The 262,553-nt window shown below is 33.8% G+C and overlaps 2 protein-coding genes, 1 long non-coding RNA gene and 2 pseudogenes across 3 annotated transcripts in view; 1 reads left to right on the forward strand and 4 right to left on the reverse strand.

Moving 5' to 3' along the window:
- The window catches only part of ADAM2 (ADAM metallopeptidase domain 2), a 111,110-nt gene extending 14,547 nt beyond the window's left edge, over positions 1-96,563 (forward strand). The window contains exons 4-21 of the mRNA XM_039253398.1: positions 4,109-4,187; positions 12,465-12,541; positions 12,949-13,117; positions 16,249-16,305; positions 27,821-27,892; positions 28,568-28,734; positions 29,768-29,849; positions 47,757-47,893; positions 59,653-59,833; positions 64,198-64,296; positions 64,410-64,605; positions 72,726-72,831; positions 76,240-76,423; positions 87,579-87,656; positions 87,897-88,038; positions 94,765-94,924; positions 96,068-96,129; positions 96,536-96,563. Of these exons, the coding sequence (XP_039109329.1) occupies positions 4,109-4,187; positions 12,465-12,541; positions 12,949-13,117; positions 16,249-16,305; positions 27,821-27,892; positions 28,568-28,734; positions 29,768-29,849; positions 47,757-47,893; positions 59,653-59,833; positions 64,198-64,296; positions 64,410-64,605; positions 72,726-72,831; positions 76,240-76,423; positions 87,579-87,656; positions 87,897-87,953 (1,741 nt within the window). The 3' untranslated portion in view covers positions 87,954-88,038; positions 94,765-94,924; positions 96,068-96,129; positions 96,536-96,563. The remainder of the gene's footprint in view (positions 1-4,108; positions 4,188-12,464; positions 12,542-12,948; positions 13,118-16,248; positions 16,306-27,820; positions 27,893-28,567; positions 28,735-29,767; positions 29,850-47,756; positions 47,894-59,652; positions 59,834-64,197; positions 64,297-64,409; positions 64,606-72,725; positions 72,832-76,239; positions 76,424-87,578; positions 87,657-87,896; positions 88,039-94,764; positions 94,925-96,067; positions 96,130-96,535) is intronic.
- Positions 21,568-21,661, reverse strand: LOC120246084 (annotated as a pseudogene).
- On the reverse strand, positions 60,351-73,752 carry LOC120246077. The gene is made up of 3 exons (XR_005531957.1): positions 73,742-73,752; positions 63,215-63,217; positions 60,351-60,408 (listed from the first exon to the last, which is right to left on the reverse strand). It is a non-coding gene; the product is annotated as an uncharacterized LOC120246077 (long non-coding RNA).
- Positions 96,564-115,045: 18,482 nt separating the features above from the next.
- On the reverse strand, positions 115,046-237,745 carry ADAM18 (ADAM metallopeptidase domain 18). Its single transcript, XM_039253397.1, has 20 exons — positions 237,733-237,745; positions 237,069-237,145; positions 228,952-229,007; positions 226,452-226,530; positions 220,480-220,556; positions 219,160-219,337; positions 211,654-211,719; positions 206,541-206,612; positions 206,188-206,354; positions 205,080-205,161; positions 193,365-193,501; positions 189,595-189,778; positions 179,536-179,631; positions 176,426-176,624; positions 172,585-172,684; positions 157,869-158,058; positions 144,249-144,329; positions 134,553-134,667; positions 128,602-128,761; positions 115,046-115,228 (listed from the first exon to the last, which is right to left on the reverse strand). Exons 2-20 carry the CDS (start codon positions 237,117-237,119, stop codon positions 115,186-115,188), a joined length of 2,133 nt encoding a protein of 710 aa, XP_039109328.1. The 5' UTR covers positions 237,120-237,145; positions 237,733-237,745; the 3' UTR covers positions 115,046-115,185.
- Positions 237,746-240,884: 3,139 nt separating this feature from the next.
- The window catches only part of LOC120246078, a 66,765-nt pseudogene continuing 45,096 nt past the window's right edge, over positions 240,885-262,553 (reverse strand).

Genomic DNA, 262,553 nt, shown 5'->3' on the forward strand with positions numbered 1-262,553 from the left:
GGCTCTTGTTGGTTTTAAAGACCTGTTATGCTCTCTGTTTCTATGAGCACTGCTATATCCAAGAAGACTCTTTGACTGTCCAGGGCCTATCCTTTCAGAGAGTGTTTTTTGAATGGTATCTCTTGGTCTCTCTTGTTGGGACCTTGGTTATTTTATTTTCCTATTTGTAGTGATATTTGGGACTCTCCACCCTGTGTACTCTGGCTTGTTTCTTGAGGTAGCCGTTAGAAGGCTTTCTCAGTGGAGTCTGCGTCCTTTCTCTCCCAATCTCTTGGGTGTGGTACGGTTTCTGATGGCTTCAGATCTTTTCCATGTGATACCTGGGCACGAGTGCAGGTACGGAGCTCCCTACTTCTCCGCCATCTTGCCTAGATATCAACATTTACACTTTTAAAAAAGACATCTTCAATCTGACCTTTTGTTTCCTATTTTTAGGAATTCTTTTAATTTTTTTGGCCAGAAGTCTTTAGTTCATGGTGTGTTTTCCAAATAACTCCTCCTACTCTATGCCTTCTGTTTCCACACTTATGGTATTTTAGTAAAGAGAATTTTTCCTTTATGAAAATTATAGTTTTATCTTGTAGAAAAAATCCTCCTTTACACCAAGACCATGAGTAAATGTTACACAGTCCTAAAATATTCTTAGTTTTGCCTTTTATATTTATGTCTTTATTCTATAAGAAATTGGCTTTAGAGCATGCTGTGAGGTAGATGAGTAACTTAGTTTTTGGTATGACTTTTAATATCAATTTTACTAACTCTTCTTTCTATATATATCTGTGATGACTGCTGTATATATTCCATATATAAGGATATATGTATTACTGAACTCTGTATTAAAATTTTTGGTCAATTTATGTCTTTGTAATAAATCTTGATAGCTTAAAGTTAAGGTCTGATTTTTCTTAGTACTTATTTTCGTATATTTTAGAATCAATTCTTCCACAAAGAAATATCCCGGGATATTGATTGCGACTTCTTTAAATCAACACAGCACTTTTGGAAGAACTCATCATTTTATGATACAATACCAACCCTGCCCCCCCCAAAAAACAACAACACAGAAGTATTTCTCTGTGTATGACATGGTATATCTGTCCTTTTATTCAGATTTTAATACTACTTAATATATTTTTATGACATTCTCCTTCAAGATTTTTCACAGTTATTTATATATTTTCTTTTTAAGTATTTCATATTTTTGAGGCTATTGAAAAACTCACATTTGAAAAGCTTTATATTCTAAATGTGTTACTTGTGTATGGGAACACAATCAATTCTTATATAGTAAATATCTATCAGGAAGCTTACTCTCCAGGAAATTCTCTGGAGAGTTCAAAAAAATTAATCTGTTTTTAGATACATTTATAACTCTATCATCATCATCTAATAAAGGCAGTTTTGTTTCTTTATTTCTAATGCATAGGAGTTTTATTTATTTTCCTAGTTTTCTGCTGGGTGCAAGGAACCACCAGAATAATATGATAATAAATAGAAGTTGAGGCAGAGTACCTTATTACCTTGTTCACTAAGTCAAATAGAACTATTTCAGTGTTCATCATTAAAAATGATATTTTCAGTCATAAAGACATTCACTTCATTCTTTGTTGTTTCCATTGTTAATGGATGTTAAATTGATCAATTCTACATCTGTTGATGATCATTTTTTTGTTTTAATTATTGTAATTGGCTTTCTAATATGAAATTGATCCTTATTCCAGGAATAAATCTTACTGGGTTTTAACATATTACTTAATCAACTGCATTCATTAATATTTTATTTAGAATTATTTTATGTCCAAATTTTAAGATTGTCTGTGTAGAAATTACAGTTTGTTGTATGACTGAAAGGATTCAAAAAAAGATTTATCACTATAAAATTCACATTTATTTCAGAAAAGATACACTGCACTGCAACAGTAGGAAGAAGAAAACTAGAACAATATTCGGGAGGCCCCATAGTTTCACAGAAGAAGGTGGTTTGACTCTAAATAACTGACAACAACAAAATATGAACAAGATATCTCATTCTCATGAAATCCAAGGCTCAAGTTAACTGTTGGGTCACTTTGATCCCACTGGTCACAGACCAGTGCATTTCTTTGGTGCATTTTATCTTATATTCTTTATTTTTTTGTGTTCATTTTAATGAACCTACCATTTTATATTATACCATTTCCCCTCAATTAAATTCTTTGTTATACATCCTTTTTCTATTTGTTCAGTAGTTTCTCTAGATTAACTTATTAATCTCTGAGTTATTGAATCTAATATGCATTATTGCTTTCATCAGTTGCCCTGTATTATCAGATCATTAAAAATCTCAATTCCACTTGCCTTCTTCTATGTTTTCATTATTTTTTCAGACATTATAATCCTTCATACTTTTAAGCCCCAATGAGATGTTACTATTATTTTTTTTTACAGTCAATATTCTTTTATATTTAAGTACAAATTTACTCATTCTGGTGCTCTCCATTTATTTCTACATTTCCATTTCTATTTGCACTTAATTTCTATATCTCTCAGGAATTCTCCATATTTCTGCTGCAGGTCTGCTTGTTTTTAAATATATTGGTTTGTTTCATTGTTAAATTTTTACCTAACCCTACTCTTAACGTTTTTGCTAGAATAAATTCTAGGATGACATTTTATAAATGACTTTAGCCTTTTAAAATCATCATTCTGTTGTCTTCTGACTTTCTTCATTTTATTGACAAGTTGATTGTCAATCTTATTGCTGTTTCTTTGAAGGTAATATCTTTTTTTTTCTTTTTCATCTTAATACCCTGAAGGTTTTATTTTGTCTCTCACTAGTCTTTAAAAACATCAGATATGATTTTTCTTTGCTTTTATCATGGACTTAAATAGAACTTATTGATTCTGTATCATCAATATAAACAATATATATTTGCTTTTATTTTCAGAAACGTTGACCACTCCACACAATTTTAAACGTTGGCTAAAGATTTTACAGGAGAGAAGCTCTGTATTTGATACACCTCTAAAGCTAGGGACTTTCATTCCAGACATACATGACACCAGGGTTCTACCTGTTTCTAGACATCCCAGTAGCTTTCTCCTTTACCTAACATGGACAGGTAGCCTTTTTATTTTTTCTTTGTCAAAATGCCACTTGTGTATCACAACCTAAATCTCCTTATGAGAACTTCAGCTCAGAATTTGTGTATTTCCTGGAACCCCACCCCACTGTGGGTCATATTCTTTTTCAGTATGACAAAAATGCAAAAACTTTTGCTCTATTGTCAGTGGTTTGGCTCTTTGAACTTTTTCTTCAACAAATCCAGACTGCCATGGCAATCACAAATCTTTTTATATTATGCTTATTAGGAAAATGAAAATGGGACATCTACATTTACCATTTCTCTCTATAGAGCCTTTTAATTAAACCTATTCTTCCCACATTTACAAATAATATATTATAATTTGAGATCTCCATCTAATCTGTTGAACTCTTGTCACATTAGTTCAATATTTATTGACCATTTGCTATTTTACAGATATTCTCCTAAGTGCTTCAGATGCACTAGTAAACCAAATTGACAAGAATCTGCTTATATTGTTATCAAATGAGACTAATAATGATATAATAAATGAGTGGATTAGGAATAATGTTAGAAGGTGATAAATGTGTAAGCAAAAATAAAGAGCAAAGTTAGAAGTATTGTTTGGAAATCCTATGTTTTGATAGCTAGGAAAGTGCATTTAAGAAATAAATTTGCCAACATAAACCTCACTGAGAAATAGATATGTAAGCAAACACCTGAAATAGATGAGACAAAGAGCTATATTGAAGAATATCCCAGGGAGGGGTAACAACTAGTACAAATAACCTGAGACAAAGTTTGCCTATTGTGTTTTAAAAAAACATCCTAGAAGGACAGTGTGACAGTAAGGTGATTAAGGAGAGGTCTGGACACCAGGATTTTTGAGTAAAATTAGAACAAAGTCCATGTATTCAGGAATCTCTATTTCTCTCCTGACTCTGTTTACCCACCTTTCTATAATAAATGCAATAGAATACATATCAAAATAGGAGCTTAGGAAACAAAGTTTCCACTAAATACTTTATATCTTTATCTTACAGGGCTTTTTTACCTCCTAATTTTAGAGTTTATGGTTATAATGGCACAGGAAGTATGAAGCCTCTTGAACAACAGTTTCAGGTATGACTTCTACCGTCTGTTTACTTTTCTTATGTTACTTTCTATCATCACCTGACTTAGGGTTCACATGTCAGAAGACAAAGGGTTGGAGTTATGTTTTGTTTTAAAATAAATTTAACCATTTTCATTTGATGATGCCGTAGCTGAACCAGTATGAGTTTGCTCCTTGGTGAGTTACAGAAAGAGACTATACCAGGTGGTGAGGTCACAAAAGGCAAACTTTATTTGTAACAAATAAGATCACAGGGAATAGCTTCCAAAGCCCAAGCAGGAGTGAGCAGTTTCTTTTTATTTAGGATTTAAGGTGAATAGTCAGAAAGAGGAGCTTTGCCATCACATGTAAAGTCAGGCATAAGGTTGTGCAGGTGTCCTGAGAAAACATGCCTTATACAATCCCTTTATGCTATGTTAATGAAGGTTGTGTTCCCCCTAGGGTGGAGACTTTAACATTATAATGAAACAGAAGTAAGTGTTGGACAAGGAGAAGGGGCTAGTGGCATGCTCAGAGAGCCGGTGAAACCTGAGTAAAGAATGCAGGGTTTTGCTTATTTATTTTATTTTTAAAATTTTACTTAAATCCAAGTTAGTTAACATATAATGTAATAATTATTTCAGGAGTAGAACTTAGTGATTCATCACTTAGAAATAACATCCATTGCTCATCCCAACAAGTGCCCTCCTTAATGCCCATCACTCATTTAGCCCATTTCCCATCCACGTCCCCTCCATCAACCCTCGGTTTGTTTTCTGTATTTAAGAATCTTTTATGGTTTGTCTGCCTCTTTGTTTATATCTTATTTTTATTTCCCTTCCCTTATGTTTGTCTGTTGTGGTTCTTAAATTCCACACATGAGTGAAGTCATAGGATATTTGTCTTTCTCTGACTAATTTTTCTTAGCATAATATCCTCTAGTTTCATCCACATTGTTACAAATGGCAAAATTTCATTTTTTATGATTGCCAAGTAATACTCCATTCTTTTAATAACTGAGTAATAGTCCATTACACACACACACACACACACCACATCTTTACCCATTCATCAAGAGATGGAAATTTGGGTTCTTTCCATACTTTGTTGATAGTGCTGTTATAAACATTGGGGTATATGTGTCCCTTAGAATTAGTGTTTTTGTATCCTTTGGATAAATACCTAGTAATGCAATTGCTGGAGCTTCATGTAATAATGTCTATAATTCTATAATTTATAATTTCTATCATCAATTTATAATTCATAAAAATTTATTATAAGTATGTATAGAATTACAGATATTACCCATGTCTGAAATGCTGTTTTTCTTCCTTCGTTTACACTGCCCTCCAATTTCTATTGATTTTTTGTTTGTTTTCCTGATTTCTGTGTAGTGAATCAACAAATACTTTGAAATTAAAGCATTTTTATTTAGACTAGCTTTTAACAGAAGAAATAATAGATATGGTGAGTTGCCTTAAATTTTGCTCAATACATTAGGCAAATATATGTGATTCATCTATGCAGTAAACTATCGAAAAACATAAATCTCCATATACCTTGTGTATATACCGGACATACCTAACATCTAGCTCTGCTTCCTACTTCCTAGGAGTAACCATGAGAGATAAATGTGTAATTTAAAAAACAAAGCAAATAATGCTTTATTGATAACCTGAATGTAGTAAGTTGTTAATGTTGGCCTCAAATATAATGAATATATGGTGCCATGTAGATAACTTACATTTGCCAAAGTTGCAGGCCCTTTTCCAATGCTGGAAAAATCATGAAAGTTTATTAAATTAGATTAAAAGTAGGCAAATTTGGTTTTTTTAAGTTTATTTTATTTTGAGAAAGACAGAGACAGCATGAGTGGGGCAGGAGCTGAGAGAGAGGGATAGAGGGAGAATCCCAAGCAGGCTCTGAGCTGCCAGCACAGAGCCTTGTTGCAGGACTCATACTCATGAAACTGAGATCATGACTTGAGATGAACCCAAGAGTTGGAAGCTTAACAAATGAGCCATCCAGGAGCCCCAGCAAATTTGTTTGTAATGAAGTCTACAAATGATTTGCATTCCTAAAAGTCGTATTATCTTGGTAAATACAGACTTATTCATAAAAGAACAAATCAGTCCATTAGACATAGAAAGAATTTGTTCCCAGTGTCTAGAACTTATAAGTGTAAGCCATTCATCATTGTCATGGACTTTACAGTCTCTCTAGAACAAATTGATATTCATTATGAATAAAAGTAAAATCACCAGGAGAGAATAACAATTTTAAATGTGTATGAACTTAAAAACAGACCTCAAATTACATGAGTCAAAAATGGACAGAAATGAAAAATAGATAAATTGTTAAAATAATTGATTATTTAAACATTCTTTTCTCAATAATTGATAGATGAAGCAGAAAACTCAAGGAAATATGTTGGAACTTGAATGGAACTGGCCATCAACCTGATTTAATCAATGTTTGTAAGAGATGACACACAAAAGCAACAGTATATACATTCTTGTAGTGCAAAGTGAACATTGAACAAGATATAAATAGAGGAAAACAGTGCAAGAAATGACAATGATAAAACAGGAAAAACTGAAGAAGGAAATCAAATAGTAATAGTAATAATGAGCTTTTTGATTCCTCCATGAAAACTTTATCCTATGCTTACTGAAAATCATTTTTTATTTAATGATTTACATTTTTTCCAGTTAGCCTATTTATAAGGTCAATATAATTTACTGATTATTCCAAAGAATTAGAAATGTTATCAACCCGAATCATATAAACCACTTTTGGAAGGAAGTTGACAAAAGCAAGAGGAAAGATATGGGTATTTTATCTTGATCTTATGAAGTATGATTCAAACAGATGAAACTATACATGGGCCCACCATAAAAAATACAAAGTAATTCATTATGGTGATATACCAATGAAATATTTTTTAAAAAATAAGGCATGACACTGATTTAGTTTAGGTTTACTTAATGTAAAGAAACCATATGATAATTTGAACAAGGAAAGCTTAACATAAGGAGTTACCAATTGTAATGGGGACTAGAATAAAATATAAGAAATAAAGAGATCTTTAAAACACAGGAATACCAGTTACAAGAAGCATCCAGCAATGCTAGGACTGAGATGAAGAAGACAGTCTCATGATCCCAGGGTTGAGATCCCAACCTTGTTAGAAGGGGCACAGAAATGGATCTCCAAATAGCATGAAGTCATTATCGTGCTGTACTAAGAGATATTGCTGTAAAATTTCTCTTAGGAACTTTCTGGAAATCTGTTTAGGCTAGTCAGGAAAGGGGTATCTCACAAAGCCACTCTGCTACGAAAGGAGAGGGACCTGAATTGTAGGAGGAAACTACTGGCTGATGGGTGGCTGTGACCACCATGCACTAAAAGATCTGTGGACTGAAGAATCATCACGCACTGAAGGATTCGGGGCTGGTGCAATTAGCTGCACACGGTTCAAGAGCCTTCCAAACTGGCCCACTGGAATCAGGAAACAAAGTTCTCTTCTCGTGCTCTCCAACACCGTCTATTGGGCAAAACTTTAGTACCATTTGGCAAAGTAAAAAAAAAAAAAAAAAAAAAAAATTTATGGGCCTGGATTCATTTGCACAAAGCCAATAAAAGATTTACTAGAAGCTGAGTGCTAATGCATCAATAATGGACTAAGTCTACAACTTTGATTGTTCAGATTTCATTTGCACACGTTTAAACTCTGGTAAAATAATAAATTAACCTGTATTTGTATTTAACAAGATTCAGCCACCCTTTTTACAAGTAAAGAAATTTTCATCCTTGTCCCCAATTGAGGAGACACGTAATCATGTCCATGGCTTAGCTATATTAATTTCTCCTCAAACTCTGTTACAGTCCCAATAAATACTATGTTAACTAGAGGTTCTATTGTAAAGTTAACTTCCAACAACTTGTAGGTAAACTAATAATAGAAAGAAGGAAAAAGAAAATGTGGTTGGCATATACAAATAAACACATATGCATACATATAAGAAGCAAAGAGAAAATATACAAAATCACTATTGTCTTCATTAGTAAGTCATGATTATTATCTACGACTTTTTTCCCCTACTAAATATTCTCTGTTCTGATTGCTTTCACCCAGAACCTTAACTTGCTAAGGATATTTACAAAGCTGAGAAGAGAAAATCTTTATTCCCAAAGGGTCTGCATCTTTAATATACTTTCTTTTGGTTGCAAGGTTAAAGAAATAGCCCCTCTTGCTTTCATTGGTAAAAGCAACCAATTTCTGTTTGGTATTCAGAGTCAGTCACTCCAGCCACTAGATGAGCCTATGTTTAGTGGCATAAGACTTTCAATGTAGCCATTTGGAAGTTTCATCTTCCAAATTAGTGGAACTATTATTATGTCCCTTGGTGGACCAATTCCCTGCGAAGGGTTTGGAGCAAAAGTTACTGAGATGGAAAGCACGTATGTGCATCTTCCAACTAGACTAACTGCTTTCATCTTTCAACTGATAGAGCTATATGGTAAAGTATATGTTAAATCCAAGTACATTGCTTCACTTTGCTGAGAAATACATTTCTGTATCAGAAACAAGGCTGTTATACAGGTTTGTCCATTTTGTTTATCTTTTTAAAGATAAACACCTTTTGGTTTTATTGATATATTTTATTTTTTATCTATTCTTATTTATTTTATTTCACTCTAATCTTTGTAATATTATTTCCTTTCTTCTGTTTGATTTAGGTTTAGTTACTGTTTTTTTCCTCCAGTGTCCTAGGTGTATGGTTAGGATATCAATTTGAGATCTTTCTTCTTTCTTAATATATGCATTTATTGATATAAATTTATCTCTAATTTAGCTACATACCATACATTTTAGTCTGATGTATCTTTATTTTAATTTATTTTAAAGTATTCTCTGGGTTTGTGTTTATTTCTTTGTTGACCCATATAAGTTATTTAAGAATGTGATATTTAATTTCCACATATTTGTTAGTTTTCCCAAATTTTTGTTCAAATGATTTTTAATTTCATACTATTGTTATTAGAAAGCATATTTTACATTTTTGTAAACTTTTAAGTTAATTGAGATTTTTTTATGGACTAGCATATGGTCTAGCCTAGAAAATATTCTATGTGTACATAAGAAGAATGTATATTATGTTGTTGTTCAGTGGAGAGTTTATGGTGCTTTCAAGCTTTGTATTTCCTTGTTGATTTGCCTAGTTGTTGTATCCATTATTGGAAGTGGGATAGAAAAAGAAAAGAAATCTCCAACTACAATTGTTGAATTGTCTATTTCTCCCTTCATTTTTAACTATTTTTGCTTTGTGCATTTTGGTGTTCTGTTATTTCATGCAAATATGTTTGCAAGTGCTATAATCTTCCTGATGCGTTGAAACTTTCATTATTATAAAATGTTTTTCTTTATTTCTAGTAACAACTTTTTGTTTTTAAGTCTATTTTGTCTGACATTAGTATGGTCACTCTGATTTGCTTATAGTTGCTATTTGCATGACACATCTTTTTCATTATTATTCCCCATCTATTTGTACCTCTGCATTTAAAGCCCAATACCTGTCGATATATTATTGTTGTGTCTTGTTTTTTACCTTTTCTGACAATATCTTTTACTGATAATCTCTATTTGATACGATATTGTCATCATATTTCTATTTTTTTATATTTACATTTTTAATTTTTTAAATGTTTAGTTTATTTTGGAAAGAATGCAAGCAAAGGAGGGGCAGAGAGAGGGGCTGAGGATCTGAAGTGGGTTCTGAAATGGGCTCTGTGCTAACAGCAGCCAGCCTGATGTGGGGCTTGAACTCATGACCGTGAGACCATGACCTGAGCCAAAGTCAGATGCTCAATGACTGAGCCACTCAGGTGCCCTCATACTCCTATTTTTTAAATCATGGATTCCTTCAAAAATTCTTTGAACATAATTATAATGTCTACTTCAAGTCACTTTCACAAGTAGTTTCTATGGCTTGCTTTATTTCGCTGTAACGAGTTCCTTAGATCTTGTGGAAATGAACAAAACGCAAACAAATGAGAATAAGTGAAGTTTACTTACTCAAAGTAGTCATACTTTGAATGGCATACATACTTGCCATAGTTAAGAGAGTCAGCTACCATCATTTGAATTTTGGCAGACACTCAAAGGCAGGCAGGACAGTGGGAAAGGTTTATATGGTGGGAAAAGGGGAGAGCTCAGGTATGCCCTGAGTGGAGATCCTTGGCATGAGAAAGCTGTAGGTCAACTAACTAGAAGTGTTGAAGCATTTTATGTTTTATGTTTAGGAGTGCATGTTTGACTTTCTCTGGTTGGTCCTAAGTTGGAAGGAGCGACAAAAATTAGGAAAGCTGACAGTTTTTAATCAAGTCCAGGTCATTTGAGGGTGACTGTTACATAAGTTATTGTTTAGCTTCCTGAATTATTACGGGAGACAGTAATATGGCTTCCCACAAAGTCTTGCAGTAGGTTGGCTTTCATGTCTATTTCTTGGCAACCAAGGGGTTTATTTCCTGGACTGATTACAGAAGGTTGTGTGACACACTTCTATTTTTATAGATGATCCAGCCTTTGTCCATTTGTATACCGACTGTCTCCACCTATAATTGCAGGTTTTCACTGAATTTAGGGAAACTTTGACCATCATCTTTTCAACTATTTTTCTACCTATTCTTTCTTCTCATTTCTCTGGGACTCCAATTAAACATATGTTAGAGACATTGACCCACTGGTTGCTGCAACTGTATTTAATTTTTAAGCCTTTTTTTCTCAGCTTTCAGATTTTATCTTTCTACAGGTCCATACTTTAGGTATGTTTTTTAAAAATCTTTTCTCTTTTGTCTCTCCAATGTGCAGTAAAATCTACCCAGGATATTTCATTTTAACCATATTTTTTGTTCTAAAATTTAGACCTGGCATTTTTATAACCTATTTCTCTGCTGAATTTCCTTATTGTGCCCAAATTTTCCTTTATATTCTTGATCACACTTTTAATATCTGTTTTAATGCCTTTATTAAATAAGTTCAAGATCCTGGGTTATTTCTGAGTCCGTTCTAGTTTGGATTTTTCTCATAACTATGGACACATTTTTCTTTTAATCATATATACAATATTTTATTTTTTTATTTATTTATTTTTTTAATATTTTTATTTATTTCTAGGAGAGAGAGAGAGCAGGGGAGGGTCAGAGAGAGTGGGAGTCAGGCTCCAGGCTCTGAGCTGGCGGTCAGCACAGAGCCCGACGCGGGGCTCGAACCCACGAACTGCGAGATCATGACCTAAGCGAAAGTCGGACGCTTAACCGACTAAGCCACCCAGGCGCCCCTCATATATACAATATTTTAAAATCATACCCTGGCCATATTCAATGATACATTGTGGAGCTTGCGACTTTCTTAATTCTCACTGTCTCAGACAACTTGACTAGAACCAGTTTCCAGCCTCTAGTCTCTCGTGTTTGGAAACAGAAATCTCTCCTTAGTTTTCTCAGTTTTTCTGGTCTTAGTTTCTGCTAAACTACTTGAGATTTTTTTCAGATAGTTTCAATTTAGATGGAAGTAAAGAACCTTCACTGGTGTTAATAGAACACTGTTAGCACACTGATTTAGGACCACACTCTCTGCCTCCTCCTTTCCTGAATATATCGCATCCCAATTTTCAGGTCAGTAATTTTCATTGTTGTTGTTGTTAGAACATTAGCTGCTTTATGCTGCCCTGCCTTGGAGAGTGCTCTCAGGTGAAAAAAAAAACACAAATGCAAATATCAGAAAATGCATTTTCTTCTTTCTAGTGTGGATTCACTGCTCCCACCTTTACCTGCCTGCCTTTGTAGAGGGAATTAAAAAATTATTTTTCTGAAGTTTATATTTGTTACTAGTGAGAGAGTTAATGCAAGCTGTTCTGCCATTATACTTAAGTAAGTTGAAAAGAATAAAGTTCTCTTTTGGATTTATTTTTTTTACCACTATATTGCAAAATTAAGTCAAGAGTGTGAAAAAATAAATTTTTGATGATTTTACTTTGATCCTAATGATGGCAAATGTTCGGTTTAATTTATAACAGAAAAAATATGGAAGTGTACTTAATTCTCTGTGGAAGTGTCTCTGAACTTGGGAAGTTTCTGTTCAATTGAGCCAACTGCTTATTTAATAATCTTATAAATCTGTTTTGGAAACAATGAATATTTGATACATACAAATAAACATATATGTTTTAAATATTTGAAAATAGTTCCTCTAACATGAATTATTCTAATAGAGGTCTATGTATTTTATCTATATTTTTCAGAATTTTTGCTACTACCAAGGAATTATTGAAGGTTATCCAAATTCTATGGTGACCATTAGCACATGTACTGGACTCAGGTTGCGTTTATAATTTTATGATTACAAAGTATAATATTGTTTTTAAATTCTAAAAATTATATTCAGGCATTTTAAGTGAAGCATAACTTATTGTGGGAAACTGTCAGTAGAAAAGCATAGTACGAAAATTCTTGTATTGTCTCCTACCCAATCCTGAATTAAGATTCCTGAGATATTTGCATATATGAAATATTAATTACTAGATAAATATCAGTAATGTTACTGTTCTGTGCCATTCAGTAAGTTTGTGGATATTTAGTAACTTTTTCCTATTTTACCATCTAAGGCCAAGACTCAAAATAATCTACATACTATTTAAAAAATTGTTACAGTATCATTTTGTTATTTATTTTATTGACTTGAAAATTCACTAGTTTATTTATTTACGTATGTTTTGGAATTTGTAGGGGCTTACTACAGTTTGAAAATGTGAGTTATGGGATTGAGCCCTTGGAACCTTCAATTGGTTTTGAACATGTGATTTATCAAGTAAAACAAAAGAATAAAGGTGTTTCTTTATATGCTGAGAAGGAAATTGAGTCAAGAGAAATGCCCTATAAAATACAGAGTATAGAGGTAGGTGATTAACTGAGTAAACTATGATTATTGCTATGCAACAATATAAACTATATTTTCCTAATGCACAAATTATTTATATTAATATACATTATAGGTAGATGTACTAGAAATTCCACGACTTATCTGGTAAGCCTCAAAACTAGTCATTCAACTTTCTAGAATTCCATGTAGGCGTTTTCCACTGTTAGTAGCTTGTTTCCTTGTGATCTAGATCTTTATTGTCTGCAAATGCACTCCTTTCTCCATATTTATTATGTCAAAATGTTGATATAATTGACACAAATGCAATTCACATAAATATTGAAGATACATATCTAGAGTCCTGAGGAGAATCAACAGCATCCTTTAACGCAATGGCCTCAGGAGAGGCAATTACATTTTCCTCAAGAAAGACAAGGTTGATCTTCTTATACAGAGATACAGAGGCTGCTTCTACTGACAAAGAAGTACTCATCAGAATTTAAGGGATCAGTGACCCCTAGCTTCATCAGAGTCTTTCCATATGTCTTTATTCCAATTTCAGGATCTCATTTCTTCCCAATTAATGTCCACACTTTAACAGTAGAACCTGTAAGATTGGGAATGCAATTTGTGTTATAATTCATACATTTATATAAATGAGATTCTGAGTTTGGTTTTCAACACTCTCAGCTCTGCAAATACAGTAGTTAAAGGTCTCTTTCAGGGCAGATATTTCTTCAGAGAAACATAACCAACAAGATGCCTGTATATGTGTATGGATGTGTGATAATCAGGTCCACCCTTTATGAAAGGTAATCTGCTTTACTCAAAGTCCACCATAATAAATATTTATCTCATCTAAAATCACATTCACAGATGCATCCAGAATAACATTTAACTACAAATCATTACATTATGGCCCAATCAAGTTGACAGATAAAATTAACCATCATACCAGAGTTAGAAAATTCATTACTGTATTTCTTTTAAAACTTTTGTTGTTTAATTTATTACATCTTAATATATACTCCAATATAATTTAATTTGTGTCTGGAGTGGGTGGAGTTCTAAATTCACTATGTTGCAATTGAATCATCTGGAGGTGTTATGTGATTTTCTTGCTTAGATCCAATTCTTTTGTATTTACTTGACCAAAGCAAACTTTCCTGAAGATGGAGTCATCTTTATATAACACATAACTAAGCAATTTGTCTCTGCATATGGCTATTTTCTCTTATTAAATAAAATAACTTTAGAGGTCTTTTGAAATCAAATTATCTGCCTACTTTTCCAACACATAACAATTCCTGGCGTTAATTTATGCAAATTTGTCTTCAACTTTTATTTGGCTAGAATGGTCTATGTATCTTTTTCTGCATGCAAGCTTATTATTGTTCCATAAATGAGTAAATAAATTCTTATTGACTAAATTTTACCAATCTCAATCTCAAAGATGACAATGATCAAGGATTACTTCAGTGAATGTTAAGCAACACTTATTTTCCTTAAAACAAAGAAATAGATTTTAATCCCTCAATCCACTAATGTATTATTTCTCTCAATTAATTTAAATGTTTACTTTTATCTTCCAGTAAGGTAGTATCATTTCTTGTTTCGGGACTTTAATAAAATGATAGAGTTCTATAAGCAAAACTTTTATACAATATTTGGTGCTTAATTTAGAAGTAATAGTAAGAAACCAGTTACAAATAAGGGGGTTCCATATGCAGTTAAAAAATTTTTTTAATGTTTTATTTATTTCCGAGAGAGAGAGAGAGAGAGCGAGAGAGCTGTTATAAACAGGGGAGGGTCAGAGAGAGAGGGAGACAAGGAATCTGAAACAGGCTCCAAGCTCTGAGCTAGCTGTCAGCACAGAGCCCGACACGGGGCTCGAACCCATGAACTGTGAGATCATGACTTGATCCGAAGTTGGACACTTAACCGACTGAGTCACCCAGGAGCCCCTCATATGCACTTTTAAAATAAAACCCTAAGTATCCAAGATTTGGGTCAAGAAAGAGAATTTTATAGTGAGGGGAGATTTAAAGTGAGTAGTCAGTCATCCCTAAATGTGTCTTTCTAATTTTTCTCAACTTTTTTTTTCCTTTAAATCCATGTAACTGTCACTCTTCTGATCTCCGCTAAATACAAGATTTGTTGTTCCATCTTTAATTCTCCTTTTTATACATTAAGGAAAACATTTTAATGAAAATAAAATGGTTTTGAACTTTCAAGGGATTAAATATCAATGTAAAGAAGAAAAAATGCACACACTAAAATAAGCATGATAACATTTTCTCAATTTCTGAAATTTGTTCCTCCTTTGCTACTTCTAAATATTTTCCTGTGCATGTAGACGATATGTATTTTAGTATTTTAGTAACAAAATATTTTGAGTTATCCACACTATAGTCTTAAAGTGCTTGCAATGTCTGTCTTACATGTTTTACCCAGTGCATTTCTCCTTCATAAAAAAATTATGATAATAATTAACATTTTATTAGTGGTAGTTATAACAGTTATTATTTTATCCCCATGTTTGGGAAACAATCTGAGTCACATAAAAATAAGGCAGATTTCAAACACCACTAGGCTTCACATTTATGCCTAATTTAACTACTATGATCAAAGTGGATCACATCATACCCAGGATATACATCTTGAGATTTCTATGACCCAATTTAAGAGTATTAGTTATATTGATTCTCTGTTGGCTAACATTTTCCTTAGGTAAAGTATACAAAAATTAACTTAATCTTTTAAATGAAATCCCATTTCTCTAAACACAGAGATGTATCCTCACTGTTTTAGGGATATAGGAAAAAACATAGTACCACATACTAAAGTATAATAGGATTTTAATCTAACTAAACACATACATCTTGCAGTGGGAAGTCAATTGAGAAATAGAAATAGAGAAAATAACATGAATAGCCCAGTACCAGTGAGAATATGGACAATGGAATTAGAGGAAAGTTTTTCTTGAGTGAATTAAATATGTGATCAGGTACAAAAGATGTGACAAAGGCAAGTGATTCAGTGATACCAAGTTTTGTTTATATTACCTGGTTCTATTTTTTATATATAAAAATGAGATTTTACAACATTAAATTCAAGAAGTAGTGATAAATATTAATTTTGATGTAGAGTTTGTGGATTTTTTTCAGCCACTCTCAGAGTTCTCTCAGTATATAGAAATGCATGTTGTAGTTGAAAAAAATTTGGTAAGTATATTTTAATTTGCTTTATGCCCATTTATATTAGCAATGAAGGGTTATAAAAAGGTTGGAATACATTTTTAACAAATGACAATGACAATTTTTGCTTTCTCTCTGCTTTAATGTATTTTAAATTACTAGTATCAGTAAATTGAAAATAAAATTTCCATAAATTTATTCTTAATTTTATATTAATTGTGTAAATGAAAATAATTGCTGCCTTTAGAACAGTTTCTTACTTAGTAATTTTTATTTATCCTTCCCATTTCCCTAATGCTTGGCAATGCCTGATTTCTTTGCTGTCTCCAAATGTTTGCTTTTACAGAATGTCATCTAATTTAACATACAGCATATGTTTTAAACTTTGCTGCTATCCTTTTCCTGGCTTAATAGCTCATTTTTTTTTCAGCACTGAATAAAATTCTATTGTCTGGATATACCACAGTTTATTTAGTCACTTATACTGAAGGGTATCTTGGTTGCGTCCAAGTTTTCAAAATTGTGAACCAAACTGCTAAAAACATCCATGTGCAGGTTTATATGTGTACATAAGTTCTGACTACTTTGGGTAAATACCAAGGAGTATTAATGGTAGATCAATGGTAAGAGTTTGTTTTATTTTGTAAGAAAATGCCAGAATTTCTTCTAAAGTGACTGTACCATGTTGCATTTAGCAGTTTAGATATATTATTCTATTGTCTTCTGAACTTTGAGATTTCTGATGAAAAAATGACTCACAATCATCATCCCTTCTATGTGATTAATAACTTCTTGCTGCTTTCAGTATCCTATCTTTGTCTTTAGCTTTGACAATTAGATTACAATGTCTTTGATTATAATGTGTCTTGATGTGGTTTGGTTTTGGATTTATGCTTTTAGTGTTGTCAGGCTTCCAGGATTTGTAGGTTCATGTGTTACATCAAATTTGGGAACACTTTGGCCATTGTTTCTTCAAAAAAATCTCTATTCTTTTTCAGGGTCTTCCATAATTCATATATTATTTTTCGCAGTTGTATAAATCCATTAATTCCCCTCTCTGGTTCTTAGACTCAGTAATTTCAATCATCCTACCTTTTAGTCTGCTGATTCCTTCATATGTCTCTTCAAATCTACTGTTGACCCCTTCTAAATGAATATCAGTTTATTTACTGCATTATTAAACTCCAGAATTTGTTTCAAATTTAAAATAATTTCTATATCTTTGCTATTTTTCTCATTTTTTTCATAAATCATGCTCCTCCCCCCCCGACCCCTCAGTTCTTCCTTTTCCCTTAGCTGTTTCTGTGTATTTTTTTACTTTTCTAAAAGTTTTTATTTGCCTGACTTATTTCGCTCAGCATAACACGCTCGAGTTCCATCCACGTTGCTACACATGGCCAGATTTCATTCTCACTCATTGCCATATAGAATTTCATTGTATAGATAAACTACATCTTCTTGATCCATTCATCAGTTGATGGACATTTAGGCTTTTTCCATGATTTGGCTATTGTTGAAAGTGCTGAGTAGCACACTGTCTTAATTACTATAGCTTTGTAGTTAGTTTTCAAACTGTAGAGTAGGAGTCCTTGAACTTTGTTCTTATTTAAAATTGTTTTGGACATTCTGTGTCACTTTCATTTTATATACGTATTAGGATCGATTTGTCAATCCATAAAAAAAGAGATCTGGAATTCTGATAAGGATTATATTGTATTTATAGATCAATTAAAAATTATTGCCATCTTAACAATATTAGCTTTTCCAATATGTGAAAACAGGATGTCTTTCTTACTTTTGACAGTGGGTTTTAGTTTTCAGTGTTTATTTTGTAATTACAATAAATTTATTTCTTGAGATTTTATTATTTTCTATGCTACTGTAAATTCATTTTGTTATTTAATATTTGGATTGGTTATTGCAGATGTAATGGAAATGCAATTGATTTTTGTATAGTGACATTGTTCCTGCAACTTTGCTGAAATCTCTTATTAATCCACATATATGTTAGTGGCTTTCTTGGGATTTTTTTCAATATACAGATCTTTTTTGTCTATGAGAGAGCTTAACTTCTTGCTTTCCTATATAGATACCTATTGTTTCATTTCCTTCCTTGGCTAAATACCCTAGCTAGAACCTCCAGTGAAAGGTGGAATAAACAATAACATATATCCTTATATTATTCCTGATCTAAAAGGAATAACTTTCATTCTTTCACTGTTAAATATGATGTTAACCATGGGTTTCTTAAAAAATATGTTTATTTATTTTTGAGAAAAGAGAGAGCACAAGTGGAGGAGGGGTAGAGAAAGAGGGGGACAGAGGATCCGAGAATCCAAAGAAGTTTCTGTACTGACAACAGAGAGCCCAATGCAGGGCTCAGACTTACAAACTACAAGATCATGACCTAGCCAAAGTCAGATGCTTAACTGACTGAGCTACCCAGGTGCCTCTATCTGTGGCTTTTTAATAGATGTTCTTTCCCTTTTATCCCTAGTTTATTGACTGTTTTTTTCATGAGTAAGTGTTGTATTTAGTCAAATGTTTCTTCTATAGCTATTGAAAGGATCATGTGGCTTTTGTCTATTTTTATAAGTTGAATTACATTGATTGGTTTTTGCATACTAAACCAATCTTGTACTCCTGGAATAAATCCCACTTGGTTGTGGTGTATAATCACTTCTATATGTTGTATCATTTGGTTTGTTAGTATTTGAAGATTTTTATAGTTATTTTCATTTGGTATATTGCTTTATGGTTTTATTTTATTGTTGTGTTTTTTCTGGCTTTGGGTATCAGGGTAATACTGACCTCATTGAAGGAGTAAGAAAAAGTTTCCTCCTATTTTATAGAAAACTTTATAAAGAATAGGTGTTGATTTTTCTCTAAGTATTTCTCTAAGTATTTGATAGAATTTTACTAGTAGAGCCTTCTCTAACCCATCTCCTTTTTAATGGGAATTTTTTAAATGTTTGTTCAAATATTTGCTTATTGTTTTCTATTTCTTTTTGAGTCAGTTTTGGTAACTTATGTCCTACAAGGAACCATCTGTCTCATCCAAATTTTTGCCACATTATTATTCATACGGTTCCATTGTCATTTGTTTATAGTCAGTAGTTGTTGTTTTTATACCTTGAATTAACAATTGTAGAGTTCTCTCTTGTATTCTTGGTCAATGTCACTAAAGCTTTGTCAGTTATGTTTATCTTTTCAAAAAATTAATAATTTGTTAATATTCTATGTTGTATTTATTGGGTGTGTGGGTGTGAGTAGAGATTCCTTAAGTCAACAGAGTAGCTAATTCATTCTTTTTGAGGACTGGATAGTATTTCATGATATGCATGTGACATAATTGATTCATTTATTACCTTTTTGAGGACTTTCTACTTTATTTCTAGTTTTTTTCCTTCTGGTTTTTTTTTCCCAACACAAATAATGTTGCAAGAATTATCCTTATTCATGAGTACTTCCATCTTGGGAATTTAACCCCTATGAGAAAAGTCACCAAGAGTAGGGATGATGGTTCAAAAGATTCAAATTGTTTAATTTTAATAGATATTGTCCCTTGCTTTATAAAAATATTGTAACTTTTTTTCACATATCCAAGTTAAAACTGAAAATACTATGTTCCTTTCCTACCTACTAACCATCCATTTTATATTTCTGTTTAATTTTTGCTAGTCAGTGCATGTAAAATTTTATCTTACTGTGATTTTAATTTCCATTTCTTTAATTGATAATTAATTGAAATATCATTTAATACTTAGTGGTCACTAGTATTAGCTTTTCCCTGAATTGACAACTTATGCTTTTTGCTCATTTTGATATTTGTTTGCTTTATCAAATTATAAGAAATCTTTGAATCTTTAATATATCTATGTTTTATTGTCTGATATAAAATATTATCAAAATATTACCTTTGGTAATTAACTTTATTTGTGAATATTTTGGAACACAAATCTTTAATTTTCATGTATTCAAATATGCCTTCACATTCTCACATATAGTTGGGATATAGTTATGAGTTCTCTATTTTGTATCACATTAGTCTATTTTTCCATTCATAGGCTAACACCATATTGATGATTAAAGTGACTTTATGGTATAATGGTACCCAGGAAAGCAAATCCATATCCTGTTTTTTCTCATACATTTGCATAATTTTTTTCAGGCTCTTATTCTTGTATATGTAAGTTTTATGATCATTTTCTCAATCCTCCCTCCCAAAATGGAAGACTCTAATTGGCATGGTATTAAAACTTAATACTAATTTAGAGTAATCAACAGATTTGTGATAGAAAGCCTTTTTATCCAAAAATAATGTGTACTTTTGGGAATAGACTGATTTTATGTTTTAAAATAAGATTTCAGTAGTTTTATTCACATAGATATACTGCTTTTTTTGTTTTATTTTTTTTATTTACTCTTAAGTACTTTAGGGTTTTCAGTATCTGACATGAAAGCTTTTTTTTACAGAAAATGAGAGAAACATCAATTTTATAAATAGCTCCTGTATCTAGTGACCTCACCATATTCTCTTAGTATTTGTAGTAATTTTACTGCAGTTTCATGGGTGTTTTAGTATGAAATATATCATAAACTCAAAAGATAGGATTTTATTTCTTATCTCTAAATGTTTCCAACAATTATTTTATTTTCTGGTGTTTTTCCATTCACAAAAACTTGCCTGACCAAGTTAAATGATGAAAGGTAAAATAGGCATGCTATATGGTCCTGATTTTAATTTAAATGGTTTTTCCATTTAGAATAATATTTACCATTAGTTTTTAGTTGATTTTTGCCATTGATGTTGTTTCATCCTTATCATAATTGAGAAGTTTTACTTGGTTCCCATTTCATTTTTTAATTTGTTGTTAGAAATTGCTGGCAAATTTTATCAAATGCTTCTCAGCATCTATTATTACAACCATCCAGGTTTTCTCCTGCAGTTTGTTGATGTAATGGATAATGTTTACACATTTTTTTCCTTAAATAGTTTATTGTCAACTTGGTTTCCATACAACACCCAGTGCTCATCCCAACAACTGCCCTCCTCCATGCCCATCACCACCCCCCGTACCCTCTCCCCCACTCCCATCAGCCCTCAGTTTGTTCTCAGCATTACAGAGTCTCTCATGGTTTGCCTCCCTCCCTCTCCTCAACTATTTTTCCTCTTCTCCTCCCCCATGGTCTTCTGTTAAGTTCCTCCTAATCGAGTTATATGTGCAAACATATGGTATCTGTCCTTCTCTGCCTGATTTATTTCGCTCAGCATAACACCCTCAAGTTAAAAATATGGAGTGAATTTGCATGTCATCCTTGAGCCATGCTAATCTTCTCTGTATTGTTCCAATTTTAGTATATGTGCTGCCAAAGCTAGCACTAATGTTTACATATTTTATTGATGTTGTGCATTATTTTATTGGAAAACGACTCTGTTTCATCATCACATATTATTCTTTGATACATTTCTGGAATCTATTGATTAATAGTTATAATTTTTGCTTTTATATTAATAGGTATGGTCGTTCTATAGTTTTGTTAAATAGATCAATTAACATGGAAGAGACCTAAAAGATGATTAATAGACTACAATTAAAAAATCCTTCAAGAACTTATGAGCTCACAGCTACATTTTATCTAAACTTTATATAATTGATGATTACATTATAATCTAGTGGTTTCAAACTTTGGTATGAATAAGAATCACTTAGGAAAATTGGTGATAAAATCAGAGACACAGACCCTGCTGTACTTCAACAAGTCTTGGTCTCTGTATTCTTTATTCATTTTCCAGGTGATTTTGAAACATACCAAAATCTGAGAACTACTTTCTAAACTGTTTAGAAAGTTCCTAATTCATTTTATAGAGACAAAGGAGTTAATACCAAAAATCTGATGAGGCTATGGCCTTTTTAACTTTTAAAATCATAAATCATATTGTATCAATCTCCTGCTTAAGACTTTTGAATAGTTTTCTTTTATCTTTATTTTATAAATTTATGTATAATTGACACATGACATTGTATTAGTTAAGGTATATGACATAATGATTCAGTATTTGTATATATCGCAAAATGATGACCACCATAAATCTATTTAAAGTTACAGACCGTTTTTTCCTGTGATGTGAACTTTTAAGATCTATTTTATTAGGAACTTTCAGATATACAGTACAGTATTATTAGCTATACGTACTATACATTAAAATCCACATAACTTATTATTTTATAAATGGATGTTTGTACCTTTTGATACTCTTCACTCATTTTACTCATCCCTCACACCTCTTCTGACAATCTCCATTTTTTTTCTCAGTATCTATGAGCTATTTTTTTTAACTTCAGATGTATATGAGATCATAGGTATCTATTCTTCTGTGTCTCACTTAATCACTTATTAATTCACTTAGCATAATGTCCTCAAGGACCATCCATGTTGTCACAAATGGAAAAAATTCATTCTTTATATGGTCAAATAATATTCCTGTGTGTGTGTGTGTGTGTATGTATGTACATCTCACAAGTTCTTTATTCTTTCATCTATTGATGGACACTTACATTTTTACCATATCCTAGCGAGCATTTCTTATCTCTTGTCTTTGTGATAACAGTCACTGTAGCATGTGTGATGTTCTGTCTCACCGTGGTTTGGATTTCTGTACACTTTAAGAGATTTTTTCATTTTTAATGTCATTATTTGTATGTATGTTTGCAATTTGATTTTTTCTGTTTCATGAATATTTGTTCCTCCTTTACTATCTCTCTTTGACATAAGTGCATATTTTCTAGTTTATAATGTTTTTAAAATTATCTTTTTATTAGAAATAATTCTTTACTCATATGCAATTGTGAGAATACATAGAGACCATTGTTTGTGATAGATCCATTGACTCCAAACAAAAACTTTTATTCTGAAGGTTTTACTCTTGAGTATCTCAAACCATCTTGTTCTTTTATTCAAATCTGAAAAATCTGTGGTTTTGCCCTATCCTCGTTTTAATACATCTTTAAACAACTACTCTCTTAATTGCATTGATGATGTTTCCGCCCCTAGCTGCTATCCAAAAATTATGTTCTTGATCTTATTTATTATTTGCACATGAATGAGTTTCTAAATTTGGAACTGAAACATTTACCATAGCTTTCTTGTCTCAAATGTTGGCATAAAGTGCTTAAATTATTGATTGCTTACTTTAATTTATTTCTGTGTGTTTGTTGACTTGTATTGTTATGCCTATTTATCACCAGTAGTGTTGATTTTCTTTTTTACTAAATAAAATATGAATAAAATATATATTAAAATAAAAAATAGAGATACTGCATAACCTTCATTTTTCCAATTTTTAGCATCTTAAAATATTACATCTATGATATTGACATACACAGTCAAGATACAGAATAATATCAATATGAGGATCTGTTGTGTTGCCTTCTCATAGCCACACCTACTTCTCTTTCATCCCCCTTTTCCTGATCTCTGAAAACAACTACTCTGTTCTTCATGTCTATATTTTTAATTTCCAAAATGTTGTATAAATGGAATCATTCAATATATAACATTCTTGGATTATCTTTTTTTCACAAAACCATTCTGGAGGTTCTTCTAGCCTTAACTACTTGTTTAAAAAATTTTTTAATGTTTATTTATTTTTGAGAGAGACAGAGTGCAAGCAGGGAAGGGGCAGAGAGAGAGGGAGACAGAATCCAAAGCAGGTTCCAGGCTCTGAGCTGTCAGCACAGAGCCCAACACGGGGCTCAAACTCATTGAGTGCAAATCATGACCTGAGCTGAAGTTGGTCACTTAACTGACTGAGCCACCCAGGTGCCCCAAGCCCTAACTACTACTGCTTAAACAAACTTTAAAGTCAATCGGCCTGCTCTTAGTGCCATTTTCTCTTGAAGAAAAACTTATGTAGCCAATCTGAGTATTTTAGAGTTTTCAAGGTGAATTAAGTTGCTTCACTAGTCTATCACTTAAATTTCTTAAATCTGCTTAATCATTTATCACTTATCTGTTCTTCTCTTATCAATTTTTGTATTTGTTTTTGTTTCTTTCATTTGTGCTTTTGAAAATTTAATTTTCTATTGTTTTTAATAATTTAACACTTAATTTTTTAAATGAGGTCTCAGAAGGCATTGTTTTGAGTGCATGTATTTAATCTATAATCTTTTTTCTTCACATTTAAATCATAGTTTAAAAAAAATTTAATGTTTATCTTTGGGAGAGAGAGAAAGAGAGAGAGAGAGTAGGGGAGGGGCAGAGTGAGACAGAGACCCAGAATTTGAAGTAGGCTCCAGGCTCTGAACTGTAAACACAGAGCATGATGCAGAGCTCAAATTCACAAACTGCAAGATAATGACATGAGTGGAAGTTAGTTGCTAACTGACTGACCCACCCACGCACCACTTAGATCTTATAGTTTAAAGCTAAGATTTTCTTTCAATTATTATTTATTTGATAGTAAAACATATCTTATTGGTAGTGTCTTATTTCAAATTGAGATAATATTACCATGTAACATTATATTAGTTTCAGATGTACAACATAATGATTTGGTATTTGCAAAATATATATTGCAAAATGACCACCACATAAACCTACAATTTTTTTGTAATGAGGATTTTTATGATCTACTCTTTTAGCAACTTTCAAATATACAATGCAGTTTAATGAACTACAGTCATGATGCTGTACATTAATCCTTAGAACTTACTTATGGTATAACTGGAAGTTTGTACCTATTGATCTCCTACACCTAATCTCCCACTCCCTACACCCCACCTCTGTAAACCATCAATCTTTTCTCTATCTGTGAGTTTGGGTTTTGTTTTGTTTTGTTTTTAGATTCCACAAATAAGTGAGATAATTCAGTATTTATCTTTCACTGTCTGTTTTATTTCATTTACCAAATGCCTTCAAAGTGCATCCATGTTGTCACAGACAGCAAAATTTTTTTTATGCCTGAATGATATTCCATTGTACACATATACCACATATTCTTTCTCTATCTGTTGATAAACACTTAGATTGTTTTCATGTCTTGGCTATTATAAATAATGTTACAATGAATCTGGGGAGTGCATTTCTATCTTTGAGTTAGTGTTTTTATTTTCTTTGGACAAAAATCCAAAAGTGGCACTGATGGATCACATGGCAGCTCCATTTTTAATTTTTTGAGGAAACTCCATACTGTTTCCACCATGGCTGTTTATATTACCACCAACAGTCCATAGGGCCTCCTTTTTCTACACATCCTTGTCAACACTTGCTATTTCTTGTCTTACTTACAACAACTATTATAATAGGTGTGAGGTGATACCTCATTGTGGTTTTGATTTGGATTTCCCTAATTGTTATTGATGTTGAGTCCTTTCTCATGTGCTTCTTGGTCATCTGTATATTTTCCTAAGAAGAGTATCTATTCATAACCTCTGGCCCATTTTTAATTGGATTATTTGCTTTTTTTTGGTTATTGACTCATATGAGTTCTTTAGACATTTTGAATATTAACGCATTCTTAGATATGATTTATGAATATCTTTTTCCATTTGATGGGTTGACTTTTCATTTTCTTCATGCTTTCTTTTGCTGTGCATAACCTTTTTAGAATTATGTAGTCCCATTTGCTTAATTTTACTTTTGTTGCCTTTACTTTTGATGTTAAAATAAAAAAGTCATCACCCCCTGATATGAAAAAGCATTCTGGTATGTTGTCTTTTAAGAGTTTTATGGTTTCAGGTCTTACATTCAAGTCTAATTCATTATAACATGTTATTTGTATGATGTAAATAGTGGTACAGTTTCATTCTTGGATGTGCTGTTTAGTTTTCCTAATGTTATTTATTGAAGAGATTGTTTTCATACATTGTGTATTATTTGGTTCCTTTATTATAATTAACTGACTATAAGACATGGATTTATTTCTCAGCTTTCTGTTCTGTTCCATTGATTTATATGTCTGTTTTATTTTAATTTATTTGAAAATTTTTTATGTTTATATTGATAGAGAGAAAAAAAAGAATGAGAGAGGGAAAGATAAACAGTACATGAGAGTTGGGGGGGGGTGCAGAGAGAGAGATGGAGACAGAATCTGAAGCAGGCTCCAGGCTCTAAGCTGAGCTGTCAGCACAGAGCTTGACATCAGGCTTGAACTCACCAGCTATGAGATCCTGACTTGAGCCGAAGTCAGATGGCTGATCCACCCAGACACTCCATGTGTCTGTTTTAATGGCAATATCATACTGCTTTGATTACTATAGCTTTGTACTATATTTTGAAATTAAGGAGCATGATGCCTCCAGCTTTGTTCTTTTAAAATTTGTTTTGGCTATTTAGGATCTTTTGTGGGTCCACACAAATTTCAAGACTCTCTGTTCTATTTCTCTGAAAAATGCCATTGGAAATTTTATAGCCATTACATTGCATCTGTATATTGCTTTGGGTAGAATGGACATTTTTACAAGGCTAATTCTTCTAAACCATGAACACAATATATATTTATATTTTTGTGTCTTTCTTCTATCATTGTCTCATAGTTTTCAATGTACAGATCTTTTACCTCCTTGTTTAAATATATTTCTAGGCATTTTATTCCATTTGATACAAATACAGATGAAATTGTTTTCTTTTCTTTCTGATTGTTTGTTATTAGAATATAGAAAAACAACAAATTATTCCATATTGATTTATTATCCTGCAACTTCATTGAATTTTAAAAATTAGTTCTAACCTTTGTGTGTGTGTGTGTGTGTGTGTGTGTGTAGTCTTTAGGGTTTTCTATATGTAATATCATGTGATCTGCAAAGAGTGATATTCCTTTCCAGTTTGAATGACATTTTTTTTTCTTACCTAGTTCTTCTGAGTAGGATTTTTGATACTATGTTAAATAAAAGTAGTGAAAGTGGGCTGCCTGGTCTTGTTCCTGATCTTAGACTAAAAGTTTTTCAGGTTTTCCCAGTTGAGTATAATGTTAGTTATAGGCTTGACAAATATAGTTTTTATTATGTTGATGTACATTCTCTTCATTTCCACTTTGGTGAGAGCTTTCATTATGAAAGGATGATGAAATTTGTCAAAATGCTTTCTTCTGCATCTACTGATGATCCATCATCTAAACATATGATTTGTGTCTTTCATTATGTTTATGTAATGTATCATATTGACTGATTTGCAAATGTTGGAACGTTCTAGCATCCCTGGGATAAATCCCTACTGATCATAGTGTATTATTGTTTTAATATGCTGTTGAATTCAGTCTGCTTATATTTGGCTGAGGATTTTTTGCATCTGTATTCATTAGGAGTATTGGTTGGTATATTTCTTTTCTTACAGTGTTTGATTTGGGTGTTAGGGTAATGGTAGCCTAATAAAAGTTTGGAAATGTCCCCTCCTCTTTTATTTTTGGAAGAGTTTGTAGTGTCTTTTGTATTATAAAAACACTTTCTGTATTTTGCACTGAATATATTTATTACTTCTATAATAAGAAATAATGTTTACAACTAATAAATTCATAATTTAGAAAATTTGTTATATTTTCCAGTACAATCATATGGGTTCTGATACAATTGTTGTCACTCAAAAAATCTTCCAGTTGATTGGACTGACCAATGCTGTAAGTTTTTGCTTTCAATTCTTTTGCATTTGCTTGTGTTACCTAAACAATTCTGACTTTTAATTTTATGGCTCTGCCTGAACACACATGATGTATGAAATATGCCAAATAATATAACTATTTTATGTTTCAGTTTATTTTCTGAAAAGCAATAGGAAGAAGAAGAATTTCTATATATAGCTAATTAGGTTATGGTGTTTATATTTTTTTATGTTTATTTACTTTTGAGAAAGAGAACCAGAGCATGAGAGGGGGAAGGGCACAGAGAGAGGGAGACACATAATCCAAAGCAAGCTCCAGGCTCCAAGTTGTCAGCAAAGCGCAACGCAAGGCTTAAACTCCTGAGCCACAAGATCATGACCTAAGCTGAAGTCGGATGCTTAACGAACTGAGCCACCCAGGTCCTCCAGGTTATGGAGTAACCAGTAATTATTAAACTGATAAAGCACTTCACATGGGGCTTGCTTAAGTGCAAGTATTCCAAAATGTTAATTATTACTTGTTTTATAAGTAGTATTTATTACTTACTAATATACTCTATAAGATCTGATCCATACTTAGCAGTTCTTTCATTTAATATTTGTCATCAGTGTAGTATTTATTTTTATAGATAAATCCCCAGATCTACTTAAACCATGATATTTAAATGTATTTTCTTTATGTCTTCTATTTTAGATTTTTACATCATTTAATATTACGATAATTCTCTCTTCATTGGAACTCTGGATAGATGAAAATAAAATCCCAGTAACTGGAGATGCTAATGAATTATTACACAGATTTTTAAAGTGGAAAAGATCTTATCTTGTTTTGCGTCCACATGATATGGCATTTTTACTTGTGTAAGCGTATCTTGGCTTTACTAAATCTTATACAAAGGAAACACACCAATATTTGACCTAATTTTGTCAGTTGACAGGCCTTTAGGGTAAATGTGCCTTTTTTTCCCCAACATACAGCATCATGTGAATATTATTTTTCAAAAAACAGGTGTTATAACAGAATTATTGATGCCAATCATTCTATTTATTTGATTGTGGTTAAAACTCACTCCTTCAATATTGTTATCATATGCTTTCTTACCTTAGAGTGTATAACATATCATTAAATTCCCTAACTATATTTGAAATATTAACAGTATCTATCTGAAGAAACACAAATGATGAGTGTACTATTAGACCTTCTTTTTATGGTTTATTTGCATAAGATAACAAAAAATCCCAAGGGTATGGAAACACTACTGTATATTTTAATATCTCTAACATACCATATTTACATTGTCCTACACTTATAAAAATATAAGACCCTCCTATTTAATAAGTACTTTGTTTTTCTCCTATCAATATTTAGGACATATATAATATGGTACTATACTATATTAAAATAAAATATACATATTTACAAAATTATAATAATTTAAATTATTTTCTGTCCACAAATATGCCATTTGCATAACTCTGGTTGTCTAATTTTATCTGATTAATGAGAAACTTCAGTCCCTAAGGTGACACTATCCATTTAATTTATCTGTATTGCTTACGATTTCTAATTGTGAGGGACTTTTAAAAATTTTTATTGTTTAGATATACAAGGAATTTTTTATTTTTTAAAAAGCAATACATAAAAAGAATCTTTGTTATTTTCTAAAAATTCAATAGGAAAATAAACATTCTATTATTTGCTTTTTAAATGTATTTTATTTTTTAAAAAGCAGACACATTTAGTCACTTCCAAGCTTTATTACCCTATGTTAGGTGGAAATATTTATACATTTATAATATAACTCTGCAAGACAAAAACTTATTTGGTAAACTCAATAGTAGTTGTGCTGAATTTTACAAAATTATATGATTATGATCTTTTTTAAAACTTAAGTTACAGAGAAAAATCAAATTATGTTGGTGCTGTCTTTCAAGGGAAGATGTGTGATAGCCAGTATGGAGGAGGTGTTGCTCTGGTAGAGTATGGCTTAATTTCTTTGGCTAAGATGTATAAGTAGAATGATGTTTAGATTAAAATATAGTTAAATATTGCTTATTTTATCATTCCTATCTATATTAACATTTGCAAAATGATTTAAAAGATCTTTGTCCTTGCTGCTATTACAAATGTTTGAACTGTAAAAAGTTCTTATTAAACTTAATGAATATAAAATTTTTATAATTTTCTTCCTGTGAGATTTTAGTTAAAGCAGTGATATAAAAGGCTCATGAATTTTTCATGTGTTCAATATCTAGTCATTTATTGATTTTAATTTCAAGGTTAGGTTTTGACTGTTTTCAAATATAACAAAATTATGAACCAGCTTAAAATTAAACTTTGAAACTATTTTTCAATTGCCTTAAAATGCTTCATGGGGCATAGCTGAAGAATAACAGAATTAAATGTCCTAATTGGCATTATTTAAGTAGAAAATTTTGGTGTACTTAAAATGGGTGGGTTTTACCTCTATGTCCTAATGCTGTGATTATTCTGACATAAAGAACTGGCCTTCTGAGCATTAAGGACTGCACCTATTGTGATGAGCACTGGGTGTTGTGTGTAAGCATCGATTCACTAAATTGTTCACCTGAAACTAATATTACACTATATTTTAACTAACTAGAATATAAACAAAACTGTAAAGAATATTTTAAATTAATTTTCAAAACACAAGTAAAGATATAAAGAAATGTATCAATCAAATGGCAACACAAAATTCATCTTTAAAATTCATAAATCATAGTTTGAAAAGGTAGCATATATTTATGGTACATCATTACCTAATCTCAAAAGCTTGAATTAGACTGATTTACCTAGTCACTTTCAAAACTGAAAATAAGACTCTCACATGGAGCAAGACCTTAAATGATTAACAAAGAGTCAAACATAACTCAATCTCTCTTAAAGCAGGTTAGCTACCAAGTGGAGGGAAATGCCATCATTTACTAGAAAATATGTGGCTCATGGGCGAGAGGGCAGTGGTGTCTGTAGTAAGAGAACCAATCAAAGAAGAGTTTTTTCAGTATTCTTTCTTATTCTCCACACTTTGTTGGGATAATCATTGCTTGATCATTTTCTGGAAAAATCATTAGTAGCCAATATGTGCAGGAGTGATATGTTGCAGAAAAACAATCGAGGTTCTGTCTTCTTAGGTTTATTTTTTAATTTAAAACAATTGAGGTCCTGTCCTTTTATGTCTATTTTTTATTTTTATATTTTTCAAGTTTTAATTTAAATTCCAGTTAGTTAACATGTAGTGTAATATTAGTTTCAGGAGTAGAATTTAGTGATTCATCACTTATGTATAATACCCCTTGTTCATTACAAATAGTGCCCTCCTTAATACCCATCACCATTTCTCCCATTTAGCCTATTTCCTGACTAACCTCCCCTCCATCAACCCTGTGTTTGTTGTCTTTAATTAAGTCTGTTGCTTGGTTGGCCTTTCTTTTAATTTTTTCCCCCATGTTGGTTTGTTTCATTTCTTAAATTCTATATATGAGTGAAATCATATGGTATTTCTCTTTCTCTGACTGAATTATTACACTTGGCCTAATATACTCTAGCTGTATTTACATTGTTGCAGACAGCAAGATTTCATTCTTTTTTATGGTTAATATTCCATTATATATACACTACCTATTCTTTATCCAGTCATCAGTCAATGGACAATTTGAGCAATTTCCATTATTGGTGATTGCTGATAATGCTACTATAAATATCAGGTTGCATTTGCCTCTTCAAATCAGTATTTTTATATCCTTTGAGTAAACACCTGTGATGCCATTGCTGAATCATAGGGTAGTTATATTTTTAACTTTTTGAGGAAACTCCATACTGTTTTCCAGAGTAGTTGCACCAGTTTGCATTCCCACCAACAGTGTGAGAGTGCTTCTTTTTCTCCATATTCTCATCAACATCTGTTTTTCCTGTGGTGTTAGTTTTAGCCATTCTGGCAGGTGTGCAGTGGTATCTCATTATGGTTTTGATTTGTATTTCCCTGATTATGGGTATGCTGAGCATCTTTTCAGGTGTCTGTTAGTCATCTGGATGTCTTCTTTGGAAAAATGTCTATTCATGTGTTCTACTCATTTCTTAACTAGATTGTTTTGTGTTTTGTGTTTGCTTGGTTTGATAAGTTGTTTATAGGTTTGTGGTACCAACCCTTTATCAGATAATGTTGTTTGCAAATATCTTCTCCCAGTCCAAAGGTAGAGTTTTAGTTTTGTTGATTGTTTCTTTCACTGTATGAAGCTTTATATCTCAAGTCCCAATAGTTCATTTTTGCCTTTGTTTCGCTTGCTTCCAGAGACCTATCTGGTAGGAAGTTGCTATGGCCAAGGTCAAAGAGGTTGCTGCCTGTCTTCTACTCTAGGATTTTGATGGTTCCTGTCTCACATTTAGGCCTTTCATCCATTTTGAATTTATTTTTGTGTATGTGAGAAAGTGGTTTAGTTTCATTCTTTTTGCATGTTGCTGTTCAGTTTTCCTAGCATCATTTGTCGAAGAGACTGACTTTTTTTCCATTGGATAATCTTTTTTGCTTTGTTGAAGATGAGTTGAGCATATAGTTACGGGTCCATTTCTGGGTTTTCTATTCTGTTTCATTGATCTGTATGTCTGGTGTGTGTGTGTGTGTGTGTGTGTATGTGTGTGTGTGTGTATGTGTGCCAGTACCATGCTGTCTTGATAACTACAGCTTAGTAATATTACTGAAGTCCAGAATACTGATGTCTCCAAGTTTGCTTTTCTTTTTCAAAATTGCTTTGGTATTCAGGGTCGTTTGTGGTTCCATAGAAATTTTAAGCTTGTTTGTTCTAGCTCTGTGAGAAACATGCTGGTGATATTTTGATAGGGATTGCATTAAATGTGTAGATTGCTTTGGGCACTATAAACATTTTAACAATAGTTGTTCTCTCAATCCATAAGCATGGAATGTTTTTCCATTTCTTTGTGTCCTTTCAACTTCTTTCATAAATGTTCTATAGTTTTCAGAGTATAAATCTTTTGCCTCTTTGGTTAGGTTTATTCCTAGGTATCTTATTGTTTTGGGTGCAATTGTAAATGAGATTGATTCCTTGATTTCTCTACTGCTGCTTCATTATTGGTGTACAGAAATGCAACAGAGATTTCTGTATGTTGATTTTATATAACAACTTTGCTGAATTTTGCTGTATTAGTTCTAGCAATATTTTGCTGAAGTCTTTTGGGTTTTCTACCTAGAATATCATATTGTCTGTGAATAGTGAAAGTTTAACTTCCTTCTTGTCAATTGGATGATTTTTATATCTTTTTGTTGCCTCACTGCTGTAGCTGGTACTTTCAGCACTGTGTAAATAACAATGGTAAGAGTGAGCATCCCTGTCTTGTTCCTGACCACAGAGGAAAAGCTCTCCGTTTTTTCCCATTGAGGATGATATTAGCTATGATTTTTCCATATATGGCCTTTATGATGTTTAAGTATGTTCCCTCTATCCCTATTTTTTGAGGGTTTTTTTTAATCAAGAATGGATGGTGTATTTTGTCAAATGATTTTTCTGTATCTATTGAGAGGAACATATAGTTCGTATCTTTTCCTTTATTAATGTGGTGCATTACATTGATTGATTTGTGAATATGAACAACACTTGCAGCCAAGAAATAAATTCCACTTGAATGATTCTTTTAATGCACTGTTCTATTCAGTTTGCTATTACTTTACTGAGAATTTTTGCATCCATTTAGGAGAGATAGAGGCCTGTAATTCTCTCTTTTAGTGAGGTCTTTGGTTTTGGAATCAAGATAATACTGGCCTTATAGAATGAGGTTGTAAATTTACTTTCCATTTGTACTTTTTAAGGACAGTTTGAGAAGAATGGGTACTTTTAATTTAAAGATTAACTCATCTTTAAATGTTTGGTAGAATTCCCTTGGGAAGTCATTTGTCCCTGGACATTTGTTGGGAAAATTTTGATTACTGAATCAATTTCTTTGCTGGTTATGAATCTGTTCAAGTTTTCTATTTATTCTTGTTTCCATTTTGATAGTTTATATGTTTCTAAGAATTTATCCATTTCTTCCAGATTGCCCAATTTTTTTCACATATAAATGTTCATAATGTTCTCTTACCATTGCTTGTATTTCTGTAATGTTGTTTGAGATCTCTCCTTTCTTATTCATGGTTTTATTTATTTGAGTCCTTTGTCTTTTCTTTTTGAAAAGTCTGGCTAGGGGGTTATCAATTTTATTAATTCTTTCATAGAATCAACTCCTGGTTTCACTGATTTGTTCTACTGGTTTGTTGTTGTTGTTGTTTATTTGTTTATATATAATCTAAACTTTATTATTTCTCTTCTGCTGGTTTTAGGGTTTATTTATTGTTCTTTACCTAGCCCTTTTAGGTGTAAAGTTAGGTTGTGTTTTTGAGATGTTTTTTGTTTCTTGAGTAGACATGTATTGCTCTATACTTCCATCTCAGGATTGCTTTTGCTGCATTCCAAAGGTTTTGGACCACAATGTTTTTATTTTTATTTGTTTCCATGTATTTTTAAATTTCTACTTTGATTTCTTGGTTGTCCCATTCATTATTTAGTAGGATGTTCTTTAACTTCCATGTATTTGTGGTCTTTCCAATTTTTTTCTTGTGGTTGATTTCAAGCTTAATGACATTATGGTCTGAAAATGTACATGCTACAATGTCAATCTTTTTGTACTTGTTGAGGTTTGATTTATATTTTTTAATAAATGTTTTATTTATTTCTGAGAGAGACAGCATGAGCTGGGGAGTGTCAGGGAGAGAGGGAGACACAGAATCTGAAACAGGCTGCAGGCTCTGAGCTAGCTGTCAGACTGACGTGGGGCTCGAACCCACAAACCATGAGACCATGACCTCAGCTGACGTTGGATGCTTAGCCGACTCAGTGACCCAGGCGCCCCAATTGAGGTCTGATTTGTGAGCTAGCATGCAGTCTTTTCTGGAAAATGTTCCATGTGCATTTGAAAAGAATGTGTATTCTGCTAGTTTAGGATGAAATGTTCTATTTTATTTTTTAAGTACTTCTGGTCCATTGCATAATTCAAACTCATTGTTTCCATGTTGATTTTCCTCTTAGATGATCCGTCCATTGACGTGAGGTCTTAAGTCCTCTGCTACTAGTATATTGTTATCAATGAGTTCCTTTATGTTTGTTATTAGTTGTTTTAAATATTTGGGAATTTCCAAGTTGGGAAGTTGGAGGCATATATATTGACGATTGATCTTGTTGGATAGACCCCTTTGTTATGATAAAGTGCCCTTATTCATCTTTTATTACAAGTTTGGCTTAAAATCTATTTCATCTGATATAACTACAGATGTATTACTACTCTGGCTATCTTTTGATTCCATTAACATGATAAATCATTTTCCATTCCTCACTTTCAATCTGCAAATGCCGTTAGGTCTAAAATGAGTCTCTTGTAGACAGCATATAGATGTCTCTTGTTTTTTGTTTTGTTTTTGTTTTTTATCCATTCTGACACTATTTCTTTTGTTTGGAGCATTTAATCAATTTATATTCAGAGCGATTATTGATAGATATCAATTTAATTTCATTGTATTACCAGTAAAGTAATTGTTTCTGGAGATTTTCTGTTTCTTTCTAGTGCTTGCTGTTCTTTGTCTTTCTTTCCCAGAGTCTTTTTTGCAGGTCAAGTTTAGTGGTCATGAATCTGTTTAGTCTTTGTATGGGAAATTCTTAATCTCTCCTTTTATTCTGAGTATTAGCTTTTCTGGGTAGAATATTCTTGGGTGCAGATTTTTACCATTCAGCACGTTGAATATATCATGTAACTCCTTTCTTGTCTGCCACATTTCTGTGGAGTGATCTGCTGCTAACCTTATTTATATTCCTTTGTAAGTTAATGACTTCCGTATTTTTGCTTTTAGGAATTTTTTCCCTTTATCTCTACATTTTGCAAATTTAACTGCAATATATCTTGGTGTTGGCCTGCTTTTGTTGATTTTGATGAGAGTTCTCTCTGCCTTCTGGATTTGGATTTCTGTTTCCTTCCCTAGATTAGGGAAATTTTCAGCTATACTTTGTTCAAATAAACCTTCTGCCTCATTTCCCTCTCTTCTTCTAGACTCCTGTGATGTAAATGTTATTATACTTTATGGAGTCACTGCGGTTCCTAAGTCTATATTCGTGATGCATATTTTTCTTTCCCTCTTCTTTTCAGCTCCATTTGTCCCCAAAATTTTATCTCCTGTATGACTTATTCACTTCTTTGCTTCTTCTATCCTTGTAGTAATTACAATAAGTCATTTTCACATTTCAGTTATAGCATTTTTTATTTAGGTCTGACTAGGTTTTAGGTCTTTTACCTATGCAGTAAGGGACTCTGTGGAGGCTTTTCCCAAACCTAGCTAGTATCCTTATGGTTGTTGTTTCAAATTCTTTATCATGCATTTTATTTATCTTTCAGTAGATCCTTGGCCATGACTTTTTCTTGTTTTATTTTGGGATGAATTCCTCCATCTTGGATTTTGCCTAGGTCTCTGTCTTCCGTGTGTTAGGAAATCCTATTATATTTTCTGCTCCTGAGAGTAATGGCTTTATAAAGAGGGCATATACTGTACATGACCTGCCACTTCAGGGTGTGTCTCTGGTGAATGCTGTGTCCACTCTGCTGCTGTGTTTTGGCTGCTCTTTCCCTCAAGTCAGTCTTCTGAAGAGTTTTTCCTTGTGTGCAGTGGAGAGTGTTTGGACCTTCTCTTGAATGTGGTGTGTTTTAACTAGGTGTGCTCTTGTCTTCTTGTTAAAAGAGACCTAATGCTAGTTCCATTAGAAGTGAAGCTTTGCAGAGCTCCGTCGTCAGTATATAGGGTATATTCTGAGAGTTTGTGCTAATCTCTTAGGGAAAGGGTGAGCTACTCTAATTCTCAGGCACATCTGCTCTAGAAAAGCAGCACCTTCAGAATGCAGGGGCTGAGGCTTGATATAAGCAGTTTAAGCAGTCACTTTTGACACTGTGCTGCTTATTGAAGTTAGTTTATGCTGAGGGGCAGTGGAAAGAAATGGCACCAGCCACTTTCCTCAATCTAGAGAGGTGAGTTCATGCCTGCTACTGTCTGGTAAGCCTTCCCAGAAGAGCAAACAAGCTCCCCTTGTGTGTACCAGGAGTTCAGATCCCCGCCTTCACCCGGACATCTGCCCATCCAGCAGTGCAGTGCACTTATGTTCTATTTCAGACAAGAAGGCTGAATTTTTAAACTCCCAGGTTTAGGGACCTGGCATGGCAGGGCTCACAGTATTCCTCTGTTGGAGTATCTCACTGTGTGGGTTACTGATGCAGGTTTGTTCCAGACTGCTAGTCACACCAAAGCACAAGGGGGTGAATTTGGGAGTAAAGCACAGCAAAGAACCAGTGTCCAGGTTAGCTGCCCTCATCAGGTGTCTCTGCACCTATGTTGAATGGCAGGGAAGGGTAATGGTGCCCACCAGCTCTTTCATCCCTGGTGAAATGCCACCTCTCCCAGATGCACTCCAAGAAGGGGGAACTATCTCTCCCAGTGCATCCCAAGGGATCCTCAGATTGTTTTGTCTACTACCGAGCTATCTGCTCTTCTCCATAGTAACAATGCAACACCCACTGGATTCTACACAAGCCATACTGTGGACCTCTAAAATTCCAATCTTTGAGCCCTGTTGGTTGTAAGAACTCATGAAAATCAGCTCCTCTCATTTTCCCAGTTAATGTCTTTGGGGAAGTATTTTCCTTGTGTGTTCCCCTGTGTGCTCCTTTCTATGTCTTGCCTCCTGCTGTGGCCAGGGTCCCCTCCCCTCTACAGCAGCCATGATCCATTTCTCCTCCAAATTACATCTCTGCACGTTCTACCTTCCATGATGTGGCCTCTTCTCTCCCTCTAGTTGTGTAATTAGTTCCGTCAATCCTCATATTGATTTCTTAGGTTTTGAGAATGATTTGGTATTTATCTAGCTGTGTTCAAGGGAGCAAGCCTGGGGTTCTCCTATTTCTCTTCTGTCTTAGCTCCTCTCTCTTCTTATTTTAAACACCTGTAACCCTCCCTACCTAATCTCCCTGAGCTGTGGAATAAAATCTAAGATCTATATCCCTCCAATGCTGTTCTTTCCTAAAAGTTTTTAGATGAATCCACAACCCAGGTGATTTTTGGATGAATAGAAGCAAGTAATAATAGTTAGAAGAATATGTATCTTAAAAAATATTTTTAAATATTTATTTATTTTTGACAGAGAGAGACAGAGGAAGAGGCAGAGAGAGAGGGAGACACAGAATCCAAAGCAGGCTCGAGGTTCTGAGCTGTCCACACAGAACCCAACATGGGGCTCAAACTCATGAACCATGAGATCATGACCTGAGCCAAAGTCAGTCGCTTAACCAACTGAGGCACCCAGGTGCCCCTAGAAGGAGATGTTTTATGTCTTGCAACTTTTTTTCCTGGGATCCATCCACTTTTCGCTCACAAACTTACTCATTCATAAGGACTGATACAAGCTAGTTCTTGTCTCAACATTTCCATACATTATATATTACCAGACACATTATCTGTTGACCTCAATCATAGACTATGCAGATCCTGAGTATCAAACTTCCTCAGAAGAAAACACAGCATGCAATACCTACCACCTGAAGCAGAACTATTAGTAGTTATAGAAACTTCAGATAAACTATAAAGTATCACAGAAAAGGGCTAGTTGGAAATATTAAGTATAAACAATATAATAATTATAATAAATTGTATAAGATATTAGGCTAAGTCAGAATCAGAACCTCTCCCAGAAGACATCAGAAATATTATAGGGAAGGTAAAAGAAAAGTTAAGAGAAGTGAATTATTGAAGTAGAAGTGCCGATATCTAGTTATTAAGAGTAATGTAGATAACAATTAAAAAACCATAAAAAAACTTTTGAAGGAAAGATGAAAATAAATTTCACCACTTTATAGCCACTATTGGATCAACAAAATCCTTATGCCAGGAAATTCCTTCTGGAGTCTCCCCATGATCCCTTATGCTGGACCATCTGGCAGCAGAGAGGAAAACTGGGTTGTCAGATGAAAAGGACATATAAAAAATCAAAATAGAATAGATAAAAAATACACACTGGCCATGAAATGAAAATATCAAATACAAAAGAAAATGGTTTTGTTTCCAAAAAAAGAAACTCACGTAATAAAAAAGAAGTTTCATAGTGGGAAAAATTACGCTGAATAAAAAGAGTGTATTCTTAAAATACAAAGAAGTACTTTAAAGACATAATTAGTACCTAAAAATTTCATTCAAATATAAGATTTTTTTTGTCATATGTGAATAAGAACAATATGATTCTTTTTTCCCTCTCTAATACATATGCATTTTATTTAATTTATTTTCCTATTGAATTTATGAGGATCTTAAGAATAATTTTCCATTAAAATAGTCGAACTGAACAATGTTAATTGAACTGATAGTAGACATTCTTGTATCATTCTTGATTTCAGGAAAAAAAGCTCTCAGTATTTCACTATTAGGTATTATGTTTGCTCTAGATTATCATAGACACTATAGCAGTTATGGCAAGGTCTAACAAGTCAGAGCCCACCAGAAAGACAATTAAATTCAAAGGCTTTCAGATGGAAATGAATGTCATGAACAAGATGACTGTTAAAATAGTATTTTTACTGAAGTCAGCAAGAGTCTAATTACATAAGGTCTTACAGACCTTGGTAAATGGTTTTGTATTTCATTCTCTTCACAATTAAAAGGCACTGGAAGTTTTTAACCCAACCAGAAATATTTTTCTATTAGCCTTATGGAAAACTAATTGTTGAACAGGAAGGATCCCAAATAAGGAGACTGGACAGAGACAGTTGCAGGTAAATGGTATAAACTGGTGTTATATTCTTAGATGTGTGAGTAGATTTTGTCCACTATATATTATGAAAATAGAACATAAAAGACTTACCAACTTATAGAATACATAATATTTATGATAGAAATATAAATGATTATTCTTCAGATTTGTCTTGAAAAACTAGGGAGACAAACAGGGACGAGGAGGCATAGGGGAGGTGGAAGGGTAGAAAGAGTTTTATTTTGAGCCTGAGCATGTAAAGTTAGAGTGATGATTAATTACATGTCAAATTGGAACGTTTTGATGAGATTAATATTTAAAATGGTAAAAATTGAGCAAAACACATTGTCCTCCATAATGTGGGTGGGCCTCACAACAATCAGTTGAAGGCCCAAATAGAACAAAAAGATCATCCTTCTCAAGCAAGAAGGAATTCTTCAGCAGACTGCCTGAAGATTTCATCTGCACTGTGGTGTTCAGCCTCCTGGCCCCCAAGCTGAAACTGCATCATTGGGTCTCCTGGGTCCTCAGGCTGCTGGCCCATTCTGCAGGTTTGGGACTCAACAGCTTCCATAATCATGTGAGCCAATTCCTTATAATATATCTCGCTCTCCCCCTCTCTCTCTATGTTATTGGTACTTTTTCTCTGAAGAGCCCAAATTAATATAATGGCTACTACATACATATAAAAAATATATACTTAAACATTAAAAGATAGATACATGATAGACATGATGATGATGATGATAACAGATGACAGATAGATAGACAGATAGGTCATGATCTCACGGTTTGTGTCAGCTGTGCTGACAGCTCTGAGCCTGGAGTCTTCTTCGGATTCTGTGTCTCCCTCTCTCTTTGCCCCTCACCAGCTTACCCTTGCGCCCACTTGCTCTCTCTCTCTCTGTGAAAAATAAAATAAAAAAACAAAAAACCTCACAGAATGTATAAAGCAACTGTGACAGAATAAAAGAAAAAAATCCATAATATTTGTGAATGAAGAAAAATCTAACTCAACAATGCCCTATTTTCCATTTTGTTGAAATATATTTAAAAGCCATAGACCAAAAGGGAGCAGAATATTATTTTATTTCTAACTCTATCAAAGTATATTTAATATAAAAATTGTACATATTTAATGTATACACTTTGATGAATTTAACATCAAAGTATAGTAGTATCAATATAAGATGATGGAAATCTTACAGGGAATATTTTCTTTCTTTTTATTTAAGATAATTGGCTAACATACAGTGTATATAGTGTGCTCTTGGTTTTGAAGGTATATTCCCATAGTTCATTGGTTACATATAACACCCAGTGCTCATCCCAACAAGTGCCATCCTCAATGCCCATCACCCATTTTCCCCTCTCCCCCACCTCCCCATCAACCCTCATTTTGTTCTCTGTATTTAAAAGTCTCTTATGGTTTGCCTCCCTCCCTCTCTGTAACTATTTTCTTCCCTTTCCCTTCTCCTATGGTCTTCTGTTAAGTTTCTCAAGTTCCACATATGAGTGAAAACATATGATATCTGTCTTTCTCTGACTGACTTATTTCACTTAGCATAATATCCTCAGGTTCCATCCACATTGCTGCAAATGGCAGGATTTCATTTTTCTGATTTCCAAGTAGTATTCCATTGTATATATAAACCACATCTTCCTTATCCATTCATCAGTTGATGGATATTCAGGCTCTTTCCATAATTTCCGTATTGTTGAAAGTGCCACTATAAACATTGGGGTACATGTGCCTCTATGAATCAGCACTCCTATATCCTTTAAATAAATTCTTAGTAGTGCTATTGCTGGTTTGTAGGGTAGTACTATTTTTAATTTTTTGAAGAACCTCCACACTGTTTTCCAGAGTGACTACACCACTTTGCTTTCCTACCAACAGTGCAAGAGGGTTCTCATTTCTGCACATACCCACCAGTGTCTGTTGTTTCCTGAGTTGTTAATTTTAGCCACTGTGACTAGTGTTAAGTGGTATCTCAGTGTGGTTTTGATTTGTATTTTCCTGATGAAGGTTGTCTCCTTTGGAAAAGTGCCTATTCATGTCTTCTGCCCATTTCTTCACTGGATTATTTTGGTTTTGGGTATGGAATTTGGTAAGTTCTTTACTGATTTGGGATGCTAACTCTTTATCTGATATGTCATTTGCAAATATCTTTTCCCATTTTGTCAGCTGTCTTTAGTTTTGTTGATTATTTCCTTTGCAGTGCAGAAGATTTTTATCTTGATGAGTTCATTTTTGTTTTTAATTCCTTTGCCTTTGGAGATGTGTTGAGCACGCAATTGCTACGTTTGAGGTCAAAGAGGTTGTTGCCTGTTTTCTCCTTTAGGTTTGATGGTTTCCTGTCTCACATTTAGGTCTTTCATCTATTTTGAGTTTATTTTTGTGTATGGTGTAATAAAGTGGTTTAGTTTCATTCTTCTGCATGTTGCTGTCTACAGAGAATATTTTCTGAACATTGTGGATTTTAATTAGAACTAAATAATAGAAAAATCACTTAAAATCTCTAAAAGTTTGCAAATAAAAATGAGAAATCAGAACTAATTTTGAACTAAATGATATTAAAATACAACATACTTAAATATCTGGGATGCCAGAAAAAAACAGAACTGAGAACACTGTAGCTTTAATTATACAGATTAAAATAAAGTTTAAATATAGATGATCTAAGTCCAATTTCAAAAAAACATGTAGATGCAAGTTAAACTCTAGAACCTAGGAAGTAATAAAAAAATAATATTGCTAACCAGTGAAAAATACAAAACATGTATATCATAGAGAAAATCACCAGAGCCCAAAGTCATCTGTTTGTAAAGATAAATAAAATTGATAAATTGCAATCAAAACTGTATCCTACTTTAAAAAAAAGCAAGAAAGTTATCAAAACATTCATTGAGAAAAAGGAACACCATCACCACAGATTTAAATATTAAAAATAAAATATTAAAAATAAAACAAAGTGTATCTTCCACTAATGTATGACAGTAAATTTGGATGAAATTAATAAATTTCATGAATAATAAAATCTATAAAAATAATAGGAAAGAAAATCTGAATAATCATTGATCTATTGGAATAATTGAATCTTTTAAAATATTTATTTATTTTTGAAAGAGAGAGCGCCGTACATGCACTTGTGCAAGCAGGAGAAGGGCAGAGAAAGAGGTTGGCAGAGGATCTGAAGCAATGTGCAGTTCCAAATCCCTAACTGTGAGATAACCTGAGCAGAAGTTGTATGCTTAACCCACTGAGCCACCCAGGGCCTCGTGGAATAATTGGATCTTAAATAACACTAAAAATTCAGCCAACACCGGAAACTCAGATTGCCTCTTGAGGATGTGATATCTCCAAAAGTTTTAGTACCAATGTATAACACATTCTTTTAGAGAATAGAAAGGAGGGGCTGTTTCTTAGTTTTTTGTAGGAATTGAGATTTATGCCAACTATATGTTAGCAAAGATAGAATTCTGTAATCTATCAGAAGAATAACACAATGTGACCCAAGTAGGATTTATTCCTGGAAGGCAAGGTAAATTATACATTTGAAAATCATTTTAGTATTTACCATACTAAAAGAAATAATAGGTGCAGAGAAAATATTTGTAAAGTTAGAACCCATTTATGGCGAAAAAAGAGAGAGAATAACTCTCAGCACTTAAGATAGAAAAAGGAATACCTTCAAGAAAGTTTTGCCCACCCTAAGGCCTTGAAGCTAATCATTATATTTTCTAATACAAACGTGTTGTTAACTTTCAGTTATAGATCTATATAAACCTCATTAAAATAATTTGGTGTGAATTAGGGGTCAGGATTATTCACAGTAAATAAGCAATCACTCACTAAAGAGCTATTTTTCTGACAATTAGAGTGGCACTTTTGTTATAAAAATCAGATCATCATATTCCTAGTCTCTTCTGGATTTTTAAAAATGATCATTGGTCTGTCTTTCCACAAATACCATATTGTCTTAATAACTATAGTTTTATAATGTATAATCAACAATTGTAGTAAAAACCCTACAACTACTTCTTCAGACTAACTTAGCAACATTAAGTTCTCTGCATTTCTGTTTTAAAATCAGCTTGTCAATTTCAACAAACAAATTATTGGATTTCTATTGGTATTTGAATTGAATCTTTACGTCAATTTGAGGGAGGTTGAATTTCTAACAGTACTAAGTCCTCTTATCCATGAAATGGATAAACATGTGGTCTACTCATATAATGTAAGCAATGAAAAAAAACTGCTGCTCTATTCAATATTGATGGAAATATTGATGTATCTCAAAACTAGGTTGAGAAAAAGAAGCCAGAAACAAAAGGATATTTACTTCATGATGCTATTTTTGTGAAGCTAAAGTGTAGCTTAAAAATAAGCCAAATTATTAAAAGTTTGCCAAAATCCCGCTCCAGCTGGTCCAGGGGTCCCTGAAGGATGGACGGTGTTGGTGAAGGAGTGAGAGAGCCCCGAGATTCTTTCTGATCATGAGGCAGGCATCTCTGCACTGACTGAGACTCAGCTTTATTTATGGTTAGGTGTGTGGGGAACAGCACGGAAGTGGCATTTGCCTTAGACAATGATTTTTGATGACAAATTTCTTTGATATGTAAAAATTTACCAGAACATAGATTTATAGAAGACTCATGCATAACGTTTATCAATAGTGATTGATGTAGGTGGTTTAGATGCTTATCATCTGGGGAAGGAAGGTATTTTTAGCATTCAAATACAAGACAATGTTTTTAGCATAGCAAAGGCAAAAGTTAGTTCTTTGTGAGCAGGGGTCAATAGCCTGTTTGCTTAAGGGGAAGTCTAAGAAAAACAGGATCCTCAGGAAACACAATGCCTGCTCCCATAACTACAAAAGAAGAAGTTCCTACAATAAGTTCTTTAACAAGGTGCAATCTGCATATCAGGGCCAGAATAAGTCATTCCTGATACCAATCAACAAGATGCCTCGGGGAGGGGGGGTTAGTGCTCAAGCAGAAGCAATTAAGTAGGGGTAAATATCAGTCATCATCTGATAGCAGGAGCCCTTGCAAACCTGCCTTAACCTCAAAAGGAGTTTTCTCAACTCATGAGTTCAGAATGGCTCCCAACAAAAGTCAGAATAGAAGTTACATTTGGTAGAGAGGTAATGCTGGGAAACTTGCTGGGGAGAACTTCCTGAGTAATAAAAACATTCTGTACCTTGAAGAGTACAGTAATTACGCAGGTCTATGACACATACATTCTTCATAAATATGCATGTATAAGCATATGTACATGTAATATGTATAATTATATATGAATATATATGTACATATAAATAAATATTCTATATATACATATGTGTATATCTACATAAAATTTCAAGGCACTTTAGATTTGTACACTCAGCATGAAACCATTACACAAAATAAAATGTTGTTATTAATTTTGAAAAGGCAATAAACAAAAGAGATTAAAAATATTTAAATTTCAACTATTAAAAATGATCAGATTCTATTCTCTTTTATGTTCCAAACCTATATATAATGCCAGAAAATTTAACCCTGAAGAGTATAAACATACAGAATTTCAAGCCAAAAAATTAATGTATCAGTATTAATATGAACATGTTCTCTAAGTGAAATAGATATAAATTTTAGGTGATTCATTATTTAGGATAAACAAAATTTTACCAACTTTATATAATAAACCTGAAATCATGTATACCTAACTAAATACCTATAAAATATACAAAACAAACATTGAAAGAGCCCCTGGCTCAAGTAAATTGTACTTGAATGAGTAATTTTTCAGAGAAAAATTTAGAAGATTTGAAAAATATTAGCAAGCTTTTTCTAAAAGGCATATATAGAATCTTGATTCCTACAGGTAGAGACTAGAAGTTTTTACAAAGCATAAGTGGCAGGCACATTTATAGAAAATAATCACACATTTCACAATAAAGGAAGTCTCAATACCTATTGCAAATTTTTTCATTCTAGTGACTTGCACATGAGAAGCCTTAATGGCTGTCAGCCATTGTTGTTATGATTTTACAATTGTCCTAAGCAGGTATTATTTGCAGAAAGAAACTTGTCTGCTTAGTTGTAAGTTTTTTCCTAAAATATTTTTTAAAAATCCATTGTTAAATGTAATTTTCCTTCTATTACTTTATTTTCAAAACAGAAGTAATCATAACAATATTTTGTAGGAAATGTTTGTACTCCATTTCATACCTTTTTCAAGTTTTTCAGACTGGTCTGTTATGGACTAAATTCTGTTCCCCTAAATTTCATATTGAAGCCCTAACCCCCATGTGACTATATTAGGAGAGCTATCCTTTACAGAGACAATTTAAGATTAAAGGAGATCATAAGAATGAATCCGTAATTTGCTGGAACTGGTGTTCTTATAAAAAGAGGAAGTGACATCAGAGATACCCATGTCTACGTACACAGAGGAAAAGACATGCAAAAGGACAGCCATGGAAGAAACCTCACCAGAAACTAACCTTGCTGGTGCTTTGATCTTGGACTTCTAATCTTTAGAACTAAGAGAAGATAAAGTTGTTATTTAACTCACCTAAATCTGTGGTATTTTGAGATTGTCATAACAAGAGTGTGAAGAAAGGTCATCCCCAAAACTAAACCATGTATTTGATCCTATCATACAATGAAAGGAAAGGTTAAAATATATTCAGATAGAGATAGAGAAAATACATGCAGTAAGAAGATAGAGAATAGAGTTGCAGTTGCATGGGGAGGGGAGAAGATATTGCTTTTACACACATAACTAAAGTGAAATTTGTGGATCATTTTTTCACCTTATGGAGCTATGAAAGATAACAGGGAACAGAATAGATACTGAATAAGAAATGTTATAAAGATACATTGAATAATTGCTAGATCCTTTCTACAATTTCTACAATATCCTGGTAACAAGAAAATCTATAAATAACTACAGTAATCATATAATATTATTTTTATAATTTCCTATTATTTAAATTCTTGAAATGTAGCAGAATCCTTCGATTTCTTCTCCATTATTCCTTACCCTCCTCTTTTCTCTCTGTCTAAAAATGGGTGGTATGTTCAACTGTGGTAATTTGATAAAAAGGAATATCTGTCAATGTGTAATGCAAGATGAAGGAACTTTGTAGTACTTTAGGGCTAGGAACATGAAAATTTAACTGTCACCCAGACTTGAAGGAAAGGACAATGCCATTTTACTAAGGTCACAGACGGAAGGTAGAGGTCTTCACTGAAGGATTCTGACTGATATAGGCATCCTGGCAATGATGGTAATAAATACCTTGCTCTTCAGCCTGTTCCCCTCTTTAGACCAAATCAAGGTAAAAGGAACCCTTTAACATAATTCATTGGAGTCACCTACTGGGCTAGAGGGCAATGTGAAAAATGCTGGAAAGTTAATTTAGAGAGACAAATAGAAGATACCAAAATCTATTCCTAGAAACCAATCTTCAAGTATATTCAACAGAATGCTATTAGATATATCTGAAGGGATAGTGTGATTTTTGGATTTTTCTTAAATTTCATACATTTTAGTATGGTCAAAATGTGCTATAATAAGCATCATACATTTGCAAAAACAAAAATAATAAAAATATTTTAGTTTTGAAAATAAAGTTTAAGTACTTGTTAAGTCAGCATTCTTATTTTCAGTCATTATTTACCCTAATTCAATGGATTAATTTATGATTTTTTTAAACATACAGAAGATTCACCTAAAATATGATCCCCAAATAATTAAATTATAAGTGAACATAACCTGTTAGTAATTTGGCACTGTGTGTATATCTAAAGATTTTCTTTAGTGAATACAAATATGACCATAACTATTGCTATTATAATTAATTATTGATGCAATATTTTTCTTATACTAATAATGGTACCTGTAACATGTTACCAATATAGATGGCACATTTGGGGTTAACATATTAGATTATTCAATTTTATAGACTATTTTTAATAATTACATTGTTTTCTAGGTAAAGAATTATCTTCTGAAATGTGAATGTGTACATGTATGTGTTTTTTTCCAGCATCCCAGGACCATAAGTCTGGAATCACTTGCAGTTATTATAGCTCAATTACTGAGTCTTAGCATGGGAATAGCTTATGATGACATTAACAAATGCCAGTGCCCAGGAGCTGTCTGCATAATGAACCCAGAAGCAATGTAAGATGTTTTACTTTTTATATGCTTTACATACATAGTTTATATAAAAATAAGTCTGGTGTATTTAGTTTAAGAAAGTCTAGGCTGCTAAAATAAGTCATAATGGTCAAATATAAGCTATGTCCAACAATTCCCAAGTCAAAATATGTATCCCAATGCCCACGCTGCATATCTACGTCATTGTCACTTGTAACCTGATACAATCGCTTTGTCACATACTCTAATTTTAGGTTTATCGCTGTGCCATATGCATGATTTTATAATCTAATGCATAATTTGGTAAGCCAAATATAGGCTTGAGATCACTGTACAAGAATTATTTATTATTTTGGTCTTGTCTGCATGAATCTCTTTCATTCTGCCTTAACTCAGCCTGAACTCTTGGTATCTCCTGATTTCAGAGATGCTGTTATTCAGGTTTTTCTTTTTTACTAGAGAAGGAGGGCCCTTTACCAGTATCCTTCCCAAGCCTCAAAGATCTAGTGAATTTGTTATCATCATTATTCTTAGAGTACAATGGTGAGACTTTATAGAATTAGGCCCATGTAGAGGATCTAGGGAAATGATCCTCCAGTCTGACAAGAGCCAGTCTCTTATCTTTCTGAAGGACAAGTCTCATAGCCATTTTCTGCTTCTCATATGTCTTAGAAAATCAAGCCCCATTGTTGACAGCAGCAGTTGATAACATCACATTCTCTCCATTCCCTCACTTCTATTTCCACAATCATTTCCTAGGAAATGATTACTCACATTTTCATCTCAGACTCTGATTTGGCAGAAACTCATGAAAATAGTCATCTCAGAAGGGGCTATAGAACAGCGTTATCAACAATAGCCAAATTATGGAAAAAGTCCAAACGTCCATTGAATAACGAATGGATAAAGAAGATGTGGTATATATGTATACAATGGAATGTTATTCAGCAAACAAAAAGAGAAAAATCTTGCCATTTGCAACCCTGTGTATGGAGCTAGAGTATATTATGCCTTGTGAAATAAATCAGAGAAAGACAAATATCATTTGTGGATTTCACCCATAGGTGGAATTTAAGAAACAAAGCAGATGCACATAGGGGGAAAAAGAGGCAAACCATATAACAGACTCTTAACTATAGAGAAAAAACTGAGGGTTGCTGGAGAGGTGGTGAGTGGGGGGATGGGCAAAATGTGGTGATTGGTGTTAAGGTGCACTTATTGTGGTGAGCACTGGGTTATTATATGTATATGATGAATCACTAAATTTTAACCCTGAAAACAATATTACATTATATATTAACTAATTAGAATTTAAATAAAAAATTGAAAAAAAAAAGAAAGGACTGTAGAAAACAATCCTTTTTGGAATAATTGTGAATCTGGAACAATACATGATTTGATGACAACAAAGATACCTTTAGCGGGTATAGAGAGGTTTAACAGTTATGTAGAGAGAGCTCACTACAGATCCATGCTGTGATGCAAGATGCTTCCCCTTTGACACTTAGATCATTAGGAGACAAGAAAAAATAAAGATATTCATGATAGATTAGATTAGGTTACATGTGGAATTTCTGGTATCATAGAAGATATGTATTGCCATTCCCTCGAGTTCTAGGGCTGAGCACACATACAGAAACTAGTAAATGACTATGTTACTAAAATTGATTATTTTCATAATAATTTGGGCATTTTCAGGCCTGTATAATTAGATAGTAGGCCTATTAATCTAATGATCAAAATAGCATATCTGGTAGCTAATAAAAATATCCAGACAGTGTAAGTAAATAAGATGAATAGGAATCCCAGAGCTCTGTGTCACCTACATCTATTGCACCAATGTATCTCAGTCACTTCGCATCAATGGCACATAGGGTTCCCTAAAACTGGCTGTAGATGAAAAAAAAACCTGTCTTATTTCAAGAACAGGTCCTTTCAATATGTTAGATGGAATCCTTTTTTTGAAAAACAAAATCAGTATTCATACTATTCTCTAATTAGATTAAGACAATCACAGTGAACATATTTGCATACAATACATTTAGCTTTCCATCTTGTATTAGAGAAGTGCCACAGGTTGGGATCTACATAGCCTTGACAATGGCAAATGGTATTTGGTCAAGGATCTAGATAGCACAAGCTTGGACATTTAGAGATAAGAAAGGTGAGGAAGAGGAATGCAAGTAGGCACAACGTATGCAGAGCTTTATATCTATCTTAAGTTCAAGTCCCACAAGAAGCACTCAATGACCAGGTCAACATTGTAAAATTCATGAATGCCAACCAGCTTCTTCCCTAGGCAAAATAAGTAAAAGACGCCTTAAAATAAAAGTAATCACCTCTTCAGTGGGGCAGCCTTCAGCCACTTCATTGGAATACCAGCTCCCTGATCATCTAAGTACAAATCCATTAAGTCTTCTGTACATTTTTTTGTGGTCCCAGCAGAATGGAGCCACAATTGCCATCTCAATACAACAGAATTATGTTGACTTTTCCTCATTCTCTCTCTCTTGGTTCCGACTCCTTTAATCTTGTTTCCTAGTGTCCTGTCTCAAATAAATTTCCTGCAATCAAGTTTATGCCTTTTGTTTTGCTTTTGTTTTTCTGGTTAATCTCAAAGACAGATCATATTGTATGTACTTCATATAATAAAGGTGAACAATGCTCATTAAATATTCCTCTTTGATTGCATTACAGTTTTTGCAATAATGATATATTGCTTATGATACCAGCTGCAATGATTATTATGGTTTATAATGGTGAGGAAATGACAGAAAGAACTAGAAGATCTGAACTATTAATAGCCCCTTGGAGCCTCCACCTCCTCCTAAATATTATTAAAGTATTCTTTGTACAATTTTGAAAGTAGTTTTTTTGTTGTTGTTGAGATTCCTGACTTATTCTCATCATGGCTAGAACTCTTCAAAATGCAGTGTTTCTTCAATTTTTTTTCCTTTGGAGAAATTATTAGGTGTACATAAATAGACATTTACTATTCTTTCTAATTGCACTTCTTTATATGACTATAAAATTTCCAATTGTGACAAGTATATAGAAATTTTATTGATTACGTTGAACTTGTTTACTATAGATTTGCTAAAATAACTTATTAGTTCTGGGATTTTAATTTAGCTTTATTAGAATTTTATACATGTATAATCATTTATTATATATACAGTTTTACATTTTTTTCAATCTTCATATTTTTTTCAATTCCTATTTTTTGCCTTACAACAATTAGGACCTCCAATACAATATAAGATAGAAATGGAATATGTGGCTGTTTTTGTTGTGATTCTAATTTAAGGGCAAAATCTTTAATCCTTCACCATTAAATAAAGTTTTTCACAGAGGCTTCTAAACAGACTGAAGTTGTTTTTTTAGTCTTTGTTTGCCAGTTTCCATCATGAATAGATTGCATTACATATTAAGATGATTAGGTATTGTTTATTTTACTTTTTTCAGTTGATATTTTGAAATGCGTTTCATTGATCTTCAATTGTTTAAATAACTTGTTTTCCTGGGATGATCCACTTTCGGATATGATTCATAATCCCTTTTATGTATTTCTCCTACTTGTTGCTGGACTTCCCCTTTAATACTTGGTCCTATATTTATGAGAGACATTGGGCTTTAGGTTGTTTTTTTCTTGTATTATTTTGACTTGTTTCATTACCAGGGTAATATTGGACTCATAAAATTTCCTAAAAGTGATTTTGCAAAATTGATATTAATTCTTCACAAAGTATTTGATAGAAATTCACCAGTGTAGTCATATGGAATTAAAATTCTCTTTCTGGAAAGCTATTTAATAATTAATTTTTAAGAGATGAGGATCTTTATATTGAGATTTTAAAAATATTTCCTTGAAATTTGTCATAAAGTTTATATAATCTTCATTTGTTTTTACAAAGTTAATTTATTTTTAAATGCAGTATAGCTAACAGTATTCTGTTAGTATCAGGTTTACAATTTAGTGATTCATCAATTCCATATAACATTCAGTTCTCATGATGACAAGAATGCTCCTTACTCCCTATCACTTACTTTACTGACCCCCCTGCCCCCTGCCCCCTGCAACCCACTTTCCATATGGTAACCATCAGTTTGTTCTCTATAGTTAAGTTTGTTTTTTGGTTTGTCTCTATCTCTTTTTTCCTTTTGTTCATTTGTTTCTGAAATTTTACATTTGAATGAAATCATATGGTATTTGTCCTTCTCTGACTTATTTCACTTGGGATAATATACTCTAGCTCCATCTATGCCATTGCAAATGGCAAGATTTCATTCTTTTATATGGCTAAATAACATTCCATTGCATACATATACCACATCTTCTTTGTCCACTCATCAATTAAGGGGCACTTGGTCTGCTTCAATAATTTGGATATTGCTGCTGTAAATGTAGAGGTGCATGTGTGTCTTTGAATGTGTGTTTTTGTATTTGGGGATAAATACCTAGTAGTGTAATTACTGGATCATAGTTTAAACTTTCTGAGGAATCTTTATACTGTTTTCTTCTGTGGCTGCACCAGTTTACATTCTCATGAACAATGTAAGAGGGTTCTGTTTTCTCCGTAATCTCACCAACAGTTATTGTTTCTTGTGTTTTTGTGATTTAGCCATTCTGACAGGTGTAAGGTGATATCTCACTGTAGCTTTGATTTGCAATTCCTTGATAATGAGTGATGCATAGCATCTTTTCATATATTTGCTGGTCATCTGGATAGCTTTGCTAGAGAAATGGCTGTCCATGTCTTCTGCTGATTTTTAATTAGGTTATTTGGGATTTCTTGGGTGTTGAATTTTTAAAGTTCTTTATATATTTTAGATACTAACCCTTTCATTTGCAAATATCTTCTCCCATTCTGTAGGTTGCCCTCTGATTTTGTTGATTGTTTCCTTTGCTTTGCAGAGTCATTTTATTTTGAAATAGCGCCAACAGTTTATTTTTGCTTTTATTTCATTTGTCTCTGAGACATGTCTAGAAAAATGTTGCTGTGGCTGATATCAGAGACATTTCTGCCTTTGTTGTCTTCTGGAATTGTTAAAAGTTTCAGGGAAAGTTCTCAGTTTCCCTCTATTGGGTATAATGTGCATTGTGGGTTTTTCATATATGGCCTTTATCATGTTGACATATGTTCCCTCTAAGCTTACTTCATTGAGAACTTTTATCAGAAACTGATATTTTACTTTGTCAAATGCTTTTTCTGTGTCTGTTGAAATAATCACATATTTTTTATAGTTTCTTTTATTTTTTAAATGTTCATTTATTTTTGACAGTCAGAGAGAGAGAAAGAGAGCAGGGAGGGGCAGAAAGAGAGGGAGACACAGCTCTGGAGACACAGCTCTGAAGCCAGCTCCAGGCTCTGAGCTGTTAGCACAGAACCCAATGCAGGGCTTGAACTCACAAACTGCGAGATCATAACCTGAGCTAAAGTTGGACATTTAACCGACTGAGCCACCCAGATGCCCAATATCCTTTCTCTTAGTGATTTAATGTATCATGTTGACTAATTTGCAAATATTGAAACAGCCTTGCAACTTGGGAATAAATCCCAATTGATCGTGGTGAATGATTTTTTTAATGTAGTGTTGAATTCTATTTGGTAGTATTTTATTGAGAATTTTTGCATCCATGTTCTTCAATGATACTGGCATGTAGTTCTCTTTTTCAGTGGATTCTTTATCTGATTTTGATATCAGGGTAATATTGGCCTCAAAGAATTAATTTGGAAGTTTTCCTTTGTTTTCTTTTCCTTTCTATTTTGTTTGTTTAATAGTTTGAAAAGAATAGGTATTAGCTCTTCTTTCAATGTTTTGTAGAATTTCCCTGTGAAGCCATCTGACTCTGGGCTTTTGTTGGGAGTTTTTGATTTCTGATTCAATGTTTTTGCTGGCAATTGGTTTGTTCAGGTTTTCTATTTATTACTGTTTCGGGTTTGGTAGTTTATATGTTTCTAGTACTTAATCCATTTCTTCTGGGTTGTCTAATTTGTTGGTATATAGCTTTTTATACTCCCTTACAATTGTTTATATTTCTGTGGTATTGGTTATTTCTACTCTGTCATTTGTGATTTCATTTATTTGAGTCTTTTTTTCATGAGTCTGGCTAGAGGCTTATCAATTTTGTTGATTTTTTCAAAGAACCAGATCCTAGTTTAATTGATCTGTTCTCTCTTTTTTTTTTTTTAAGTTTCTGTATCATTTATTTCTGCTCTAATCTTTATTATTTCCTTCCTTCTTCTGGTTTTGAGTTTTGTTTTTTCTCCTTTTTCTAGCTCCATTAGATATAAGGTTGGGTTGTTTTTTAAGACTTTTTTCTTGCTTTTGAGGTAAGCCTGTGTTGCTATATACCCCTCCCCTAGAACCACTTCTGCTGTATTCTAAAGGTTTTGGATCATAGTGTTTTCAGTTTTGTTTGTTTCTATGTAAATTTTTAAATGTTTATTTATTTATTTTGAGAGAAGGAAATGAGGCAGAGAGAGGGAGAGAGAGAGAGAATCCAATGCAGGATCTGCATTGTTGGTGTAGAGACAAATGCAGGGCTTCATCTCATGAACTGTGAGATTATGACCTGAGCCGAAATCAAGTTGGAGGCTTAACCCAATGAGCCTCGCAGGTGCCCCTGTTTCCATGTACTTTTGATTTCTTCTTTGATTTCTTGATTGGTGCATTCATTTTTTAGTAGCATGTTATATAACCTGCATGTATTTCTGTTTTTCCAGATTTTTTCATAGGGTTTACTTCTAGTTGCATAGTGTTGTGGTCAGAAGAGATGCACGGTATGACCTTAATCTTTTTAAATTTGTTGAGACATGTTTTGTGCCCCAATGTAATCTATTCTGGAGAATGTTCCATGTGCACTTGAAAAGAATGTATTCTTCTGTTTTAGAATAGAATGTTCTGACTATGTGTTAAACTTATCTGCTTTACTGTGTCATCCAAAGCCACTGTTCTCTTGTTGATTTTCTGTTTGGATTATCTACTCATCAATGTAAGTGGGGTGTTAAAGTCCCCTAATATTATTATATTACTGTTGATTATTTCCTTTGTGTTAGCTATTAATTGATTTTTGTTTTTGGATATTTCCATGTTGGGTTCATAAAACTTACAATGTTTTATCTTTTCATTGGATTGTCTCCTTTATTATTACATAGTGTCCTTATTTGTGTATTTTTAATTTTTAATGTTTAATTTCTAGGAGAGAGAGAGAGAGACAGCATGAGCAGGGGAGGGTCAGAGAGAGAGGGAGTCACAGACTGAAACAGGCTCCAGACTCTGAGCTGGCAGTCAGCACAGAGCCCGAAAAGGGGCTCGAACCCACAAACAGAGAGATCATGACCTAAGAGAAAGTCGGACGCTTAACCGACTAAGCCACCCAGGCGCCCCATTATTTGTGTATTTTTACAGAGTTTGTTTTAAACCATATTTTGTCTTATAATCCAGCTCTCTTTTAACATTCATTTGCATGATAAATATTTCTCCCTTCCCTCACTTAAATTACTTAAATTAATTTTTTTCTTCTGTCAGGTGTACAATTTCATGATTCAGCACTTACATCTGGTGCTCATCATAAGTGCACTCCTTAATTATCAACCATATAACCCATCTTTCCACCCACCTCTTCTCTGGTAACCATTAGTTCTCTATAGTTAAGAGTCTGTTTCTTGGTTTCCTTCCTTTTTAAAAATTTTTTTTCCTCTGTTCTGTTTCTTAAATTCCATATATGAATGAAATCTTTTAGTATTTATATTTCTCTGACTGACTTATTTGGCTTAGCGTTATACTCTCTAGTTCTATCTATTGTATTACAAATAGCAAGATTTCATTCTTTTTAATGGCTGATTAATATTACAGTGTGTGTGTGTGTGTGTGTGTATCACATCTTCTTTATCCATTCATCAGTCATGGACACTTGGGTTGTTTTCATAGTTTGGTTATTATAGATAATGCTGCTATAAATATCAAGGTGCATATGTACCTTCAAATTAGTAGTTTTCTATTCTTTGGGTAAATACCTAGTAGCACTGTTGATGGATCATAGGCTAGTTCTATTTTTAACTTTTTGAAGACCTCCATAATGTTTTTCAGAGTGGCTGCACCAGTTTGCATTCCCACAAAGAGTAGAAGAGAGTTCCCCTTTCTCTGCATCCTCATTAATACCTGTTGTTTTACTATCCCCTCACTTTTTTTCTTCCAATGGAAATGCTCTGGTTTTTGTTTGTTTGTTTTCTTTCATAGTTTATTGTCAAGTTTGTTTCTCTCATTTGCCCCCGCTGTTGTGCAAACTGTCACTTCTATGTTGCCTTTCTAAGGGCTGCTGTCTCCTTAAGAGCAAGGACCCATCTATCACTCACCCTTCTGGCTCACCCAGTGTTGGGTCAGCTGACTTTTAAAGCTCCAGGCTCCAACTTCTGCTGGAACTCATGGAAGTCAGTCTCTCTGGTTTTCAAAGCAGACATTATGGGGATCCATTTTCCTCCATGTGGATCCCTTGGTGATTTCTCTTCTCAGAGCCTCTTTCCTGTGGGCAGCTCCCAACCACCATATATGCCCATCCTAACGTCTCTGATGTGACTTATTCTCTACATTTAGTTGTGAGGTTTCTTCTGCCTGTCTTTGGATTGCTCTCTGGTATATTCATTGGATGTGAGTGATATCTAGTTGTAAACATGGGATGGGGTGAGATTAGGGTATGCCTACTTTGCCATCTTCACAAGCCTAAATTCCACTTATTTTTTTTTAAGTCACTGGGATCTCTAGTGATATTACTTCTTTTATGTCTCATATAATCTGTGTTTTCTCTTTTTCCCTCCAATCTCCGTTTTTTTATTGCTGTTTTTTAATTTTATTGAGTCCCATCACTTATCCAATTTATTTTCTTAATTTTATGCCTACTCTAGAGTAAACTAGTTTTTCCCTCTAAAATTTTCTATTTATTTTTATTTATTTTGAGAGAGACTGAGAGAGAGAGACAGAGACAGAGAGAGTGAGCAAGGGAGGGGTGCAGAGAGAGAATTCACAGGTTTTGCGATCACAGCAATGTGAGGCTTTGTCTCACGACTGAGATCATGACCTGAACTGAAATCAACAGTCAGATGATAAACTGACAGAGCCATCCAGGCATCCCTCCCCTAGATTTTTAATGTGAAAACTCAAATATTTTATTTTAAAGCTTTCTTTTTGTGTAAGCCCTTTAAAGCTGTACATTTCACTCTAACCACAGTTTTTATTGCAGATCATACATATTGATATTTTGTGTTTCTTTTTCATTTAGTTAAAATATTTTCATTTTCTTTGTAATTCCTTTTGTCTACCAGGTTGTTTTAGAAGTATGTCAGGATTTTCAAATATTTTTGGATCATCTACATGGCTTTTTGTTATTGACTTCTGATTTAATATTTATTGTTTTTAGATGTACGTATTTTGAAACTTACTGAGACTTATTTAATGATAGTAATTATTTTTATCTTTTGTTTTTCATTTTTGCTTGATTATGCTGTACAAACTTCACAGTAAGAGAATGTGTTGAACTGTTGTATTTCTGTTTTTAGTTACTAATTGAAATGCCTTTAATAATTTCTTCAATGTTATATTTGAAGACAGATTTTATTAATCTTATTACTAATGAGTGTTTCCTCTTCTAAAAAAGTCAAATATTGAACATATGTTTTGTTTGTGGATTAATCACATGATCTATTCTAGTATTCTCCACCTCATTGTAATGAGAACATTGCATCCTGCTGTCAATGCTTTGCAATATTGTGGTGACAAAATTAATGTTTGAAATGTGATTAAAACAACAATAGCCTGATTGAGATCTGTATTTATTGGGGTGGAATTTGTTTTTAGATTTGAATGTAAGTTCAGAAACCCCAAAGTAATAGCAGCTTAAATCTAAGAGAAGTTCATTTTATTTTGGGAAATTAGAATTCTATTAATTGCATAGCATTTCACAACATAATTTTACATTAATTTCTACACAGTGGTTTTCATATCCTGTATCATCTCATCGCTTATGATGGAAGCTTAAACTACAATAGTTAACCAAAATTATAGTCACCAATAGAATAAAAACATGGCTGTCAACATTACTTTCTATAATTTAAATTATGGTTTTGTTTTAGGCCAATTCTCTGACCTTTATATAGATATAATCCTAACTTTACAAAGGCTAATAAATGTAGACACTATATAAGAAAGACCTGTATTCAACTGAAAATCAAAAGCTCTATTATCAAGGAAAAATGAGAGAATGGAGATTGAGAACATTTAGCAAGTGTTTGCTAAGATTCAAGCTACAAATAGTAGTTGCTTATAATTATGATTGATATTTTCTTTCTAATGACAACATTAATTTATATCAGAAAGTGTATCCCTTATAAATGAGTTGAGTTCAAAAATAGTAAACACATCTTACGTTGCCTAGTTTTTAGTAAAATAATATTATATCACTTCTCCTTTTGGTTTTTGGTGTTTAGATAAAAATCATCTGAATTGTTGACAATGTAATAATAAATCAGTTATTTGTGGTTATTATAATGGTAGAGTATGTTCAATCGGGATGTGACCTCCCCCCCAAAAAATTTTAAATCTCTCATTTGTTCATGATCCTCATATAAATAACATCTCCATTTCCCTGTGATAATCCAAAGGGCTAGGGTTTGAGTTTATTGCTGTAAAATCCAATAACTTCATATTAGCTATATCTGGCATCAAATTATAAATCTTTATGAATATAACTTTTTCATGTATTAATACTATTCAGAATAATAAAAGTAATAATGCAATATCAACAAAAGATTGTACTATTTACAACAGATAGTTTATTCCAATTGGCTCATTTATTTAAAATACATATATATAGATATTGAGTCTTCACTCTGTGCTAGAAAACAAAATAGTTGGAATGCCTGTTCTCCCAGAGCTAAAAAACTAGCAGGGGAAAATAATAAGTAAATAATTAAATAAATAATATTTTGGTTGTTGATAAACATTTTAAAGAATAATAAATGTAACTAAAAGAATAAAGATGTAAGGGGATGGTATTTTAGATGTGTGCTTAGAAATGTCATCTCTGGGGGCGCCTGGGTGGCTTAGTCGGTTAAGCATCCGACTTTTGCTTAGGTCATGATCTCGCGGTTCGTGGGTTTGAGCCCCGCGTCGGGCTCTGTGCTGACTGCCAGCTCAGAGCCTGGAGCCTGTTTCAGTCTGTGACTCCCTCTCTCTCTGACCCTCCCCTGCTCACACTGTCTCTCTCTCTCTCCTATAAATAAATAAAACATTAAAAAAAATTAAAAAAAAAAAAAAGAAATGTCATCTCTGAGTAAATAATTGGTACTGGATTTTTGAGTTTAGGTGATATATTGGGGCAATAGTAGCAACTATCTGAGCTGCCAAGTACAGTACTTTAGGGTTATCTATGAATAAATATAGATAAAGAAGTGAAAAGCTCAGTCTCTTTTGTTAATACAGGATATTATAATATTTAGGAGTCATGAAAATGAAACAATACTTTGTGAGGTAGGAAATATAAGAGAAAACAATGCCATGAGTGAGTGTAATATAAGAACCAATAAAGTTCTAGGATTTATTGCCAACTAAATATTTAATATAAATTCTTGCACAATTGACTTCCCTTGTACAGAAAATAAAATTTTGACCCTAACAAAATTGAGCATTTTGTCTGTTGGGGAATGCTAGTAAATAGCTTTATTCCAAGTCTAAGCAATTTATGAAGCAATACTTACATAAAAATTTGAAGTTTGATGTATGTTTAGTCATTCCAGTGGTGTGAAGATCTTTAGTAACTGCAGCATGGAGGATTTTGAAAATTTTATTTCAAAGCCAAAGTCCCAATGTCTTCAAAATCAGCCACACTTAGATCCATCATACAAATCTGTGGTTTGTGGTAATGGACAAGTGGAGCAAGGAGAACAATGTGACTGTGGGAGTGCAGAGGTTAGTACTGATTTGGAAGATATATGTGAAAAATTATAAATAAATTTTTATATTGCCATTTCCCCTAGGGCATCAAAATCACTTTTCTGCAGAAAAGATAAAAATACATATAGAAATTATAATAAACTGACAAGTGCACTTATAAGTCAGTATACGGATTCAGTGGTTCATAGATTATCCATACAGATGATTTTCAAGGTCATTAATTCTGTAACTGAGTTAACCCAGGGTTTCACTTTCCCTATTGCGTGTGTTCTTCCCTGGTACAGGAATACCTCAGAGATATTGTGGGTTTTGTTCCAGAAAACCAGAATAAAGAGAATATCACAAAAAAGTAAATAAAATTATTCTTTTTGATTCCCAGTACATATAATTAATGCTTATATTATCCTTTAGTCTATTAAGTGTGAAATAGAATTATATCTAAAAGGTACACATCTTATTTAAAAATACTTTATTATTAAAAGATGCTTTCAGCAAGTCATAATCTTGTCTTAATGCTGATGGCTGCTGACTGATCAAGGTGGTGGTTGTTGAAGGTTGAAGTGTCTGTGGCAGTTTCTAAAATAAGATAACTAGAGGCGCCTGGGTGGCTCAGCCAGTTGAGTGGCCAACTTCGGCTTAGGTCATGATCTCACGGTTCAAGCCCCATGTCGGGCTTTGTGCTGACAGCTCAGAGCCTAGAGCCTGTTTCAGATTCTGTGTCTCCCTGTCTCTCTGACCCCCCCCTTCTCATGCTGTCTCTCTCTCTCTCTCTTTCAGAAATATAAAAAAAAAAGTTTAAATAAGATAACAATGAAGTTCCCTGCATTACCTGGCTCTTTTATGAATAGTTTCTCTGTAAGCATGTGGTCGTGTTTGAGCGCATTTTACTCACAGTAGAACTCTCAAATTGGGGTCAATCATCTCAAACTCTGCTGCTGTTTCATCAACTAAATTTATATAATATTCTAAATCTTCGATCGTCATTTTAATAATATTCACAGCATCTTCAGTGGGAGTAAATTCCATCTGAAGAACTCATTTTCTTTGCTTAGCCATTAGAGGGAACTCTTCATCTGTTGAAGTTTTATCATGAGATTTCAGTGATTCAGTAATATCTTCAGGCTTCATTGCCAATTCTAGTTTTCCTTTTATTTCCATCACATCTATAATTACTGAAGCCTTGACACCCTCAAAGTTATTCACAAAGATTGGAATCAACTTGTTCTAAACTCCTGTTAATGTTGGTATTTTGACCATTTCCAATAAATCATGAATGCTTTTTATGGCACCTAGTATGGTGAGTCCCTCCCAGAAAGTTTTTAACTTACTTTGGTCAGGTCCATTAGAGAAATCACTATCCATTGCAATTATAACCTTATGAGATGTAAGTTGAAGTTACTCTTCGATCAATGGGCAAGAGAATGGATGTTGTATTAATAATCATAGAAACAACATTAATCTCATTGTACCTCTTTATTCACACTCTTGGATCACCAGGTGCTTTGTTCATGAATGGCAATATTTTAAAAGGATTCTTTTATTCTGAGCTGTGTTCCTCAACAGTGGTCTTAAACCATGTTGTAAACAGATGTGCTGTCATCCAGACTTTGTTGTCCCGTTTATGGGGCACAGGCAGAGTAGATTTAGCATAATTTTTAAGAGCCCTAGAATTTTTGAAATGTAAATGAGAATTGCCTTCAACCAAATGTCATATCTGAATTAGCCCCCAACAAGTCAGCCTGTCCTTTGAGGCTCTGAAGCCAGACATTACCTTTTCCTCCTACTTATGAAAATGACATCTTTCAGTGCAATGTTGTTTTATCTACATTGTTGCTTAGCATGGCCACTTTCATTAATTATCTTAGCTACATCTAGATAACTTGCTACAGCTTCTACATCAACACTTGCTATTTAACTTTGCAGTTTTATGTGATGGATACAGATTCTTCCTTTAAACCTCATGAAGCAATCTCTGCTAGCTTCAGACTCTTCTGCAACTTCCTTATCTCTCTCAGCCTTGATAAAATTGAAGAGAATTAGGGCCTTGCGGTGGATGAGGCTTTGGCTTAAGAGAATGCTATGGTTGGTTTGATCTTCTATCCAGACTACTTCTCCATATTAGTAATAATACCATTTTGCTTTCTTATCATTCATGCATTCAGCCATTTTAATTTCCTTCAAGAACTTTTCTTTTCCATTCACTACTTCACTAACTTTTTGTTGTAAGAGGCCTACCACTTGGCCTCTCTTAACTTTAAACATGCCTTCCTCACTAAGCTTAATCCTTTCTAGCTTTTGATTTAAAGTGAGAAACATTTGACTCTTCCTTTCACTTGAACACTTAGAGATCATTATAGGATTATTAATTGGTCAAATTTCAATGTTGCTGTGTTCCAGGGAATAGAGAGCCTGAAAAGAAGGAGAGAGGGGAGCAGTTCATCAGTAGAGCAATCCGAACATACTCAGTTAAGTTTATTGTCTTATATAGACAATGGCTCATGACATTCTATAAAATCACAATAGTAACATCAAATATTGGGGCACCTGGGTAGCTTAGTCGGTTAAGCGTCCGACTTTCGCTTAGGTCATGATCTCACGGTTCGTGGGTTCGAGCCCCGCGTCGGGCTCTGTGCTGACTGCCAGCTCAGAGCCTGGAGCCTGTTTCAGAGTCTGTGACTCCCTCTCTCTCTGACCCTCCCCTGCTCACTCTGTCTCTCTCTCTCATAGAAATAAATAAAACATTAAAAAAATTAAAAAAAAATAGTAACATCAAATATCACTGAAAACAGATCACCATTACAAATATAATAATAATGAAAGAATTACCAAAATTTGACATACAGGCTGTTGGAAAAATGATGCTGGTAGACTTGCTCAATTTAGAGTTGCCACCTTCAATTTGTAAAAAAAAAAAAAAGAAAAGAAAAGTGTAGTATCTGAAAAGTACAATGAACTGAAGCACAATAAAATAAGGTAATGCCCATATTTCTTCCGAGCCTAAGATCTGCTGGCATTCAGAAAAACGGATATAAAGTTTTCACAATTCAACAAGAAAATGAGTCACACTTGTGGCTTTGAATATTTTAATGCAGGTCAATATTTAAGTAAAAAAATGTTTGGATTATTCACAATCAACAAATGCATGTTTCCAATCCACAAAAATCTTAGATAAAGCTGACTAATTGGAGGACTAGAGATAAAAGGAACACACTAAGGAAGAGAGAGATTGTGAGACTCATAACAGGCGTATGGATGTGAAAAAATCAATACATGAAAGGAGTTCAGTGTTCCCTACAGAAATAGTTAAAGTTACTACTGTGTACCCTCCTCAATATGAAAGTGAGTTTTCAGATAACTAGTTGGGTGGTGTGCTTTAAAGAAATAATTTTACAGTACCCACTTGTTTTTCTTATCTGGGTCTAAATGGAAACACTTTGAAAATTTCTAGTAAAAATTGAAAATAGTGTATCTTAGTTCTATTAATTATAATATAATTGAGCCAGCCTCTGTGATAACTTTACTCTCTGGAATCCCATATGGGTAACAATAACAATAACATTGATTATGCAGATTAGTTCTGGAAAATACTTCAAATTTGGTTTACCTTAATAAGTAGTATTCTATGACTCATATTAAGCCTACTGAAATCCATGACTTACTTTTATATAACTTATTGAAATTTTTGTCCAATTAACCCTATTCCAAATCCCTGATAATTTAAAAAGTGTGTGTGTGTGTGTGTGTGTATGTGTGTGTATGTAAGCATTATCTCTCCAACCTTCTCTATTCTTATCTGTTGCCTTTATTCAGTATAATAATAGAATTTTTATAAACAAAATCACGTGAATGAATTATAACATTAATCAAGGCATAATAAGATATGGATGATAATTTCAGTCATATTTAAAAATATCATTTTCTAACCCTTTGCCTTTAGAAAATAAAAGTAAATTAAACTTTGAACATCCCATAAAAGTTACAGACTTGTTAAAACGCAATAGGTTCCTAGGTTGATTAGGAATTTGTCATTATAATGAAATTGATAAATCAGAGCTTCTATTTATTTTATGTTTTATATTTAACTATCCCTTTGTCTGCAAGAGCCAGAGAGCTTGATGTTTGGGCTTTGGTGGACTCAGAGTTTCAGGAAAATCCTACAGCCAATATAGTCAAACCTCTTCTGGGGATATAAAGAGTACACAGCATAGCAGAGTAGTAGCCAATAAGCATCTGTTAAGTAAGTGGCTATGTTTTTTATGTTTGCCAGCATGTAATTTAAGCATCTATCTGTATATTATATAATGTTGTCAACGTTAAAATATCTGTCTAGTGTGAGTTAGAGTTGGAAGGTACTTCAGAGCATTTGATTTGCCTTTCAGGACTGTGCTGCTAACCCAAACACATGTTGTGATCATGCCACATGCACACTAAAAGTTGGTTCAACTTGTGATACTGGTGAATGTTGTGAAAATTGTCAAGTAAGAGCCTTTAAGATTTTCCTGTATTACTTACATGAACAAAGTCATCTTTGTTATGCTATTTATGTTTTCACATTCTGCTTTATTCAGTATGATTTATTTCATTCCATCAGTATTCGGCAAAAGGAGAAATATGTAGGCCTCCCTCTGATGAATGTGATCTCCCTGAATATTGTAATGGATCATCTGCAACATGTCAAGATAACTTTTTTGTTCAGAATGGGCATCCATGTGGAGAGAATCAATGGCTTTGTCTGAATGGAAGTTGTATAAGTGGGTTAAAACAGTGTATGGATTTATTTGGTGAAGGTATTTATTATAATTTTATTTCTCATATATGTGTTTTTCTGGAAACCAAAAAGAAATAGATGTTGATACAGAATTGGGATTTTAAAAATAATGTGATTTTTAGCATATATATATCTTAAAGGATTATAGAAAAAGATAAGAAATACTGTACAAAAATATCAGACAAGTTATCTGGAATTAAAGTTATGAATTACTTACACAAAATAATAGAGGGAAAGATTCAGTCTATGGGCTCTTCATTTGAGAAGAAAAAAAAAACAGACTGAATATAAGTTACACTTCCCTCTATCCCTCCATATCCACAGTTTTGTTAGTAAAAATAAAATAAATACATATGACTATGGACATTAGAAGATCATAAATATAAATTGGTATATGTATACAATTTAAATCACAGCCAGATACACACATTCATACCTGGGAACTACAGGGATTATGATAATCCCAAAAAGGAGTAATGCAGATCCAGTAATTATAAATTCATTGAAAGATGATGTGCACTGAGGTTGAAAACAAAAAGGAAAATCATGGCACAAAATATACATGGGATCTTTTGCTGAAGAAGATGGAGACAGCTGCAATGGCAGCAGCATTTCTTGTCTATATGAGAAGAAGTAAGAGTGACTGACAGAGGAAATATTTAGGTTATTCATATAAATAGCCCAAGTGGCTCAACCTTTTCTCAACTGTAATGAGTAATTGCCTACTTTAATTTCTCTGTAAAAAGGAGTTGCAAAGTAATGATCAATGCCCTAAAGGATCATACAATGGCACAGAATGACTATAGGTTTGAAGAAAGGCAAAACAAAGATATAAGGAAAGAAACTTGTAGAATGGTAAAGTGCTCTCCCAAGGAACTGGGTGATTTGAACAACTAAGGATATTTTGAAAAAAGATACCTCTATCTTTATCTCCATCTATCTATCTCATCTATCTATCATCTATCTATCTATCTATCTATCTATCTATCTATCTATCTATCTATCTATCATCTATCTATCTATCTATCTATCTATCATCATCTATCTGTCTACCTACCTATCTATCATCTATTATGAATTGATATCCATGTCATATTGAGTTATTCTGTGGATGGTCTAGTGACTATGAAGTGGTATTTTGTAATTTTGATTTGCATTTACCTAAAGACTAATGATGAACATCTTTTCAATGTGCTTATTGACGATTTGTATGTTTTGTTTGGAGAGATATCTGTATCATTCATCTATTTTTTAATTGTTAAGCTTGTGTTTTGCAAATCTTTTCTTTTGTTGTCTGGATTATGTCATCACTTTTCTGACTGCCTCCTCTGAAATGCAAAGTTTTAATTTTGATGAGTTTCAATTTATATATTTTTTTGGTATGTGTTTGTGATTTTGGTGTTATATCTAATAAAGCATTGCTTAATTCAAGGTCTTGATTTTTTTTTTTCTGGGAGTTTTATACCTTTCCCTCTTAAATTTGAGTCAATAATCCAATTTGAGTTAATTTTGCATATGGTGTGAAATATGATCCAACTTAATTCTTTTAGCATGTGGATACCCAGTCATCTTAGCATCACTGTTGAAAAGATGATTATTCCCCCATTTAAGTGGCTTGGCATCTTTGCTAAAAATCACTGGACTGTAAAAAGATTTAAGTCTTGACTGTAAATTCTACTCCATTGATCTATACATCAATATTCTTATGTCAGTAGCACACTGTCTTGATTCCTGTAGCTTTGTAGTTTACAAATCAGGAAATGTGAGCAATCCAACTTTTTCCCTCTTTTAAAAAAGATTATTTTGGAAGTCCTAGGTCTCTTGCAGTTCTTGAATTTCAGAATCAACTTGACAATTTCTGCAAAAAAGTCAGCTAGACTTTTGATAGTAATCATTTTGAATTTGTACATCAATTTGAGATGTATTGGTACATTAACTATGTTAAAGCTTCCAATCCATAAACATGAGATGTCTTTCCAATTAGTTGTATCTTACTTTCAGTGTTTTATAGTTTTGTAATTATTAGTATACAAGCCCTATAATTCTTTTGTTAAATATATTTCTTGATATTTTATTCTTTTTGATGCTATTATGAATAGGATTTTTTAAAATTTTAATATTTCATTACTAATGTAGAGATACAAATTGATTTTGAATATTGAATCTTTATCCTTCAACATTGCTAAAATTATTTATTTGTTCCAATAATTATTTTTGGTAGATTCCTAAGATTTCTATATATCAGTAAATGTCTTAGGAAAATATTTACAGTCTATATGCCTTTTATTTTTTCTTCTTGGCTATTTTTCCTGAATAGTATTTCCAATACAATATTGAGTAGAAAAACTCAGGGCATATATTATGACTTGTTCCTTATCTCAGGAGTTGAATATTGAGTTTTTAATATAGATGATGCTAACTATGGTTTTTCATAATCCTCTTTATAGGTTAAGGAAGATCCATTTCAGTTACACAGTTTGTTAAGGTTTTTGTTTTAATCAAGTGTAAAATGATAGGTTTTCCATTACTTTTTCTGTGTCTATTAAGTGATCTTTTTCTTTGTTTTCTTTTTTTTTTTTTTTTGTCTTTTAGTTTATCAATATGGTGCATTATACTAATGTCCAGCCTTGCATTTCTGGAAAAGATACCACTTGGTCATGTTATTTTATCATTCTTATATTGATAGTTATGGATTATTGATATATGCTTGAGATTTTTTTACTTATTTTTAACTGTGAAAAAATATACATGACCTAAAACTTACCATTTTTACCATATTTACAATTCAGTGTCATTTTACAATTCACATTACTTTGCAAGCATCACCATCATCCATCCCCAGAACGTTTTCCAATTTTCCAAACTGAAACTCCATACCCATTAACTGAAGTTCACTTCACTGTTGGTTTTCATGTGGAATTATTTTTTTTTTACCATTTTATCTATATTTTCCTTTGTTGCCAATGCTTTTGGCATTATATCCGAGAAATAATTGCCAAATCCAATGCCAAAAAACATTTCCTCTCTATTTTCTTCTAAGAGTTTTATAGTTTTTAGCATAGTGTATAGAGAAGTTGAAACACTATGTTGTATACCTAAAAGTAATGTTGTGTATCAACTATACACAAATGAAAAATATTAGAGTGTTTATTTAAATTCCAGTTGTTAACATACAGTATAATGTTAGTTTCAGGTGTACAATTTAGTGATTCAACACTCACATTCAACACCTGGTACTCATTGAAACAAGTGCAACCCTTAATCTCCATCATTTCTAAAAAAAAGTTTTATAGTTGTAGCTCTGACATTTATGTATCTAATCCATTTCATGTTAATTCTAGAATATCCTGTGAGGTAAAGGTCAACCTCATTCTTTTGCATGTGTATATCCAGTTTTCTTTATACCAATTGTTGAAAAGACTGTCCTTTCCCATTGAATGGTTTTGACACCCTTATCCAAAAATATTAGACATATATGGAAGGATTTACTTCTAGGGTCTCTATTTTAGTCTGTTGGTGTATATATATCTGTATGTTAGTATGCCTGTATACGTGGTCTTGAATGCTGTAACTTTTGTGGTAAGTTTTGAAATCAGGAAGTATGAGAGAGATCTCCAAGCTTGTTCTCCGTTTTTAAAATTATTTAGGCTATTTCAGGCCCTTGAGATCCCATATGAGTTTTAAGATGGGTTTCTCTATTTCTGCTGATACATTGTTGGTGTTTTGATAAGGTTTGCATTGAAGCTTGTAGATCACTTTGGATTATATTGCCATCTTAATATTTTGTCCTCCAAGCCATATACATGGGATAGCTTTCCATTTTTTGTGTTTTCTTTAATTTTCTTCAGCAACATATGGTGGTTATCATTATACAAATTTTACTTCACTTTGGTTAATTTTACTTGTAAGTATTTTTTTGATACATTGATAAAATTGTTTACCTAACTTCCTTCTGGGGATTTTCACTGCTAATTATAGAAATGCAATTGATGCATTGATTTTTGTATCTTTGCTGAATTTATTTATTAGTTGTGTGAATGTGTGTGGGTGTGTGTTTGTGTGTGTGTGTGTGTGTAAAAACCTTAGGATTTTCTATATGTATAAAATCATGGCAACTATGAACAGAGATAATTTTACTTTTTCTGTTCCAATTTAAGTTCCTATTATCAAGAAATTACTTGCCTTTTGCTTTAGATCACGACTTGTACTAAAATCTGGCACCCTTGTGTTGCTCCTTGTCATTAGAAGAAAAATTTTCAACTTTTCACTACCGAATACTATATTAGCTGTGTTTTTTTAAAGATGACCTCTACTACATTGAAGGACTTTCCTTCTAGTTAGTTGTTTTACATTAAAATGCATTGAGTTTTGCTTCTTGTGCATTAATTGACACAATCATGTTTTCCCCCTTTATTCTGCTATTTTTTTTTAATGTAACATCATCCTTTTATTCCAGGAACAAATCTTACTTGGTAATAGGGTTTGCTAATTGTTATGCTAATAATGCTTTTAATATGCTGTAGGTTTTAGTTTACTGGCATTTTGTTGAGTTTTTTTAAAATCACTGTTCATCACTGTAGATTTTTTTAAAGTCTGTGTTTAAAGTCCAGTTAGTTAATATACAGTGTAATATTAGTTTCAGGTGTACAATATGGTGACTCAACACTTCCATACAACAGCCAGTGCTCATCACAACTGCGCTCCTTAAACCCCATCACCTAAATCATCCCCTACCTACCTCCCCTCAGGTAACCATCAGTTTATTCTCTACATTTGAGTTGTTCTTGGCTTTCCTTTATCTTTTATTTTCTTCATGTTCATTTGTTTTACTTCTTAATTCTGTGGATTTTGTGAAATTTTTATGTCTATATTTGTGAGGGATTTTGTTCTATTTTTTTTTTTCTTTTTTGAACTGTCTTGTGTTTTCATAATCAAGCCACATTGAATGGTACAAAAGCATTCCTTATATTTTTGGGAACAATTCGCAATGTATTATATTAATTGTCTGAAAATATTGCAGAATTTACCAGTGAAATCATCTGCTCTCAGCCTTTTCATTGTGGGAAATTTCCTAATTAATAATTCAAATCTGCCAGTTTTGTTGATCTTTTCAAAGAACCAAGTTTTGGTTTTGTTGATTTTCTCTGTCATTTGTCTATTTTTTATTTTATCTTTTTCTGCTATAATTCCTATTATTTCTTCTGTTCTTTTTATGTTTAGAATACTGTTTTCTGTATCTTAAAGTAAAATTCTAGGTTATTAATTTGAAATATTTCTTTCCTATTTTAATCATTTACAGATATCCATGTCTAAATAGTGATTTCAATGTTTTTCATAAATTTTCATATTCATGTTTTTATTCCTATTCATCTTAAAGTAGTTTCTAATTTCCCATGAGATTTGTTTTTTTTTATGCTTTGGTTATTTAGGAGTGTGGTTTTTAATTCCCATGTTGGTACATCCCCTAGTGTACTTTTATTATCGATTTTTATTTTAATTACATTGTATTCAGAAAATATAATTCACTATTCAGAGAACATAATTCATATGATTTCATTCCTTCCTGATTTGTTTAGACTGTCTTGGCCATGACTATGACCATTTTGGAGAATTTCCAAATGCATAGAGAAGAGTATGTATCCTGCTTTTGTTGCAATGGGTGTTCTGTAGATATGTTAGGAATAGTTCATTTGTAGAGTTGTTCTAATTTTGTATTTCCTTACTGATCTTATATTCTCTCCATTATTGAGAAGTGACATAAAATCAGCTATTATTTTTACCTACTTTTTCCTTCAGTTCTGCCAGTTTTTATTTAATAGATTTTGGTGCTTTATTCTTAGGGGATATGTAATATTTTCTTCATGGGTTGACAATCGTAAAAATTCTTTGGTTGTCTTTAGTAACAATTACTTTTTCTTATATTGCATTTTTTTTTTTTTTTTTTTTGCAATGTTCATGTAGCCACTCCAACTCTCTGTGTTATTGTTCTGGGTTTTGTATTTATTCCTTCATGATTGTGGAGTGCCACGCCTGGTATGGTGTCTGTCTCTGCCTTTCCTACCCTGTTCTCTGAGAGTTTTTCCTCCTTTGCCCAATGTATAAGGGTTGCTTAGTTTTTAGTTTTTGAGATGTAGCTGCAGATTTGGTGTGCTTTTGGGAGGAGCTGACTTCAGAATCTTTTTATGTTGCCATCCTGAAATGGAAACTCTATCCCTATTAGCATTTTAAAGGTGTTACTTTACTGTCATACTGTTTCCGTATTTTCTAAAGAAAATCTGTCAGATTATTTCTTTTCTCTTTAAGCCATCATGATTTTCTTTGTTTAGCAGTCTTCATGCCATACATTTGGATGCATTTGTGTATGTGTGTGTGTTTAATTCTTCTTAGTGTTCTGTGAGTTTCTTGGAATACTTGATGTAAATACTGTATTATTATATGGATTTTCTTAAAATTTCAAATTATATTTAATAATATCTCCATAATTATTTCAATTTTTTTTGTTTTTTTATAATTTATTTATTTTTTATTTATTTCTGAGAGAGAGAAAGAGAGAGAGAGAGACGGCGTGAATAGAGGAGGGTCAGAGGGAGAGGGAGACACAGAATCTGAAACAGGCTCCAGGCTCTGAGCTAGCAGTCAGCACAGAGCCCAACGCGGGGCTCGAACCCATGAACCGTGAGATCATGACCTGAGCCGAAGTCGGATGTTTAACAGACTGAGCCACCCAAGGCGCCCCTTCAATTTATTTTTTATACTTTTTCTTCTTGCATATTTATATCTTTGCAATTTATATAATGTATCATGTTCTCTTCATCAACTGTTTTAATATAGGTAGATATCTTTGTTTTTTCTTGAATGATAATGACACATTTCTAGTTAAATTTCTTTTGTTGTCTTCAATTTCTACCTTTTGAAGCTCTGCTTTCAGTCTAAAATGTTTTTTTTTTTAATAGATACTACTATTATCCATCTTTTTTTCTGTTAAGTGTATGAAATGAGGAACTAACCACTTTAAAGAAGTGAGAAAGTGATATGTATTAAGCTTTGGTCAGAGTTTAAATAAATAAAGTTCAGTCTCTCTAGTTCACTGTTGTTTCTATGGCCATAACTCTCCAGGGTTTTCAGTTGAGAGTGATATTTACTGAGACTCCTTTGGCAACTACGTACCCGCAACACAGAAACTGCAAAAAAAAACCAAAACCAAAAACATAAACAAAAAAACAAAAAACAAAAAAACCCACACTGCTTTATGGAAGTCATCTCCTTATATTTTAATCCCCTGCTCTTCACACTTTTAGAAGCAGGAAAAATTCTTGAGGTGGGGAATAAACTATATGTTACCCCTTGAGTCCCTAATTTTGTCACTGTAACTTTAACTTTGGCCTATTTTTTATGTCCACCAAATGACCTGCTTTCCTAGCTAAGCAAATAATTTTGACTTCTCACCAATAACCAGGTTTTAAAATGACTTCTGGTATAAAATAAACTCCTTATTTCCAGTTTACTAGAGCCTGTGGGAGTTTCAGCTAAGATCTGGATATGTCCCTGTGGATCCTCTTACGGTGCGCCATTTTTCTTCAGCACCATAATGCAGTGGTTAAATCTTCCTATCAAAAATTTTCAGCTTACTCCTCCAACTATGGTAGAACTAATGGATGTTATAATAAATAATATCCGTTGGTTGGATTTTATGAGAACTGAACACATTATGTGCATGGATTGGAGACTGAGTGTAAAAACTAGGACTCCATGATTTTTTGGTCTAAGGAAAATATAAAACAATAAGATATTAGTTTAGTGGTTTGACTTGAAAAGACATTTATATAAATTAGATTATTGACCAATAAGTCAACTTTTAAAGTTTTGTATACACTTATAGATATCTAGACTTACTAAAACTTAGAAGATAACTGCACACCATGGTTAATTTTAAGGTATCTTTTTGACAAGAGTGCCTTCAATTTTTAAATATTTTATCTAAATGATTTTGTGTGATCTTAACTCTAGTCTTTGTTTCCAATTTGCATTATGATTGTATTTTGTGCAATATACTTTAAAGCACATCAGAATTTTAAATATATTTATGAATTATTTTAAAGTAATATAAGCTCAATATGACTCACCACACATCTTTTTCAGGTGCAGATTTTGGTCCTGAAGAGTGTTATGCTTACCTTAATTCTAAGACTGATCAATCTGGGAACTGTGGTTCAGGGCCTTCAGGATACACACAGTGTAAACCTAAGTATGCTTTAAGAAATCTACCTGAGAAACTGTATTTATTGCCTTAAGTTAGAAAATACAACAGATAATTAAGCTTATGAGTAATCAGAATATTACCTGACCATGAAGTTAGACTATATTTAATCAAATTATGTCTTTAACACAGAATATCTGTACTGCTCTTTCTCATACATCCCATGATCCCTTTTACTGTCCCACAGAGTGTTTAATTTATACAAATATATATAATTTATAATAATTTATATTATATATATATTATATATATAAAATTATATATATATATAATTTTGTTGAGGGTTTTTATCATGAATAGATATTGTACAGATCCTTTTTCTGCATCTATTGAAATGATTAGATGCTTCTTATACTTTATTAATGTGGTGTCTCATGTTGGTTAATTTGGAAATACTGAACCACTTTTGCAACACAGGAATAAGTCCTACTTGAAAATGATGATTTTTAAAAAATGTGTTGTTGATTCAGTTTGTATTTTATTGAGAATTTTTGCATCAATTTTGGCCTGAGATATTGGCCTATAATTTTCTGTTTTAGTGGTGTGTTTTTCTGGTTTTGATATCAGGGTAATCCTGACTTCATAGAATGAATTTGGAAGTTTTGCTTCATTTTCTATTTTTGGAATAGTTGTAGAAGATTAGGAATAGTTTGAGAAGATTAGGTATTAAGCCTTCTTTAAATTTTTTTTTTTTTTTTTTGGAATTTGCTTATGAAACCATTTGTTCTTGGACTTGATTTTGGGAGAGTTTTGATTACTGATTCAATTTCTTTGCAGCTTATCAGTTTATTCAAGTTTATGATTTCTCCATATATGTTTAATATTGTAAGAAGGTTTCCAAGTATTTTGTGGAGTGAGTGTATAATTTTACATTCCCATCAACAGTGTACAATTTCACTAACATTTGGCATTGTCACAACTTGCTTGCAGGGTTTTTTTGTTGTTGTTTATTTTCTTTTGGCCATTCCAAAAAGGTAAAATTACTCTGGTTTTACTTTGAATTTATGTACTAATTTATGAAATGATCAGTCCTCCATGTGATTGTTAGCCATTTTCATATCTTCTTGGGTAAATTGTCTTGCTAAATCTGTAGCCCATTTTCAAATTGTGTTTTGTTGTTTTTATTAAATTGAAAAAATATTTTACATATCCAGAATATATTTATCGTATCTATGAAATGTAAATATTTTCTCTAAATCTATCCCTTTTCTTTACTTAATGACATCTTTCAAAGACCAGAAGACTTTAATTTTGATGAAGCCCAATTTATTCATTTGTGTTTTTTATGGATTATGATTCTGTTATAGTATCTGAGAAATATGTGCTCTATTACCATAATATGGTGAAAACAGAAGTGTTTGTCTTGTTCCTGATTAAAAAGTGATAGCATTTAATTTTTCAACTTTAACTATGATGTTACTAGTCAGTTACTCATACAGCTGTTATCTATCTGAGGAAGTTCCTTTCTATTCCCACTTCAGCTAGATGTGTTTATCAAGAATCAGTGCTGGATTTTATGAAATGTTATTTCTGTGCCTTTTGAAATAATTATGTGTTCTCTTCCTCTTTATTCTGTGACTTGGCTCTTAGATATTAACCCGATGTTGCATTGCTAGGTAAATCCCACTTAGTCATGGTGTCTAATCATTTTATGTAATTCTAGATATGGTTTGCTAATATTTTGTCAAGAATTTTTGTGTCCATGTATATTTATTGTGGCGCCTTCTCTTTGCTTGGATGTCAGAATAATATTTGCCTCATAAAATGAGTTAGAGTTTTATTTTTCTCATTTTCTGTAAATGTTTGTGTAGAATTAGTAAAATTTTTTCATGTATTTCATAGAATTTATCACTAGAGCCATGCGGCCTTAGGTTTTCTTTGTAATAAGGGAACATGTTTGGATTCAAGGCAAATTTAGTTTCCACTGGTGTTGCTTCCCATCATTCCTTCTCAGACATATCCAGTATATGCATGTAGCTTCCCTGTCAGCTAGGAATGTAATATAAGGATAGTTTATCACTACCCTTCATGGAGTTATTACTTCTAGGATTGTGGCTTTAATTTTTGCCTTATCTGCCACTAACCCCAACTGGGATCTCAGTCTCAGACTCACAGTGCTGCTGGTTTTACATTCTTTCCCTACCAAACTTGCTACCTTTATTCAAAGTATTGATGGGTGAAGTGTTTTGTCCTCTTTACCATATCTAGAACTACTCTCCTGAAATTTAATTTAATAGTTTTCATGACGAACCCTGCCTCTGGTAAAATATCAGCATCAAGTGATCTGAGAAAGGGCACAGGAGGAGACTCAGTAAAGAAGAGCACAGTTTCCACTTCTCTTGGTTTTAGGGCAGCTTTCCACAAATACTTCTCACATTTTTATTTGTTTTGATAAGTTTTATAGCGCTGAAATAGTTGTTTTGACAAATTGGCTCAGTTTTATGCTTGTCTGCAGAGTAGATGACTTAAATATATCTTCTCTTTTTTATAGCTTCCTTATGTAGATTTTTCTGTACAATTTTCTTTATTCTATGTCTCATTTATCACAAAATCTAGCACTGATCCATGATAAATACTCTCATCTAACTAGGAATAAAAAGGGACTTCCTCATCTGATAAAACTATCTACATTTTGTAGTTCTGTAAGCTTCCATCTAGGATCAATTCCCTGTAGTGTGAAGAACTTGATCTACATTTTCTTTAGTCCAAGACTGCTGGTGATAAATGTTCTCAATTATTGTCTGAAATACCATATTTCATTTTGAGAGATATTTTCTCTGCACATAAAATAGGAAGACAGTAGATAGTTTGTTTCATATTTTGAATTTATCATTCAATAATCTGGTTTCCATTGTTTCTGTTGGAAAGTCCATCTTAAATTGTATTATTTCTCTTTTGATTTGTTTTTTAATATTCTGATTACCTTTGTCACTTTTTCTGTGGTTTATAGCACTATCATTATGATGTATCTTAGTAGTTTTATTTTAATATTTATTATATATAATGCTTCTTGGATGTGGGATTCAATGTCTTGTCAGTTTGGGACCCAACATCCTGAGAGGAGGAATTCTGTTCGAAAAATTAAAAAGAAAATCCAAAGAGACTGGTATTTAGACTAACTTTACCAATTTTTAAAAGTGGAATAAGTGTGGAACTGTTTAAGAATCAAACAACAGTGAAAGAATCAGGTTAACCGGGAACTGGTTCAAAATTATTAAAATGTTCAGTTATTACTAACAATGCAAGCAAGGCTTTTATATTGTTTGTTGTTTTACAGTTAATTGCATGAATCTTTTTGTAAGGCTTCAGTGCTTTACCTAAATCTTTTTGATTTATAAATGATATTCTAATATCTTTCTATTGAAGGCGAATTATTTCATTTTTGGTAAATTATAGGGATGTGCAGTGTGGAAAATTAATATGTGAATATAAAAAAGAAGAAATAATTAATATTCCAAATGCCACTGCTATTTATGCCAACATAAATGGACACATATGTGTTGCATTGGACTTTCCACCTGATTTTATAGTTGGCAAAATGATGTGGGTAAAAGAAGGAACCGTTTGTGGTAATAATAAGGTAGGTAGTCCTTTTTCCTCAAATAAATTCCTAATATTTTATACTCTATTTTCAAATCCATGTTTAATATTTTTCTCATAATTGAAGTGTACATTTTCGATTTCAAGAATAAAAAATGAAAACTTTAAAAATAAGAAAAAAACATTTTAAATCTGCATCCATGCAGATTATCTTTCTATGAATACTTATTGACTACTTAATACTTTTTTCTGGGAATTAATGTATCTTCACTGAATGAAGAATCGTACTGTTCATTCACTATATTTTATTAAATTGTCTCATGTTACATAGAGATGTAATTCATGCCAAAAATCATCTTTTAATAGAATTAATTTAAAAGAGCTGTTAATATAATATACATTCATTTTAGTGATGAAAATACTAAAAATAGGGAGATAAAAGCAAAATCATTTAAGTGCATATATATGAGATATAACTACTTAACATGTTCATGAACTTTCCAACTCTTTATTTATATACCCATACACAAAAATATAAAATATTTAGTATAACTATATTTCATATATATGTAATACTTGAATTTTTTTCTTCCAATATTACATTTAAATTCAAATTACTTAATATATAATGTTGTACTGGTTTCAAGTGTAGAATTTAGAGATTCATCTCTTTTATATCAAGTGCTCATCACCATAAGTGCCCTCCTAAATACCCATCACCCATTTTGACCATTGCCCCGCCTACTTCCCCCTCACCCACCTCCCCTTTCCTTCCTTCCCTTATATATATCTCTATCCCCCCCCCCAATAATTGGCACATTTCCAGAGGGCAAGGAATGAATCTTCATCATTGGCCATAGATACACAAATAGTTGTCTGATTATTGTTAAATAGTACATAATTATAATAGATAATGTTTGCTGCATATTTATGAGCCCTACTCTTTATATATCTTATTTATTTTAGTCCTTTCAATAATTATATGAGGTAAGTACTGTTATTAGAGGAATTGAAGACTTAAGGAGGTGATTTATGTGCCTCAGCTAGCAATTAAATGAAATATGACTAGAACCCAGAACCATCTAATTGCAAAACCTTACGCTTAATTGCCACACCACTATTTCCCAAATCTGCCTGATCCCTAAGAATCACCAGAAGCTCTACTCACAAAAACATTCCCAGACATGACCATCTCAGGCCTAAGGATCAAAATTTCCAGAGATTATAGTTTTGTTGTGTGTGTGTGTGTGTGTGTGTGTGTGTGTGTGTGTGTGTTTTCTTCAAGATTGCCTTGGCTATTCAGGGTCTTTTGTGATTCCATACATATTTTAGGATTACTTTTTCTAGTCCTGTGAAAAACGTTGTTAGTATTTTGATAGGGATTGGATTAAATCTGAAGATTGCTTTAGATAGTCTGGACATTGTAACTATATTTGTTCTTCCAGTCCATGAGCATATAATATCTTATTATTTGTGTCATCTTTAATTTCTTTTATCAATGTTCTATAGTTTTCAGAGTATAATTCTTTCACCTTCTTGCTTTTCTTAAAAATTTTTTTAATGTTTCATTTATTTCTGAGAGAGAGAGAGAGAGTGTGTGAGTAGGGGAGGGTCAGAGAGAGAGGGAGGCACAGAATCTGAAACAGGCTCCAGGCTCTGAGATGTCAGCACAGAGCCTGACAGGGGCTCAAACCCATGAACCGCGAGATGATGATCTGAGCTGAAGTCCAACACTTAACCAACTGAGCCACCCAGGCACCCCTCACCTTCTTGCTTAAGTTCATTCCTAGGTATTCTATTATTTTTGGTTTAATTTTAAGTGTATTGTTTTCTTAGTTTTCCTTTCTGCTACTTCATTATTAGTGTGTAGAAATGTTCTGTATATTGACTTTGTATCCTGCAACCTTACTATATTCATTTATCAGTTCTAATAGCTTTTTGGTGGATTTAGTTTTCTATATAGAGTTTCATTTCATCTGCCAGATAGTAAAAGTTTTACTTCTTCTTTACTAATTTTATTTCTTTTTATGATCTGATTACCGTGGCTAGGATTTCTAGTACTTTTTTTTACTAAAAGCAATGATACTGGATATTTTTGTCTTACTTGCATCTTAAGGGAAAAGCTCTTAGTTTTTCCCCATTGAGGACGATGTTATGGGTTTTTCATAGATGGCCTTTGTTATTGAGGTATGTTTCCTCTAAATCTACTCTGTTGAGGGCTTTTATTACAAATGCCTTTTCTGCATCTATTAAAACGATCATATGATTTTTTATACTTATTTAAACAAGTTTTTTAATGTTATTTTTGAGAGAAAGAGAGTGGCAGAGAAAGAAAAAGACACAGAATTCAAAGCAAGCTCCACTCTCTCTGTGCTACCAGCACAGAGGAACTGATGTAGAGCTCAAACCCATTAGCTGTGACATCATTACTTGGGCTGAAGTTGGACGCCCAACCAACTAAGCCACCTACGTGCCCCTATACTTTTTCTTACTTATGTAATGTATCACACTGACTTAAGTTGTGGATATTGAACTACTTTTTCATCTTGGGAATAAATCCAACTTGATTATGGTAAATGATTTTTTAAAAATTTATTTTATTTAGTTATTTTTTAAATATTTATTTATTGTGAGAGAGAGTGTGTGAGGCAGAGAGGGAGATCAAGCAGAGGATGGACAGAGAGGGGGAGACAGAATCTCAAGCAGGCTCTGCACCATCAACATGGAGCGTGATGCGGGCTTGAACCCATGAGCTGTGAGATTATGATCTGAGCCAAAATCAAGAGCCGGACACTTAACTGACTGAGCCACCCAGGGGAACCATGTGGTAAATGATTTTTTAAAATGTATTGGTAGATTTCGTTTGCTAACATTTTGTTGAGGAATTTTGTCTGTTTGTTGAGAATTTTTGTGTCTGTTCATCAGAGATACTGATCTGTTGTTCTCTCTCATTCTCTCTTTTTGTAGTGTCTTTATCTGGTTTGGTTATCAGGATAATGTGGTTCTCATGGAACAAACTTGGAAGATTTTCTTCCTCTGATATTTTCTGGAATAGTTTGAGAAGAATAAGTATTAACTCTTCTTTATTTAGTTTTTTTTAAATTTTCATTTATTTTTGATAGAGAGAGAGCATAGAGGGGCAGAGAGAGAGGGAGACACAGACTCTGAAACAGGCTCCAGGCTCTGAGCTGTCAGCACAGAGCCCAACATGGCATATTGGATGGAAGATATTTGTAGAACTCAGGGGCACAGTTAGCAAGGTTTGTGCGGGTCGGCTGTGGGAGGACCGGATATGTTTACAGAAGAATGCTGGGGCAGGGTGGCCTACTAGCAAGCTAGATGGAATGTTGATGCTGTGTTGTTACCACAGGCATCTGTGTGTCTAGTCTGTGGGCCGGAGAAGAGAAACGGTGCCCTCTAGCTCCTTTGTTCCTGGAAAAGCCTCCTAAAGATCCCTCCCTTCCAGCTCAGTCCCAGAGATTGATACACAAATCTCTCTCTCATATACCCCGAATGTTTTTCACACTGCTGCTTCTATGCCGCATCTCCAAAGGGCTGTTTGTTGTTCTGTCTCTTTAAGGGCTCAAGTATCCAATTACTTTTCCAGGCTCTCCCAGAGGCAAGCCCAGTGATTTTTAAAGTTCCAGGCATTAAGCCACACTAATTGTGAGAATTTGTGACATTATGCCCCTTGTTTTCAAAGCCAAATGTTATGGGGATTTGTCTTTCCCATGAGAGTTCCCCATGCCTGAGTATCCTGGTGTGAGGGATTCTTTCTCTCTTTTCTCCACACTTGAGGTATCTCTCCCTCTTGTGGACAATCCTGCAATTCTGTTGAGCTCTGGACCATCCCTTCATGCCCTGTCTGAGGTGGTCTCTTTTCTACATTTAGCTGTGGAGACTCTGTTCTGCCAGTCTATGGGTTATTTTGGGGGGATTATTTACACTGATATGGATGTTGTCTAGTTTGTGGTCTAGTCATCCCATAGTTATCCATGGGATGAGGGGAGCCTAGTCTTCTTCTGCCATCTTCCCTGGGAATTAGAGGTGCATTTTTTTTTCATAGATAGTCCTTATCATATTGAGATAGTTTCCTTCTATTCCTAATTCGTTAGATTTTTTTTTATCATTAAAAGGTGTTCGATTTTGTCATATGATTTTTCTGCTTCATTTGATATGGTGTGGTTTTTTTCCTCCTCTATTCCTTTAACGGAGTGTATTATATTGATTTTTGCATGTTGAATCATTCCCACTTTCCATAAATTAAACCTACGTGGTCATGATATGCAAATTTTTAATATGCTGTTGAATTCTGTTTACTCATGTTTTGTTGAGGACATTGCATTAATATTTACAATCAATATTTATTTTTAGTTTTCCTTTATTATAGTATCCTTGGTTCTTATATGAGGGTAATTCTGGCTTCATAGAATGGATGTGGAAGTGTGCCCTCCTGTTACATTTGTCCGAAGAGTTTGAGAAAGATTGATTTAAATATTTGGTGAAATTCTGTAAATCTTTAGTAAATGACACCAGTGAAGCTATCTGGTCCAGGAATTTTCTTTGTTTTAAGGATTTTGACTACTGCTTTAATCTCTTTATGAGTTATAGGTCCAGTCATATTTTCTAGTTATTTTTTATTTAATGTTGGTAGATGAGGTGTCCTTAAAAATTTGTTCATTTTATTAGCTTACCTGAATGTTGGCTCTCAGTTTTTCATCTTATAAAGCTTGTTATTTCTGACAAATTGATAACAGTGTGCCCGCCTTCATTTCTAATTTACTTATTTGAATATTATTTCTTTATTTTAGTAATTCTAGGTAAGAGTTTTTTCAGTTTTTTTGGTCTTTAATTTTTATTCTCTAATTTGTTTTTCTATTTTTTATTTCTGCTCTAATCTGTTATTTCCTTCCTTCTGAGCCCTCTGGGTTTTTCTGCTTGTTTGTGTGTTTGTTTCTTTGTGGTAGAAATTTAAGTTTTTTATTTAAAATCCTTCTTCCTTTTCTAGGGACACTTGGGTGGCTCAGTCATTTGCGACTCCAACTCTTGATATCAGCTCAGATCATGATCTCATAGTTTATGGGATTGAGCCCCGCATTGGCTTCTGTGCTGACAGCAGAGCCTGCTTGGGATTCTCTCTTTTTCTCTCTCTCTGCCCCTTCCCTGCTCACACACATTCTTTCTCACTCTCACTCTCTCTCTCAAAATAAGTGAATAAACATTTTTTTTTAATTTAAAGATAAAATCATTCTTCCTTTTTAATGTGTTGGTTTATAGTTAAAAATTAGCATCAGCAGTGTTTTCCTGTATTTCAAGTCTGGTATATTGCATTTTTGTTTTCTTTTGTTTCAGAATATTTTCTAATCTCCATTGTGTATTTTTGTTGACCAATTATTTTATTTAAAATATGATAATTTCCACATATTTGTAAATCTTTCAGTGTTCCTTCTAGTTTTACTTTGTAGTTCCACTTTATTGTAATAAGAAAAGACACTGCATAATTTCAATCTTTCTAAATTTATTAAGACTTGTTTTGTGACTACATATGGTCTAATATATGCAATGCCCATGTGCAATTGAGACAAATGTGTATTTTGCTATTGTTAAGCAGTGTTCTATGTATGTTTATTAGGTCCAATTGTTATATAGTGTTGTTCAAATCCTCTTTCTTTAATGATCTTCTGTCTCATTGTTTTCAAAAGTGAAATATTGAAGGCTATTATTGTAGAGCTGTATATTTCTCAGCAATTCTGTTTGTGTCATATATTTTGGAGATCTGATGTTTGATACATCCATGTTTATAATTTATATGTTTACGATGAATTTTGATTAGTTATTAATCTAGAATGTACTTTTTTCTTGCAATGATAGTTGATTTAAAATCTATTTTGTCTGATATTATAATCATTCTCTTTACCTTTTGTTGCTATTTTCATGGAATATATTTTTCCATTCTTTCAATTTCTACATATTTGTGACATTGGATATCAAGTGAATGTCTTGAACAGAGAGTTTCTTTAACATAGAGTTGAGCAATGTTATGGATTCTGCGATTCCATGGTATTTGATTGAAGAATGTAATCCATTAACATTAACATAACTGATAGAAAAGGGCTTTCTTTAGATATTTTATTATTTTTTGTATTTCTTATAGCGTTTTGTACATCATTTCCCCATCGCCACCTTCATTTTTCTTTATTTTATGTTTTGTAGTGACACATTTTGAATCTCTTCTCTTTACCTTTTGTTTATATATTCTATAGATTATTTTGTAGTTACCATGGGATTACATATAGCATCTTAAAGTTATAACAATCTAATTTGAACTAATACCAAATTCAAGTATACACAAACCTTTACTCTTATACATCTTTGCCCTCCACACTTTTTTATGTCAAAAATTACATTTTATATACTGTGTTCCCATTAACATAAACTGATAATTATTTAATTTTATGTATTTACTTTTAAATCTCAGAAATTTTCAAAATGGAGTTATAAATGAAAACTGTAATACTACCAATTTTTATACTTTCACCATTTATTTATCTTTACCAGAGATCTTTATTTTAGTTTATAAATTCTAGTTACAGACTACCAAGCTTTCATTTACCTTGAAGGACTACTTTTAGTATGTTTTTGTAGGTTAGGTCTTATGGTAATAAACTCTCTCAAATTTTATTTCCTTTTAATCTAAGAATGTATTAATTTCCCCTATCAAATTCAGCTCAGTTTTGTTGGATATAGAATTGTCAGGGCTTTTTTTCTCCTTTCAGTATTTCCAATTTATGAGCCCATTGCTTTCAATTTCAAAAGTTTTTACTGAGGAATCTGCTATAATCTTGTTAAGGATCCTTTGTACATGGTGATTCTGTTTTCAATTGCTGTTCTTAAGATTTGATTTTTTTTCCTTTGACATTTGTGTTTGATTGTAATGTGTTTTGGTGTGAGTCTCTTTGCCTTTGTCTTATTTGATATTCATCTCCTAGGATTTGTAGATCCATGTATTCTTCAAACATGGGGCATTTCAGCCATCATTTTTTCTATTAATTTTCCTGTCCCCTTTTTTCTCATCTACTTCAGGGAGTCCCATAATATGTATTTTGATCTGCTTGATGGTATTTCATAAGTTTCTTTGTCTTTTGTTCATTTTTCTTTGTTTATTTTTTCTTTCTTCATCTAAGATTCCAAAGTTTAAAACGCCCTATCTTTATATCACTGATTCTTTCTTCTGCCAAACAAAATTTGTTGTTGAATCTATATAGTAAAGTTTTAAATTTAGTTATTGCATGTTTCAGCATCATAATTTTTTGGTTGCTATTCATAATTGTTATCTTTTTGTTGATATTATCATTTTGTTCATATATAATTTTTCTGAGTTTATTTCTTTCTTAATCCATGTTTTTATTTAGCTTTTCTTTTATTTAACTTTTTCATATTTAGTATGGTTATTTAAGATAACATTATGTCACTTAATCTTCATTTTTTGAATGGGCCATGCTGTTCTGTTTCTATCTTTTGAGTTGTTGTTGTTTTTGTTGCTGAAAATTGGACACTTATCCCAGTGTTTGCAGATTGACTCTGTGCTGGGGCAGTTGGGTGTGCTCTAAGTCTTGGAATCAGTCTGAGGAGAAAGAAAGCTTGTGGTCCTCTCAGAACTTTTGTGATGATGCATCTTTCCTGAGCTTCCCTGTGGCTTTTTTTTGATTGCCCACATACATGGATATTTTCAGATATCTTACTTTTCAAAATAGTCTCTTAGGGTACCTATGTGGCTCAGTTGGTTAGGCGTCCAACTTCAGCTCAGGTCATGTTATTAAGGTTCATGGGTTCTAACCCTGCATCGGGCTCTATGCTGACAGCTCAGAGCCTGGAGCCTGCTTCAGATTCTGTGTCTTGTTGACTTGTGCTGGCTCTCTCTGTCTCTCAAAAATAAATAATATTTTTTAAATAAAAAAAAAAAAACAGTCTCATGCCATCCTCTCCTTTGGGCTTCAGATCATCTATTGTATGTCTTTACCCATTATTTTTTGCTTCAGGTGTCTGCAAAGCTTAGTCTCCTTGCAGCATTCCTGAACAATGTCCATTGCCTCTCCTTATCTGAGATTCAAGTTAAGTTAAAAGAGACCAGTCCTTCAGGCAGCTCCCAGGCAACATATGAAATTGAAAATAAGGATTCTTCTGCTCTCTTCATTTCAAAGGAAATCATTGTGAACTCAAGTTTCTTCCTCCAGACCATGACTCTGCCATGCTGGGGAAGGAGTGAAAAAATTTGATTTACAAATTTCCACAAACTTTGGAGGACCTGGGTGGCTCAGTTGGTTACACATCCAGCTCTTGATTTTGGCTCAGGTCTTGATCTCATGATTTGTGAGATTGAGTCCCACACTGGGCTCTGTACTGACAGCACATCTCTGTTTGGCATTCTCTCTCTCCCTCTCTCAAAATAAACCAATAAACTTAAAACACACACACACACACACACACACAAATTTTTCTACAATTTTAAATTTGGCTGTTTCTCAATCAGGCATTTTCTTGGTTGCCATAGACCATTGACTGTTTCTAGAGTTCTTAATTGATTCTTTTAGCCAGCTGCCTTCTTATTATTTTTAAAAATGTCTCCAAGGTAGAGCAAGAACTTGGGACTTCCTAGGGCACCATTTTATTGATGCCTCTATCTAGATTATTTTTTTCAGAATTTAGTAAAAACTGATTACAATTCTTTCACTCGTACAGGGTAAACATGATCACTTAAAGCCTATTTGCTTGGTCACTGATGATGACCTGTAGAGGAATACTGGCTTCAGTTTTTGGTTACTTTTGTGGAATCACGTTGTCCCACCTTAACTTCTGTGAACTTAAAATTATTTTAACTTTATCTCTGGTATAGTCATGTGTTCTTATAAAGAATATGTGCACATAATTTATTCACTGTTTTAAGTTCTCTGTACAGGAAGATTTCTACAGAATTCTATTCTACCATAGTGACAAGAATAGGAAACTGCACCATTTTTCTTATCACAAACAAATTTTTAAAAATCTCTTTCAAAGTGTTTGGTGAAGAACCATTGTTTCATTTATATCATGATATAGTGATAAATAACTTCTGTGGTTTTGTAGCTAGCTCCTGACTTTGAATAGTGTTTATTCCTAGCCTTTCTGCATGGTACAGCTGAAGGAAGCAGGTTAAAGCCAAAAAAAGTTTTTTTCAGTGCACAAATAGAATACTCATAATACCAACAATGCCTTCTCAACTTTATACTTCTCTTGTTCAAAGAATTTACTTAATGCTTATGAGAGTTATGTTTACCTTCTTCTGGATGACAGCTCTACAAATTATTTAACTTCTCTGCCCAAGTGCTAGTTAAATGGTAAGGCATCATTTTAACAGGACAGATATATTTCTAACAATAGCAACACTAGTTTGTATCCAGAGCCAGAACTTTTATTCTGTCATCACAACCCCTCAGAATAGCCTGGCTATCAATTTATAATCAGTATATTTCCTTCTTAAACAGAGGTATAGGTTGCCAAAATTATCAGACACCTTTAATAATGTATTAGTTCATACTCAGTAATGTTTAGCAAAACCTTTTTGAGAAGATTCATTCTCTGGTTTTAAAAATTAGTATACTATGACTATATATTTTTAAGAGGAAAGAATCCCAAAGAAATATTGACAATATTATTTAGAAAACATTTTTATAAGAATAATATTTCCAATTACATGTTCTTTATTTTCCATGTCACTCAGAGCCCTTCCATAAGGGCAGTAGTATTTTAAAATATTAAGCATAGTTTAAAATATTTTGAAAATATTTTAAAAATATTAAGCATAGTTGAAAGAAGTTGAAAGAAGTTTCAGAAAATAATTGCTAAAATTTTGAGCTTTCTGCTTAGCTTTCCTTATCTCATTCAATTGTACCACTACCTAGTGTGTTAGATAAGCCATAAACCTTGGTGTCATTGAACCATCTTTCTTTTCATCCTCCAATAAAATCAATTCATAATTAAAATTAAGTGGATTAAACATTTTAATGATATCTCAAATACAGCCATGGGTTTTCATTACACCATTACCACTCAATTTCAATCTATGGTTATCATTTTCCTGGACTACTGTAATGGTGTCCTAATTCGTCTCTCTCAACATTTTCTATTGTCCTTTCCATCCTTTTTTCCAAAACATATTTTTGTCAGTTTTCCATCTTCCAGTGAAATCTCTAAGAACAACCAATTGCTTGTAGGTAATATGCCATCTTTCTGCTTAAGAATGTAAGGCCCCAGGGATGCCTGGGTGGCTGTGTCATTTGAGCATTTGACTTTGGCTCAGGTCACGATCTCAGAGTTCATGAAATGGAGCCCTGCATTGAACCACACATTGGCAGTGGGAGCCTGCTTGGGATTCTTGCTTTCTCCTCTCTCTCTGCCCCTCCCCCCAGTTGCACTTTCTCTCTCGCTCTCAAAATAAATAAATGAACTTTTAAAAAATAATGTAAGGCCCTGCACAATCCCACCATAACAGTTTCTGTCACATCACATTTAGCCTTTTTATTTGTGTATTTCTGTATCTTTCACTGCAATATGAACAATATGAGATTTTTTTTGTTCTCTGGTCTTTTCTCAGGACAGGCATGCAGTAGGACTCAATTATTTAGTGAATTCATGATTGAATAATTGTTCTCTGTGTAAAAGTTACACCGCTGTTAATGTTTCTCAAAGGTCTGTGCTATCTTTCAATGTAAGGTCTTTTTAAATATTATTTCTTTTCCTATAAGTACTTTGTCTTTCATTTCTATCCTTGCCTAAGTCCTGTTCAACATCTGGGGTTGATAAGAGGCTTGAAAGATTATTAAACTCTTCTCACATATCAGATAAATTCCCTGTACTTTTTTCATAAAACCATTTTTTCATTACAGTATTTATGACACATTTATCTTTACTTTTATTTATTTGATGTCTGTACCTAAGAAGAGAAGATACTTTTGTTATTTTCTTAACTATCAGTCAGATCATCAGAGTCTCATCTAGTGCTGGAAACAGCACTCTAATTTAATCAACTTATTGTTAGTATATTAACACTTGTTATTAAATAAATACTTTTTATATCAATACAGTAGTGAATTCTTTTAATGAAATGTCAAATATAGATGTTATTTCAGTTATTTTACTTTGGCTTATTTTCTTTTTAGGTTTGCAAGAATCAAGAATGTGTAGATGCTGGATACTTGAATTATGATTGTAATCCAGGAAAATGCAATGATCATGGTGTAAGTACCAATAAGATAATGTGACAATATAAACTAATGAGAGTAATACTAGAAAGTAAACACATAACTGAACACACAAACACAGACACAGACACACATACACACACACACACATTTATATACTCATAAGCCAAATAAAAAGATTGGCCTTATTTGACCTAAGTATTATTTTAAAAGTCTACCAGAACACAAATAATTATAGCTACTTATCTTATAAGCTGATATTTCCCATGGTTTCAGGTATGCAATAATAAAAGGAACTGCCACTGTAACCCTTCATATTTACCTCCTAATTGAGAAAATAGTGATGATACTTGGACCGGTGGGAGTGTTGACAGTGGAAATTTTCCACATCAAGCAGCCACTAGGCTATCCAGTTCTGGTAAGTATTAATAAAAAATTGAAAACATAACTAAAACAACATTTCAATTTACTAAATTTGATAAAATAAATAATATTTAGCTGTCTACCTTCTATGTTTAGATTAGGTATGGATTCAAATAATAAACCATATCAAGAAAGTTTATATTTTACTTGTAGGGAGTAATATAATATATGTAACATATATTATAAATAAAGCATATCAGTAAAAGCACAGGCAGGAAAACAAATATCACTTTAGTCCTTCACACAGAAGGAATTCAACATAAGGCATCAGGTAGCACGCAGTGGCAGAGATGAAAGCCAATCAGAGAATCTTTAGGCAACACAGTAATCAACTATCACTTCTGTGGCTGGAGGGACAATGAAAGGAGGCAGTATTACTAGAATCAGTATCTGAGCCATCTAGCATGATGGGTTACATACCGGGAAGTAGATCACAAGGAGAGGGTACTGCCTACCATGAGGTAGAGGTATAAAGCCACTATGGGAGATGGTGCAGAGACAGGTTAAATACTGTAAATATTTCACTATTCTGACATTCCGAAAGTTTTGCAGTTACCCCTGTTAGCCTAAAATAACTAGAAGTCTGGAGTTCTTAGAAAATATAGTTTCCTATAATTTTTATTCAAAGAAGGATGGATTTTAGAGCAAGCCAAGTATATCCAATGATCCTTAGGGACAGACTTTATATAAAAACCTAAATTTCAGATAATTAAATCTGGTTTTTCCAGATTTTGATCTAGAGGTAGTTCTTAACATGTCCACATCCATTCTAGTGTTTGCCATATGGTAATAGATTGGTAAGTTCAAAACATTACGGCATACTTAATGCATCTCTAGCTATTTCCATTCTGTGGGACAATTGGCTTGCAGTAGCTTATCTTCAAACCAACGTAATTTATTGCTTCTGTCCATACACAAACATGATTTCACCAATAATCAGAAGTGACCTCTCATTTCCTAGAGTCCAGGTTGACCTTAGTGATCAATAAAATGTATAGAAGTGAGATTCTGACTGGGTTTTTTAGAATACCAATTCTTGCAACTCTCACTATTGCAAAACTCATTCTGTTGAAAATCATCTTCCCTATTTGAAATTTGACTACCTTGAGGTAAAAAACACAAATTCCCCAAACTTGTGACACACAAAATGAATAAAATTAAATGATTGTTTTAAATTTCTATGTTTGAATGAAGTTTCCCACACATCTTTTTCTCTATAATAGAAAACAATCTCGTAACCAGTTTGTATTCATATCAAAAGAATCCAAGACATGTGGCATTAGCTTTGGAAGTGGATGGTGCACAGAAGGTAGAAAGACCTCTAGGAAACTGTTGAAGACTTTTAGTATATGTTGAAATTGTCTTAAGAATACTGTTGGTGAGCAATCCAAAGATAGCTTTAAAACATGTTATCAGAAGTTGGAGAAATAAGGACATATATTATGAAGTGGCAGATTGTTTGGCATCACTCTTGCCTGTGACAACATGGAAAATAGAATTTATGGTTCTAGTTAGCAAGATTTGCAGGTAGATTGCAAATATATCCAGTAGGTGATATAATTTACCTATGCTAAGATGTAAGAAGACAGTAATAACTAATAAAGCAGCATTTCAATTTTCAAGTAAAATGTAGATCAAATATAAAAGACAGGATTTTATGTTTTGTTTTGTTTTGGTTTGGTTTAGTTTGAAAATAAAACCTTCTCACCCCTAGACTCTTCCAACAAAACATGTTTGTTGAGAGAAATGGCGAAAAACTATATTTGAGATATTGAACAATAAAATTTCATATCAGTTAAAAATTAAGTCAAGCATGTAACTGTAAGATTCTTTTTGAAAACCTCAAAAAAAAATAAAGTGATGCATTTTATACCTCTTAATCTATGCAAAAGGTTTTCTAAGTGTTGTATTAGAATGCTTCTAAAAATTCTCAAACACTAAAGCCATGAAGAATCTTGAATAGGTTATCTCATAGTAGCCTTACCGGGGTCCAATATAGAAAAAAATCTTATCTCAAAAAACCTTGTGGGCATGACCTTTCCTTTGGTTAATAAGGTGTACTTTTTATTTGACACACAAGAAGCCCACACATTTTAAAGGAATTGTACCAGCTCAGACTAAAAGTGATCAAAATAGTACATAAGCTCTTTGAGTCCCAATTAGTTATGGGCAAGGAGCAAGGCTAAAAAAGCTACTCAGTTTTAAAAATGGCTATTCATGTGGAAAAGGAATTATAAATCAAAGGTATAACCAAGAAACCAGAATTAAAACTTCTTTGGTCTGTTGGTTTATAATTTTTAAATATCAATACCACTAAAAATATCCAACACCCCCCAACTCCAGAAATAGATGTTTTCACAAGTTAAATTCAGAAAATTTTGTAAAGAAGAAATACCATTTTCAGAAAACTGGTAGGAGGGACTTCTATAACCTCATTGTATAAGGAAGATATAACCTTGATACCAAATCCAGAAGAGGAAGTTAAAATAAATAAAGTTATAAGACAACATCTTTTATAAAAACAAAAGCATTCTTACCAAAATATTAGCATATTCTATAGCTATCTATATTAAAAGGATAGTAATCCAGACTAATTGAGGTTTATCTTAGAAATGCAAGTCTACTTTATCACTTGAAGTCAATCAGCAGATTCATAAAATCAATAAAATTATTTCTTAAACGTATATGATTTTCTCCTGTGATATATAAATCATTTGACAAAACATTTTACACATATTTATGAATTTTTTAAAAAGCAGTGAACTAACACAAGTAAATTTGATCAATCTGATAAAAAGCATCAACAGAAAATGTAGCTAATACAGCTTATGATGAAATACATTGTTTTTAAAAAAATGAAAGCAAGGCAACAAATTATGCTCTCACCATGGCTAGTCAACATTTTCCCGTCAATCCTAGACATCCTAGCCAGTGCGATAACAAGACATAAGAAATCAAGAACATAAACATTATTATTAGAAAGGAGCAAGTGAGACTGCATATGTTGTGCTTAAGTACAATATTAAATCCTAAGAGATCTACAAAACACTTCTAGAAATAATATATTTTGATAGGTGAGAGGAAATAATGTTCGAAAGTTAGTAGTATTGTTATATAATAGCAGCAGTAAATGGAAACCAACTTAAAATTAGTACTATTTACAATATTATAAAAGTATAATATTTTGGAAATAAATTTAACAAAATATGTATAATGCCTTTATACTGAAACTAAAACAGAAATGAAGAGAGACGTTAAACATAAAAATAAGTTGAGAAATTTACCATGTACACCAGGTTTATTATTTTACGATGTCAATTCTCACTAAATCTATTGATTAAAAGACCCAATCAAACAGCATACAACTTTTTATATATTAACATTTGATTCTAAAATATTTGCTAAAGGACTCAGAATGGCCAATTTATAAAACCCACTTTGAAAGAGAACAACAAAAAAAGGAGTTTAATCTATTTTCCCGATATTGAATTTAGTATATTACAGATTTAACATATAGTTACGTTATGAAGACAGTGTGGCCATGGTAATGATAGATATACAAACATATCAGTGACATGGAATATGGAATAGGGAGTCCTTGATATATCGTTAAACAGTTTTTTTCAAGGAAAATACAAAGATAGTTCAATGAAGAAGGAAAATAATTTCAAAACATTGTATTGTAACAATTGAATATCTACATAAGACCAAGTGATCCTTATTCGTGAAGAAAGCAAGATAATTTCTACATGACCTTGAAATAAGCGATAATTTCTTAGATAAGACATGAAAATACATATCAATACAATGAAAGAAAGGCACGTTGGAATTCATGAAAATTTTATCACATATACAGTATTTCTTATTAATAATAGAGTATTGAGAAAGACTGCTTCTGCTCTTTACAGGAGTCACACTTTCTATTCATTTATATTATCAAACAGTTCTGAAAATAAACTATAGAATAAAAAGAATGCTTGTGTTTTTTGATAGGGATTGCATTGAATGTGTAGATTGCTTTGGATAGTATCAATATTTTAACAATATTTCTTCTTCCAATTCAGGAGAATGGAGTATTTTTCCTTCTTTTTTTTTTTTTTTTTTTTTTTGAGTCTTCAATTTCTTTCAAAAGCTTTTTTTAGTTTTCAGCATACATATATTTTACCTCTTTGGTTAAGTTTATTTCTTGGTATTTTATGGTATTTAGTGTAATTGTAAATGGGATTGATTCCTTAATATCTCTTTCTGCTACTTCATTATTGGTATAGAAAAGCAACTGATATCTGTATGCTGATTTTATATCCTGTGAATTTGTTGAATTCCTGGATCAGTTCTAGCATTTTTTGGTGGAGTCTTTTAGGTTTTCCACAGAGTGTCATGTCCTCTGTGAAGACTGAAAGTTTGACTTCTTCCTTGCCAACTTGTATGCCCCTCTCCCTTTTTTCTTTTTGTTATCTAATTGATGAGTTTAGGACTTCCAGTACCATGTTGAACCACAGTGGTGAGAGTGGACATCCTTGTGTTTCTGATCTTAGTGGGAAAGTTCTCAAGTTTTCCCCATTGAGGGTGATATTAGCTGTGGGTGGTTCATATTTGGCCTTTATGATGTTGAGGTATGTACCTTCTATCCCTACTTTCTTCAGGGGTTTTGTCAAAAAAGGATACTGTATTTTGTCAAATGTTTTTTCTGCATTTATTGAGAGGATTATATGGTTATTATACTTTCTTTTAATAATGTGATGTATCATATTGATTTGTGGATATTGAAGCATCCCTGCAGCCCAGGAATAAATCCTACTTGATTGTGCTGAATAATACTTTTTAATGTATTGTTGGATTCGATTTGCTAGTATAAGAATTTTTGCGCTCATGTTCATCTAGGAAATTGGTATGTAATTCTCCTTTTCAGTGATGTCTTTGGTTTTGGAATCAAGGTAATTCTGGTCTCATAGAAAGAGTTTGGACTTTTCCTTCTGTGTGTATTTTTTGGAAGAGCTTCAAAAGAATAGTTATTAAATTTTCTTTAAATGTTTGGTAGAATTCCCCTGGGAAGCCATCCGACACTGAACTCTTATTTGTTTGGAGATTTTTGATTACTGATTCAATTCATTTACTGGTTATGGGTCTGTTCATATGTTTTTTCCTGTTTCAGTTTTGATAGTTTATATATTTCTAGAAATTTATCCATTTCTTCCAAATTGCCCTATTTGTTATCATATAATTGCTCATAATATTCTCTTATTTTTGTTTCTATTCTGTGGTGTTGGCTGTGACCTCTTTCATTCATGATTTTATTTATTTTGGGTCCTTTCCTTTTTAATTTTGATAAATCTGGCTAAGGGCTTATCAATTTTATTAATTCTTTCAAAGAACCAGCTTCTAGTCTTGTTGATCTGTTCTACTATTGTTTTTTATTTTTTAAAAACATAAAAATTTCATTTTTATTTTATTCATTTTGAGAGAGAGAGAGAGAGAGAGCTCACACGCGAGCGAGCATGCGCAGGAGCATGAGCAGGGGAGGGGCAAAGAAGGGGAGGGGCAGAGAAAGAGAGGGAGACAGGAATCCGAAGCAGGCTCCAGGCTATGAGGTGTCAGCACAAAGACTGATGTGGGACTCAAATTCACAAACTGAGAGACCATAGCCTGTGCTGAAGTGGGAAGCTTAACCAACTGAGCTACCCAGGCACACCTCTACTGTATATTTTTATATATTTGATTTCTGGTCTAATCTTTATTATTTCCCTTCTTCTGCTGGTTTTAGGCTTCATTTGCTGTTCTTTTCCCAGTCCCTTTATATATAAGGTTAGCTTGTGTATTTGAGACATTTATTCCTTCTTCAGGAAGCCCTAGGTGGCTATATGCTTCCCTTTTATGAATGCCTTAGCTGCATCCCAAAGGTTTTGAACTGTCGTGTTTTCATTTTAATTGGCTTCAATATACTTTTTAATTTCTTCTTTAATTTATGGGTTGACCCATTCATTCTTTAATGTTCTTCAATATCCAAGTATTTCTGTTCTTTCTGAATTTTTTCTTGTGGTTTCATAGTGTTGTGGTATGGAAATTACATGGTATGAGCTTGATCTCTTCGTACTTGTCAAGAGCTGAGAATTGAACCATGTTCACTTCTGGAGAATGTTCCATGTTCACTGAAGAAGAATGTGTATTCTGCTGCTTTAGGATAAAATGTTCTTAATATATCTGTTAAGCTCATTTGGTCCAGTGTGTCATCCAAAGTCATTGTTTCCTTATTGATTTTATGCTTAGGTGATCTGTCCATTGTTGTAAGTGGGGTGTTAAAGTCCTCACTTATAGCATTATATTATCATCAATGATTTTCTCTATGTTTGTGACTAATCGATGTATATATTTTAGTGCCTTAGAATCGGGGACTTAAGGGGTGCCTGGGTGGCTCAGTCAGTTAAGCGTCCGACTTCGGCTCAGGTCATGATCTCGTGGTTTATGGGTTTGAGCCCCGCATCAGGGTTTATGCTGACAGCTCAGAGCCTAGAGCCTGCTTCAGATTCTGTGTCTCCCTCTCTCTGACCCTCCCCTGCTCACGCTATCTCTCTCTCTCTCTCAGAAATAAATAAAACATTTTAAAAACAGGAATTGGGGGCATAAATATTTACAATTGTTAGATCTTGGTAGATGGAGCCCTTAAGAAATGTCTTTATTATATTCCTGGTAAATGCTTTCAAATCACTGGTGTTTTCTCTCCTAGAAAGACACTACATTGAAACTTTTTACCATTCCAAACCGACAAGATGGTCATTTTTCTTACTCATTCCTTTTATCGTTATTCTCTGTGTACTGATTGCCATACTTGTAAAAGTTTATTTCCAAAGAAACAAATGGAGAACTGAGGAGTATACAAGCGATGAGTATATTAATTTCATATATAAGATTCATTCCTTTTATAAGTTGTTGGCATATTATGACTTATTAATAAACATCATGATGTAACAAATAATTCAGATTTAATTTTTACCTTTATATAAAATATAATACTTACATTAATAATTAGTATAATGCATAACAAATAGACTATTTTAAAATGTCAGGAATTTTTTATTGTAACAATTTGAACTCTGGGTAAGACTAAGTGGAAATAATTTTTAATGCTTATCTACCTCCTTTTATTATTTGATCTTAACTATTATGAATTAAACATTATTTTTTATTATTTATATATTTCAAAGTATTTTGTGTATATCATTTTATTAAAAAGAAACAGAGAAATCTAAAAGAGTAATTAGCCTTTCAGGCAGTTAGATAAATTGAAAGTTAGGCAACCAAAGGTTGAAAAGTTTAAAAAATAATAAAAAGTAGTGTGACTGAAAAATCTAGATTATAGTCAAGGCTAATCTTCAGAAAAAAATAAAACAAATAACTATTCATTAAAAAACCTTAGAAACATCTGAAAATATGCATCAAAAATAAAATAAATATTATAATTGTGTTACTTTTCTTCAGGGGAATTGTTATAAAATAATTTGTGCCTTTGAGTTTTATATGTGTTGGTATTCATTTTACTTATTAAAAATTAAATTTTATTAAAATACTTAAAGTTGGTAAGATAATATAAAATAAAAGAGAATACATTACACAGAAATGCTTTGAAAATTTTATGTAAAACTGCTGAAATAATATGCAGTGTATAAAATGTAGAAAAATGATATCAAATATCTTTGGGAGAGAAAGTAGTTAGTAAAATTCATAGAAAAATATGGAAGAAGATGAATCACAGGACAGCTTAAATCTATTTTGCTAATAATGTTATGAAAATGAAAATTATGCATTCATTTTTAGGTAAATTTATATTAATGCATTTTATCTCATGTTAGTCTTGATTGCTAATTGAGCGGTGTTCTCAGTGGTAATATATTCTCAAGCAGTGATTAGTCTTAGATTACAGATGGGAATTCAAAACTGTATCAATATTGATAGTATGTACAGAATTTTGTGGAACAATCTTGAAGAAAATATAATTTAAAGTGATTATATTTATATTTTGAAACATGTAGGCAACTTGAAAGTGAGAGTGAACCTAGAGAGTGGCCAGAAAAACAGGATCCATCATAACACAGTGAGTATAAAATAATGAAAGAGTGAAAGGCAGAGACAGAGAAACAGGAAATTTAATGTATTAGATAAATGTAAATAATATAAATATATGTTTAATGGTGATAGTCATATTGTTAGATAGAATAAAAATTGAATTCAAAAATATTTTTCAATATTGTAAACTATATCATAGACATTGTAAACTATAAGTGACTTTTCAATTTTCATTCAAAACCTTATTTGCAGTGTGATCTTTTAAATTTGTTTCTTATAACGTTTAATCTTTGACTATTTGTGTATTTAGAAGTTGGTTACAAATAAATTGCATGATAAAACTTTATCTTATAATAAGATGCTATTTGTTGAATTAACCTCTTTTAACTTGATTGGTCAAAAGGTAACTTCTTCTCTTTTATTTATTCTTCCAGACTAATTATCTTCGATGGACAGGAAAAATGAAAAAACAAACAAAACAAAAAAACCCCAAAAAACAAAACAAACCCCAGCTACCTCCATTGCCTGATTGTCCGGGATTCAAAACCTGCATGTTATTGTTCTGATGTGACAAGAAAAGATAGAAGAGTTCTATTATAACAAATATAAATTTATATTTACATATAAAATTTTACAGATGAGTTATTTGTAAGAAATTCAAATTTATAAATTTTTATATTACATATTTCTTATTTTTAAAGTTATCTCATACTAATTGTTAGTGTGCACTAATTCTGTTAAGCCATAGGCATGAGATAAAAAATGGTTATAATAAATGTAACGCCATGATTAAAAGTCACTATTATATTTTAAATTGCAATACTATGTAATTACATTATAGTCAGGTCCATTACCAATCAAAAAAAATGAACCTAAGATTTGGAAATAATTCTCAATTATACGCTGGTCACAAAAGACATACCTCAGGTATATAAAGTTCAGGGTAAAGGATGGAAAGATGTATACCATAGAAATCTATATACCAAAACTGTATATAAAAGAAAGCTTGATGGACTTTAACAGTGAAAGCATTCACAAAGAAAAGTATATCATAATGAAAAAGTTTATTCTTAAGAGGAAGTTACAATAAAAAAATGCATTAGTCAAGGTTCTCCAGAGAAACAGAATGAATAGAATATCAATGATTAATAATTAGATGACAGATAGATGATAAATTGGTAAGTAGGTAAGTAGCTTATAGATAGATGATAGATGGATAGATAGATAGATGAGAAGATTTGTTATAGGAATTGGCTCATATACTTATGGGGGCCAAAAATTCCCATGACCTGCTATATGGAAGCTAGAGAACCAAGAAGATGATGGTGGAATTTCATATGGGTGTGAAAACCTGAGACTTGTTAAGTTTAGGTCGGACCTCAAAACCTGAGAACCAAGAGTGCCAATGGTGCCCCAGGGCAGGGAAAGATGACTGTTTTAGCTCAAGTAAAGAACAGATTCATCCTTTCTCCATCATTTTTTTTCCTATTCAGATCCTCACAAGGTTAAATAATGCCCATTCCCATTGATGAGGTTAATCTTCAATTTTCTGATTAAAATGCTACTCTCCTTCAGAGATATACTCAAACACAACCAGAAATAATGATTTATCAGATTTCTGGTGATTCATAAGTTGATATATAAAATTAATCATCAAGGGGGAACCTGGGTGGCTCAGTTAAGCGTCTGACTTCAGCTCAGGTCATGATCTCATGGTTCGTGGGCTCCAGCCCCGCGTCGGGCTCTGTGCTGACAGCTAGCTCAGAGCCTGGAGCCTGTTTCAGATTCTGTGTCTCCCTTTCTGACCATCCCCAGCTCATGCTGTCTCTCTCTCTCTCTCTTTCTCAGAAATAAAACATTTAAAAATTTTTAAAATTAATCATCACACGCCTACCTCTGCTTAACTTGCAATCATATACTTATTCTCCAAATAAATATAACTCTGTCTAGTGTGATATAAGTATCCTGAATACAAACAAAAATCCCTTGTCCAGAGGAGATAAAATCCTTGAATGATGTTTACTCTTCTTCTGATATCTTTAAACTTTAATACTATGTTTTAAAATCAGCAATACTTAAATACTGACATAAAGTCAAAATGTCTTATGCTAGAAGAGAATAAGGGAGAAATGGAAACAAAAATACTTGCTTAAGATATGTATATATACACACAAATGTATTTGTGACATTATAAGGAGGAAATACTCATGGCATCACAGTCCTCACTTTTGAAACTATCATGTGGTTATAGCTGGTAGTTACAACTACCTTCTTTTGCTACCCATTCTGATTTCCCTTTGATCTCAGAAAGCACCTGGGATGGTTTGGTGACCAAAACCTTTACTTCTGAGGAGTCTGGACCATTAGTAGTCCAACTGTTGTAGTTTTCTATTGACTTTAATTCTAAGGCATGATAATACTAAGAGAAATCCTGAAATATTCCAATCTCCTTCTCAAGGAATCATTGTTGTGTCTCCTGGTGAAAGCATTCCTCCCTCTGAGAATAAGACCTCTAGTCCAGCACAGCATAAAGTCATGGAAACAAGAAACAAAAATTTTGCTAGTGGGTCACTTGGGTTAATAATGAAAGGTCCCACTCTTATTTCCACCCTTCAATTCCTGGACTCATGAATCCTGATTATGTGGGAAATAACACCATATATGAACACTGATTCAGAGCATAAGTAGTCTTTTAAAAGAACTTTGTCTCAGCCCCAAAAGATATTGCTAGCTACCCAATGATGTAACTGAGTGTTCAAAAAGCCATTCGACCATCCTATCAAGTCAATTGCTTCAGGACTGTGGGGAACCAGTGAATTCCATGAGCCCAGGATCATTGCCACACTTCTTTTGCTCTGAAGTTAGTTCCTTGATTAGAAGAAATGCTGAGTAGAAAACATAATGCTAAGTAAGGCATTCTATAATTCCATGGAGGATAGTTTTGACAGAAGCACTGCATGTAGGGAAGGCAAATCAAAATCCAGAGCAAGAGTCTATTCCAATAAGGAAAAATGTTGCCCCTTATGTAAGTGGTCCAATATAATCAATCTTCCACCAGGTATCTGGCTGAACATCGTAGGAAATGGTGCCACACCTGGCATTCAGAATTTGCCTGTGCTGCTGGCAGATTAGGCACTCAGCAGTGACTGTTACCATGTAGGGCTTGGTGAGTGAAAATTCATATTACTGAGCCAAATCATAACCTCCATGTATGCTACCATAATCGCTTTGCTCATGAGCCCTTTGGGTAAGAATAGGTGTGATTAGAGAAATAGGCTGACTACTATCCACAGAATGAGTCATCCTCTTCATCTGATTATTAAAATCTTCCTTTGCTGAATTCCCCCTTTAGTGAACAACCACATGGGACACAACTATCTTCACATTTTTTACCCATTCAGAGAAGTATATATGTTTTCCCCAAATTTCTCTGTCACCAATTTTCCACTCATCTTCCTTATGAGTTCCTGACCATCCAACCATCAATATTCATTACATGTCTTGGTATTACTCCTTCCAAGAAAAGTTCACAAGTAAGTACACTGCCTGAAGTGATTTCCTCTTGGGAGGGTTTCCTTTTACTGCTGTCCTTCAGGAATGTCCAAGAGAAAGGCTGTAATGTTTTGCCTCTCCATTTTCTAGTGGTTTTTTGCTTACTATGCAGAATCATCTGTCTACAAAGCCCAAGTCTTCTCTTTCTTCACCAACTAGTGGTAAATAAATCCCAGAAAGCCATTAAGTACTAGCTGGGAGAGGCAAGGCAGTGTGGCAGGAGAGGGGACCATGAGCATTTAGCCAGCTTATTCATGTAACTTACCTCTGCCTTCAGGGACTGCTTGGGCCTGATTATACAATTACCATTTCCATTTGATGATGGAGTGCTGTTGTGCATGATTAATCTTATGGCTTGGTGGGTCAGAAAACACTCAGCTCATGATAAGAAGCTGAGGTTGTATGGTAACTTGGTGGCCCATGGTCAAGAATTCAATCTCTATAAAGACCCAGCAGCAGATGTTTCTAAAAAGTAAAGTAATTATCTATAGCTTATGACAGGGCTTTCCTCCCAAATCCTAAAGACTCGCATTATAATGCACCTATGGGGCCTGCCAAAAGTTCCAAATAGCATCCTTACCTGCTTCTGACACAACGGTCACAGAATATGTTAGATCATATGGCCCAAGTTGTAGAGCAGCTTGAATTGAAGCCTGTACCTATTGCAGATCCTTCTATTATTTTGGACTCCACACAAAACTAAAAAAAAATTTTTTTGGAAAGACCACCAATACATGGAAATTAAGGAACACCTTATTAATGAGTAAATGGGTTGACCAGGAAATTAAAAAAGAAATAAAAGAAAACCTGGAATCCAATGAAAATGAAAACATGATAGTCCAACTTTTGGAATACAGCAAAGGCAGTAAAAAGAAGGAAGTATATAGCAATCCAGTTTTCCTCAAGAAGGAAGAAAAGTCTCAAATACACAACCTAACTTTACACTTCAAGGAGCTAGAAAAATAAACGCAAATAAAGCCCAAAACCAGCAGAAGGAGGGAAATAATAAAGACTAAAGCAGAAATAAATGATATCAAATTTAAAAAAAATCAGTAGAACATCTCAGTGAAACTAGGAGCCAGTTCTTTGAGAGATTTACATAATCGATAGGTGCCTTAGTTAAGCATTTGGCTCTTGAATTCATCAGGTCATGATCTCTTGGTTCATGAGATGACAACACAGTGCCTGCTTGAGATTCTCTCCCTCTCTCTCTGTCCCTCTCCTGCTCTCTCTTTTTATCTTTCTCTCAAAATAAGTAAATAAACTTCAAAAATAATTTACATAATAAAGCCTTAGCCAGACTTGACAAAGAGGAAAACAAAAGGACTCAAGTGAATAAAATCAAGAATGGGTGGAGAGATCACAACCAACAAGACAGGAATACAATTATAAGACAATATTATGAAAAATTATATGCCAACAAGTAGGGCAATCTGGGAGAAATAGATAAATTCCTAGAAACACATAAACTACCAAAACTGAAATAGGAAGAAATAAATAATTTTTTTTGTTTCCTTTTTTATTATTTTATTTATTTATTTATTTTTTAGATTAAACATTTTTCTTTTTTTTTTTTTTACAAATAGTTTATTGTCAAATTAGTTTCCACATAACACTCAGTGCTCATCCCCAAAGTGCCCTCCTCTATGCCCATCCCCTCCTCCCCCCCACATCCATCAGCCCTCAGTTTTTGTCAGCATTCAAGAGTCTCTCATGGTTTGCCTCTCTCCCTTTCCCCCACCATTTCCGCCCTTCTTCTCCCCCTTGTTCCTCCGTCAAGTTCCTCCTAATCCTCCTATACGTGCAAACATATGATATTTGTCCTTCTCTGCCTGACTTAGGAAGAAATAAATAATTTGAACAGATGCATAAGCAGCAAAGAAATTGAAACAGTAATCAGAAATCTCCCAACAAGCAAAAGTCCAAGGCAGGATGGCTTTCTAGGGGAAGTCTACCAAATATTTAAAGAATTAATATCTATTATTTTGACACTTCCAAAAATTACAAATGGAAAGAAAAGTTGCAAATTCATTCTATGAGGACAGAATTACCTTAATTCTAAAACTAGACAAAACTCCCACTAAATGAGAATTACAGGCCACTTTCTCTGATAAACACAAATGCAAAAATTCTCAAGATATTAGCAAACTGAGGGAGGCCAAGATGGCAGAGCAGCATGCAAGTTTTTTTAGTGTCTCTCATCCCTGAAATGTGGCTAAATCAAGACCAAAACAACTTGCACATCTAGAAAATTGATCTGAGGATGAACACAAAATCTGCATAACTTGAACCACAGAACTCAGGAGGTTCGTGGTGCAGAGAGGTGAACTGGGGGTGAGAGAAGCCATGGAGGGTAGGGAGCTGTTTTTGCTTAAGGAAAGAAGATGGAGACAGTGGGGAGAGTACAGGAAAAGTACTCCCCCAAAAGCTGGTAGAGAGAAAGAGAAAGAGTGGAAATACCCATAAAGGACTTAACAAGAAAGGGAGAAAGGAGAAAGAAGAGAGTTTGGATACCCTTAAGACTCTGTGAAGGGGAGGAGGTTGCATATTCTGAAGCTCTGCAGCTCGATACCTGGCAGAACGCTGGTGCGAAGGGCAAATCCCCAGGAATAGACAGAGAGGTTTGAGAGGTCCTTGGGCCACAGGAGGAGAGGCAGTTTCCCTGCTGAAAGGACATTTGGTAGAAGAGGCAATGTGGCCTCCACACAGACAGAGGTCTCAGCAGGCCTTGGAGAACAGCCATGTTTGCTGGTGTTGGAATAAGGACATTAAGAGATGGTGAAGCCTGGTGCCAGATCTATTTTGTAATTTACCATAATCCCTGAAACAGTGCTGGTACATGATCACACAAACTTTTTCTGGGGTGGGCTGGCAGGCAGTTGCAATTTTAAGGCATATGCTGCAGAGCAGCCGCCTAAACATTCCCAGGGGCAGGCAGACACTTGGCCATTGCTCATCAGACCCTCCTCAGAGGGTCTGAGTGGGTTAAGCTGCTGGGCCCTTTAAGTCAGGGGTTCAGAAACACTGAGCTCCATCTGAGATAAAACTCAGCAGGGAGGAGCTGCCTGGCAGGCTGACAGCTTTGTCATGGACAGTGTAGAAGCTGGGAGTGGACTGAAGCCAGAGACAAAGAGAGGTGCTTGATTGTGAGTGGCTGAGAGCACAGAGGAGTCTGGGTAGCTGCAAATGTGCATACACGTGTACACCTGCCACAAAGATCCAACCCACTAAACTGTGCAGCACCATCTAGTGGAGAACGGAGCTGTTACACCAAGCCCCGTTCAACTGTGCCAATCGTGCTCTAGTAGAACACCACAAGTCTCTCTGACTGCTTAGTTTATGGACTATAAGGTACTTCATAGCTTGACTTCTAGGGAAAACTGGATGTAATTTCAATTGTATTCTATTCTGTTCCCTGGGTCACCTATTCAGTACTTTTTTTTGTTTTCTTATTTGTGAGTACAGAATATGATTTCTTATTTTCTGTTTCTATAAAAAAGATTTTTCTTTAACTTTTCCTACTATATGTTTTATTTTTGAATAAACAAAAATAAATTGTAAAAGTTTGATTTTGTTTTAATTTCATCATCATTTCATTTTATTCATTTTTAAAATTTTCAAACGTTTTCCTTTTTTTTCTGTTTTTAATATCCTTTTTTCCCCAATTCTATCAAACTTCTTTTAACAACTAGACCAAAACACATCTAGGAGCTAGCATCCTTTATTTGCTATTTTGGGTTGTTTTAATTTTTTAATTTTATTTTATTAACTCTTTTTCTTCCTCCAAAATGACTAAACGAAGGAATCACCACAAAAGAAAGAACTGAAACAAATGACAGCCAGGGATTTAATTAACACAGATACAAGCAAGATGTCTGAACTAGAATTTAGAATCACAATAAGAATACTAGCTAGGGTTGAAAAAAGCATAGAATCCCTTTTTGTAGAGATAAAAGAAGTAAAATCTAGTCAGGATGAAATTAAAAATGCTATAACTGAGATGCAATCTTGAATGGATGCCAAGGTGGCAAAGATGGATGAAGCAGAGCAGTGAATCTGTGCTATAGAGGACAAATTTATGAAGAATAAGGAAGTAGAAAGAGAATTTAAGGCAAAAGAGCACAATATAAGAAATAGGAAATCAGTGAATCATTAAAAGTAACAGCATCTGAATCATAGGGGTTTCAGAAAATGAAGAGAGAGAAAAATGTTTATGTGAGCAAATAATAGTAGAAAGCTTTCTTAACCTGAGGAAAGATAGGGACATCAAAACCCAGGAAGCACAGAGGACTCCCATTAGATTCAACAAAAACCAACCATCAGCAAGGCATATCATAGTCAAATTTACAAAATATACAGACAAGAATCATGAAAGAAGCAAGGGGGAAAGGTTCTTAAGCTTCGATAGAAAACAGATATGGTTTGCAGCAGACCTATCCACAGAAACATGGCAGGCCAGAAAGGAGTGGCAGGATATATTCAATGTGCTGAATTGGAAAAGTATGTAGCCAAGAATTCTTTATCCAGTAAAGCTGTCATTTGAAATAGAAGGAGAGATTAAAAATTTTCTCAGACAATAACTAAAGGAGTTCATGACTACTAAACCAACCCAGCTAATAATTTTAAGCAGGATTCTCTGAAGGCAAAAAAGACAAAATAAAATATAAAAAGACCAAAAAGCAACATAGACTAGAAAGGACCAGAGAACAACACCAGAAACTCCAACTCTACAAACAACACAATGGCAATGAATTCATATCTTTCAATACTCACTTTAAATGTCAATGGACTAAATGCTCCAATGAAAAGACATAAGGTAATAGAATGGGTAAGAAAATAAGGTTCATCCATATGATGTTTATAAGAGACACATTTTAGACCTAAAGTCATCTTGAAATTGAAACTAAGGGGATGGAGAACTATCTATCATGTGAATGGTCACCAAAAGAGAGCCAGAATAGCCATACTTATATCAGACAATCTAGATTTTTAAAATAAAGACTGTAACAAGAGATGAAGAAGGGGATTATATCATAATTAAAAGGACTAGCCACCAAGGAGGCCTAAATAGTTGTAAACATTTATGCCACCAACGTGTAAACACCAAAATATAAAAATCAATTAATCACAAACGTACAGAAACTCTCTGATAATAATACCATTATAATAGGAGACTTCAACATCCCACTCACAGCAATGGACAGATCATCTAAACAGAAAATCAACAAGAAACAATGGCTTTGAATGTCACACTGGACCAGATGGACTCAACTGATATATTCAAAACATTTTATCAGAAAATATCCAAATACACATTCTTCTCCAGGGCACATTGAGCATTCTCCAGAATAGATCATATACTGGGTCACAAATCAGTCCTCAACAAGTACAAAAAGACTGAGATACCGTGCATATTTTCAGACCACAAAGGTATGAAACTTTAAATCAACCACAAGAAAAAATTTGGAAAGACACAAATACTTTGAGACCAAAGCCCACCTTATTAAAGAATGAATGCAGTAACCAAGAAGCAGGAAATTATAATATACATGGATGTCAATGAAAATGATAACACCACAGCCCACAACCTGTGAGAGGCAGCAAAGGTGGTCATAAGTGGGAAGTCTATAGCAATCCAGGCCTTCCTAAAGAAGGAAGAAAAGCCTCAGATATACAACCTAACCTTACATCTTAAAGAGCTAGAAAAAGAACAGCAAATAAAACCCCAAAACAGCAGAAGACAGGAAATAAAGATTAGAGCAGAAATCAATGCCATTGAAACCAAAAGAAAGAAAGAAAGAAAGAAAGAAAGAAAGAAGGAAGGAAGGAAGGAAGGAAGGAAGGAAGGAAGGAAGGAAGGAAGGAAGGAAGGAAGGAAAGAAAGAAGGAAAGAAGGAAAGAAAGAGAGAAAACCAAACCAAACCAAACAACAACAACAACAACAACAAACAGTAGACAGATCGATGAAACCAAAAACTGGTTCTTTGAAAGAATTGACAAAATTGATCAACCTCCTTGCCAGTTTGATCAAATAGAAAAAAGGAAAAGACCCAAATAAATAAAATCAAGAATAAAAGAGGAGAGCTCACAACCAACACAGTAGAAATACAAACAATAATAAGATAATATTATGAGCAATTATATACCAATAAATTGGGAAATCTGGAAGAAAAGGACAAATTCCTAGAAATATATTATCTACCAAAACTGAAACAAGAAGAAATAGAAAATTTGAACAGACCCATAACTAGTAAAGCAACTGAATTGGTAATTAAAAATCTCCCAAAAAACAGAAGTCCAGAGCCAGATGGCTTTCAGGGGAATTTCTACCAAATATTTAAAGAGGCATTAACACCAATTCTTTTTAAGCTGTTCCAAAAAATAGAAATGGAAGGAAAACTTCCAAATTCTCTGTATGAAGCCAGCATTACCTTGTTCCCAAAACCAAACAAAGACCCCACTAAAAAGGAGAACTACAGACCAATTTCCCTGATGAACATGGATGCAAAAATCCTCAACAAGATATTGGCAAACTGGATCCAACAATACATTAAAATAATTATTCACCAAGACCAAGTGGTATTTATACATGGGGAGTAGGGTTGGTTCAATATATGCAACAATCAATGTGGTCTATCACATCAATAAAAGAAAGGACAAGAACCACATGATTCAATAGATGCAGTGAAAGCATTTTATAAAATATAGCATCCTTCCTTGATAAAAACCCTCAAGGAAGTAGGAATAGAAGGATGATACCTCAAGATCATAAACCGTATATGAAAGACCCACCACTAATATCATCCTAAATGGGGAAAAACTGAGAACCTCCATGTGAGGTCAGGAACATGACAAAGATGTCCACTCTCACCATTGTTACTCAACATAGTATTGGAAGTCCTAGCCTCAGCAATCAGATAACACAATGGAATAAAATGCATCCAATTCAACAACGAGGAAGTCAAATTTTCACTCTTTGCAGATGACATGATCCTCTATGTAGAAAACCCAAAGGATTCCACCAAAAATCTATTAGAACTGATCCATGAGTTCAGCAAAGTTGCAGGATATAAAATCCATGCACAGAAATCGGTTGCATTCTTATAGACCAATAATGAAGAAACGGAAAGAGAAGTCAAGGAATTGATTCCATTTACAATTGCAACCAAAACTATATGATACTGAGGAAAAATCTATATATTGAAAACTATAGAGAGCTTATAAAAGAAATTGAAAAAGACACACTAAAAAAGGAAAAAACATTCCATGCTCCTGGATTGGAAGAACAAATATGGTTTAAATGTCATTACTACCCAAAGCAATCTACACATTCAGTGCAATCCCTATCAAAATAACAAGCATTCTTCACAGAGCTACAACAATCCTAAAATTTGAATGGAACCAGAAAAGACTCTGACTAGCCAAAGCAATCTGGACAAAGAAAACAAAAGCTGGAGGCATCACAATCCCAAACTTCAAGATGTATTACCAAGCTTTAATGATTAAGACAGTATGCTACTGGCACAAAAACAGACACGTAGATCTATGGAACAGAATAGAAAACCTAGAAATGGACCCACAAATGTATGTTCAGCTGGTCCACAAATTCAGTAAATTTTCATTGTTGGTATCCAAAATCCATAAAGAACTTATCAAATTCAAAACCCCAAAACCAAATAATTCAGTCAAGAAATGGACAGAAGGCATAAATGGACATTTTTCCCAAGGAAACATCCAGATGGCCAACAGACACATGAGACATTGCTCGACATCACTCATCATTAGGGAAATACAAATAAAAACCACAATGAGATACCACCTCACACCTGCAGAATAGCTGAAATTAACAACTCAAGAAACAACAGATGTTGGCAAGCATGCAGAGAAAGGGGAACCCTTTTGCACTGCTGGTGGGAATGCAAAACTGGTGCAGCCACTCTGGAGAAGAGTATGGAGGTTCCTCAAAAAATTAAAATAGAGAGGTGCCTGGGTGGCTCAGTTGGTTAAGCATCTAACTCTTGATTTCCCACTCAGCTCATGATCTCATCGTGAGATCAAGCTCTGAGTTGGGCTCTGTGCTGGAGCATGTGTGGGAATTTTCTCTCCTTTTTCTTCTGTGTCTCCCCTGCTTGTGCACTCTCTCTCTCAAAAAAAAAAAAAGTTAAACTGGAATTTACAGTAGCCAAAACATGGAAGTAACCTCAGTGCCCACTGATAGATGAATGAATAAGAAAGATGTGGCAGATAGATAGATAGATAGATATACATATATACATGTGTATATATACATATATAATATATACAATATATATACAATAGAATATTATGCAGCCATAAAAAGGATGAGACTGGGCCATTTTTGACAACATGGAGAGACCTAGAGAATGTTATGCTAGAGATAGACAGACTGAGAGAGACAAATACCATATGATTACATTCATGGGTGGGATCTAAAACTACCCCAAGACAAATTAATAAACAAAAAGCAGAATCAGGCTTATAAATACACAGAATACACTGATGGTTTTCAGAGGGGAGGAAGGTCATGGATTGTGCAAAATGGGGAAGGAGTGTAGGGGAATCAGGCTCTAGTTATGGAATGAATAAGTCACAGGAATAAAAGCCACAGCATGGGAAAGATAGTCAAAGATATTGTAATAGCAATATATAGGGACAGAAGGTAGATACATTTGGGGTGAGCTTAATATAACATACAGAATTGTTGATACATGACCTACTATATGTGATTTTATGTGTTATACACTTAAAATTAATCATTGTTTCTCAACTATACTTAAAAATTTTAAGAATATAATGCAGTTTTTTAATTTGTTCAGTTACTCTGTACCTTGTTTGGAGAATTTATTCCATATATATTTAAGGAGTTATTGATAGGTAAGGAATTATAGCCATATTTTTGTTTTCTGTATTTTAGTTCCTGTTTTCTTTTCTTTTTTTGTTGTCTGCCTTTATAACTTTGCTTTCTTTTAATGGTATAGTTTGATTTTTTTTCTCCTTATATTTGGTGAATCTATTGTAAGTTTTTTACTTTGTGGTTATCATAAGGCTTATGGAATTTCAAGTTGACCATAAGTTAAATTCACTTACATTCAAAATGTATACTTTTACTTTTCCCTCCTAATTTTGCTATTCATGTTACGCTTTATATGTGTATATGATGAATCTATTATCAAAACATATTTAAAATTTTTTTTGTCTTTTAATTTTTATTCTAGAATTAGAAGTCATTCGTGCACCATTACAATATTAAAGTATTATGAATTTGAGTATATTTATTTTTATAATGAGTATTATATTTTCATGTTTTTGTATTAATTTTTTGGAATCCTTTCATTTTAAATTTGAAGAATCCCTTTATTGATTTTTTTTTTGTAAGGCGAGAAATCTAGTGCTAATGAATTCCTTCAGCTTTTGTTTTTCAGAGAAAGTCTTTATTTCTACTTTATTTCTAAAGAATAGCTTTGCCAAGTTTAGTATTCTTGGTTGGTAGTTTTTTTGTGGTACTTACACACCCCTCATTGTTGCTTTGAAATTGCTTACACAATTCCTAATCAGATTGTTATTTTTGACCAAAGTCAGAGTTACTTTCTGGAGACTGTTGAGAATTTTTTCAAGGTTTCTGCCTGCCTGCCTGCCTGCCTTCCTTCCTTCCTTCCTTCCTTCCTTCCTTCCTTCCTTCCTTCCTTCCTTCTTTCCTTCCTTCTTTCTTTCCTTTCTTCTTAAGAATTATTAATAAAGTTTTATTTTATTTTTTAAAGCATTTAAAGTTCTTGTTTAACTTCCAGTTAGGTAGCATACAGTGTAATAGTTTCAGGAGTAGAATTTAGTCACTCATCACTTACATACAACATCCAGTGCTCATCACAAGTGCTCTCCTTAATATTGATTACCCATTTAGCCTATCCCCCTGCCCACCTCACCTCCAGTAGCCCTCTGCTTGTTCTCTATAGTTGAGAGTCTTTTTTTATGGCTTGCCTCCCTCTCCTTCCCCCCACCCATGTTCATCGGTTTGTTTCTTAATTCCACATAGGAGTGAAATCATAAGGTAGTTGTCTTTCTCAGGCTGACTTATTTTACTTAGCATAATACACTCTAGTTCCATCCATTTCATTGCAAATGGCAAGATTTCATTCCTTTTTATGGCTGAGAAATACTCCCTTATTTTCCATTCCATATCTTCTTTATCCATTCATCAGTTGATGGACGTGTGGGCTCTTTCAAGATTTCCCAAGAGCTACTTTTATAAAACACTTATGCCAAGTATCATTCAATTCTGGTAATGTATAACAATTCGATGATCTTGTAAATGTATATATAAATCACAAAGAATACTAGACTGAATTGTTCTAGTTTTGCTAACTTGAATATAAAACTAAGTTAGTAAGTTAAAAGGTACTGATGGAGATTTGATATTATTATTTTTTGTCCTTCTATACAAGCGAAAAGCAGAGAGCCATTTTCTTTGACATTGGATCCAGTTTTTCTTAGTTCTACATTCTCATTTCCTTAAGTGTTCACTAAACAATTGTGACTTAGTATTACGGTGCTACAGAAAAAAAAAGTTGTACTTTAATTTTGATTTTAGAAACATATAAGCCATGTAATGTGTAAAATGAAGAATGTTTTATGTGTGTTCTCCCTCCTCATTCTTTATCATCTATGTTTTTCAGTATCTACTCAGAGAATAAGCTTTCATGATTTATCATGTTAATTTACATGACACAATTGATTCTCAACAAGGGATAAAATTCCTTGGGAAGTAGACAGAATTTCTTAAAACAATCATTGTTGACATGACTTCCTATGTGAAAGGTATTGGGGATTTACTGAGCAGCTTTGGTTGTTCTTGAACTTAAAGGAACAAGAAGGATATCTAAGTGCCCGAAATCTGAAAATAGAAGCAGTATATACCTTAAACATTCTGCTCAATATTACTAAACATTAATCAAATCCAAGCAGTAACCTTGACATGTAATAATGTGAATTAGTATTTGCATTCTTCTTTTAATGCATTTTTAATATTAAATATAAAATAATTTTATTTAACCTCTACATATAGTTCCCTCTCTTCCATAATACTGTAACTTTATTCCATTTCAGAACAATAATGGCATTAAAGGGAGGAAAAATATCATTTTTTTTTATTTCCAGGAGAGAGAGAGAGAGACAGCATGAGCAGGGGAGGGTCAGAGAGAGAGGGAGTCACAGACTGCAACAGGCTCCAGGCTCTGAGCTGGCAGTCAGCACAGAGCCCGACGCGGGGCTTGAACCCACGAACCGCGAGATCTTGACCTAAGCGAAAGTCGGACGCTTAACCAACTGAGCCACCCAGGCGCCCCAAAAATATCATTTTTTTAACAGCAGCTTATTTCATAAACAAAGATATACTTTGAGCTATATCAGAGTACTTTTTAAGATTTTCAAAAATGATCATCAATGGGAATGCAAAGTGGTATACCACTTTAGAAAATAGTCTGGCAAGGGTGCCTGGGTGGCTCAGTCCGTTAACCGTCCGACTTCAGCTCAGGTCATGATCTCACCGTTTGTCAGTTTGAGCCCCACATTGGGCCCTGTGCTGACAGCTCAGATTCTGTGTCTCCCTCTCTCTCTGCCCCTCCCCTGCCCACTCTCTGTCTTTCTCTCTAAAAAATAAACATTTAAAAATTTAAAAAAAGAAAGAAAACAGTCTGGCAGTGTCTTAAACTAAACATACTCTTACCATATGATCCAGTAATTATGTTTCTTGGTATTTGTCTATCTAAATAGGAAACTTAAGTACACACAAAAAGCACACAGATCTTTATAGCCATTATATTCATAATTGGTAAAACTGGAAGTGATACAGAATTCCTTCAGTAGATGAATGAATAAACTAAACCATCCACAAAATAGAACATTTTTGAGTAATAAAATGAGCTATCAAATTATTATAAAAAGGTGGATTAAGTAAAGGAATCTTAAGTACATATTGCTAGGTGATGAAGCCAATATGAAAAGACTACATACTCTATGATTCCAACTCTATGACTTTCTGGAAGTCAAAACTGTAAAAACAGTAAAAAGATCAATGTTTGCTTGAGTTTGGCGGAGAAGAAGGATGATTAGGTGGAGCACAGAGGATGTTTAGGTCAGTGCAAGTATTCCCCTTTATGATATTTTAATGGTGCATGCATGTCATAATGGTGCATATGTCTGTAAAAAACCCACAGGAAGTGTAACAACAAGAGTGAATCCTAAAGTAAACTGAAGTTTTGGTGATAATGTTGTGTCACTTAAGTTTATTGATTTTTTTAAAATTCCAGTGTAGTTAATATACAGTGTTATATTAATTTTAGGTCTACCGTACAGTGATTCAATAATTCCATGTATGACTCAGTGCTCATAAAAATCAGTGTACTCTTAATCCTCTTCACCTATTTCCCCCATTGCGACACTCACCTCCCCTCTGGTAACCATCTGTTTGTTCTCTATAGTTGAGTCTGTATTTTGGTTTGGGTCTTTTTTTTTCTTTTCTTTTTCTTTGTGTTGTTTCTTAAGTCCAAATAACTGAAACCATAAGGTATTTGTCTTTCTCTGACTGGCTTAATTTGCTTTGCATCACACTCTCTAGATCCATGTTTTTTAAAAAATAGCAAGATTTCATTCTTTTTATGACTGAATAATACTCCTTTGTGTGTGTGTGTGTGTGTGTGTGTGTGTGTGTGTATCATCTTCTTTATCCATTCATTCGTCAAGGACACTGGAGTTCTTCCATAATTTGGCTATTATAAATAATGTTGCAATAAACATAAGGTGCATATTTCCTTTTGAATTAATGTTTTCGTTTTCTTTGGGTAAATACCCAGTAGTGTGATTAATGGATCATAGAATAGTTTTGTTTTTTAATGTTTTTTAAGGAAGCAGTATAGTTACTGTGGTGTGCTGCATAGTTTTTGTATACTGAGCTCCATGATGCATTTCATAACTACATTTGCTACTAACTGTATAGGAAACATACCAATAACATGTTTTTAGTATCCTTCCTTTATCCTATTGTTTAAGAATAAAACTGCGGTTTTCCTTCTACATTCTGGATATCATGTAATGGATTCACCACATACCATTTGTCAAGACCAAAATCTTGTGTTTCAACAACATAATACACCTGTACTTTACTGGTTATAACAGAAATATAAAAAAATAAGTTCTTTGCATTATAGCTAAGCATTCTATAAGACTCACAATATACTTACAGGCTAAGCATGGCTCTATTCTACCTATTTTATAATAAGGGAACTAAAGATAGATGTTGGTTTTATTTTGACACATAGCTAGTAAGTGATGGAGATTAACACATTTCAGCTTTTGACCAGTATTATACATACTTCTCTGTTTCAGTGCCCAGATACCTTTTGCTAACTTTTCTAATTAACACTAAAAATGTGCATGTAAACTCTCTCACGCTTTGAGCCTAAACATATAATCTGCAAAAAAATAAATAACTGGCTTATAGTTTACCTTTTAAACCTTACTCATTTTATATTTGTTTAAAAATTGTTACTCAAGTAGTCCATATTTTTAAATTTGCCTACTTGCTAGGATTTATAACCCCCAAACCAATATTCATAGATTTGATCATTTGACTTCATGTTCAAGGTGAAAAAAAATTCAGTCACACCAAAGTTCACATTCCCATCTGAAGTAGAACAGATGACACTCCGCCTTATTATTTCAGCTCTCATACAGAGATGAGCCGAGGATAAAAAAGGTAGGGAGCAGTACACTGTATTTCAAGAAGCTCAGGTTGTGTAACCAAACGGAGGGTGTTTGAATCTCACCTCTGACACCTATTAGTGGAGTGGCCCCAGGCAAGTCATTTTTCACTTCTGGACCTCCTTTCCTTCTTTGAAAACTGAGAAAATAGAACCTCCCAGGATGGATTGTTTTTAGAATTTATGATTATATATATGAAATATATACATATTTCCCTAGAAGCCATGATTCAGTGGTAGCTAATTCAGTGCGGTGGGACTTTATGAAACATAGCTACCACAATAATCAAATGTATTTGTATGACCCCACTTGTATAAGAATATTTAAATTACATATTTTTCACAATAATCAAGTGTATTTGTATGACTCCACTTGTATAAGAATATTTAAATTACATATTTTTTATAGATAAAACGTCCAGTAAACTGTACAGCCCTTTTGTGAGACACAATTATGCTTATATATTACTTGGGAAATACGTCTTAAAAATTAAATATCAAAACACTTGCTCTCATTCAATTATCAGAGCTCTTTAACAAAGTAAAGATGAATACAGTTTTTACAAATGATTATGTAAGAATTGATTTGGCCCATGTAGTCCAAAAAATATAATACACAGAATATATGAAGAATGATTTATTTGCATACATTTAAGAAACTTTGCCATCATGGGCGTTTGTCTCAATCTTCCGTGGCACTGTAATTTGCAGAAGTGATGTTTCGGGATCTGCGGTCAGGAAAACAGCCGTGAGCATTCCCCAGTGCCTGGCAGCATCCTTATTCTTCCCTGGGCCTGTCACATCACGTCACGCTTTGAACTCACACGACGGAATCAGACTCTGTACCTTCAGGAAGAGGCTCCCTGGAAGCGGGACCTGACCCTCCCACGTTCCAGAGCCACTTTGGGACTTGCTGACCTCCGCCCCAGGAGGGGAAGCAGAGCTGCGCCGGACACACACACACACACACACGACGGAATCAGACTCTGTACCTTCAGGAAGAGGCTCCCTGGAAGCGGGACCTGACCCTCCCACGTTCCAGAGCCACTTTGGGACTTGCTGACCTCCGCCCCAGGAGGGGAAGCAGAGCTGCGCCGGAGGCCCCACCTCCCGGGAGCTCCGCGCCCTCTCCTCCAAGTGCAGGGTCCCCGCCCTGTTCCGAGCCCTCCCAGCCGCAGGCCCCGCAGGATCCCGACTCCAGGCGGGCTCCGACAGGACGCAGGGCTCCCCTGGGCAGGGCGCGGGGCTCTGGAGCAAGCTTCTGAGCCCGCCACGCCCAGAGGCTCAGCGACAGGTGGCCGTCTACGGAGCAGGGTGCGACACTCACGAAGGCCGGCGGAGGTCAGCCGGCCCAGGCCTGAGAGCATCAGCAGGACAGGCAGCATTGCGCGACCTGCCGGCCTTGCCACGGTGGTGGCGGTTGGCTGCGGAACGGCGGCGGCTCGCGCGCCGGGATCTGAGCTCCGGGCCGGACGGCGGGGGCCGCGGGGGCGGCTGGGAGTTGGGGGAGGGGTGGGGGACGCGGCCGCTCCGCGTGCGCAGCCTGGTCTACAGACCCGCGCGCGCAGCCGCAGCCCGGGGCTCCCACCCACCGCGCTGGGCCCTGGAGCACGAGGCAGCTTGGCCTGGTGCCCGCGTGGGCTTGGGCTTTATTTTCCAAAACGCGGACGTTTGAAACACATTTGGGGATGACGTGAGGGTCGTAAAGGGCATTTTCTTCTCTGGAAATGGGCCGTCTGCTGCTGAAGTGCTCGGCAGTATCAATAGTCCACGTCATAGTTTTCTGTCACGATGGCTGAATTACTGTAGTGAAGAAAAACAATGGAAATTCAGAATATGGTAAGTAGCAGACAGTTGCGTGTTTTAACCGTGTCTCCTGAGGAAGTTCTATTTTAAGTCTCAGGTCAAAACACATACGTGCAAAGAAACACAAACACTAAGAAATAACATATCAATTCTATTATAAATTTGTTTCTTAGAAAACTAACAAGTCCAAAAAAAACCGCTAAACAAATGTAAACATATGTTTATTTTACTAGTATTGATTTATAATTTAAGCATGAGGGAAAAGAATTGCAGCTATGAAATGACTGAAAAAACGAAATACACTTATTCAGATTAATGCACCTTTGTTTCTTTTTCTTTTTCTTTTTTTAAATATCTTCTTTATTTCCGAGAGAGAGGCAGCGTGAGCAGAGGAGGGTCAGAGAGAGAGGGAGACACAGAATCTGAAGCAGGCTCCAGGCTCAGAGCTAGCTGTCAGCACAGAGCCCAATGCAGGGCTTGAACCCATGGACTGTGAGATCATGAGCCACCCAGGCGCCCCTGCACCTTTGTTTCTTAGAAAAACCTATGTTTAGGAGACAAAGTGAATGTCTAAATGGGAATTTACCCAATCAGTATGGAGTTCATACATTGAAGGGCAATAGAGTTAACTTGGAAAAAATTTTCATCTCACGTTTAATGTACAGATTGGTGGTTTGCCTAATTTCAGTTTCTCTTTTCAAAATTTATTTTTTATTCTAGTGAAATACAACTAACATAAATATTTACCATCTTACCCATGTTTAAAGTGTATAAATAGTTCATTACCATATACTATATGCACATTGTTGTGCAAACCTCACCACCAACCATCACCAGAACTCTGTCTTGCAGAACTGGAACTCTGTATCCATTAAACAAGTCCTTATTTCCTCCTCCCCTGTACCCTGACAATGTCAGTTGTGCTTTCTGTCTCTAGGAATTTGACTACTCCACGTACGTCACGTAAGTGGCCTCGTACAGTATTTTTCTTTTGTGACAGGCTTATTTTATTCAGCCTAACGTCTTCCTTATGCTCCTGTTGTAGCATGTTGCCGGATTTCTTTACTTTTAAAAGCTGAATAATATTCCATTATATGTACATAACATATTTTGCATATCTGTTCATCTGTCATGGACACTTGGGCTGCTTCCACTTTTTAGCTTCTGTGAATAATGCTGCAATGAAATTGGCATACAAATATCTCTTCTGGATCCCACTTTCAATTAATTTGGATATCTACCCAGAGTATCAACAGAGTGAAAAGGAACCCCTCAAAATGGGAGAAAATATTTGGAAATCATATATTTGATAAGGGATTAATATCTAGTCTACACAGAGAACTAAGATTCAACAACAAAAACAAACACCTGATTAAGAAATGGCCAAAGGACTTGAATAGACATTTCTTCAAGTAAGATTTAGAAATGGCCTATAAGCACATGAAAAGATGATCAAGTCACTAATCATCAGGGAAATGCAAATAAAACCCACAAAGAGCTATCCCCCTTAAATCTCCCAGGATGGCTACTATCAAAAATGAGGAAATAAGTATTAGTGAGGATGTGAAGAAATCAGAACACTTGTACATTATTGGTGAGGATATAAAATGGAACAGCCTCTGTAAAAGTTCTTAAAAATATTTAAAGTTCAATCACCTAATTTCATTTTAATAAGAGCTTTTTTTAACAAGACATTCTTAAATTTTCCTTCCGTGAAACTTGTGCTTTTACACTTTAAAATGAGTATCTATAGACAAATTCAAATACTGATTGTTTTTCCTGTTTGTAAACAGAAACACAAAAATAGGTAAAGATAGTTTTTTAGAAAGTTTAATTCCCATACTTCTTTCTAAATATTTGTTTCAGTAGCGACTAATATAATATGTAATTCAAAAATACGCATGTCTATTTATTTTACTAAGATATTTACTTCTTAACCCTGTGGTTTTGGGGGGATTAATATAAGTATATAAAATACTTGAAGGGGCACTTGGGTGGCTCAGTCGCTTAAGCATACAACTCTTGATTTTGACTCAGGTCACAGTCTCATGGTTAATGAATTCAAGGCCTGCGTCTGAGTCTGCGATGAGCGTGGAGCCTGTTTGGGATTCTCCCTCTCTCTCTGCCCCTTGCCTGCTTGTTCGTGCTCTCTCTCTCTCTCTTTCTCTCAAAATAAATAAAACCTTAAAAAATACTTGAGTATTTATAAATATTAATAATGCGTGTATAATAACTATTAATTAATAATATAACAATTATCAACATAATGATCAATTATTATGTTGATAATAATATAATAATTACTAATTGTAAATATTTGGATACATAAATATTTGAATACACAGTATAAACCAAGCAGTATTCCTGTGTTATCAAAATACGGAGAGTATCCTCGGAATAAACCTAACCAAGGATACAAGAGATCTGTATGATGAAAACTATAGAAAACTTATGAAGGAAATTGAAGAAGACACAAAGAAATGGAAAAACATTCCATGCTCATGGATAGGAAGAATAAATATAGTTAAGATGTCATTACTACCTAAAGCACTCTACACATTCAATGCAATTCCCATCAAAATTGCACCAGCATACTTCTCAAAACTAGAACAAACTATCCAAAAATTTGTATGGAACCACAAAAGACCCCAAATAGTGAAAGTAATACTGAAAAATAAAACCAAAACGGGAGGTATCACCATCCCAGACTTCAGCCTCTACTACAAAGCTGTCATCCTCAAGACAGTATGGTATTGGCACAAAAACAGACCCATAGACCAATGGAACAGAATTGAGAACTCAGAAGTGGACCCAAAAGTATACAGCCAACTGATCTTTGACAAAGCAGGAAAGAATATCCAATGGAAAAAAGACAGCCTTTTTAACAGATGGTGTTGGGAGAACTGGACAGCAACATGCAGAAGAATGAAACTAGATCATTTTCTCACACCATGCACAAAAATCAATTCAAAATGGATAAAGGACCTGAACGTGAGACAGGAAACTATCAACACCCTAGAGGAGAAAGCAGGAAACAACCTCCTTGACCTCCACCGCAGCAACTTCTTACTTGACACATCCCCAAAAGCAAGGGAATTGAGAGCAAAAATAAACTGTTGGGACCTCATCAAGATTAAAAGCTTCTGCACAGCCAAGGAAACAACCCAGAAAATTAATAGGCAACCAACGGAATGGGAAAAGATAGTTGCAAATGACATATCAGATAAAGGGTTAATATCCAGAATCTATAAGGAACTCACCAAACTCCACGCCCGAAAAGCAAACAACCCAGTGAAGAAATGGGCAGAAGACATGAACAGACACTTCTCCAAAGAGGACATCCAGATGGCCAACAGACACATGAAACGATGCTCAGCATCCCTCCTCATCAGGGAAATACAAATCAAAACCACACTGAGATACCACCTCACGCCAGTCAGAGTGGCTAAAATGAGCAAATCAGAGAACTCTAGATGCTGGCGAGGATGTGGAGAAACGGGCACCCTCCTGCACTGTTGGTGGGAATGTAAACTGGTACAGCCCCTCTGGAAAACAGTGTGGAGGTTCCTCAGGAAACTAACAATAGAACTCCCTTATGACCCAGCAATAGCACTGCTAGGAATTTACCCAAGGGATACAGAAATGCTGAGGCATAGGAGCACATGTACCCCAATGTTCATAGCAGCACTCTCCACAATAGCTAAAACATGGAAAGAGCCTAAGTGTCCATCAACAGATGAATGGATCAAGAAGATGTGGTTTATCTATACCATGGAATACTCCATGGCAATGAGAAACAATGAAATCTGGCCATGTGTAGCAACATGGATGGACCTTGAGGGTGTTATGCTGAGCGAAATAAGTCAGGCAGAGAAGGACAAATACCATATGTTTGCACGTATAGGAGGATTAGGAGGAACTTGACGGAGGACCAAGGGGGAGAAGAAGGGCGGAAATGGTGGGGGAAAGGGAGAGAGGCAAACCATGAGAGACTCTTGAATGCTGACAAAAACTGAGGATGGATGGATGTGGGGGGGAGGGGGGGATGGGCATGAAGGAGGGCACTTTGGGGATGAGCACTGAGTGTTATGTAGAAACTAATGTGACAATAAACTATTTGTAAAAAAAAAAAAAAAAATACGGAGAGTATCATCTATGTATCCAAACAGGTCAGAGACTAACAGGAAACCAGATATGCATAAGAAATTCATTGTTAGCATGATATACAGTATTCTCTGGGAATGTCGCTAGTTTGTATTCTCCACATATATTAAATGTAGTTTACAGAAAGGATGTCACATTTGATATTGACTCATAATTGGATGAGTTGAATGACTTGTATTAAGCCAGTAAATATTCTCCCAAGAATAATATTAAATCATCCAAAGGCTTTAAGTGTGAATGAATGATATTTTATTTCAGAAAAGTAACTTATAATAGTCCTGGGGATGGTGAGATAGAAATTATGAGGACTTGAAACAGTAAATCCAGTTAGAAGAGTTTTCCATAATTTAGGCTGGAAATGTCAACACGCTCACAGCTAAACCATGAGGGGGGAAAATATAAATATGAGAGATATTTTGGAAACATAATTAAAAATAGAATTTCTATCAACCCACTAAAAATCTTCACAAATGTAGCAAGGAACAAAGTAATGTTATTATTGAATAAGTGTTAGACCTGTGTTGCGCTAAAGGGAAAGATAGAATGAAACTTCACCCTTTTATATAACCAGGCAGATACACCCATGTCATCCATGTTAATTGTCTTAATTCAAAGTACAGATAAAACTTCCAATTTCTTTAGGATAACCAGGAAGCTGCAGCTTGAAACCAGACAGCAAGGTTAAATCCCCAAGGGGCCAGGAAGATAGGAATCCATCTTCTTTGATGTTTATGTTTGAAATAGATAGATGCCTACAAAGTCCTTAAGGAAAATATTCCTGGAGTGTAAAGCTGACAAATTTTATTTAGTTTTCAAAAAGAATTACATTCCTCCCAAAGAGACAGGGAAAGGATTAACAATTACAAGTTTTCTAAAGGAAATAATCTAAGAAAAGGGTGGGGTGGAGAGGGTAGTTTCTTTCATGTGTGGTGCCAGAGAGAAAATTGATGTTTTGTTTCATAGATTTGTATTTACCCTTACAGTATATAGGGAGCCAAACAGGTGCACTGACTAATTTGGTATGAAGCTTGATAAATTGTTAAGGTGACTAGGCAACTGAGATGATAGTTCCACCAATTTTAGGAGATGCAGATTTGTACAGGAGTTGGGAGATAATCAGTTGGGTTGAGATTTGTTGAATTTGAGGTCTTTGTGGATAAGCAATGGGATTTTCTATAGTTTAGGCCAGAAATGGCAAGATCCTCATGGCTAAACCAAGGATCTAGATGAGTCTGCATCCTGACAATTTAAGTTGAACACCTAAAAAGGCAATATGAAGGAAAGAAAGTGAATCACTCAATTTAAGAAAAATATGTAGAAAGAAAAGTGGATGTCCAAAAGGAATCTGTGGATCATACAGATAATTTCAGTGACTAAGGGAACAGAAAGGAAGAAAATGAAACTGATAAAGATTGGTAAGTAAGGCAAGTTAGGAATTAGAAGATGTTAATATTTTGGTGACTTTATTAAGTGCTTTTCTTGCATCTGTTTAGCTGATCTTTTAAAAATGCGGTCTACTATGGTAAATTATTATTTTTTAATGTTTATTTATTTTTGAGAGGGAGAGAGAGCATGAGCAGGGGAGGAGCAGAGAGAGAGGGTGACATAGAATCTGTAGCAGGCTCCAAGCTCTGAGCTCTCAGCACAGAGCCCAACACGGGGCTCAAACCCATGAACCATGAGATCGTGACCTGAGCTCACACACTTAACCGACTGAGCCACCCAGGTGCCCCTACTATGGTAAATTATTGATTGAACCTTGTGTTCCCTGGATAAATCACATTTGATATGTTATTTTTAAGATTATTTGTTTATTTTTAGAGAGAAAGAAAGTGCAAGCAAGGGGATGGGGGGGGCGGGGCGCGGCGGAGAGACAGAGAAAGAGAAAGAATCCCAAGGAGTCTCTTCACTGCAAGCCCAGAGCACCACAGGGGGCTGGAGACAACTTTATAGATAGATTTTCAACTGCAAATTCAGTTTATTTATAGATAGAAACCTGTTCAAGTTATCCATTTCTTACATTTGTTTGTTTTGTTTTGTTTTGGTATTTGGATTTTCTTTCAACTTTTTAAACATTTTTAAAAATGTTTTTCTATTTATTTTTGAGAGAGAGAGAGAGACAGAGACAGAGTGTGGGGAGGGGAGGGGCAAAAAGAGGGAGACACAGAATCCAAAGAATCCACAGGACCCAAATTCCAGTTAGTAGTGCAATGTTAGTTTCAGGTGTCGGATTTAGTGACTCATCACTTACAGATAACACCCAGTGCTCATCCCAACAAGTGTCCTCCTTAATGCTTATCACCCATGTGGCCCATCCCTCTGCCTACCTCCCCTCCAGCAACCCTCCTTTTGTTCTCTATAGGTAAGAGTCTCTTTTATGGTTTGCCTCACCCTCCCCTCCACCCCACCCCTCCAGCATGTTGATCTGTTTTGTTTCTTTTGTCCCTGGAGAAGAATTGCCACCTTTCCCAGTTGCTCTCCAGGAAGAGGGAACTGTCTCTCCCTGTGTGTCAGGGGGATCCTCAGATTTCGCCTTCTGTTCCTGGGCTGTCTGCCCTCCTTCATAGGATCACTGCAGCACCTTCAAGCCCACATACCAGTCATGCCAAGAGCTCTAAAATTCCAGTCGTTGAGCCCTGCTGACTTTAAAAACTCAGGTTATCAGCCCTCTTCTTTTCCCCCGGCAATGGCTTTGGGGAATTGTTTTCCTTGTATGATCCCCTGTACATTCCTGTCTCTTTCTCTTGCCTCTCTTCATGACCAGTGCTCCCTCCCCTTAGCAGCACCCACTATCCATTTCTCCCACAAATCACGTTTTCGCACCTCCTACCTTCCATGATGTGGCTGGTCTCTTCTCTCCCTCTAGTTGTGAAGTCTGTTCTGTCAGTCCTCAGGTGGATTTCTTGCGTGTTCAGAATGATTTGATATTTATCTAGCTGTGTTTAAGGGAGAAGACAAGCCTAGGGTCCTACTAAGATTTCGCCATCTTAATTCCTCCCCATTTCTTTTTGAATAAGCTTTGATAGTTTAGTCTTTCAGGAATTTGTCCATTACATTTAGGTTGTCCGACTTTTTAGTATTAACACTTTTATAATATTCCCTTCGTATTTTTTCATTGTCTATAGGGTCAGTAATGAGGGGTCTTCTCTCATTCTAGATACTGGTATTGTTGTCTTCTGTCTCTTCATTCTTACCAGTGTGGCTACACAGTTAGTACTTTTCCAAAAAGGTCTTTCCCAAAAAGTAGTTTTTCTTTCACTGGTTTCATTGTTTTCCTGTTTCTTATTTGATTATTGGTATTTTCTAAATTTCATAATTTCATTTCCTTTTTACATGGGGTTGAATTTGTTCCTCTTTTTATGCTTCCTTTGTGTGGAAGCTTATGTAATTGATTTAAGCTTTTTTACCTGTCTGATATAAATTTTTAATAATGTACCTTTTCCTCAAAAGTAGTGCTTTATATATGTATCTGACAGATTTGATAGTGTATTTTTATTTTCAACTAGTGTTCAAATATGTTCTAATTTTTCTGGTGTTTTTTCCTTTGATCAGTGAATTACTTAAAAATATGTGGCATACTTTCCAAAACATTTTTATATAATTCTGTTTGTTCAGAGTACATATTTCCCATAATCTGTATCTGTTTGAATTTGTTACTTTTTCATGGCACACTTTTGGGCTAACTTGTTAAATGTTTCAGGTGAATTTGAAACAAATGTGATTTCTGCTATGTAGTGAGGTCTTCTAAAAGGTCATGCTGCTAATTAGTGTTTTTTAATTCTTTTACGTTCTTACTGTTTTTCAGTCTACTTATATTGAGAGACAGAGATGTTCAAGTTTCTAATTATATTTTTGACTTTTTATCTTATGCAGCTAATAATACAGTTTCAAATATAGAAAGCAGACTGTTAGGGGCACCTGGGTGGCTTAGTCGGTTAAGCGTCCGACTTTCGCTTGGGTCATGATCTCGCGGTTCATGGGTTCGAGCCCCGCGTCGGGCTCTGTGCTGACTGCCAGCTCAGAGCCTGGAGCCTGTTTCAGTCTGTGACTCCATCTCTCTCTGACCCTCCCCTGCTCGCGCTGTCTCTCTCTCTCCTAGAAATAAATAAAACATTAAAAAAAAAAATTAAAAAAAAAAAAAGAAAGCAGACTGTTAGAACTGAAGGAATTATATGTGCTCTAAAAGACTTTATTCTTTTATTATGATTATAATGATTGAATTATACTCTTGTTATAAAATAATATTTCTTCTTCAGACTATTTTAGCTCATATAAATATAGCCACTTCACCTCCTTTTTGGCATATCTTTTACTTTTAACCCATTTGTTTTAGATTGAATGTGGATTTCTTGTTGACAGCATGTATTTATCTTGATTTTTATCCAATTTTACATTTTCTGTCATTTAAAAAAATTTTTAAGTTTATTTATTTTTGAGAGAGAAAGAGAGAGCACAAGCAGGGAAGGAGCAGACAGAAGGGCAGACAGAGTCCCAAGCAGACTCCGCACCATTAGCACAGAGTCCAATGTGGAGTTCGAACTCATGAATGGTGAGATCATGACCTGAGCTGAGGTCAAGAGTTGGACCAAGCATAAGCACTGTGCCACCCAGGTGCCCCACATTTTCTGTTTTTTTTTAAATGTGTTTTATTTATTTTTTATTTTTTTAATGTTTTATTTATTTTTGAGAGAGAGAGACAGCATGAGCAGGGGAGGGTCAGAGAGAGAGAGAGAGAGATACAGAATCTGAAACAGATCCAAGCTCTGAGCTAGCTGTCAGCACAGAGCCCGATACAGGGCTTGAACCCACGAACCATGAGATCATGACCTGGGCTGAAATCGGACGCTTAACCATCTGAACCACCCAGGCGGCCCTGTTTGTTTTAATTGGAGTTGTTAGACTAAAAGTATTTAGACTAAATTAGTATTAGTATTTAAACTAAATATATTTAGGATAAAATTTGTTGACTATATGATTGAGTTTCAGTTTAACATCTTGCTATATGTTATTGTTGTCATTCTTTTTATCCTCGTTTTTAGATTCTTGGGAATCATTTAATGGGCTTTTGGGTGGGGCAAATTTTAATTTTGCTTAATATTTTGGAATGCTTACAGATTTATGGGAAGTTTAAAATTTTTTTTACCAGGAGATTTTATGGATTTATATAAAAGGATTAAAGGGTATCCTTCACTTGGTTTCTTTTGATGGTAAAGTCTTACATGATTATATTATATTATCAAAACTAGGAAATTGACATTGGTATAATCCACAGAGCTAATTTAGGTTTCATCATTTTTTACATGTCATGACTTGTGTTTATATGTGTAATGTATTCTGTCTTATTACATGTATAGATGAGTGTGTCCAACACCAACATCAACATATAGAACTGTTCCATCACCACAAAAAGTCATACAATCCCTACTTGGTACACCTACTTACCTTACTCCCAGTTACTAATCCCTGGCAACCACTAATCTGGTCCACATTTCTATAATTGTAATGCAAGTACATTATATAAATGGCATCATATAGTAGCTTTTGAGCTTTTGTTTTTTTCTGTCATGTAATTCCCTTGAGATCCATCAAAAGTGTGTTATGTTTTAATAATTCTTGCTATTTCTGAGTAGCCTCCATGATCTGAATATTCCACAGTTTGTTAAACCAGCCATCCATCAAAAGATCATTGGGATAATTTGTAGTTTTTAGCTATTACAAATAACATTGCTATGGATGTTCATGTATAATATTTTGCATGAATGTAAAAGTCCTCTCTAAAGTAAATACCCAAGAGTGAAATTCTTAGCTTGTATGATAAGGCTGACAAATTGTAAGGTATAGTAGCTATATGGTTTTGCATTTCCTCCAGCAGTGTATGAGCAATTCAGTTTTCTGTATCCTCATCAGTATTTACTATTATTACTATTTTTATCTTAACCTATAGGGAGAAGTGTGATATTATCTCATTGTGGTTTTAATAATTACCCAAATAACTAATCATGTTAAGTAAAACTTAATGCACTTGCTTACCATTGTACACACTCTTTAGTCAATTTTCTGTTCATATCTTTGTCTTTTTCTATCCCGACATTTTTTTTACCTGTTGATGAACTTTTAAAATATAAATAGAAAGCCTTTGTTGGATATATGGTTTACAAATACATTCTGTCAGACTGAAGCCTGTATTTTTACCTTTTGAACAAGGTATTTTTCATATCAAATATATTTAATTTGGATCACATACAAAGTTTTCTTATAGGTCATGATTTGTCCTCATATGAAATAATTCTTGGTTTTGTCCTACATTCATAGAGTTTTTCGTGTATTCATTAGAAAATTGCATAATTTAATTTATTAAATTTATGTCTATGATCCAGTTTTTGACCTCTTATTTTTAAGTAGTTTTATCTTCATAACTAGCTGCAAAGACATGTGCAGAAAGGTTTCCTGTACCCCTTTCTCAGCCTGTCCCATGTTAACATTTTGCCTAACTTTTCTATAATATGAAGACAAGGTAATTTACATTAACACAATGTACAGTGATTGCTCAGATTGCACGATTTAGACATGTATGCATACGTGTGTATGTTTATGTGCATGTAGTTCTGTGCAACTTGATCACATGTGTAGTTTCATGTAATTACAACCACATCGAGATACATCAACAAAAGATTTTGTTGTTACTCTTGAACGGACATACTCACGCACTCTCTCCATTATCCCAAATCTTGGCAACTACTAATCTATCCTCCAAAACTGGCATTTTTAATATGACAAGAATTTTATATAATTGGAATCATAGTGTATCTAACCTTCTGAAAAGGGCTTTGTTTCACCTAACATAATTCCCTTTAGCGTTCTCAAAATTGTTTCTATCAATACTTTGTTTTCTTTTATTACTATGTATAGTGTGTGGTGGTATGGATTTACCACAAGTTGTATAATGATGTATTCATTGAATGACCTTAATTTCCAGATTTGGGCTATTCTGTATTATGGTATTATGAACATTTGTGTTCAGGTTTGCATGAGAGAATGATTGATTTTAATTTCTCAGAGATAAATCTCCAAGAGTGAAATTGTTGGATTGGTAGCTCCCTCAAGGTAAACGATCTGTTGGGAACAGAAAGTGAAGAAGTCCAAACTTAAGGACACTGTCATACACTATGGAGATTATGTTGGTAAACAATTAATATAAGGCTGGAAGCTCATGAGAACAAGCTAAATTAAAGATCATCTAAAATTATAACAGAGAGAACCAGGAAAAGAGACAGCTAAGAAAAGTCCTTTTGGGTTCATAGAGAAACAAGCTTCAAAGACTTCTCTTGCAAAGGCAATTGGATCTAAGTGGATCAGACAATAGGGCATTTTATGCCATCACTATTAGCCCTTTATGTAATGAAAAATCATTTGATATTTTTAATTTATTTTTATTATACATATTCCAACATAGAAATACACAATACTTTAAACTATCAATTCTACAATTACTTTATAAACCCAGTAAGAATCCAGAGAGGATATTAATGTACAAATAAGAAAAAGCATTAGTAAACTATATGTATGTGTGTGTATATATATATATATGTATGTATAAAAGATACATATATAAAGATATGTATCTTTATATAGATAAAATATAGATAAATATAAAATAAAGATAAAATATAAATAAATAAGGAGAAGAGGTCAAATGATATGAAAGTAATTTCTGTGTAGAGAAAAATGGTGTGACCCAGATGAAAATAAAGATTTGTAGCCTCACTAGTAAAATTAAAAATATATATAAGAAACACAATATTAGACACAATTGCCACCTCCTATCTTACATACATAAAGGCAGGCAAACCATAAGAGACTCTTTTATTTTAATGTTTTATTTACTTCTGAGAGAGAGAGACAGCGTGAGCAGGGGAGGGTCAGAAAGAGAGGGAGACACAAAATCTGAAGGCAGGCTCCAGGCTCTGAGCTAGCTGTCAGCACAAAGCCTGATGCAGGGCTCAAACTCATGAGCCATGAGATCATGACCTGAGCTTAAGTCGGATGCTTAACTGACTTGAGTCACCCAGGCGGCCCCATAAGAGACTCTTAAAGACTGAGAACTGAGGGTTGCTTATGGAGATGGATAGGGGGATGGGCTAAACAGGTGACAGGCATTAAGTAGGGCACTTGTTGCAATGAGAACTGGGTGTTATATGTAAGTGATGAATCACTGAGTTCTTCTTCTGAAACCAATACTACACTGTATGTTAACTAACTTGAATTTAAAAGATGAAAAATAAAAGAAAACTTGGATGTACAAGACCATACAACAAAAACTGTGATAAAGACAATGAAAGACATTATATAATGATAAAGGGGTCAACCCAAACAGGATGTAACATTTGTAATGCACCTAAATATAGAAAGTAAATATCAACAGATCTACAGGGAGATACAGCAATACAGTTGTAGTAGGGGACTTCAATTACCCATTGACATCAATGGAGAGGTCATCCATATAGAAAAGCCACTAATAAAAGTAAAACTCTTGAGAAGCCCAGAACTATCTGGATAGTTTTTTTTTTTTTTAGTTGTAAAATTCTTTTTTTTTTTTTTTACAAATAGTTTATTGTCACATTGGTTTCCACATAACACCCAGTGCTCATGCCCATCCCCCCCCCCCCCACGTCCATCAGTCCTCAGTTTTTGTCAGCATTCAAGAGTCTCTCATGGAGACAGAACTGGATAGTTTTACTGGTGATGAATTTCAACAGAAGAGAAGAAGGACAAACATAATAACAGCACATAGAAATTCATAAGAAATGGTATCTAATTTCTAACGTATTCTAAAGAGATTTTTTTTTCACAGAATTTGAAACTACTAAAGAAATACTTTGAGGTTCAAGGAATTAATGAAAGTTAGAACACAACATCTAATTACTGTAAATATTCATTGGGAAAACAGTTCTAGAACAGCCAAAATTTTGACCTGCTGAAATATGCTAAAAACAATCTGTTGGAAAACAAAATTATAAGAATGCCATTTAAATTAGATTAAAAATAATGCATACTTAGGAATGAATATAACTAATGAATATAAGGAATATAACTAATGAATATAAGGAATGAATATAACTTAAGAATGTTATAAAACTATGAATTTATTTCACTGGCAATGAGCAGTACAATTTAAGATCATAAATTATTTGCATAGTCATATTTACCCTTCGTATTCTGCGTTCTCTCTGTTGCATGATTTTCTCATCTCATTTCGTTTCATGATCATCATGGTGAAAATTATGATAAAGGGAAGAGCAATGTAGAAACTCAGAATAAGCCAGTTGTTCTGCTGTGCATTGTCGCCTGCTTCAATAAAAAATATACCTAAAAATGAAATAGAAATCAGTAGATATTCACTGAATATTTAAATAAACTTAATTTTTCACTTTAATCATTTTGTATGTATAATATTTATGTAAATGATTGAAATTTTAATACATTTCAAACTTTTGTAGGGGAAATAAAAGGGCATTTAAGTTCATAACCCTATGCTATTATGCTAAGTGAAATAAGTCAGGCAGAGAAAGACAGATACCATATGTTTTCACTCATATGTGGAACAGGAGAAACTTAATGGAGGACCATAGGGGATGGGAAGGGGAAAAAACAGTTAAGAAGAGGGAGGGAGCCAAACCATCAGAGACTCTTAAGTACTGAGAACAAACTGAGGGTTGATAGGGGTGGGGCAGAGGGGAAAATGGGTGATGGGCATGGAGGAGGGCACTTGTTGGGATGAGTTCTGGGGGTTATGTGGAAACCAACTTGACAATAAACTATAATTTTAAAAAAAGTTCATAACCCTAAGCACTGATGGAACTTTTGTCAGATTTCTTGTCTTCTTTGCATATTTTTAATTATTATGGTAACTGTGTACATGTTTTGAGTACTGCTAACTACATTGAGCATATTTCTGACATCAATATTTTTTAAAAAGTAGTACAATAATAGAACTTAATTTGATTTAAAAATTAGGAAGGATAAGTAGTCAGAGAAAGAAAAATATCATATGATTTTCCTCATATCTGGAATTTAGGAAACAAAACAGGTGAACATATGGGAAGGGGAAAAAGGAGAGAGAGAGGGAAGTAAACCATGAGAAACTCTTAACAATAGAGAGAAAGTGAGGGTTAATGGAGGGAGGTGAATGGAGGGCTGGCTAAATAGGTGATGGGTATTAAGGAGTGCAATTTTTATCATGAGTCCTGGGTGTTATATGTAACTGATGAGTCACTGAATTCTACCCTGGGAATCAATATTACACTATATGTTAACTGACTGGAATTTAAATAAAAATTTTGGGAAAAAAGACTCACATATATCATAAATGTTGCCTAAAAGAAGAATTTTATTATAGCACTTTTGTAATAGAAAAAGAAATTAGAAATAGCATAAAGCTCCATCAATAGGACAAAGGCGAAATTAAATTATGAGACATCCATACAATGGGATACCGTGTGTCACTGTATCTCAAGTCAATGAGATAGACTTGGATAAATTCAGTGATACAGGGAATGAACAACTCAGGTAGAAAAATATGTATTTTAGGATCTCTTTTTTTTTCAAAAATAAGACTTAACCCAAAGAGTGATTGAGAGACGCATGGATGAATTGATAGATGGAGAGCTATCTCAAAACATATCCTGCCAGAATCCAAGAGAATCCTCAATATTTTCTAATCAATATTTCTTTCCAAAGTTTATAAGTATCTTGATTTCTTCTATTTTTATTGACAGTGAATTTTTACTGAAGGGTAACATAAAAACAGAAATCACTGCATGCCATGATTATACAGCTCAGTTATATTCTCACTTGGATGATAATATACGTAATACATATGGTATCTCCTTTTTTATTGTAGTTATTCTTTATATACAATAAGAGGCAAACATTTTAACTGTATAGATGGATAAGATTTGGCAAATATATACCCCAAATAGGCAAACATTTTACAGATATTTTTGTTTGACATCTGTGAGTTTTCTCCATTTAGTGTAAAATTCTTACAATTTTTTAAAATTTGGTAAGTTAATAAAATAGGCTTAACTATTTGACAACAAGATAGTGTGAATATCCTCATTCATCATTTAAATTTTGTTATTTTAGCATCATGGTGATGTTTTGAGGTATGGTAAATACACATTGAAAATATATAATTTCATACATTTTAATATGTATACACCCATGAAATCACCACGTTGATCAAAATGATGAGTATATCCATCATATACAAAAGTTTCCTCTCGCTCCTCTGTAATCCCATCATGTACCACTCCACCACACAGGTAGCCACTGATCTATCTGCATTCCCTCACTATAAATTATTTGCATGTTCTACAATTTCGTATAATGTTAGAATTCTTATCGGTCTTACTTTTTTACATAAGGAAATGTTGAAATTCATCCACATTGGTCCATGTAACTATATAGCTCATTCCTTTTTATTGTTCAATAGTAATCTATTGTTAGGATATACAACAATTTGTGTATCCATCACCTGTTGATTTATATTTGGGTCATTTCCAGATTTGAACTATTACAAATAAAGCTGTTATAGACATTTATATACAAAGTTTATATTGGCATAAGGATTCTACTTTCTTGAGTAAATAGTGAAATGACTGGATTATATGGTAGGTGAATGTTTACCTTCTTAAGAAACTGTGAAACTGCAATTTTACAGCAGTGTAAAAGATACTATCTTCACATTGCAGCCAAACTTCATGTGGTTATGCCTTTAAATTTAAGCAATTTCCTACAGACATGTAATAGTATCTAATTTTGCTTTTAATTTGCATTTTCTTTATGAAAAAGGATGTTCAGCACCTTTACATGTGCTTATTTGTCATCTCTATATAGTCTCTGATACAGTTTCAATTTAAATATTGTCAATTTTTTGGTAGGGTTGTTTGCTTTTCATTATTTCAAGGATTCTTTATATATTATTACTATAAATTTTTGTATATTCTAAATTCAAATACTTTATCAGCGCACCTGAAGATAGCCCCTCCAGCTGTGCACCTGTATGCCCCATAGCCCAAATCCCATCACTGGCCTCCACTGCAGTATGCACACCTGGAGATTGAGTGTGAAGGCATAAGAGAGCAAATCGCCACTCAGGACCACTATAGTTTCCTGTGAACCCATAGTTGCCGCTGGTCCTTGCTACCTACCCTGGCTCTGATCATTACAAGTGTGTCTGCAACTGATCTCTGCTATTATGTAGGCACTTGGAGCGGGGCCCTTCACCAAGTATGTGCATATCACTGGGCCCAGCCATCACCGCTGTTTAACCTTGTGCCTAATTATTGGTCCTGGAAGTGACACTTAGGGCCCAAACAACCCTTGCAGCAACAATAGATCCATAGGGTGCTCACAAGGGCCACACAGTATTTTTAAGGTAGACCCCAATGCCCTAAGCCAAAAACACATTATATCTCCCTGGATCAAATGCCACCATATGCCCCTGCACTTGATACTCTGCACCACAAAACCCAGGTCATGATCTCATGGTTCATGAGTTCGAGCCCCACATTGGCCTCTGAGCTGAGAGAGCTTAGGATTCTCTCTCTCCCTCTCTCTCTGCTTCTCTCTCTGAAAAAACAAACAAACAAACAAAAAAACAACCTATCATATGATCCAGCAATCCCACTTCTAGGTATGTATCCAAAGAAATTGTTAGACCAAATTCAGATTTCAGTGCTTCTGAGTTTTTGAGACTAGCCTCATATCTGCCACCCAAGGTAAAAATTATTCACAGACAACGGAAAGGACCTTCTAGGCCTCTGGTCACCAAGAAGGTGGTTAATGTGGGTGAAGAACAAAAACAAGAGTCTGTTAAAACCAAAAGATATAATGTAAAGGAGTTGTTTCATTTTATAGATTGATACCATCAGTTTCCAAAGAATCTTAACCAAAATGGATTGTGAAAGTAACTAATTAGGGTGTGATATCTTTGGTTTTGAATGCTACAGAGTGGAAGACCATGTTTGGGTTGATTCAGGACCCACAGTTCACTATGGAACAACCATAGATGCCTGCTTGTGATCCAGACACAGAAGTATTTATTCCTGAAGGAACAGCCAGCCAGGCTGTTCTAGCCAGGCTGTCTACCAGTCAGGTAGACTAGATAAGAGCTAAAATAAGATCCATTTACCTGAAAAGTGTGACTTTCCATCTCTACCAATGAATACGAAGTGGAACACTCCAGATGAAGCAGCTGATATGCTTCTAAGTGCAAGCTATGTGGACTGGCTTTATTATGACTGGGATATATTCACCCACTGAATATGCCCATTACCCAGGACATGAGAAATGCGGTTAATGGGATCCTTTCATATGGTACCCCATATAAGCTTATTGTTCCATAACTGAAGAACAATTTGGGAAACCTTATAAAATTTTCTATCTCAGCTGCCTTTCGGGTAGAAAAATATATTAATTAAAAGAAAATGGGGAAAGGCAGAGGAAAGAAATCAAGACACTGATCTTAGCAGGCTGGTAAGTTTTAACAGTTAAGATACAGCAAATATTAATAGGGGTGAATAAGGAGGAAAAGGAATGAGGTGATTCACAGAACTCATCCCAGAATGGTGGAAATCCTTAGATAGCTATTAATAAGTGGGGTGAATAAAACAAACACTGATGGAGGTGAAACAAAGGTATTTTCTTAATGTTTATTTTTGAGAGAGTGAGAGAGAAAGAGAGAGAATGCAAGCAGGGAATGGGAAAAGGGAGAGAAGTAGAGAGAATTCAAAATGGGATCTGCACTGACAGCACAGAACCCTATGTGGGGCTTGAACTCATGAACCATGAGATCATGAATTGAGCCAAAGTCTGTAGCATAACTGACTGAGCCACCCAGATGCGGGTGTGGTGAACAAAAGGGACCTCCTGCTGGTCCCCCAATATTGAAGTTCCTGAACAAGCCCATTATATTTTGCTTAGTTTGGAAAATTTTGTAAAGCATAAAGTTGGAGATTACAGTGAGAAACCAGAATGGAAATCACTTGTGCTTGTGGTAGTGGTTAAGCAGATTGATCAAGTTTCACAAAAGGGCCCGGATCCCTTGGCTTGATTTCTCACTAGGGAAGTGCCCCAAAGACTTTTTCACAAGAATGGGAAAATGGTCAGGGAGTGAGGGGAAGAAATTTCCAAGACTCCTTGATACAGAAACCGTAGACAGTGTGGTACCAAAAACCCACTGGTGAAGTCTTGATGTGAGACAAAACACACTGGGAGAATGTAAAAATATGATGGCTGATAAGATTATGAAATTTGGTGTATTTAAAAAAGCTTTATGTGAAATGGTTGCATCTCTTTTACCTGATGGTATTATGGAGATGAAAATTCTATCTTATGGGAATGTTACCCCTACTTGGTATTATAAAACAGAAGGGTATAAATCTGCCCTTCAAGCAATATTAATTGAACATGCTAAATAGGAATTAGTGAGATGGTCTGAGCCCAAATATTGGAATGTTCTTAGAGGCAAATTCTGTGTGTAATAGCCCTATTTGGCATCTAGACTGGGACTTCATTCTTTCAAGCATCTAGTACCATCATAAATAGATGTTGTTTTATTAAATAATTAAAGAAATACAATGCTGAGTCTAATCTTTTATAATCACCTGAGTAATTAAAAGCTATCTTGAATAGTGATTTTAATGAAATTAGTATTACACAATATTTGTAATATTTTCTCAGATACTGCTTTCATCAACTTAGTTAATAAGTTAGAAGATATTACTCAAGTTTCAAGAAATGTCATACCAAGAATTCAAAACAAACTAAAATATGGAAGAATAAACACTATACAAAAGATTTGCATTTCATATTATTAAAAATTTTGTAGACTATTAAAAAACAGCTGTAGCATAGGGTACTCATTCTGAATGAAATTTGAAAAAACATATGACAAAGTATAAATGGAACTGATAATAAATCATAACTTGACTGATGGAGTACATTTTTATACTTTCTGTTGTTCCCATAAATTAAGGCAAGTGTCATATTTGTTGATTAAATCATTCATTCTTTCATTCATTATTCCCTACACAAACATGTTAACTGTCTGGTAAGGCAGTATTTATGTTTTAAAGGTTTTATTTCTACTCACCAGATTTCTGAACATTTCCATCATCAATACTTCCCCCTGGTGAACCGATCTGGAATTCACAATATGGAGGACTATGGCCAGGAAAGCAATGACAATTACCCAAATTATTACATATCTGAAAGAAAAACCAAAAATATAATAACTGTAAATTTTGTTAGTTTTTATGTCTTATGTATATATTCAAAAGAATAAAATTATTTTTCCTAAGTTTATTAATACTGTATGAGAAATAGGTTGGATAAAATAGTGAAAATTTTGACAACATAATGGTCAAGGACAAATTATTACCTACATGATAGTATATTTATGACCTTTATATATTGACTTTCTGATAAATACCTTGCCTTCCCCAATCAGTTTTACTAAATGAGAGTCCATAAATTATGGCCATCATATTCACAACCTTTGGTGAATTTAGAATTTTTCAAAAATATTATCTCATTTAGTTGTTTTGTAAATATTTGCTGTCACTACTTCTACATTTCCTATTTTTACACCTTAATTTCTATACAAAATATTATAATAAAATTGCCAACAATTGACTTGGCCACTTTAATTTCTTATCCTAGTCACTTTTTCAAAATTTTACTTTAGTGATAAACCATTTGCATTTCATTTTAAGTGAACATATTTTCAAAAATAAAAGATGCAAAAATATTAAAAATGAACAATGAAAAACCTTTATGATCAACTCCTCTAGCAGTTTACATCTATTAGTTTACATGCTATTTGTGCTTTTACACTTAATATTTTTATTTTGAAGTAAAACAAGTAAATACAATTTTGTAAAATTCAAATACTCAAAATGCAAACTCTTAGTTTTCACCCACTAATTAAGTTCCACTCACCACTGCTAAAAATTTTCTGTATTTCCTTTCTACTTCTGTATCATTATCTATTTCTCCCCTCAGTTTTGTTAATACTTCTTTTATATTTTAAGTGTTTGGAATTTAGATGCATGTCTATTACAATTTTTATATTCTTTAGATGAATTGACTCTTTTGTCATTATGTAGTGACTTTCTGGTCTTTTTTGACAATTTTTACTGAAGGTATATTTTTTCTGATAAAGTATTGTCACACTACTGTCTTTTGGTTACCGTTTTCATGGAAAATCTCTTTCCATTCCTTCATATTCACCCTATGCATGCCCTTAAAAGTAAAGTAAATCACTATATATTGACTAGTATATCATTTATGTTTTTTAAATATAAATTCAATAAATTTATAGTTAATGTACTTATGAATTAGTAAGGATTTACTATCGCCTTTGTGCTCCTTCTCTTCTGGTGGGTCCTTTGTTCTGTTTTTCTTCTCTTACTGCCCTCCTTTGTAACTTGATTTTTTAAAAATACTGTTTTGCTTTGATTACTTTACCTTTCTCTTTGGTGTGTCTACTACAGCTTTTTATTTGTGAGTATGATGAGTCTTACATAAAATATTTTAGAGATATAATAGTCTATTTTAAGCTGATAACAACCTGACTTTGACTTATACAAATATTCTACACTTTAATTTCTCCTTACCCCACATTTCCTATAATTGATGTCACAATTTCCATCATTTTATATGGTGTATTAATTAACACATTTTTGTATCTAGTTAACTTTAAAACTTTTGTCTGTTAACTTTTATTTTTTACTTTTAAAAAATGCTCATTTGTTTGTTTTTGAAAGAGAGAGATAGAGAGCATGAGAGAGAGCACAAGTGGGTGTTGGGGCAGAAAAAGAGAGAGACAGAATTTAAAGCAGGCTCCACACTCCAAGCTGTCAGTGCCTAGCCTGACATGGGTTTCATGACCAGAGCAGAAGTCAGACACTTAACTGACTGAGCCACCCAGGCTCCCCTGTCTTTTAACTTTTATATCAGAGTTTAAAGTGATTTACATGCTAACATCATAATATTAGAGTATTCTGAAATTGAATATATTTTAATTTTTACAGTGACTTTTATACTTTTACATGTTTTCATGTTGTTAGTATCCTTTTTGTCAACTTGAGGAATTCCTTTTGCATTTCAGAAGAAGAGAGAATATATGCAGAAATAACTACTGAAAACTTTCCAAATTCAATGAAAAACGTGAATATAAATATTCAGAAGCTCACAAACTTCAAATGAAATGAACTCAGAGACTCACAGGGGTACATATCATAATCAAACTATGAAAGCCAAAGGCAAAGAAAGAGTTTTGAAACAAGCAAGGAAAATAACCTGTCTCATACAAGAGATCCTAAATAAAACCATCAGCAGATTTCTTATGAGAAATTTTGAAGCCAGCAGGCAGATGGCTGATATATTCAAAATGCTAATTGAAAAAAGAAACAAAAACAAACAACAACAATAACAACAACAAAACCCCATCAACTAAGAATCCTATATTTAGCAAAACTGTTTTCAAAAGTAAGGGATGGGCCCCTGGGCGGTTCAATCCATTGAGTATCAGACTTCTGCTCAGGTCATGGGCTCAGGTCATGACCTCATGGTTCCTGGGTTCCAGCCCCCCTGTCTGGCTCTGTGCTGAACACTTGCTTAGAGCCTGGAGCCTGCTTCAGATTCTGTGTCTCTTTCTCTCTCTGCCCCTGCCCCACTCATGCTCTGTCTCACTCTGTACCTCAAAAATAAATAAATGCAAAAAGATTTTTAAAAACCCCACAAAAGTAAGGGAGCAATTGAATAATTCCCAAATAAACAAAATCTAAGGAATTCATTATTACTAGAGCTCCCTGAAAGAAATGGTCAAAGGAATCTGGCAGGGTAGTTTAAAAGGACAGTATATTATAATTTAAAGCTATGTGAAGAAATAAAGATCTCATAAAAGGTAAATACATGTGCACTTTTAAAAGCTAAAATTATTGCAACAATTGTAACTCTACTTTTTTCTACATGATAAGAAAATAATAGATCAGAAAGTAATTATTCGTCTAGAAGCTAGTATTATTGTAACCTTGAATTATAGCTCTACATTTTGTTTCTACATAATTTAAAAGACTAATGAGATTAAAAGAATTATTATTTTAGGTTTTGGAGTCCAGAGTAAAAATATCTAATTTGTGACATGAACAAATAAAATGGATGACAACAGTACAGTAAAGGAGCAAAGTATTTTTATGTTCTTAAAGTTTTGGTATAAATTCAAATAAGAGTGTTATAACTTTAGAACATTAAATGTATTGCTTTTGTTCCTTATCAGGCCCAGAACATCTCCAATCAAATTATACTGTGACATAATTCTAGTTAGTGGTATAGTGGCATAAACAAAAGTGGGAGAAAATTTTAGGGGGCATATGTTAACTTCCAAGAGGCAGGCCTTTGTATAACCTTCTAGGAAGTAGGGAATTCCATCCTTTAACAGAAATAAATGGACCATTTCTGTAGGTTCAGATGGAGATTTGAGACTTTTTAGGTATATCAATTCAGACAGCCACCTCCCACATGTCAAAGTGTCATTATTTTCCAAGATTTTCCCATATATTGTCATAGAAGCACTTCTTTGTTGGAAGTTTAACTTTTTGTGAATCTTGGCTATTTTTACATGTCAATTCAGGGATTGGTTTTTAGTGTTTTATATTCTACTATGTGAAATGAGAAAACTATATTTTACTACTACGGAGGCACACTGTTATTCTCACATAGCATACTGTTATTCTCACTGTTTTTCTCTTTCAGTTTTTTAATAGTGTTTTTCAAATCTTAATTAAATTTGACAAGAGCTTATTTACCATAGTTCTTTTTAATCAGTGCATCATGTCTGATCTTCAACAATAAATTGCAAGCCATGCTAAATGACAAAAATCACAATTTGAAGAGACAGAGAAAGGTGTAGACCAGACAGATACGGCAGAGATGTTGGAAGTAACAGACCAGGGATCTGGAACAGCCATGATTAATGTGCTCAGAGAAAGGAGACAGCATAAAAGAACAGATTGGTAATATAAGCAGTGAGATAGAAACTCTAGAAAAATATTTAAAATTGTAGAAGTCTAAAGCACTGTATAGAAGACATGATTTCCTTTGATGGGCTCATCTGTATACAACCAAAGAAATAATCAGTGAGCTTGAGGAAATGCCAATAGAAAAATTCCAAAACAAGTGTAGAGAGAAAAAATAATAAAAAGATATAATAATAAAAAAATAATAAAAAAGATCCAAGAATTGTGAGACACTTAAAAAAGATATAACTTACGTGTCATGGGAATACGAGAAGGAGAAAAAAGAAAGGGACAGAGTAATATTTGAAAGAATATTGACAGAATTTCCCGAAATTAATGATAAACTAAAAAATGTCATATACATAAACTTCAGAGAATATCAGGAAAGGCAAATATTTTAAAAATGCATGTAGAAATAACATTCAAACTACAGAAAATATTTTAAAAATAAGGAGAACATCTTGAAATAATCTAGAAAATTTAAAAAAATTACGGAAGAGCAAGGTTGATAATTATGTTGTACTTCTCTTCAGAAATCATGAAAGCAAGAAGAGAATGGAATGAAATATTTAAAATGTTGACAAAAATCAAACCCAATTTGAATGTGTATCCATTAAAATTAGTCTTCAAAAGAAAAGGAAAAATAAAGAGTTTTTCAAACAAACAAAATTTCAGAGAATTAGTCACAAGCATACCTGCTTTGCAAGAAATGCTTCAGAAAGGACTGATGTAGATTAGAAACTCAGACACACGTAAGGAAAAAGGAGTAAAAGAAAAGGAGTAAAAGAAGGTAAAATAAAATATTTCATTTTTCTTATACTTTTTAAAATAAAGTTTATTTATTTACTTCTTTTGAGATAGAGAGCATGAGCAGGGAGGGGCAGAGAGAAAGGGAGAGAGAGAGAATCCCAAGTGGGGCTGGAACAAATGAACCGTGAGATCATGACCTGAACCAAAGCTGAGAGTTCGACACTTAACCAACTGGGTGACCCAGGCGCCCTTTCTCTCATGAATCTGACCAAACATTTAAGAACAAAATTATATAAATTCTTTACAACCTCTTCCACAAAATTGGGGTAGGAGGAACACTTGTGAACTCATTTTGAGGTCAGCATTACCCCAACACCAAAACCAAAGACATTATAAGAAAGAAGAACTACAGACCAGTATCACTCATTAGCATAAATGCAAAAGTCCTCAAAAATATTATCAAATCAAATTATAAAAGAATACTATATCATAATGAAATGGATTTTATTCCTGGTATACAAGTGAAGTTATCATTTGAAGATCAATTACTGTAACCCATCAATCACACAGTAGTCTAAAAAGAAAAGTCATATGATTGTATATCAATAGATTCAGAAAAAAGGACTTGGCTAAGCATACATCATTTATGATTGAAAATCACCAATCCAGTAATAGAGGGGGAAATTGCTCAATATGAGAAGGAAATCTACAAAATACACAGCTAACATATTTAATAATGAGAAACAAAAGACTTCCATATAACCACTATTTACCCGAAAAGATGCTCAATATTACTGATCATAAGAGAAAAGCAAATCAAAACCACAATGATATCTTACCCACACATGCTAGAATGGTTATTATCAAAAAGATATGAAATGACAAGTGTTGGTGAGGAAGAGGTGAATAGGAAACCCTCATGTTGGTAGGAATGCAAATTGGTGTAACCACTGTAGAAAACAGTGTGGGTGTTCTTCAAAACATTAAAACTAAGAATATCACATGATCCAGTACTTCCACTTCTTCATATTCATCCAAAGAAACCAAGTCACTAACTTGAAAAGATGTTTATTGTAGCAATAATAGTCAAGATATGGAAACAACCTAAGTGCCCATCTATGAATGAATGAAAAGATGTAATACATATGAATACTATTCAACCATAAAAACAATGAAATCTTGCCATTTGTGGCAACATGGATGGACCTTGAGGTATTATGCCAAGTAAAATAAGTTAGAAAGCATAAGACAAATACTAAATGATATCACTTATAGGTAGAATTTTTAAAAATAAGCATATAAATCACTATATTGTACACCGGAATTATACCTCAATAAAAAAAAAAAGGCAGAGAACAATTGAAACTAAGAATGCATAAGAGACTAGGGGAAAACCTAAGAAAAAATAAATTGAAATACAAGACTAAAATAAGAGGGAAAAGTCCAGGGAAAAAGGAAAAAAGAACAAGTGGAAAGAAGAGAGTAAGCTATGGGGTTCAGAGAAAAAGAGAACTTATTTTGTCAGATTTCACTTGTGTGTTGGGGGTGGGGTGGAAGGCCACAGATGAGAGTCTCCAATGAAAGATAATATGAAAGAAAATTATGAATAAGAGGAAAGGTTAAGTGTTACCTGGGTTTATGAATTGCATCCCCTTTATTGTTTTCTAGGAAGTAAATGGTTTTTATTACTTTTTAATTCAGATTTGCTTATTTGAATGTGACTCTTTCTAAGTTTTGAATTTATTTTTAAATATACAGATAAGAAATTCCTCTACCTTATTTAGAAGTTCACAAATTAATATGGCTTACTACACTGAAGAAATGTAAGAAAAAAATAGTGAGAATATAGCTAGAAGCTTTCCTGCTAAGATCAGGAACAAGGCAAGGCTGTTTGGTCTCCCTACTTTTTCTCTTTTCAACATTATACTAAAAGTCCTAGCTAATACAATAAGAACAGTAAATAAAAGAAATAAAATTTGGGAAGAAAGAAACACAATTTTTTCTTCTCAGATGACATGATTGGGTAAATAATCCCACAGAATTGACAAAAGAGATAAGTACCAGTGATTATGTAAGGTAGCATAATGAAAGATTAATGTGTAAAAGTCAATTCCTTACTTATATACAACAGTAAACAACTAGAATTTGAAATAAAAAAAACAATGCGATTTATATTAGCACCAGAAGTAATTGGTTATAACTTTACAAACTTGCAAAAGGAAAACTGCAAGTTTAATGTAGCAAACTCAAAGATCTATATAAATGGAGCGATATTCCATGTATATGGGTATGAACACTCAATATTGTCAAGATGTTAGTTCTTCCACACTTGATCTATACATTAAATGCATTCCCAAGCAAAATTCCAGTTTATTTTTTGGATATTGACAAACTGATTTGGTAAACTAATGTTTATATGGAGAACCAAAAGACCCAGAATAGCCAACATAATACTGAAGAACAAAGAAGGATCAGCTTAAGTACTTGAATGTATATATTTTTTAACACAATAAATCAAAGCAGTGTGGTATTGCCAAAGTGATAAATAAACAAATTAATGGAATTAAATAGAGAAGCCCAAATTAAACCCACATAAATATAGTCAACTGATCTTTGATAATGGAACAAAGGCTGGTAGTTCAATGGGGAAAGAATCATCTGTCAACAAATAGTGCCGGATATTCACATGCAAAAAGTTAGTACTCATTGCTACTACTTATTACTTAAGTCGCTAAGTACATAGTTAGCCTTTCATAAAAATTAGCTCAAATGGATCATAGATCTGTATGTAAAATACAAAACTATAAAACTTTTAAAAGATAACATTGGAGAAAATCTTGACGACTTTGAGTTTGGAGATAACTTTTTAGATACTTTAAAAGCATGTTGTATGAAAGAAAGACACGGAATTGATTACTGAAACCTTTTTCTTTAACAACAGAGACCAGATTCAGGAATGTCCACCACTTAAAATCAATCAATCATTGATATTTTCAATATAATCTGTTGTTCTTTTCTTAACTTGTTGATATTCATACTTAGATTATTACTTTTCAGAGTAACAAAATTATAAATTGCTAGAGACACTAATTGAAACAGAAATATATACTCAAAAGAGTTGAAAACTTATCTTTACACAAAAATCTGTACATGGATATTTAAGTAGTTGTATTCATAATTGCAAAAATTTGGAAGCAACCAATATGACTTTTAGAGATGAATAAATAAACTGTGATAAATCCAGACATTAAGAATCCTTAAGTGTATGTTATTAAGTGAAAGAAGCCACTTTGAAAAGTATATATATATACTGTGTAAATATATAACATTCTAAAAACGGCTATACACTATACATAACATTCTGGAAAAGGTGAATCTATGGAGATAGTAACAAGATCAGGGGTTGCCATAGGTTGGAGCTGGGGGAAGAGAAGAGAAGCACAGAGGAGTTTTAAGCCAGTGAAAATACCCTTATGGTATTATGATAATGGATACATGTCATTTTACATTTGTTCAAAACTATAAAATGTACAACACAAAGAATGAACCCTAATGTAAATTATCAATAGTTTGGGTACTTAAGATGTGCTAGAGTAAGTTCATCAGTTGTAACAAATGTACACTCTTGATGTAGGAGGCTATGCGTACATCAGGAAAAAGACATGGGAAAATTCTATATTTTTCATTCAAGTTTTCTGTGAACCTAAAACTGCTCTAAAAATACTCTTATTAATTTAAAAAAGTATCTTATAAATTAAAAAAGAACAATAACTGGCATAATAACTGCCAATATTTCACAATAAGATTTCTAAACAACTACATGTTCATAAAATTGAACTGAAGTTGCATATTATAGAGTTGTAAATCAGCTCTGTCAACTATATATAGTAGAGTTGCCTATCTGTTAAGATGTCATTGGAAAGTAAAAAGAGCTTCTCCTAGATTTAGTTAGATCTTACTTGACATTTTCATTTTAATTATGAAATTAACAAACAGAAAAATCTCAAAATAAATACATAAGTGTAATCTACTTACCTAATTTAATATGTCATATTCCATAGTGAAAAATTATATTAAAAATACAAAAGTCTAAATAAAATAAAAATGGCTGTAGATGAAGAAAACACTTTTGTATCCAATAAAACATCAATAATCTGTAATCTATAAGTTTGCTTTGAGATTTAATAAAAATCATTAAGGCTGAAGGCTTAACAACAGTAAGTTAAACAAAGGAAAGCAAAGATCAGAACAATACCTATAACTATAGAGAATAAAAAACAAAACATGAAAATGTAGTTATCCTCTTTGTTAACAGCCCATAGAAAATTAAAGATTAATGCAAGAGGAATTTTATATATTCTAAATCCAAACAATTTAAAAATTATAAAATTGAATCTGTAAGTTTACTAAATTTGAAATAATTTGTATAATATTGGCTTCATCTTACAGTGATTTCTTTTAGGAAAAATAATTTAAAAAGAACCAAAACACTAAATTAAAGCAGTAAAAATTAAATATAAAAGTAACAGCAAATTTGTATTAGCAGATTAAGATAGATAAGTAGTTGGGAAGAAATAAAAAGTTTTTGCATAAGGATACATTTCCTATTAGAAACTTTTTCACAGTAACAATCAGAAAATCCACTAACATATCAACATGTTTTTAAGTGTACTGTCTATAAAATATCATTTGCTATAAATTTTAATCATTATGAGTACATCATAGTTATAAGTAAATCATGAATTTATTGTCATTAGAAAAGAATAAATGTTTTTCATTTAAACATGTTAATTCATAAGTTGTGGGTGCTGACAATAAATTCAACACGTGTAGTAGAGTTTATTTAATAATCTTTGAATTAGCTACACTGATTTTCTTTATATTGATTAGCTATTTCTAGGTAAGGTCAGATTAAAAGTAACCTAGACTCTCAATTCTCCCAAATAAGGTAATTATTACTACTTTTAATTACCCACAGAAGTAACATTTAATTTAGAACTACAAAAAAAGTTACTTACTCCATTTCCTCTGCATTTTGTAGTAGCATTACAGTTATATTCCATCAAATGAACTTCTTTGCAGGTTTTATTTATACAATACTGAAGTAAAACACATAATATTTCATAATCATTCAAACATTTGATATAATATGTGAAAAGAATTATATGTTATATACATATAGTAAATGCTCAACTTTTTATTCCACAGTACTCTGATTTGGGGACAAAGATTCTAGCATTCTAATACAAAATCTAAACAATGATCAGTTAAAGAAAAATAACTGAAGGTGTTTGCCTTGACATAGTTTTTGCAATAATGTAATATAACTTGGTTTTTGATACCTACAATTAAGAATTAAATTGAGAATCTCCATAAGGGAAATTTTCTATATTATATTAATATTCTGTTATAAATAATTGGTTAATGTTAATGATTTGTGCCGTCAAAACTTGGGAACATAATTCATTAATTTTGTTTGGGTTTCAAATGTAAGTTAAATATTTTGGATTATAAATTATCATGAATCTTTGTTATAATATTGATAAGAATAGTTTGTCAAGAGAAATATTTTAACTTCACTTGTAACCATTGTAAAACTCTTGTTCCATCAAAATGGGCAATCCAGTGGTAATTAGTCACCTGTATATGTAACTTTTGCTTCCTTTACCTTTTTATATTTTGTTAACTGGCTTTCTGGCTTATGTTCTTTTATTTTATTTTAAAAAGCAGCATACATTATAAGTAATACATTGAAAATATGAAGATATCAAATAAGAATAAAAATTGGTTTTGTAATTATTTCCTGAAAATTAACATATACCCAATATGTAAATAATGCATATGCAAACCTACATTTGCCTCCTCTTTTCAATATATTTGAAATTCTCTCCAATGCAATTAGGTGATAAAAATAAATGAAAGGCATACAAATTGCTGAGAAGGAAGTAAAATAATCTCTGTTTACAGATGACATAATCTTACGTATAGAAAACTCTAAAGACTCCACACCTAAAGAGCCTGTCAGAACTAATCAAAAAAAGTAAAGTTGATGTTAAATATTAACATACAAAAATCAAATGCATTTCTTTACACTACAATAAACGTTATGAAAAAAATAAGAAAACAATTCCAATTATAACAGTATCAACTATTATTAACCAACTAAACTTAAACAAGCTGGTGAATGATGTGTACACTGAAAACTACAACGAAATGCTGAAAAAATTAAAGAAGGCCTTATAGAAAGGGAAAGATACCCATTCATATCTCTTTATGGACTGAACAACATAATATTGTTAAGATATTAATACTGTCCAAAAAATTTACAAATTCAATGCCATCCCTGTTAAAATTCTAATGACACTTTTTCAGAAATAAAAAATCCATCACAAAACAGAATTTCAAGGGACTTCAGATACCCTAAACAGATTTTTAAAAGGACAAAGTGGAATAACTCACACTTCTTGATATCAAAACTTTCTATGAAGCTACAGCAACAAAAACAGAGTAGTTGTAGAATAAGTTCAGGCATTACTGATGAATGGAATATATATACAACCAAGAAATAAATCCTTGCCTATATGGTCAAAGGATTTTCAAGAAGGCTGCCAAGGCCATTCAATGGCAAAAGACAATCTTCAACAAATGAAACTGAGAAATTGGATATCCATATGGAAAAGAATGAAATTAGACCCTTATCTTATACCATATGCGATAATTAACTCAAACTGGATTGAAGACCTAAAGAACTAAATGATAATACTCTTAGAAGACATAGAGAAAAACTTTGTAACATTAATTTGGAAATAAGTTTTTGGATGTGATAACAAAATGACAGGGAACAAACAAGAAAATAGATCTGCTGGACTTAATCAAAATTAAAAGGACTTTTGTCTGCAAAGCACATTATCAAGATACTGAAAAGGCAGCCACAGAATGGAAGAAAATATTAAAAAATCATTATCTGGTTAGGGATTAATATCCAGAGCTTATATTAAGGATTGGTATATAAGTATATATTAAGGATTCCTTAAACTAAAGAACATTGAAAAACAACACCAAATTAAAAATGGGCAAAAGACACAAATAGACATTTCTCTAAAGACGATATAGGGATAGCCAACAAGCTTGTGAAAAAATGTTCTACATCACTAATTATTCAGAAAATGAAAATTAAAAACAAGTGATATCTTAAGTAAGATATCACTTACAGTTGTTAAGATGGCTACTATCAAAATAGAAACAAAACAAAACAAAGTAAGTGTTAATGAAAAAGTGGACAAATTGAAACCCTTGTGAATTACTAATGGGAATGTAAAGCGGTACAACCACTGTGAAAAACAGAGTAGCCATTCCTCAAAAAGATAAACATAGATTTAGAATATGATCCAGCAAATCTATGTTTAGATATATATCCAAGGAATTAAAAGGCAGGGATTTGAAATGATATTTGTACATCACATGCTGTTCATGACACCATTATTAATAAGAGCTAAAAGTTAGAAACAACCTAAATGCCCTTTAACAAATAAATCAATAAACAAATTGTGATATATATACTAACTATAGAATATTATTCAACCTGGTCCCATAGTTTCAACTAGATATCATCCATATCCAGGTTAACAAACTGGAGAGTGACGGGAGGACTGGAAGAATAAACTCCACAATTAAATATAGAGAAGAAGCCACATCTGAAAGGTCAGGAAGTTCAGAAAGGCGTGGGGAGGCTGCCTGTAGGAGGGAGGGAGCTGAGCTTGTGGAGAAGGCAGAGAAACAGTTCTTCACACGAGGGACCTCACATGGGGATGACTGATCGCCATAATGTTTGGCTTTAAAAACCAGAGGGGCTGGTCGGCCACTTGGCTGGCAGAGTCAGTAGAGCACTTGACTCTTCATCTCAGGGTTGTAAATTTGAGCCCCACATTGGGTGTAGAGATTACTTAAAAAATAAAATCTTAAGAAAATCCAGAGTTGCTGAATTCTGTGTTTATAAAATCAGTGGTACTTAGAGCCTTAAAAGTCTCTGCCTCAGCACAGGCTAAGCAGGGAAGGCAAGTGCCCACAGAGAGTAATATAAAAATGACAGTTCAAGGGGACCTAGATGGTGGTTGAGTCTTGGTGTGGGCTTGGGTCATGATGCCAGAGTCATGGGATCGAACCCTGGATTGGGCTCCGTGCTGAGCATGGAGCCTGCTTGGGATTCTTTCTCTCTCCCTCGCCCTCTCTCCTGTTCGCATGCATGCTCTCTCTAAAGAAGAAAAACAAAAGACAAGCAAAAAAAGTTTACACAATCTGGGGGAAAATGGAAGACTGATCTATTCATACGATTTCAGAGTGTGTTGGGGGACTTCTCTGAAAATGAGGGAGTTGGAAGACCCCAGCCACACAGTATAAACACAGAACCACCTGCAGGAAGCAGGACTGCAGAACACTTGCTACCCAACCCTCTGCCAGTGCACTATGCCCAAGAGTGCTTCTAAGGATTAGCCTACTCCAAGCCTGCTAGGTATGGCCCAGGGCTCACGGAAATTTTTGTCAAAGCCACAAATATGCCACAACTAGCGGTCAGGTGCACAACTACCACAAGACCACATACACATCCACAGTACCACACATTTGCCTACAGCTGCCATTGTGCGCCTTCCCCAACCAAGTGTCCCTAGCCTTCCTGTGCACTGTGCCCTATTACATGCCCTCAGCTACTGTTCTACTCCATGCTCAGCCACCAGGTGCACAACAGCCACCCCACCAGGCCCAGGCACCACACTGTGCCCAGCTGCAGACCCTAGCCAGTCTGGCACGCTGGGCTCAGGCACACACAGCTTTCCTTGGGCACAGTGCCTATCCTTGTTCATCTAGCTGCCTTGGCACACAAATCCCATCCCCTGCAGTGCTTTGGGGATCTGACATAGGACGAGTGGTCCAGTGAAAAGTTTGCTAACCCCGATATCACACTCCCAAGTTCCCTGGCAGCCATGCCCCCTCAGAGCTGGTCTGTCTGGGTCCTGCTAACATCACAAAGAGCAAGCACAGCCCCAAATAATCATAGAGTCAGTATAGATTACTAGACTAAAAAGAAAAGTGAGTCAGACACAACAGCAAGGCATAAACAACACATTTATTTAGGGTAATCTCCTGAATTGCCATGTTCTTGTGAACAAGGGACACTGCACTGCAGAGCACTCCAGGACCACTTCTTCATAGTGTCGCTACTTTCAAGGGCAGAAGACATAGGTGATTTTCTTAATATGCACAGAAAGAGACATAGACAGACAAAATAGACAGAGAAATTTATCCCAAAACAAAAACAGGACAAGGCCACAGCCAGAGATCTAATTGAAACAGATATAAGTAACAATTCTGATAGAGAATTTAAAACAATGACTGTAAGAATACTCACTAGAGTTGAGAAAAGAGTGGAAAACATGAGTGAGACACTGAACACAGAAATAAAGAATAATACAGGAGAGATAGGGGCACAATAAACAAGAGGAGAAACAAGCCTGATTGAATGAACAACAGGATGGAAGGAATAGAGGAAAGAACTAATGACCTAGAAGAAAGAGTAATGGAAAGTAACCAAGCTGATCAAAAGACAGAAGAAAGAATTATATAAAACAAGAATAGACTAAAAGAACTGACTTCATCAAATTTAATGACATTCCTATTATAGGAGTGCCAGAAGAATAAGAGAGAAAGAAAGAAGGCAGAAAATTTGGAGAAATAATAGCTGAAAACTTCCCCTAATGTGGGTAAGAAACAGATATCCAGATCCAGGAGGCACAGAGAACACCCATCAGAATCAACAAAAGCAGGCCCACACTAAGACATATTGTAACTAAATTTGCAAAATATAATGATAAAGACAAAAAAGTTAAAAGCAGCAAGACAAAAAAAGTTAGTAACTTAAAAGGGAAAACCCATAACGCTAGCAGATTTTTCAACAGAAGTTTTGCAAGTCAAAAGGTGCTGGCATGTTATATTCAAAGTGCTGAATGGGAAATATCTGCAGCCAAGAATACTTTATTAAAAATTTTTTAAAAATGTTTTATTTATTTTTGAGAGAGAGAGAGCATGAGCAGGAGAGGGTCAGAGAGAGAGGGAGACACAGAATCTGAAGCAGGCTCCAGGCTCTGAGGTAGCTGTCAGCACAGAGCCTGATGCGGGGCTCAGACCTACAAACCATGAGATCATGACCTGAGCCGAAGTTGGATGCTTAACCGACTGAGCCACCCAGGTGGCCCTGTAGCCAAGAATACTTTATCCAGCAAGGCTGTCATTCAGAATAGAAGGAGAGATAGAGTTTCCCAGACAAATAGAAACTAAAATAGCTCATGACCACTAAACCAGCTCTGCAAGAAAAGGGGATTCTTTGAATGGAAAGGAGAAACCAAAAGTGTCAGTATAGAGGTAGGAAACACAAAAGCAGTAAAAATGAAAATTTTTATAAAAACTCAGTGAAGGAATCATGCACAAAAACTAATATAAAGTGTAATAACATATACTTAAAACAAAAAGGGGTCAGGAGAAAAGAATAGGTTCAAAACTTAAATGATAACACTAAAGAAAGACAGCAACATATGAAAGAAAAAAATGTCAGAGAAAATCTTCAGAAACAACTACAAAACAAGTAATAAAATAGCAATAAACATATTTACCAATAATTAATTTGAGTGTTAGTGTACTAAACCCTCCATTAAATGACATAGGGTGACAGAATGGATTACAAAAAAGAACACACATCTATATGCTTTTTACAAACATACATTTTATTTTTAAAATGTTTTTATTTTTGAGAGAGAAAAAGAGAGAGAAAGAGAGAAAGAATGAGCAGAGAAGGGACAGAAAGAGAGGGAGACACAGAACCTGAAGTAGCCTCGCAGACTTGGAGCTGTCAGAACAGAGCCCAATGCAGGGCTCAAACTCGCGAACCACAAGATCATGACCTGAGCTGAAGCCAGACACTTAACTGACTGAGCCACTCAGGGACCCCCAAGAGATATATTTTAGATCTAAAGACACCTACAGATTGAAAGTGAGAAGATGAAGAAGCATCTATCATGCAGATGAATGTCAGAAAACAAAAGCTGAAGTAGCAATATTTATATTGGAAAAAACAGACATTAAATCAAAGACATCCAGTTATCAAGGAAGAAGTAAAAATTTCAGTATTCATAGATGACACGACCCCCTATGTAGAAAAAAAAATCCACCAAAAAATTGCTGAAACTAATAATGAGTAGCAGGATATAAAACCAATGTACAGAATTTGATTGCATTTCTATACACCAGTAATGAAGCAGCAGAAAAAGAAATCAAGGAATTTATCCCATTTACTATTACATCAAAACAGATACCTAGAAAAAACCTAACCAAAGAGGTAAAAGATTTGTACTCTAAAGACTATAGAACACTTATAAAATAAATTGAAGAGAATACAAAGAAATGGAAAAGCATCCCATGCTCATGGATTGGAAAACATTGTTAAAATGTTTTTACTACTCAAAGCAATCTACACATTTAATGCAATCGCTATCAAAATATCACTAGAACTTTTTGTAGAGCTAGAAGAAACAATTCTAAAGTTTGTATGGAACCGAAAAAGACCCTTAATAGCCAAAGAAGTCCTGAAAAATAAAAATAAAACTGGAGGCATCACAATTCCGGATTTCAATTTATATTACAAAGGTGTAGTCATCAAGACAATATTGTAGTGGCACAAAAACAGACACATACATCAACGGAATGGAATAGAAAACCCATAAATGGACCCATAGCTGTACAGTAAACTGATCTTTGACAAAGCAGGAAATAATATCCAATGGAAAAAAGACAGTATCTTCAACAAATGGTATTGGGAAAACTGGATGGTAACATGCAGAAGATGAAACTGGACCGTTTTCTTACACCATACACAAAAATAAATTCAAAGTGAATAAAAGACCTAAATGTGAGACAAAAAAACCATAGAAATGCTGGAATACCACAGGCAGCAACTTCTTTGACCTCAGCCAGAGTGATTTCTTACTAGACACATCATCAGATGCAAGGAAGGTGGCAGCTTATAGATGGGAGAAGATATTTCCAAAGGGCATGTCTGATAAAAAGTATCCAAAATCTATAAAGAACTTACCAAACTCAACACCCAAAAAACAAATACCCTAGTTAAGAAATGAGCAAGAAGATATGAATAGACACTTTTCCAAAGAAGACATCCAAATGGCTAAAAGACACAAGAAAAGATGATCAACATCAAAAATCATCAGGGAAATATTAATCAAAACCACAATGAGATACTACTTCACACCTGTCAGAATGGCTAAAATTAACAACACAACAAACCACAGGTGTTGGTGAGGATGCCAACAGAAAGGGGAACCCTCTTCCACTTTTGGGATTGCAAATTGGTGTAGTCGCTCTGAAGAACAGTATGGAGATTCCTCAAAAAGTTAAAAATAAAACTATCCTACCATCCAGCAACTGCACTCTAGGTATTTACCTAAAGAGTAAAAATTACAGATTTGATGGAGTACACGGACCTCAATCTATATAGCAGCATTATCAGAAATGGCCCAGCTATGGAGAGAGCCCAAACGTCCATCAACTGATGAATGGATAAAGATGTGGTTATATATATATATAAACTATATACGTATACATATATATAAATATAATGCATATATAAGTATATGTATATAGTTTATATATATATATGTATATATATATAATGGAGTATTACTCAGCCATTAAAAAGAATGAAATCTTGCCATTTGTAATGACATGGGTGGAGCTAGAGTACATTATGTTGAATGAAATAAGAGAGAGAAACAAACCATGAAAGACTCTTCACGTTATAGAAAAAACTGAGGGTTGATGGAGGGAGGTGGGTGGGGGATGGGCTGCATGGGTAATGGGTCTTAGGGAGGGTACTTGTTTGATAAACACTGGGTGTTGTGTGTAATTGATAAATCACTGAATTCTATTCCTGAGATCATTATTGCACTCACTGCATGTTAACTGACTAGAATTTAACTAAAAAATTGAAAGAAAAAAACCCATAAAATATGAGGAGCAAAATTTAAAGTTTTGGAATGTATTCAGATTTAAGCTGCTATACATAGGAGGATAGATGTAAAACTCATGGTAACCACAAAACAAAAATTTATAGTAAATACACAAAAGAAAATGAGAAAGAAATATAAATGTAACACTTAAGAAATTCATCAAAATACGAAGGGAGAAAAAAAAGGAAGAAGAGACAAGTTACATGAACAGCCAGAAAACAATGAACAAAATGGAAATAATTACATATGCATCAATAGTTACTTTATATGTAAATGGACTAAATATTTAATCAAACACAGAGAGTGGCTGAATGGATAAAATAACAAAACACATCTATATATTGCCTACATGGGACTTACTTCAGAAGTATGGACACATGCATACAGAAAATGAAGACATGGAAAAAGATAGCTTATGCAAATGGAAACAAAAAAAGAATTGGTGTAGCCATATTCATATCAGACAAATAGACTTTTGTTATTTTATAATTTTATTTCCAGTGTCTTTAACATACAATGCTATATTAGTTTCATCTGTACAACAGTGATTCAACAGTACCATATATTACTCAGTGCTCATTAAGCATAGTCTTAACAGACAAATAGATTTTTAAACAAAGACTAGTAATAGAAGACAAAGACACTATATAATGATAAAAGGGTCAATCAAACAAGAAGACATATATATGTACCCAGTGTATACCAAAGATACATAAGGAAAATGTTAATAGAACTAAAAGAAGAAATTGGCAGAAATACAGTAAGTATGACACTTTAACACCTCACTAAAATCAATAAATAGACCATCCAGACAAAGAATAAAAAAGGAAACTTTAGCATTAAACATTACGTAGACCAGATGGACTTAATAGATATATAAAAAATATTCCATCAAAAAGAAGCAGAATAAACATTTTTTTCAAGTGCTTATGGAAGATTCTTCAGGATAGATCACATGTTATGCCATGAAATAAGACTCAATAAATTCAAGAAGACTGAAATCATATTAAGCATCTGTTCTGATCGCAATGGTATGAAATCAGAAATCAATCACAAGAAGAAAACTGGAAAAAACCACAAATACACGGAGATTAAACAACATGTTATTAATTAGAAGAAATTAGAGGAGAAATTTTGAAAGTCCCAAGAAACAAATAACAACTGAAATACAGCTTACCAAAATGTATGAGATGGTGCAAAAACAGTTATAAGAGAGAAGTTTATAGCAATACAGGCTACTACAAGAGACTACGAAAATCTCAAACAACTTAGTTTTACACATAAAGGAACTGGAAAAAGAAGAACAAATGAAGGCCTAAGTTAGTAGAAGGAAGGAAATAATAGAGACAGAGCTGAAATACATGAACTAAAGACTAAAATGATAATAGAAAATATTAATCCAACTAAGACCTGGTTCTTTGAAAAGATAAACAAAATTGGCTAATGTTCAGTTAGACCTCCCAAGAAAAAAAGGTGAAAAAAAGTTCTCATGTAAACAAAATCAGATATGAAAGAGAAGTTACAACTCCTATCACAAAAATACAAAGGATCATAAGAGACTAGTAGGACAAATTTTACACCAATATATTGGAAAACCTAGAAGAAATGTATAAATTGTTAGATACTTATAATCTTTCAACAGTGAACCATAAAGAAATAAAAAAAAACCTGAGAATCAATTACAAGTAAGAAATTTGTTCAGTAATTTAAAAAAAAGCCCTCAACAAACAGAAGTTCAGGACTGGAAGTCTTCACTGCTAAATTCTGTCAAACATTCAAAGAAGATTCAATACCTATCCTTTTCAAACTCTTTCAGAATTGTAGAGGAAACACTTGAAACTCAGTTTATAAGGCCAAAATTATCGATACTAAAACCTGAAAAAAGCACAAGAAAAGAAATTTGTGGGTCAATAAGCCCTGATAAACATAGATGCAAAAATCCTCAATAAAATACTGGCAAACTGAATTCAACAATATATTAAAAGGATTATATACTATGATCAAAGTGGAATTTATTCCAGTGATGCAAGGATGGTTCGCCATTAGCAAATTAATTAGCATAATATACCAAATTAACAAAAGAAAAATAATATAATCTTAATAGATGCAGAAAAAGAATTTGATAAAATTCATCATTCATGATAAAAACTCCCAACAAAGTGTCTATAGATAGTACATACCTCAACTTAATAAATTCCATATATTACAAACCTATAGCTAATATACTCAATGATGAAAAGCTGAAAAATTTACCTCTAAGACCAAGAAAAAGACAAGGATGCCCCCCTCCCCACTTTTAGCCAACATAGTATTGGAAGTCCTAGCCATAGCAATTAGATAACAAAAATGAGGGGAACCTGGGTGGCTCAGTCGGTTGAGCATCTGACTTTGGCTCAGGTCATGATCTCACGATTCTGGGTTTGAGCCCCACGTCGGGCTCTGTGCTGACAGCTATCTCAGAGCCTGGAGCCTGTTTCGGATTCTGTGTCTCCCTCTCTCTCACCCTCCCCTGCTCATGCTGTCTCTCTCTCTCTCTCTCTCTCTCTCTCTCAGAAATAAAAAAAATTATTAAAAAAATAGATAACAAAAATGAAAGACATTCAAAGTGGAAAGGAAGAAGTAAGACTATTTGTAGAGGACATGATATATATAGAAAACTCTAAAGACTCCACCACAAAACTTTTAGAACTAATAAAGGAATTCAGTAAAGTTACAGGATACAAAAACCAACATAAGAAACCTGCTGCATTTCTACACGCTAATAAACTATCAGAAAGAGAAATTTAAAAATACCATTGACAATTGCATCAGAAAGAATCAAATACTTACGGATAAATTTAACCAAGGAGGTGAAAGACCTATACATTAAAAACTACAGTTTCCTTGATAAATGAAATTGAAGAAGACAGAAATAAATGGAAAGATATTCAGTGCTCATGCAGTGGAAGAATTAATATTTTTAAAATATCAATACTGCTCAAAACAATCTGCAGATTACATTCAATCCCTATTGAAAACTCCAAAGTTATTCATCACCAAAATGGAAACAAAAACAATTCTAAAATTTGTGTGGAACCACAAACAACAGTGAAGATACAAAGCAATTCTCAAAAAGAAGAACAGGGACAAAATACCACGTTTTCTATTTTCAAACTAGACTAAAGAGCTATAACAACTAAAACAGTGTGGTACTGGAATCAAAATAGGTGAGTAAACCAATGGAATAGAACAGAGAGCCCAGAATTACAACCATGTATATGTGGTCAATTAATTTACAAGGAAGAAGACAAAAATATACAATAGCAAAGCACAGTGACTTCAAAAAGGTGTTGGGAAAACTGACAGCTACATGGAAAAGAATAAAACTGGACTACCATCTTAATGTGCACAAAGATTAAATCCAAATATATTAAAGATTTAAATATAATATCTGAAACCATAAAATTTCTAGAAGGAAACATGGGTGGTAAACTCCTTGACACAGTCTTAAAGATTTTGTTTGGAATCTGACATCAAAGGAAAGAGAAAGAAAAGCAAAAATAAACATGGGACTATATAAAACTAAAAAGCTTAGCACAGTGACAACAAAAAATGCAACCTACTGAAAAAAACATATTTTCAAATCATATGTACAATAAAGGGCTTATATCCAAAATATATAAAGAGTTCATGAAACTCAGTAACAGAAAACAATCCAATTACAGAATGAACAAAGTATCCGAAGACATTTTTCCAAAAGAGATATACAGATGGCCAACAGGCACATGAAAAGGTGCCTGACATCACTACTCATCAGAGAAATACAAATCAAGACTGCAATGAGGTATCACCTTACAATTGTCAGAATGGCTAGAATAAAAAAGACAAAAAATAACGAGTGCTGGTGAAGATGTGGGGAGAAGGGATATCTTATGCACTGTTGGGAATGTAAATTGGTGCATCCCCTATGAAGAATAGTATGGAGTTTCCTCAAAATATTAAAAAATAGAACAACCATACGATCTAGCAATTCCACTACTGGATACCTATCTGAAGAAAATAAAAACTTTAATTCAAAAAGATATGTGGGGCGCCTGGGTGGCTCAGTCGGTTAAGCGTCCATCTTCGGCTCAGGTCATGATCTCATGGTTTGTGGGTTCGAGCCCCGTGTCGGGCTCTGTGCTGACAGCTAGCTCAGAGCCTGGAGCCTGTTTCAGATTCTGTATCTCCCTCTCTTTCTGACCCGCCCTTGCTCATGCTGTCTCTCTCTCTCTCTCTCTCAGAAATAAATAAAACATTAAAAAAAACCCAAAAAAACCAAAAAGATATGTGCACCCTCTGTTCACTGCAGCATTATTAACAATACCCAAGATATGGAAGCAACTCAAATGTCCTACCATAAATGAGTGGATAAAGAAGATGTGGTATAAATATACAATGAAATACTAGTCAGCCACAAAAAACAAGGAAATCTTGATATTTGTGATAACATGAATGAAAGTTAAAGGTATTATGCAAGTGAAATGCAAGTGAAATAACTCAGAGAAAGACAAATATCATATGATTTCATCTACCTATGTATCTAAAAAAAACAATCAAAATAAAACTCAGACTTACAGTCACAGAGAGCAGATTGGTTGTTGTCAGAGAGGAAGGGATTGGGTAGAGCAAAAGAGATGAAGGGGATTCAAAAGTACAAGCATACAGGTATAAACTAAGTCTTAGAGATATAAGGCACATCATGAGGAATATAGCAAAAAATGTATTAACATTGTAGGTGACAGATGATAACTAGACTTGTTTTGGTGATTATTTCACAATGTATACAATGTCAAATTATTATGTTATACACCTGAAACTAATATAACATTTATGTCAAATATACCTCAATAAAAATAAATGAACATAAAGCATAAAATTTAAAAAAATTGGCTAATTGATTCACCTTTTCAAGGTTTCATTTTATTTTTAATTTAGCAAGTAGTTTGAATGTTATTTACATGCAGCACACCTATGTATAATTGCTGCTTTAATTCTTGGTTGCCTTTTATTTTTGGAATGTGTGCACTTGTATTTCCAAATTGACTAACAGACTCTGAACCACTTTTGTTCTCCCTTTATTTTATGAGTATATGAGTACATATGAGTATATATGTATATATGCCTCTGGACATAAGTTTGTACACCACTATAACCATGCTTCCCTGGTTCTTTCAAACTTCTCACACTTCTCCTTTGATCATACATGTAAACAGATGGGTTAGCAGGAAACGTTGAAAACTCAAAATTCTATGGCTAAAATTTGCTAGAATTCAGATATCTAATTTTAAAAATCACCTGTATGTTTAGTAGCATGTTGTGCTTACTTACGTATTTTTTTCATATAAGGATCAGTAACAGGTTATAACATCCAAAAAGCAAAGTTATTGGATAATCAAGTCCTAGTTTAATTATCTTTTCAATATTGTATGGGAAATAAGTTGCAGCACCAGGTTCTAGTCCATTCAGTATATTGTGATAGTCGTCATGGAATACAGTATTTGATAATTATGTAATTTAACACAGCTAAATATAAATGAAATATTTTGTTACCATTTGTGCCCCACAAACAGTGCCATCAGCAACATAGGAATAATCTCTTTCATCTGATCTCACTGATGACCCAGTAGCTATAGATAGGCATACATGCCCTTGAATATATGAATAAACTGCAGATGGAACATCATTTTTAGAAGTATTTCTTTGTGGCCAAACACAAGCTAATTTTCCACAGAGAACATCCCTGAAATGAAAAGCAGAAAATTCCTTATCATTTTGTCTTTTAATGATACCAAGTTCCAAATAAATATTGTATTACATGATTGGCAACATAAACATTATTTAATTGATGGTTAAATGCGAAGAAAAATTATCCTATGGTGCACACCAACTGAATGCAATCCAATTGATTAGCACTGTGACCAGAGTGAATACTGTACGCTGAACTCAAATATGCAGTCACAACTTCACTTCCTATTTTAGACCTCAATTTTTTGTCTCGCCTCCAGTTGATCTAGAGCACTCAACATATTTGACCAGTCTTTAGGAAAATTCATTACCGGGCTCCACTTTGATATAGCTTAGCCAGTCTGGTCATTTGTTACCCAACATTTCCTGAGAGTAGACTGTATTTATTAACTCTATGTATCTATCTTTTGAACCCCTTCTGTTTATGTCCATTGCTCCTGCCATGAACTTTAATCAATACAATAGTCTGTAGTATACAGACTCTTCACGCTGATCTTTCCCATAGTTCTGCACTCTGCTCTTGAGAATTAAGGAACTTTGAGATCCCCTTTGTGCCACAGCATTCCAAACATTATCCCATGAAGTTTATTTAGCCATTTCTAATCTATCCCTGGATAGAATACTGGCTTCTCTGAGATTTACAATATTCCTAGACTATGCCCTGGAAAGTAATCTATGTCACTTCTTGCTTTTGGAATCACTCAAATCCATCAATACTCATTTTCAATGGAAACAACCATTCTTAACTTTGATATAAGCTTGTCATGCTTGTCATTAGTATTTCTTCAAAAGTGTTCCCTTACACAATTTTATTCATTTGTCCTAAAAGACCATTTTGGTTTCTTTTAATATAACAGGGATTAGTTTAATGGTACAATGAGGTGAAGATTTAAGTGAAGTTGGGAGCCAAAATCTAAATCTCTTTTCAAGCTTTTCTCCTTCCCAACCTAGTGTGTCTATCTTATAGATACTTCTTTTGTTGTGGTTCCACTTTCTATGGAAAATACCTTAAGCCAGCTTTGCAAAGTAGGTCTCTTTTCTAGTTTGGCTATTGAGTACAGACATGTCCTCCAAAGTCCATTCTCTCAAAATTTGCATTTATGGTTGAAATCTTGGAACTAACAGGCTTTTCTTTTCTGGAAAGGAATCAGTTGGCTTAGCGCAGATAAATTGTGGTAATGAATTCCAGTCTCTTCTAGTGATTTTAATTCAGGAAAATGTATGCATTATAATTTCAGATGAAATATGGTTAAGTCATGCTTAATAGAGTTTCACAGTTTCTTCCATCTTTTCTGTTCATATTTTCGCAAATATCTTAGATGAAGTGCAGCAACATGACTTCTTGTCAACAGGGAGAGAGATTTAAGCATGCCTGGTTTGCCACCACCTCTTACTTTTGTTGGCATCGACAGTGGTGTAACTCAGTCTGCCTGATCAGTGCTGCTCTGTAATGGTATCTAACATGGTGTGACTCGTAATATCTTGTCTTTTAGAGATTATAGAGTCTATGAGATCTCCCCTCATCAGTATTCACTTTGTGATTCCAGACAGTCTTTCAATTCTGCATCTTCGACATGTCATAGACTTAATCTATAGTAAACTCACGTGGATGCAAAGTGGTGGATACTATCATAGTCCCACCCAACTGGACACTTTCTTCAGGTACTTATAATCTTAAAAATGGAACCAAGCCTTTTTATAAGCATGCTGAGTGTGGTGCTTACCAAAGGATCTTACAATTTTTCCTGACTATGTCTTTGGAGGTTAAGGAAAATCCTACTTCTTCCTGGATCACTTGACCCTATCAGAATGTTTTTATATTTTCTCTTTTTATATTAGTTCTTGAATTTGAACCTGTAAATATTTTTAAGCCACTTTAAGTTATAATTAACATCTACAAAACTATGCATATTTAGTGTACACAACATGATGAATTTGAAAATAAGCACATACTCAATGAATCCATCAGCACCATCAAGAACATAAACATATCCACCACTTCTGAAAGTTTCATCCTGCCTTTGTATAATAATTATTATTATTTTAAAATATTTTGTGGCAAAAATACTTATTATATGTACTACCACTTAGCAAATTTTAAGTATACAATACCAGATTTTTAGTTATGGTGGCTATGTTGTGTAGTAGATATCCAGAACTTATGTTACTATATTTTTTTCAGGTTTATTGGGAGTATACTTTTTTTAAAAAAATTTTAAAATATTTTTTATTTATTTCTAGGAGAGAGAGAGAGAAACAGCGTGAGTAGGGGAGGGTCAGAGAGAGAGGGAGTCACAGACTGAAACAGGCTCCAGGCTCTGAGCTGGCAGTCAGCACAGAGCCCGACGCGGGCCCGAACCCACGAACCCACGAACTGCGAGATCATGACCTAAGCGAAAGTCGGACGCTTAACCGACTAAGCCACTCAGGCGCCCCTATTGGGGGTATAATTGACAAATAAAATTCTAAGGCATTTAAAGTGTGCGAAGTGGTGATTTGATATGTGTGTATATTGTGAAAGAATTCTCCCCATTGATTTACTTAACACAGTCACCACTTCATATGTTTATCCTTTTTGTATGTATCTTAGAATATTTAAGTTCTAATAGCAAATTTCAATTATAGAATGTTATTAACTGTAGTCACCATGTTATACAGTAGACACTTAGACTTATATTCATCTTAAAACTGAAAACTGGTACCCTTTTACTAACCTTTCTATATTTCTCACTGGCAACTATTTTTCTACTCTCTGTTTTTATGATTTTAACTTTTTTTTATTCCACATATAAGAGATACTGTTTAGTAAGTGTCTTTCTTTGTCTGGTTCATTTCACTAGCATATAGCTGGCAAGATTCATCCATGCTGCTACAAATGATAGGATTTCTTTCTTTTTTAAAGCTGAACAATTATTCCACTGGATACATAGCACTGTTTTGATCCATTTATCTGTTGCTGAACATTAGATTGTTTCCATACCTTGCCTATTGTGAATAATACTACAATTAAATCTCCTCAAGATACTGATTTAATTTCTTTTGGCTATTCAGCTATAAGTGAGTTTGATAGATCATATGGTGGTTCTATTTTTAATTTCCTGAGGAAACTCCAAACTATTTTTCATAGTGGCTGTACCAGTTTACATTCCCATAAACACTGTATGAGGGCTCCCCTTTCTCCACATCTTTGCCAGCATTTTTTATCTCTTGTCTTTTTATAATAGCCATCCTAACAGATGTGATTTGATATCTTATTGTGGTTTTGATATTCATTTCCTTGATGATCTGTGATGCTGAGCACCTTCTCATGTATCTGTTGGCCATGTCTTTATGACCCTTGGAAAACTGTCTATTTGAGTCCACTAAAAAAATATTTTCTTCCTATTGAGTTGTAAGATTTCTTGTGTATTTTAGATATTACCACTTATCACATATTTGGTTTGGAATGGTTTCCCATTCCATAGTTAACATTTTCATTTTGTGGATGATTTCATTTGCTAAGTTGAAGCTTTTTAGTTTTGTTGTACTTCTACTTGTGTAATTTTTCTTTTGCTGCCTTTGCTTTCAGGGACAGTAAAAAATCATTACCAAGACCACTCTCAAGGAGATTATCAATGTCTATTTTCCCCTAGGAGTTTTACAGTTTCATATCTTACATTCAAATGTACTTTAGTTGAATTTTGTTTATGGTGTGAGATAGAGGTCATTTTTATTGTTTTCCTTATAGCAATCCAGTATTTCAAACATGATTTATTGAAGAGACTATCATTTACCATTGGCCTTCTCGTTTAGAGTTAATTGATTGTGTCTGCATGTGTTTATTTTTAGGCTGAATTTTCTGTTCCATTTACATATGCTTGTTTTCATGACAATATTTTATGCCAACTCTTTTGATTACTGTAGTTTTTGTTTGTTCTGTCTTTATTGAAGGATAATTGACATATAGCATAGTATTAGATTCAGGTGTACAACTTAATGATTAGATATTTGTATGTACTGCCAAACAATCACCATAATAACATGTGTCACCATACACAGTTAAAATTTTTCCTTTGTCATGAGAACTTTTAAGATTTACTTTATTAGCAACTTTCAAATCTGCAATATGGATTATTAACTATAGTCATATGGCAGTTCTTGTGTTTATTTTTCTTTTCCTCTTTTTTAATTTAAACTTTAGTTAACATACAGTGCAATATTTGTTTTAGGAGTAGAATTCAGTGAACCATCACTTACATACAACACCCAGTGCTCATCACAAGTGCCCTCCTTAGTACCCATTACTCATCTTGCCCATCTAGCCCATCTTCCACCCACCTCCCTCTGTCAATCCATAGTTTGTTCACTATCATTTAGAGTCTCTTGTGGTTTGTTTCCCCTTCTTCTCTTCACCCCAATACCCATATGTTCATCTGTTTTGTTTATTAAATTCCATATATGAGTGAAATCATATGGTATTTCTCTTTCTCTGGTTGACTTATTTCGCTTAGCATAATACATTCTGCTCCAACCATGGTGAGATTTCATTCTTTTTGAAGGCTGAGTAGTATTCCATTGTATATGGATAGATAGATAGATAGATAGATAGACAGACAGATATAGATATAGATATAGATATAGATATAGATATAGATATAGATATAGATATAGATATAGATATAGAGATATATACCCCACATCTTCTTTATCCATTTATGGACATTTGGCTTCTCTCCATAGTTTGGCTATTGTTGATACTGATGCTATAAATACTGGGGTACATTCCCACCAATGGTGCAAGAAGGTTCCCTTTTCTCTACAACCTTGCAAATATCTGTGGTTTCTTGTGTTGTTAATTTTAGCCATTCTCACAGGTGCGAGATGGTATCTCACCATGATTTCGATTTGTATTTCCCTGATGATGAGTGTTGTTGAGCATCTTTTCATGTGGCTTCTAGCCATTTGAGTATCTTCTTTGGAAAAGTGTCTACTCATGTCTTCTGCCCATTTCTTAACTGGGTTACTTGTTTTTTTGGGTGTTAAATTTGTTAAGTATTTCATAGATTTTGGACACTAACCTTTTATCAGATATGTCATTTCAAAATATCTTCTCCCATTCTGTAGGCTGCCTTTCAGTTTTGTTGATTGTTGTCTTCACAGTACACAGATTTTTATCTTGATGAAGTCCCAATAGTAGATGTTTGCTTTTGTTTTCCTTGCCTTCAGTGACATGTCCAGTAAGCAGTTGCTATAGCTGAGGTCAAATAGGTTGCTACCTATGCCTAGGATTTTGATGGTTTCCATTCTCACATTTCGGCGATTCATCCATTTTGAATTTATTTTTGCATATGGTGTAAGAAAGTGGTCCAGTTTCATTCTTCTGCATGTTGCTGTCGAGTCTTCCCAACACCATTTGAAGAGACTATTCCATTGGACATTCTTTCCTGCTTTGTCAAAGATTCGTTGACTGTATAGTTGTGGGTCAATTTTGGGAGATTTCTATTCTGTTCCATTGATCTATGTGTCTGTTTTTGTGTAAGTACCATACTCTCTTGATAACTACAGTTTTGTAATATAGCTTGAAATCTGGAATTGTGATGCCTCCAGTTTTGTTTTTCTTTTTCATAACTGCTTTGGCTATTTGGCATCTTTTGAGATTCCACACAAATTTTAGAACTGCTTGTTCTAGCTCCGTGAAAAATGCTTGTGGTATTTTGATAGGGATTGCTTTAAATGTGTAGATTGCTTTGGGCAGTACAGACATTTTAACATTTGTTTTTCCTATGCGTGAGTATGGAATGCCTTTCCATTCTTTGTGTCTTCTTCAATTTCTTTTATATGTGTTCTATAGTTTTCAGAGTATAAATCTTGTACCTTTTAGTTACGTTTATTTCTAGCTATCCTATTGTTTTTGATGCAGCTGCAAATGAGATTGATTCTGCGACTTCTTTGTCTGTTGCTTCATTATTGGTGTATAGAAATGCAACCGAATTCTGTACATTGATTTTATATCCTGTGACTTTCCTGAATTCATGTATTAGTTCTAGAAATTTTTGGGTGGAGTCTTTCAGGATTTCTACATAGAGTATTAAGTCATCTTCAAATAGTGAAAGTTTGACTTTTTCCTTGTCGATTTGAATGCCTCTTATTTTTTTGTTGTTGTTGTCTGATGGCTGAGGCTAACACTTCTAATACTATGTTAAATAGTAATGATAAAAGTGGATATCCTTGTCTTCTTCCTGACTGTAGGGTAAAGACTCTCAGTTTTTCCCAGTTGAGGATGATATTAGCTGTGGGTCTTTCATATGGTCCCTTTATATGTTGAGGCATGTTCCTTCTATCCCTACTTTCCTGAGGGATTTTTATCAAGAATGTGTGGTGTGTTTTGTCAAATGCTTTTTCTGTGTCTATTGAGATCATATGGTTCTTATCATTTCTTTTATCGATGTGGTGTATCACATTGATTGACTTGCAAATATTAAACCAGCCTTGCAGCTCAGGAATAAATCACTCTTCATCATGATGAATAATTTTTTAAATATACTTTTGAAGTTGATTTGCTAATATCTTGTTGAAAATTTTTGCATGCATGTTCATCAGGGATATTGGCCTGTAGGTCTCCTTTTTAGTGGGGTTTTTGTCTGGTTTGGGACAAGGTAATGTTGGTTTAATAGAATGAGTTTGGAAGTTTTCCTTCTATTTTTTTGGAACAGTTTGAAGAGAATTGGTATCAACTCTGCTTTTAATGTGAGGTAGAATTCCCCTGGGAAGCCAACTGGCCCAAGATTCTTGTTTGTTGGGAGATTTTTGATTACTGATTCTGTTTCTTTGCTGGTTATGGGTCTCTTCAACTTTTCTATTTCTTCCTGTTCCCGTTTTGGTCGATTGTGAGATACTAAGTATTTGTTCATTTCTTCTAGATTGCCCAGTTTGTTGGCATATAATTTTGCATAGTATTCTCTTATAATTATTTGTATTTCTGTGATGTTGGTTTTGATCTCTCCTCTTTCATTTGTGATTTTCTCTATTTGGGTCCTTTCTCTTTTGTAAGTCAGGCTAGGGGTTTATCAATTTTGTTAATTCTTTCAAAGAACTAGCTCTTAGTTTCATTGATCTGTTCTGCTGTTTTTGCTTGTTTCTGTATCATTTATTTCGGCCCTAATCTTTATTATACCCCTGCTTCTGCTGGCTTTAGGCTTTATTTGCCATTCTTTTTCTAGCTCCTGTAAGTGTTAAGAGTAGGTTGTGTATATGGGACCTTTCTTGCTTCTTGAGATAGGCCTGAATTGTAATATATTTCCCTCTTAGGACTATCTTTGCTGCATCCCAAAAGTTTTGGACTATTGTGTTTTCATTTGCTTTCATGGATTTTTTAAATTTCTTCTTTAATCCTGGTTAACTCATTCACTTTTTTAAATGTTTATTTACTTTTGAGAGAGAGAGAGAGACAGACAGAGTGTGAATGGAGGGGGGGATGGAGAGAGAGGGAGATGTAGAATCCGAGGCAGGCTTCAGGCTCTGAGCTGTCAGCACAGAACCAGACGTGGGGTTCAAACCCACAGACCGTGAGATCATGACATGAGCCAAAGTCAGATGCTTAACTCACTGAGCCACCCAGGAGCCCTAACCTATTCATTCTTTAGCAGGATGTACTTTAACTTCCATGGGTTAAGGTCTTTCCAAATGTTTTCTTGTTGGTTTCAAGTTTCATAGCGTTGTTATCTGAAAATATGCATATATTCTCAATTTTTTTATACTTGTGGAGGACTGATTTGTGATCCAGTATGTGATCTATTCTGGAGAATGTTCCATGTGCACTTGAATGGTGTATTTTTGTTGTTGTTGTTGCTGTAGTTTTTTTTTTTAAATAAAGTTTGATATAAGGAAGTGTGATGATTTATTATTCTTTCTCAATACTACTCTGGCTCTTTGGGGTCTTTTGTGGTTTCATATAGTTTTAGAATGTTTTTTTTATTTCTGTAAAAAATGACATTTGAATTTTGATAGGGATTGCATTAAATCTGTAGAATGCTTTTGGTAGTATAGATACTGTTGTTTGTATAGATACTTTAACAGTTTTAATTCTTCTAATTCATCAGTAGAGAATATCTTTACATTTATTGTGTGTTCTTCAATGTATTTCATCAATTTCTTATAGTTTTCAGTATATATATATAGTATATAATATTTACTTCTTGATATAAACTGATTTCTAACTATTTTATTCTTCATGATATTATAATTAGGATTGTTATTTTTCTTTACAATAGTTCATTGTTAGTTTACTAAATGCAATTAATCTTTGTATATTGAAATTGTGCCCTGCAACTTTCTGGAATTTGTTTAATAGCTCCAAGATTTCTGTGGTTTCCCACATGTAAGATTGTATTATCTATAACAGACAGCTTTACTTCTTTCTTTCTTATTTGGAAGATTTTCATGTCTTCTTGCCTAATTGACTTGTTTGGTAATTGCAGTATTATTTTGAATAAAATTAACATTAGCATACATTCTTGTCTTGGTCTTGATCTTTGAGGAAGAATTTTGAGCTGCCACCATTAAGTATGTTAGCTGTGGGACTGTCATATATGACCTTTATTATGTTGAGGTGCAATCCTTCTATACTAATAAGTTTTTGTGATAAAAGGATGTTGAATTTTGCTAAATGCTTTTTCTGTACTTATTGAGATAATCATATGATATTTATACTTTATTTTGTTAATGTGGTGTATTATATCAATTGGTTTGTGGAGGGTGAACCTTCCATGCATCACTGGAATAAATGTCACTTGATCATGATGTATTATCCTTTTAATGTGCTCTTGGATTAAGTTTTCAAATATTTCATTGAGGATTTTTGCATCTATGTTCCCTATGGATATTTGTCTACTATTTCTCTTCTTGTAATATCCTTGCCCAGCTTTGTTATTAGAGTAAAACTAGCCCTGTAGAATGACTTACAAAGTGTTTTTTCCTCTTCTGGTTTTTGTAAGATTTCAAAGAAGATTGTTATTAATTCTTTAAATGTGTGGTAGAATTCACCAATGAAGAATCTGGATCTGGATTTTTGTTTGGGAGTTTTTTGATTAATGATTTGATCTCATTTGTTTTGGTCTGTTCATATTTTTTATTGCTCCATGATTCTGTTGCTAGGCTTTGTGTGTCTAGGGTATTTATCCATTTCTTTCATCTTGTCCAATTTGGGTGCATATAATGGTTCATAGTTGTTTCTTATAATCTTTTTATTTCTGTGATGTCAGTTATAATGTCTATTCTTTCATTTTTAATTTTAGCTACTTGAGCCATATCTCCTTTTGTTAGTAAGTCTAGCTAGTGGTTTGTCAGTTTATCTTGTCAAAACGTCAGCTTTCCATATCATTGATCTTTTCTATTGACTTTTTAGTCTCTAATTTCTTTCCACTTTATGCTATTTTCTTTCTTCTACTCAAGTTATCCTTAGATTATTATTTTTCTAATATTTTGGATGTAAATTAGGCTGTTTATTTCAGACCTTTCCTCTATTTAATGTAAACATCACAACACACTTCCTTCTTATAACTGCTTTGCTGTATCAAATATTCTGGTATGCTGTGAGTCCATTTTCATTTATTTCAAGGTATCTTTTGACTTCTTATTTCTTCTATGACCCACTGGTTGCTCAGTAGCATGTAGTTTAATCTCCACAAATTTTTGAATTTTACAGGTTTCTTTTTGTAATTGATTTCTAGTTTCAGACCATTGTGATTGGAATAGATGTTTGATATGGTTTCCATCTTCTTAAATTTCTTAAGACTTGTTTTGTGGCCTAACATATGATCTCCTGAAGAAAGTGTATGTGTACATAAGAAGAATGTATTCTGCTCCTGCTGGATAAAATGTTCTATAAATGTCTATTAAGTCCAATATGTACTTTAAGGCTGATGTTTCCTTACTGATTATCTGTCTGGATGATCTCTCTATTGTTGAAAATGGGGTATTGAGATCTGCTACCATTATTGTATTCACTTTCACTCTATGTGTTGTAATGTTGAGTGAGTCTCTTGTAGGCAGTGTATTGTTGCATCTTATTTTATTATCCGTTCAGCCACTCTATGTATTTTGATTGGAGAACATAGTCTGTTTATATTTAAAGTATTTTCTGATAGATATGGACTTACTATTACCATTTTGTTCATTGTTTTCTGTTTGCTTTTTAATTCCTTTGTTCCTTTTCTCCTCTCTTGGTGTCTTCCTCTGTGACTTGATTTAATTTTCTGTAGATTTATACTTTGATTCCATAGGATTCTTCTTTTTACCTTTCCAATATTTTATTTAAATTCAAGTTAGTTAACATATAGTGTAGTATTCGTTTCAGAAGTAGGTTTAATGATTCATTATTTACATATTATAGCCAGTGCCCATCACAGCAAGAGCCCTCTTTAATGCCTACCATCCATTTAGCCCACTCCTTACCCACCATCAACCCTCAGTTTGTTCTCTATAGCTAAAAGTCTCTTATGGTTTGCCTCTCTCTCTGTTTTTATCTTAGTTTATTTTTCCTTCTCTTCCCCTAAGTTGATCCATTTTGTTTCTGAAATGCTACATATGAGTGAAATTATATGGCATTTGTTTTTCTTTGACTGACTTATTTTGCTTATCAAAATAAACTCTAGTTCCCTTCACATCTTTGCAAATGGCAAGATTTTATTCTTTTGATAGGTGAGTAATGTTCTTCTCTCTCTCTCTCTCTCTACACACACACACACACACACACACACACACACACACATCTTTATCCATTCATCAGTTGATGGACATTGGTGCTCTTTCCATAATTTGGCTATTGTTGATAGTGGTACTATAAACATTGGGGCACATGTACCCTTTTGAATCAGTATTTTTGTATCCTTTGGATAAATAACTTATAGTGCAATTGCTGGGTCATAAGGTAGTTCTATCTTTAATTTTCTGAGGAACCTCCACACTGTTTTCCAGTGTGGCTGCACCAGTTTGCATTCCCACCAACAATGTAAGAAAGTTTCCTTCTCCACCTCCTTGCCAACTTCTGTTGCTTCCCAAGTTGTTAATTTTAGCCATTCTGACAGGTGTGAGGTGGTATCTCATTATAGTTTTGATTTGTATTTTTCTGATGATGAATAATGTTGAGCATTCTTTCTTGTGTGGTTTAGCCATTTGTATGTCTTATATGGAGAAGAGTCTTCATGCATGAAGAAAAGAGAATATTCTTTTTGTCTTTTGTACATCCACCTTAAGTTTTTGCTTTGGGTTTAACATGAAATTTAAATAAAACAGCTTATATTTGTAACGATTTTAAGCTAATGAAAATTCTGAACACATATAAAAGCTCTACATGTTTATACTCCTCCTGCACACTTATATTTTTGACATCATAGTGTGTAACTTTTTACATTGTTTATAAATTAACAAATTATGGTCCTTATAGTCATTTTTAATCCTTTGTCTTTTAATCCTTATATTAGAGTTATAAGTGATTTACCCACTATGATCACATTAGAGTGCTCTGAATTTAACTATTTATTTGTTATTTCCTGTGGATTTTATTCTTTCATAAGTTCTTTTTCTAATTAGTGTCCTTTAATTTTGGCTTAAAGAAGCATCTTTAGCATTTCTTGTAAGGCTGGTCTTGTGATGAACTTCAGCTTTTGCTTGTCTGGAAAACTCTATTGTCTCACTCCCTTATGGCCTGCAGATTTCTGCTCAAAAGCCTACATATATTTTTATGGCATTCTTTTGTACATATCAAGTTACTTTTTTCTTGCTGCTTTTAAGATTCTTGCATTGCTTTTAATCTTTGACAATTTAATTTTAATGTATTTTTAAATACATTTTATACATTTTAATACATTTAAATATATTAATACATTTAATTTTGCTGTGGAGATTTTGGCTTCATATTTTTGCTTCTCCCTAGGCTTCTTGTATCTGAATATCTGTTTCCCCCCAGTTGGGTAAAATTTCACTTATTATTTCATTCAAAAAGCTTTCTGCCCTTTTCTCACTCTTTTCTCATTCTGATACTCCTATAAAGTTATAATGCTCTGCTTAATGGTGCCCCATAAGTTCCTTAAGTAATCTTGACTCTTTTTCATTTCTTTTCCTTCTCTTTCTCTGTCTCTTTACCTCTTTTTTTCCCTATGATTGGATGAATTTCACTGCCAACTACTAGTTCATTGATTCTTTAACTTTTTCAATTCAGTCACTGTATTCTTCAGCTCTGCGAGTTCTTTGGTACTTTCTTATATTTCCCATCTCTTGGTTAAAACTCTCAATTTGTTCATGCATTGCTCTTCCAACCACAGTGCACATGTTTATAACTGTTATTTTTATCTATCAAGTAAATCACTTATCTCCATTTCATTAAGATCAGTTTCTGGATATTCTTATTTTGCTCTGAGAAAATACTCATGTTTATTTTGTCTTGAATTCTGTGTTGGTTTCTATACATTAAATAAAGCAGTTACCTCTCTCCATCTTAACATAGTGGTCTAATTCAGGAGATAAACTTCATCAATTAGCTTAGCCCAGCCTTGGTTCCCGTTTGCCTTTCAATCTGTTTTGATTGTCCAAGACACTTTAGTTTTCTTAGTGGCTCCCAATAGTGAAGATGTGCTAAGACCCATAAGTATCATAAAGGGGAGGGTTGAATGCATCTAGGGGCTCCTAGACCTAGTCTGACTCGAAGCAGCATACTAAAGGCATTAACTGAAAAAGTAGGTAGTTAAGACCCTCGAGGGAAAAATAGAAGATGGACATTTTTGCCTCTTTCCTCTGTGCTAGGCCTGGTTCTATAGGTGCAGGATTGGTTAAAGGAGGATATTCCTGTGTCTGTTAGGAACTGTTTCTTTGTACAGTCCTGTGAGAATTGTGAACAGAAGTAGTATTGGCTATCAGAACTAGGTAGTTTGGGAACCTGTTCTCTGGGCAGAGAGTACAAAATCTGTGGTGGAAGACATGCTTTATAAGCTCCTTCCAGAGATATGGGAGTCTTGGAGCTGGCTAGCAAGACATACTGGAAGAGAAAGCTGCCAGCTTCCCTGGTCCCTGTGCAGGATCAAAGCCAGTCCCTTTCAGTCAAGTATGTAAATGGATCCATTTCAGGCAAAAACTTTGAGACAGGCAACCCTGTCTGCTCCCTCTGTGCTGAGCCCTGAAGTATAAACACTTGAGAACTCCTTCTTTGTTTACTACAGTCTTCTGGGACTTGTGAATAGAAGTTCCTTGAATCAGAGCCAGATGATCTAGGGAATTGTTCCTTGGGCAGTAGGGCAAAAGTTGAGGAACAGACTTATGTACATACATGTTCCTTGCAGGGAGATATTAGTAACTTAGCGTGGGCTACAAGGAATTGGCAAAAGAGATGTCCATCAGTTTCTTCAGTCTCTAGGAAGGATCAGAATTTGTCTCTACATGTGTGCTAAATTAGAAGCCTAAGCCTAAGGTGGCAGCTAAGTATGCAGCCAGATCACTTTTAGGGAAAGGACTGGGAGAGAGGAAATTTGCCTGCTTCCTCTCTCCTGAGCCTTGGAGGATATTTGTGATGTGTGCTTAAATTCCTGTTAACAATCATTCCTTTGTTTGCCATAGTCCTGTGGGTCTGTGAACACAAGCTTTGTTGGCTTTCAGAACTACATGTTTTGTAATCCTGTCCCTCAGGGAAGTGTCTTAAAATGTTGGAACACTAAAGGTGGGGTCCAAAACCTTTGCTCCTCAGGAAGAAACTGGGAGTGGAATTTCTCTTCCAGTTGTGTGGTACTGTGCCAGTTATGTGTTTTATGGTGAGAGTGTGTATCTGTGTGTTTCAATGTGAGTATTTTCTCATTTGCTCAATGTGTAGGAGTCTTTCAGGTGTTTTTGGATTTCTTTTAGAAGTAGTAGCTTCATGTGTACATGAACATTCAATGTGTATATGGTAGGAGTAAAATTCTAAAAGCCTCCTATGTCACTACCTTGGTCAACATCTTATCTGTTATTTTTTTTATTATTTTGTTTTCAATAGTCCCACGAAATTCAGGAAGTATTTGTTATGGATTAAGCTCTTCCTTATTGGATTTCATAAATCCCTTAAAAATGTTTCAGGGCTTCCAATTTAGTTATTGATAAGTACTGCCATGCTTTACATATCAGTATTTTGGAAACAAACAACAAAAACAAAAAAAAAAAAGAAAACTTTATTCCTCTAAATAATCTCATGTCTCAAAAATCAAAGCATTTGCTTTAGGATCATTATCATATCAACTTAATTAAAAAACTCAGTTTTAATTCTCAGTTTAGTGCACAAGTTTCTGATTTTTGGTAGTTTGTGCTAGCTTCCTACCTCTGGTAATAAGCATCAGCCTTTTTTGGTCTAGTTTTTCATTAGAATGTATTAGAGAAAAAAACAGGGAAAAAGAAAGAACAATATATATAATGTTATTTGAAAATATTCTCCTGATATGCAATTTACTGTTACTCTTTAGCATCTCTTAACAGACAATATATAATTCTTATGATTTAGTAAAACAATTATTTTCTATATACATACTTCTGTTCACAGGGTTGTGAATTTTTAAAACCACAGTTTCCAAATTTATCATGCCTAGAATTGAGTTCTTTGTAACAGGCAAATGGAGCACCTTGAGCACCTAAAAATGTAAACATGTCTATTAAATTATTATTTTTAATATAAATTAAATATTTTCTCCATAAAAAACTAATGAAACTCTTATTACATAAGCAAAAAAAATGAGTTTGGTCATACTTTTTTTCTGTGTGTATCTTGCCAATGCAAGTAGAAAGAAACAATTATCTTACCTACCAGAAAAGAATTGTATCTATAGTAGTAAAATTATATTATTAATAACAATAATTTGCTGCCCTTTCCTGTGGGAATGCATATTGCTTCATCCAATGAATATTTTTTAAATTTATTTCTGAGAGAGAGAGAGAGAGAGAGCGTGAGCAGGAGGTCAGAGAGAGAGGGAGACACAGAATCTAAAGCAGGCTCCAGGCTCTGAGCTGTCAGCATAGAGCCTGATGCGGGGCTCGAACCCATGACCTGAGTCGAAGTCAGATGCTTACTTTAACCAACTGAGCCACCCAGGCGCCCCTATCCAATGAATATTAGGCTTGACATTGCAATTTGAAACATGTTACTTATGGGCAGAAACCTTCAGAATTCAGTCTCATATTCTCTTCTCTCATGGAGCATAAGCAATGTTTTAAGTAGACATTTTGTAGACGTTTAAGTAGACATTCATGTCACTCTGGGCATCATAGTGAAAGCAGTGTGGAGTAACAGAATCATTGTATTGGATACATAAATCTCAGATGTTTCAGAGTTTTTTTCCATTTCATCAAAAACATGAATTGGTACTTAAAAGTGGAGTTCCCCAGTAAAATGTGTCTAAAATATGTGGCATTGTCATTGTAGATGGTAATAAAATTACTATCACTGGATAAAGAAGACTAATGCATGTTATGAGAGAATAAAACACTTGAACAAACTCTCTTCTCAGTGTTTGAAAGGGAAATAATAACCCTAATAAATTTGTCTTCGGCAAAGAAGTAGGGAACCAGAAGGTGTCTTGGTTACTATTGACTACATTTGACCAGAAGGTAAAGGTACTCAAGAAAAGATAAACTAAACTCAGAAAAGAATCTGTTATTTCAGAGGCAGTACTTAAAAAATAGAGAGCCTAGAAATATGTCCATCCTACAGGTATTGGGATGGATAATGACAGATGCTGGTAGATGTAAACTAGCCAAATTATTATGCTTATTTGATTGTTTTGTGTCTCTTCCATGGTGGGTGCTCATTGGTGGGTGTTAACTGGTGTATTAATGTAAAGATCTTCATATTTTTGTTCATTTCCATGTGTATTTCCATGTATCTCTATTCCAGAACTCTTGCCTCTAATCTTCTAGTCTTTCCACACCCAGGAACCCCACCAACAAACTAGGCCCTTTGTCATTGTTCATGAGAATATCTATAATCTGCAGCTGGCTATTTCCCCTTCTACAGAAACAAATGATCAGATGGTCAGTATCTTTCAAGGCATCCTCCAAAGTGAGGCTGAAGTATGGCTACTGCTTCTTTTCCCCCACTTAGGACTAGTGACTGAGCCAGCACATCTATAAAACAAGCATAAGCTTGTTCTTCTAGTGTAACCTGGTCATGGTCAAATCCCATGAAATTTCATAGGTATGAACTGAGGGAGATGCAAAGGAGAGAAAGATGTACTGTTCTGGATTTTCTGCTCATGGATTTTTCTTCTGCCCTCTCTTTTTGCTTGTACTTGAGTCCAGGTGAATGAGTGACTTCCATATACCTGACCATTTAACTTAGTGGATCTGACATAACAGAGCTTATACTGTACAGTTCTGAACACATGGTTTTTGGTGTCTGAAAGTCAGATTCTTCATCTCTACAGGGGTCAGTGGTGTGGTGTGCTCAGAGTGGTTTTGTCAAAGTGGTATAGCTCTCCAGTTTAGATGGAATGATCTTGCTCTAAAACCCCAGAGCACTGTTCTGTTACTCTCCCAAAGAAGTGTGGTATAAATCCCATATAGCATTTTTTCTCATAACCCACACCTGTAATATTATTTGGGCTGCTATGTTTTATAATTCAGAATGCAAGGCTTCTTTCATTGCAGCTTGGACATGCTGCAGAACCCTTTCCTGCTTTTTCACATCACTCAACTTAGCAACCTTTCATGTCATCTAGTAAATGAAATCAAGAAGTACTTTCCCACATGGAATATATTGACTCCTGAACCTAAAGAGGCCTACAAGCTGGTGTACTTTTTAGTTCAAAGAGATGTATATACCATTTGTTTTTACTTTTCAGGAGATGTCAGATAATACCTCTGATCACTGGACACCTAAAAATTTTATTTATGACAAATTCCTAAACATTTTGAAAGTCTATCTCCTTCCCTTTATAGAAAATGTGCTTTACTTAATCCTCCAGCATTCTAGCAATGCTTTTCCTACTTAGCTGTATTAGAACAAAATCATTGATGGAATAGAAAATGTGATATTCTCTAAGACGTCCACATCTCTACAACTTTATGATTGAGAACAAAACTCAACATTAATGCCATTATCTATTCCATGCAAAAGCAAACTATTTCTAATTCTTTTTTACAAATAGGAAGAGAAAAGAATATATTAGCCAAATCAGTGGCATACTACATATGCTATTCTGCTCTTGCATGGACACCACATCTGGCATAGTGGGTGCAATTAATCTACTGCTTTTCTGCATTTGCAATGGATTTCTATTATCTTCCAACACCATCTGGTTTCTGCAAGAATCATATTGATCAATTAATTATATTGAGTAATTATATATATATATATATATATATATATATATATATATACTGCTAATCGCCTCTGCATCCTTTAGATCTTTAAAGAGACTATTAACTTCTGGAAGGAGAGGGTTACAGAGAGTGTCTCTATGGCCTTATCAAATAGGCCAAGGATGTAATGATGGGACTGCACAAACTATTAATATATCAAACCTGATGATATCCTCTAGGACTGAAAATAATTACCAAATGGATTTGTGGATCCTATGGACCCATTGTGCACTGAAAGTTGTCAAGGATTCTATTCCCTTGGCAATTTTGTCATTTAAATTTCACTTAGAGTGGGCTATTGTTTTCATCTCTCTGGAAACAATCCTAATAGAAATTTGTACTGTCTTCTATGATCCTTGCCAGGGTGTTAAGTCTTAGTATCTTAGGAGAGTACTCCCAAAAGAATAAACTCTCTCTTACCCAATCTTATGTTCCCCTATCCAATCTTAGGATCAAGCACTCTCAGAAACTGTTCCATGTATACACTCCCTTGATTCTGGCGGTAATTGCTGTCTAAGACCTACAGCTCCAGTGGGGTATATTTCCTTTGATCCCTTATAAATTCCGGCACATCCCGGCTTTATTCTGCTGTGACTTAACTTGATTTTCAGTTAGTGTCCAGGACAGGTAGGAGAGAAACCAGATAGGGATACAATTTGTGTTATGAGTGACACAAAAATAGGAACATACTTATGCCATTCTTACTAGGGTGCAGGTGGTGGTGTGAAGGATCAGGGTTGTACCATTTTATATTTTCTGTAGTTTCAGAGAATTATGGAGGCTAAAATTGGGAAGAACATATTTTCAACTGGTCCTATCCTGTGTGTAAGTTTCATTCGTCTTCCAACCAGAACCTTAATTATGGCAAAACAGACTTGACTGAGAATGTAACCTACTCTGAAGTTTCTTCAACTTGATAATTAGGGCTTTAACTTTCTTTAACCATCTATTTGATATATTCCTATAGAGAGGGATCTAAATTTAAGGTAAAATAAGTATATAATAAAGAGCAATACCTTCTCCAAATGTCTGGGCACACTGGTTATCAGTAGTTTGGCATCGCCCATTATAACAATATGCAGTTCCCAACCTGCACAAGTGGCCATTCAATGCATAAGTGTCAGGAACACAATTACTAGATGTTCCATTACAATATTCTGTAAAATCACAGTCTTGATCAATACTCTTTCTACAAGGAGTGCCTGCTACTGATATCTAGGAAGAAAAAAGAAAACCATATTCTATGAATGGCTATTCTTACTTAGTGAAGAGATTTATCATATAAAATATCCCTAATTATTGATATTTGGGAGAATCACAGTTATCCCAAGGCTTTGAGTTATGAAGGAAAAGTAAGGTACAGTATTTATAAATTTGCATTTTGTAGTTCTTTCTGCTAAATTGGCTATTATTAGTATTGATGTAAAATACAGTTTCAGAAAGTTTCTCTTTTGTATGAAGACTTTGTACCATCTCTGTTTTAGTGATGAAGACGGTGTCAAAAAGGATTTAGGTGTTTAAAGGAGCTGTTTTTAATTAGGACTTGTAATTAAAAACAGGATTCTGTAAGGAAAGTAGGTTTAGTTTTGACCCTTTTTCCCACAATCAAGCACCTGATTGTCCTGGGCTGCATACTTACCCCTCATGCCCTTTTCTCTTAACTATCAGAAATGGCCTGTAATTCTACCTTCAGTAATAAGCTGGTGACTCTGACATGCTTAGTTGTGGTGACTGCATACACATTTGTGAGTTAGGTGCTGTTTGAATGATGCTACTTTTAAGGGATTTTTTTCTCTTTTTTATTTTATTTATTTATTTTGAGAGAGAAAGCATGAGCGGAGGAGGGGCAGAGAGAGATAGAGAGAAATCCCAACCAGGCTGCACATTGTCAGCACAGAACCCAAAGCAGGGCTCGAAGTCATAAAACCGTGAGATCAGGACCTGAGCCAAAACCAAGAGTCAGACCCTTAACCAACTGTGTCACCCAGGCGCCCCAAGAGTTTTTTCTTTTCTTTCTTTTTAAATTTTTAATGTTTATTCATTTTTGAGAGACAAAAGAGAGACAAAGAGTGAGTGAAGGAAGGGCAGAGAGAGAGGGAGACACAGAATCTGAAGCAGGTTCCACGCTCCAAGCTGACAGTACAGAACCTGACGCTGGGCTCAAAATCATGAACCGTGAAATCATGACCTCAGCTGAAGTTGACCTCCTAACCAACTGAGTCATCCAGGTGCCCAAGATTTTTTAAATTTCATGTAACTGTAAATTTTCAACTTTTGCATTTAAAAGTGTTTTGGAAAGGCTGAAGCAAAGTGAAAACATAAAGAAGTAATCATTTTTGCTTTGCAAAATTTCACACAGATGTTTGTTTACCATTTACTCTGTAATCCTCACTGTTTATAAAAGTCCAGTAACACTAAAACTTGAATTTGTCTAACACTGTAGGGATTCTAGCTTCTGCCATATCTTTGTACTTTCTAACAAAGTTATATAGAAAGTTTGTGAGTTGGTTTCTATACCATCAAAATGTACTGCCATTCAAGAATATAGAGAGAGGGCACACTTTTTGGGAGGGTTGAGAGAAATTTAAAAAAAAATTTCATAATTTGTGAATAATAAAAAGCCAGTTTGCATATTTTTTAATAATAAATACCTATTTTGAAAAAATAAGCCAAAAGGGAGTGAGTTACTGACAAGCAACAAAACTTGAATGAATCTCAAATGCATTATGCTAACATGCCCAATTACAGTGTTTACATATATGATTCAATTTATGTTACAGTGAAAGTTACAGATGCAGAAAACAGATCTGTAGTTACCGGGTCATTGGGTGGAGCTATAAAGAGGCACAGTGTGGTTTTTTTAGAGCAATGATGAAATCACCTATCCCTTGATTGTGGTGCCAGTTATAAGGCTGAATGGTTGTTATAATATTCTGAGGTATTCACTAAAAGAATTTTACTGTAATAAAATTAAAATATAGTAAGTTATACCCGAGTTGAAAAATTGGGCAAAAAGAATATATGGAATATTTATGTGTATATAATATCTAAGAATTCTAATTATAAAATATTTTGCATTATTGAACTTAGTTTCTCATTTGAACATATATCTTAAAGATAACATCATATTAGTGCATGAATACTTAGCCTACAGTTATTAATTCTTGTATAACATACAATAATGTATGTGATTATTCCAATACCAACTGTTTACTACTGCAAACAACTCTATAATTAATATTCTTTTCTAAGCATTCCATCTATATGCATGTTTCTAGGGTATATACATAAGAAAGAAACTAACTGATAACTTATACTTTGTTCAGAGATATTCAAATATTGCTCACTAAAGGGATTATAGCAATTCAAAATTCCACATTCTCCAAAAAGATCTTATCCTTTTTCTTTGGTTAATATCTGACATTGTTGTTTTTAAGATTGCCATTTGGACAACTACTTTTTGATATTGTGTTAATTGTGTTTATGTTTACCTTAATTACTGCAGGTGAAGTACACACACTGAACAACTCTACTTCCATTATTGTAAATTGCCTGTGCAGTCCCTTTGCCTGTGTGTGTGTGTGTCTGTGCCCGTGTGCGTGAGTGCGTGTGATTTGTCTTTCAGTTTTCCATGTCTGAGAGTTCTTTGTATATTCTATATGCTACACATTTTGTCTGCTACACAGCCTATATTTCCATATACATTTATCATTTATTTGACTTCAAAATTTCCTCTATAGTTGATAATATTTTGATGTAGTAATGAATATATTTACTCTTTCTTTATCTGATGATTTAGAAGATGGTAAATTATGGTTTACAAATACACACAACACAATAATCAGTACCTATGTGTTATGCTTTCTTTAATTCATAGTATTTTTTCTTTTTACTTATGGTTGTTGATGTGTTCTCCATTTTGTCCAGATTATCAGAATAATCAGTACCTATGTGTTATGCTTTCTTTAATTCATAGTATTTTTTCTTTTTACTTATGGATGTTGATGTGTTCTCCATTTTGTCCACTGAATCACTTCTATATTCTTTTTATGAATTCCACATCAATTTAATTAATATAAACTTCTATTACAGCTTAATTTCCTTTTTATAAGTATTAGAAACTTACCTCACATTTTGATGTACAGCAGGGTCCAGAACCACATTTTGCTGAACTTTTCAATTTACATGTATGAAAATCACAGCACTTGTTAAATTGACATTCCTAAAATTTCATAAGAAATGTTATTGTAGTTCACCTACTTAACAGCTCTCATTTAATAATTTCAACTTCTATTTATACACTTATATGTTCAACTTTTCAGTTATATAGTATAGTTATATTCAATGAAATTTTATTATTTTATTATTTCTAGAATGTCCAAAAGAACTTACAATGGTAAAAACTAAATAATACTTAAAATAGCAGTTGATCAATAACATTTATTACCTAAAGTCATTGGAAATTAATTCATAAATTACCAATATGAAAGTATATCCTTGAGGAAAAAAGTGAGTTTCTAAGAGAAAACCTCCCCCAATTTTCTTTTTAGTGATAACTTTATTAAAGTTTCATTTTGTGAATAAGATTAAATAGAGTTAAGCAATAGTTATGATAAAAAATAGTATAGTTATCATGTTTTACTGTAATGAAATTAATAAAATGTATATGTTAATAAATTTATATATTTTACAAGGTGAATGACAGTAAACTTATTCACATTGGGTAATAAATAATAAACTAAATATTATTTCCATGTAAATAAATTGCATTTATTCAATACCTTAATATGTTTATATTCTTAACACTTTCTAAGAAACCAAACACTTTCTGTTTACTCAAAAAACAAGTTTCAAAGATATTTTGTCCTTTATTATGGAATAGGATTCTTCCTTTTTTTATGTTTATTTTTGAGAGAAGGAGACAGGGTGTGAGCTGAGGAGGGCCAGAGAGAGAGAGAGAGAGGGAGACACAGACTCTGAAGCAGGCTCCAAGTTCTGAGCTGTCAGCACAGAGCCTGATGTGGGCCTCAAACTGAGATCATAACCTGAGCCGAAGTCAGATGCTTAACTGACTAAGCCACGCAGGCTCATTCTGAGTCTGATTCTACTTTATGTTTAATTTTCCACTTGTTTCTGCTTTTTCACGTGTCTATGTGCACAGATATGCCTTTATAAATATTCCCATCCTAGAAATAATATAGAAAATATAGAGTCAAAGTTGAAATTGTTGTTATACTCCCCACATTCTCCAGGAGTAAGTTCAGTATTATGTGTGTGTGTGTGTGTGTGTGTGTGTGTGTGTGTGTGTGTGTACTTGCAGTGACAATCAATGAAGATGCTCTCCCAACCATAATTATCAATATTAAGTATGACCAAATCAGTTTAACTTATAATGAACTGATGGGGAAATCGTCTCTCATCTTTTTTTTTTTTTATCACTTCTCTAATTATTAGTGTGTGTGAGCATGAATTTTCATTTTGTACAACCTTATGAATTAAATAATCATTTATTTTGACCATTTTGCATAACAGATTTGCTTTTCCCTCTTTTCCTAACTAAATATTGTGAACAGATTTTACATAATACCCAGTTATTCTTCCTCCATTCTATGTGTTTATTTATTTATTTTTATTTAAATTCAAGATAGTTAACATACAGTGTAGTCTTGGCTTCAGGAATAGAACCCAGTACTTCATATCTTATATATGACACCCAGTGTTCATCCAGAAAAGTGTCCTCCTTAATGCCCATTACCTTTATAACCCCTCCCCTCCAGCAACCCTCAGTTTGTTCTCTGTATTTAAGAGTCTCATGGTTTGCCCCGCTCTCTGTTTTTATCTTCTTTTTCCTTCCCTTCCCCTATGTTCATCTGTTGACTGTTTCTCAAATTCCACATATGAGTGAAATCATATAATATCTGTCTTTCCCCAACTGACTTATTTCGCTTAGCTTAATACACTTATTCCATCCACGTTGTTGCAAATGGCAAGAATTCATTCTTTTTTTATCACCAAGTAGTGTGTGTGTATACCAAATGTATAGACAAATATATATATATATACCAAAAAAATTACCAATTTTTTTTTTATTGACTCATCAGTTGATTCATCAGTTGATGGACATTTGGGCTTTTCCCATACTTTGTCTATTGCTGATAGCACAACTATAAACACTGGGGTGCATGTGCCTCTTTGAAACAGCATTCCTGTATCCTTGGATAAATAGTAGTGCAATTGCTGGGTCATAGTATAGTTCTATTTTTAATTTTTTGAGGAATCTCCATACTGTTTTCCAAGGTTACTGCACCAGTTTGCATTCCCACCAATAGTGAAAAAGGGTTCACTTTCTCTGCATTGTCATCAATCAACTGTTTCCTGAGTTGTTAATTTTAGCCATTCTGACGGGTATGAGGTTATATCTCATTGTGGTTTTGATTTGTATTTCCCCGATGATGAACAATGCTGAGCATCTTTTCATGTGTCTTTCGGTCACCTGGATTTCTTCTTTGGAAAAGTGTCTATTCATGTCTTCTGCCCATTTCTTCACTGGATAATTTTTTGGGGGCTGTTGGGTTTGATAAGTTCTTTATAGATTTTGAATACTAACCCTTTATCTGATATGTCAATTGCAAATATCTTTTCCCATTCTGTTGGTAGTCTTTTGGTTTTCTTGATTGTTTCCTTTGCTGTACAGAAGCTTTTTATCTTGATGAGGTCCCAGCAGTTCATTCTTGCTTTTATTTCCTTTGCCTCCAGAGACATGTCAAGTAAGAAGTTCCTGTGGCCTAGGTCAAAGAGATTGCTGTCTTTGTTCTCCTCTAGGAATTTGATGGTTTCCTGTCTCACATTTAGATCTTTCATCCATTCTGAATTTATTTTTTGTGTATGGTGTAAGAAAGTGGTCCAAGCTCATTCTTCTGCATGTCACTGTCCAATTCCCCTAGGAGCTTTTGCTAAAGAGACAGGCTTTTTTCCATTGGATACTCTTCATGCTTTGTCAAAGATTATTTGGCCATATATATGTGGGTTCACTTTTGGGTTGTCTATTCTATTCCATTGATCTATGTGTCTGTTTTTGTGTCAGTACCGTACTGTCCTGATGATTACAGTTTTCTAATACAGCTTGTGATTCCTCTAGCATTTTCTTATTCAACATTACTTTGGGTATTCAGGGCTTTTTGTGGTGCTATACAAATTTTAAGGTTGTTTGTTCTAGTTTTGTGAAAAATTTTGGTAGGGATTGCATTGAATGTGTAGATTGCTTTGAGTAGTATCGACATTTTAGCAATATTTGTTCTTCCAATCCATGAGCATATATTCCTGGGTATTTTATGGGGTTTTTTGGGGTGCATTTTTAAAAAATATTATTTATTTCTAGGATAGAGAGAGACAGCGTGAACAGGGGAGGGTCAGAGAGAGAGGGAGATACAGACTCTGAAACAGGCTCCAGGCTCTGAGCTGGCAGTCAACACAGAGCCCGACGCGGGGCTCGAACCCACAAACCGCGAGATCGTGACCTAAGCGAAACTCGGACTCTTAACCGACTAAGCCACCCAGGCGCCCTTGGGCGCATTTTTAAATGGGATCAATTCCTTGATATTTCTTTCTGCTGCTTCATTATTGGTGTACGGAAATGCAACCAATTTCTGTACATTGATTTTACAGCCAGCGACTTTTCTGAATTCATATATCCACTCTAGCTGTTTTTTGCTGAAGTCTTTTGGTTTTCCATGTGGAGTATTATGTCATCTTCAGAGTGAAAGACTGACTTCCTTACCAGTTTGTATGCCTTTGCAATGGGCCTTCTCCCTAAGATCAGAAACATGACAGGAACACTCTCACCACCTTTGTTCAAAATAGTACCCGAAGTCTTAGCCCCAGAAACTTTCTATATGTTTATAATGTTTCCTTGAAGTCTATTGTTTGTCTTATTAATGGTGCCTGTCACTTTGTGAAAAATGTAATGTTCTTCTTTATGACTATCGGTTTTATGCCTCCTAACTGTGGCCTCAATTATGTAAAGACTTATCAATACTTTATGATATTTTAGTGCTATTTAAAACATAGAGATTTATTTTTTTCTGAAATATATCTCTTTATATTTTATGGAATATTCACTCTAATATTTATTACTTGTCATTATATTTGAGAATACAAAAACAAATGCCCACGTCTGCATGTATGTGGGTAGGTGCATAAAATAGCTTCCATTTGTGAAAAATAAGGGATATTTATGAAGATACAGATATCCATGACATTCTGTCAAACACCTCCTGAAACACATTAGTAGTTGAACAAGTTGAATTCTTTACTATTGTCAGCAAAGGAGAACATACACCATGGGAAACTGTTGTGGTCCTTAGTGAGAGGGTGTAATTATGGGATTCAAGCTGGAGTAATTTGAGAGGATTTAAGAAATCCGGACTTTGCCAGATAAGATGCTGTTAGAAACAAAGGGATACATCTCTGAGTAGGTATTTTAATAATTCTTATCTGGAAGAGGAAAAACTACAATATTAATTCAAAGTTGGTAGAGGAATAGGAATTACTCATATTAGCCAGGATGGGAGGGTGTTTGGTCATTTCTGTCACTTGAAAAATTTTCAAGTTTTTCTTGTGTTCAGACATAGAGAATTTCCTTCCTATTTTTCTGCATCCATCATTATCATAGATGTTGACCTTTTATGAAATTATTTATGTTCAACAGGAGACCCATACAACCTATCCATGTCAGGCCAGCTTCTAACAACACCAAGGCCCTGCTGATATTATGAGGCCAGACCCTGCATGTCAGGGGCTGCTTCTCCCTTTCTCATAGAGAGGAGTTGCAATGGATATATAGATAAATCCTTATGACATTAACTATTTCCATCCTGAAAATAGATGTTTTATATATCTATATAACTTTTAAATACTTAGTTAAATTAATTTATATATAGATGCTGATATATAAATAGATACAGATATATAGATGTCAATTTTCACTTCTTATTCCAATGGCCCAATACCATTGCTGAATGAAAGTAAACAATGTCATAGTATGTTTGATGATTTTTAAGGCAAGTTTTCCCTGAAATCAACTAGTCATCTAAAAGGTTACTTGTATTTTTCTGTAGCTCTCTTTAAGAAAAACTTTCTTAAAATAAGATCTCCAAGTAACATTATTCCTCATCGGTATTCTAAATATACTGATCCTTATCCATTGATAAAAATGATATATTATTATAAAGATAATTACACTATCCATGCAGTCATTGAATCAATAAGCATTGATTATTTTGTATGTACCAGATGCTAGTCTGGTGATCAAGCAGTGATCAAGACATGGACAATACTTATTTTAACTTTCTGGGTTTTTTTTTTTTTTGCTAATAACACTTCATTTTAATCACTGTGTGTATGTTTCTGTGTGCACATTTGTTATGTTGAATTTACTGTGGATAGTAATTGTTCCAAATTATTAATATGGATGCATAAACTCATTTAGTTTTTATCTCTAGATGAAAAAAATTAGTAAGAGCATATCACCTCTTTTCTATAATTTAAAAATATATAAAACCACCATAATTTCATTTTTAAAATTTAATATAGTTGGCACACAACATTACATTAGTTTCCAGGTGTACAAGATAGTGATTCAACTTGTCTATACATTATTCTACGCTCACCATAAGTGTGGCTACTGTTTGCCACTATATAATGCCATTACAGTATTACTATTTTGTTTGTGCTATGCTATTGTTAATTTAAAAAATTGCCAGCAGAGCCATGTGGCATGGACTTTTCTTTGATAAGGAGTTTTGAAAGTATAGATAAGATTTATTTTAATATATTTTTCTAATTAATGCTATTCACATTTTAAATCTCTACTCATGCTGGATTTTGTAAATGCTTTTTTTCAAGGAATTTGTCCATTTAATTTAGGTTGTTAAATTTACTAGTACAATGTTCACATCACCTTACCATTTTAATGTGATATTATATAAGATCTATATGATAACTTTAGTTACTGTTATTGTTGACATTTTTATTAATGTTAATAGGGGTGTATCTATCTATATCTATCATCTATCTATTCAAACAACTTACATTTGGTTACTGGATGATTGAATGCAGAATCTGTGCTAACTGAACCTACTGTAAGGTGGTCTTTTACAAGGGGTCCAGGCATTACCTAAATTCTCTGTACACTCACTCTACTTACTATTGTGTTTTGATTCCCCTCATGTGAGTACCATGGGTATTTCCCATTCCCCAGTGTAAGTTACTCTAGTAAAAGGCTATAATAAGTTATGCTATTGGAGAGGGGAATGATTGAGGAAATTGCTATTTTCTATCCTTATTGGAGCACTGTAGGATTTCATCCTATATCTGAACAATGCTGTTAGCTTGAGTCTGGAAATGTAGGAAGAAATTATGAATTTCCATTTGTAGCAATTGGTATCAGTCCTCTGCTTTTTCTTAATTTTTAATTATATAAATCAAGAAATATAGTAACTGACTACCCAGATCTTTCTTAACTATTAGCATAAATCCATGCAGCTCAAAACTAGTAGTTGCCATCTATGCCTTTCTTCCCTTTATGCTAACTATAACCATTTGGCTGTTATTGCTAAGTACTGCCACTGGGCCTCTGTTATTTTGATATTGATCCTTAGTGACACAGAGTGCCCAATACTGTAATGGTGCTTTCAACAGTCAACTCTCATCTATACAAAAAAGCTACCATGGAGATTTTCAACAATACTAGGACCTTTTGTAGTACATGTTTTCCTATTGCCTTATTGAAAGCAGTATACTGTGAGCCACCCAAATAATTGGGTGCTGGATTTTTTATTCTTATATTTTGTTATAATATAACCACTATTCTGAGCTTTTGAGACCCCTCCCATATTTCTCTATTAAGGTAGTTCTGACAATAAAAAAATAATAAAGCAGTTCTGGCATATGCACCTCATTTATTGTGGGCCAGACTGCAATGTTCAAGGATTCATCCAGCAGCAGACCAAGACTGGGTCCAAGTCTCCTTGCCTATCAGATCTTTATTCACCAGAGAGTATCACGCTATGAATAAACTCTACCCTATCCAGGCCTATATTTTAATACAATGAGCCAGCATTTTTAGTACCCACTCATGGCATATTACCCAGGTTTTTTATATACATATCAGCAAATTCTACAAATTATTAAAAATAATCTCTTTATTCTAATAGCAGAAAGTACTTCCTCACTTGGGATATACTTATACTTGATGTAGTCTAGAACGAATGAGGGAAGGCAGGGTCAGATCTTGAAAAGAATAAGCTTCATATTGCCAGACACCCATCTCTTATGAACACAACTTTGTGTGGTCTCTGGGCAATGTGAGCTACCTTCTTCCACTATTGAGCCAGCAGTGACTTCACAGCACTGAGATTTCTGAGATATTTGAAGGTTTAGGTTTCTAAAGTCCACCATTTCAAATGTCCCAAACCCATAAATGAATACATTTTGCCATCTGGCCAGCAACACATCCACTTTCAGAATCCTATCCTGAGTGTCTGCTTCTTAGAAAAACTTCTGGTACCAACTGTTTTGGTTTTAGTTTCCCAAGAAACAGACCATAAAAGGATGCAGACAAGTATTTTATTTGGAAAGTAAACTAGCTCCCTAATGAGGCTGTCACAAATTACCAAAAGCCTAGCAACTTAAAGAATTATCTTATAGTCTATAAATCAAAAGTTTAAGTACATAAACTAGATGAGATCCTCTGCTTATGGTCTCACAAAGGTAAAATCAAGATGTCAGTAGGGCTAAGTCCCTTATTGGAGACCTTGGGAAGGAATTCACTTCAAGTCTCATCCAGATTGTTTGCCAAATTCCCTTGTGATTATGGTACTGAGATTCCTGTTTCCTTGCTGGCTATCAGTCAAGGGCATGTTTTTTTTTTTTTTTCTCCTAGAAACTAATTACATTCCTCCTGTGCTTCCATATTTCTTCCTTCAGCAACAACAGGTTGGGTCCCTCTCTCCAAATATTTTTGAGGCTTCTGCTACATTTCTGTGAGTTCATTTAGAGAAAGCTCTCTATTTTTAAGGACTCATTTGATTAGTTTGGGTCTAACAAGATATTCTAAAATAATGTCCCCATCTTAAAGTCAATAGCCTAAATTACTTCTGCAAAGTACCTCAGTAATAGAACATATCCACAATTCAAAGTATTAAAGTGAGGACATCTTTGGAAGTCTGTTCTACCCACACCAAAACACAGGTATGGAAGTAAGATGTTAAGGAAGGGAAACAAGCCAGTACATATGGGTTTGTGACTTGCTTACTACTCTCTTAAGCTAAATCCCACGAGTACCTCTAGGAAATGATATAAAATAGGGGACATGAAAACATTTTCTGTAAAGAATGATACAAGCAAGTATTTGCAACTTTGATAAACTAGTGCACCTTCTGGCTTCTGTTGCAAATGTTCAGCTCTGCCATTGTAATACAAAAGCAGCCATAGATAATATGTAAATGTATGGGCATGGGTGTATTCCAATAAAGTCCCATTTACAAAATATGTAGTAGCTGAATTTGGTCCACTGGCCAGTTTTCAGAACTCTGATATAGAGCATATTTCAGAGAATTTCTTTGTAAGGGCCAAGGAATCTGGGGCATTTATCCACCGAAAACCTTTCATAATTATTTGAGGGTTAATCATAAGCCCCAAGTGCATTAAGTCCACCCTGCTAAAAGCTGAGCATGCTATTGAGACCAGAGGAGGTACTCCAACAAAAAGTCTCAGATACTTGAAACAAATAGTTTCTCCAGGAATAGTCAATGCTAAGAAGATACGAGTAGGCCACTGTTAGTGTCTGTTGTGACAAGCTGCCTACAGCTTGCGGTTGTAGAAATTCACAACGTGCAGACCTAGCTCCAGATTCTGTTGCTTTATTCTATCCTTCATTAAAAATAACCAAGGTTTTTTTTGGTAGGCAATTGGGATCATATTTAGGAAGATATGAATACAAGATAAGCACAGTAACACTAATTAGAAAACTAAGATGACATTAGAAAATCCAAGATAAATGGAGGGGTGCCTGGGTGGCTCAGTCAGTTGAGCATCTGACTCTAGATTTCAACTTAGGTCACGATCTCATGGTTTGTGAGTTCGAGCCCCACATCAGGCTTCATGGTGAGTGTGACGCTTGGGATTCTCTCTCCCTCTCTCTTTCCCTCCCCTATTGTCTCTCTTTCTCTAAAATAAACTGAAAAAATTTAAAAAATAAAGAAAATCTGATATAACTAGAAAACTGACACACACACACACACACACTCACACGCACACATACATATATTAACTTTGAGGAATAGTGGAGAATTAAGATAACTTGTAAGGCTCAAATGGTGAATATTTTTATAGATGGATAAGAAATTCATGTAACTTCTGGGGGACCAGTAATAGATGGGATTGTGGTAGACTGGATATCTATATTTAGAAGTGAGCAAAGAGAACAAGTTTTGATCATCCTGAAATTGGAAATGCAAGAATGCTTGAGGATTAAGAAAAAAACATTTTAATGTCTCACCATTCTTGCAACCAAAAGGAAGGGAAAGTTTTGAACCAAATTTAAGAGAAGTTTGTAGAAAAAAACAGAGACTGGGGTCACAAAAGTTAGGAAATAAGTAGTGGATAAAATTCATTCACTCAGCCTATATATACAAAACCTCTTTGCTGGCATACTTGGGAACAGTGTGTACAAACCAAGTTGTCATGAATCATTTGTCTTCTCAGTTAAAAAAATTTTTTTTTCACTGTTTTTAATTCTGAGAGAGAGAGGGAGACACTGTGAGCAGGGGAGGATCAGAAAGACAGGGAGATACAGAATCTGAAGCAGGCTCCAGGCTCTGAGATAGCTTTCAGTGCAGAGCCCGTTGTCAGCACAGAGCCTGACACAGGGCTCAAACCCACGAACCATGAGATCATAACCTGAGCCGAAGTCGGACGCTTAACCGACTGAGCCACCCAGGCACCCCATTTGTCTTCTCGATTGAAAAGGAATGGAAAAGCAAGTCATATATCCTAATCACTACTCATTTTCATATCCAAGTTCCATATTGAAGACACAACTGCATATAGAATTCCATATAAACCATAGAAACCACTTATTAGAAATACAAGATACTGTGCTCAAATTCCAATCTTTATTCCTTACCTCTTCGCTTCCACAGTCACATTCTTCATTAGGATCTAAAATCCCATTACCACATGCTGGTTGATTTTTATACGATGGTTGCAAATGTGAAAACTTCTGAAGACATTTAGCCTCATATTTTGAAACAAAATATCTGTAGTCCTGCATGCTGCAGTTGCTAAAAAACTTTATACCACTGGAACCCCTAAAAGGAAATAATAATCCTCAGGTAAAAAAAAAAAAGTTAATAAACCCCATCTAAATGATGTTCCATAGATAATGATACAAATTGCAAGATGGCTCAAGTGAAAATCTTGTGCCTTAGCAGAGATGAAGTCAAACATGATACATTTTAATTTAAATGGCATTGAAAATGTATCTTTACAGGAAAGCAGTAAAGTGTAATGGTTAAATATCCACTTATCTATCATCTATCTATATATCATCTATTATCTACCATCTATCTGTCTACCTGATATGCTCTTCAGTCATATATCCAAAGTTTTCTTCCCTCATTTCAATCAGATGTCTACTCAAATGTAACTATCTAGAGAGGTTTTTCTTGATGTCATATAAAATTATTTCCTTCCCGCATTCTCCTTCCATTGTCAATATTTATTATTCTACATTTTTGTATCATGTAAAAATAATGTATTTGTATTTTTTAAAATCTGTTTTTATACGACTTAAATTTTGCACTAAAATATAGTTCTGTGAAGGTCTTTATTTTCATGTTTGCAGCTATATTTCTAATGTAATATCTAATATATATGTCTAATAGATCTCCAATATACATTTTGAATATACTGTGTAAAGTATTGACTATTGGTCTTCTCGGCCCAGCCTGTCCCATCCACTATTCTCAGCTCCAGGCAACTTTATTCTTCTAGTTTCTCACGATGATAACATTGGTGTAATCCTGGACTCTTTTTTCTCACACACATCCTATATCAATACACATGCACATACATGAATATAACATATCCAGGTAACAAATCTTTATGCTGATTGCATGTTGGAATGATAATATTTTGAATATATTGAATTAAATAAAAGATATGAAGTATATTATATCTTAAGTATTTATTATGTAAATAAAATATATTACTGCAATTAACTTATCTGATTAAAAAATTTTTTTTAATGTTTGCTTAGTTTTGAGAAAGAGAGAGAAAGAGACAGAGTACAAGTGGGCAAGGAGCAGAGATAAAGGGAGACACAGAATCCAAAGCAGGCTCCAGGCTCAGAGCTGCCAGCACAGATCCTGATGTGGGGCTCGAACCCACAAGCCACGAGATCATGACCTGAGCTGAAGTCGGACTCTCAACAGACAGAAACATCCAGGTACCCCATGATTTAAAAAAATTTTTAATGCAGCTACTAGAAAATATATAATTACATATGTTGTTTACATTTTATTTCTATTGCACAGTGCTCCTTTAAGCAATCATGTCTGAAACAGTAACTCTTAAACTGCTGTATCTGAGATGGGTGATGTCCTGGGCTGTCTTCAGAGCCTCCAAGGAAAGAAATGTGCAGCTGCCAAGGGTTTGCAGTTGGGAGAGTGAGAATAAAAAAAGGCTGCTTTAGCTTTCATTGATATGCTCGTTTGTAATGGAATCAATAGGGGAAAGAGTGAAGACTGTCACAAGGAAAAATATTATTTAAGCAAGTTTCTCTATTACTTTTAACTATTTTTGTTTCAATAGACATGTTTGCCACACTTTACAGGCCACTCTCAGCCAAAAAGCTACAAGTTTAAAAAAAAATTTTTTTTTGTTTTATTTAATTTTAAGACAGAGAGAGACAGAGCATGAGTTGGGGAGGGGCAGAGAGAGAGGGAGACACAAAATCCAGAGCAGGCTCCAAGCTCCAAACTGTCAGCACAGAGCCCGACGCGGGGCTCGAACCCACGAACCGTGAGATCATGACCTGAGCCGAAGTCGGACACTCAACCGACTGAGCCACCCAGGTGCCCGCCCCCCCGAAAAAAAGCTACAAGTTTTGATCTCTGATATCTTTTTACACAAAATTGGTTTAAAAATAGAGACTGAGGTTCTTTTCTACTAGGATCATATGTTTTCTGAGTAAAACCTAAAAGTATTAGTTAGAACTTGAAACGTTTGTTTAAAGCGTGAACAAAGCAATTTATTTTTTTAAACTTGCCTAAAAGATGGCCATGAGAAGGAAGAAATGAAAGTGTTAGTCTAAGTATATAGAATTTAATAGACCAAGACATTTCAAAGTAAATATTAATTGATTGGCTTTTTGTGGGGAAGATTAGCATCGAGGTCTAAAAACAACTCTGAAATAAATTGAGCTACGGCAGCTGCTTCAAAGCATTTTAATTTCTTATCCCAAATTCCAAGCGTGGGCTGAGAAAAATTGAAACAATTATTTCAGAGGAACACAGCCTTTCCTGCAACCCTAACTTTTTTTGAATCCAATGGATATTAACTCGACAAAAGCTCAACTATTTACTTTCTTTACATATGCATTTGATAGCTGAAATTACATGGGCCAAAATAAACAAACATGCTGTTTGTATTAATATTACTTTTGTAATTACTAATATTAAGTAATTCAGAAGGCCCAACAATCTTATCACGTTCTTTTTTTTTTTTTGTATTCTTTTTTTTTTTTTTTTTACAAATAGTTTATTGTCAGGTTGGTTTCCATATAGCACCCAGTGCTCAATCCTATCACATTCTTAAGTCATTTCTCGTTTCTAGTCTCCAAGACCAGTGTGTCACGTCTTTTATTCAAGCTCTTGTGCTCCTTGCTCTCAGCTTCCTATCAGAAGAAATTGTCCTCATCTTTCTACATCCATTAACCAAACTACCTATACCTTTATTTACTCTGCTGACATCTTATCCCAATAGTTGAGTATACTCAGCTCCCATAAAAGGCAGCCTCTGGGCGCCTGCTCAGCTAGGTCGGTATCGCCTCCAAATCTTGGTTTCTGCTCAGGTCATGATTCCACGATCTGTGGTGTCCAGCCCCGTGTTAAGCTCTGTGCTCCCAATGCCTGCCTGCTTGGGATTCTCTTTCCCTCTTTCTGACCCTCCTCTGCCCGCACTCTCTCTTTCTCTCTCAAAATAAATAAAATAAACATTAAAAAAATTAAAAATAAATAAATAAAAGCCAACCTCTCTACTTATGCACTAGATTCTATCCTCTCTAATTTACTCAGTGATTTTGTTCATAAGTTTTCATTTTAGCCAGCATCATTGTCTTTTCCTTCTTTTCCCTTTATTTCTTTCAGCCTATAGATAATATGTAGTTTTCTTTATCCTAATAAATTTTTAATGATATTGTTGTTCTAATTATATACTGATTCTGCTGATTTATATAGGTAGTCAATCATAATCTCTATAAATAAGGATACTTTTTTTCTTTTTCAAATGTTTCCTCTTTTTTCTTTCCTTTAAAATTCTAGCCAAAGTTCCCTGGACTATGTTATATCACTGAAGATAATTTTTTTACTTATTTTTTTTGAATGCCAAGTACTATAACAGCCAAAACAATAGTAATACCATGTTTATATAGTATTTTATAGTCTTTATAAATCTTAAAAATTTCCATCTACCTCCTTCAAGTATTTCTTAATCATGATATTTACCACTTTCCTGGAGTTTTGTATCACTCAGAAAGATTTGTTAGTATGAAAACTCTACAATACTTTTCCAATTTTTAATGTGGAGTTGAAAATAAAAAAATTCATCACATCTTGTAAACAACCTCACAAATATATAAATATATAAATAATTAAGAAGGAAAAAAAGCCTTACACTGCTTTATGATTCATTATGCATGTAGCTCTTGGACAAGAACAATTATTAATATCATCATATGTTAATCCCATTTTAAGGCCAAGTAGTTGAGCTATAATAACTGAAAATCCCTCCAAAGTTATTGCATCTGGATACTAAAATAAAGAAGATTGAAGGGAAAATGATCATATAAGAAGTTAACAAAAGCAAGTAATAAATTAAATTAAAACATTGTTCCCATAAATTATATATTTTAATAATTTTTATGTTAAGTATATTTTACAACATTATTTTGATATATCATTGATAGATCTATCCATACTGGTTAACTGATTAAGAATAATGCAACAATGTAAGGAATGATCAAACTACCAGTATTCTCGGATTTAAAATTTGACATGCTCAAATTCTATAGCCATAAGCACACTTAGTATTTCTGATGCAATCAATACAAAACACATGTATTTCACTCTTGCATTAAATCAGTTCATCCAGGGGCACCTGGGTGGCTCAGTCTGGTAAGTGTCCAACTTCGGCCCAGGTCATGATCCCACAGTCCGTGGGTTAGAGCCCCACGTCGGACTCTGTGCTGACAGCTCAGAGCCTGGAGCCTGCTTCAGATCCTGTGTCTCCCTCTCTCTCTGCCCCTTACCCACTCGCTCTCTCAAAATAAAGACATAAAAATTAAAAAAAAATAAATCAGTTCATCCAATTACTAAATATTAACTCAGTGTATACATGTGTCAGGCACACTAACAGAAGATGAAAGCATGCGTGAAAGAATGAACACTGTTCACGCCAGGAGATTCCATTACAGAAAGGGAGAAAGAAAGTAAGAAACTGAAAACAAACTTCACCAATACAGAGAAATCACGAGAGTGTTATGAAGAAAATGAAGTGCTCACACAGAAAATTTTGAGGAGGAGTGTAACTATTAATATTTATGAATTAATATTTAGGCTGAGGTGTAACATTTGGGAAATAACCCAGCAATATAAATAAGAATAAGGTATTTGTATGTATAATGGATGAAATTAAAACATAATAACAGAAATTAGAGATCTAGGCAAAGCTATGGTAAGGACACTTGGAATGAGAAGTTATTTTAAAAAGGTTGCTGGCAGTGCAGTCGTATTTCACATTATTTAACTTGTGATAAATGGTGAAACTTTTCTCATCCTTTTAATCATCACAAGCAAAATTCCTAGAGTTTTTCTTATTTTCTACATCATTTGAAATTTACAGTGAGTAAAATTTAAGTAATTCATGCCTACAAGAAAAAAAAAGTTTGTACATATAAGTGTGCAAGTGTGTGAATGAAAACATGGAAAAAACAGTTAATAGCTAACAGTTAATAGTTACCCTTTCTTTTTACCCAATAAGACCTAACTATAAAAGAAAGGGAAAAAATTCAGTAACAGAATTTGAAAGAAAGGTAAAGCCACAGCAGAATGTGAACGGTGATATTAAGCAGATCATCAGATTTTAGGGCAAGTTGTAACAACCCTAAGCTGGCCTTTTAATGCCAGCTCAGAAAAAGAAGACATGCTCTTGTACTTCCATAATTTCACAGTTGAAAAAAAATCCCTTGGGGCGCCTGGGTGGCTCCGTCGGTTGGGCGTCCAACGTCAGCTCAGGTCATGATGTCACAGTTTCTGAGTTCGAGCCCTGCATCTGGCTCTGTGCTGACAGCTCGGAGCCAGGGGCCTGCTTAAGATTCTGTGTCTCCCTCTCTCTCTGCCCCTCTCCCGCTCACACTCTGTCTCTCTCTCTCTCTCCTTTTTCAAAAATAAACATTAAAAATTTTATAAAAAATGAAGTCATTCAACAAAATAAATAACCCAGTAGTTATATATTGTGCAGGAAGAGAAGACAGATTATACAACAAATACATAACAGAAATAAAAAAGAAGACATCACTGGAGAGCTTGTATATTAAAAGGAGCTATGACATACAAGAGAAGGAAATTGTGCCCCTATCTTGCACCACTCACAGAAATTAACATGACGTGGATTAAAGATTTACACATAAGGGGCGCCTGGGTGGCTTAGTCGGTTAAGCGTCCGACTTTCGCTTAGGTCATGATCTCGCGGTTCGTGGGTTCGAGCCCCGCGTCGGGCTCTGTGCTGACTGCCAGCTCAGAGCCTGGAGCCTGTTTCAGTCTGTGACTCCCTCTCTCTCTGACCCTCCCCTGCTCACGCTGTCTCTCTCTCTCTCCTAGAAATAAATAAAAAACATTTAAAAAAAATAAAGATTTACACATAAGACCTAAAACTATAAAATTTTTAGAAAAAAACATAAGCAAAAATATCCTTGACATTGGTCTGGGCAATAATTTTTTGGGTTTCACACCAAAAGTACAGGCAACAAAAGCAAAAATTAACAAGTGGTGGAATTACTGGAGTGACCCACGTGTTCACTGATAGATGAACAGATAAGGAATATGTGGTATATGTATGTACAATGAAATACTACTCAGCATATAAAAGAATGAAATCTTGCCATTTGCAACAACATGGGTGGACCTAGAGGGTATAATGCTATATGAAATAAGTCAGAGAAAAATACCATATGATTTCTTTCATTAATGGAATTAAAACAAAACACAACAAAACAAGTGAGTTTACAAAGAAAAAAGAGACAAAAAATGTCTTAAATACAGAGAACAAACTCATGGTTGCCAGAGGAGAGGTTAGTAGAGGGATGAGTGAAATAGATAAAAAAGAATATGAGTACACATATCTTGATGAACACTGAGAATTGTAGAGAATTGGTGAATCATTATAGTGTACACCTGAAACTATCATACCACTGTATGTTAATTATACTCACATAAAAACAAACAAAACCCAAAACAATATATAAATTGGACTACATCAAACTAGAATGTTTCTGCAAATCAAACAAAAAAGTTAACCTATGAAAAGACAACCTATGGAATGGAAGAAAATATTTGCAAACAATATATACAATAAAGAGTTATGTCAAAAATGCATAAGGATATAGAACACAATAGCAAAACACCAAATAATTCAATTTAAAAATAGACAAAGGACTAGAATAGACATTTTTTTCCACAGAATACATACAAATGGTTAACAGGTATATGAAAGGATGCTAAACATCATAACCATCAGGGAAATGCAAATCAAACCCACTATGAGATTATGACCTCACACAAAGTAAGATGGCTATTATCATAAAGACAAGAGATAAAAAATGTGGGTGAGGATGTGGAGAAAAGGAAATCCTGGTACATTGGGAGGGAATGTAAATTATTAAAAATAATTATTAAAATTATTAAAAAATAGTGTGGAGTCTCCTCAAATAATTAAAAATAGAACTATAATTTGAGCTAGTAACCCCAATTCTAGTTATATATCCAAAATAAATGAAATCACTATCTGTACCCCTATGTTAATAACAACATTATTCACAATAGCCAGATATGGAAGTAAATACATGCCCATCAATAGATGAATGGAAAAAGAAAATGTATTACATCTATATAGTAGAATATTATTCACTCATAAAAAAAGGAAACCCTTCCATATGCAACCAAACAGATGACCTGGTGGCCATTATTTTAAGTAAAATGAAGAAGACAAATATGTATGTTATCCCTTATAAATGGTAACTAAGAAAAAGCCAAACTTATAACAACAGGGAGTAGGGCTATAGTTGCTAGGAGCTAGGGAAAGGGGGAAATGTGAAATGGAGAGATATGGGTCAAAGGGTACAAACTTCCAGTTATAAGATGAAAAAGTTTTGAGGATCTAACATAACTATGGAGATTATAATTAATAATTATATATTACATACTTGAAATTTGTTAATAGAGTACATCTTAAGTGTTCTCATATAAAGGTAACTATATGAGTTGATGAATGTATTAATTCATTTGATTATGGGAACTGTTTTATAATGTATATGTATATGAAATTATCACACTGTACAATTTAAATATATTAGTATTTTGTCAATTATACCTCAGTAATGCTGAGGATAAAAAGAGCTATGGCAAGTTTGTGTGTGTGCATGTAAATAAAGGAAACAATGGAGAAAATAAATGACTACTAGATAGTTTCAGTAGAAATTGGAATCTACAGTATAGAATCTAATAGATGGTTTAGATCAAGAAGGAGTTGGATTCTATTATACTTACTCCCCTGTGCCTGATACCCAAAAGTACTAAAGGATTAACAGAAGACATGAATAAGCATTTTTCCAAAAAAGACATACAGATGGATAATATTCACATGAAAAGATGTTCAACATCACTGATCATCAGAGAAACAGAAATCAGAACTACAATGATATACCACCTCATAACTATCAGAATGGTTACAATCAACAAGATGAGGAACAACAGGTGTTGGCAAGGTTGTGCAGAAGGAGGAATCCTCTTGCACTCTTGGTGGAAAGCAAATTGGTGCAGTCACCCTGGAAAACAGTATGGAGGTTTTCTGCGAAAAGTTAAAAATAGAACCACCCTACAATCCAGCAATTGCACTACTACGTATTTACCCAAAGAACACGAAAACACTAATTCAAAGGGATACATGCACCTGTATGTTTATAGAAGCATTATCTACTGGAATATTACTGAGCCATCAAAAAGAATGAATTGTTGCCATTTGCATTAACCTGGATAGGAGATAGACTTGTATGCTAAACACCATAAGTCAGTCAGAGAAAGACAACTGTCATATGATTTCACTCATATGTGGAATTTAAGATACAAAACAAAAGGAAAGAGAGAGAGTGGGGGGGGCAAAGCAAGAAACAGACTCAACTATAAAGAACAAACTGATGGTTATCAGAGGGGAGGTGGTTGTTGTATGAATTAAATAGGTAATAAGGATTAAGAAGTGTACTTGCTGTGATGAGCACTAGGTATTGAATCACTATATTGTACACCTAAAACTAATATTACACTGTATGTTTACTAACTTAAACTTAAATAATAAAAAAAAAACAACAGAAAAAACCTAAAGCTAGTAGCATTGGTTGGGAGTTCCCGTTCAAAAGAAAATACCTATATAGAGTGGTAGTTTTTGTGACTTTCAGCCTAAGGCTAGGTGTAATAGACATGGTATGTGGGTACCCAGGACATTCATGAAAAAATTTTGATATTGCAGTCCTGGAAAACTAAAAATCTGATATGAAGAAATTATGGTTGCTGAATAGACATACAAAAGAGAAAGCTTTAGGAAAAGAATCCTCCAAATTCTGTCTCCCACATTTCTGGCTGACTCCTGAAACATTCATACTTGGGATAGCCTCAACACAACTTAGCTAAAGACTAAAGATCTCAACTGAGTCCAGAGGTGCTGTCTGTGATCTAGAGTTGCTGTTTTGAATTTAACGAAGAGCACTGCATGTTATAAGAAACAAAAAAATAAACACTCATCAGAGAAAAACCACTGAATCCAGACTCCCTAATAGCATTTATAATGTCCAAAATATCAATGAATATACCTTGGGGCCATTAAAACTAAATTGAGATGTGAACATGGACCATAGAACTGATCCAGAATGTGTATTTTAGAAACAAAACTGTTTTTTGAAATGGAGTATTTAAATAGGAACTAGTGTTTCAAAACATATTTCTTAGAAATATCTTGGATATAGTCCAAAATTACTTATCATACTAGGAACTAGAAATATCTCGAATCAAATGAGAAAACATAATCAACAGCTAGCAAAACCAAGATGGCCCATACATTGCATACTCTGAGAAGGATTTTAAATCAATTATCATTAATATGCTTCAAGAAGTTATTATAAAACCTCAAAAGAAAAAAGTCATAAAGTATCATCAAAGAAATAAATAATATTTAAAAAGCAACAAATGACATTTATAGAAAAGAAAAACATATAAATCATAGATACATACATACATACATACATAAAACCTGCCTAGATTGACTTTATCACAAAATGAAGATGTCTAACATTATTATTGATTAACATAAATTATCTAATCTGAAAATCAGAGAGAAAATAGATTTTTATGAAATTAACAGAGATACAGGGAGCAGTGGAACAATAACAAGATATCTAACATTAATGCTATTAGTGTCCCAGAAGAGAAGAAAGGGTGCAGAGCTGAAAAATATTTGAATTTTTGAATAAAAATTGGCTAAAAGTTCCCACGTTTGCAAAAGAAATAAATCTGCATATGTAATGAACTCACAATTTCTAACAAGATAACTTATAGTAATCATGGCCAGACATACCATAATTAAACAGGTAGAGAAAAAAATTTAAGTGTCTTGAAATATGTAAAAGAAAATCAACACGTTTCTTATAGAGAAACAATGATTATACAACATAGAATTTCTCATCAGAAATAATGATGGACAGGTGATGGAGCACAATATTTTTTCAAGTGCTGAAAGAAAAAATGTCAATTCACAACTTTAATCCAGCAAAAATATCTCTCAAGAATGAAGATGAAATAATACACTCTGAAATGAAGGAAAATTAAGATACTATGTTAGCAGTAACCCTACTTTAAGAAAATGACTAAATAATTTGCTTTGGATAAAAAGAAAATGATAATAAAGGAAAACTTGTATCATTGGGGATGAACAAAGAGGAAAAAAATGGGAAAATGCAATAAACCTTTCTCTTCACTTGAGTTTTTACAAAATGTTTTCATGGTTACAAATAAAATGATGATTTTGTGGAATATAGTTCTAAATGTATTTAAAAGTAATATATAAGCAAAATATATAATTGCTTATTTTATGTTTATATGGTATGATTTGGGACCTAAAATATGGTATTAATATTTCCACATTTATTTAATGTGGTCATATACACATTTTGGTGTGTGTGTGCACATGCGTGTGTGCTATCTCACTACAGAAAACACTAAAAAGCTTTTCTAAAGAGAAATATTGCAAAACGATAAAGATGAGTCATTGACAGTTTCTATAAAAGGGCAGAAAATAACTATTTTAGGCTTTGTGTACCACATAGTTTCTGTCACAACTATAAATTCTGATGTAGCAGGAAAGTAATTATAGACAATAGGTAAATAAGCAGATGAAGCTGTGTTCATGTTGAACTTTATTTACAATGTAGGTGGTGGGCTAAATTTAGCCTATAAGTCATGTTTGCTAATGTCTTCTATGGATAAATAAAAATGGACTATTACTAAAGATTCCAATAACCCATAAGAAAACCGGAAATAGCAACAGAAGTCCAAACAAAACAAAACAAATCAAATCACCAAAATAAAAAATAGAAAATGAATACTAAAATCACTACTGAAATACAAACTTATCAACACAGTTAGATTTAATATGAATTATCTAAACATACTAATTAAAAGCCACAGATTGGCAAAATGTGGAAGAAAAAACATTACCCAAATATATGCTGCTAACAATTAAGTTTACATGAAATCTAAAGATAAAAGAAAGTTAAAAATATATAACATGTAAACATTTATCAGAAAGAAAGACCATATTAATAATAGATGAAGTTAACTTAAGAGCGAAAATTACCATGGACAAAGGACACTGTACAATAATAAAATACTAAATTCACCAATACTACTACTACTACTACTAATAAACAACTTATATAGTTGGACACCAAACAACAAAGCTGTGAAACACATGAAGCAAAAACCGATACAACTAGTAGAACAGATATACAAATACAAAACTTAGTTGGAGACATTAATACCACTCCCACAATAATAGGCAGAACCACTAGAAAAAAATCATAATTTATTTACAGACATGTACAACAACACCTGGCATTTATAGAACACTTAAATGCAGAATTATGCACATTTTATGTGCATATTGAGTATTTACCAAGAGAGACCATATCCCATTTAATAAAACAAAACCATTAAAAATGAATAAATGAATGAGTGAATAAATAAACCAAAACGGCTATAAAGAATTGAAATCATACAATACACATTCTCTGATCATAAAAGAATTAATATGATTTCACTTATACATGGGATTTAAGAAACAAAACAGATGAACATAAGGGGAAAAAAGAGAGAGAGGCAAAGCATAAAACATACTCTTAAATATAGAGGACAAACTGAGGGTTGTTAGAGGGGAGGTTAGGTGGGGGAATGGGTTAAATGGGTGATGGGGATTAGGGAGAGCACTTTTGTGATGAATGCAAATTATATGAGATTAAATTTATTAATATGAGTATTCATAAATAAAGTTTTATTGGAATACCACCATGCTTATAAATTTATATCCTTTCTCTATTGGCTTTTGCATTACAATGGCAGAGTTAAGGACCTATAACATAGATCACATGATCTACAAAGCCTAAACCATTTACTACCTGTTCCTTTATACATAAAGTATGCTAATCCTTAAAATAGAGCTTAAAGTGAACGAGCATCATTATAAGGCATCCAATTCAAATGAAGCTATTACTGGATCTTTACACAAGAGAAGTGAGAAGTTTCACCTCACTACTAATGTGGACCAGCTGCTTCAGTTGACAAAAAACTCCTAGAAGGATTTAGAATTTTAAAGTGATCAGGTTTGGGGTGGCTCAGTCACTTAAGCATTTCTGCTCAGATCATGATCTCATGGTTTGTGGGATCAAGCCCTGCATGGGGCTCTGTGCTGATAATGTGGAACCTGCTTGGGATTCTTTCTCCCCCCTTTTTGCCCTTTCTGTGTGCTTGCACATTCTCACTCTCTCAAAATAAATACATGTGAAAATATATATGTAAAAATTTTAAAAAATGAAATGATCAGGTTCATCTTGGTTCATCCATTGTTATGCTCCCAAATCCAAGGTCTCTTTCCAGTTAATTATAAAAGAACAGATTTGATCCCCCTTGTCTTTTTAAAAGTTTTTTCCCAATGTTTATTTACTTTTGAGGAAGAGAAAGAGAGAGCAAGCAGAAGGACAGAGATAGAGGGACATACAGAATCGGAAGCAGGCTCTAGGCTCCAAGCCATCAGCACAGAGTCCGACCTGGGGCTCGAACTCACAAACCACAAGATCATGACCTGAGCTAAAGTTGGCTGCTTAACTGACTGAGTCACCAGGTGCCCCCCACTTCTCTTTATAATTCTGCAACATGATACTTGCCTAGTGGTTACCAAAAAAATGATTTTAAAGCCCTTATAGGATACAAGAAGAAACAATTTAATAAAAGCAACTGGGGAAAAATAGCAGCTGGTTAACATATAACAGATAAGTTATTGATAAAGTAAAAGAGGATAATGACGCAATTCTGAGATTAGAAAAGAGAACTGTTAGTATCAACACCAGAACAGGATGTATACGTAAAGAGCTATTCTTAGAATCCATAAGCAAGTGCTGCTCAATAGGAGCTACATGACAGAAGGATGAGCAGTTTCACAAGAACAGGAAGCAAAAGTTCTGAGACCTTGCTTCACGCAGGGTCAGTATGTAGACATACTAAGACATTTCCCTGCTTCCATCCAATCATCCACATTTGCTGAATATACCCAAAAGCATGAAGGCAAGGAAGCCCAGGGAACATATATATGTAGTTCCTGTGAGATAGATCAGAGCAGAAGATTATCATGAAATCGATCTGAGAACACTTAGATGAGTGACCGATCCATAGTATAAATACCAAGAAATATTAGAGAACAAAGAAATAAAAGAAACAACTCAAGATAAAATAAATTATATGATGAGTCAAATGCTCTAATATATAGTTAACAAAGTTCTTTAGAGAAAAGGGGAAAACATGATCAAATATAATGTAGTAAAATTTCTTAGATCAGAAGTAAATTAGTATCCAGATTGAAAGGACTTTAATATAAGCAGCATCTTGGATAATGAAAGACACCATACAAGGATTTAAAAATTCTTAAATGTTTCCATAGAGAAAACAAGTAAGACACACACAAATGAGTGATAATAAAAATGGCATTAAATTTCTAAAGAAATGGTAAAAGACCTAGGAAAAGTCCTTTCAAATTCCAAGGTACAATTATTTTAAAAGGAAAATAACCATGGGGTGCCTGAGTGGCTCAGTCAGGTAAGCATCAGACTGATTTTGGCTCGTCATGATCTCAGGGTCATAGGATCAATCCCCACATCAGAATCCATGCTGAATATGGAAACTGTTTGGGATTCTCTCTCTCCCTGCCCCTCCCCCCATTCATTCTTCCTCTCTTTCTCTCTCTCCCTCTTTCTCTCAAAATAAATAAATAAACTTAAAAAATAAATATATAAATAAAAATAAAATTAACCACACAATCTTTGAAATAATTAAATATATTTTCAGTCATGTCACTCTCAAACAATCTGCTACACATCTATTTCTTAGTGAATTAAAAGAGCATATATTCTACCAAAATGAGTAAGCAAATCATGAAAAAAGAATACACGTGTTCCAGAGGGGGCATGATAGAAAATTTGTGAACGACACCTATGCAAAAAGTCTAATAGAGATTGTGGGGGAAAAGATACATCTCCAGATCTAAAAAGAGGACTTTTTGAAACATGTAAAAAAAGTAGAGGCAATTTTTAATTTTATTAAAGAATTTGGGCAAAAGCAATAAAATGCAATTACAAATTTGGGAAGAAACAAAAGTAATGCAATAAAGGCGGTTTAATTTTATTTCATTATTTGGCTCATCAAAGACTAAAACATAATTCTAATAAGCTATATAATTATAAAGGAAGAATGGAAGAGGTGGCAAGTTGGTATTATGAGCTATGAGGATTATCAATTCTGACTTCACTGAGTGTAAGTCAATAGATGTCTAAATTTGAAGACTCAAGAAATTTCATGGGTATTTTATTTAAAAATATAGAGTAAAAACAAATAAATGATTCTTACACACATAAACATGGGTAACTTTTACAGACATAACTTTGAGCAAAAAGTTGTCAGACAGAAGAGTATACTCTGTATTATTTCATTTACAGAAAACTCAAAAAAAGGTCAACTTAACCAATGGTGACAAGTGTCAAAAAGTGGTTTTCTTTGGTATGGATAGTAAGTGGAAGGAGGCATAAGATTCACAAGGGTCTTCTGAAGTGTTGAAATATTCTATTTCTTGATCTCCATGATATTTATGTCTATGTATAATCTGGGTCAATATTAATTGTGCTAGATATTTATGATTTTTGCAATGTTCTTTATATGTAATATACTACAATAAAACTTTTATTTTAATGAATATAAAAGTATAAGCCAGAAGGAAAAGTTTTCAAATATGAGAAAAAAATTTAGTGGGCATAGTTTATGTAAGGGACTGATTTGGTTTTTTCAGTATTAGTCCTGTAAAACCATTTGTATTTATAATAAGTGAATGCGTATTACTTAATAAAAATTTTTAAAGAAAAAGTGGAGCTATATGATTCAACAATATGTAGTAAAGGGATACATACATTTCTAACAATAGAATAATACACATAAAGTGGCAAGGACAAATTCATTATTTTTGCTATTTCTTGAATTTAAAGTAGATATATGGGAGGCTTTAACTCTGTTCCACTGTTTTACATCCTTAGACAATCTGATATGTGTTAATAGTCATTATGCCTAGTTGGTGAATGAGTATATCAACGTATGTTCATATTATGTTCTAAGATTAAAATAATTTTGTCCCCAGAAAATAATATACATATAGAGAAAAATGCTATTATACACTACTATATTATGCACTATTAAATAATATAAAGTGCAATATAAAGATTTGAAAAAATAATACAGAAGGATAAAAATTACATACCATAGCAATATCTGCATTATAGCTTTTATTGCATATCGTGCCAGGAAATGTTGCTCCCAAGTATGTAGGATGTTTCCTGTAACTACATCATTATAGTATAACCTGTTTATTACCATAGTTGTTTAGAGAAATTTATTAGTTTATTTATTAAATTAAATATTCTATAAAATTTACAATGGTTTTCAAATATACCAATTTTTGAGCTGGGTAATATCTAACATATTATACAAAATGCTCATTGAAAATTATAATTCACTTTAATAGCAATTTTCATCGTCAAACTCCTAGACTTGAAATAATTTTACTATCTTGAATTCTCCTCAGTTTCCCTTATTCTGCATGCACTCTTTTGATCACTAAAAGTTTTAAAAAAGGATTTTTATATTTTTATTTTTTTAAGTTTATTTATTTTCAGAGAAAAAGAGCATGCATGCACACATGGAGGAGGAGCAGAGAGAGGGAGAGAGAGAATCCCAATCAAGCGTCATGCTGTCATTGCAGAGCCTGACACAGGTCTGGATCTCATGAGCCATGAGATCATGGCCTGAGTTGAAATCAAGAGTCGGAGGCCTAACTAACTGAACCACCCAAGCACCTCAAACAAAAAGGATTCTTAATTTGTGGAATAAGAAGTTTTGCCTGTCCTAAATGTAAACATTTTCTTAAATTAAATGTTACCAAAAAAATCTTTTTAGTCAAGCAGTAGACATGAAATGTGTTAACATATTATAGTTAATATTAACTGAATAATGACAATTTTTATATTATTAATAAGCTAAGGCTTATATGTACTCTTGTAGTTAACATATGTAGTAATAAAGTATATCGTATAACATATGTACATAATGTAGGTAATGTATTCTGTAGTTATGAAAGGCAAATATTTTTATATAAATTATATTCCAAAAAATATTGTTATATAACTTATTTATGTTATTTTTATTTTTAGCATATGTTCAACTACATTATTGCACCTATGGCAGCAGCTATGTTTAGCATTTTCAGATGGGCCTACAGAAAGTTGAAGAACACAATAAATGTATTAAATTATCAAATTAATGAAAATTTTTATGCATATTTCTTTTTGAATGTAGAACATTGTGCTTACATAAGTAAGAATGCTATGTCATGGGGCCGTAGGATAAGATAGTCCCGTTTCCATACGAAAAATCTTTGTAATAAATCATCAGCATCTCCGCTGGTAGAAATTTTGTTTTTATCTGACCACAGTTCCAAGGAGGACAGCATCACAGTCAATTTGAACTGAGTAAACATCTAAAATAAGATTTATGGCATACTTGTTCAAATAACATGAATTATTAAATCAAAACTATATAGGAATATGTTCAGTTTATTACTTAGATTACTGAAGATTTTAAGTCATTAATTTGTCATGATAAAATAGAAATCAGTTTCAATGATTTTTCATAAAACTATAAATGCAAAGAACTTAAAACTTACAGTGTTGACAAGGCTAGTAATCTGGATAATTTTCTGTGTTACAGCCATCATTTCTGATCCCATATAATCATACTGAAAAAGAAGTTTTAAGTGATTCTTTTAAAAATATGAGTGATAAAAATTTCTCTTTTGATGGTGAATATATCTTGCTCATACCAGGCAAGTAAATCATAAGATTTGTCAAACAATATAAAGCACACAAATATGACAATTATAACATCATAAAAGAAACAACAATAAAAAAATCATAGGCTTTTAAAATAGAGTCTCACACTTGTTAATATTTTAAAGAAACTCTTAAACAGGAACAATTGAAATTGTCAAGAGGTCCCTAAATAATCTCAGAGATTCCTCCTTCGTTTGATGGGATTTCTTCAGCTAGACACAGAGTAAATCACAAAATCTCCCTTCACATGGTTGATATCAAATATCAAACCAATAAACAAAATCAAAATCCTCAAATATATCTTTAGGACAGAAAAACAAAGTCACATTTATAAAAACTAAACATTATGTGGAATAAAGGATTCAAAAGGTTTTGATGATGAATACAGTGAAATTATGTAAAGGAAAGGAGAAAAGAAAAAAATTGTCACATGAAACTGGTAAATTCGTGAGAGGACATAAACTCGTATTTGTTTGAGAACTTAATTAATACATGTGTTCTTGGGAGTCATATTTTGAAAAATGCTTAATGCCTCTGCAAAAGTTGTTCATTTTACAAGTTGAAAACATGGAATCCTACCAAATCTTGGAACTCTGTATAGCTTGTTTACTCAAAATTATGATAGTTATTGAAATAGATGGGCTTGTTATACTTGTTAATCATAGAAGTAATGTAAATTAATTATATATTTCCATTGGATGAATTAGAATATATATTCTAGTCAAAAAAAATTTCCTTACAATAGAAAAAACACTGCATTAGTGAGGTGTTATATATATGAAGTGTATCCCTATAAAACACACGAAGAGAAAAAGTTTGACTTCTTCCTTGCTGGTTTGTATGCTTTTTATTTCTATTTGTTTTCTGATTTCTGAAGCTAAGATATCCATTACTATTTAACATAGTAAAAAGAGCAGACATCCTTGACTTTTTCCTGACTGTAAGGGAAAGGCTCTCAGCTTTTCCACATTGAGGCTTATATTAGCTGTGAGTGTTTTGTATATGGCCTTTCTGATGTTGAGGTAGGTTTCACCTATCTTTACATTGTTGAGGGTTTTTATCAAGAATGAATTATATACTTTGTCAAATGCCTTTTCTTCATCTATTAACAGGTCATATGGTTATTAACCTTTCTTTTATTTTTTTCAATTTTTTAATGTTTTATTTATTTCTGAGAGGGAGAGAGAGAGAGAGGGAGGGAGGGAGGGAGGGAAAGAGACAGCGTGAGCAGGGGAGGGTCAGAGAGAGAGGTAGATGCAGAATCTGAAACAGGCTCCAGGCTCTGAGTTAGCTGTCAGCACAGAGCCCAACGTGGGGCTTGAACCCACAAACTGTGAGATCATGACATGAGCCAAAGTCAGATGCTTAATCGACTGAGCCACCTGGGCACCCTAACCTTACTTTTATTAACATGGTGCATCATGTTGATAGATTTGGGAATAATGAACCATCCCAGAAATAAATCTTATTTGACTGTGGTTAATCATTCTTTTAATGTAATATTGGTTTTGATCTGCTAGTATCTTGTTGAGAATTTTTCCATCCATGTTCATTAGGGATATTGGTGTATAATTCTCCTTCTTAGCAGAGTCCTTGTTGGTTTTGGAATCAAGGTAATGCTGACCTTATAGAATGAATTTGGAAGTTTTCCTCCCATTTCTACTTTTTTGAAAAAGTTTGAGAAGAATATGTATTAAGTCTTCTTTAAATGTTTGGTAGAATGACCCTGGAAAGCCATTTGGCCCTGGACTTTTATATGTTAGGAGATTTTTGATTATTCAATTTCGTTGCTGGTTATTGGTCTGTTCAAATTCTCTATTTCTTCCTGTTTCACTTTTGCTAGTTTTTGAGTTTCTAGGAATTTGTTCATTTCTTCCAGATTTCCCAGTTTGTTGGCGTATAATTTTTCATAGTATTCTAATTGTATTTCTGTGGTGTTGGGTGGGATCTCTCCTCTTTCATTGATGATTTCATTTATTTGGCTTATTTCTCCTTTATTTTTGATAAGTTTTGCTAGGGGGTTATCAATTTTATTAATTCTTTCAAAGAACCAGCTCCTTCTCAAAGGGATCTAAGCATTCAGTGCAATCCCCAAATCAAATTCAGGTGTTTTGTGTTTTTGTCAAATTCAGTGTTTGTGTGTGTGTGTTTGTATGGAAATGTAGAGCAATTCTAAAATGTATTTAAAGGAAAAAGACTCAAATATTAAAAGCAATAATAAAGAATAAAAGAATTTAAACAAATAGATAAATGACAATAAAGCTATAGTACAGCATTGATTCAACAAAATATAAATAAGCCAATGGGAAGAAAAACAGAGATTTGAGTAATAGGCCATACATATTCCATTACATGATTTTTAAAAAAATTCCCAACACAATTGAATGAGATAAGAAAGGTCTTTCTATAAATGGTACTGGAAGAAATGGATAGGGAAAAATAAACCTTAACCCCTACCTCATGCCACACACTTTAATCAATTAGAGATGATCATAAAACTGTATGTGAAAAGATAAAGAATAATCAATTCCAAAGTAAAAGTAAAAATATTTGTGTCTTCAGAGTAAGAAAATATTTCTAAAATGGAAAAAATGAAATAATGATAAAAATCACATATTGGACTTAAATGCATTATAATTAAGAAATATGCCCATCAAAAGACACCACTGAGAAGAGATGGAAAAAACAAGCCTCAAACTTGGAGAAGATATCTCCAGTATAGCCATCTGACAAAAGATTCATATTCAAAATATATAAAATCCCACAAAGCATTAATACAAATATAAAAATGGGAAACACTTGTACATTTTCTCTTAAAGAGAATATCCAGGGCCACCTGGGTGGCTCAGTTGGTTTAGCGACTAACTTCAGCACAGGTCATAATCTCACTGTTTGGGAATTCAAGCTCCACATCAGGCTCTGTGCTGACAGCTCAGAGCCAGGAGCCTGCTTCAGATTCTGTCTCCCTCTCTCTCTGCCCCTCTCTTACTCATTCTCTGTCCTTCTCCTTCTATCTCAAAAATAAATAAACATTAAAAAATTAAAAAAAAAAAGAATATCAGGGGCGCCTGGGTGGCTCAGTTGGTTAAGCATCTGATTCGGCTCAGGTCATGATCTCATAGTTCATGGGTTCGAGCCCCATGTCGGGCTCTGTGCTGACAGCTAGCTCGGAGGCCGGAGCCTGCTTCCAATTGTGTGTCTCCCTCTCTCTCTGACCCTCTCCTGCTCAAGCTGTCTCTCTCTCTCTCTCTCTCTCTCAGAAATAAACAAAACATTAAAAAAATTTAAAAAAGAATCTCCAAATTATCTACAACAATATCAAATGTATTCAAACTCACAGTCATCAGGTAAATGCTAATAAAAATCACAATATGATCTCATTTTACATACAACAGAATGGCTAAAATTTAAAAAGACTATCAATATCAATTGTTTGTGAGAATATGGAACCCTTGGATTTTTTTTGGAACCCTTGGATCTTTCATACATTGTTGATGGGGGAAAAATTGCTGTATTAAACATCTCGTAATGGTAACATATATTAACCCTATAACATAAAGATTTCCCTCCTACTTAGATATTCAAAAGAAATTATGTCTACCAAATGGATATTTTTCTAAAGAAGACATACACATGATCAACAGGTGCATGAAAAGGTGATCAACATCACTTATCATGGGGAAATGCAAATCAAAACCACAGTGAGATATCACAATACACTTGTTAGAATGTCTATTCTCTAAGAGACAAGAGATTTCAAATGGTGGAAAAGATGTGAAGAAAAGTAAACTCTTTCACACTGTTGGTGAGAATGTAAATTGATATGACCATTATGGAAAACAGTATGATGGTTCCTTCAACAGTTAAAAATAAAACTACCACATACCCAGCAATTCCATTTCAGGGTACGTACGCTATAGAAACGAGATCAAAGAGATATCTGTACTCCCATGTTCAAGGCAGCATTATTCATAACAGACTAGAAATGGTAACTAGCTAAGTGCCCGCCAACAGATGAATGAATAAAAAAAATGTGGCATGGATATGTATATGTATATGTACATATATGTACACACATGCAAGGGAACATTAGTCATAAAAAAGGAGGATATCTCTTATTTATAACAACTTGATGAATATGGAGTGCATTACACTAAGTGAAATAAGCCAGAAAAAGACAAACACTGTATGGTATCAATTATATGTAAAAAGAAAAAGAAGGGGAAAAAGAAAAGAGAATAGAATGGTGGTTTCCGTGGCTGGTGGGAGGGGAAGATGGAGAGACGTAGGTCAAAGAGTAACACACTTTCAGTCATAAGAAACAATAAATTCTGAAGATCTAATGCACAGCACGGTGACTAGAGTTCATAATATAGTATTGTATACTTGAAAGTTGCTGAGAGTAGATCTTAAGTTATTATCACACACACTTGGGCACAAACACACACACACAAAGAAAAGAAAAAAAGAGTTAACTACATGATGTAATGGATGCGTTGATTATCTTAATCTTGGTAATCAATCCACAATATATAACAAGTCACCACATTTTACATTTTAAATATATACAATTATGTTTGTTAAGTATTCCTCAATAAAGTTAGAAAAAATTAAGTGAATTGGTAAGATGTTAAATATCTGATATGCTCAAAAAACGTAACCAGAGTTGTTAGAGCAGATTAAGGAAAGGTTCAGGCTGTTAGAAAGTGAGGTCAAGGAGAGACTGGGTTAAGCTTATTATGGGGGAAGGGTAAATAGTAGAGGGCACTCTAGAGTAGTTTGATTTTTTTCATCATAACTAACACCTAAAAATATCTTTACTTGGCACTAATTTAAAAATTACATATGTCTTTGAAATTAATATAAAATACTTTCATTGAGTTCAAAGAAAGAAAGAGAAAAAGTGAGAAAGAGGGAATGAAAGAGGGAAGGAAAACTTTGACTTACCAAAGCTTTTTCCACTACAATGTGAATTTCTAGGTATTGGGGTAATAGTTTTGGAAGAGTTGTTTTCTGGGGGAAAAAGGATTTATCAACTGTTAACATGTATTGAATTTGTTAAAGTCCAAAGACTGACATGTAAAGAAGGAAAAAGAATACATACAAAACTTTAATGAGAACTTAAATATAAAACTTAATTACAAATCAGAAAAGTTCATTTGAAAATGTATTCCGGGTTAAAGAAAGTCCCAGTGAGTTGCTAGAGTAATGTAAGAGTTTATGTTCTCTGTATTAATACTGAATGAGAAAAGAAAGTGAATATAAAGATATGTATTCTGTTGTCTTCATCTCATGACAAATCTACATTACTAGTTCATACTTGAAAAATTTTCAAGAGCTGTCCTCCTAAAGCCTATGGCAACACCAACTGTGGTGCACTAGAATCTTCCATTCATTCAGTACAGGGAATATTTGAGAGCTCATAGTCTACACATAAATTTGGTAAATAGTATTCCTTGTACTATTAACTATGTGGGTACACAGGAAAGAAAAATTACACAATATCAGAAATAATTCTGTACTCTCAGAGCATAGGCTGTATGTTCCATTTAGTATGATGTAATAATTCTTGATTGTGCCAGGTCAGTCATCTATAAATCATCAGTTTATTATATCATCACTTACTACTTTAAATCTAATTTTTATATAAGGTGTATTTCTACCACATTGAATTCCACTTTACATATAGAAATTATTAAAAACTCACAAAATTCTTCCTTGATCCAATTATATTGATCACTAGATACAAGAGTAACAAGGTTCAACAATTGGGGCTGTCATAAAATAGCATAGATTAAATGAGCAAATTAGCAAACTAACTGGACTTAATGGGTAGAGCCTAGATTTGACTTAGTTTGTTTAAATTCCCATAGGGAAGTAAAGTATACCTGTTTTGTATGACCTAGTTTTGTCATGATCTATTTGTCTATCTGATTAATTTCATATATGCAATTTTGTAGAAATGAAAGTGCTCTTATTTCTAATTTTCTCTCATACAATGCTGAAATACATGGGTTTGGTCTTCTAAACCTCTTTTATTATTTCTCTGCAATTTTTCAGCACTGACTAGTCTCATAACAATGGTGATCATATAATTTATTGTTCTAACTAGAATAATATGGAGTGGGAAAAGAGTTCACCAGAAATAAATTATATAATTACTGAAATTGATTTTTAGTACAATTTCATTACTTTGGCAGACCTAGAAAAATTTCTACTCAAAAGTTATTTCCAAAACTAGATTTCTTCTTATATACATCTGAGTACATGAACTCAAAACATTCCTAGCTGTTCTTTGATTGAAAATAGAAGAAACAAATAATTTGTCTTAAAAAATACTCATGTACTTTAATTTCTTATCTATGTCTACCTATAATGTGTCTGATATTTTAGAAAATCTTTTTTCAATATATTCTTAATATTCTCATTACATTGCTTATGATTTCATTCAAGGTTTCATTTTATGGTTATACATTTGAAATAGTTGACATTTTCAACTGACTCTTTAGTAAACACCATAATTTTTTTAAGTTTATTTATTTATTTTGAGAGAGAGGGAGAGAGTGGTGTGTGTGTGTGTGTGTGCAAAGGAGGGCCAAAGAGAGAATCCCAAACAGGCTCCATGCTGTTAGCCTGGAGCTCAATGTGGGGTTCAAACGCATGAACCATGAGATCATGACCTGAGCCAAAATCCAGAGTCAGACACTTAATGGACTGAGCCACTTTGGCATCCCTAAACACCTTAATGTTTTTAATTGGGAAAAATACCCTCTCTGCCCATAATGACATATCTTCTAAATTCAGAGAAAATTCTAGACAGAACATATTTCTAATTCTAGCTGTGTTTGAATTAAAAACTAAAAAATATTCCAGTTAAATATATTTTAGAGTTAATATTGCTTAGTCTTATCCAGAATATTCTCATTTGATCATTTTTTAAGTTTATTTATTTATTTTGAGAAAGAGAGAGAATACATGCAAGTAAAGGATGGGCAGAGAGAGAGGAAAGAGAGAATCCCGAGAGGATCCCGACCTGTCAATGTGGAGACTGACACAGAGCTGGATCCCATGAACTGTGAGATCATGATCTGTGCTAAAACCAAGAGTCTGATGCTAAGCCAACTGAACCACCCAGGTGCCCCTGATCGTTTTTTTAATGAGATCTAATGTGTCAAAAGTTTTATTCTATGTGTATGTGGTCCTGCCAATTATTTAGAACCTAAGAGAAAAATCACACGCTAACCTGCTGATATTTTTCCTTTTGTGTTCAACATTAAGCCCAAAAATAATTTGTATTTTTATTACTCTTACTATGCTTACATAAAAATGTATTAGTGTTTACAACCATGACTTCTACATTGCAACTTGATTGAATATAAATTACATGTGCACCATAACCAATTTCAAATGCATTTCTGCACAGATTTTATATTTTAATCGCAACATTATTACCCTGACATTTTTACCTTTCAAATTTATATCCTTCTTAATTAATCTTTAATAGTTAAACTTTAAAATGAACTTTAATAATATTCACTATAATGTCAGATAAGTCACCTTCAATAAAATGAACTTCAAACTCATTAATTCACTGAGATTACTTTTTAATTTTATTTTCTAAAAGTAATTATTGCAAAGTAGATCAAGAATCTCATGTACCATTAATCCAGTTTACCCCAATGATTACAACTTATAAAAAGCTGTAGTACATTATCAAAACCAGGAAATTGAATCTGTACAATGTATGTGTGTATATTTCTATGTTATTCTGTAATGTGTCCATTTATGTAAACACCATTGCAATTAAGACACAGATATATTCCATCATTACAAAAATCTGTAAAATTACATCCACTCCCAACTTCCCATTTATTTCTAACCTGTGATAAACACTGATCTTTCCCCTAAATCCAGGTTCATAGTGTCTTCCTTATAGTTAGTCTTAATCCAAATATCAGAGAATTTCCCTGTTCTCTGCTCCATGCCAAATCCATGACCTGTGCTAAAATGTGTCAAAAAAGTATAGGAGAGAGAGGGCAGGAATATCGGGAAGAGACAGATTTTTTCTAAAGACACAAAACAAAGTCCAGTGAAGAAATGCAAAAGTAAAGAGAAAAGGCATTACTCCAGCAAATTACCATTTACCTTAAACAAAAGATATCATTTAAAGAAATGTGAAGCCTCTGGTAGGCACACTAAAGCTAGCAATAGCAAAAACACACACAAACAGATCTATATTCTGACTATATTAACACAATCTTTAGGCTAAACTCCAGCAGAAAGGTATGCTCATCTCCAAGGCTAAAATTAATATTTAATTCAATATCTACTGCCTACTGCCTTACGTAACGTTCAGTTTCACATGAGAGAAGATATACACACAGGCAAGAAGAAAATGCAATATAAAAGCGATAGCAATCATAAGGATCAGACTTACACAGACACAGACACAGATGTTGGAACTATCAGAAGGAAGATTTAAAGCAACTCTAGCTTGGGGCGCCTGGGTGGCTCAGTCGGTTGGGTGTCTGACTTGGGCTCAGGTCATTATCTTGTGGTCCATAGGTTTGAGCCCCCCATCAGGCTCTGTGCTGACAGCTCAGAGCCTGGAGCCTGCTTCAGATTCTGTGTCTCCCTCTCTCTCTGCCCCTTCCCTGCTCATGCTCTGTCTCTCTCTCTCTCTCAAAAATAAACATTAAAAAAAAGTAACTCTAGCTAATATGTTAAAGGCATTGGTGGAAAATGTTAAACAATGCAATATGAAATATGTAATTTTAACACCAAATACTTCTACAGAACAACTACCTAATATGGAAAGTAGTTGGTTGTCCCTATCCATATGTGTTTATGCACATTTTATTATATCACTGAGTTTTTTTGAATTGTGTTCTTGATAAGTCAGTGTTTGTTACTTTGCAAATAGAAATAATCTTAAAAAAGAGAAAGAGTTTGCCTGTTTGCTTCTCAGAGGGGGGAAACACATTTTTATAATTTTCTCACTAACTTCTAGACAAAACCAATAATTGTCTAGTGAGAGTTTGACAGACATATCTTCTATTACTTTAAATAATATTTAGTCTAATTAATAATATATCAGCGGTGCCTGGGTGAGTCAATCAGTTAAGCATCCAACTCTTGATCTCAGCTCAGGTCATGATCTCATGATGATGAAATGGAGCCCCATGTAAGGCTCCAAACTGGACGTAGAGCCTGCTTAAGATTCTCTCCCTCACCCTCTGTCTCTCCCCAACTTGTGCACACAACCACATGCTCTCTCTCTCTTTCTCAAAAGAAAATTGACAAGTCACTTGTACATGAAAAATACAGAACAAAGCTCAAAAATGCCCCCAAAGAAGGATGCTGTGACAGCAGACATAAACTACAAAATACCTTCCAGAAATAAATATGGAAAACGGAAGTTTTGAAAAATACAAATTGACGTAATGAACATCTGTAAAATACTACACAAAACAACTGCAGGATATATAGAGAAACATATATACTAGAGTCAAGTGCACTATCTGAACTTGAATAAAGTCAGTTAGAAATAAGAACCAAGAAAGATATCTAGAAAATATCCAATTATGCACACTTCTAAATTTTCCATGGGTCAATGGTGAAATAACAAGGGAAATTTAAAAATATGTTACACTAAAAGCATAAATACATGGTATATAAAATTCAAGAAATGAAAATACATCAATTAAAATCAGGGTGAGATACTCCAAAAATTCTCCCCTGTATAAAAGCAACAAAAGAACTGGCAAAAGTGGTTAGACTCGACTTTTTCAGATCTCTAGAAATTAACAAATAGCTTGCAGCCTTCTTGGGAGTGTTTGTTCAAAAAAATAACTAGTCTGGGTAAAAACAGTGACATAGGTGGAATTTGAATTTGGCCTAGTCTTTTCTCTCATTAGTTGAAAAGTAACAGCAACATTTGCAGTGAATACCAGCAGAGTGGCAATCTCCAGAAAAAGCAGAATATGACCGGAGCATCTTCCAAATCTCATTTCCAAAGAAACATCATATCCTGACCTATTTTGTTCCTAGAAGACCTATTTTAAGTTTGTCTGTATTGACCTAAATCACATTTTACACAATGTGAAAAGCTCTTTTTTCAAAGGGGTTTGTTTTAAACAATAAAAGACTTTTTTTTTTTTAACTTTATAGTTGTCTGGGACAGTGAATCACCATGGGGCAAATAGTAGACCAATAAAGGAAAATCTGGAGAGAAAGATATCCACATGTAGCTTTGAAAAGCTATAACAAATTTCTGGGAATGTAGCAGACCACAAACATGTATCAGGGTAAATGCATGCCCAAGGCTGTATGCATACTTAGGAAAGACATGAAAAGACTCTAAAATCTCACTTCTGGGAGATCTTGAGACTGTGCAAGGATAAAGTGAAATGAAAGGCACAGTTGTAACTACCTGGCTGAGTGACAAAGGCATGTTTCAACATGCATGGAGAAACTCTCAGCAAAAACTGGGAAGCTTATGGTTTCCAAGCATTTAAAGAACTCTGTCTGATCATTAATCCACCAGTAAGATAACAGGATAGAAACTTCAGTGGCTACCCACAATACAGAATACAGTCTTTAGAGAACCAGTTAAAAAATTCACAAAGCAAACAACTACAATGAATATCAGCAATAATATTTGATGCGGGGGGGGGGTCTGATTTCCAGAGTTATCACATTAAATTACTTGGAATGAATAGTTTCAGTTTCAAAAAATTATGAGACAGGAAAAAGACCTAGAGTATCACCCATAAAAGACAAAAGGTTAACAATAAAAACTGTCTTTGAGGAAGATTAGATTTTGGACTTACTAGAAAAACACTTTAGGTATTAAGTTATGTATAAATAACTGAAGGAGAATATTTTATTTTATTTATAAACAATTTTTTATAGTTTATTTTTGAGACAGAGAGACAGAGCATGAGTGGGGGAGGGGCAGAGAGAGAGGGAGACACAGAATCTGAAACAGGCTCCAGGCTCTGAGCTGTCAGCACAGAGCCTGAAACACGGCTCAAACCCATGAACCGAGAGATCATGATCTGAGCCAAAGTTGGACGCTCAATGGACTGAGCCACCCAGGCACCCCTGAAGGAGAGTATTTTAATAATGTCTGACTAAATATGTAATGTCAAGAAAGGCATAAAGTTATTTAAAAAAACAAATAGATAGAAAACCTGGTATTAAAAAATACAATTGAAATAAAATACCCATTAGAGAGACTCCACATCAGATATGAGCAGAGAGAAGAAAGAATTGGGGAACTTGAAGACAGATCTTTTGAGATTATACAATCTGAAGAAGAGAAAGAAACAAGGAAAGACCGGGGCGCCTGGGTGGCTCAGTCGGTTAAGCGTCCGACTTCAACTCAGGTCATGATCTCACAGTCCGTGGGTTTGAGCCCCACGTCAGGCTCTGTGCTGGCAGCTCAGAGCCTGGAGCTTGCTTCAGATTCTGTGTCTCCCTCTCTCTCTGTCCCTCCATGCTCGCTCTCTGTCTCTGTCTCTCAAAATAAAATAAAGACATAAAAAATAATTTAAAAAAAGAAAAAAGAAAGAAACAGAGAAGGACCACAATAAACAAAATCTAATAGACCTATGAGGTTCTATCAGGCAGACCAACACACACATAATGGGAGTATCAGAAAATGAGGAGGTAGATAAAAGGGCCAAAGAATAGCCAAAGAACTAATGGCCCCAAATTTTCCAAATTAGGAGGAAAATATTAGTTTACACAAAAAAGCTTAGTGAACTTCAATTTAGATAAACTCAAAAAGAACTACTCAGAGAAACATCATAAGAAAAGTGCCATAAGCCCAAGATGAAGAGAGAAACTTGCAACAGAGAAGGGACTCATCATGTACAAGGAATCCTCAATAAGATTAATAACAGCTAATTTTTCATCAGCTATCATGGAGGCCATAAGACAATGAAATAAAAATATTCAAAATCATGAAGGAAAAACACCTGTCAAATAATTCTACATGCAGCCTACAGGTAAATTAAGAGTTTAATAATATACAAATGATTATCTATTTTAGAAAGATATACTCTAGTAGTATGTAAAGCTGTAAGTAAAAATAAAAGAGTAATTTTACCAAGGTAGAAGTAGCTTGACTTTATTTTATTGACTTTATTTATATAGTGACTTCATTCTTCCTGTATTTCTAAATTTTACCCAATAATATGCATTTTAGCTTGAATAAAAATAGAAGATAAGAAATGTTACATAATACAGTTTAATATGCTTGAAATACATTATTGTGTAATTTTCATGTATTTTAGATAGAATAAAGATGCCTTGTTATAAGGCGTATAAAGAAGATATCAAATTTGATATTTCTACTCCACAGATAAGTAGCTCCTTTTTTACAGTGAACAAAATTCTGCAGAAGTAATTTCATAGTATGTCCTAACATCAGAATTATTACATTACCTGTGAAATTAAATTATCGTGATAGGGTTGGTCTTTCTGCCAAATATTGCTGTAATTTTCTGCTAACAGTGGTATGTCTTGATTACCATTTTTCACTTGATAAACTATGTGCTCAAATCTTGCTGAATATTCCAATGGCTCAATTCCATAGCTGATGTTTTCAAACTGAAGGAATCCCCTGAATATTTAGAAATCAATGACATACAAACCCTAAAAAATGATCTTATCCAACTTGTAATCTAAAATGTAAAAAGACTTTAAATTTAAGTTAAATTTCAATACTTTATTAGGTATTTATATAATTTCAAAGAGCTGAAAGAAACCCTGTATAAACAACTAAAGGGAAGTGTTATAACTATGTCTCACTAAATAGAGAATATCAGCAAAGGCATGGAAATTATAGAAAAGAAATGAGTAGAAATCCCAGTTTGAAATATAGTAAAGAACACATTATAAACACACTTTATTTTTCTGTTTTCTTTCAGTCTACCATTAGTAACTGAGATACGTCTACCTTAGTTTTGCTCATATGTTAAATAACAACATACATTTAAAAGTATTTTGTATTACCTGTATAGTAGTCATATACATTCAAGATATATTAATTAAGACCAAGTATTTGTTGAAAATCAAGGAATTTTCAACTTTGTTGAGAAGTCCAGGAATAAAGATCATGTTCTTCCAAAGATTAGAATAAGGGAAAGCAGGTATATAGAATGTACCTCTAAAGAGGTGGGTATATATGAAAAGCCGCATTAAATGGACGCAAAATTTTCAGCGATAACATGAGTAAATTCTAGATATCAGGCAAACAAAAACAAAAGGAAGTTAGGGAGAGTCTTTTTTTGCTTTTTTGCTCTGGACCAGTCTTCCTCTGATAATATCTTTCTCTTGCCACTAACACTGATGAAAATCATTTATTCCTGCCCTTTACCTCTGAGTTACTTTCTTAATTAGTTGTTTTATGTCTGATACTGAGTACATCTAAACTGAAATAATACAATATGTAGCTATATAAATAACAAATTAATATCATTTTCCATAACTATTTGAGATAATTGATACTGCAACAATATTATTTATGTCTAAAATGTCATTTACTGAAACTATCCCCTTCTGCACAGTGTCTTTAAAAAAATGCCTGCAGTCAGAATTCCCTGGCATGATTTCATTTGAATGGGCAGTAAGAAAGTCCAGGTACTAATATTAATATTAAAAAGTAAGGCCATCATAAAGGAAACTTTCAAATTGGGTTCCTCCTAAACATTCCCAGATTTATGTCTGCTAATCACTAGTTTTCCATGTCAAAGATTCTATTACCTGAGTCCAGAACAGATGTTGAGTGTTGCAAGTGAATATGGAAAATTTGCAATATATCCTTGGTAATGGCAATGCATCTGCAAAACAATATAGAAAGGTAAATAAGTAAATTCTTTATGATTAAAAATGTATTTGCAAACATTACAGAAAATAAAAAATGTCAACATAATTAAGAATAAGACTGTGTATGTGTAGATTTATTAATGCAGATTTTCAAGGAAAAGGGGTTTCTGACAATCCTGTTTATTCTGTACCACCAAGATACCAATGAGTATTCTCTCAGCCTGGGTTTATCTCTCTCACATACCATTAAAATTTTTTTAATGTTTATTTATTTTTGAGAGAGAGAGACTAAGCATGAGCCAGGGAGGGACAGAGAGAAAGGGAGACACAGAATCTGAAACAGGCTCCAGGCTCTGAGCTGTCAGCACACAGTCAGACGTAGGGCTTGAACTCACGAACTGTGAGATCATGACCTGAGCTGAATTTGGAGGTTTAACTGGCTGAGCCACCCAGGTGCCCCATCACATACCATTTTTTTAAATTTAAATTTTAGTGAGTTAATATACAGTGCAATATTGGAGTAGAATTCAGTGATTCATCACTTACATACACTCTTTTTTAATATTCATCATCCATCTAGCCCTTCTCCCACCCACCTCTCTCCATCAACCCTGTTTGTTCTCTATTGTTAATAGTCTGTTGTTTATTTCTCTTTCTTCTCTTCCATCTCCTTCCCATGAGCTCATCTGTTTTGTTTCTTAAATTCCATATATGAGTGAAATCATGTGGTATTTGTCTTTCTCTGATTGACATATTTTGCTCAGCATAATACATTCTAGCTCCATCCACTTGTTGCAAATGACAAGATTTCATTCTTTTTTGATGGTTGAGTAATACTCCATTATATAGAGAGATCATTTTCTTTATCCATTCATCAATTGATGAACATCTGGGCTCTTTCTATAGTTTGGTTATTGTTCATAATGCTGCTATAAACATTGGGATGTATGCACCACTTTGAATCTGTATTTTTATATCCTTTGAGTAAATACCTGATAGTGCAGTTGCTAGATCATAGGGTAGTCCTGCTTTTAGTTTTTTGAGGAACCACCATTCTGTTCTACAGAGTGGTTGCACCAGTTTTATTTCCACCAAAAGTGCAAGAAGGTTCCCCTTTCTCCACAACCTCGTCAACATCTGGGGTTTTTGAGCTATTCTGACAGATGTGAGGTGATATCTTTGTAGTTTCCTTTTGTATTTCCCTGATGATGAGTGATGTTGAGCATCTTTTCATGTGTCTGTTAGCCATCTGGATGTCTTCTTTGGAAAGGTGTCTATTCCTGACTTCTGCCTATTTCTTTACTGGGTTGTTTGGTTTTAGGTTATTGAGGTTATTTGGAATTGTTAAGTTCTTTACAGATTTTGGATACTACTCTTTATCAGATATGTCATTTTCAAATATCTTCCCCCATTCAGTAGGCTGCCTTTTAGTTTTGTTGATTGTTTCCTTTGCTGTGGAGAAGATTTTTATCTTGATGAAGTCACAAAAGTTCATATTTGCTTTTGTTTCCCTTTGGTGACATGACTGGTAAGAAATTGCTATAGCTGAGGTCAAAGAGATTGCTGCCTATATTATCTTCTTGGAATTTGATGGTTTCCTGCCTCACATTTAGGTCTTTCATCCATTTTGAATTTATTTTTGTGTATGCTATACAAAAAGTGGTCCAGTTTCTTTCTTTTGTATGTTGCCATCCAGTTTTCCCAGCACCATTTGCTGAAGAGACTGACTTTTTTCCATTCAATATTCTCTCCTGCTTTGTCAAAGATAAATTGACCATATAATTATGGGTCCATCTCTGAGTTTTCTATTCTGTTCCATTGATCTACACATCTACTTTTGTGGCAGCATCAAAGTGTGTGGATGAATATAGGTTTGTAATATAGCTTGATGTCCAGAATTGTGATGCCTCCAGTTTTGTTTTTCAGAATTGCTTTGGATATTTGGGGTCATTTTTGTTCCATACTCATTTTACGATTGTTTGTTCTAGCTCTGTAAAGAATGAAGGTGGTATTTTGCTAGGGATTGCATTAAATGTGTAGGTTTATTTGGGGGGTGGGGGTATAGACATTTTAACAATGTTTGGTTTTGCAATCTATGAGGATGGAATACTTTTCCATTTTTTTGTGTGTCCTCTTCAATACCTTTCATAATTGTATAGTTTTCAGAGTGCAGATATTTTACCTCTTTAGTTTGGTTTACTTCTAGGTATTTTATTGTTTTTTGTGCAACTGTATATGGGATCAATTCCTTGATTTCTATTTCTGCTACTTCATTATTGGTGTATAGAAATGGAACACATTAGCACTTTGATTTTAAATCCTGCTACTTTGCTGAATTAATGTATTAGTTCTAACAATTTTTTGGTGGAGTCTTTCAGGTTTTCTACATAGAATATCATGTCATCTACAATTAGTAAAAGGTTGACTTCTTCCTTGCCAATTTGGATGACTTTTGTCTATTTTTGTGGTCTGAGTGCTGAAGTGAAGACTTCTACTAGTATCATAAATAACTGTGGTGAGATTGGAAATTCCTGTCTTGATCCTGACTGTAGAAAAAAAGCTGTTTCCCTCATTCAAGGTGATATTAGCTATGGGTCTTTTGCATATGGCCTTTATGATGTTGAGGTATGTTTCATCCATACCTCCATTGTTGAGGGGTTTTATCTAGAAAGGATGCTGTATTTTGTTAAATGCTTTTTGTGCATCTATTGAGAGGATCATATGGTTCTTATCCTTTCTTTTATTAATGTGATGTATCCCATTGATTGATTTGCAAACCTGTACCATCTCTTCAGCCTAGGAATAAGTCCTCAGTTATCATGATGAATAATTCTTTTAAAGCACTATTAGATTTGAGCTGCTAGTATCTTGTTGAGAAGTTTTGCATCCATTTGGCCTGTAATTCTCCTTTTTAGTGGGGTCTTTGTCTGGTTTTGGAATCAAGGTAATGCTGACTTCATAGAATAAGTTTGGAAGTTTTCCTTCCATTTCTATTTTTTTTGAACTGTTTCAGAAGAATAGATATTAACTCTCCTTTAAATGGCTGGTTGAATTCCTTCTTCGTCTCTTCTTATAGTGTTTGTTTTAAAGTCTATTTTGTCTCATATGAATATGGCTACTCCCACTCTCTTTTTGATGACCATTAACATGACAGATGGTTCTCCATCCCCTTACATTCAATCTGGAGGTGTTCTTTAGGTCTAAAATGAATCTCTTATAAGCAGCATATAGATGGGTCTTGTTTTCTTATCCATTCTGATATCTTATGTCTTTTGACTGGAGCATTTAGTCCATTGACATTTAGAGAGAGTATATAAAGATATGAATTTAGTGCCATTATGTTGCCTGTAGGGTTGGTGTTTCTGGTGGTGTTCTCTGGTCCTTTCTAGTCTTTGTTGCTTTTGGTCATTTTTGTTTTGTTTTGTCTTTTCTCCTCTCAGAGTCTCCCTTAAAATTTCTTGCAGGGCTGGTTTAGTGATCACAAAATCTTCTAGTTTTTGTTTGTCTGAGGAACTTCCATTCTGAGTGACCTCTTTGCTGGGTAACGAATTTTGGCTGCATTCCCCCCCACCCCCCCACCCCCATCTAGCACGTTGAAAATATCCTGCCACTCCCTTCTAACTTGCCACGTTTCTGTGGATAATATTGCTGCAAACTTGGTCTTCTCCTTAAGTTAAAAACTTTTTTCTTGATGTTTTCAGCATTATTTCCTTGCCTGAGTATTTTATGACTTTGACTATGATATACCTTGCTGACGATCAGCTTCTGTTGAATTTAATGTGAGTTCTCTGTTCCTCTTGGATTTTGATGTCTGTGTCCTTCCTCAGATTAGGGAAGTTTTCAGCTATAATTTGCTCACATAAACCTTCTGCCCCTTTTTCTCTCTCTTCATCTTCTTGGCCTTCTATAATATGGATGTTATTCCTCTTTAACAAGTTGCTGAGTTCTCTAAGTCCTTTATCATGATATTTGGCATTTGTATTCCTCTTTTTTTCAGCTTATTTTCTAGAATTTTATCTTCTGTATCACTGATTCACTACTCTGCTTCATCCACCCTGACAATCATGGCATCCATCAAGATTGTATGTAAATTGTAGCATTTTAATTTCAGCCTGACTAGATTCTAGTTCTTTTATCTCTGCAGAAAAGGATTCTCTGGTGTCTTCTATGCTTTTTTTCAATCCCAACTAATATTATTATAATAGTCATTTTATTTATTTATTTTTATTTATTTATTTGTTTGTTTATTATTTATTTATTTAGTAAGCTTATTTATTTATTCTGAGAGAGAGAAAGAGAGAGAGCGAGCATGAGGGACAGAGAGAGAGGGAGAGAGAGAATCCCAAGCAGGTTCTGCACTGAAGTGGAGAGCCCAATGTGGGGCTTGAACTCACAAACTGTGAGATTATGACCTGAGCTGAAACCAAGAGTCAGATGCTTAACCAGCTGAGCCACCCAGGCACCCTACAATTGTGATTTTAAATTCTAGTTCAGACATCTTACTTATATCTATGTTGATTAAATCCCTGGCCATGAATTCTATTGTCTGTTCTTTCTTTTAGGGGAGTTTCTCCATCTCGTCATTTTTTTCAGAAAAGAAAAGAGTGAAATAAACACACACACACACACACACACACACACACACACATACGACAAATAAAAATCAAAGAAAAAGCAAGAAACAAACCCCCTCCCCCCCCAGATCTTGGGTGTGTTTTGGCCTGTATTTTTAAAAATAACATTTTATGTTTATTTATTTTTGAGAGAGAGAGAGAGACCATAAGCATGGGAGGGGCAGAGAAAGAGAGGGAGACAGAGAATCTGAAATAGGCTCTTGGTATATGTGGCTCTGGCCTCCACTAAGTGGCACTGTTTTGCTAGCTGAAGGCTTTCAGCTTGGCCAGGGCCAATGAAGATGGCCTGGAGTCATGCTATAGCCCAAGAGCTGAATATTCCTGCCCTCCACTCTTTAAGGAAAACTCACAGAAGAGCAATTAATCAATCTTCTTGTGTCCTTGGCAGTCAGAATCCCCCGTTCAGCCTGCCTGTGGCCAAGCTTTTTTAAATTTCAAGAGCACAACTGAGTTTCAAAATTCCAAGTTATAGGGCTTTCCAGGGCACAGACCAGTGGTACTTCTCTGGGTGCTCCTCTCGCCACACTTTTTGTCTGCTTGCCCATGCGATAAAAGCAGTGGTGGGACTGTGCTGCTGTTCAGAGTTTGTCAAAACAGCAGAAAACAGGCACCCCATGCTTGCAGCCCAAAGCTGGATCAAGTCCCTTCTCTTATACCTGAAAACAGCACAGCACTTGGCACAAGCCTTCTTTGTTGCATCTTAAGCAATCCTCAGACCCTGCTCAATCCTGGAATTCTACCCCACTTTACCACTTGAACACCCTTAAGCCAGGAGCTTCTCCAATGGTAGTGGACTACTTAAAGTTCAGATTTTGTGCTCGCTGCTTATACTACTTTGTGATAGCTTCCTTAAGCCAGCTCCCTCCCTTTTCCCAGATCCAGAGTGATATCTCTCCCATTAAACTCTCTGCACCTCCTACTTTTCAAACAGTGGTCTCTTTTCTACATGTAGTCTTGCAATTTTGTTTTGTTTTGTTTTGTTTTCATTCAGACCTCTGGTTGCTTTCTTTAGTGTTCAGAATGATTTGATAACTATATAGCTGTGTTCAAGGGATGAGACAAGCTTAGTGTCACCCTACTCCTCCACCATCTTAAATCCACTCCTCTCACTTTTTTTTTTAGGTACAGCAATCAGTCATAAAACAGGTCAATTATACAGAATAAAATTTTTGTATTAAATTGTCATCATGGAACAAACATAACCCAATGGTAATGATATGGCCACTTCAAGAAAGAAACATATGATAATAAATATCTAAGACATCTAAAGCTTACCTTAAAATATGAAGACTCTGAATGCAAAAATCCAGTTTCATTATATGTATAAACCAAAAAGTTCTGGGATAAGAAAGAGCTAAGAAAAAAAAGGACAGTTGGTCATGAATTTCATAGGATTATAAACATTAATATAATAAAATAAATGTGAAATATACATGATTTATATAATAATATGCTTTAATTAGAGTAATTTTAGTGTGATATGACAATTTAAATTCATGGAATTAGTGTATTAGAAAATTCAGATTTTCTTAACCCTGGAATAGACTGAAATCCTCTGTATCAGTGTGTCCTCTTCATCGAACATGTATCTACTGAGTGCCTACTGACAGATCCTCTTCTAGGCATTAGAATACAGCAGTAAACAAAAGACAAAAACACTGGTTTTCATGACAGTAAGGTACACACCCTGCTATCATGTTAAATGTTAAGCATGTTATTAAATAAGGCCTGGGTGAAGAAAGTTGATTGCAAAGTGTGGATAAGCTGGCATAGAAAAGTTCACTGCATAGATTGAGTAGAGACCTGAAAACAGGTCACATGGAATTGCATAGAAATGTTACTCCAGACAGAGTTAGGAGAAAATCCAAAGACCATGAGGCCAAAATTGGCGTTCTATATATAAAGAACAGCTAGGGGAAGATGTGACTGGAATGAAATGCTGTTTGAAGATGAGAGACAGTAGTAAGAGATGGTGTCACAGAGATGAGAAACCATTAGAAGACTGTGAACAAATAAATGATATGATCAGATCAATACTTTATTTAAGTAATCTCTGCACCTTATGTGGGGCTCATACTCACATGATTAAGAGTCTCATGCTCTTCTTACTGAGCCAGTCAGGGACCCCTCAAACCAACATTTTAGTAGATGAGACTGATTGCTATGTTGAAAATTATCTGTAGGGCAAGTAAGTAGAAGCAGAGAGAACAGTTAGGCTATTACAGTCATTCAGGCAAGATATGATTGTGACTTGAGCTAAGACAGTTAGCAGTAGCAGAGGCCCAGTTATGGATATATTCTGAAGACTGAACACATGGAATTTAATAATCCACTGGGAGATATAATCCATTCGAGAGAAAACAGAAAAAAAAAAAAGATATCAAGGATGACTCCAAGATTTTGTTTTCAGAAACCAGAAGAGTAGACTTGCCCATTTACTTAGATGACTACAGGAAGGATACATTTTGAGGAAGGATCAGAAGTACATTTTGGATATGTTAAGTATGAGAATTCTAGCAAACACTTGATTATCAAGTAAGTAGTCAGATAAATGAATATGATGTCCATTGGAGAGGAATAAAGTAGAAATATAACCTGGAAGTAAGCAATATATAAATGGTATTTAAAGCTACAAGAAAGGATGAAATAACAAGGTGATTGAATGTAGCTAGAGAAAAACAGGATTCAAGAAAAGTACCATGGAGTGCTCTAAGATTGGAAAGATGAATGAGAATATAAAAATCAAACAAGTTGAAAAAAATAAACAAACAAAACTGAGAGAGGAAGTACAATGGTAAGAGTTAAACCAGACTTCCACAGTGCTCTGGAAGTCAAATGAAGACGGTATTTTCTGAGAAGATACTGATAAGGTATACAAAATGCAGTCATTTGGTGAAGAAAAATGAAGACTAAAAATAACTGTCATTCAGAAACATGTAGATCATTGAGGGTCTTATCAGAAAACACTTCAAAGTAGTTGTATATACATTAAAAGAGTTTAATGAGTCATGAATTAGGTGGGAACAGTCATGAATGAAGTGGGGAGTTTTCTTTAGCCTTGTTCAACTACAGAGATGGCAGGCAGACAAAATGCAGTTGTTGCAAATATATATTTTCAAAGATGCAGGCAGAGAAAAGGCTGTTTGATTCCACTTGCATGAAATGTTGAGAAAATGCAAATTAGGAGACAGAAAATACATTGATTGTTCCTGTAGTTGTGGGTAAGTACAAGGATTAAATATGAAACAGCATGAGGCTCTTATATGGGATATGAAATGTTCTACAATTGACTTATGGTTGATGGTTGCAATGCTGCCTATGGTGTAAAATTATGGAATTATACATTTGAGTGAGTTTTATGATACATGAATGTACCCAATAAAGTTGTTAAAAATAAATACATATATAATTAATACATTCATAAAATGTATGCCATTAATTGAATTTTCCACCAATAACCACTTGAAGTGTAACCATGTTTGGTTCCACATCAGACATATTTATTTAATACATAACTTGCAGTTCTTGGGTTCAATGGCTTTATACTTAATTGAAGACTTACAAATAAGTAGCTTATTTTTTAATTTGAAAAGAACAAGCTAGAAAATTAAAATATAACACTATTATTCATCGTTCTTCTCTTCTATTATTCAAGACTTAATTAATCTTAATTGAAAAATAAATAGTCTACATTATATTGCATTCTTTAATTTAAACAGTGTACAAAAATATGTAAAAAGTAAAATCTAAGCTTTAATGGAAAATTATATCTTACTGTTTCCTGAGATGCAGAGTGTATGGTTTTCCAGCAATTGTAATGACATAAATCACCTAAAACAAAGCAAAAACATAGAGATGATTCCATAAATAGAAATATATAAACTGAAACACTATTTTTCTCTCATGTAAATGAAACAACTCATTTGGGGGACTGGGTTCAAGATAACAACATCAGAAGATCATGAACTCATGATCCTCCCATGGGTACAACCAATATACAACTACATATGGAGTAATTTATTCTGAAAAAAGACTAGATCTGGATGCACAGAGATTCTACAGATAAAGACAAAAAAGACAGCAATGAGACGGAAAGGAGAGGGAGAAACACCAACTTGCCAAACAAAACAAAACGAAACAAAACAAAACCCACTCAAGCAGAGTCATAGGGAGGGGACACAAAAATAGTGAGGAATCAGAGGTTTGGGCTATACAACAGATTGCTAAATTGTTAGACCCTACATAAGAAGGATGAGCCCCCTAAATGCTGGGGTCTGAAAACCAATGGAGATTACATCCAGGAAAACTACAGAACTGTAGAACATGGAGAACCCACTCTTAAAGGGATCACATGCAGAATCACTAACACTGAGACCCAGAGCAAAATTGCTAAATTGAAAAACATCTAGACCATATGTGAAGAAGACTCATTTACTAAACTTAAAGCATAGAGAAGCAGTAAACTGTTGGAACTTTCTCTGGGGACAGAGAAACTGGTTGGTACCATATCTGCAACATCATCCTACTTTGCTAATATAAATGCTCATGGGCACCATTTTAGAATATCTCTCTAAACTGCTACAGCCTTTGGGCACACCCAACTAAGAGCCATGACCACACTATGGCATCACAGCCATACTTTACAGTCATGCCAGGCACCAGCCCCACTCACCTTTGGGCCTCAGTGCAACCGTATGATGCACCTGTGCTGGGTGCCAGCTCTGCCCACCCCTGCACTGCAGATAGTTGTGCAGAGCATATACAATGATACCCCTTAAGCATATTACTATAGTGGTCAGAGGGGACTGTGCTTTGAGGCTTCCTGTTGCAACTACAAAAAGCTGTTTCTTCAAGATTAGGAGAGGTAGTTGATTTGCCTAATACATAGGAACAAACACAGAGAGTCAGGAAAAATGAAGAGTCATGCAAATACACTCCAGATGAAAGAAAAAAAAAACATAAGAAAAAGACACTAATGAAATGGAGATGAAAATCAACCTGATAAAGAGTTAAACGTAATGATCATATAGATATTTACCAAACTTGGAAGAAGAGTGGATGAACACAGAGAGATCCTCAACAAATAAGAAAAATAAGAAAGTTTCAAACAGAAGTTAAAGAGCTAAAGAATATCACAACTAAACTGAAAACTACACTAGAGGAGTTCAACAGCACACAGAATGAGGCCAAAGATTGGATCACTGAGCTAGAAAACAAAGCAGCAGAACTCATCCAGAGAGACCAGGAAAAAAAATTTAATGAAATAACTAAAAGACCTTTGGTACAACATCAAGGGGAATAATACTTAGATTATAGTGATTCCAGAAGGAGTGGAGAGAGAAAGGGCCAAAAAAATTATTTGAAGAAATGACTGAAAATTTCCCCAATCTGAAGAAGGAAACAGACAGGTCTAGGAAGCCTAGACAGTCCCAAATCAAATAAACTCAAAGGGATCCACAGAAAGATATAATACAATTAAAAGGGTTAAGGTTAAATAAGGACTCTTAAAAGCAGCAAAAGAAGTACAACGTACTACATGCAAGGAAATCTCATAAGTTTAATCTCATAAATCAGCATATTTTTCAGCAGAAACTATGCAAGCCAGAAGACAGTAACATGACATATTCAAAGTGCTGAGTGGAAAAACTTCTAATCAACAATTCAGAACGGAATAAGAGATTAAGTTTTCAACTTAAGCAAAACTTAAAGGAGTCTATCACCACTAAAATGGTCTAAACAGAAATGTTTAAAGGACTTCTCTAAACTGAAAAGAAATGACAGCTAATAACAGGAAAACGTATGAAAGTACATTAGAAAAGGTAAATGCATAGTGAAGGTAGTGGATCAATCACTTATAAAGCAGGCATGCAGGTTAAAAGAAAAAAAAGCCAGTAAAATTAGCTAAAACCATAATAATTATTTACAGCATACATAAAATAAAAGATGCAAATGTGCCATAAAAATATAAAACACGAGAGGAGGAGAAAAATGGAAAGTTTTGGAATATGTTCAAATTTAAGTTGCTGTCAACTCAACTCATATAACATAGAAAGTCATATGTAAACCTCACAATAATCACTCATACATACAAAAAGTAAATACACAAAAGAAAATTAGACAGAAATATAAACATAACACTAACAAAATACATCAAACCACAAGGGAAGAGAGAAAGAGAAGAAGAAAGAAACAGCCAGAAAACCTTTAGCAAAACGGCAATAACTACATGTCTATCGATCATGATTTTAAATGGTTGAATGGATTAAAAAACAAGACTTATATGTGTTCTACCCACATGAGACTAATTTCAGAAGAAACAACAAACACAAACTGAAAGTGAAGGGATGGAGAAAGATATTCCACAGAATGGAAACAAAAAAGCTTGCATAGCTATATTCATAGCCAACAAATTAGACTCTAAAACAAGGACTATAATAATAAAGAAAGACATTACAAATGATAAAGTGGTCAATTTAACAAGAAGATGTAACATTTATAAATATATATGCACCCAACATGAGAGCATCAGGACACATAAAGAAATATTAACATGTAAGCAGAGAAACTGAAAGCTATATAGTAATAGTAGGGAAGTTAACCTCCACTTACCTCAATGGATAGATCAACAAGATAGAAAATCAATAAGGAAGCATCAGTCTTAAGAAAGATTAAACCAAAAAGACTTGATAGTGCTACACAGAATATTCCATCCAAAAGCAACAGAATATGCATTTTTCTCAAATGCACATAAAACATCCTCCAGGACAGATCACATGTTAGACCGTAAAGCAAGACCCAAAAATCAAGAATACTGCAATCATATCAAGCATCTCCTCCAAATGCAATGGTATAAAATTAAAAATCAATTAGAAGAAGAAAACTGGAAAAACCACAACTATGTGGAGATTAAACAACATGCCAGTAAACACTCAATGGGTCAAACAAAGAAATCAAAAAGATGGGTGGCTCAGTCGGTTAAGCATCTGACTCTTGTTTTCGTCTCAAGTCATCATCTCATGGTTCGTGGGTTCGAGCCTGGCATTGGGCTATGCACTGATAGTCTGGAGCCTGCTTGGGGTTTGCCCTCTGCTCCTCCCTCACTCGTGCACACACACTCTCTCTCTAAAAATAAATAAGCAAATATTTTAAAAGAAAGAAATCAAAGAAGATAATATCTAGACACTAATGAAAGCAGAAATACAACATATCAAAATCCTTGGGATGCAGCAAGAGTGGTTCTAAAAGGGAAGATCACAGCAATACAGTCCTCTGTGTAAATCTAAGTCTATATCTGAAGGAGTTGGAAAATAAAGAAACAAAGCCCAAGGTCAACAGAAGAAAGAAAATAATAAAGATCAGAAGAGGCATAAATAAAAAGAGACACAAAATGGAAAAGATCAATGAAACTAAGAGCTGGTTATTTGAAAAAATTAAACAAAATGGACAAACCTTTAGCTAGACTAAACAAAAAAAATCAAAACCAGATCAAAACAAACAAATAACAACACAAAAAATAATACAATAATAAAATCAGAAATGAAAGAGAAGTTAAAACTTACAGTACAGCAATCTAAAATATTGTAAAAGACTAATACGAACAATTACACACCAACAAACTGGACAACCTGAAAGAAACGTATAAATTCTTGGGAACATAAAATTTTCTAAAACTGAATCATGAAGTAATAGACAATCTGATTACTAGTATGGAGACTCAATCCATAATCAAAAATCTCCCAACAAACAAAAGCCCAGGATCATATGGATCACCATGAATACATTCAGAAGGAAAAAAAAAAAAAAGATTTAGCATGTATTCTTCTTAAAATCTTCCAAAGGCTTGAAGAGGAAGAAACACTTCCAAATACATTTTGTGACTACAGGATTACTGTGAAACCAAAACCAAAGAAGGACACCATGAAAAAGAAAATTATAGGCCAATATCTTTGATCAACATAGATACAAAAATCGTCAAAAATATTAGCACACCAAATTCAACAATATATTAAAATGATCACACACCAAAATCAAGTGGGATTTATTCCAGGGATGCAAGAATGGTTCAACATCTGTAATCAAAGTGATATGCCATATTAACAAAATGAAGGCTAAAAATCATATGATCATCTCCATAGATGCCCAAAAAAGTATTCAATAAAATTCAACTCCAACTATGATAAAAACTGTCAGAAAAGTGCTTATAGGAAAAATGTACCTCAGCATAATAAAGGCCATAGATGACTAACTATATTATTATTTATTATTCTAATTAGTAAGAATTTATTATTCTAGTAAATCTAGGATTAGGGTGATAAGATTAATGTGTAGGATTGGCTTTTTGAAAGGAAAAAAATGAAGACTACATTCTGAAAAAATAAATGATTTAGGATTGTTAATTGTATACATTAATTGCTTCTATTTAGAAAAAAAAACCATAAAGTTTACAGGTCAAGATAAAAGACATGGCTGTAGACTTACATTGTACACCAATTATAATGAAATAACAAATTTACATTGTATATAGGTATATATGTAAAACACACACGCGTGCGCGCACACACACACACACTACTGTATTCACCTAGAGCCACTTAGCAATTCTTGACATATAAAACTGAGGAAGAAAGGGCCCACGAAACAAGTTAGCGAGGGATGTTGTCACTCCAGGAATAGGAGTCCTAATGAAACAGGACTGAGTTATAACAGTGACAGTCAGGAACGAGAGAACTTAGTGTATGTTTACAGAGTCAATGGCAATCTCCATAAAGGCAGACAGACACCTATTCCAGCAAATGCATACTTTCTTTCCAGGACAAATCAATTTCAGGAAAGATCTCTGATTTAAAGCTGGCACAGAGTCTGCAAGCTTGGGAGAGGCCAGTGATGCCTATGACTGGAAACGCCTAGAAGTACCAGAAGCACACATCTCAGAAGACCAGATGACTAACAACCCAGAACTGAGGCAAACCTTGCCTTGTCATTCCTATAAAACTACTGTAGTTTATTATAGCAGACCCAATGCATAATCTCAGACCAAATGCAAAACAGAAACAAAAGAAAGTTTGACAGAATCTCAACTAAAATGGCAAGTACGCAATAAAAAACAATTTAACTTCTGAGGAATGTCTACATCAGGAAGAAAAGATATCAAATTCAGCAAATGAAAGAAATGATTCCCAAGATAAATGTAAAGCAGTAAGACAGGATCTGAAATATAAGTACATTTAATATCCTTAGAGAAATGACAGGATATATTATAGCTAAAAATTAGAGATTACTTGTAATGGAATACTATTCTAAAAATTTCTAACACTTAAATGGGCATTTATCATATGCCTAACACTATCCGAAGAACTTTATTTTTTTCTAAAAAATATTTTTGCCCACACAACAGCTGTAATTTTCATTTTGAGGAAAAGAGACTAACTCTCTCAAGATAACATATTTAATACATATTAGAGCTTGACAGACTATATACTTTACTGCCATATTACACTGTTAACAGGTGAAGAAGAGTAAACAGTTCTTACTGAAATAAGAAAAGACAATTATAGAAACGATCCAATCATAGATCATATAAATGAAAATGTTAATGTTGATTTTTAAGTAAATTATTATTATGAGTAAGAGATTGGATATATCTGAAGCATGAATTAAAGCAATGAATCTGAAGCAAGGTTGAACATCAAAGCTAAGAAAGTTTCTGAGATTAAATACAAAGTAATCTTATAAGTGGAAGATATGCAAGAATAAGTAAGAAAGAAGCTCTTTCCAAAACTTGGAACATCAGCTAATGAGAATTTATGTAGGCAAATATAAAACAGCAAAGAAACAAGGGTTAAGAATATATTTCAAAATTGCTGAGAAATGGAGATTTAGGTATGCTTATTTCATTTACTCACTATGGGTCATGTGGGAAGTTAAATATTAAAAAAAAACTAACAAAAAGTAAAGGACTTTGTAAAGTCAATCATCAGAATTCTAAGGAAGAACAAAGTTGAATTAATCACTTTGCTCACTTTCAAGATCTTCCATAAAGCTACTATAATTAAGACAGCATAGCATTGGCCAAAAGAGAAAGAACTTAGAAATAGACCCACAAAAATAAAATCGACTGACTTTTTTAAGGTGTAAAAGCATTTCAGTGGAGAAATGATAGTAATTTCAATTAATGGTGCTGTGAAAATTGGAAATCCATATCAAAATGATGAAACTTGAGGTGTCTGGGTGGCTCAGTTGGTTAAGCATCTGACATTGGCTCAGGTCATGATCTCACAGTTTATGGGTTTGAGCCCCGTGTCAGGCTCTGTGCTGCCAGCTCAGAGCCTGGAGCCTGCTTCAGATTCTGTCTCCCTCTCTCTGCTGTCCCCCACTCATGCTCTGTCTCTCTCTCAAAAATAAATTAACATTAAAAAAATTTTTTTAAATGATGAAACTCAACCCAGACTTCACACCTTACACAAACATTAAAAAAGTATCATAGGCTTATTATAAATCTTCTCTAATAAATCACAGAAGGAAAACTATGTGTACTTAGTGTTGGTAAGTTTTTGAATATGAAAGAAAAATCACAATTCATTAAAAAATAACAATAAGTTGGATTTGATTTTATTTAAAATAAACATGTTCAGAAAACATCAACATCACACACAGCTACTGTGAGACAATTATGGATCAAGATAAAAACAAGACAATACCACAACTGTTTTTAAATATGGACAAAATATAAACATCTTCCAAGCCAGGAAAAAAAAAAAAAGATCAAATAAGCCCTTATTGGGCTTCCATGAGCAGCTGTTGCTTCTTAACCAATTACAACTTTAAGATTGTTCTAGACTTTCCTTCTCCTAGATAAGATTTATTAAGATACACAATCATAGAATTACCTCTACTTCTTGTGCTGCATCCAAACCAGAGCAAAAGTCTGTTTCTTCCAAACCCCTTAAGCCTATCTGATTAATGACTTTCTAACACCTTCTTGCTGAGATGCTCCATGCGTCCCGTGGTGTGTATATTCTTTCACCACAATAACCCTAACTTGTTTTGACTACAGGTATGTTCATAATGGTCTTTGGCAGGAAGGCATTGACCGAAAGAAATAAACCCCTGTAACTGTGGTCCTCATCTGAGAATATTCTTCCCAGTATTATACCAATAACAGCACCATGGCTTCCACAAATATACTTAGATAAACCTTCAAAGGTTGGACACCTTCTGCATAATTCCTGTAATATCTCCAAATCCAAGAACATTGCTTTAGTGGAATGTGTGATTGTCATTCAAACTGAAAGTCCATGAAAAAAGAATCCTTCGTATATCTAATAAAAATTTTTTAAAAGACTTGGGATAATAAAGGATTAAAGGAAGAAAACAAGAGAGATAAAGGATGTCTACTATCAAATGTAGTTTTCCTCAAAGGAAAACATTAGCATACTCGATCACAGGGAAAAACAGCTTACAGAATTTCATACGTAGAATACAAAATGTAGACAGGTACTGAACACATTAGGTAAAACTATTTCATGTCCTGCAATGTTGCCACATGCTTTGTGACAGGCAATTTGAAGGAAACAGTTTGAAATTTAAAGTGACCATGCAATGACAATGTACAAACAGAAGTAAATCATAAAAAAAAAACTTTTATGCAACAGAAAGTATTTTACTCATAAAGGAATTGGAGTTATAAATTAACGATTAGATTCTGTGTCCTGAAACTTACAGGTTTGATGCCCTTAACATTTTTAATCTTTTTTTCTAAATACATGTGTCTGTGTATGTATGTGTGTGTGTGTGTGTGTGTGTGTGTGTGTGTATCTATCTGACTTAATACAAAGGTAAATAAAAAGAGCCTTAAAATTTTAAATCATAAAACAAATATTCTTGATCGTTTACCTGCTTCTGTAAATCTCCAGTCTCATTTAACTTTATCTTCCATGGAACCATGACATGCAGTAATCTTCCTTCAGAATCTGCAGTAAGAAAATGGGTGTTTGTGGGGTTTTTGCAACAATCTTCTCAGTCAAGCATGGGCTCTTAATTCTGAGTACATGGGGGGTTTCAAATTGAAAGTAAATTTATATAGATGTGCTCACCCTCCTTGGTGCACAGCTTTCACTAGATTTCCAGTGGCACACTTAAAATGGCTGAGATGCAAACAAATAAACAAAAAGTAGACATCACAGTTCTACGGGACCATCCTGTTCATCTCCAGAACTATGTCAGCGCCCATTTCCTTGGGACTCTGGGGAATAAACCGAGGGCAGAACTCACCCCTCTAAAACCTCTGGCCAGAAAGACTGGCTTCATTTCAACTGCTAAGACCCCAGACCCCATGAAGCGGAGAGTAGATACCTTGGCTAACATCCTCAGTCGCCTACCCTGGCCCGGGGGTGTGTGTGTGGGGGGGGGGGGGTTGTGGAGAGATGCTGGGGAAGGCACCAGCAGGGGATCCGGAAGGGGAGGCCTTAGGAGTACCACAAAGTAAATTGCTCTCCTGGCAGAGGCCAGCCCTGCTTCGAGGCGAAAGGAGAAGGAAGTCCAGGCTTCGCAGTCTTACCCAGGAGGGCGTGCAGTCCTCCAAGCGCAGAGAGCAGTGCAAAGAGAAGGAACATGGCTGGGCCAAAGCGCGGCGTGCACCACCAAGGCTGAAGGCCGTTGGGCAGCTCTGAGGCTCGCGGGCAGGAGGCCGCTGAGGAGTCCAGCACGGTGGCCCCGGCCCTGCGGGTGAGGACTGCGCCTGCTTTCAGCTCGAGCTGGCTCCTCCGCAGGGCTTCTGGGTGGATCGGCGGCTTCCACTGGTCCAAGGAGAGGAAGCCCCAGACACAGGCTTATGCCTTTGCACATAACTCATTTGTTCCGGCTAAGTTGTCATTGATTAAATTTTTCAATAGCGATAGAGGGGCAAAGGAGCGTGATTTGCTTCTCTGGTGAAGTTCTTGGTAATTTTGATTCTCTAGGTCATGGTTTTGTGCCATGTTTTTCATTTGCTCTGATGGAGGAGAGAGAGGAAAATAAAGATGTTGGCCGCTTTTACAAGAAATTACCTGCTTAAATCGTGCTACGGCTGACTTTAGTATCTTTGCAAATAAGGAAAAATCAAGAATATTGACTTTGATCCTGGATAAGGCAATCAAAAAGCACTTTTCATCAACTGTGTGCCTTTTCATACAGTATTAGATTGTAATGAGTTCAAGAAAGGGAAAGGACACTTTAACATGCAACCTAAGTGTTTTGTTAAGTGTTACTATAAGCACTAGCAGGAAGCTGCAGAGATGGGGAGGCAGCAAGGCAAACAGGAGATGTGTCCTGGCTGGACAAGAGCATGCAATTATCTTTAAATATTCTAGGAGAGGGGCGCCTGGGTGGCTTAGTCGGTTAAGCGCCTGACTTTCGCTCAGGTCATGATCTCACGGTTCGTGGGTTCGGCCCCGCGTCGGGCTCTGTGCTGACTGCCAGCTCAGAGCCTGGAGCCTGTTTCAGAGTCTGTGACTCCCTCTCTCTCTGACCCTCCCCTGCTCATGCTGTCTCTCTCACTCTCTCCTAGAAATAAATAAAAACATTTTTAAAAAAAATTAAATAAATAAATAAATATTCTAGGAGAAATCTTAAATTACACATGTCCAAAACCCTAGACTTCCACCCACCTCTTACCTACACCTTATATCCCAATACACCTTATTCCAAGGATGAATTGCGATAAGAGTTGCAATGTTAAACTCCAGTCAGGCTTAAAACTTGGATCTGCTACATGGTAGTATACCTAGAATCCTCACAAATCTTATGAAAAATAAGGCAGCACAGTGATCATAATGCCCTAAAATAAGTTGGTGGTATTGAGGATGATGGAAAGTTATGGTAGAATCATCCTGATATGTATTTTTCTTAACCGCACAATTCACCCACTAAAGTGTACAACTGACTGATTTAGGATTTTCCATATATTAACAGATGGGTGCAGCCATTGCCACAGTCTATTTTAATTTCATCATCTCAAAAGGAAATCTGTACCCTTTAATTATCACCAGCCCTCATCCCAGCTTTTCATCCCCTACCTAAACAGCCATATATAACCACTAATCTTTTCTGTATAGATGTCCCCGTTCTGGATTTTTCATACAAATTAATAACATATGGGTTTTGAGACTGGTTTTATATACCTAGCAGAATGGTTTCAAAGGTTCATTCATGCTGTAGAGGTATCAGTGTTTCGTTCTTTTTAATGGCTGAATAATATTCCATTGCATGCATAGGTCACTATTCATACAATGTTTATCCACTCATCAGTTGATGGACATTTGGAAAAGAAATCTCTTGGCCTCTATGGTGAGGTACTCCCACCCCTGAACCAGTAGCATCCTTACTGAAGGAGACTCTCTAGGTTCTCATTAGATCCCAGCTAGGTTGATGGCTCCCTTATCCGTGTACAATGCTTAGAGGTACGCAGAAGTCCATTCATCTTAGTAAGAGGGAGATGAGTTGGGGGACCCTAAAGCAGGAAAATCTTACCCAGAAAAGCTCAGCTCCAGTGAAGAAGGAGGAGCACGTCTGAGTTCCCCAAAGGATAATGATATATTCTGGATCTCAAGTTACATGAGGTCACAGAATTATCACCGGAGCACGTCTGAGTTCCCCAAAGGATAATGATATATTCTGGATCTCAAGTTACATGAGGTCACAGAATTATCACCGGAGCACGTCTGAGTTCCCCAAAGGATAATGATATATTCTGGATCTCAAGTTACATGAGGTCACAGAATTATCACCTGGAGACACAATAGTTATCTATGACCAGGAACACAGTTGGAGCAATTCCCTGAAGATAGAATAGATGTTAGTGACTATCTTGGGGTTCTGTGGATGGCATTACCTAGCAATATTTCTTCTCAATATCCCAAAGCCAGGAAGGGATAGGGCAGGGAATCATGGGCAGTTGGGAGAGGTGTGGACTGTGGGTGTCCTCAGTGTACACGGAGTGTTTACATAAGGGGATGTGACAGCTTCTCTGGTTTTTATTTGGAGTGAAAGGAAGAAATCATTGGAGGATTCAAGTTTCAAGCACATGACTTCCACTTTAAAAGGCTGGTTTGTTGAAAATAGTTTGTATGATGGCAAGAGAAGTGGAGGAATCAGTTGGTGGAGAAACTACTGCAATAATCCAGGAGGGAAAGGATAGTACCTCAATCCAGGGGTAGTAAAAATGGTTTTGGGAATAAATTTTGAAAGAGACCAACAGAATGAATTGACAATTTCAATATAACGTGTAAGAAAATGTGCTTAAATAATGTTTATTGATAAAGCAGCAAGATAAGCAACATCCAACACTTGGTTTTAGGTCGGGTCATGATCTCACAGTTCGTGGATTGAGCCCCGTGTCAAGCACTGTGCTGACAGCGCAGAGCCTGCTTGCAATTCTCTGCCTCCCTCTCTCTGATCCTTCCCTGCTCACATGCTTTCTCTTTCTCTCTCAAAATAAACAGACATTTGAAACATTTTAAAATAATTTCTCATTACAAAAATGTTGGTTAACAAATCTCTGGCTAATATTAGTTAACACTGACGTTTCTAAATTAATATAAAACAAAATTATCAAATGCTTTTAGTCTTTGTTTTAGTATATGATATTGATAAATAAGATTCAGTATGATGAAATGTGGAATAGGAAGTATTGTTAAAAATTAAAAAAAAAATCTTCTTCATGAATTACTTCATTTAAAATAATTTGACTCCTTTAATTCACCTTTAACTCTATGACAGGTTGCTGTTACTATTGCTGTCTTCTGATATATATCTGCATAAAAGAAATAGCATTACTTTTAGGGTTATGTAACATGTAGTCTTAAACAAAATCAAGAAAAGTAGAAGAACTAGATTTGTATTTACTCCATTCACACGAACCACTATCTCATTTGCTTCCCATATCCCACTCATTGATCACATAGCTAGCATTTGGTCTTTCTAATGTTAATCTAGGTTTTAACAATGTTCAGCATTTAAAATTTCAAACTTAAATCCATCTAGTATAGTTTCTATTTTGTCTACATGGAAGATAGGATTAAATATTAATATGGCTGATAATGCTTCCCCAAAGTTAAAAAATATGATTTACACACAAATCGTCAAATTTTTAAATTATCGTATCTCCAATTATATTATTCTATCAAATAACTATGTGAATAATTATTTCATTTTCATTACTGAGGTCCTTAATGAGGTCTCTATATCTTTCAGCTACATTGTTACATGCTATGGCATTAAACCTCCATGTTTTTCCTTTGGCTCCTATCCATACACAGTTCCTGTTGAAGAGACATGCTGAAGAGGGATTGTTCTTACTACATGGCAACAATGTCTTAGCCACAGATGATAAGGTCAAGTCTGAACACCTAACTCAGAATTATAAATCCAAACAGAACATTGGCTGAATTTAGGTACACTTACATAGCTATTTTCTTGTATTTCTTGAGAATACAAACTATCAAGCATTGGGTATGGAAAGATTATTCATATTTTATTTGTAAACGAATCTAAATAAGATTGAGATAGGTAAACTGGACTATGTGCAAGCAGAGCAGTCATTTTGAAAGAATGGATAGGGAAACAAACATGAAAAGATTATTTCATTTATAAACCTGCAGGTGATAGAAAGAAAAACCTGTTTCCTGACTACCCAATTCATTACTGTCCCTTTGGACTTCAGCTCTGCATCATTTCTTACCCTCGTGGGCTTACGGCCACTTATTGTTGATCTAAAACTTAGGCTGTTGTGACTAGGTTTTGTTATTTATGATCAGTGATCCCTTACTATAATCTCTCTTCCAAAAATGAGGTTTCCTTCTAGTAACCACAAAATCTGCCAAGATTCTTAAGATTACCAGAAGACTTATGCCAGATATGATTCAATTAAATAAACTTTAACAATTTGATAATTACTTAAAAATATATATAAATTATGCAGAATACTATGCTGACTTTAACTGGTTGCTGCAACTTGTTGAGAAATAAAATTAATTAACTTGGGAAATAGAGGTGTTGATGGAAATTTTCTATTATTTTATCTCCATCTACACAAGTAAGAAACAGAGACATTTTCCTTTAGCATGCAACAACAAGACCCACTTATTTATCTTTACTTCTGCATTCTCATTCTCCTAAATACTCACTAAGCAAAGTTCTGGCTTATATTGGTGTTATGGTAAAGAAAAAATCTGTTTAAGTGAAATAATTCAGACAGAGAAAGACAACTACAATATGATCTCACTTATATGTGGAATCTAAAATTTTAAAAAAAAGGAAAAAAACCTTATAGACACAGAAAATAGAAGAACAGATTAGTGGTTGCCAGATGTGAGGGTAGAGGATAGGCAAAATGGGTGAAGGGGGTCAAAAGGTACAAACTTCCAGTTATAAAATAACTGGGTATACACAAAATAAATATATCCCGGGTATATAATAAACAGCATGGTGACTATCGTTAATAATATTGTATTGAATATTTGAAACTTGCTAAAAGAGTAGTCCTCATCACAAGAAAAAATATATTTGTTAACTATGTTTGGTGATGGATGTTAACTAGACTTATTGTGGTGATCATTTTGTAATACATACAAATATCGAATTATTACATACCTGAAACTAATGTCATATGTAAATTATATTTAATTAAACTAAAAGACTTAATCAAGTTCAGCTCTACCAAAGAAATACAAACAATTGTAAAAGTACCTTAATTTTAATTTTAGAAACACATGAAAAATAAAAAGTGTAAAACGGGTTGTGTTCTGTGTTCTTTCTTTGCTATCTTATTTTTAAAAAATTTTTTTCTCACCTTCTGCATATTCTATTCACAAAATTTGCTTCTCTATCTCTATCAATCTCCTTAGAGCAAGTGAATATCAATCCAAGGTAAGTGGGGTTGCTTGGGAAGTAGAAACTTCTCCTAAAGCAATTACAGTCAACTTGTTTTTCTATTTGAAATGCGCTATGAATTACTGAGTATCTTCAGTTGTTTCTGGACCTATTAGAATATAAAGGATACCTAACTAACTGAAATTGAGAAAAACTTTGGTGTATGCTAAGACTCAACATTTCTAAACATAATACAATCTATCCAGGAATCCCTATTTGCAATATTCTGAATTACATTTGAATTCTTCTCAAAATATATTCAATATTAAATACAAACAGTAATAAATTTATTTACCCTTCACTTGCTACTCTTTTTCAGTTCCAGAGTTGTGTTTTATTCCATTTAAAAGCAATGATGGCAATTAAAATAAAGAGAGGTAGAAAAATGTAGAAACCTAACAAGATGCCTTTTTTTGGGGAAGACACACGTTGTTTAATAAACTGGTAATTCATCTTGACCTAAAAACATGAAAGTACCTTTTAATGTCTTCAAAACTTATATTCAAAGCATATTAGTAATTTTAACTATAAAAGGGATTCAAATAACACAATAAGAGAAGAAATAAACATATTTAGAAGAATTTTCTTAAATTTTGTGACTATTCCTCAAAATCCACCACAATTACATGTGTGTATGTATGTCCATATCTATCTATCACTGACAATACTGATTTTTTTATCTTTACAGTATAGTTAATCTTTAGTTTTGTGATTTATTAAATATATTTATTCTATTGCATTCCCGTCTACTAGCTACTTAGAATTCATTAAATTGATATTCTGATTTAATAAGTTCTTCCATTAAATAATATAGAGCAAAAGGAAAAAGAGAAGTGTTTTTTATAACTAATTTAATAAAAAATTACTGATATAACTGATGGCTACTTTTAAAAAACAATGATTGTAAACTAGGTTAAACTTCCATATTATCTATATGTAGTGATATTGTTCTATTTTTGACTATATTAATTAGAAAATAAATATTCCTCTAGGTGTTATAAAGACATTACAGAAAATTAGAAAACCTTATGAAATGTTAGTCCAATTAAACAAAATAAATAAGCAATCAGAATTACCACCAAAACAACTATGATGACACTAAATGCAAATGTATTTAGTGTCTTTCAAAAAAAAGACAAAAATTCAGCAACTTCAAAACACGGATGGAATCCAATTATATGTTGATAAGAAGTGATTTACCTAAAAGAAAGTGATTCAGTTATGTTACATGGATTGTAGGAAATAACTTGACAAATATATTTCAAAAATATTAAAATTAAGCTCTATATAGTGGGCTTAGGCTCTCCTTTTTTCCCTCATCCATCAGAAAATGTCGTCTCCATCAATTCACCTTAACTAAAAATTATCATATTAGAAGTGGGGCTTCCTTCTCATATCCTTAGTTACTCCAAAGGCTGATTGAAGAAATTGGACCTAATAAGTATTGGATTAATTGACCAATGTCCATTACTTTAAGGAAGTAAGGGCTTCCACTTTGGCCATGATGAATATTTTTCATTAAATAGTGCTAAACTAGCCTTATTATAACACAATAAATAGAAATAAATATAAAACAGGACAAAATACATGAAGGAAATGGTTTCTGAAAATCAACATAAAATACAAATCTATAATACATAAAGGGAAGAAAACACAATATTGATTTTATAAAAGTTCAGTTTTACCCATGAACAACTTACTGATCTCAGCACAGAGAATTGGAATCCTAGGGAAAGTACAGAATTCCCACTGAGTTAAGGAGGCAGAGAAAAGAATTCACAACAGTTGTAACGGCTAGAATCTGCAGGGTGCAGCACTAGAGAGAAAGAGAAAGATATAAAAACATGCACACAGTTTGAAATCACCTGAAGCTAATTAGATACCAGCTCTTATGGGGTAGAAAGTGTAAAGGAAAGGAGAGATAAGAGATGGAGCAGTGCTGAAAAAAGAGCACCAAAGAGATCCCAATTCATCCACATCCTCAACACATGTTGCCTGTATTTTTAAAAATGTTTATTTTATTTTGAGAGAGAGAGAGAGAGAAAGAGAGAGAGGAGGGGAGGGGCAGAGAGAGAAAATCCCACCAGAGCCAGATGTGGGGCTCAATCTTACAAACTGTGAGATCCTGAACTAGGCAGAAATTGAGTCTGATGTTTAACCAACTGAGGCACCAAGGCGCCCTGCCTGTATTTTTTTTATTATAATCACCCTAAAGAATGTGAGATTGACTTACATTTTCCTAAGATGTTGAGCATCTTTTCATAGGCTTATTGGCCATTTGTAATTTTTTTATGGAAATGTGTACATTTAAATCTCTTCCCATTTAAAAAAAATTTTTAATGTTTTATTTATTTTTGAGAGAGAGAGAGAGAGAGAGACAAATCGTGAGATCATGACCTGAGCAGAAGTCGGACGTTTAACTGACTGAGCCACTCAGGCACCCCATCTCTTCCCATTTTTAATTGAGTAGTATTTTATTATGAACTTGTATTGTTTACATATTATGGATACAAATCTCATACAAGATATAAGATTTACAAATATTTTTTCTCATTTGGTAGTTTGTTTTTCACATTCTTGGTTTTATCATTTGCACTACAAAAGTTGTTAATTTTGATGAAGTTCAATCAATCTATTGTGTTTTCTTCATTTGTGCTTTGGTGTCTGTCTTCTAAAAACATAGCTTATGCCAAGGTCACAAAGTGACCTTAGTTATGTGTGTTGTGTTTTATACATTTAATTCTTACGTTTAGATCTATGATCCATTTTCCGTTAATTTTTATGAATGTTGTGATGTAGTAGTCTAACTTCTTTCTTTTACATGTGGTTATCTACTCCCATTTACTGAAAAGACCATTTTTTCCCAATTAAATTGCCTTCTCATCCTTGTTAAATAAAGAACAATGATTATAAGTATGAAGTTTTATTTCTGGACTCTCTATTTTATTCCACTTAACTAATGCCTATCTTTATCTTTAGGTCAATACTACACCAATTGATTATTTTAGCTTTGGATTATCTTTTGGAATTAAAAAGCATGTTTTCAGCTTCAAGTTTTCTTCAAGACTGTTTTTACCATTTTACAATTCCATGTCCCTTAAATTTCTGAATGACTTTTAGGATCACCTTGTCAATTTCTGCAAAAACCTCAAAGATTAATGCTTGAGTTTGTTAAGAATTGTGTTGAATTTGTAGATCAGTTTGAGGAGTATTTCTGTATCAAAAATACTGAGACTTCTAATACATGAACATGGCATATCTTTACAGTTTATGCAGATCTTTCCATCAATATTGTATGTTTAGTTTTCAGTGCATATCTTGCACTTCATAACATTATTTCTAAATATTGTATTATTTTTGGTAATATAAAGGGAATTTTTCCTAAAATACTTTTTATCATGGAAAAATACACAATCAATAAAGTTTACAATTTTAAACATTTTTAAATGTGCATCATTACCACCATCAAACACCAGAGCATTTCCATCCCTACAAACTGAACCCCTTAAATATTAATTTACCATTTTCACACCCCTGACTGGTACCCTTATCTCTTTTTTTTCTACAAATTTGACTATTCTAGGTGCCTCATAAAAGCAGAATCATCCAGTATTTATTATAGTGTGACTGCTTATTTTAATAAGGATAAGGTGTTCAAATTCCATCCACGTTGTAGCTGGTGACAAAATTTCATTGCGTTTTAGAGCTGAAATAGTCCATTTGTACGTTATGTTGTTTTGTTTCTCCACTTATCTGTCGATAGGCATCTAAATATTTCTACCTTTTAGCTATTGTAAATAATGCTATGATAAGCATGGGTATACAAATATCTGTTTAAATCCATGCTTTCAATACTTTTGAGCATATAATTAGATGTGGAATTGCAGGATATGGTACTTCTAGGTTTAATTTTATGAGGAATCACCATACTATTTTCCACAGAGCCTGCATCATTTTACATTCCCAGTAGCAATGAACAGGGATTCCTCATCAACACTTGATATTTCTGAATTTTTTTAAATATAGCCATCCTAACAGATATGAATTAGAATCTTATAGTTCTGACTTGCAATTCTCTAACAATTAGCCTTGTTGAACATCTTTTCTTGTGCTTATCAGTCATTTGTGTATCTTCTTTGGAGAAATGTCTATTCAAGTCCTTTCCCATCTTTTATTTAGTTTCTTTGTTCCTGAGTTGTTAAAGTTCTTTACGTATTTTGGATATTAATACTTCATCAGATGCATTCCATAGGTTACATTTTTGTTGATGGTATCCTTTTAGAGCAACAGTTTTTAATTATGATGAATTCCATTTTATTTATTTTTTCCTCTATTCCCTGTGATTTTGGTGTCATATCCAAGAAATCATTGCCAAATCAGTGTTATAAAGACCTCCTGCCTGGGTGGCTCAGTTGGTTGAGTGTCCGACTCTTGGTTTTGGCTCAGATCATGATCTCGCAGTTTGTAAGTTCAAGCCTTGGATCAAGCCTTGCATTAGGCTCTGCACTGTCAGTGCAGAGCCTACTTGGGATTCTCTCTCCTCCTCCTCCTTCGCCCTTCCTTTGCTTGTGTGCTCTCTCTCTTAAAATAAACTTTACTTTAAAAAAAGACTTCTCCCATGCTTTCTTCTAAGAATTTTATGGTTTTAGCTTTTACATTTAAATCTTTGATCCATTTGAAGTTAATTTTTATATATAATGTAAGGGTTCAATCTCATTCTTTTGCATGTAGATATCCTATTACCCCATACTATTTGTTGAAAAGATTACTCTTTCATTAAATGGTCATGGCCACTTTATTAGAAATCATTAGTTATTTCCAATATATATATTTGATATATATATGTGTGTGTGTGTGTGTGTGTGTGTGTATGGTCTATCTTGGCTTCCTATTTTATTTCATTGAAAATTTCAGTTTTCTTATGTTGTTGCCCAAAGGAATGTATCAGCTTTCAAATATATATACAAGTTTTATTGGAAGGAGTTAGATGGTGTAAAAGCTTAATATAATTTGAATCAAGATCAAAGCAAAAAGTTTTTAAACATAGATAAGCTTTTTCTGAAATGTATGGAAAGGAGACCCTAGAATAGCCAAAACAATTTTGAAAAAGAAGAATAAAGTGGGAGGAATCACTCTTCTCAATGTCAAAGATTGCCATACAGTTACAATAATCAGAACAGTATAGTAATGATGGAGAATGATGCACAGATCAATGGATCAAAATAAAGAAGTGAGAAATACACTAACACAAAAATGTCCAATAAATTATTGACAAAGGAACAAAAACAATTCAAAGGACAAGAGAAGGTTTTTTCAAAGAATTATGGTGCAGCAACTGGGAACATGTTAGTCAAAAAGTTAAACTCTCACCCTTTACAAAAAGTAACTCAAAATGGATCATGGGCTTAAACTTAAAACACAAAACTGTATCTTTTAGAAATATCATGGCAGAAAACCTCAGGACTTAAGGTTGACAAAGAGTTCAGACACTTGGCACCAAAAACATGGTCCATAAAGGAAAAGAAGTAGACTTTATCAGAAAAAGAATCAATAAAATATTTGTGGTCTGAGAGAAAACCAATTACAGACATGGAAAAAATGTGTTCATATTACATATCCAATATATATAGATATGCACACATATACATGTATATGCACACATGTGTGCATATGTATACATATGTGTATGTATATATACATATATAAATGTATGAATATTTTATATTCATATGTATGATATATATATATATATAAAACGAAAATCCTCTGAAAATTCAACATTTAAAAAAACACATTCTAATTAGAAAATGGGCAAAGATATGAACAGATCTTTCACTGAAGAAAATATACAGATGCCAAATAAACACATTAAAGACATTTCACATCATTACCCATTAGGGAAGTACAAATTAAAACTGCAATGAGATAGTAATACATACCTAATAGAATGACTAAATAAAAGTGGTATCATCAAATGTTGGCGAGGTTGCCAAAACAATGGGTCTTTGGATCATTCTTTTTTTTTTTTTTTTAATTTTTTAATGTCATTTATTTCTGAGAGAGAAAGAGGCAGCGCGAGCAGGGGAGGGTCAGAGAGAGAGGAAGACACAGAATCAGAAGCAGGCTCCAGGCTATGGAAACCAACTTGACAATAAACTATTTGTAAAAAAATAAAATAAAATAAAATAAAATAAAATAAAATAAATTAAATAAATAAAATAAAATATATAAAATAAAATAAAATAAAATAAAATAAAAAAGTATTTCTAGGTAAAAGAAGAAGAAGAAGAAGAAGAAGAAGAAGAAGAAGAAGAAGAAGCAGCAGCAGCAGCAGCAACAGCAGCAGCAGCAGGCTCCAGGCTCTGAGCTAGCTGTCAGCACAGAGCCCTATGTGGGGCTGGAAACCACGTGAGATCATGACTTGAGCCGAAGTTGGACACTTAACCGACTGAGCCACTCAGGCGCCTGACAGTGGGTCCTTCTTATACGTTGGTAGGAATGTCAAATATCACAATCACTCTGAAAAAGAGTTTGGCAGTTGCTTTTAAATATATAAATGGCTTATCATTGACCCAGCAATTTTACTCTTGAGGATGTTTCCCAGGGAATTGAAATTTTACTTTCAATCAGAATTTTCTACACAAGTGTGCAGTGGAGATCTATTCATAGTACCTAAAAATTGGCAACCAACGAAATATCCATCAGTAGTTTGATACGTCCACACAAAGGAATACTAGTTACCAATAAAAAGGCAAGAAGTTTATTTATATGTGCAACAACTTGGATGCCATCCATGGAAATTATGGAAGAAAAAGAAGCCAGTCTCCAAGTGACACAAACTTTATGATTCCATTCATATAACATTCATGAAATAATATAATTAGAGAGATAGCAGTTTAGCTGTTGCCAGGTGTCAGGAATGGCAGAAAAGGGGATCAGTGTAGCTATATAAAGGGGTAATATTAGGAGCCATATAGTAATGATATACTTCTGTATCTTGATTGTGGTGGTGGTTACACAAATTTGAAACATGTGGTGAAACTGAATACCAACACCCACATATACACTCACACACACACACACACACACAGACACACACACACACGTATATGTTTACTGGTGAAATCTGAATAAGTTCTGTAATTTTAATAATGTGCATTTTCTTGTTTTGCTACTGTACTATAGTATTAAAACATGTTAAAACTGACATAGTCTGAGTAAAGGGTACACAGGACTTCCAACTCCTTTTTTTTTGCAACTCTTTGTGAATGTATAATTATTTCAACATAAAAAGTTAAATAAAAATCACAGTAGGATATCACTGGACGTTTACAGCTACCAAAACAAAATCAAACCAAACCAAACAAAAATGACATCAAGTGCTTATGAAGTGCGGAACATCCTTGTAGAGAAATTGGAACTCTCATACGTAAATGGAAAGAAGGAAAACTGGTACAGTCACTTTAGAAAATAGTTTGACTATTTCTGTCCTTCTTTTTTTAGTTTATTTATTTTGAGAGAGAGTATATGGGCATGAGGGAGAGGACAGAGAGAGAAAGAGAGAGAGATCCCAACCACACAGGCTCCACACTTAGAGCACGTATCCTGATGCAAGGCCTGAACTCACTAATTGTGAGATCATGACCTGAGTCTAAGTGAAATGGGGTAGTTAATCAACTGGGCCACTCAGGCACCCCAAAACTATTTCTTATAAAATTGAAAATACACTTTCTAAAAACTAAACACTTAATAAATGACCGAGAAATCTTACTACTCAGTGTTTAGCAACCAAATGGTGAAAACTTAACATATATACAAAAGTCTATGTGTACATGTTTATAGTAGGTTTATTTAAAATTTCCCAAGTCTAGAAATAACCCAAATGCCTTTCAATGGCTGACTGGATAAGCAATAAGAATGCATCATTTCAATATAGAAACCTACTTAACAATAAAAGAATGATTTATTGGGGGCACTTGGCTGGATCATTTGGTACAGCACAGAACTCTTGATCTCTGGATCATCAGTTTATGCCCCACATTGGGCCTGGAGCCCACTGAAAAAACAAACAAAACAAACAAACAAATGAATGAATGAACTCTTAAACAGGAATATGACATATGACAACAGGAATGGATCTCAAATGCATATATACTGCATATGACATTCTGGACAAGGCAACTCTATGGGGACAAGAACAGGTAATTGATTTCCAGGAACTGGCAGTGGGGGATGAATACAAAAGGGTAACCAGCAGGAACTATTGAGGTGACAGATCTACTGTGTATCAATGACCGTGCTGTTGGGAACAAGAGTCTGTGCTTTTTTCAATACCGGTTAAGTTCTATACCACAGAGTGAATGTCACTGGGTATCATTTTGTAAAACCCAAACATGTTTAATAAAACATACTTAAAAAGAGACAAAGATTTAAGATATTTTTTTCAAAATTCCCAAAACCATATTAACCCATTGATTCAAGAATCACAGCCAACCTAAGCAGGATACATTCAAAAAGAAACGTCGTGATGAATTGTCGTGAAACTGGAAAATGATATAAACATGTAAAATAAAAATGTATAAAATAAAAACATATACAAGAAGTATAAAAACATATAAAAGAAACATTAATTAGAATGAATAATAAGAATGGCACTGTAGATGTGCCTAGGTGGCTCAGTTGGTTGAGCATATGGCTCTTGATTTCAGCTCAGGTCATGACCCCAGGGTTGTGGGACCAGGCCCCACATTGGGCTCCATACAGCGTGAAGCCTGCTTAAAATTCTCTCTCTCTCCTTCTGCCCCTCTCCCCCACATACATTCTCTCTGTCTAAAAAAAAATACACTGTATTCTCATTAGAAAATATAAGCTAGGATACAATTGGATTACATCTTTGAACTGCTGAAAGAAAAAATTCTCAATGTAGAATCATACAATTACAGTGAAAATATTCTTCACAGATAAGACATTTTCATAAAACTTTTAAAGACAAAAGCTGAGAGAGTTGGCCACCACAAGGTACAAACAAAAAGAAATATAAAAAGTTTTTTCAGAGAGAAAAAAATGACCCACACGAAAGAGTTGAAAAGCCCTTGATAACTGCAAATGGATGGGTAAATGTAAATATTTATATTATAAATCATGAAAATGTCATTATCTATGTAAGGCAATATAATAATAATGTATTATCAGATTTACAACATATATAAATAAAATATAAGACAAAAGTGCAAATGATGGAAAGACACTAATGAAATTACACTGTAAAGATTTTTACATTGTGAAGTTTAGAAGAAACAAATATGCTATATATATTCATGAATGTTCACCAAATATTTTTTAAATGTTTTATACCATCTACTATCCATATGCTGTGGATACTGAAGTTTAAATTAAATAAAGCAAAATAAAATGGAAATTTTAGTTTTCTAGTTGTACTATCTATATGTCAGGTGCTCAATAGCCACATAGTTAGTGGAGATGTAGACCATTTCTGTAAGGGGAGAAAGCTCTTTGAAACACACTCATCTGGATACTAACTTCCCCTAATCCAAAACCCATTATCAAAACTTCCTCCTGGTGATAATGGTGATGGGTTACAATGTGGAAGAATATATCCAACATCGCAATGACAATGAAGCAAATTATTGCAAACCTAAAACCGGAACCAAATAAAAAATAAGAACATTTTATGTACAACATAATGTTAAATGCATTATTCTGTTAGTGTAAATTATTAAAGTATAATAATTCATATATTGTATTTATTTTGATGTGGCAAATATTTTTAAAACAAAATATAACAAGTTCCCATGCATTAACCTTTTAAATGCCATAAAGATTTTCTTTTGTCTCATAGGTTTTAAAATAAAGGATAACTTTCTTGATAAAACTCAGATGCCTTATTCCAGAAAGGCATACAATTATGAACCAAAAAAACTATACTAATCATCAGGGAAATGCAAATCAAAACAAAACAATGAGGTATTACCTCACAACAGTCAGAATGGCTAGTATCAAAAAAATAAATTAAAGAAATAAAGAAAAGAAAAAAGAAAAAACAAGTGTTGGTAAGAATGTGGAGAAAAGGGAACCACTGTGCACTGTTGGTGGGAATGTAAACGAGTGTAGCCACTGTCAAAAACAGCATGGAGCTTCCTCCCAAAATTAAAATTAGAAATATCATACAATCTAGTAATTCTACTACTGAGTATTTACCCAATGAAAACAAAACACTAATTAGTATATTGCACTCTTATGTTTATTGCAGCATTATTTACACTGGCAATGATATGGAAGCAACCTAAGAGGCTATTAGTAGATGACTGGATAAATATGTGGTATATATAAACAATGGAATGTTACACCGCCATAAAAAAGGAAGAGATCTTTCCATTTGTGACAACTTGGACGAACCTAGAAGATAGTGTGCTAAGTGAAATAAGTCAGACCAAGAAAGATAAATACCATATGATTTCACTTTTATGTGGACTCTAAAAAATAAAGCAAATGACTAAACAAAAAGCAGAATTAAATCTGTAAATACAGAGAACAAATTGGTGGTTGCTGTGAAGGGGAGTAAGTGGGAGGAATGGATAAAATGGGTGAAAAGAGAAGTGGGAGATACAGGCTTCCAGTTAAGGAATGAACAAGTCATGGGGCTAACAGCAGAGGGAATACATTCAGTGATAATGTAAATGGCAGATGATAGCTACATTTGTGGTGAGCATACCATAATGCACAGAGTTGTTGAATCACTATATTCTACACCTGAAATTAATGTAACATTGTGTGTCAACTACATTTCAATGAAAAATTATAAAATAGTAGAAGTTAATATTTATTTGACTTGTGCTAGGTTTAAAAATAGTGGTTATAAAAACAGACTTTTATAAAAAGTGGGGGAAAAAACAAAAGGAGAAGCTTGTTTAATGAGACACAGATACTTAAATGTATTTTGCTAGAAATAGGAAGGCTATAAATACCTATACATGTAATTGAAAGAAGAGTCAGAAGCAATAGGTCCATCAAAAAATTAAATAAGACATGAAATTAAAATTAAATTAGGGGCGCCTGGGTGGCTTAGTCGGTTGAGCGTCCGACTTTCGCTTAGGTCATGATCTCGCGGTTCGTGGGTTCGAGCCCCGCGTCGGGCTCTGTGCTGACTGCCAGCTCAGAGCCTGGAGCCTGTTTCAGTCTGTGACTCCCTCTCTCTCTGACCCTCCCCTGCTCACACTGTCTCTCTCTCTCCTAGAAATAAATAAAACATTAAAAAAATTAAAAAAAAAAAGAAATTAAAATTAAATTAAAAAGGAAAGAAATAAAAATGAAACTGTTAATAATATGACATGTAAGTGATTTGGGAGAAAATTTTGATATAAGACACACAGGCAGGTCACTTTATTCCTGGATTATTATATGAAATGTGAAGTATCAATGTGGCAAGAGACAAAATCAAAGCCACAAAATCAAAGCCAAATGTATGTTCAAAAAAACAAAGTTTACAATGTTTCTATTCCCGAGTAGATAATTTCACAATGGATGAACAAATTAAAATGCAAATGGAAAATACCACTATACATACATGCTTAAAATCTGTACATTACATAAATATAAATTAACAATGGATTTAGCATGTTAAAAGTGATTTACAAAAACTGAGATGCTAGTTTAGCCAGAATTTGAGGAAATGCATATTTTTATACCTGATAGATGAGAGCAAACATTGGTATAATATCCCTTAAACACAATATAATATTTATAAAAGTTTAAATATTACATCAATGTGGCCAATCATTTTTAATTAACAATTTAAGAACTCTGATAAATGTGCAAAGGTGACTGTACCCAATGTCCATTGTCCCATTACTTATAAATGGTTAAGTAAAAATTTAACGTTATCCAAAAGTCCATCAGTGAAGGACTTTTCAAATATAGTATGGAGGAGACATACAGGGAAATAAACTGAAGCCACTTAAGGATGAAAGAGATCTGAATACACAAGAAATTCTGCTTTCACAAAAATATTAGATTATAATATTTTGATATAAATATATTGTGTGTCTAAATATATATCAGTATACATACACTCAACCACAAGCAATATTTACATGTATGTATAAATATGTATGAATAACCCTTAATAAATTCATTTCCAAATTTTCATAATCTTACTCTAACATTATAATAGATTACACTTCATATTGCATTTTTGTACAAAGTTCAAAGCTCATGAGGCCTGAAACAATGTGACTGAACACATAATGTGTAAATAATGGAATCCAATTTTCTTATTTAACTGCAAGTTTTCAAAGTAATTTCTATATCACATAATTCTGAACTGCATTATCTTGGTTTAAAATATTATTGACATGAACTAAAATAACTATACGTAGAAATGAAATAACCATTACATACCCCATGTCCACTGCAACTTGTGAGTCACAATTTATTCTCTTTCAGTATGAATTCGTAGGAGTGCACTGTCCCCCGTCACAAAACTATAATGTTAAAACAACTGATAACAAAAACTTTCAATGTAAAGCCATGAATTGAGCAATTGTACTTTGTACAAAACTTTAATGCACAATATATTTTATATTTAAGCTTCATATATATTTATATTATATAGATAGAATATGAATTGGGAATTCATGACATCTACTCATTTTAAAAGAACTTGGGAGTCCAAATGTCGTGCTATTACTTTACCACATATGAAATTTTGAGAATGAGATACTATTTTTTCCCATGAATATAGCTGTGAGCTTAATAATATTATTATAAGAATAAAAATAGCCACCTTGTACTGACCATTTGTATTAAGCTAGAATCTGTCTTTATATTTTCTATATGTTTTTAGAATATATACTAATATACACTCAAAGGAAATATTTTTATCCTCATTTTAGATTTGATGAGAATAAATCTACTCTTTTAAGTTAATGCACAGGTTATTGACAATCCAATATTCAGTGCACAGAGCGACATACTGCCCAATGCTAAATAGCAGTATCAATGCTAAATAAAAAATTTTTATGTTTTTCCAACTTTAATGATAATATCTCTTATCTTTCACATTAGCGGTGTGACCTACAGCAAGTTATTTAATCCCTCCATATCTCTGATTTTTGCATTTGGATCAGCAATTATACCCAAATTTTTTAAAAGTACAGGTCTCATGAAGATGAAATAATTTGTTAGACATAAAAGAATAAAAACAATGTCTGGTACATAGTAAATGTTCACTAAACACAAGAAAATATTTTAATTATTTTTTTGACCTGATTTTTATGTAAGTTCTATGTTAATGCTCCTCTATCCAAATTTTAATATCATTTGAATATCTTTAGGGAAGTCTGTAAAAATTATCTGTGGCTTTTTTCAGGTTATCTGATAAGATATACACTGTATGATGAATAGTCTTAAAAATCATTATTTCCTATCAGCATTAACCAATCATCATCAAAAAGGAAGCAATATCAGCTTGTTTAGTGCTCTGATGAAGTCAGCAAGAATAACAAAAATTTTGGACACACTAGCATTACTTGTGCACAAAACCATTTTCATTTTAGTGCTCCTCAAACATTGCCATTGAGGCAGTAATAAATAGTGATATTTCCCTGGGCTGTCTTTAAGAGAAAAATAAGCTGGAAAAGTTAAGATCCATGCTTCTGATACAATTTCCTTCAAGTAAAAGGGTTAATTTGCAACAGGCTCTTTTGTAATGACAGCAAATGCAAGAGACATTACAAAAGTACTTAGGCCAGGGCAATGGTTGGGATATGTTTTGAATATAAACTAAGATACAAGATTCCTTCTTTGAACAAGAGACACAGTGTCCCAGTAGCAGTCATACTATGTTTCAAAGAAAAAAATAAACACATATAAACAACACAAGTAAATACATATTTCCTAAAGAGAAATGCCTGAATTATGTAAACATATTTTCATATAGTCCCAGGTGTGAGTAAGATAAAGGGAGTTAATTTTATTCCTTTATTCATTGATTAGTTTATCTAATTTTGGACAATCAAATGCCCCAAACATGCCCCTTTTCAAGTTTGAAATGAATGTGTTGAGATATGTTCATCTTCCTTGGCCTACGTATGTGAACTAGAATCACTTCCTCTGTTCTAAGTCTTATAAATAAAAAAAATTAAAAAAGCTTCCTATCATATCCAATTAAGCAAATTGGCATTGTTGGAATACGCCTATCTCCATGCAGTATACTCTTTACCCAGCATATAACAGCATTAAATATATGAGTGTTTTATTTACAAGTTCATTATGGTTAATAAGGAGATAAATTTTTCTTACTGTTAATAAATAAGTAATAAATAAAGTCTCTCTTCTCTCCCATTTTTTCTTGTTGTCTATCAAGGTAAATTTTATAGGGGCACCTGGGTGGCTCAGTCAGGTAAGCATCCAACTTTTGGTTTCAGCTCAGGTCATAATCTTCCAGCTTCAGGGGTTCGAGCCCCATAAGCCCTGGTTAGGATTCCCTCTCTCTGCCCCTCCCCCACTCGCGCTGTCTCTGTCTCTCTCAAAATAAATAAATAAACTTAGAAAAAAAAGATAATTTTTACAAAAGACCCACATTTAGTGAAAGTAAGGTAACAAAGTCTTTCCAACCACTCTGAAATCAACTGAACAAGGGAGAATTACACATGAAAATAAAGTATATCTTTGATGAATTTTTAAAATAACCACAGGAAAATTCCAATTCAAATTCAGATATGGCACTCACAAAAGCTCCCCCTTTCCTAATTAGTGTGAGTAAAGGAGCATCAGAAAGAGGCAATTTGAAGATGAAAGATTTAAGAACTTCCTGGGATTCTAAAATAAATTCAAGTCCACTGATGGAAAAAATGAAGTGAGGAAGCCACATCTTCAAATACAATGGTAAAGGAGAGAGCCTGGTTGATCAGTTTCAAATATTCTGGACAAGCTGCAGCCTGAGTAATAGGGAAAGCAGAGGAAGAAGAGACAAAAAGGCAGGTAGGGAAAGGTGGCTAAAATGCAGAATTATCAATGGAAGTCTATCTACAAAACCACAGAATTAGTTAACTCTCATATCACTACTCAGTTCTCCTTTCTCTCAACTACAAAATGCAGTCAACACAACACTTTTATGCCAAGGGAAATTATTTAGAAAGGTGTTTTGTTTCCTAAAGCAACCAAATTATTGGTGACTATAGAATTTGGGCTTTTCATGTGGTCTGTCCACTAGAAGAGTTCCTACCCAATTAAGCTACTGGAAGTATTGGGCGCCTGGATGGCTCAGTCCAGTAAACATCTGACTCTTGATTTTGATTTTGGCTCAGGTCGTGATTTCAGCTCAGGTCACAATCTCAGTCTGTGAGTTCGAGCCTTACATTGAGCTCTGTACTGTGTCAGTACGGGCCTGCTTGGAATTCTCTCTCCCTCTCTCTCTGCTCCTACCCCACTCATGATCTCTCTCTCTCTCTCTCTCTCTCTCTCCCTCAGTCCCTCTCTCTCTCTCAAAATAAATAACTTAAAATTTTAAATAAAACTAAAATAAAATAAACTACGGGAAGTATCATGGCCTAAAAGCCAGTTTATGAAATGAAAGCAGTCATGTGACAAAGCCTTGTCTATGGAGAAGGCTGCCGATTAGTTATTTTAAATTAAAAATGGTGTAGGAGTAAAAAGCCATGCCAACTTAAAGCTCTTACTGAACCAAGTAGGAAAAATCAGTCTTCCTGCCCTGCCCCTCCCTTCCTTTCCCATCCATTTCCTTCCTCCATCATTCCTTTCTTTGTTTTCTTTTCATGGGGGACATTAGCAGTTGGGCATAGGCTAATGATCAGACTTCCCAGGCTGCTGGAGAGATGAGTGAAGTGATCTGCAAAGCTTTTAGTGGTCATACGAGCTGGTAGGACAAACCAGCATAGCAATCTTCTGTGGTATTTTCATGCCTAGTTCCTCTACTGTTTTATTTCAATTCTTATCATTGTAATTATGTTCTTTCCCATACATGTAATTGCACTACCACTACTTTTAAGATTCTTTTTCTTTGTCTTTAATTTTCAGTTTTATTATGTTGCATCCTACTACGGATCTCACTGGGTTAATCCTGTATGATGTTCTTTCAGCTTTTTGCATCTGTGTATTTATATCTTTTGCCAAATTTGGAACATTCCAAGCATGACTCCTAGAAATACTTTTCCATCCTTAAAATCTTCTATTCTCCTAAGATCTTAGAATGACTTTTATCATGACAAAAAGCAAAAGAAAATGTTTGCAAAGATGTAGAGAAAATGAAACACGTGTGCACTATTGTTGGAAATGTAAACCATTCCAGCCACTATGGAATATATTATGGAGATTATTACAAAAATTAAAAATAGAAACATCGCATGACCCAGCAATTCCACTTCTGGGTATTTATCAAAGTGAAGTAAAACATGTAACTCAAAAATATATGTGCATCTTCATGTTCATTGTAGCATTATTCAGATTGGCTAAAATATGTAATCAATCTAAACATTCACTGATGAATGAATGGATAAGGAAATGTAGCAAATATACACAAAGGAATATTATTCATCTATAAAAAAAGAATTAAATCTTGCCATTTGTGACAACATGAATGAAACTTGAAAACATTAGCTGATTGATATAAGTCAGATAGAGAAAGACAAATACTGTGTGACTTTACTTGTATGTGTGATTTAAGCAACAAAAACAACAAAACCCGAGCTCACAGATGCAGGGAATGGGTTGGTGGTTGCCAATGGTGGGAGTTGGGGAAAGTGAGTAAAATGGGTGAACAGGGTCAAAAATTACAAACTTTCAGTTATAAAATAAATAAGTCATGGTGCTTACAGTAGTATGGTGACTGTAGTTAATAACACTGTATTGCATATTTGAAACCTGCTAACAGAGTAAGTCTTGAAAGTTTTCATCACAATAAAAAAAAGTCATAACTATGTATAGTAATGGACATTAACTAGATTTTTTGTGGTGGTCATTTCACAATGTATACAAATATTGAACCACTATGTTGTACATCTAAAACTAAGTTAATGTTATGTTTCAATGATATGTCAATTAAAAATAGTAACAAGTAATTTTTTAAAATTAATAAAAATGTATAATAAAATATTTTGACACTATACACATTCCAGCAATAACTGGATGTTCATTTACTTTGTATTTACTTCACCAAGCTAGAAGCTAGAAACACCTTGAATCTCACTGTTCAAAAGTTTTTACAGTGGTCAGTCTCATCACACTACTTCCCTTCCTGAAGGTTGTGATGAGGCTAGAAGTTCCAACCCTCTAATCACTTGATCTTACTGGTGATCAGCTCCATCATAAAGCTATCTAGAGGCCCCATCCTGTAACTTCATTAGCATAGATTCAGTTTGACTGGAAGAAGCTCTTAATGATTAACAAAAAATATTCCTAATCACTTGGGAAATTGCAAGAGGCTTAGGAGCTCTTGTACCAGAAAATCAGGGGAAAAAAACAAATTATTTTTGTGTGTTAACCACCTTTATGCCACTAGAATGCTTTTTCTAATCAATTAATCATTAAATTAGCTGATACATTTATGTACTTAATCTCTCACGGTAATAGTAAATATTTTTTTAGCTTGTCTTAGATGATCTTTAAAGGAATGACATATTATTTTATAAGGTAGTCAGCAAGTGGTGTGTTCATTTGTAATTATTTCATTATTTTTATGTGAAAATAAGTTTTCTAATTTTGACATAAGTTTAGTGTTCATTTCCATTTTCCTCAATTTTTCATTTCTTAAAATATTTCATCTCAATGTAAAGTATCTAAATTTCAATGTGAGATACTTGAGTAGTGTTTTTACCTTAGTCAACTAACTCTTCAATGGTACTAGGACACAAATCATTTATTGTTTTTTAAGTTGGTTGAGAAAACTAAAAATATATAAAGCTTAAGATCTCTTTTATTATTATGTCTTATGAGAGGGCCAAATTTTTAATAAGTATTTATTTTGCTTTTGGAAAAACAATTAGGGAAGTTGGCTAATGAACAAATACATTTTACTTTCGTTACAACCAAATCAATTGTTCTTATCAATTATAGCAGCACTAAATACTTTGGCTCTTTTGCTTCCTTTGTTTTTCTTATAATTCAGGTTGTTTTAACCTATTTTTTTGTGTAATATTTGATTCTTTTTTGTTGTTTATATAAATTTTGGCAGACCAGATCCTGGCCTAATGAAGAGGCAAATATTCTGCAGTGGGAGAAAACAAGTTTCAATATCTATATGAAAATTCATAATAAACAAAATAATAGTGAAGCAAGTGCTCTTTTGATCAACAGAAATCCTAAACTTTAAATCTTAAGATCATTATGTAATAACCAAATTTGTAATATTAATTATAAAAAAAGTTAAGGTCTTTGTCTCCCTGTCTCATATGTGTGCACATGTGCACACACATATACACACACACACATCCACATACCATATATATAATCAAGTCAAATTTTTATATACCATACTTGGACCACACATAATGCCATTCACAGTATAGGTAATATCATCTGTTACATGTACTGTTGGTATTCTTAAATACCCAGAGACACACACATGGCCTTTCATGTAAGTATACTGAACATAAAAATTTTTAAATGATATTACTTCTAAAAGTGTCCAATGACAAACTATCTTTCCACAAAGGATACCCTGGCAATATAAGGGAGAAACAATTATCCATATGTTACTTAGCGACAAAAAGTTTTAGGGAAATAATAGTTCAAATATGAGGGTAATTGAAAAGTTACTCAGACCATAGCACCAAGCTATTCAGAACATAAGCAATTTAGGATGTGCAACATAAATATTTATTTGTATATAATGCATTCATTTTTTATTTACATTAAGCAACTCTTCGCAGTACAAACACACAAACACACATTGGAAAATTTATAATTTCCTAAATACACACTTAAAATTACAATACTTTCTTCCACAGTTTCCAAAATCATCTTCCTGAATATTCACTTCTTGTGTACATATAGAAGTAGAACCCTTTGCAACTGAAAATATAAATAAAGTTCCAATTACTCATCTTTAAAAGACATTAAAAACTAAAAGTGTAGTAAATTAATAGAGAGATATCTAGACAACAGTAATGCTCAGTCAATGTCAGGTACTATAAACTTTTGGAGTCATCTACTGGCAATACAAGAAGAGACATTAAAAACTCCCTCTTGAGACATCCAGATGGCCAACAGACACATGAAACGATGCTCAGCATCCCTCCTCATCAGGGAAATACAAATCAAAACCACACTGAGATACCACCTCACACCAGTCAGAGTGGCTAAAATGAGCAAATCAGAGACCTCTAGATGCTGGCGAGGATGTGGAGAAACGGGCACCCTCCTACACTGTTGGTGGGAATGTAAACTGGTACAGCCCCTCTGGAAAACAGTGTGGAGGTTCCTCAGGAAACTAACAAT

The sequence above is a fragment of the Hyaena hyaena genome, unplaced genomic scaffold, assembly GCF_003009895.1.
Source record: "Hyaena hyaena isolate Hyena2069 unplaced genomic scaffold, ASM300989v1 scaffold_446, whole genome shotgun sequence".
Taxonomy (NCBI): Eukaryota; Metazoa; Chordata; class Mammalia; order Carnivora; family Hyaenidae; genus Hyaena; species Hyaena hyaena.

What these genes read in the sequence shown, in the direction of transcription:
- ADAM18 (XM_039253397.1), bottom strand. Translation starts at nt 237,119, where the DNA reads ATGGTTCCATGGAAGATAAAGTTAAATGAGACTGGAGATTTACAGAAG. An exon ending in ATAATGCAGATATTGCTATG is followed by an intron (nt 193,502 to 205,079) that starts GTATGTAATTTT and finishes TCTTTATTTTAG; the next exon opens with TATCCAGATGCAATAACTTT. An exon ending in CTGTTTGTGGGGCACAAATG is followed by an intron (nt 144,330 to 157,868) that starts GTAACAAAATAT and finishes GTTTTACTTCAG; the next exon opens with TATTGTATAAATAAAACCTG.